General features: G+C 47.2%; 2 protein-coding genes, 1 long non-coding RNA gene and 1 pseudogene across 12 annotated transcripts in view; 3 read left to right on the forward strand and 1 right to left on the reverse strand.

Moving 5' to 3' along the window:
* Positions 1–3,271, forward strand: part of TMEM53 (transmembrane protein 53) — a 17,395-nt gene extending 14,124 nt beyond the window's left edge. For all 4 annotated transcript variants that reach the window (XM_082669182.1, XM_082669185.1, XM_082669184.1 and 1 more), the window contains one exon: positions 1,754–3,271. In XM_082669182.1, coding sequence (XP_082525308.1) covers positions 1,754–2,407 — 654 coding nt within the window. In that variant the 3' untranslated portion in view covers positions 2,408–3,271. The remainder of the gene's footprint in view (positions 1–1,753) is intronic.
* Positions 3,272–4,851: 1,580 nt separating this feature from the next.
* On the reverse strand, positions 4,852–221,873 carry RNF220 (ring finger protein 220; the record flags this gene model as incomplete). 6 transcript variants are annotated; one of them, XM_082664135.1, is made up of 14 exons in its annotated part: positions 4,852–5,871; positions 6,622–6,696; positions 6,844–6,952; positions 11,122–11,200; positions 11,317–11,372; positions 11,504–11,596; positions 11,799–11,895; positions 20,119–20,251; positions 20,690–20,733; positions 24,420–24,462; positions 28,917–29,018; positions 32,541–32,586; positions 41,735–41,867; positions 221,249–221,873. In XM_082664135.1, the coding sequence occupies 14 exons, from the start codon at positions 221,871–221,873 to the stop codon at positions 5,800–5,802; spliced, it is 1,707 nt and encodes a 568-aa protein (XP_082520261.1). In that variant the 3' UTR covers positions 4,852–5,799. The 6 variants fall into 6 exon arrangements, with proteins under 6 accessions (XP_082520261.1, XP_082520260.1, XP_082520265.1 ...); XM_082664134.1 differs by having other exon boundaries at positions 20,612–20,733; XM_082664139.1 differs by lacking the exons at positions 28,917–29,018; positions 32,541–32,586; positions 41,735–41,867; positions 221,249–221,873 and adding an exon at positions 24,794–24,825 and having other exon boundaries at positions 11,510–11,596.
* On the forward strand, positions 24,913–30,413 carry LOC309834822. The gene is made up of 3 exons (XR_014297891.1): positions 24,913–25,382; positions 28,670–28,720; positions 30,274–30,413. It is a non-coding gene; the product is annotated as an uncharacterized lncRNA (long non-coding RNA).
* LOC309834105 (cytochrome c oxidase subunit 7C, mitochondrial-like) lies at positions 191,401–191,593 on the forward strand (annotated as a pseudogene). The gene has a single exon. The product of its transcript is annotated as a cytochrome c oxidase subunit 7C, mitochondrial-like (transcript).
* Positions 221,874–277,337: the final 55,464 nt, after the last annotated feature.

The following is a 277,337-nucleotide window of genomic DNA, read 5'->3' on the forward strand; positions in this document are numbered from 1 at the left end:
TGGAGGGCACATGCGCCCTCAGAGACAGTGAGTTCCCAGAACTTGCTGCTGGGTTTATGCCTGTATCAACAGGTAGTGCTGCATGGGAATGCTTCTGGGGAGAAGCGTGTGTGGGCGTGTGTGCACGCACATGTGTGGGCTCCTGAAGGTAGTACCTACAGTGGTGTGTGCACTGTGGGTGTGCGTTGGTGGCTGTGCTTTTTTGTGCACTTCACAGGTGGTGCAGTGGGTGCCATGGGTGTCTGCATCTGTGGGGTGTGAGGCGGACAAGGCTGTGTTTAGTCCCAAGGGTTGTGTGTGTGTGGTGGTGTGGAGTATGTTTGCGTTCGTGGGCGATGCTGTGTGTAAGTTGAGGGTGGGTGGAAAGCACCCTCTGGGGAGTTGGAGCAGAGCTCTTTGTGAAATTTTCCAGATCTGCGGGGCCAGGTAGCATCCGTGACCCCCCCTGCAGAGTCTTGGGAGGGGTGCTTAGGTACGCTAGGGTCTTGGTGAGAGCAGAGCCAGGAGGAGTTGGGGCACATGTGATCACAGTCAGCGGGAGGGGACAAGGTCAGGAGGCTGATGGCAGGGTTACCTCAGCTGACCATCTCTCTCTGGCTCTGGGTCATTCGAGTACTGCGCGCATGTAATTTTCTCCTTGTTATTACTCCTACCACCACTAATGACTGCTGTTCTTAGCTGAGGACTTTGTGCCAAGTGCTGTTTTGGGCACTCAAGGTACGTTTTTTCGTTTCATTTTCACCACAATCCCATGAGATGGATGTTATCCCAACTTACAGCTGGGAATGCAGACTCAGAAAGATGAAGTAAATTGCTGTTCATCCATACTGTTAATAAGTGCTGGTCCCAGGAATTGAGCCCAGAACTGTCTGACCCCAGAGCCTGCCTAACTCAGATTCCCCCGGCAAGGGGCCCTTTGTCTCTGGCACATGTTAGTGAGAGAGGATTAGGACTCAGGGTGGCTTTGGCTGCCTGTTCTAACTGGCCTAGAAGGGGATCTGTGTGGAGACCTTGAGGTGTACTTGACCCAGGCATTGAGGGGCACAGAGGCCTAGAGAGAGTTTAGCTAAGATTTTAGAATTTGAGGAACAACGGAGTTTACTGTATTTGGAATTTCAGGGAGAGTGAGGAGTGATCCCAGGCCTTGGAACCAGACATTTGGGAGTATGGCCTCTGTTCTCAGGGCCCTGCGGGAAGGTGGCAGTGGCCAGAGACTGACGCCATGTGGGCCTGGCTCACGGGTGGCCTCTGGTGGTCAAGGCTGGGCCTGCAGGCTGTCTCGGGTGTTGGGTCTTGCGGGGATACCTGTTTGTCCCTGGGAAGTAGGGACAGGCAAGAGCAGAGTCGCTGTAGCAGGGTGTAGCCAAGCAGTGAGGCCTTAAATGTGCCAGAGTTGAGCAGATGAGGGTGCAGGGTCAGGGGTGGGAGGGAGACAGGGAGCGGACCAGAGTGAGGAGGCTTCCTTCTGGTCAGCCCAGATGTTTCCAAAGTGAGCTCTGGGCTCCAGGCCTCGCATACCATCCCAGGCTGAGGGGGCTTGGCCAGCATGAAGCGCTTATTCCACAAATGGGCCTGGAGTGGACCTTCCTGCGTCTAGGAGAGGTGAGCTGTTGCCCAGACTGCAGCAGGGCCTGGAGCACTGCCAGCTTATGGGCCTGTGGAAATTGGAGCTGCTGGACCCCTCTGACCTTAGCTGCTCCCCACCTCCCCACCCCATCCCCGAGGATGGACAGGGCCTCTCTCCTCTCCTCAGGGCTGCATCGTGATCCGATACACAGCCCCCTGGCACATGGTCTTCTTCTCCGAGTCCCTGGGCATCCCTTCACTTCGTGTCTTGGCCCAGAAGCTGCTTGAGCTGCTCTTTGATTACGAGGTTGAGAAGGAGCCCCTGCTCTTCCACGTCTTCAGCAACGCCGGCGTCATGCTGTACCGATACGTGCTGGAGCTCCTGCAGACCCATCGGCGCTTCTGCCACCTGCGTGTGGTGGGCACCATCTTTGACAGTGGTCCTGGCGACGGCAACCTGCTGGGGGCTCTGAGGGCGCTGGCAGCCATCCTGGAGCCCCGGCCTGCCGTGCTGCGCCTGCTGCTCCTGGTGGCCTTTGCCCTGGTGGCAGTCCTGTTCCACGTCCTGCTGGCGCCACTCACCTCCCTCTTCCACACCCACTTCTATGACAGGCTGCTCGACGCAGCCTCTCGCTGGCCAGAGCTCTACCTCTACTCCAGGGCCGACGAGGTGGTCCTGGCCAGGGACGTGGAGCGCATGGTGGAGGCACGCCTGGCGCACCGGGTCCTGGTGCACTCTGTGGACTTCAAGTCATCTGCACACGTCAGCCATCTCCGTGACTACCCTACTTACTACACGAGCCTCTGTGTCAACTTCATGCGCAGCTGCGTCCGGTGCTGAGGTCCTTGCCCTACCCACCTCACCTCTGCTCCAGAAATAAATGCCTGACACCTCCCCATGACCTACATCCATGGGTGGGGTCCTCTTCTGGTTCAACTCCCTGCAGCCCTCTGGGACTTTATGGTCCTCCAGGTAGAGAATTTCCATGGGCCTCTGTCCTGGGGACTGTGGTCGTCTGCTTATCCCAGGATTCTTGGGGCAGGAGTGCCTGCGCAGGTCTCTGCGGAAGCCTAGCAGTGGTTGTGTTTGGATAAGTGCAACAGGCTGCTGACTCCTGTGGCATTTAGGCTGTGAAGGGTTAATAAAGCTGCGGGTGGGGGGTAGGGGTGAGGATGAGCCCCAGCATTGATCTCTGATTCCTTGAATAGAAGGTGAGCTTTGCAGGGAGGCGCCAGAGGGTAGGGGCAGGCTGGGGCAGGGGCTGTGATCTGTGCTCCCAAGTCCCGGAAGGGCAGAGCCCCACAGCATGGAGTGCCATCCCTGTGGATCCCATTTAGCAGTTCACTCAGGCTTCTCATTGCCAGGGAGTCTAATGTGGAAGCCAGATGGGGAGCTGAGGGTACACAGGTGGGGGGCCTGTCCAGGTGTACCACACTTTGCCAGGAAGCTGCTAGATCCAGGAAAGTTGCAAGATGTGTGTGTAATGGGCAGAGGGAGTGGGGTGCAGGAAGACAGCAGCGCCAGATGGGAGCTGGGACAAGCTGAGTCAGGAGCCCTAAAGAGCAGAACCAGAACCATTGGCCTGAAAAAAACTCCTTCATCTCCTTGAGGGGGACCCACTTGGATCCTCTGTAGGTAGAAGTGGTGGCTTCAGCCTTAGAGAGTCCTGTATCATCTATTATTCTACAAGTCACTGCTGCACAATGCTGGCACATAGCTGGCATTCAATAAATTTTTGTTGATTTAATGAGCTTACTGTGGTGATCGAGGGACTTGGGGGGCAGGGATGGACTTTGAAAGTTTGACCTGCAGCAAAGGAGATGGCTGGAAAAGCTCTGGGTGGGAGCTGACCCCTGATAGATAGTCTCAGGGCTGATGGACCCTCTGTCTCCAAGCTCTGTCTCCAAGCTCCAAGCCAAGCTCTCCCTACATCGCCTCAGCCCTCTGGGACTCCCCCACTACTGTGGCAGCCAGTTCCTATGCCTGCATGGCTGCATTCCTAGCCATGGCCAACAGGTGGCAGTGCTGCACGCGACAGTGCTCAGGGATCCCACAGCAGGGCGGGTTTCATGCCCTCACTCTGGGTTAACGTCTCCTGTTAGCGTATGGTCCCCAGGGTGGAAGTAACCAGCCATCAAGCACCCACTGACGTGAGTCCAGGGCAGGCAGAGGGGAGAGTAGAGAGCCGAAAGGAGCCAGCCCGGGGGGCTGGGCATTGCCCACTTCTGTTCCAAACCCTCAGCTGTCACTGCGGCTGCTCCGCCTCAACGGGCCACATACATTCCCTAAAATCTTGGGGCCCAGGATCCTTGCTTTCAGAATATTTGGTGTCATCAAGCTGGGCCTGGGCCTGTGAAGGGCCTTCGCTGGACTCCAACCAGGGTGATTTGTCATCTGGGTGCAGAGAGGGACAGGAGCTGCCAACTGGACCTGATTCTATAATATTTACTGTGGGCAGCCCAGAGGAGACAGGTGTGTCAGATTTGGGAAGATGGAGGGTGGGCCTGCTGTGTGAGAATGTGTGAAGGAGAGGAGTCTGGAGTCATAAAGATACTCTGAGGTCTTGAATTTTAGCAGAATCTTGTTTTGTCAAAACAGCTTTCTGTGTGTGGGGGACAAGGACTCATCTGCAGCTCTGAGCCCCTGCCCAAGTACCCAGAATGCTGCTCACTCACTGGCACTGGGCAGCCATGGGGATAACTGTTTGACAAAGCTCCATCTCCAGTGCTGGCTGCCCAGCCTCAGTTCCCTGACTTAAAGGCCCACTTTGGTTAAAGGGGGTTCCTACTGTTTGTTTCATCTGGGCAGTTAACTATACCAGGCTGTTGGTCACTAGGATGGAGAACAGAAGAAGCCACAGGGGACTGAGATGGTGGTTCCATTTTTGGTCCCTGGCTCACTTCAAGGGACTAGAAACGGACAGAGGTTTGGGGCTTAGGTTTTCACCCAAGCTTATAGCTGTTCCAGCCCTAGACTGGGGGATAGAGCTTGCAACCCCTCTGTAGCCCCAAGCTCTGACCTCTTCTGTGATTAACGAGCTGACGATTCTGCATCGATAAGGAATTAACCTGGAGCCCCTACCCATCAATAGTCAGGAGTCCAGGTCCCGGCCTCACCCCCACCGACAGTGCTCCAGGGCCCCTGAGCAGACCAACCCCACACTGCTTTACAAACCCGTAGCCAAGTCCTTTCCCGCACTGCGGCCAGGAATTAACCCCTTAACTGCCTCTGTTCATACCACCCCATCATCCACCCCTTCCTATACACATGCACAGAGGCAGCAGCTGTTTATACTGGTTTAATCCATGTCAAATGTAGTTTACAAAGGGAAAGGACAAGTACCTTTGTATAGAATATACAAACACAGCATCACACCATGGGGCCCACAAGAAGGGCAGGGGAGACAAACACTTTTCCCTGGGAACAGCAGTCTAATCCCAGGAAAGGTTCTCTGCAGAAGGCTGGGTAGCCAGGAGCACCCTCATCCAGCCCCAGTCTCAGCCCCTGCTTCAGCTCGGTTCCCATTTCCTGTGCCTCCCCCCTCCCCCAACTCCTTATGAGGAGCCCCAGGAGCTAAGACTAAGGAGAGGATCATGTCCCTTGGGGCACGTGCCCCACATCTGGGAGAAGAAATATACACCACTGAACACCGAGCACACGGGAGAGGGAAGAGAACCACGGGAGAGGGAGTGGGGAGGGAGAGGCAGGCACCCCAAGAGGTGGATGGGCCGAGCCCCCAGCCAGCCCTGAAAGAGGCACTGCTTCCAGGTGTTCTTAACAAAAGAAGAAAATCATACAACCAAAGGGCAGGGGACGGGATAGAGGGTGAGGAGCTGTCCCATTTATACACAACATTGTAAACATACACGGTCTATATTACATGTGCTTCAGTCTGGTGTTTCCATGTCTGTCTGTCCATCTGTCAGTCGGTGTGGGGGGGGTGCTGGATCTCAGGAGCCTTGCCTGGCTACTCCCCCTACCCCCACCTCCCTGCCCCACCCTGGGAATGGAACCTGGAACAGGTATTGTCCCCAGTCTTGGTGGGAGCCAGCAGGCAGGGCCTGGGCCTCAGTCTCCACTCTGGCTCGAGTCCTGTGTGTGTGCATGTGTGTGCGCGTTCGTGTGTGCATGTATGTACACGGGGAACCTGTGTGTAAGTATGTACAAGGGGGGTCATGTCACAGGCGGGGCAGATGGGGCGCTCGAGGCAAGGCCTGCCTGGGGTGGCTAGCTCACAAGTAGATTCTCCGCAGGTCTCCGGGCGCTGTGATGGTGTTGCACTGAGGGCAGAGCTTCTTGGCACCCTGCAGGGAGAACAGGGAGGGCTCTGGTTATACCCTGTGCCGCACATTTGCTCGTGTGAGCCCCTGGGCCTGCAGCTGCATCTCCCCGAACCACTGTGCTGGGGCCTCGGATTGGTCCTGCCCGCCTGCGCTGGGGAGGCATGCGCGGCTTCTGTGAGCAGGCAGGCACGTTCCTGTGTTGGGGAGACGCCAGGATCAAACCGGCTGGCCAGGCCCGCAGCGGGAGCCCCAGTAATGAGAACAAGGCTGGGTCCAGCTGTGGCTGCTGCGGCCCTAACGAGATTACACGCGGCCTTTGATCAGGACACAGAGCCCACGTCCGGGCCTTTTATTGCTGTCTCCGGGCGACATTTTAATGGCTGCTCCCGAGCGAAGAACAGGGGCAGGAGCAGAAGGAGCTTAGTAATGGGAGGGGGAGGGGCTGAGGCCCTGGTCCTGCTTACCCACACCCAGCCTCCTCCTGACCCGGGATCTCACTGCTATGCGTCATACGTGGGCCTGCTGGGGTGGGGGGATGGGGGAAGGGAGCAGGCAAGAGAACCCACCGGTGGGGAGAAGTTAATAAACCTGGGGTCGGGGAGGAGAGAGGGTAGTGAGCTTGGGGGTGAACATCCTGGCTTCGGGCTGTGGTCTATGCTTCTGCTCCCCTGCTCCTCGCTCCTCCTCCCCCGAAGCAGGCTCAAGCACAAGCATGGACATCTGGGCAGTACCCCAAATGGCCACCCACTCCCGACCCCCATGCCACTTCACCAGGGTCCGCAGCCAGCACTCTTCACAGTGCACATGCCAACACTGGATGGACGTTAGGGGCATCGAGTATGAGTCCTAGGGAGAAAATGGGCAGAGAAGGAAGGGGTCACTCTGAGGCTGTCCCACCCTCTGAAGGGCCCAGATCACAGGGCAGAGACCCTCTCCAACCCCCAGGGAGCACTGAAGCCTCAGCAAGGGCGCCCGAGGTTCCCTTCCTCTCACCATGCAGATGAGGCATTTGTAACGGTCCCCACGGGATAGCTGCCGCTCCAGTTCCCTGACCCGAGCCTTCAGGGCCTCAAACGTGGTCACAGCTGAATCTTCGGTGATTCTGCAAAGAGGATGGCATACCTGGGCAGGCAGCAGGCTGGCATCCCTAACCTGAACCTCCAGCCTACAGCTCCCCTGAATTCCAGAATCGCATATATAGCTGTCTGCTAGACGCCCCACCCATATCCTCGATCCGCACACTCCACATTCCAGAACTGCACTCCTCACCCTCTCCTTGCTCCTCTACCTCCGTCCTGGTGAATTTCTAAACCAGACACCTGGGAACCATTCTCAAACCACGTCTTCCCAGTCACTCCTCACATCCAAAATCTGTCATCTAGCTCCTAGTATCTCTGGCATCTCCACTTCTTTCCATAGCTACCACCCCTAGTCCAGGTGCTCATGATTTCCTCTGTGGATTGTGCCATCAACCTGAATGGCCTCTCAGACCCCAGTCCCCTCATTCCATTCTGTTCTCCTGGCACCTACAATTCTGCAAACCTGACCACTTCTACTTCTAACGTTTTAGTGTCTACCTCAGAATAAAGCTCCACCAAACTCTCCACAAGCTCACAAGGGCCTCCTCGGGCCGGTCCCCGCCAGCCGCATCCCTCAAGGGCCCTGCCACGTACTTTATGCTCCATCCATGCCAAACTCCTGAGTTTCCCCACACACCCCACCATTTTTCACTCTACTGGCCTCTCAGCACTTTCTGCTGCTTCTGGATCACCCCAACCTCCTAACTCACTAGTCCCATCTCATCATTCAGGCCCAGTTCCCACCTCCTCCCAGAAGCCTTTTCCAAGCCCCCAGCCAGTACCCCAATGGTGGCTGCCCCTTCTGTGCTCTTCCAGCCCCTGTACTGGACTTCACCACAGCAGTATAACCACAAATGTCCGTCACTGCTAGACTCACTTCCCTGAGGGCAAGCTGCTCACTACACCACTACACTCTGAACATTAGTCCCATACTAGGCACGTGACTGTGAATAAACATCTGCTGAAGAAACAGCTGGTCTAACCCCCAGGGAGAGTGAAAAATGCGGGGACTGATGAGGCCCCTGGGCTACAGTCCTAGCCTACCTCAAAGGCTCCTGGTTGCTTCTTCCTAGACATGTCAGATGTCCTGTTGGTCCTCACCCGTAGTCCAAGCCCTGCACAAGGTCCCTACAACTTCCTGAAGACTCTCTGAGCTGCAATACTGAACAGGGAATAGCTAGGACTATTCTAAAGAGTGATCCCTCCCACCTCTCCTAAAACAAGTCAACAGAACCTGGAGAGGCTCAGAGGATGAAGAATGCTTCCTGGAGGAGTAGAAAAGATGGCACTGGAGACAGGCTTTAGGGAATAATAAGGACAATAATACAAATAAAAGAGCCAAAATTTATTAAGCACTTACTAAATGCCAGGGATTGTACGGAGGGATTAAAAGTAATTATCTTATTTACACCTCACAAAACCCCCATGATGAGATCCTAATACTCCTATTTTATATATGAAGAAACTAAGCACAGAAAAAGTAGCCTGTCCAAGGTTCACAGAGTGGGGAAGATGGGATTCAAACCCTGGCAGACTGATTCTGTGATCAACCAGTAACTGTGTAAGTAACCGCTACCCTACACTGGCTACACCCAGGAGGAGACAGGCCTCCAGGCTGAGGGAACAGTGGGAACAAGGCCTAGAGGCCCTAGAGCCCCATCTGGCTGGAAGGCTCACTTCTGAGTAAGCAGAAGGTGCTACACTGGGAAAGGAGACTGTGTCCAAGAAGACCCCAGATGCCGCAATCAGAGAGGAAAGTTTATCTTACTGGCAATTTACAGGAAGTTGTTGAGAATGTTGGAAGAGGGCTGTAAAGGGTAAGAGCTGAGGTTTAAAGGGTGTATTCAATCAGCTGAGGTAGAATCACAAGGGTGGTGTGTGGGCAAGGACCATCTCCTAGGGTGGCCTGTCTTGCCAGCTTAGGGGAGAGAGTTGGCCCAGAAAGCCTGAAAGCTTACAGGTAGTCTGTCCCTGCTGGGTGTAAGTGGTAATGGGGGGGCATGGGTAGGATGATGGGAAACATTTCATGGGCAGCAATGAACTTTGATCTCTGACCTTTCTCTTTTAGGGCACTAGCAGCAACCCAGAATATGACTTCCTGATGGCTGTGTCCCTATGTCAGGGATGCTCTAGATCCATCACTCCATGGGTCCATGATGCTTTCTGCCTTGCCTCTCTCCAGGGAAGCTGAGAAAGGCTCTGACTACAACTCCTCCTGGCATTGGCGGATTTCCTGGGAGCATCCATTCAACTTTCCAGCTCTGGAAAGCTTTTACCATCCCCTCCTTCCTCACAAGCACTTGCACGGCTGGCTCCTCCCCCAGGCACTTTGCCCAATGCTCTATGTGCCATCCCCACCTGGACTGTTGGTAAGTTCCTGACAAGAAGACAAGGATGGGTAGCTGTGTTCCCTTCCTCTCCAAGGACCAGGCTGATCCTATGAGATTATTTCAAAGATTGGGAAACCAAGGCCTGGAGCTGGGGGCAGCCTACCCGAGTAGAAAACTAACTGTCAAACCCCAAACCAGAGAATGAGTTAGAGCTGGGAAGGCAAAAAGGATGGGGCCAGGAGAGAATGAAGCCATTTCCCACTTCCATCTCCAAAGGCTCCAAGGCCACATCCAATTCCAGAGCCCACCCTATCTTGGATTTGCTCGGCACATAACTGGCCTCTATTCTTCGCTCTGGTGAACTACCCAGTCCTCCAGGCCCCTGACCCAGGTAGGTTGTGAGCTATTCCTGAGCCCCTCTAGGGTATGGGGTGGAGAATTTCTTGGAAGAAGCCATGTCTTCCTGCCTTTCTCCTCCCCTAGGTTGTGAAAAAGATCTAGGATGGGAACCCATAATGTGTACGGGGAAGAGAGACATCATGGGGACTGAAGGGCCCTAATCTTGGCAAATCCAGACCCAATGGAGATCTCTGCACATGACTAAGCCAGTCCCCAGCTCATCCCAGACAGCCCTGCCCACTGGTGCCTGTGCTCACACAGGTGGGACAGTCCCCAGCTCCCCCAGCCCTCAGCGGGTAGGACCTTCATGGATGGCCACTGGTTCTGGCCCCCACCTCCCCCTGGGCGCCATCCCTGATTAATGATCTTGTCTTTCTGATTTATGAGCAGCCCCTCCAGATGAGTGTAGGTGCCCCTTACGGCCCCGCCCGCCCCGCTCAGCTGGAGTAGGAGAGAATTATTAAATAAACATCCATACGTCATTCCTCCCCCCCACCTCAAGCTGGTTGCGCCGAACCCGTGCGGCCCGCTCCGGCGCTGACATGGAGCAGCTGCGGTGATTCATGGGCAGCTGGGCCCCACGCTGCGGCCCATACATCATGCCAGCAGCACTCATGGCCCTGGCCGAGATAAACTGATCAACCACAACGGGCTGGAATGAATTTATGACAACACAAAATGGAGGGAAACAAATGGGAGGTGACCCTGGGCCACCGACCCGGCCCTGCACCGGCCTGCAATCCACTCTCTTGGCAGAAGGCAAGATGGAACACTGGCCCTGGAATGAAGAGGTTGCCTTTTAACCCTGGGCAACCTAGCCTCGAGAGGAGGGAGGGGCGGGTGTGAGGAGTTAGGCAATGGCCAATGGCAGCAGCTCCAGGCAGCCAGAACTGGACAATGCCACCTCCTGGGGCCAGAACTGGCCTTGCCTGGGCTTCTGGAAAGGCAGTAAGGTGCCCTGCTGATTTCAAATCCTGGTGGCTCCTGAGGATCCAGGCCAGGGGTTGCCCAACCCTGGGAGAAGTGCTAACGGATCCCCTTTTCCCCTGCCTGAGAACACCGGCCAAAAATTCCTACCAGAAGTGATGAGACCCAATACTCCTGCCTAAAACCCACTGCAAGCGCCACCGGGACAAGAAAAATGAAACCAATTTAGCTCCCGATTAAGAAACAGAAACTGGAGATGAATCAAGTGTGCTGGCTGGGCTGGGCAGCCATACATCACACTCCCTGGGCGGAGGCCTCTGCAGCGGGCGGGCAGGCAGGCAGGCTGACTGCTCCTCCCTCCACCAAGGCTCCCAGGGCCTGGGCCCAGCGATCAATTCACAGAGGCATGCTCAGCACCAGCTGGGCCCCACTGTCGGCTGTGTGCCCAGGGCACCAGGCCTTCCTGGTAGCAAAGGGCCCCTCGCCCTCCAACTGAGCTGTGGTTCCCCAGGCCTCCCTCCTGGCCAAACACTCACTTCTCGATGTCACTGTTCTTGCAGGTCTTCTGCATGGCCTCCTGCTTGCTGCTCTCACCGTTGCTGGTAGATGGCATCTCTGCTGGGACAGAGAGGCAACTCACACTCTGGCCAGACTGGGCAGCACAGGTGAGGGGTTGGGCTTAAGGCAGTCACTACCACCCCCCATCACTCCTAACCTGCGTCAGGACTTACCGTCACTGGCCCATTTAGAGAACTCAGGTGTGATGCGTGTGCTGGGAGGGCCACCACTAGAGGAAAGGAAGGAGAAGAACGAAGTGGGCCCTGAAGCAGGCAGGATAACCCTGAGGGCGGGTACTGGGTTGACACCCACCTCAGGGCTTCCCATCCCTCTAACCCCCCCACCCAAGCCTGTGCCCACACTTGCTTTAGGACTGCGCCCCGGAGTGCCTCTCTCTCCTTGGCTTCACCGGGCTCCTCGCCTGTGCAGGGGATGACGTCGGCCTCCGTGTATCTGGCACGGTGGTCAAGGACAATGGATCCTAGTTTGCGGTGGGCCATGAGGGTTGAATCCTCAGGAGGGCTCCCCCGGCCCAAGCTGAGACACTGACCCTGGGGGGGGGTGTGGATGAGTGACCGGAGGTGCTCGCTACTTTTCTTATTCCCTTTGGACTGTCCCACCAGCCCCACCTTGTCCCGCAGTGCCCCAAGGATACTGTGGTTTCCCATACTCCAGAGTGTCATCCCCATCCACATCCAAGTCAGCATCACTGTCCGGATTCTCTTTGCCGCTGCACATGACGAAGCCAGAGCCTGTGGGAAGCAGGATATGAGGAGGGCCTGGGGCCAGCAAGACGAGTCCAAGGGTACCCCTTCTGTTTCCCTAGGTACGGCTCAGGTTTTGGGCTAGGCAAGGCCAAACAGAAACGTGGGCTTGGGATATAGAGAGCCAAGAAACTTGGGTGCTCTTGACTCTGACATTTCAGGCCTTTTCACTCTGCATACCTCAGCCTTCTCTGCACTGCCTCCTGCTCCAAGTGGTCTCTGCTTATAAACTAGCCCATTCATACACTAGGTCAGGTCCTCAGGAGACACCTAGTCTAGGCCTGCTGAACACCTGTCTTCCAGGTCTAAGAAGAGCAGGAAGAAGACAGAGACATTCAGGTCTACAAGGCCACCCCCACCCAGGACCTGGGCATCCCGTGTCCCATGGTCCAGCCTGACAAGTCTACCAGAAGGGAGAGTAGGCTGGCAAAGGCCTGTCAGAGCCATACAGCGGGACCCCCAGCCAACGTCCTGGTTTTGGCCATCAGGTCCTCGCCAGCAAAAACACCAGGCAGCTGTTCAAATATTTGGTGTCTGAAGTGCCTGACATTAATTATTCATCCCAACCTCACTCAGCCCAGATTCCTGGACAAGTGCAGTTATAGAGGGATTAAGAAGGGATGGCCGAGGGAGAAAAAGCATGCACACCTGCTTCTCAAAGCAGTCCATGGAGGCAAGCAGGTGGGCGGAGGCAGGGCCAAGGGCCGGGCAGGTAGCTGACCTCACCGAGGAGCATCTGGCACAGCCACAGGCACTCTCGGCCAGGGGCGGCGGTGGTGATGTAAGGCGCTGAGTTGCTTAAGCTACTCCAGGCCCGCTCACCTGCCATGTGGTCTGACTCCCAGGACCACCCTTCCTGGTGGCCCAGGGCCAGAGACCACAAAGCTACTTCTCCCTCCCTGCCCATGTCTTCTCCCAGTGGTCCCCATCTCAGACCACATCTCATGAGCCAGTGGAACAGCCCTGCCGGGGACAAAAGGGGCTGAAAGCAATGGGATCTGGGTTGAGTGGAATCAGAGGTGTGAAGCAGCTCAGGGTTCTGCCCGATGATCTCAGAAATTTCTTGTTCATTCTTCCCACTTCCAGGGTCTTAACACGCTCATCAGGGCAACAGACATGTACCGGGTTGTCATGCCTCTCGCCTGTTCCTTCACCCTGTTCCTTAGAGCTCTGACCCTTCTTTTCCCTGCTCCAGCAGTGTCTGCAGCTCCCCTCTGCACACACGACCAAGTCCCAGCTCCTCAGTTAGACATGCTAAGCTCCGGATGCCCCCACTTCTCCACCTTCCCTCTTTCTCTCACTTCACTCCATAAGCTCCACATATACGGATAGACTACTTACTGCACCTCAAACGTCACCATGTCCTGCTCATGCTCTCCCCTCCATCTGGAATGTTCTCCACCTTTCAAGCCCATTTCGAAAGCACTTTCTTCCTGATCCTTCTTCTCCCTCCTACACCTCTGGTCTCTGGTCTCACAAAGGTTCCACCCAACCCAAAGGGAAGCAGCACCAGGGAAAGAGAGAGGCCAGGCACTACCCAGGCTCCACCCCTCCCTGCCAGTCCTCATCTGCCCTCCACAATGAGGCACCAACAAACTCGAGGCAGCAGGCAGGTCAGCAGCAGGGCCATTAAGCTGAGAAAACACCAAGTTACAGCTCTGTCTACTGTTCACGGCCAAGTGTCCTGACAAGCAATTCCCGCCTTGTGGGTGAATGGCACCTCTATAAACCCTCTGACAGTTTGGGAGACAAACTCCGCCATCAATCACAATGTAGCCGTCAGGTTCACTTACAGCCTGCGCCTCCCGAGCTCTGCCAACCTCCCTCCCCCAAGTACACGCAGCTCAGCAGTCAGCCTCACATCCTTGGCTTAGCCAGGGCCTGCCTGGCCCTGCCTTTTGGGTGGGCGAGCAGCAAAGCTGAGAATCCTGGCACCACTCCTCAGCCCAGTATGGCTCCCATGGCAAAGCTGAGAAAACTGGGCACCGCCAAACTGCTAGGAAAAGTCCTAGCTTCTCAACACGTAAAGCAGCCCAGTGGCCGAAGTCCTCATCTCTGCAGTCTCATCGCCTACCAGGCCTGGACCAGATCTTGTACTCCAGTGGAACATAGCTATTGTGTGCATGTTTTCTCATGCCCCCCCTGCCTTTGTACTTCCTGTTATCTCTGCCTAGAAACATCTCCCTCTTGGTCTACAGAACAAATTCCTGCTCGCTCTGCGAGTCTGACTCTTCTCAATCATGCCTTCTATTCATAGTGCCTACACATGGTAGTTGCTCTATAAATACTTCCTGAATGAACTCACCTCAACATTCTCTCAACCTTTATCGAACTCACCCTCTGCCTGGTTTGACACTGAAGACAGTGTTTCCAGATCTGATTCCTACCCTCAAGGTGCTGAGTGTGGACGAGATGTCCCCAGACATTTCTACACAGGGGTCCCTTCTGCGGCGTCCATCCAGGCTCCTGTGCAACTCCAAAGTCACATTTATTACCATGTATTGTCACTGTCCCTTACCAGAATGAAGGCCCAAGTCTGTGATCTCAGCGTCATCCAGCACAGAGCTGGCCAGGCCCACAGTGGGTGCCATACAACACACGCAAGCAGTAATGGCTTAATGCCAACAATGCTGTTCTATTAGGTCCTGGGAGCCCTGTGCCGGAAGGAAGGCCAAGGCCTGATTAGCCGGTGGCCTGGAGAAACCTCTCAGGCCACAACCCTCCCTCTCAGACCCCAGCTCTCGGGTGAGCCGCGACCTTCTGCTCCCTTGACCAGCCCGGCAGGATGGAGAGCACAACACATCTTGTTTGCCAAGGAAAAGGCCTGTCTCTGGTCTGAGCAGTTTCCTCTGACCCTGACCCCACCCCCCAGCAAAGACAGATGTTGGGAACCTCTCCCTACCCCCACAGGTGTTCAGAACAGGCTGCCGCCACCAATTTCACTCTTGTGCTGCCCCAGCCAGCTCCAACCTCCTTCCCAGCACATTAAACTTTATTTTCTTAATGAAATGTCACTTGCTGACTTCTGGCAGAATCATAATAAAAAGAAACAGCCATAAAGCCATTTTATGCAGACAGCGCCCCTGCCAGCTTGCGCCCCCCACCCTGCTTCGAGAAGAAGGCTCCACAGTCATTTTATGTTCTCAGCTGCTGGAACATCCCAAGCCAGTACTCAGAGGCAAGATGGCGCAGAGTACTCCTTTCCAAGCCTCTGGCTCCTGTTCTGTGTAGCTCCAGGGATAACAGGCAAGCTGCCACTCCTGATGCTACTATCCAGGGAAGGGACTCTGCCCCTGGGACCTGCAAGATGACCCAGAGTACCCTTTAGTTACCAGGGAGGCCGCCTTGCTGAGGCTCAGCTCCACTGTATTGTGGCACAAAGGGCTGGGCTGCTGCCCACAGGCAGACTAAGCCTGAGAGTCAGTGATGCTCAGCAGTGGGGGCCTGGTCCTGGGAGGACGGGCGGTGCAAAAAACCTCTTCCCTCCAACTGGACACTAGCAATAGAAAGGGAGAGGGTTAAGTGCATATATAATAAGCAAAGCCTAAATTTTATAAAAACGACCCCCCTCGCATAAACTCCTTTTTTCTTAGGTCAAAGAGAGAGAGAGAAAAAAATCAGCATTAATTTGATCAACTGATCAGATAATCGATTGAGAAACTGGAGATGCCCGCTTACTGGGGGCAGTAACGTCGTAGAACATGAAACCACAAAAATGGAGCCATTGATTTCCTCACCTGCTGCTCCCAACAAAACCAGAGCCCAGGGAGAAAGGAGTCCTGGGGCCTCTGGAGGCGTGTGCTCTCCAAAGGTGTGGTTTGGGGGTGGTGGTGCAGAGCAGCAGCTTCCGGAGAGTTTTACACTGGAATTAGTTACAGATGCAGTTACGGTGTCTTGTGTAAACGCCATCGATTGGGGAGCTGACAGTCTGGGGAGCTGCGATGCGGGACAATCAATCGGCCTGCAGTGTCACCTGCCACCTCGCTGAACAGTTGACAATGCAATTATCCAGTGTGGAGGCAGGGAGTTGGCGTGTGTCAAACGCACTTAGCCACTTTCCGGGCCTCCTCGATAACGTGTTTCACTGCCTCACGTCAGGAGAGACGCAGAGAGACAGACGCCGTTTAAAACCACTGATACTTACTCCTTCTGCCTGTACTCCCCCGGTCCCAGCTTAACAATTGTGTTCCAAAAGGCGATTAAATCCCGTCAGTCGCCACAGGGGACAAGAAGGTGCCCTGCTCCTTGCCACCTCTTCTCGCCCCTCCCAGCAGGCAACAGTCATAACTAAAGGTAGTAAGGAGGTAGAAGGTGGCAGCCCTAACGCTCTCCATTCCAACACTGCCTGCAGCAGTCGGCTGTTCCAACACCTGTCACTGACTGCACCTGGCGGCAGGGCTGTGCTGGGGGACATTTTTAGCATCTGGGGCTCCTATCTTTTGGAAACCAACACAGCAAAGGAGGCAGCAGCTACGGCCAGGCCAATTTCTCCATGCCCCTGGGCTAAGAACACCTCTCAACCCCTTGACCCATAATCTGGAGCTGAAGTTTTATCAAGCAACAGCCAGTTAAAAGACCTGTGCCACAGCTGCCCTGCCTGTCCTCTCCATGGCATCTCATCCCAGGCCACATGGAACCAGCTTAAATCTAAGGCAAGAACTCGAGAAAGATGCAGTCCCTAGGCCAGGATTGGGGCAGGGCAGAGGCCCTGGACAGTGGGTTCTCTTAGTATCATCCCTGTCCAACACCTGTTTGATTCAAAGGGGCTCAGTGCTGGATTCCAGGGATGCATTTTCCTCCAGGGCTCAAAGATGGAGTTGCAGCACCTTCCACTTCCTGTGCTGCCTCCTGGGAAATCCCTCCATCTCGCCACTCATGTGCCCACCACATCACTGTGACCTTATCTGAAGCCAACCATTCCATATTCTCTCTCCAGCCTGTCCATTCCAGATATGATGAGCTCCAGGCTCCCCCAATCCAGCTGGGTGAACTTTCACTGGCAACCAAAACAGGAGGGACCAAAGCTCCCACCACTAGTCTCTTCTCCGGGACCCAGGAGCTGGTGACAGGCAATGAGGAGAGCTGGGGCTCATTCATCACGTACCTCCGTTGACTACAGGCAAGAGCGGGTTTGTCCCCAAGGGCTGTATAATTAGGTTTCCGCTGTGGCCCAGCCTAGAGGTCCCTTGCTCTGCCCAGGGCTGGCACAGGGCACCAGAAGAGCGTCTTTCTTCCCTAACTGTTGAGCTCTTTTAGGGGAATGTTGGTGAAATACTAGGGTCCACGTGCTGCCCTTTATGCAATTATTAACTCTGGGTGGGGAGAAACAGCAGTAGCAGGTTAGCAAACCTAAGGTTCAGAGAGGACAATCGACAGCTTAGGCACGCAGCCCAGGGCGTCTCCGAGAACTGAGAAGGCCAGAGCGTTTCCTAGTCACTGAAAGTTTCTTCCAAACTACTCTCTTAAAAACTTTCTCTCGTCCTTCAGATTCTTAAAGATCCACTTCCAGCTGGACCTATCTCAGTGCTTACCTGTTCTGTCTGGTCCTTCGCTTTGTCCTAAAATACCAATTCCAAGTACTCCCAGGCCTAAGCAATCTGGGCCTCACCCTCAGTAACCACAGGCCCCATCTCCAAGGCCCACTCCCCTCAGCCAAGTGTCCCACCAAAACCTCTTGCTTGTTCACTGGTTCCACGGCAGAATACATTCAAGGAAACCGATTTGCTCCACCAGACCAGCTCCCAGTGGGCCTGGTGGGAAGCTTTGCTGAGGATGATGAAGGGGTCCTGGTCCGGAAGGAGGGATAGGGGGTGATCAGATACAGGAACTTATCTGCAATTCTTTCATATCCAACAAGAACAGCAATCTCTGTTCTGTCAGCATGCACAGCTTGGCTTAAATGGGCCTCACCACTCGCCTGCTCATCCTGCCTCTGCTCCCTCTCTCTGAAGTTGGCTGGGCAGCTTCTTCAGCCAGCGTTATCACTCCCTCTAACCGGTCTTGGCAGGCAATCTAATTCCTCCTGAAAAGGTCACCGCCATTTTAACTGCCTTTCAATCACATTAAGCACGCGCTGCCCGGCTTGCGGCCCAGCCCGCCCGGCGGGCGATCAATGCGCTACACTGACACCAGCCCGCCTGGCGGGGCCACACCCAACCAAACCCCCCAAGAGTTGGGGCCTATCGGTCCTGGCCAAGGAGGGTAGACTGACAGATGGCCAGCTCCTGCAGACAGGGTTTCGGGGGCAGAGGCGGTCAGGATCAGACAGGGCCTCCTTTGATAGCACCCCCCACCGAGGAGCCTCAGCCTCCTCCGCTCCACTGCGCCCTGCTCTCTGCCTCGTGGCCCCTGCTGATCTCGCTGTAAAACAGCCTTTCAAGTCTGCCTGTCTTTTGACTGCACTAAGCTGTTTAAGAGGCGGCAGCAGCTTCTATCAGGAAAGCCGGAGCAATTCTCTGCAGATAAAGGCACCTCCGGCCCCCGTTCCCTCTTCAAGTCTCACTCTCATTCTCGCTCTCCAAATCGCTCAAAGAAAAGCCCCCTTTGAACTCCTCTCAGGAATTCTTGAAAAGAACAACCTCACAGTGTAAACACTCAGGGAAAACTGACACCCCCCCATAGGGCTGAAGAGCCCCTCACACCCGCTCTGCAAGTGCGTCCCAGCACCTGGGAAATACTTGGTTGTAGCAGCAGGCCCCATGCAGCTTCATCCTCCTAAGCCCTGTTTGGTGCCCAGAAGCCACCAGGTCCAGTTCTGTGCCAAGAAACCTGACTAAAAACTTGCCGCAGTAATGGAAGATATGAAAATCTGCAGCCACAACAGAGCGAACCCAGAGCAGAATCCTGGAACTGCCCCTGAACAGACACCTGTGTGTACAAGTCACTGGACCCTGGGCTTTGCTGCTCATCTTCCCTGGGCCTCAGACACTCGGAAACTCCAGGATAGGACCAGAGTGAAACGGCAAATGGACATCCTCCCAGCTCAGCGCTCAAGCTCGGGAAACGGTTTGGCCTGATTAACCTTCCTGATTTACACTTTGGCTTGTCCCCAGACGCTTGGGCAATATGAGAGAAGCCCAGAAGCATAACGCCACACCTGGGCTCGTGGCCCCTTCATGTAGCCAGTCTGCCCTGGATGGCACTGTGGGGACCGATCCTCAGCACCAGCCCGAGAAGCACTGCCCCAGTGAGGCAGAGACCCTCCTCCCAGCTGCTGTGAGATTCCCCAGGGACCAGACACAGCAATACTCCCAAGGGTGTTGCCCAGAGAACTGGAGGCAGATGGGAAGCAGACTGAATCACTTCATGACCACAAGCTGCAGTGCCAGCTGTGCCTGTGCACAGAAAGAGAGAAGAGCTGGAGGCTGACAGCTCCCCCTTTGCCCTGCCCAAGGCAGAAGGCTTTGACAAGAGGATACCGACCCTGGGCACCTACCAGTCTGCTATTTGACCTGGTGGGGGTGGGGGACTTCCACTGGGCCAAGCTATATCTCTCCAAGGAGCCAAGTAGGTAGTGGGGCTGGGCAGGGTCCTGCAGAGTTCTCTGCAGCAGTGGGGGAGAGTCCCAGGGAAGCAGGGAGCAGCTGGGCACAGGCCCCTCTTGCTTCAGGGCAGAGGGTGCCCAGGGAGAAGAGATGGGATCAGAGCTAAAATTAGATTCACCTGTGAAGCTCATGGGAGGTCAAATTTTGCCATAACTCACTCTCTCCTCTGTAACTGATTTCCCTGACATGGGGCTGAGGAGGAGGGGCAGGGGGGGGGAGGAGTGGGGGGAGGGGGGCGGGGGGGAATCCAATGTGTTTGCCTGGAAGCCCTAGGGGCCCCCAGTGCTGGAGGTGTACAGCAGGTTGCTGGATTCTCATTTATCAGCCTTAAGAGGGATGGAGTGATAAATGCATAACCGTCCCTTTAATATTTTATGCAGGTGCTAACGTGGCTTGGCTGTCACCTTCAATGCATCACCCGAGGCTGAGAGACCCCCTCGTCACTCCTAGCCTACAGCCTCACAGTTCCATTTCCCCACCCAAATACATCCATTTTAATATGCACATCACAGGCAGGCAGCACGGTCACAAAGGAGCCCCACCAGCAGCAGCTCGCACGTGGTGGAATGACCAGCCACCAGCCCTGGCCTCTTGGCTCCCAACAGATGGATACCCAGCAGAGGCCTGGCCGCCCGAGTGCCACTGCCTATGTGTCAGCTGCTTGTACCTCGGAAACCACCTTCCAGGAGAGTGGTGGCCCGTATCCGCTTCTGCCCGCACCACTCATACTCCTCGAAGCGGTTGCTGTTCTCATGCTCGATGTCCACGGCATCATCCTCAGCCATGCAGGAGCCTTCCCTCTGTGAAGAGCAGAGCAGGATCATGCGGGTCCCAGGCCGTCCCTACCTGCTCCCCAGGGCCTACAAGGAAGGCACAGCCCTAGCCCCGAGCTGCAGTGTGCCCCACAGGCCCCCAGCTCTAGGGCTCCTTTGAAGTAAACCAATCTAGAGGTCAAAGACCTGGGCTTTTCCCCAATAGTTTTCCACTGGAGCCCCAGGGGAGGAGTGGGAGAGCGAAAGCAAAGGAAGAGAGCAAAGAACAGAGAGTAAGAAGCTGCTGAGACCCCAGAGAGACCCCAACAGCCCATAGATCTGGAGGCAGTGAGCAGCTAGTGTCAGGGGAAGGAGGGGAGGGGAGGGAGGTGGTGATGGCCCCTCTACCTTAGAAAGGCAATGCTCCACATGCCTACTCATCTCCTGCTCCGATCCTGCCAGGGGGCGGCTGCACAGGGGACATACCTGCCCTTCATCTTGCTTCCTCCGTTTCATTTTCCCAATCCGAGCTGCATGGAGAAACCGAAAACAAAGCATAGAACAGGCAGACGGTCACTGTAGTTCCCAAGGTCCCAGTGGAGCTGACACATCCTGACCTTCTGCCAGCCATTAGCCCTTTTGTTCAGTGCCTCATCTGGCCCTCATCATGCAGCACCTTCGGCTCCTTTGGGGACTGGACCTTGCCAAGAGCACCTGGGGAGGAGATTGGTGCTAGGCCAGTGAAGTGTCCACTCTTCGGCCACAGCTGGCTCAAGCTCAACCCTTACCTTCCTACCTGCAGTGCTCAATGAATGCAGTGAGCAAAGATGCTCTCCTTGGCACTTGCTATGTGTCTCCCCAGAAGGCCAAGACCACAGGCTCTTTTAGAGTCAAGAAGCATAACTTTAGAGAACATTTCTTGGTTAGAATCCAAGGTCCCTCCAGGGGCCTGATTTGGCCTGCTGTTAACTTATCAGTTAAAACCCCTTTGTTCCTGGCCAAGAGCCCTGAGGTACAGACCTTAGTGTCCTATGTAGAATTACCCCAGTGAAATTTCTCTCATGTCTACTGGTCCCATTTTACAGAAGAGGAGACTGAGGCCCAGTCATAAAGGTATAGAGGATCTGAGTCAGACAGCCCAGATACCTTGAGAGGGTAGCCCTTACTGTGCCTACCCAAACCTGTTCCATCATTTCTAATCAGTGCAGAGGGCTCCCTGCCATGCTGTCCCGCAGGGGGCTCAATTCCAAAGTGCATGCTGCAAGCCCACAGCACTGCTAATTAATGCCGAGAGATACAATCATTTCTAATTAGCTCACTAATCCCTCTCTGCAGCCCTCCTGTCACTGAAGCAGGAAGGGGTCAAAACAAGGGACTCTGTTCCCTCTATCCACTCCTGTGATGCAAGAGGAGTAGAGCTAGCCACTCTGAGACCAGACTGACTGGGGTGGGGGTAGGGGTGGAGCCAGCCAAGGAGGGAAGGGTTCCCCACTGCAAGGCCAGAAAGAACTTCCTGTGGATACTGACCCTGGTGGAAAGCTCATCAATGCAGTTTAGGGAGCGAGACACAGGTGAAAGGTGATGCAGGTGAGAGTCGGTAAGTTACAGTTTAGAGCTTCAGTTGTGTGTAAGGTTCAGAGCCGAATACCTTATACAAGGTAGCTCATTTTATTCTGTATCCAGAAACTAGGTTGTATTATCCATTTTAACAGAAAAAGATAGTCAAGGCAGTTGTCCAGGTAGCTAAAAAGTGGCAAAGGCAGCACAGGAAAGCAGACCTGACTCCATAGCTTAGAAGGCTCTCCTGTCCCAAGAGTGCCCCCAACCGATCAGCATCAACAAAGACTGATCCTGTGAGTGTGCTAGGTCAGAAAGAATATGCACTTGGGGCTCCTGCCTGCTGAGGGTCTGAGGCAGGGAGCTACTCCAACCCTAAAACAGAGTAGCCCTAGAAAGAGCCAAATCAGCAAGAAAGCCATCATCCCACCAGGACTGAGCATGGAGTTTGAGAAACCGTGGTCTGCAGCCTGGCCCATCTCAATTTCCTGGGCTCTCACTGTAGGAGATGTGACTATGTTCTGGTGCCCCGCTTGATTTTGTGGACAAAGATCTAGACTCCTTCACCTTGACTTCCCTAACCCTTGGACTCTCAGGCTTGGGCCATCTTGACACTCTAGAGCAGGGGTCCCCAACCCCCAGGCCACGGACCAGTACCAGTCCATGGCCTGTTAGGAACCTGGCCACACAGCAGGAGGTGAGCGAGGGAGGCTTCATGTGTATTTACAGCCGCTGCCCATTGGTCGAATTATGGCTTGAGCTCCACCTCCTGTCAGATCAGCGGCAGTACTATATTCTCACAGAAGCGCGAACCCTACTGTGAACTGCGCACGTGAGGGATCTAGGTTGCGCGCTCCTTATGAGAATCTAATGTCTGATGATCTGAGGTGGAGCTGAGGTGGTCCCATCACTCCCAGATGGGTCCATCTAGTTGCAGGAAAACAAGCTCAGAGCTCCCACTGATTCTGCATTATGCTGAGTTGTGTAATTACTTCATTATATGTTACAATGTAATAGTAATAGAAATAAAGTGCACAATAAATGTAATGCGCTTGAATCATCCTGAAACCATCCTTTCCCCCCACCACCGCCCCAGTCTGTGGAAAAATTGTCTTACACAAAACCAGTCCCTGGTGCCAAAAAGGTTGGGGACCACTGCTCTAGACCCAGGGCTAGGATGGAGAAGGGATGCTAGATATCAGAAGGGCATTGAGCAAGGTACCCTGAGACTTCTAGAAGCCTGTATGGAACAGTGTGCCAGTACAAAGGTTCCTCCCCTACCCGGCCTAAAGCTCAAGGGAGTGCCTCTCTGGTAAGAAGGAGACTATGACAGACACTGATAATTGAATAAAGGAACGAATCTCATAGGATTGCCAAGGAAGGCATGATACTGGATGCTCTCCTTGCCCAGGCCACCCATGCCAGAAAATTCCTTGTAGTCCCAGGAAAGTCCCTGATGGACTGGGCATCACCTGGAAATTCTCAGATAAGCAATTGAGGTTTGATTATTTTACTGCCATTCATCTTCTAAGTCCTGAACTAAGCTTACTAAAACATGATAGGGAAAGTTTGCTCCCTACCTAGAGGCTTCCACTGAGTAGGACAAGTCAAAGTATTGCCAAGGAGGTAGCATGGCATGGTCCAAGAAGCACAGGCTCTGGAGATAAACAAACCAATTCAAACCATGGCGCAGTTACATCCCAGCTGTGTGGTTTATAAACAAATCACCTTCACCTCTCCCAGCCTCAGTTTCCTCATCTACAAAATGTGTGTTAACACTTCCTCTCAGTTATGATAAAGGTGCTTAACATGGTGCCGGCCCATGATAAATGCTCTCCTTTTCCCAGTCTGGGGCTCAGCCTCCCAGCAGAAACCAAGTGGCAGGAACTGGGGATCTTGAACGTCCATGGCCTCACTCACCAGTTGGCCTAGAGACCCCCAAGCCCCTTACAGACAACCTCCATATATACCACACCCTAGCCAGCACAAAAAACTAGATCATTCAATTGTGTTCAGCAAATAGGAACGTTCCAGAGGCTTGAATCCAAAAGGGGCACGGGGCGGGGGGGCGGGATGGTGGCCTGCCAGGTAGTACATACACGGAGTGCTTTCAGAGAAGGCCTCTAAGAGCTGTCGAGCCCACGCTGATCACCTTTGTGAAATGTGGGCCGACTGATAACTCAAAAAGCCCTGGGATGAGTTAGTTCCTGTTGCCGTGGGAACTCCAGATCTCACTGCATTGTCAAGTCTCAGCAGAGAGGCTGTATTCACACTACTGGGCACTGATTAAAAACTGGAAGAAAAACATTCTCAGCGCCCTGCCGGCTTGTACAGTGAGGTCCCAGCAGTTTGCAAATTCAAAACTGAGCTCCCGCGTGGAATTGTGTGGCTTGTTTCTCATTCTCTGGCACTTACTGACCCCCAGGGTTCTTCAAGGCCTAGAGAGGCTCACGCAAGAGCTGGGGACCATAACCTCCACTAGACAGATGGAGAAACTGAGGGCAGCCGCCTTGGTCAGCATATTCTCAGGAGCTGTGACTGTGAAGAAGCCGCCAATGGGCCCTAATGTCGAAGAGACCCAGGGAAGTCAAGAACTGCAGGCAGTGAGGGAGGGAGGAGGCCGGGGGTGGGGCAGAGGGAGGGGCCGCGCAAGACTCACCATTCAGTCGGGTCTGCCGGTTGGCTCGCACTCGCAAGAAGGTCTGGGAAAAGATCCCGGGCAAATGCAAAAAAGAGAAGAGAGCGTCAGCGCGGCCTCGAGTCCCGACCCCCTGCCCCAGCCCCCGGTCCACACCTGCCCCGCCCCAAACAGCCCGTAAACAAACCTACTTCCTCCCTCCCGCCGGCCCCCCTGCTCCGCCGGCCGCTCCGGGCCTTCGGCATAGCCGCCGGAGGCTGCTCTAGCGGGACCCCGTGGCCGCCGCGCAGTGCCGCCCCAGCCCCGGCCTCCGGCGCTCCGGGCCCCGCGGCCGCCCGGCCGGCGAGGGCGGCGATGCGGGCGGATTCCCCCCGGCTGCCCGGCGGCGGCGGCACCTCAGCTCCCAACGGCGGCGGCGGCCATGTTGGCCTTGATCACGTGACTCGCCGCCGTCGCGCGCCGGGGGTGAAAGTTCAAGAAGTGGTGGGGGCTGCCGGACCGGGACCAGGAAACAGCGGCTCGCACTCCGGCAGCAACAGGCTGAGGCCGCCCTGGGGTCCCTCCCACCGGCCGCAAAGCCAACCCGCCCGGGTTTTAGTGGCTGCGAGGTCCTCCCACCCTACTGCACGGCCCCTCCCAGCGCGGGGCTCCTTCCGTCCCGGAACCCCGCCTGGCTCCCGCCTCCCGCGCGGCTACCCCTTTGCTGGGGAGATAGCGTAGGACTTCCTGATCGCAGCGGCCCGTCTCACCGCGAGTCTCAACTGTCTCTTCCCCAGTCCCCAGCCTTTCATCAATCCCGATATTAGAGGATTCCCAACGTTTCACCTGTCTTCTGGACAACCTTTGGAGCTGCCACTGGCAACGCACAGCCACGCGGCCAAAGTGGAACCCAGCATCCCTCAAACAAGTGCCTTCTTCCAGGATTCTCAGTTTCTAACGGGATACCACCATCCACTCTGGTGTGCCCACACCAGATAGTTGAGAGTGAGTCGTCCTTGACCCCACCCTCCTTCAGTTCCTCACACTCAAGCCTTCTTTCATCTCAGAGTCTACCTCTAAAGGTCTCCTACCTCTTTTTATCTCCCCTTCTGTGTATCTCCTTCTCGCCCTTCCAGGCCTAACCGAAAAATATCATTTCCTCTCTACTTCCATCTCTACTCTCAGTATGGCTTGTACAAATGGTTGTCGGTGGGCTGACCACTCCAGGTATGGGGCCATGTGTGAGTCCTGGGTGAAGCCAGAGCCTGGCACAGCGCTGGGCACAGGCCAGCCATCCCTGCGTGTTTCTTCAGTGACTATACCTATCTTGGATGTCCTTGCTCTAGTTCTTAATCTTAGGAGCTCTCTAAATTTGCAGCTGTCTCCCATCTGGCCTTCTCATCTCCAGCTTTTCTCCCTGTAACCCATCTTCCACCGTACATGCAGTGTGATCTTTGTATCATGCAAAATTGACCCTCTTTCTTCTCCCCTTTAAATCCTTTAGTGGTTCTCCACTGAGATCTGCACCGCGGCATACAGGTCGTCTCTGACGTGCTCTGCCTATTTCTCCAGACTCTTCTTCTGCCACTCCTGCTCTCTCCTTTTCCCCTCCTGACACCACCTGTAGCTCTTTGAGCACCCCATACTCTGGACTTTGGGCTATATTATTCTCCATGCACCCATATTCCCTGCTTGGATAACTGTTTGTTGTTCATCCTGCAGGACTCTGGGATGACTTCGCTTTTCCCTCAGGGCTGGGTTAGTTGCTTCCTCTGAGTTTTCACAGTCCCTTGGCTTTCCTTTGAACTTGGATATTTTGACTGTTTATAGACCTGTCCCTTCGACTTGGGAGGTCATCTCTATCCAGTAACAGGGTCTGGCATGCAGGAGAAATCCGTGGGGTGGGGAGGAGGATATTTATGAGGGAAGCGCCTAAGCCCAGTGCAGGGCTGAGAAACAATCTAGGATTCAGGGCCAGACAAACTCAAGTTCAAATCCTGACTTGGTTACTTATAATATATGTGCTCTTAGAAAAGTCACTTCTTCTCTCTAGGCCTGTTTCCTTAGCTATAAATTGGGGGCAATGAATCCTAGCTTGCACAGTTGCTATGAGGGTAAAGTGAGGTAATGGTTAAAGGGTTAGGTAACCCAGCAGGGGCTAAGGAAATGGGAATCCAAACCAGAAACCAGTACCGCCTGATTTCAGGGCCAAGTTTGATGATTTTTTAAAAACAGTCCAACATAATTGAGCAACTACTACATGCCAGGTGTTGTGTAAAGATCAGGGGATTCCAGCTTCACTTTCTACCAGTTCCCCTTGTGTTTTACATTCTAACAAAACTGAACTGCTAGTGGGTCCCCAAATACATCATTCTGTGTTACACCTCTCTGCCTTTTGCACATACATAGTGTTGCCTTGATCTGGAATATCTTTTCTTCCTGGTCCACCAAAGTGAACTCCTACTCATCCTGTTCAGTCATTACCTCCTCTGTGAATCTTACTCTGATTTTCTCTTTCATAGCACTTAAAACACTGGGCTGTAATTATCTATTTGCACATCTAACCCCGTGAAGGCAGGGAGCCTGGGCTGAGCATGAGTGAGTACTAGATAAGTGTTTGAGTAAAGGAAGGGAGTAAAGAAGGGGCCTTGGCGAGCCTGTCAGTCTAGTGCAAGAGTCAGGCTCATCATGATAGATTAAGTATGTTCATAATTCTTTGCAGCTCCTCCTATCAAAGAGCTGCATTTCCTCATCCCTTGATTGTGTTAGCTTTGTGAGTTCCAGAGCCTAGGCCTCAAGAGGCCTTTCAGCTTTGGCCTTCGCCCTCTTGGCATGACACTGCCCTGAGACTGCCAAGTAAGGAAGCCAGTCTAACCTCCTCGAGGATGATCGGCCGTATGGAAGAAAACCAAGGTCCCTAATCTCCCAGACATGTGGTGAGGCCATTTTGGACTTTCTAGGCCGGCTAGTCCTCTAGCTGAATGAGCTTAATGAATGAGGAAAGGCCTACTCAGCTGACAGAATCATGAGAAATCATGAGAGATTATAAATTGTATTAAGCCACTAAGTTTTGGGATGGATTGTTATATACTAGAAGATAATGGAAACATACTTAAATGGGTGTTGATATAAGATGATCAGGGCAATAACATGGGCATGAAGGGGTCATGAGAAGAGAAAGCTAATCCGGAAAGGCTTCCCGGAGCAGAGGGAAGTTGGGCAGGTTGTTGAGGGACAAATAGAAATTTGATGGGGTGGGGTAAAATAACCCGGTTAAACGCAGCATGTGTAAAAGCAGAGAGGCAAGAAAGGAGTGGCACAGCCAACGAGTGGTTAGCATTCATCTGGTGAGCACAGCACACAGGATTCACGGAAGGCAGGATTAGAAATGGAAGCTGGAAAGGCTGACTCTAAATCACAGAGGCCTTGGTGCCATGCCTTTGCACACCTAGCCTGTGCCTAGCATGCCATGCCTATGCCTGATGGTTACTCTTCCCCTAGTTCAACAAATAGTGGAGCTGAATGCTGGGGCTGAAATAGAGAGGATCCGCCTCTGAAGGCAGGGCTCTGTCTCCCTCTGGGATAGAATTCTCTGGGGGAGCCTTGTCTCCCTATCCCAGAATCCCCTAGAGTTGGGTCATTTCTCCATCTTGAATCAGGATTGTTTGGGTGAGGACTGACTGCCTTTCTCAAACCAGGGCTCACAAGAGCAGGGATCCCTCCCCAGGGCTGGCACTTTGGGCTCTGCAGTTTGAGTCCCAGACAAGGGCATCCAGCAGAGGAGGTGCTAGTTGAAGCTGGTGTACAGCCCACACTCCGTATTCCACTCACCAAACTCTGCACCCTGACGCCAGGCTGTGTCAGCTAGGAGGAAAAAGTGCCCAGAGAGAAGACCTCGAATTCCAAGAAAGGCTTCCTGTGTACCAGCAGTGGCCCTGGTTCTCTACCCCAGATGACAGGTCCCTGCTGCCTTGTCTCTTTGCATTAGTCAGGGCTGTGTTTCCCTGTTCACATAAGGGCTGCCTGAGAAGCCGTGCTGCCATTTAGATAGCATGTTCCTTGGAGCAAGCCCTGTTTTCTGCCCTCTGACTGGGGCTCCTGAAGGCAGGGCTCTGTCTCTCCTCAGAAGCTTCTGGGGGAAGCTCCTTCTCCTTCCTACCACAAATAAGGTCTGTATAAGCTGGGATATTACCCTTAGGTCCCCCTCCTGCTCTGATGTTTTAGGATTGTGTAGTTATGCCCAAGGCACTCACAGGCAATCTCTCTCTCTCTCTCTCGAAACGGAACCCTAGAGGAGACCTCCAGATGGCTGGGATGCTTCCGAAGAGCCCACCTGAGCCCAGGTGACCTTGGCATCTCTCCCTAAAATCCATCTATTTACGGCACATTCCCTGACACCTGTGCCTTTCGGTTCAGTTAGAAGCACTAGACACAGAGGGAACCAAACACACTTCAGGCCTTTCCCCTTGTATCCTGAGGATGGGAGGAGTTAGCCCTAGGCCTGCCCTATAAGGCAGGGCCCATCCCACCCCTCCTCACCTGGTATCTGTCTGAGTGGTGCAGGTCGTCGGTGGCAGACGAGTGTGGTGATGCTGTCGGAGACTCTCCTTCCCTCTTGATGGAAGCAGACAACAAGAGGGACTGGAAGAAGAAAAAGGACACGTGGCCTCAGGCTGAATGAGACCTACAGTCAGTTCCCTAGAGTGTCCAGTCCTATGGAGCTTTTGGGATAGAGGCAGAGAAAAGGAGGGCAGAGGGGTAGAGACCGCTTGAGATTCTGAAGGCATGTGGTCAGGCCCCCCAGAGTGTGGTTGTGGGAAAGGATACCTTGATCCTAGGGATGGGTGGAGACCCCTGGAGAGGGTCCAACCTCTTCCACCCCAGCAAATCTTTGTCCCAGTGGGGCAGGCCTCCCAGTGGGCTGAGACTATATATAGGCTTTGTTCTCCCATAGTGAGCAGAGACTCTGGGACCCCTCTGAAGGGTTGGGGGTAAAGCCACATCCCTGCTGCCCTGCCTGCCCCTAATACAGGCTGGTGGCAGCCCCGCTATGGAGACAGTAAATTAAATAGTGTGTAAGAGTTTCCTTCGTGCAGCTAGGGATGTACACTGGCTCCATTTATCCCTGTGCTGTGGCGATGACCCCAGCAAAAATCCCAGCAAAATTAATCCCCCCATGTCAGTCCTGCATGGGCTCTTCTACATATGCCCGCAGTTTAGATTAATAAACTGTCTGCTTTAAATTGTACACGAGCACCACAATTCTAAATACCACATGGCACGTTCAGCCTGCTCTTGCTGCCTCTTGCCAAGGCCTGTTCAACTGCAAACTGGGGCCTGGAGGCCTGAAAGCAATCCATACTTCCTCCCCCCAACCTTTTCCAGCCTGCACAGCCCAGAGCCGGAAGCATACAATTCCCTAGGAGGCCTCCCCAGCTTAGAAAACCATGCCAAATCGCCACTGACAGCCCAAAGAAAGCAATTTGGGAAAGATGGAGCAGCCATTTATCCTTCATCTCCGACTGAGCCTTAGGATGTGACCTGCATGCGGTGGCCACGCTGCACATCCTCAGGCGAGGGCCCTGGGAAGGGGGGCAGCTGCTGGTCTGGCAGGGCTCCCTGACTCGGCCTCATCACAAGAGCAGAGGAGGGCAGAGGCCAGGCAGGGACTGGGATGGGATTCCCTGCAACTTGGAGCCCCTTCCTCACCTACCCAGGCCAGTGGGAGGCCGAGTGGGTGCCTTGGCCCCCAGCTCGGAAAAGAGGTAGGCTTTCAGGCAATGGCCTTTCCTTCTCTGGTCCCAAGGAGGATGCTGAGGAGGGGAAGCATCGTGGGGCCCCTGCCCCCCCATCATGAGAAAGTTCACGCTTGTGTGCTCTCTTTCATTCTCTCTAGGTTAGAAGCCCTGAGAGGCCTCAGCATTACACCTGGGGCAAGCGGAATAAAAAAAGGTCACTGGCGCTTTTTAAACATGGACCAAAAAGCAGTAAAATGTGTTTTGAAAAAAAAATCCCGACATTAAATCATGACTTTTTGCCTGGCTCTTCGCCTCATTAAAAGTGGCCTTTTGGAAGGTAAAATTATCATTGTAAGCGATAAGATCTTTAAGAAAATAATTCACGGCTTCTTCACCCTTTAATATGATAGCCGCCACCGGCTAATTTTTTTCTTAATGGCAACGAGGCCATCAATCTTGTCTGAGGCCCCCTCGCCCTCTCCTCCTCCTCCCTCCCTCCTCCCTGTCCTCTCAGTCTCTTGCTTGAACCTTCTACCTCGTGCCTCTTCTACCCATGACCTGCTTCCCTAAAGCCCCATTCCAGGCTGAGGACAGACCCTGAGACAGGCAGCTTTGGGGGCGTGAGCCTATATCTAGAAGTGGGTGAGCGGTGGCCCTTGCCTCTAAGTCTGATTATCAATGAGCCCACGTTGGTGGTTGCAGGAATCTGCACATATTTAAGACTTCCTGTATGAGTATTCTCACGGGGCCAGGTGGGTGTGCATCTGTGTATGTGGGGAACCAGGTGTGGACGTGGATCGTGTCTGTGTTTGTGCTTTGAACACAGGCCTCACTGGGGTCCAGTCCCCAGCCTGCCGGCCATGCTCAGGTGTCAGGGGTCAGTGGTTGTGGCTGACCTAGCAGCACGTCCGTGACCTGCCTGCCTTAACCATAGCCACTGGCGACTGCAGCCTGGGCCAAGCTCTGCCCGTGTGGCCCCCCACTTCTCCCCCTACGCCTTTTCTCTTTAGGGCTGGGAGGGCTTTGCTTCCTTGGCCAGGGCCTGCATCAGTCCAGGGCTGGGCTAGGTTCCCTGCCCCTCCTCTGTCCAGCTTGCTGTGTTGAGTGATTCCTGAATGAAAATGCGGAGTCCACTCCCACCTTTTTGAAGGGCCTGCAGGGGAGACAGGCCAACCGCCTGGAAGTAAGATTGTCACTCTGGCTCCTTTTCCCAAAACTGCTCTCTCAGAGGTCACCAGTGCTTTTAAGACTTCTAAATACAATGGCCTCCTTCTCTAGCCCTTTTCTGCTTGACTGCTGACCAGCCCAGACATTTTGGAATTTTCTTCTCTTAGGATCCTGGGACACCATGCTCTCCTGTGCCCCTCCTCACTCGTCACTGTTCCTCTTCTGCTCCTTCCCTGGCTCTGGGACCTTCTCTTGACCCCCAGCACAGGAGTCCCAGACTCTCTTCTTGGCTTCTGCTCTGATCTCTCCACACACACTCCCTTACTGATTTCATCCATTCTGGGGAATTCCCTGGTGGTCCAGTGGTTAGGACTCCGCACTTTTACTGCCAAGGGTTCGACCAATCCCTCGTTGGGGAGCTAAGATCCTGCAAGCCATGCGGTGCAGCCAAAAAAAAAAAAAAATGTATCCATTCAGCACTCATTCCTCACTCCCTGTAGAAAGGGCTGAGGATTTCTGCCTTTACAAGTCATTGTGAGAACTTATAAGACAGGATGCCACCTTACTGAGGGGGGGGGAGAGGACACTCAGTGAGTGAGTGTTTAGTCCTCCAACCCCAGGTCCCCACTCCCTCAAAACATCATCACCTTTGGGGATGCAGTACCATCTACCTGTGTGGCCACCTATGGGAGTTCTTGGTACAAGTCATGTCATCCTGCTGAGGCCTCTGGCCCTTCCTTTGAGCCACTTGTCCTTAACTCTTCCTTTCTCCATCTGATGCTTTCAAGCTTCCTTTCCATAGTGTCTGTTCAGAGGGTCAGATTGTCTCCCCAAAAGAGCCCAGCATCCTCTCTGGCTCCCTGTTGCCCTCAGGACAAAGCACATGCACACACCCCATGGTCTGGCTTCTAAGGCCCTGCACCACCTGTCTTGACCTGCACTTCTATATTTTTCTTTACCTGCTACAGCTCACCTTCCTCCTTTGAGTCTCCCCAGACTTAGTGTCTGGGTCCCCCACACCCCCAGGTCATTCTTGGCTTTGACCCCATCCTGACTAGAAGAGAAAGTCAGGTGAGCATACTGTTACTCACATGTATACACACATGTACTCAAGTGCACAGGGCAGCCCGAGGCCTCAGGCTGACGATCAAACCCTGAAAACAGCTGGGGATCCAAGAAGAGCTCCTTTTTCTCAAGAACCAGTTCTGAGTGGGCTTAGGTTAGGATGGGCTGGAGGAAAACACAATTGTCCACCTACCTTGGGGGTGCCTGGAGCCATGGCATCCTTCAGAAGGGAATTCTTACTGCCAAGAAAGAAGAGAACAGGGTGACCATTCCACTTGCTGCCCAGGGCGTGTAAGAGTAGAATAGGAAGAAGATCCCAAGGAGAGAAGACATAGCCAGCCTAGCCCAGCCCCCCACAGCCAAGCTCCACCCAGCCCATTCAGCCCCAGCTGGCCCTGCCTCACTCAGCCTCCATCAGGGGCCAGGGGCCAGAGTGGGCTCCTGGGCAGGGGTACTGACACTAGGCATGGTAGGCTGTCCCGTGGATCTGAGGAAAGGGGCTTTACCTGACTGCTCCTATCAGCCCTGAGGATTCTTCCTGTCCTGCCCCCTTCCTTCCAACCCAGTCCTCAGCCTGCTCTTAGCTCCTATGGGATTGGGGTGATAGAACTGACATGGCTCTTGTCAATTCTCCCTCCAACATGCTGCAAACTGCGTTAGGCCAGGAATGATCTCCCCCTGATTCAATTTGTCAGCCCCAGGCCCTCCGGCATCAGGCGCGGCAGGTGGGCGGTAGCTGGGCCCTGAAATACGGTGGGCGGCTCAGAGTGGGGGGAGCAGGGGTGGGAGGTGATGGATGGGCTGTGGGGGAGGCGAGGACTGTGTTTAATAACAAAATTGGTATGCAAGGCCAAATCCTGCGCTAAGCATGAGTGATCCAGAGCCACGAAGTATTACAAATCCCCGCTAAACAGATGCTGACAATGGAACAAGACGTATCAAATCAGATCCACTTCAGAAACATTAATATCCCTGTTCCTGGCCCTCCCTCCCTGCCACCCCGACTGTGCTCGCCACATCTGTGCTCACACGTTCACTTACGTGCTATCACGCGCACAGAAATATTACATGCACACAGAGGCGCTGGCTGATACACACAGGAGGCAATACAGCCAATTCACATAGGGTCCCCACACAGATGCACATACAAGGTGTACAGGTAGAGCACACCCAAGAGATCCACACAGCACAAAAGACACACCCCCAGGGCAGATACACCGGGCACACACGGGTGGTGTATATACAGGGAACACACACTGAGTCAGGTATAGACACACCCAACATGTGAGCAAAGGCATAGGCAGATTTGGATAAAGTAAGAGTTCTCACCCAGGGCCATTTTGCCCCCCCAGGGGACAATTGGCAACATGTGGAGACATTTTTTTTTTTTTTTGCAGTACGTGGGTCTCTCACTGTTGTGGCCTCTCGCGTCGCGGAGCACAGGCTCCGGACGCGCAGGCTCAGCGGCCATGGCTCATGGGCCTAGCCGCTCCACGGCATGTGGGATCTTCCCAGACCGGGGTACGAACCCGTGTCCCCTGCATCAGCAGGCGGACTCTCAATCACTGCGCCACCAGGGAAGCCCCGTGTGGAGACATTTTTGATTGTCAGAAGTGGGGGCGGGGAGTTTTCCACTGGCATGGAGTGGGTAGAGGGGATTAACCATCCTGCAGGGTACTGGATAGACCCTCACAACAAAAAATTATCCAGCCCCAAATGTCAGTAGTGCTGAGGTTGAGAAACCCTGGTGTAAAGGCAGATACACACATATCCATTGTCTATAATTCTGTCAACGTGTGGTCACACCTGCAGGCTCAGACATGCACGAAGAGGTGCAGGCACACAGAGTCCTGTTCCCAGAGATGTGTCCTTAAAGACACATTCACAACTGTCACCCAGGCCTGGATGAAGAGCTGTGCCCACATCCACACAAGCATGCACAGACACCCACGTGCACCAACACACACCTGACACTCGTGCACACACAAATGTAGACATACATGGATACACACCCACACAAGCAGACACGTACATCACAGTGCAGGGTCCAGAAGGCTTGGCAGCAGCAGGCTGAGGCTAAGATCTGAGTGTAAAAACAGCTGTCTGGGGACTTCCCTCGTAGTCCAGTGGTTAAGATTCGAGCTTCCACTGCAGGGGGCGCAGGTTCAATCCCTGGTCGGGGAACTAAGGTCCCACACGCCACGGGACATGGCCAAAATGTTGAAAAAACAAACAACGACAAAAAAACAGCCGTCTGCCTGTCTGATCACACAGTGGGGGCGTCACAGGCAGGAGAGGACCACCAGACTGGGTTCCAGTCAGTGCCATTTTGTTCATAAATGGTCCCCATGGTCCTGCTCCTGATCCAGGCACCAGGGATACAGAGAGGAAACTGAGCTGCTTTTGAGGAACTGCTAGGTGCGAGTTTGTTACTTTTATCTTTCCTTCACTCAGTCAACAAGTGCTGACGTCGCCGTTGTGCCAGCCCCATTCCTGGACTTAACGGGTGCAGAACTGAGGCATCTACTGTATGACACTGTTCTCGCCAGACCCCTGGACTGAAGTCTGAGTGTTATCCGAGCAAGATCAGGGTGAAACAGAAGAGGAAAGAATGAACAATTATTGTGTACCCACCACACATGACAGGGATGGGCTAGGAACTTTAGATGTGTCATCTCTTTAAATCTTCACAAAAACTTTACAAAGTTGACTAGCAGGCTACGTGACACCTCTCTGCTCACACAGCCCATGCAGGGTTTGGGATTTGAGTTCATGTCTGACGGAGTCCAAAGTGCTGCTTTTCGGTTGGCCACACAGCCTCCTAAAGACACTCAGGGGTTAGGATGGAGGGCTGAGCTCTGAGTTCTTTTTCTCTCTTCATTTTGGGGAGTGTACTTCTGACTCTGGGCTTTAGTTTACTGCGCTGGTGAACAGAAATGGAGACGTTTAGGGCCAGGATGTCCAGCCTCTCCCTTTGCCAGTCCTACGGATCTTTTCCTGGCAATCCTCTTCCCCTTCCCTCGAGTTGGACTGGTACTACGCCAGACTCCTTCCCTCTCCCTGAGCAAGCGCCCCACTGCCCTACCTTTCCTCCAGCAACCTGCTTACCTCCAAGTGTGCTTGGTTCCCCCAGACACAGGAGTCTGGCGAAGGGCCCACCTTGGAGAAGAGAGTCCGAGCCCTGAGCTGCTGGCAGCCGGGCTCCCGCCCAGCCCATCCACTCTGCTCTGCCTTCGTCCCTCCCTGTTTCCACAGCCCGCCCCCAACGATTTCCTCCCTTCTTAGTCACTCGCTGCCTAGTGAACCATGGGTTTTAAATTATAACTGGGACCCAGGAAACGCGTTCCTAAGTACAATATTCATGGGCTGGGCTGACACTTTTAATTAAGGTGATTTACACTGAATTATCCTTGGAAATAAAGAAATGGTGTGCTGCCTGGGAATAAACCATCATCACCAGCCGCCTTTGTAAGTTACACTTCGTTTTAATCTATTTGGGGAATTGTTTATCTAGTTCATTACCCAACCAAACACCGAGGCCGGCCTTAAATAAGGCTTAAGTGGGGGTGGGGGCACTGCCATCTCCACACCCCGCCTCCCGTCTAGAGTCACCCAGCCTCCCTCTGGCTCCTTCCAGCCCCTTTAAAGCACTGACCAGAGATCCTGCTTCCCAGCCTACAGGCCAGATCTCAAAGTAGGGAAGCCTCCAGGAAAAGGTCTCTGAGCTCAGGCCCCACCAAGCCAAGCCCTCCTTTCAGCTCTGTGCAATCTTTCTGCATCCAAGGCTCTTTCCTCTCTCTGGGTGGAAACTCCTGTTTGAAGGCCACAGAGAAGACTGGGGGCCACTCCCCGACCTACCCTTCAGCCTTCAGCCCCCATCTATTTTCCTGCCTGCCTGTCTATACACATCGTCTCCACCCCATCACCATCCTAGAGAAAGCTTAGCGTGCCCAGAGCTCTGTCCGCTGTCCCCTCCTTCCTTCAGATATCTGCTTCTCTGCCATCATCACTCTTCCCGTGATCCAAGTCAGAAAGCTCTTCCTAGTAAGTACCCCACAAGTAATCAGCTAAGTTCTCTTGCTTCTCCCCCCCACCAGTCTCTCATTATTCCTTCTCTGTTCCCACTGCCACTGCCATTGTCCTAGATCAGCTTCACAACATGTCCCCTGGACCCTGCCTAACCTCCTCACTTGCTTCCCTGCTTCTACCCCCAAATCATGTCCCACACTGGCCTCCAGAGTGATTCTCCTACAGCTCAGCTCTCTGATAGGCTTCTCCAGCTCACTGATGTTCTAATTCCCCCATTACCTCCAAGACCACCCTCCAGCATCGAAGGCTCTCCACTGTCTGTCCTCAGTCTAACTTTGCCCTTCTCATTCTAGGTAGCCGAGTCCTGGGGCCTATTGGAGTTCCTATGCAGGACTGAGAGGGGGAATGGTAGAAGATGGGGTGAGGGAGGGTGTGTGGGCACAGCCTCTGATCTCTAATGGAAAAGTGCTTTGAAAAGTGTAAGTGCTTTGCCAATGGGAGTTCTGACTCTTCTTCCTGTGTCTGTGTGCCCTTGTGCCTGTGGGAATGAGCATATGTGGGAAGTGGTTCTTTTAGGGGGTAGGTGTGAGCACATCTATGTGTGTTGGAATGGGGCTGTGTGTGTGTGCCTGTATGTTGTGGACATACATTTGCGCCTGTGTCTGTGAAAAACAGCCAGCCCTAGTTTGGGAGCTGGAAGGTCCCTGCTCCTCTGTGTGAGCCCTTGGGTGTGTCTAAAATAGCGTGCTCTGTGCTGTTGGGCAGAAGGGGGCAGAGAGCACACACCAGGCCCACCCGGAAGAGCTCCTCTGGGACCAACCATGTGGGAGGGTGATGGAGAGGCACCCTGGCAGCAGCATCCACAGACTCAGGAGCTGGCTAGGCTGAGGGAAGGGAAGGGGGGCAAAGGAGGCAAAGGCAGGGTAAGAGAGGGGAGGGGACAATTGGAGAGAAGAGGAAAGAAAAGAAAGGGAGGGGAGCAGAGAGAAGGGAACAGAAAGGGAGAATTGGAGAGCTGGGGAAGAAGCTGCTGGCCACATGCCGTGGATGGGGATGCCCTCATCTGGGCTCTGACCAGAACTCTCTGAGTGATGCACACACAAGCTCTGCCCTCCTGCAGGACTCGGTTTCCCCATCTGTGAAATACCTGCTTAAAGCTCGGCGCTGATGGCGGGAAGAGGAGGAGGGAGGGAGCCCGGGTGCCACATCCTCTCCCAACCTCCACTTCTCCCCTCCTGCCTCCTAGAGAGCGGGCAGGGGCGGGGCAAGGGCATCCAAGGCTGGGTCCTTCCCGGAGCTACCCAGGCGCCACGTACCTCAGCCCGGAGGGAGCTGACACGCTCCTTGGGAATTTATCACGCACCCAATTACAATGTTAATTGGCAAGTTCCTGAAATCAATTAATTCGCAAATTTTTTCCAATTAAAAATCCAGATAAATCACAAGGGCGGCGGCGGACCGGTCCAGCCTGCAGTCCGGTGGGTGCAGCGGCTGCAGGGAGGTGGGGGGGAGAGAAGAGGGGAGGGGGCGGAGGGCGCGGCTGCCCTTGAACGCCTTTGCCGGCCGGTCGGACTGTCAGCGCGCCGGGCGCGCGGGGCCGAGACAGATAAAACCATCGACCCGTCGCCGCCAGCGCTTCGGCTTTATCGATCCGACGGGAATTTCACTTGCTGTGCAGATCCCGCTGTCCGGCTGTCAGACACCGGGTTGAGGAGGGGGGACGTGCCAAGGGTTAGGGGGTGCTGGGCTGGGCCTGGACGAGAGGGGCACAGAAGTGGGGCACGCAAGACATGGCGGTGAGGGGCGGGGCAGATGTGAAGGCTCCGGGTAAGGGAATGGACGTGGGCCGAAGGGTGTGGACGTAGGGGATGCTCTGAGAGGACGTGAGGGAGGAGTGATTGGTGCAGGGTCACGGGTGGGGGTGGAACACTTCTGTGGGCAGAAGTGGATGCCCTGGGCAGTGCAGGGATGGGGCCACAGGGACTAGGCTGTAGCGTGGCCCCCAAGGAAGAGGCAGAAAGAGAGCTTTGGCCCTCATTCTCCAGACCCTTAGGGGTGCACTGCGATTACAAGGCTCTGCGAGTCCCTCCATCTCTGCCTCTATTCTTAGTTCCTGTTGAGAAGTCCTCTACTGGGAGCAAATTACCCAGAAACCCTCCTGGATAGCCAAGGTATGGAACTCAATTGCAGAAGAGTGTTTCTTTCACTCCCTGCCTGTTCTAGGCTGGTCCTGCGTGTGTGTGTGGGGGGGGGGGGGCGGGAGTGGTTAAAAGCATGGGCTCCAGAGTCAGATTGATTGGGTCTGAATCTTTACCACTTCACAGGCTGTGCAAACTTAGAGAAGTCACTTAACCTCTCTGACCTGAGTTTCCTCATCTGTAAAATGGAGTTAATAATTTTTACCTAGCTCAGTGGTTGTCGTGAAGGTTAAATAAGTTGACATAATATAAAGTTCTTGGCACACGGTGTTCACCAGGATTATTATTATCATCATTAGTATAGTCTTCTGTGGTAGTTTTAAGTATTCCCACAAATTCTTTGGTGCTCTCTCCTTCAACAGCTTATAGTGTTTGATTCTCCTCTGTTGAGTGTGGGCTGTACTTGGTGACCTGCTTCTAGTGAGTAGAATAGAATACATTAGAAGCCATAGTGTATGACTTCCCAGACTAGATCATAAAAAGCATTGTGGCTTCCTCTCTAGTCTTTCTCTTGGCTCACTTCCTCTGTGGGAAGTCAACTGCCATGTCACAGGGAAACTCAAGCAGCCCTGTGGAGAGACCTGCATGTTGAGGAACTGAGGCCTCCTGCCAACAGCCATGCGAGTGAGCCAACCTGGGAACGGATGCTGCAGCCCCCGTCAAACCTTCAGATGACTGCAGCCTTGGCTGACATCCTGGCTGCAGCCTCATGAGAGACTGAGCCAGAAGCCACAATTACCCCCAACTACCCACAATTACCCAACTAAGCTGTGTCTGAATTGATGACCCACAGAAACCAAAATATTAAGTGTTTGCTGTTTTAAGCCATGGATTTTTGGAGGAATTTGTAACACAGCAACTAGTATTTTGGCCTTCAAAATTCAGCCCAGGCCTCACCTCCCTTAGGAGGCCTTCTCTGCTCCGAGCTGGGTTTGCTGCCTCCTCGATGCTCCTACAGCTCCTGTTCTTCCTGTAGAGCAGTCTCCATCCCTCAGGGTTTCTAGTGCTTGGCTCTCCTTACTCTGCTATTATGAGCTCCTGAGGGTGGGACCATTTCTTTCTTTCTTCTGTTTTTAAATGGAAGTGTAGTTGATTTACAATGCTGTGCCAATCTCCACTGTACATCAGAGTGACTCAGTTATACACACAGAGACATTTTTTTTTTTTTTTTTTTGCAGTACGCGGGCCTCTCACTGCTGTGGCCTCTCCAGTTGTGGAGCACAGGCTCTGGACGTGCAGGCTCAGCGGCCATGGCTCACGGGCCCAGCCGCTCCGCAGCATGTGGGATCTTCCCGGACCGGGGCACGACCCCATGTCCCCTGCATCAGCAGGCGGACTCTCAACCACTGCGCCACCAGGGAAGCCCGAGACATGTTTTTTTATATTCTTTTCCATTATGGTTTATCCCAGGAGATTGGGTATAGTTCCCTGTGCAGTAGGACCTTGTTGTTTATCCATTCTAAATGTAATAGTATGCATCTACCAACCCCAAACTCCCAGTCCATCCCTATCCCTCTCCCTCCCCCACTCCCCCCCCACTCCCCCTTGGCAACCAAAAGTCTGATCTCTATGTCTGTGAGTCTGTTTCTGTTTTGTAGATAGGTTCATTTGTGCCATATTTTAGGTTCCACATATAAGTGATATCATATGGTATTTGTCTTTCTTTTTCTGATTTCACTTAGTATGATAATCTCTAGGTCCATCCATGTTGCTGCAAACAGCATTATTTCGTTGTTTTTTTTATGGCTGAGTAGTATTCCATTGTATATAGGTACCACATCTTCTTTATCCAGTCATCTGTTGATGGACATTTAGGTTGTTTCCATGTTTTGGCTATTGTGAATAGTTCCACTGTGAACATAGGGGTGCATGTATCTTTTTGAATTACACTTTTGGCTGGGTATATGCCCAGGAGTGGGATTGCTGGATCATATGGTAGCTCTATTTTTAGTTTTCTGAGGAACCTCCATACTGTTTTCCATATTGGCTGCACCAACTTACATGGGACCATTTCTGATTCACCTTTGGTCCCCTACACCCTGCACGGGGGATTAGGTGAGAGGGTAGAGGAAGGAAGATCAGTCAAGTCTGGTGACTTGAACTGAACAAGGGGTGGGATTGGGAGTAGTGGAACAGACTGTATTCCCCTTTCCCCCAAAGATGGCTATGACCATGTCTCCCATCCCACGTGCTCTTCTGTAATAGAAGCTTGCCACTTCTCCATTAAAAGGTGGGGTGTATGTCCTTGCCCCTAAAATCTGGGTGGGCTAATACTGCCTCAACCAAGAGAGGACAGCAGAAGTGATGTTAAGTGATTTCTGTGGCTAAGTTATAAATGGTGGTCCAGCTTCCATCTCGTTGACTGGAACATTTGCTTTCGAGCCCTAAGCTGCCATGCTATGAGGAAGCACAGGCCACAAGGAGAAGCCATGTGTAGGTGCTTTGGTTATGGCCCCAGCTGAAGTCCTAGCTGACAGCCAACATCAACCACCAGATGTGTGAATGAAGCAGCCAGGCGATCCCAGCTTCCAGCCACCATGTCTTCCCAGCTGGGGCCCCAGATATCATGAAGCAGACACAAGCCACCCCCTCTGTGCTCTGTCTGAATTCCTGACCCCACAGATTCCACAAGCATCATGAAATGGTTGCTTTAAACTGCTAAGCTTTGGGGTAATTTGCTACACACCTCCTCTGCTGCCTTTAACAACCATAGCTCCTCCACAAGGCCCAGGAGGAGGCTCTGCTCAGTCCTTCAGACAGGGACAAGGGAGGTGGGGCGGAGCAGGGGGGACACGCCTGAGCATGTTCTCAAAATTGTCACCTTTCAGACCTTGAGATTCATAGAGAAGGTGGATGGCAACCCCAGGCTGCACTTCTGGGGGAGCTGCCAGGCCCGGGCCCTGCTTCCGTAACCCTGCCCTGAGGCTCCTCCCCTTTCCAGCTCCTCTTGTGCCCTTTTGAGGCTGAGGATCACTCTCCTCACATCTCCAAAACCAGAGCAAGAAGAGAAAGGCAGCACCATTCAGGTGGTGGAGCTGAGGATTGAAAGCAGAGTGGAGAATGGCAGCAGGGCCTTGCTTTGTGCCAAAAGGCTGGGACCTGTTGGCCAGAACCCCGAGTGGAGGCCTCCGGCGGGCAGGCTCCCCGTCAGGTGGCTTACCTGGCAGGCAGCTGCGCCAGCTGTTCCAGTTCTTGTTCCATATGCTCCTGCAGCTCGCTGGGCCTCAGCAGGACCTGGCAGATGGGGCAAATAGGGGCCTGGCTGTCAAACAGTGCTGCTGCCTTTTTCTTACCTGGTAAGGGAAGAAGAGACAGACATATAAGCCGGGCTATATGTGGAGGGAAGTGCCTTGTCCCAGTCCTCCACCCCAAGCCGGCTGCTACCTCCTAGGGCTTCTTGGCCTAGAGGAAGGGTGAGCCTGAGGGTCTCAGAGCCCATGAACATCACTCAGCTTTGCAGTTCCAGAGGCTGTGGCTGTGCACAGCACCTCCCCAGCCAGCTGCCCCTCTCGGAAATCTATCAGGACGCAATCAATGCTCTGTGCAATCAAACCTTGATCACTTCATTTCACACGTTAGTGAAGCAGGTCTTGTTTAATCACACCATCACCCAGAGTATCCAGGGCCCTCTCTGTCTCTACCTTAGCCTCACTGCTTTCACACTCCCCAAAGCAGGAGAAGGAAGAAAAGAGGGAGAAAGGGGATTCTTTCCTGCAGTCATTCAACAAACATTGATGTCTTCACTGAACCAGGCTTAGTGCAGAGTGGTGGGGACACAGAATATAATCCGATCTAGTCCCTGAAACTGAGGCGCTCACAGTTTAGTGGGAAAGACAGAAAAGGACCTGGGTGACTGACTGCCAGGGTGGCGTCCTCTCCCAGTTCTTCACTTTTCCCCATACTTCTTTCCATGGCCTCTCCTCTCCTCCCTCTGCATTTGGGATGATCTTGTTCATTCTTATGGCCATCACTCCCACCTGTGCCCTGCCGACTCCAGAATCCATTTCTCTGTGCCAGATCCCTCCCGTATTCTTCAGACCCCTATATCCAAATGCCTAATGGACATAAATGCCGGAATGTCCCACAAAAATCTGAAACTCTACAATCCAGAATTGAGTACTTCAGGTTCTTCACTTTCCCCTCCCCGCCCTCTTCAGCAGTGCTCTTCTCAGTGAAAGACACCTGCATTCACCTGGTCACCCAAGCCAGTAACCTTCGCCTCGCCCTCGGCCCCCTCCCTGGCCTTACTCCCCTTCCCACATTCATTTAACCACCAAGTCCTCTCCATTCTGCTTCAATATTCCTGGAATCTACATTCTCCCAGTTCAGGTCTCACTCCCTCTCACTTGGATAACCTCATTGGCCTCTGTGAGTATAACAGATCCTGAGCTCTTCCCCTCCAAAATGCCCTGCAAATTGTGTACCCCCAATACACAACCACACGTGGGTTTAGCACTGGCTATGCTGACTTGGGGGCCCACTGGGAGCCTGAACTCTGTCCCCACCCTGTCCCTGATGGTAACCAGAGCACACGGTGCTAGGAAGGGGCCTGCAGGTTGCCTAGTGCACCAACTGGGATACCTAAACTCCCTCCCTTGCCGCTCTCCCCAGCCAATGCTCCCCTGGCCTCTGCTAACAGGCACAGTGTTGAGGAACGCTATTCATCTAGAAACATCCCTGTCTATCCATGTAAACTCTGATTGTAGGAAGGACTTCTTTAGCTTAAGGCCACATCTTTCTCCCTGCTTCTTCTTTCCTCTGGTGCTTAGGGAGGGTCAAATTAGCTTTTAGAGAGATAAAGGGCCATGCCAGTGATGACTAAGATGGTTGCTTCAGTAGGGTTGCCAGATAAAATACAAGATGCCCAGTTGAATTTCACATAAATAATGAATAATTTTTTCGTATAAATATGTCTCAACTATTACACAGGATATACTTATGTTAAAACTTATTCATCGATTTTCTAGAATTCAAATTTACCGGGACGTCCTGTATTTTTATTTGCTAAGTCTAGTAACCCTATGCCTGAGGGAATTCCCAGTTCAGGCTGAACACAAGAACCCACCTCCTTTTGACACAAGACTGAGGGTGATCACGGCTCTCCTGGATGCCCAGACTAGGTCATCTGAGAGCTCAGAGGAGGGAGTGATTCATTCTGGGTGTGTGTTTTGAGGAGTGGAAAAAGAGAAGGTTTAACCAAAGAAATGAAATTTGAGATGTGCCTTAAAAGAGTTCCAGGCAGAGAATGGAAGCAAAGGAATGAATGAATGAATGATTGAGTTGTGAGTTTCTTGTGGGTGGGGACCGTTTCTTAACCATCTTTTAATCTATAGACAATAGAAAAAAGACCTGGCATAGATTAGATGCTCAACGGTGAAATGAGACAGTAGAGAAGAGGAAGGGAAGGAGGGGAGGTAGGGACGAAGAGCTAACTGCCCCAGAAGCAAGATGACCTTTGCAGAGCTGGGATGTCAGCTGGGGAGGCTATGTGTGTGCCGGGGTCGGGTCGGGATGGCTCTAGTTGGTGTGGCTAGGTCTGTGAGGAAGGGAAGGGACTCTGCTGATCATGTGCCCTGGTGGCTGGGCCTCAGATGCTCAGGGGACAGCTGGAAGGCAGCTCTGAGTAAAAGAAGCAGATGTGGTCCCGGTCTGGGAGTGAGGAGATGAGGAGTCTAAGCTCATTCTAACTTTATTCAGCCAGAAAATTTCAGAGGTGAGTGAGGCCCTAGAAATTCTGCAGGCCATTATCTTTATTTTACAGATGGGGAAACTGAGGCTCAGAACTAGACAGGGGCCTCTGAACTTGGCTCTTGATCTCATTGCTTCATTTATTTATTCATTCAGCAAACACGTGTCAAACAATTATTCTACATCAGGTATTATTCTATGAGAAACTGAGATATCTTTATCTCTTTCTCAGAGATAAAGATAACACATTCCTGGCCTCAAGGAGATCACAAACTAGTGGAAAAGCTGAAAAAGAAAATCAGTGATTGCAGTCAGTGCAGCCCTGGTCAGGGCTGAGGGAGGCATGAATGGGTGCTTGTGGGGGTGGGCAGGAAGGGGCCAGAGGACGGTGGTAGGACCCAGCCGGGGGGGATGGGGGGTGGGCATTGCTTGATGGCAGGCATGAAGGATGAATAAGGGAGAGTTGACAAGGCTGTTGAAACCAAGCACTGAGGAAGGATATGGGCATAAGAGAGGAAATGGTAAGAGAGAAGAATGGAGAAAGAGTAGGATCTAGGGCATGGGCTAGGAGCTGAGGTGGAAATATCAGGATTTCAGCCCCTCTCAGCCTGGGATACCAAGTACGGCTCTTAGGGCTTCCTAGAGCCCAGGTTCCTCCCTCCACACCTGGGAGCAGGCACCAGCATTCCCATATACCTGTCCTCAGTTCATCTGCTTTGTTGACAGGGATCTTCTACTTTTCTGAGGTTGGCCTCAGTTTCCCTTTTGGAGAAGGGTCCTCTTCCTGGCTCCCAGCTTCAGGAGTAGCACTCACAGGGATCAGCGGAGGGACCCTGCAGACTATGCCCTCCATCCCACCCCCATTTTCTCAAGGGCTGGAATGGCAGGTGTCAGCATGGCTGTGGGCCCCCTTCTTCCCCTCCCCCGCTGTATTCCCTATAATTTTATATTGAGACCTGTGGTCATGACGTGGGTTTTACTGCACTAACGACATGGCCTGCCCAGGTTTAATGACAAAATCCATACTCTGGCCCTGGGCCTGCTCCTCGTTTGCATAATTCCCAGAATACAGCTCCCTGAAGCTTTTGACCTGGGCCATTACAGTGGCCATAAAACGGGCCATAAAACTGCTGGGGATGGCCAAAAGGAAGGGGCTGTGGTCTTGCAGGGGTGGGAACAAAGTCTTCAACCCCCTACTCTTCCTAGGCATCCTTTGGCTCTTCCCTTCCACAGTTCCCAGTATCTGGGAGTCCATCTCAGGCTGGAGAGGCTTCCAGAAATCCTTAGTCCAGCTGCCCATCTAATGCAGGAATCCCTTCTCCAACACCGCTGCCAGCATCGCAGGTAGGCAGACCGAGCCCACCAGGGGCGGGCTGTGAGAAGGCATCTTCTCCTAGAGCATTCCTCACTCCTGACCCCGCCCTCCCACCCCACAGCTGGCCAAGCCCTCGGCCACAGGTGGGTCTAGGTCCGAGGGGCCTAGGTTGAATCCCGTCCCTCTTCAGGAGGCCTAGCTCTCCAGGGAGGTCAGGAGCCAGGCTGAGCAGCATCGTGGGGAGACGCGGGAAGCATGAGGGGATGGGGACAGCGGCTGGGACGGGCTGTCACTGCTAAAGATGATGAATGGGGGAGGTGAGGCAGGAGGCCCGGTGTTATCGGCAGTGGATGGCGGTGCGGGCGCTCGCCGCTTCTGCTAATCCCCGGGCGCTGCCTCAGCCCTTGCACTGATAACGAGGAAATGGGACTGACAACAATTTTTAGCTGAGAGATTCTTCACCAAAATGCCAGGCGGCCGGAGGTCTGACAGCGCCTGATTGAGTGTGTGAGTGTGTGGGGGGAAGGCGCGCGGCCCCCTCCCCTCCCTTCCCCTCCCATGCAAAGATGGATCGCTCATTCCGCCTCCCGTCCACATTCATTACCGCACCTCCCTCCAGCCGCCCCGCCGCCGGCTCCGCCGCTCCTGCCACCTCCACCTCTCCGGCTGCCGCAGGTATCACCCAAGCAGGAGGAGAGCAGGGAGCAGAGCGGCCTGACCCTACCCTCGGCCTCACACGGGGCACCGCCAGCTCAAAGAGCAGAGAGTCAGGGCTGAGTCAGGCCCTGCCTGGAGGCTCCTTAGTCGTGGGACCTCCCGAGGGTCCCTTCCCCTTTCTGAGCTGCCGGGATACCTCCCCACCAGAAAACAGCCAGGCTCCACCAGGAAGTGACTGCCTGCGGTTGTAAGCAGCGGGGGACGGGCCTGCTGAGGAGGGGCAGTGCAGCCAAGTAGCTTTTCCCTGGCTTGGGCCAGGCTCCAGCTAGTCCGGCCCTCAAGCCTTGGATCAAGGCCTCAGGTACCTGGGGTCCAGGATCAGCCCTCTGTTGTGCCCCTCTGTTGGGAACTGCTGACCACTGGCAGCTCAAGGGCCGGCACAGCTGCTCCTCTGCCATCTTGCATAGTGAGGCCTGGTGCAGAACTGGGCCCTGGAGGATGAGGGTCTCATCCAAAGGGAAAACCCTCCCTTCCTAGATCACTAACCCACATCCCGCCCTGCAACTCCCAAACATGTGATTGCCTCTCCAGCTTGGCCTGTTTGGTTTTGTCTCAGTTCTGCTGCCTGTGGGTTCCATTCTTGCTTCTCTGTTTATTCAAGCAGCAAACCCCAAATTCATTATCTTTTTTCCACGGACCACAAAAGGCAGAGCTTGACTGACTGGTGTCTGACTTAAGAATGGGGAGGGTTAAAATGAGGGGGAGGGTAACTCTAATGACAACTGGCAACGGAGGCTGGGACTTTCAAGAGTATGTACATGTGTATACATGTGTGTTTATGTGTACATATGTGTGCGCTCCACCCTTTTTCTCCTGCAATCCCGACGGAAGGGCTTCCATTTCCTGGTGACCGAGAGCCTTCAAGCAACGTTCAACAGAGTTGCCTCTTACTAGCTGTGAGACATTAGGCAAATCATTTAACACGTCTGAGCTTTAGTTTCTTCTTGTCTGAAACAGGGATAATAACAACTAACTCTCAGGACTTTTGTGAGGATCTAGTTAAATCAGGGCTGCGTGCTGAGTCACTATTATCTCTAGTAGGACACTAGCACAGTTTGCTGTTTGTGCCTGGATCTACCCCATCCTGACACCAGCCTGGCCTTGCCCTGTATCCAGGCTTCTTCCCTGCTATGATCAAGATTGTGTACCGCTCAGTAGGTACCCTGGCCCTTTTGGCTTCCATGGAGTTCCTTCTTCCTATCCATCCATACCCACATAACTATTTACTGGTTTGTTTGTCAATATATCCATCCATCCACTTAAACATTATCTGCCCATTAACAATAATAAGAGTTTATTGAGTGCTATTATATGTTAGGCTGTAGGTTTAATGCTGCACATATGTAATCTCATTTAATCCTTACAACAGTCCAATGAGATAGGTATAATTAATCTGTCTCTATCGCACTGATGAGGAAAACGGAGCTCAGAACAATGAAATGACAAAGCTGGAAGGTTCAGAGCAGAGATTTAAATCCATATCTGTCTGACTCCAAAGCCAGTGCTTTTAACCATTGCATAATACCCAGCTACCTACCTACCTATCCACCCACCTCGGTAATGATTCAATAATCACTGACAAATGTCAACTGAGTACCAAAGATGGGTCTGCTACAGTATGGATGCCATGCAGTAATGAACAGACAGACACACTCTCTGCCCTCAGGGAGCTTAAGAACTAACTGTGGATAGAGACATTCAACAAACATCCCCAGCGTGGTCTTAGAACAAGGGAAGTACGTGGAACTATGGGAGTATATCATCTGGTCTGGGAGGAGAAATAAGTGACATTTAAGCAAAGGCTTGAAGAATGACTGGGAACCAGTCAAGCAATGATGGTGAAGTACTGTTTCTAGATAGAAAACAGCATGTTTGAAGGTACAGAGGGGAGAAAGCCTAAGTGAAGAACTGAAAAGGGTCCCGTATGGCTGGAGCAGAGAGTGAGGGGCAGAGCACTGAGAGCTGATGAAAGAGAGGCCAGATTCTGGAAGACTTTTCAACTATGTTAATGATTTTGGCTTATTATTATTATTTTTTAACATACAGTGAGAAGCCATTGAAGAATTTTAAGCAGGGAAGTGACATATCAGACTTGCATCTTTTTAAAAAAAAATTTATTTATTTTTGGCTGCGTTGGGTCTTTGTTGCTGCACGCGGGCTTTCTCTAGTTGTGGCGAGTGGGGGCTACTCTTTGTTGCGGTGTGCAGGCTTCTCATTGCCGTGGCTTCTCTTGTTGTGGAGCACAGGCTCTAGGTGCGTGGCTTCAGTAGTTGTGGCTCGCAGGCTCTAGAGCGCCGGCTCAGTAGTTGTGGTGCACGGGCTTAGTTGCTCCGCGGCACATGGGATCTTCCCGAACCAGGGCTCGAACCCGTGTCCCCTGCATTGGTAGGCAGATTCTTAACCACTGCGCCACCAGGGAAGTCCCAGACTTGCATCTTAAAAGGATCATTCTAACTGCAAAGCGGAGAATGGTCTAAGGGGACAAGATCAAGTGCAGGAAGGCCATCTAGGAGGTTATCTGACTAACTCAGGTGAGACATGAAGGTGACCTGCTCTAGTGAGATGATGTGGATGATGATGGAGATGAACAGAAGCGGGTGGATTGGACATGGGGGTTCAAGGACAGAGAGGAGTCAAGGATGACTCCAAGCTGCCTGACTTGAGCAACGGCTAGGTGTTAGACCATTTACTGACTTGTGGAACAGGAGGAAGAGCAGTAGGCTTGGTAAGGAAGAAAATGAGTTCAGTTTTGGATAAACTTACTTTGAGGAACTGTTAAGGCAACCCTGTGAAAATGCTGAGTAGGCACTATATGTGAGCCAGAGCTAGAATTAGAGAACTGGAGACGCTGACGAGATAAAGACTGACATTCACCACTGCATGTTCTGTGTCTAGAACAATGTCTCGCATATGGTAAATACTTAACAAAAGTTAAGAGTAGGTGAGATCACCTAGGGCCAGAGTGTACAGTAAGAAGAGGCTGGAACAGAACCCTGAGTAACTCCAACAGGTGGAGGAAGTTTAAGTCATTGAAGACTAAGAAGGAACAGCCAAGAAGAGGATGAAAACAAGGTGATGTCATCAAAGCCAAGAAGGGAAGAGTTTCAAGGAGGGGGGAGCATCATCGATAGGGTCGCATGCTGCTGAGAGGTTAAGAACACAAGGCATGAAAAGGGTCCCTTCCACCCATCATGTCCACAGCACACCCATCTACCCCAGCACATCCATCCAAGCCACCACTCTGCCCTCTCACTCATTCCCATCTTCCTTCTCTTCTCCCCAGAAAACCGTGATTGGTGCCTCTGCTGAGCGTGGGACATGAAGAGTTAACATGCTGACAGATGGCATTTTTTACCTTCAGTCAATATGAACAAGGCCCCAAGACTATGATTCCAAACATCTGGATTTCATCAATATGTGATCTGTCATCGTATATTGGCATTCCCCAGTCCCCGCGCCAGAGCAATGCGGCTGGTTTTATTAATACGTCAAATACATTATCCGTGTAATACACTTGTCTGGCTGGGGCCTCCCGCTGGGGCGGGGCGGTGGATTTGAATGTATGATGAATCAGTTTGCATTACATGTTCGTAAGTCATCATTTGTCAGGATTAATAGGCATCCCTGATCGAGGAGGTGGGGGTGGGGCGGGCAGAGGGGAGACGTGTATTTAGCTATGGCCCATCCTTATCCGCCAGTGCCCAGGGGTGCCCTGAACACAGCTGTGCACCCTCCTGCCCAGACCCCAGGGCAGTGGCTGGTGGTCTGGTGACATTTTTAGCAGTTCCAGAGTCACTTGGAACCAAATAGGCCTATCTGTCTCTGCTTTGGGCTTGCCAAGCAACCAAAAGGGATACGGCAGGGATCATTTGCACAGGCTGGCTAAATCTCACTCATCCTTTAAGACTCCGAATTCTTTCTTCCAGGGAGCCTTCCCCGACTCCTCCGGACTGCACTAGGTGCATCCCCTGCGTTCCCACAGCTTCTTGCGCTACCTCTGGTCACACGGTGTTATAATTGCCTATCATGTGGCTGTTGCTCTCTTTAGACTGTAAATTTCTTGAGGTCAGGGAGTAACTTGTTTACTGCTATAGCCCCAGTGTCTAGCAGAGGGCATAGCCCAAAGTAAGAGGATAGTAGTAGTAAAAGTAGGAACCAAAAGATATTCCTTGAATGAATGAATAAGTGATCACTGACCTTGCTAAACCCCCAGAAGATGCAGATGCTAGCTGGGAGACGTTGAGGGGGTTTTCTCTGGCTCCTTGCCCCTACCTTGCCCCTGGTCTGGTCTGGGCTGGTCTGGTCATCTATCCTACTGTATATGCTCTTCTTCCCTTGCTCCTCTTCCTTGCATAAGGAGGACCCCCTCACACAGCACTGGCTCCCTGACACGTGACATATACACTCAGGTAGAATTCATAGGGGTGACATGTTCACGCCCACATGCCCTTGCCATCTTGCCTTCCCCTTCTACTCTGCTGGCAGAGACTCAGATAGGCATTGCCCATTCCACATGGCCTCCTGCCAGCTCCAGGTTCTTGTGAAACAGGAGCCGGGCTGGTGCCCTGACCCCTATTGTGATGAATGCTGTTTACTGTCTCTAGCAATAGAGGGGGCCTGGACTGAGCCAGACATGGCTCTTGGGTGGCCAATGGCAAACATCTGCAAGACAGCCAGGAGGAGGTCAGCCTGTGGGTAGTCTAGGCTCACGCTTGGGCTCTAGCTGGAACCAAGGGCCCTGGGCCAAGGCATAATCAAGCCCACTGAGTCTTGGGCGTGGACCCTAAATGCTTGGCCCCATGAGCATTTGCTCCAGCCAAGTGCACCAGCCAGACTGTTGAGAGGCTGGTGGGGCTTCAGGGGTCACAGTTATCTCACACCATTGACCTTGGCTGCCCCAAACACAACTGCAGCCTCTTTCCTCTTAGCTAAGTTCCCCTCCTCCCTTAGCTAATGACTTCCAGACAGTGCCCTGTGCTGGGCCAGGCCAGTGGTGGGTAGGGCAGATGGGCTTCCCAGAGTTCCCTGGGATTAGGCTTTATTATGAACTGCAGAAAAGGGCCCAGTTCAGGACAATATCCACATAGAGACATGCACACATATCCTCTCAAATGTCTGGACACACACACACACGTGTGGGCACTGGCACACACACGTGCTCAGACAAGTGTGGGTATTTGTTCCCATCTAGATGAACACATGTGAGCACACGGATATATGCAAGTGTAGACTGAGTACACTCGGACACTCTCCCCACACACTTCATTCTCCCCCAGTGTCTTCCTTGCTGTGGAGCCAAAATGCTAGGACTGGACTGTGTAAAGCAAATCCAAGTGTGCTTTACCCCCTGCTGGCTCTGACTATGGGCTTATAAAAATGAAGTGGGAACCTCCAGCAGCTGTGGGCAGTAAATCCTGAAGCGCCGAGGAGGGCAGCGTTACCTGCCTTCTAAGCTCATGGGGGGAAGTTGGGGCACTGATTACAAATGTCTGCAGGGCTGGGTGGGCAGTGGGCCAGCTTCTTGGCCTTGGGCACTGCCTGCTAGCCTAGCCCCGGACAGCTGTCTCCCACAGACCTCTGGGGTCCAGAGACCCAGAGCCCAGGGGGGTTGTGCAAGGACCAGGAGAGGAGGAGAGAGAAGTGGAGGGCTGGGGGTGTGCAAGGGCTGGGGTGGGCAAAGCGAGCAAGACAGCCACGTGCTGCTAAGGCTGAGGGGAGCCCTTGCATCTGGAGATCAATTAGCATCAATTACTGACTTCATTTAATTGTCGTCCAAGACGAACTTGTCATTTTTAGCTGAGAATTAATGGGAGACCTTCACCTCTCCCTGGCACCAGCCGCGGAGTCAACAGCGGTCACCTCAGCCCGCTAGGAGCCCTGAATCCTGCTTGGGGATGGGGCCAGGCAGGGACAGGCAGCTAGCGGGGCTTCTGCTCTCTGGGCAAGCTCTGGCCTGCCCCAGGCCCAGCCAGCCTGGCCCACTGTAGCCCAGGGCCAAGGTGGGGGCTGTGAGTCCTGCGGAGCAGTTCTTTGTAGCCTCTGGCTTCAGCCAGAAATTAATTTGCTGGGCTGAGCATGTTTACCTTTTCCCAGCAAAGCCGAGACAGTAAACAGCGGACCGGCGGCTGAAATTGAATTGATAACTGCATCAACGTGCCAGATAACGCCTAAAATAATACACCGATAAGGAAATTCGATTTGATTTGCTGCTGCGCATCAGATTGGCCCCATCTGTAGCTGCCTGTAATCATTTTCAATTGCGTTGGGAAGCCTTATTTGTCCTTAAATATTTCTGTCATTTTTCATTGCTGGCGACAGATCCTTGGGCAGGTGGCAGGGGTGCGCTGCCTCTGTGGGCGCGGGGCGGCGGCCCGAGGAGGAGGAGGGGCGGCGGGCACTTGTGGGGAAGGAGGCAGGGAGCAGGCAGCCGGGCGGTGACAGCTGTTCCTCCAATCAATCACGCTGTCGACAGGGAGGGACGACTGGCCGGCAGAAATTGAGTTTGCCTCACAGGGGACGATTGAGCAAATTAATAGCCCATTAGCCAAGCAGTGACCTGAGAAATGAAGGTGCAGGGGTTCTTGCTCACTCAGGCCGGCTGGGGTGGGGCAGGGCAGGAAGAGGGTTTGGGGAGGAGAGAACTGGGGAGGAGGTGTGGGAAGAGGAGGGAGGGCCGTGAGGGTGGGATGGGGAACATGCATGTGGGAGGTGGGCTGGGGAGTAGATGGTACAGGAGGAGTGATGTCAAGTGGGGGAGGTGGGCTAGAGATGCAGACAGTCCTAGGAGAGATGCTGGGAAAGGAGGGGGTGGAGGGGGCTCTTGACCATCTTCCCATCACGCCCTCTGGGACTGAATGCCATGCCAATAAAATCCTCTCCATCCTCGCTCCCTGGATACTCCCTTTACTTCCTCTCTTCACTTTCCCGGAAACCTGGTATATTCCCCAGAGACACCGCTTCCCGGCAGTCCTCTCCAGTGCTGGCTGTTTTTCTTCCAACTCCAGGTTCCTCAGGCCAGGAGGTGGGGTCAGTGTCTTCCTTAGTGCTCACTGCCGCTTTCAGACCACTGCTTCTCCACTCATTGGGCTCTGAGCGCAAGTACCACGCTGCATCCCTCATCACTGTTACCCCCCTTCTCCACATCTGCCATGGACTTTGACACTCACCTGTCACCCCGAGCCCTGTCACTGCCCTGACCTCCTCAGCTCCTGTTATTTTGTCCTGTATTCCACTTCCCCCGGAGAACCTTGTCAACAACCTAAATTGCTCTGTAAAAGAACACCCTCTCCCCCGGCCCTCTCATGTCCTTGTACCCATCACACTTGCTTCTCTCTCTCTCCCCTCCTCCCACCTCCTGAGACCACTCACCCATGGATTCTAGCCTGGACCCCAGGGCGCATCACTGCAACACCCTCTTGTCAACATATCCAACCTCTTTACTTCCTTTGCCTTCTCTACAACCCAGCTATTCTCCTTTTTGTCTCAGACACACAGGCGACTCAGAGCAGCTGGGGAAAATCACAAAGCCACGCAGAGATGTGCCAATAAGAATTCATAGTTTCCAATCTCAGCACTACTAAGCAACCCTCTTCCGTGCCCTTGGTCAGCCCTGTCTCCCCTTCCCACAGAGACAATCCAATAATATTTTACTGTCTCGAGTCCCCCTCCCCATCTTCTGTCCCTCTCTCTCTTTCTAGGTGGCGTCACTGCCTACTTCACTCGGAAATTTGAAGTCCTTAGGCACAAATTCCCTCAACTTCCAGACCCAAACTCACTTCCTTGTTTCCTCTTCCAGTTTCAGGGCAAGAGGTTTTCACCGTCCTGTTTTAGCTTAATCCCTTCTCCTGGACTCAGAATCCCATTCCTGCCCACATTCCTCGGGAAGCTGTCCTGTTCCCCCCTCTCTCCTGCGTCCTCCCCTTTCCCTCCTCATGCTTCCCTCCATCAGCATATACATCCTGGAGTCTCCCCCGTTACAACAGTACCAACAATGCATCCCTCTCTTTCTTATGGCATTAGCATCGCGTAGCTAATGCCCTTTCCTTCTACTTCCCTTTTCACCCAAGCTGCTCCAAGGAGTCTTGCTTGCTGTCCAAACTCCTTTATCTCCCAAGCACTTATAAACTCACTGCAGTCTGATTTTCATCCCCCTCACCCTACTCTCAATCAATTTGCTCTCAGTCAGATCCTTGATGGTCATCATTTGCCAAATATGATGGAACTGCAGCTATATTCATTTATTAATTCGATAAATATGTATTGGGTGTTTTCCATGTGTGAGGCACTACACCAAGGTCTAAAGATACCACGAAATCTATGTCCTTATGGAGCCTGCAAAGCAGTGAGGAAGCATGCAATAAAATAATTTTACAAATAATTGTAACGTTGCAGTTGTGTCAAAGAGAGGTGAACAGGGTTATGGGAGCCTATAATATGGAGATCTGCCCTGCTCAGAGGAATCCAGAAAGGCTTCACTGAGGAAGAGACGCAAGATGAGATGTGCTGGATAAGTAGGAGTTGAATAGTTGAGGAGGAAGGGAAGTGATAACATTGATCAAATGCTTACCGTGTGCCAGGCATTGTGCCATTCCTCACCACCCCCTTCATTTTATAAATGAGGACACAGAGGCATAAGAAGTTCTGTAACTTGCCACGGTTACCCGGTAAGTGGTGTTGCCGGACTTTCCACCCAGGCAGTGCTATAATGGAACCCATGCTCTCAACCACTCTCCTTCCTCTGATGTCAGCTGTCATCCTCGCCATCATCCACTCCCCTCTCTGCACACTCTCAGCGTGATCTCTACTCTGGTTTCATTTCCTCAACTTGTACCTCCAGTCCTGAATCCTGTGTATCACTGTACACCAGATTCTCTACGTGGATGTCCCACAGGCTCTTCAAGCTCAACGTGCCTGAAACAAGACTTACCATCCTCTAGACCTGCCCTCCTCCTGCTTTTCAATTTCAGTGGCTGGCACCAGCACCCACAGAATTCCCTAAATCAGCAATCCGGACTCTTACTCTCGACTCAGGCCCCTACATGCAGGAAATCAACATCGTAGCTGTTTTTACCTCCTAAGTACCCCGGAACCCTCCTCTTTTCTGCAGTGCCCTCGTTCAGGCATCATCATCTCCAGTCTTTACTCTTAAGTTTCCTAATGCATCTCTCTCCCCTCTAATCCATTTCTATCTCTACAGCTAGAAGGATATTCCAAAAACACAAATCGGATCCTATCATTCAGCTCCTTAAGACCCTTCCTTGGCTCCCAAAGCCCACAGCAGAAATCCTGAACTCCTTATCAGACAGTCTCTCTCCAGTCTCATATCCCTTCCAGCAATGCTGTGTGCTATGTATGGCCGGACAAGACCTAGCTGTTCACCTATAATTCTCACTGCCAATAATGCCCATGACATCCATCTCTCCATGGGCAACTTGTAACTCCTATTTTTTCTTTAAGACCACACTCAGACAATACTTCCTCTCTGAAGCTTTCCCCGATAGGGAATTCCTCTTTTTCATGTTATATTTCTTATATGTCTACACCTCGATTACTGCACACATCGGATAATATTGCAGTTATTTCTTTATCCATCTGTCTCTCCTGGTAGACTCTGAGCTCCTTGAGGGCAGGGAAATTATCTGACCCATCCTGGTACACCCAGGACCCTGGAGGAGGTCTGGCACAGAGTGGTAGTGATTGTTGAATGATTCAGTGACCCCGTTAATGCGAGGAGGACTTAAAGGGACAGAAGGGGAATGTCCGGAAGGGGAGGGAAAGATGGGGTGGGTGGGGGTGAGAGAGGTGGGAAGAGGGGAAGGAAGGCAATTGAGGTGATGCTGAAAATTCCTTTTGCTTAAATGAAGCCTGGCTTTCAGGGTCAATGAGAGGCAGAGGCCGCAAGGGTTTCAAAAGGCAGAGGCTCTCAAAAGACAGAAGCTCCATAACTGCTGCCCCAGAAAAATACCAAGTGTTCATAGACTTGGTGGGAAGAGAGTGGGCAGTGGCCGCCAGACAGTAAAATCCCACGTCTGGAAACACTGACAGACAGACATACCCACCAGGACAGGCAGATACCCACGTACTCAGGGAGGGTCCCCAGCAGCCTCCCCTGCAGCAGGGGCCCTCTGTGGCCTCTGTGCTGGCCTGCCACCCCACCTGGAACCCCTGGTTGCTCTTTCTCAGCAATTTCCCTACCCGGGAAAGCTCTAAGGGTTTCAATTACTGGCGCATGGGATTTAGTGCCCTGGGCTTCTCTGACTGGAGATTTATTTGAAGGTTTAGTGTCGTGGAGAATTCACGTCTTCACTCCCAGGAGCCCAGCTTCCGTCCTGAGCCCCTAAATCAGGAACCAAGATGGGCTATTGTCACTTACCGCATTAGCCTCGTTAGCGGACCAGGAGGGGTGATTAATAGCAAGGCACACACAGCCATCCTGCTCGCTGGCTCTGCCGCTGCGCCTGACCTGGGGAGGGGGTGGGGAGAGGCTGAGCCTGCTCCAGGATAAGTAAGGAGACAGGGCTAGAGCCCCCGCCCCTGCCAGGCAGGGCAGTCCCTGTGGCCCTTCCAGATCTGGGGACAGTTCAAAGATTAGCAAACCTAGCCAGAGACAGCCCAGCTGGAGGCCTCTGGGCCTGACTCGTGGAGGGGGCAAGAGAGTGGGTGTGTGCGGGAAGGCGGGAGGAAAGGGTGGGTGTGTTTATTTCAATTCCCAAGTGCTCTTTGAGTGCTTACTTACTACGGAGGCCAGTGTGCATGGGACACAAGGGCACACGGAGAGAGGGAAGTATGGGGGGAGGGGTGAATGATGGAGGTTTCTATGAGAGAGAGAGAGAGAGGGAGAGAGAGAGAGAGGTGTATCTCTGTGATGAGGCAGAGAGGAATACGTGTGGGAGAGGAGTGCATATATAAGGAGAGAGATGGTGGGAGAGAGAAGAGTGGTTGTGTGTTTTCTATTTTTTCCTTTGTCTCTGCAAATTCTTCCCTCCATAATCCTTTTCCCCCAAACTTTTTGGAGTCAGGCTAACCTGGGTTTGGTTTTCAGTTTTGGGTACTTCATGCATTTATTTATCTGTTCATTTACCAAGTTGTTACTGAGCATCTACTGGCTTTTACCTTTCTGTGCCTCATTCTTCTTACCTGTAACACGGAGATTAATAGGGTGGTTATGATAACTCAGTGATGTAATTTATTAAAAAGTCTTGTGAGCGCACAGAATCAGGAGCCAGATGTGCCCTGGCACCAAGGGGGGCGTCAGGACCAGAGGGGGGGGTCAGGACCAGAGCGGGGGGTCAGGAAATGGTAGTTAAAGAGCTAGGGCTCCCCTGCCAATCCTCTCTCCCTCTCCTCTTTCCATCTCTCTTCTCTCTCTCCATCACCCTCTCTCAATCACAGCTGAGCCATAGTATTAATTATTAGAACCAATTGACTGTTTAGACTCTGATGTTTTAACTAATCACCACTAATGCAGACACTGGTGGGCAATCACAATCACTTGGTTCTCAGGCAAACCCCTCTTCAGAGCTGAGAGCAGACTAGAGGGGCATCCAGCGATAACTGAGATTTGGGGATGATGGGAGGGGGGGATGACTGCTGCCCAGAAGGAGGCCCCTCTCTCGATCCTGGTGGCCCTGGCCCAGCAGCCTGGCACCCAGGGGCCCCTCTGGACCAGCCCGGTCCCCTGGGGCGAGTCCTTTGAGCCCTGTCCTTGAGGTGGGCAGCTTCCTTCCCCATCCTCTTACTCCTCTGCCCTTTGGCCTCAGCCTCCTGCTTTAACTTAGAATTCTGTCGTGGGAGTCTCCTCCAGCAGCCACCACCCTGGACCAGAAATAGTCCAGCAACTCCCCTTCCCTGAGCTGCTTTTCAATTGTTGTAGCTCCTAAAAGCCTGCTTCCAGGAAGAGTTGTTTAGACAAAGGTTCAAGTCCCACTGGGGCATCTGCTGGATGCTGATTGGGATGGGAGGCTGCACCCTGTCCATTTTGGCTGAGGACCTAAGAGAAGAGTGCAGACATGCGCTCTGTGCTGTTGAGTGTGGAGAGAACGCCAGGGCTGGGATGTGACCTGAGTTCCATGTGCCGGAGGACACCTGCTCACCTGTCCTGCCTTCTTCACACGGAGACCCCAGAGCCTCAGCCTGCACATAGCCCTGCTCCACCCTGAGGCCCTGGCCCATCCTACACCTGCTCCAGCATTGCTGGGGAAGCCAGACCCCCAGAACTCCGGAATGCCAGCTTCAGGGTGGAGGCCAGGCAGAGCAGGACCATAGGGTCCAGATGTCCTGGAGGGGGCAGCCTAGATGCCCGTGGCCAGTAGGTGTCGCTGTGGCTCCAGCACTGGGAGGGGTTGTCAGGCAGGGGGCCCTGGAGCAGGCTGAGGTGCTGGGTGTCCTTTGGCCTCTCCCACCCCTACCTCGGGCCTTCCTGCTAGGAAAGCTTCCCCAGTGCTTCTCAAACTGGAAATGTCTGTGGAACACTTGGGAGTTCATGTTAAAATGTAAATTCTCATTCCATAGCTCTGGAGCCCATCCCAGGGTTTTGCATTTCTACAGAGCTCCTGGGCGAAGCTGATGCTGCTGGTCTGTGGCCCACCCTCTGAGGACCGAGATCCTAACCTCTATGGCTCCCTAGTCGGGGGACACTGACTCTGCTCCCTTCCAAAGCCAACGCTCACCCTCACTCCTATTTCCTCAGTAAAGCTCCCAGAGCAGAGGCCAAGGGTAACTATTAGGGTCCCTTTTTTTGGAGATGGGCTCAGCTGGATTGCATGAAGCAGGCAGTTTCTAGGGAAACCCTGAAGCAAAACCTAACCCCAGCCCTCTGAGTCAACTCAGCCCTACCTCCTAGCTCAAATCCTAAACTTCAATCTAAACTTGAATCAATCCTAATTCCCCCTAATAATCCCAGCTACCACCTTCAGAGCTATATCTCGATGCCAACCTCAGCCCAGTTCTCGTGCCCCCTTAAGTCCAGCTTGCGCTACTCGTTGCTTCAGTTCTATCCCAAGACTGAATGTCCTCTCTGATAACATCCAGGTCCTCTGCTATCCTTTCTTCTAGATACCAGCCTGAGCCAGGACAGGGGGGCAGTAGGATCGGTGGACATATGCCTCCAACAAGCTCATCCAGACCTCAGCAATGTTCAGGCATTTGCCCCCAAGCAGAGAGAAAACGCAATTCCGCAGTCCAGTTGAGAACAGACATCCCACACTCTTCCTGGAAGACCCCTTGCTGTTGGGGAAACATGTCTTACCCCATGTTTTCTGTTCTAAGGGCTCCATTTCCTGGATGTGGGGTAGGTGGGGAGGAAGTATGTACACTAGCCCAACCCTGATTGCAGGTGAACAGGGAGGATGTGTGTACGTGTGTGTGAGTGTGTGGGGTGAAGTGAAGAGAACGGTGAGTGGTGGGGTAGGGCAGGCAAAGCACTCACCGGGGCTTCTCACCTAAATCAAGTTTTCTCTAAGGAGACTTCTTCTTTCCCAGCCCCATCTACTCTCCAGCCCTCCTGGGCAAGCAGAGGTTGATTCTTGCAGGGGTGATAGTTATATGACCTGGACTATAAGGATTTACCCCTTCCAAGTCTCACATGCTGTGATTTCTTAAGTAGGAATGCAGTTTTCAATAGGAGCCATCTGGCCTTGCCCTGGCGGGCTACCCACTGTGACCCACTCCCCAAGTCTGGAGTAGAGGAGGTGGGTCCAATCAGAGAAGAACCATCTCTCACACTGAGGCGTCGTGTAATTAAAAAAATACTCCTGCAGGTACCAAAAAAAGCACCCCCCCCCCCGGCAACTTACAAATATCTCTTTTTAGGAAAATGGTCTCTGCATTTATAAAGTACTTCTACATTTACAAAATATCTCTATAGTTTCATAAGTCACTTTCTCATCAATCGTTTACATAAAAAAGATCCTTTGAATACCTTGGGAAAGTTACTTAACTTCCCTGTACCTTAATTTTCTCATCTGTAAAATGGAAAGACTAAAAGTACTTATTTCACAAGGCTACGCTTAAGTAATTCGAATAGTGCCTGGCACATATAAGCCCTCTTTGTCAAGTGTTTGCTATTATTATTATTAATATCCTGGGATATTAAGCACCTTAGATAGGGACAGTTTCTTTAGATAGGGAAAGGTAAAAGTACTTGTCTGTTGCTAGTAAGCTTAAAAGTGAAACTTTTGGCTCCTAGAGTCCAGTGCTGTGTTCTGTCGACTACACTAAAAACATCTGGCCAAAGTAATCCGTATCAGGAAGCAAAGACTGACTGGGTAGGACTGTAGGTACAACGGTCTCCTGCCCACTGCTAAGTCTAGTGCATGCGAGGGAACAGGCGGGGGGCGGGGTGGGTCTCGTCTCCCTTTGTTGAATTGTGGGAATTAATGGGGGTCTGTGTAGGGGAAGGAGACTGGGTAGCCTCTGTTCCTGGATCTGTTCTGTGGGTGCCTACTGGGCTTCCATGACCCAGAGGAGACACTGACCACGGCAGCTCTGGACCCAGTGCCCCCACCAGAAACATCTCCTCTCCCCTCAAGCTTGTGGCCTCCTCATCTCTTTCCACATTGGCATCCCCTCCACCTCCGCTCTCTGCTTTCTGTCCTGGTGGCTCAGTCGTAGGCAGAATCCCGGGGCCAGGGCTGAGCTGAAGGTAGGGAGTGGGAGTTAGGGAAGAGCCTGGGAAGGTGACACATGAGTTCTGGGGTCAGACAGACCTGGTCTTGAAACCCAACTTTGCACTAGCAGCCATGTACCCTTTGGTACCTTGATCTAGCTGAGTCTTCATTTCCTCATCCCTAGAGACTGAGGATGATAATACTGGCACCCAGGTTGTTTTACCAAGTGAATGAGAAGAGTGTGCAGAACCTGAAGCTCAGAGACTTGCACAGAGTAGGTCTTGGCATGTCTTCCTGACCTGCTGGGGAGCATCTGTGGGCCTGGGAGTGCAGGGGGACCAGGAGCCTTGGGAGGCTCTGCCCAGAGGCTCTAGAGCCCCTCCTTCCGGGCGGGCCTAGCCCTCCCCCAGGCATAGCGGTCAGCGGTCATCAGGACAACACAGGCCAGTGTCATGAGGAAGGCAGCTGCGTGGGGGGTTGGGTTGGAGGTTATGTGCAAAGAGGGCCAGAGACAGTGGGGCAGCCGGGAGGCCTGGCCAGGCACAGCCTGGTACCAGCTGCGCCACGGGCCTCTGAGCCCAGCCTCAACCAGCAGGCCCTGGCTGAACGCCACGGCCCCAGGCTCCCATGTCCTAGTTCTCAGTTCTAATTGTGGAGCGGGGCTGAGGGAGGATCTGGGTGAAGACTACCATGGCTCAGGCTGGAATGCTCAAGGGAGACTCTGCCCTCTCTCCTTCTGTCCATTGGTCTGTCCCTTCCTTTCTCTTTCTCTCATTTTTATCACGAGCAGTTCCAAACTTAGTCCCGGAACACCCTCAAAGTTTGGGAGCCAGTGCTCTGGGGGTTGTGGAGAGAAGTGCAGCCCAGGCTCCAAAGCTCTCAGGCTGGGCACAGCAGATGCCACTACGAGGCTGAAGTGAGAAGGGCTAAGGGGGACAGTGAGGTCGCAACGCACAGGAGCGGACGGCTTCCTGGAGGAGGGGGTGCCGGAAGTCTGGCGTGTAGGATGGCAAGCGGAGGAAGGGTGGAGCCATGACCAAGACAGAGGCTGAGAGACGGCCCAGCAGGGCCCGTGTGTGGCTGGAATGGAAGGAGGATGGAGGGAATACTGGAGTCTGGGAGATAAAGTCTGCTGGGGGCTCCTCTGGTCCTTTGTTCTGTAGGCATCAGGGGCCCAGTGTGCGCTGTGAGGCAGGGATAACACGGCCTTGGCATGTCAGAGCCAGGAGGACTTATAGACCCCCTCCATGTTATTGAGCCCTCTCAGCGTTTAGACAGGGAACTGAGGCTGGTGACTAGAACAGCCCTTTGTGGAAGGGCATGTCTTGACCATGTCTGTAACCACACCCTGAAAGCCGGTCCTGGCCCAGCACAAAGCGGCCTGAGCCTTGTGCTTGGTGAGGGAGCTGGGATTATTACCCCCATTTCACTGAGCGGGGAACCCAGACTCAGAGGAGTCAAGCGAGATACGGGAAGTCCCACCGCCAGCACATCATGGTGCAGGGACCTGAAGGGCCCGGTTCCTCAGCAAGGCCTGCGGGGCGCTCCCGTGGAGACCACTGCGTGCCCGGCCAGCCGCCTGCCTCACCGCTTCTCGCCCTCACACCGATGCTCTCGTCACACAGAGTTCCTTCGGTTTCTCAACCGGGCCATTTCCTCTCACCTTTGGGCTTTACACTTTGTTTCCTCTGCCTGGAACCCCTCCTTTCAGAGCTCAGCTTCAAGGTGAGCTCCTCTAGAATCGGTACCCTCCGGACCTTTGGGTTCTGTGTCCCCATAGCCTCCCAGCCTCACCGGCCACACTGTCATTACACATTACTTCTCAATTTTCTCAGCAGGCCTGGCGCAGTGGATGATGTCAAATGAGAGAATGAGTGGAGGGGTGGCTAACGTCTGCCCCGACCTTCCTATTCTCTGCCTCTGGTGTCAGCAGTATCCCTCCCCACGGACCCCTGAGCTAGCAGCCCTGGGAGACCGGCTAGGCTCCAAGGACAGCGATGGTGCTGATACGGTCCTGGGCCTGCTGGGAGCAAGCATTCCGGAGGGGGCTGGTGGAGAAAGCAGAGACTCACTCGAGCTCAAGTTCAATGCAAGACCTATCCTAGAGCAGGTAGTCCTCAGGGCCACGGTGGAAGGCCCCATTGTGTTGGGAAAGCCCCAACCTAAAGACTGGGAAGGGGTCATTGAGAGGAAGGCCCCAAAGGATAGGGAATACCCAGCTTCATGGAGAGCAGAGGACTGTAAGTCTGGGAGCAGGGGGACAAGTGAGCAACGACAGACAGAGGAAGGCATTCAGCCCCCTAGCTAGACTCCTTGTCCAGCAGGGCCTAGGCTGCCCACCCTACCACAGGGATCATGTTGGTGATTGTCCGAGGAGTCTGGCCCTTCTGACATGAAGAGTGGATGAGCTGGGATGTTATAAACCATGCCTGAGAGTGCTAGCACCAGGTGCCTGCTCCCCAGCTTGGGGCTTCCCACAGGAAATGCATTTTCCGAGGACCATGCCCCATTGGAGGGGCCAGCACCCTCACGGTCACAGAGCCACACACATCGGCCCCATTGTGCCTTGTCCATCCTGGTCATACCTCTGTCCTCATATCTGGCTTTGCCTTGGGCCCATGACCTTCACCTGTTTCTCCTCCAGCACTTTGCCTCTTAACTTGTACCAGGGCTCACAGCCTGCACACTTATCCTTGAAGCCTTAACTTAAACCAACTGATTGTGTGCACCCCTTTTCCCTGCACTGTACCACCACCAGACCGGGAGCTCCCTGAGGGCAGTGGTCTGATCTTAGAATCATCTTGTTCTTTCTGGTTCCCAGTGTAGATGTTGTTTTTAATATATATTAAATTTAACTATTGGGAGAGACGGAGAAGTGTAAGACATGGGGATGAGGATTTTGACTTTTTTAAACCTGTTTTGTCACACGGAAAGAGGAGACAGTTATCCTGTCGCCTGTGACACTTGAGAAACGTAAGTGAGATTAAGGTTGATGTTACTACACGTTTAGGAGGTGGATACTCTTCTTATCTCTGTTTCACAGATAATCACATTGGGGCTCAGAAAAGCTTATGACTTGTCCAAGGTCACACAGCAGTGAAGTGGAGGGGCTGGGATTCAAATGAATGCTCCCCCCACTGTACCACTCTCTCTAGCTTCCTGGGGCATGTGAGGTTCCGTTGGAGGTCGGGATGTGTAAGTCATGTCAGGGAGTCAGGAAAGGCTTCTTTCCTGGGTTTAGAGTTCATCCTGAAGCACCCAGCCCGGCAGAGTGAGTCAGAAAGGAGAAATAGTGGGAAGAGGCATGCCTGAAGCCAGGGGACTCTTCAGGGAGAAGATGTGGCCTTGTCCTCTCCTTATACATTCTGGGAGAGGAGGTGGCCTCGGGCACCAGAAAGGCAGTGTGAGGGCTGGTAGAGAAGTGCATGGTGGTGAGGGAGGCCTGAGGTCACAGGGTCTGAAGGTGGGGGAGCCATGGGAGATGGCTGGCAAAGGTGACTCCGTCCTGCCCCCGTACTCTTCACACCCTGGTCCCCCAGGCAGGGATGGGGATTGGCCACCTGCCACCCTCCTCACACCTGGGCTGGGGCCCAGCCCCTAGGCAGCCCTAGGCTCCAGACACCTCTGCCCCGGCCCAGCAGCAGGCCCAGCTGGCTCACCTTCTCAATCAATACTGCGCTCTTAATGGGCCCAGCCACCAGCACCAACTGGGGGTATTAAATGTTAATTATATCTATTTGGATTTGAAAAATTTTATTACTCCAGTTAATTATGGCTGGAGTCATAAAAAGGTTTCAGAGTGAAAGGGCTGCCTTATTGGGGCCACTTTCCCCAAGACAGATTGGAAAGGAAAAGAAGAAATAAAAGCATCTGGCTCAAAGGGCCGGGCACTCCATATCCACCAGGCTGGGAATCCTGGGCTCAGGACCCGCATCCTCCAACTTCAGGTGAGCCTGAAGTGCGGCTCACCGCCCACAGTGCAAGGGCCCGGAATACTGGAGAGGCCAGTCCTGGGAGGGCAGAGCCGCGGCCCCAGCCTCAGTGTGAGCGGTGCTGTCAGCAGAGAAGGGTACCCTGCCAGTGGAGGCTGCAGGGAAACTGCAACCCTGCTGAGAACAGCCAGGCTCTTTGCAATCTGGGATTGCAGGATATGCCCAGGGCTCCTCTCCAAGTGGTCCTAATGCTGGGAACTCCTCCAGCCCAGCACCCCACCCTGGCCTGGCCCCACCCAGCTCAGTCTGATTGCTTCCTGCTGGGCCGCTTATGATTCACGGGCCTGACCTTGGGCTATAAAGTGTTCACTCCAGTGGGCACAGAGGCGGGATTTACAGCCCTGGGGTCAGCTGTAGGCAATGACACACACAATAGCTGACTCACAAGGGTGCCCCATTCCCGGCCCACACATAACTCTCTCTTGCACACACAGGTATACACACACACACACACACACACACACACATCTTGACAGAGACAGGAATGCCCATGCATGCCTAGGAGCTATCTGCCTCGTGCATCCGGTAATGGGAGTTCCATTTGTGGAACAAGTGCTGTGTATAAGGTGCTTCGCAAGCATTTGTCTAAGCCTTAATGCTGATCCTGTAAGGTGGAAGCTACTGTCACTCATTTTACAGAAAAGGAAGCAAGCTAAGGCTCAGGCAGGTTAAGTGATTTGAGCACATGTGCCCTACAGGAGAAGCAGCTCTACAGAGAGCCCCACTGTTAGCCAGGGAAATAGTAATTCCACGGGACAGCTGGGCTGCAGCACCCTGGAGGGGGTCAGAGAGGCCAGACCACCCTCTCTCCCTCTACCCCATCCGAGGAGCTGGAGGCTGGTTCAGAGGGAGAGACAATCCTCCAGAGGCTTACTTGGCCCCTCTTCACCCTGCAAGGTGGTAGAAGGGGGAATAAAAACCAGGAGAGGAATGCCTTAAGCCAGAAATGAGATTGGAATTTCAAATTGCATAAACTTTTAAAAAGCAGAAGTAATTGGGAATTAGCAGGGGAATTTGCCCATACTGTTCAGGTTTCAACTACCATCCAAGAAAGGGTATTTGACGAGGTATAGCTGGTAAAGATTGGAGGGGGTAAAGATTTCAATTTGTACCTCTCAAGTTGAGCTACTCAAGGAACTGTTTTTATAATCATTGTTGTCACTATTACTCTGTTGCTGAGACGACCACGTAAAAGGAGTGCCCCCACTCTTCTCTTCAACTCAAATGCCATTTCCCTCTACTTGGTTCCTTCCATCTACCAGGCCTCAGAATCTCTGCCTTTCCTCCAAAACCAGTGCCTACTGTCCTCTAGAGCCGTTCCCACTGTCCCCAGAGGGGCTTCACCCTCACATCTACTCGTCTCTGACTCTTGGGTATTGCCCTTAGGTTAGTCCTTTCTCTTTCCCTTTCAAACTTGTGTGTAACTTCTCTCTTAAAATGGCCAGCCCAGGCTTCCCTGGTGGTGCAGTGGTTGAGAGTCCGCCTGCTGATGCAGGGGACATGGGTTCGTGCCCCGGTCCGGGAAGATCCCCCATGCCGCGGAGCGGCTGCGCCTGTGAGCCATGGCCGCTGAGCCTGCGCGTCCGGAGCGTGTGCTCCGCGACGGGAGAGGCCGCAACAGTGAGAGGCCCGTGTACTGCAAAAAAAAAAAAAAAAAAAAAAAAAAGGCCAGCCCTTCCCTTGATCTTGCTGCTCCCTGTCCCTCCCTCCCTTCCTAATCTTCTTCCGGCTTCTCATCTGCCTCCTGGAATAAGGGACCTCATGGCCTCCTTCTCACAGCATCTGTGGCTTTCCCTCAAGCCTCCTGCTCTGCCACCTATCCTCTTCCTCTCCCTCCCTCCTCTTCAGTGCACCTGACTCCCATACTTTGTCGCCCCTTCCCAGTTCCTCCATAACTCTTGTGCTCTCTGCTCTTGGAGAATCTCTCTTCTTACCCTCGAGGACTTCAGCTTCCCCTCCCAAACCTGCCTCTAATTAGATGTCTGTCCAGAACTCCATCTGAATTGTCAACTGCCCAAAGGACATATTCATGATGGAAATAATTATCTTCTCTTCAAAATGGCTCCGTATCCTCCACTTCTTTTCTATCTGTTAAATAACTGTTGTTGGGCTTCCTGGTGGTGCAGTGGTTAAGAACCCTCCTGCCAATGCAGGGGACATGGGTTCGAGCCCTGGTCCAGGAAGATCCCATATGCCGCGGAGCAACTAAGCCTGTGTGCCACAACTACCGAGCCTGCGCTCTAGAGTCCGTGAGCCACAACTACTGAGCCCTCGTGCCGCAATTACTGAAGCCTGCGCGCCACAACCACTGAAGCCTGCGCACCTAGAGCCTGTGCTCCGCAACAAGAGAAGCCACCGCAATGAGAAGCCTGCGCACCGCAACAAAGAGTAGCCCCTGCTCGCCACAACTAGAGAAAGCCCGCGCGCAGCAACAAAGACCCAGTGCAGCCAAAAATAATTAATTAATTAATTAATTAATTAAAAAAAACCCCAAACTATTGTTCTGGTCCCCTAGCCTCCCCAAACACAGAACAAACCGATTAAATGAACACATTGAGCAAAGATTTTCCAGGTAACTACCATGGACCAAGCCCAAATAGCCCAGGGTGGTGGGAGTGAGGGGGAGGCAGGAAAAATAGGGAGGGAGCTGATGCCACCGAGAGTGAAGGCTCTGGAATCAGGTAGATTTGGGTCCAAAGCCTGGCCCGACCACTTGCCAGCAGTGTGCTATGAGGTGAATTATGTAACGTGAATGTAGCTAGAGCACTTGCTATGAGCCTCCATAATTCACTTCACCCTTACAACCATCTTCACAACGATACTATGATCATTCCATTTTAGAGGTCAGAAAGCCAGGCTCAGAGAGGTTAAGGAACTTGCCCAGTATGAACCCAGGTGGGCTGGCAGCCTGTGCTTATGCTGAATTTAACCTCTCAGGTTCTCAGTTTTGTTCTTTTTTGCTTACTGTTGTGTCACCAGCATCTAGGAACCCATTAAGTATCTGTTGGGTGAAAGAATACAAATAAAGGAGTAAAATACACTTCTTGGACTTGACAGTATATTGTATTTGAGTAGTCGCTGGATCTTGGCAAGAGCAGGGTCAGGGAGCAGCAGGGACATGCGTGAAGCTGCAGGGGTTTAAGGAATCAAAGGGAGGGAAAGAGTGGACAAGCCATTCAAGAACCAGAAGGAAGGAGCGAGAGTGGCACAGGGTTGTTTTGCGTAATGACTATTGTGTGTTTCTTTTCAGTGTTTGGAAGACAGTTGGGGCTCCAGAGAGAGGAGCTTTGCTGGAGCTAGGCCTCAGAGGGGACATGAGGAAATGGGACCCCAAGCACCAGGAGAGGGAACAGTTCCTGCCCACGGGGGACATTAATCTGTTGGAGGGAGAGATGGGTTAAACGGACAGAGGCAGCCTTACTACGGAACAGCTGAGCTAGAGGAAGCCTCAGGGGCTGGGGAGCCAGGAGAAGGGAGATGCCTCCGTACGGCCATCTTTGCTGGTAGCCAGGTGGCCTAGAGAGCAGGTAGGTACCTGAGCTTTTTTCTTCTGCTTTTCCCCAGGATGCCTAGAGCCAGCTCTAGAGAGAGGGGCTTGGGTGGCTGGATTAGAAGTGGCTACTTCTGGCTGTGTCAAGACAAGCCTGCAGGGAGACTTACACCTGAGCCCCAAATCCCAGTCGTGCTGGTACCAGCAAACTACTAAGGGACAGTAGCAGTCTCTGCTGGGGGAGCCAACTTCTGTTTCCAGAGTTGGAGCCAGCTAGGCTTTCTCAAGTGAAGCTATAAAAGAGGAAAATCAACATCCCAATGATCTTGTTTATGGTGCTAAGTAAGCTGTACAGCTTAATCCCTTCGAGGTTAATGAATTTACAACTTGCTTTGGAATTTGACAAGGGCCGTAAAAGAGGAATGACGCTCTGGGCAGCTCCTGCCCTAGCGGCTGCGTAGGGTTAGACTAGCCTGGCCTGGCCGGCCCTGGTGAAGGAGGGGAGAAGATTTCAGTGGTGGGTTCATGGCCAATTGTCTGCGCTCTGAACTGAATGGGCTAAGGGAGGGACCATCCATGGGCCAAAGGATACTTTCTGTGAGCCTGGGGCAGGCGGGACTGAGCTGGAGCCCCCAGGCCCTCAGGACCTCTGCATCTTGGGCAAGTCATTTAACCTCTCTGAGCCTCATCTGTAAGAGAGATTAATACCTTCTACCTCCTAGTTCAGCTGAAAGGATGAAAGGTACTGCATGTAAAGAAATGAGCATTAGTCCTCAGTAAGTGTTAACTATGTAATTATCATTTTACTCTGTCTTCGTAATTTGCTGTTTACTTTTCTATGTCTCTCACCATTTATCCATCCATTCAGAAATCCAATAAATCTTCATTGAGAAGTTACACTGGGTGCCAGGCCCTGTGTAAGACACAATTTGGTGTGAGAGGCACACACCTTGAAACACATTAAAAATCAAGGGAGACCAGTGCTGGAAAGGAGGAAGTACACGTTACTCTGAAAGCACAAAGAAGGGAGTGACTAAGCTGCCTCTCTAGTCTAAGCCAGTTTGAATAATGCCTCATACTGATAGAGTCCTTGGCAGGTCACGGAATACTTTCATGTGATTAATTCTTTTGATTCTCACAACAATCCCATAATGACCACAATTTCTAAATCAAAAATTAGAACCCAGTGTGACCACCTGGTGTGATAATAGGTCGAAACATTTGGAATTGCGGCAGTTTAGAAAATCTAGGACGTGTTGAGTTTCGTAAGCAGAGAGGGCAGGGATTTCTAGTATCTCTATGTGAACAGTTAGGAAAATGAAGCTAAAATTGTCAGTGGGAGAACGGAGACTTCATCTCGTTCATTCACTGATTACTTTGTGAGGCTGCCAAGGTCAAGGTCTGTGCTGCTTACTTTTGGGTACACACGCCGAATACAGAACCTCGCAGAGATTAGGGCCTCGATAAATGTTTCGCAAATGAATCTTTGTATAAATGTATCTACCTGCTGCTAGGAGCAAAACTCCTCAAAAGAGATGTCAATAGTCATCATTTTCTCTTCCTTCCCTCCAATCCTCTCTTGAAAGTGCTCTTGCCAGGATGGCCAAAGATGCCTGGTTTACCAGTTCCGATGGTTAAGTCTCTGTAATCCTCATCGATTCTACTGGCAGCAACTTCACTGTAGATCACTCCCTCCTTCTTAAACACTTACTTCACTTGGCTTCCTTTACAACACACTCTCCTGTTTTCTTCTTGCCTCACTGGACACTCCTTCTTAGCCTCCTTGCAGGAGGCCTCACCTTTTTCCATCCTCTAAACACTGGATTGCGAGAATAGATTTAGGAGAAGGTGTGCATGAGTGTGTGAGTGGGCTGACACCACAATTCAGGGTCCAGGGCCCTCTCTGCTTATGCTGGGGTGCTGGTTTCTCAGGCTTCCCCTCAGGGACTATCTCTTTCCTGTTCCCCTCCTCCTACCTCACCGGGCCCCAGTTTTAGTGTTTTCAAAGTCATCTCTCTTCCTCTGTCTGTCCTCATCCTTCTACTCTGACACTAGACTTCTCTGTGATCTATTGGTAACTCTCAACAAACAACCCGAAAGCCCCAGGATCAGGCTGCTCCCATTTAGCTGGGAAGGGGATCCCCTCTCAAGGTGAGTGCCGAGTGTTTTGTGTATCCTCGGCCACACCAGTGCTGACAGATGCTGCCCGTTCCCGTAGACCTGGCTAGTGGGCGCAGCTGCTTCATACCCAGAGACGAAATCTAAGAGCATACAGAACACAAGAGTGGAGTAAGAAGACAGGCCTGGGCCCCCACTTTGGCAAAGAGGAATGAATAAAATACTAGGAGACCCCAGGTTCTATCCAGGGTCCCCAAGGAAGGCCCAGGATCCTGCCCAATGTGGCCTCCCAGGCCTCCTTCTTCCCCCACATCCTTCACCTCCTCATAGCATCCACTCTGTACTCTCAGCTCTTTCTCCAGAGCCTCTCAACTCTCATTCCCTCTGCCCAGAGAATGATACTCTTAGAAAAACACTGAGGCTGTGGGTCTGTCTTTCCCCTTCCCATGCACTCCAGACCCCGAAGCCAAGGTTGCCTGGCCAGAGACTTCATTTTCTCTGGATCCCACCCCTCCTTACTCCTCAGGCATGTGTGAGAGGGAGCTTGGCCAAAGCAAGGATTCCCTGGCTAGCACCCTGGGGAGTCCTTTTGCTCTCTAGGGAGGGTCCCTGTGGGCTCCACCTGTCCAGCTGGCCCTGCTACAGGGGACAGGCAGTTGGGACCCCTCCTGCAGGCGTAGAGGCTGAAACAGGCTAATGAATCCTGATGGGAGAAGTGACCTTTTCCAAATGCCACATGTCATTGGATTTTATATCACACAAGGACAATGTGCCATGGGTATTAAAATCGTTTTTCCAATACTTATATATGTGTGTGAGTGTGGTGCACAGTCTGTATGACGAGAGGAAAATCCTAATGAAGATGTTCTCAAATGAGCCTTCCCTCCTCAGCCCCAGACAGCCAGTCCTTCAGGGCACTCCCTGCCTCAGCCAGGGTTAGGCCCTAGACCTCAGCTCTTGAGCATAGGTAAGCCTTTCTCCCATGAAGTTCCCCTGGCCCAGACCCTGGCTCTGGACCTGGCCGTGGTTCCACTTCCTGGCCTAGGAAGGTCTACCCAACGTTAGAGGAAAAGCAAGACCTGGAGGAGCCAGTGACCCACCCACTGGTCACCCACCCACATGGTGGTAGCAGACCCACCATGCTGGTCTTCTCCCCTGGGTCTCCTGGAGAAGCTGGAGGATGCTTTGGACAGGAAGGACACACACCAGAGAGATCAGGCCAGGTGGCAAGTGTGGTACTCAGGCTTTCAGAACTCTGAAGGCCAGGAGAGGCTGGACTTGGAGCCAAGAACCCCAGATTACTCTGTTTAAAGCCTCAAAGTTCTCAGGGTCCAGCCCATCTTCACAATATCCCTGACAGGTGGCCCGCCTAAACACCTCCAAGGCCAGGAGACTCCAGGCATCCCCAGGTACCATGTCTGCTCTGGAGAACTTTGGCTGTTTAGAAAGTTCACATAGAGGCTGAACTAAAATCTATTTGTCTGGAAGTTCCACCTACTGGGCTGTATATAACTCCTTGGGCTCAGACAGAAAAGGTTTGATCTCTGTTCTACACAATAGCCTTTTGGGAATCTGAAAACATCAATAATGTCCCCTGATGTCTTCTTTTCTCTAGATTGAGCATTTCTAGTCCATGGTCCCCACTAAGACCCAACTTCACGTATCATAACCTATCGGCACTCCAGTTCTGTTCCACTGAGAATGTTATGTCCATTTTCTATCGTCACGGTAGGAAAAGTAAATCTGTATGATAAAGGGGAAAAAAGCAAGCATCGAGAGTCAGAGCCCAAGGTTCAAACTCTCAGCCTTGTTGTTTAACAGTGACACGAATTTGAGGAAGGCACTTCACCTTTTGGAGATTTCATTTCTCTATTATAACACTAGGTAGAGGAACAACCTCCCCATTGGAACAAGTTCTTCAGGATGTGGTCCAAGGACAGACCAGGATCTTAGTGGAGACCTGCCCAAGCAGAGGAGGTCCGCAGAGGTCCTAGGATGAGGAGAGAGGCAGAAATAGCAAACAGTATCCCAAAACAGCTGCTTGTCCCAGACAAGCGCCCAGAGTCAACTGCCCCAAATCCTAGTAAATAGCTTCAAACACGCAGTCTGTCCCCATTCCTGCCCTTCATGCTCAAACGAGCCCACGTGTAAGAGGCTGCTTGTCTCAGTGATGGAGCCCCTCCCCTTGCAGGCCCCACAGCACCAGTACTCAAGTGTGTAGGCTCAGACTGGGGCTTCTCAAGTCTGGGGAGAGATTAAGATCCAGCCTTGACCTTCCTGCTGAAGCAACTAGTGCCGATTCCCAAAAAGCCTCTGTATCCTCGGCTTGCTCAGACTCTCCAGTGGTCTGGCTTTGGATCTTGGTCCAACCACTTGCTAACTGTGTGATCTTGGTCAAGTCACCTAACCCTCCGCACCTGTTTCTTCATCTGAAATATTTACCTGCCTCGCGGTTGTTACAAGGCTTATGTGGTTTACGCGTGTAAAACACTTGGAACAAAAAATATTGGGCACACGGTAAGCATTCAACGATATTAGCTATTAGCTATTATTATAATAATAATATTTTATTATATATAATATTATTATAATAATAGCAATTAGCTATTATTATTATTCTGCTCCCAGGACAGCTGTGAAGGTCATGGGTACTCAATAATAGGAATTGTGTCATTCTTGGCAGACTGTCAAGTTCTGTGTTCTGGGGGGGTGGTGATTAGAGCTGTTAATCAGTGCCTAGTCTCCCACATTGGATGTAGGCCCCCAAGTTAATCTGACCAATGCAGGGTAAAGCAGAACTCTGTGTCCCCTCCATTGTTCTGGGGTCCAGATGATACCAGCTGCTTGTGGGTAGCCATAGTACTTGTTGAATTCTTCTGAATTTACCATCAAAAATCCCCCTGAGCTTCTTTAGCGTTGTCTCCCTTCCCTCTGCATGTACTCAAATTCAAATATTTATCCTGGTTGCATTTCATCTGGCTGGAAGATTCTACCCCTTATTCGAGCCAATCAAGATCATTTGATATTCTGATTCAGTCATTGTTCCTCCTAGGATCATGTCTTCTGTAGGTCTCATCAACATGGTTTCAGGTCCTTTGTGATATTCCATAGCTCAGAGCCAGCAGAGAGAAAACACAGCCTCTGCCTGGCAACCAGGTGTCTCAGTCCTCCTTGTTCACCTGGTTAGTTCATTCTCACCCTTCAGGACCTAACTCCAATGTCAACCTTCCTTGAGAAACCCTGGATTAATATTTAGTTTAAAAAACATTTGTCAGAACACTTTATACCTACTCAAAAGGCTATAACCAAAAAGCTAGTAACAAGTGTAGATGAGGATGTAGAGAAACTGGAACCCTCATAATTTGCTGGTGGGATTGTAATTTTCACTTGGTATATAGTCAAGAGAATGGAAAACATACTTCTACACAAAAACATGAATGTGGGGCTTCCCTGGTGGCGCAGTGGTTGAGAGTCCGCCTGCCGATGCAGGGGACAGGGGTTCGTGTCCCGGTCCGGGAAGATCCCACATGCCGCGGAGCGGCTGGGCCCGTGAGCCATGGCCACTGAGCCTGCGCGTCCGGAGCCTGTGCTCCGCAGCGAGAGAGGCCACAACAGTGAGAGGCCCGCGTACCGCAAAAAAAAAAACAACCAAAAAACAAAAAAAACCCAGACATGAATGTGAATGTCCATAGCAGCATTATGCATCATAGTCAAAAAGTGGAAACAACCCAAATGCCTTTAAACTGATAAATGGATAAATAATAGGATATTATTTGGTCATGAAAAGGAATGAAGTACTGACACATGCTACAGCATGGATAAACCTTGAAAACATGCTCTATGACAGAAGCCAGGCACACACAAAAGAGCACATATTGAAGAATTCTGTTGCTATGAGTAGGCAAACTTATAGAGAGAGCTGTTCAGTGGTTGCTTAGGGCTGTGGAGGGGAAAGAGGGGGACTGACTGCTAATGGGGTTTCTTTTAGGAGGGACAAAATGTTCTAAAATTAGATTGTGGTATTGGTTGCACAGTCCTGTGAATATACCAAAAAAAAGCAAAAGAACAAAAAACACTCTAACACACATTACATTGTACACTTTAAATTATACGGTATGTGAATTATATCTCAATAATGCTGTTAAAAATTTTTATCAGGCATCTACTACATGCTAGATATTCGTTGCAGCAGGGCTAGGGTGCTGGGAGAGAGATTGGGGAAGGGTGGTAAGGGAGTGTTCCCTGGAGTTAATGATTCATGAGCTCTGTCTTTATGGAGGAGTAGAAATTAGACCAAGAAGTAGAGACAAGGGTACTCTCATCAGAGAAACAGTAGAGCAAAAAGCATGAGGTTTGTTGTCAGACTGCCAAGATCTGAACCCTAACATTTACTAGCTGTGTGACCTTTGTAAGTTACTTAGCCTCTCTGTGCCTCAGTTTCTTCATCTGTAGAAGGGGGACAGTTGTAGCATAGAATGGATAGTATATTATAGAGTCATATAGTATAGTACAGGTCATGGTGATGATAAAATGAGTTAACTTATATAAAGTGCTTAGAACAGAGACAGATCCATAACAAGGTCTCAATACATACTAGCTATGTTGGCTATTGGGTTCAGCCTGATTTGGTGTGAAAGGATAAGACATAGAACGAAGGGAGATGAGGAAGGAAAGGTAGAGATCAGACCACAGGGAGACTTGTATGCAGGCAGAGGAGCATGATACTGAGCAAGAGGAGGTAGTCCTCTAGGAAAAAGAGACGGAGAGAAGAAAGAGTCTAAGTGCAGTTGAAGAGAGAGGCTCAAAGTTGAGGGATGGCATGTAGGTGTCCTTCTTTTCTAGATAAAATAGGCTGCAAGAGCGATAGAGGGATAGAAGAGGGTCAACACGGAGACGAAGATGATTTGGAAGACATGTCTGCAGAGTTGTATAATTTTGCTCAGTAGCTCTCAGCTCTGGGCATAGAGATAGAGCATGGCAATGATACAGAGTCAGGGCTGTGCTGAGTAGTGTTACAGGGCAGGTGCAGCAGTGAATCTGGGTAAAGAAACAGCAAGCAGGTTTTACACTGGGAGAAAATGTTAGAACTGGGTACTGGAGATCTTGTTGAGGTCAAAGAGGAGGTGTTCAACTGTGAATTAATTTATTCAATTATTCATTCCCTCATGCAAACAATATTTATTGGAAACTAGTCATGTGCCAGGGATACAGGGGTGAAACCTGACGGATGCTGTCTTTGCCTCTCGGGTGGGAGTACTGGTGTGAAAGAGGGGAATTCCAGCATAGTTTGCTGGAGTGACATTTTCAGAGGTAACGCAGTTTTATCGAAAACCTTTTATCTAAAAACCTTTAAGTAGCTTCCCATTGTATATCCAAACTTTTTTTTTTTTTTTTTTTTTTTTTTTTTTTGCAGTACGTGGGCCTCTCACTGTTGTGGCCTCTCCCATTGCAGAGCATAGGCTCAGCGAGCCCGCTCTGCGGCATGTAGGATCTTCCCTGACTGGGGCACGAACCCATGTCCCCTGCATCGGCAGGCAGACTCTCAACCACTGTGCCACCAGGGAAGCCCTATCCAAACTTTTTGCCATAGGCTATGAGGCCCCCATATTCTGGCTTTTTGTTGCCTCTCTGACTTCTTCTTGTACCACTTTCCCCTTTCTACATCCTAGCTACTCTGGCCTCCTTATCAGGTCCTATTCCACCTAAGAAAGGAAAGTTCTTTCCTTTCTTAGGATCCTTCTTTGCATGTCTGACTCCATTTCATCTATCAGTTCTCAATGTGAATGTTACATGTAACGTGGAGTCCTTTCCTGTATCATCCTATATAAAGGAGTCCCTCCCACCACATTATCTTATCATACTATTTATTTCCTTCATAATACATAATATGCTCTCTTAATTATCTTGTATTTTTTCATCATCTGTTTCCTGCCTCTAAAGCAAAAGCGCTTTGACAACGGGGTTTTTTTCACCACTCTGGTGCTGAGAACAGAGTAGATGCTCACTAAACATGTGTGAAATGAATGAATGACATTAGATCAGGGATGGATAAATAAAGTGGTGGGAAAGGTCGCTGAAGTTAAGGCGATCAAGACCTGAGAATTGAGGTACTGGATGGCTCATCATTTCATGGGCCCTGAGATCCCTAAGATGAGGGAAGGAGACAGGGTACAGAAGACTGATACAGGTATAGATGTCAGGGAACAACAAAGAAGTTGGTAGATTATGAAGATAGCAAGTGATACACGGTCTAGCCAACTGGCAAGGGCTTGAAGGGAAAGGGGATTTTCTTTTTACACGGGGGTAGACTCATGACAGTCTGGAAGTGCTGCAGGAGAGGAGAATGAGGCTGAGATCTTGGGAGAATGAATGGCCTCTATTGAAGAGAGCTGTAGGAGAAGCAGAAGCCTCTGAAGAGAGTTGAATTTCAGTTAAGTTGGGAAGTAGAGGGAATATTAAGAAGCCAAGGTTTGTGGCTTCAGGGGGCAGAGAGGAAAAGCTGGGAGGGGAGGTGGCTGTGGGTAAGGGGAGGGAGTGCACAGTGGTTTGGGGATGAAAATACAGGGGAGAAGCCTGCAGGGGCTTGTACCTGGGCAGTGACCAAGGAAGACTAGGATGTGGAACCCAATAGGAATGACAATCCTAGGCTTCCACGTGGGGCTTTGGGATCAAGATCACTGGAAGGTTGGAGTGAGCTCGCTTTGCAGGGTCAGAGCGGTGCTGTCGGAGACAGTGTTACTCAAGCGGCCCCGACTAGTCACATGTCTGTTAACGTTCTCCCAGCACCTCGCTTACCTCCATGTGCGCACGGAAACTTGGCAAACGCCCAACCCCTTACCCTCTCATCAGCTCCTGGGGCCTGTCCCCACTGGTTTGCAGTCCCCATCTTTGGCGCCTTTCCCAGAAGTGCGCCTCCAGCAGGGAAGGCAGAGTGAGGTGAGGTGAAGAGGCTGACTGTGACTTTAGCCTGGCCCCGGTCAGCCAAACTCGCCTGGCCCAGCCCAACCCAGCCCCGCGGTCAGCACAGCAACTGTCGGCTGAAATAACAAGTCAGAGACGAAAAAACTGGCCAGCCTTTTTGTTTACTCAGCTTTTTTCCCCCCCTTTTTCTTTGGACAATGCCCTGCTGGGCTGGGGCTGTCCTGCTGGGTTGTTGCTGGAGCTCCCCTGCCAAGATGGAGCCCAGCTGCTCAGCTGTTTACAAGGCGAATCCGGTTTACACTGGGGCCCATCCTGTTCTGGCTGGGCCAGGAACTCGAGTCAGAGCCCAGCCAGTGGCCTCTCTCAGCCCAGAGTTCCTCAATCTCTATCTCAGGCTGAGGAGCAGGAAGGCTGAGGGGATCCTACGTGCCTTAGGGCCACGGATGGCAATGTCTCAAGAGAGAGTGAAAAGTGGAGTAAGACCTGGCCGCATAGCCACACTTCTGCCCTAAGCAGCCCCCGACAAAGGAGAGCTGCTGGAATCCCATGGCCTCCATCTCTGTTCTTTCAAGTGGTGAACTTATGACAACAAAGATGGCACTCCTCCCCCCCATTCTTCCTGGTCGCTAAGGTCTGGGAACTAATCTCTGCTTCATCTACCACCTCCCTCAAAGCTGCTTGAGGATCAAAGGAAATTATGTATATGCAAAGACTTGAAAAGCATTTGTTACTATGATGAAGTGATCTATAGTAATTCATTGAAGTCAAATAGCTGAACTCCAGGGATGAGGATCAAGCCCCTAGATTGGCAGCCGTTCAAGGCAGGGCCCTTGGCCTAGTCAACCTGGTGGCCCCAGGGCCCATCATGGAGCATGACACATAGTGGGGGCACAATTATTCTATTTATTAAGCAAATATTTCTCAAGAAGCTCTCAGACGAATGGGAGAGACAGGTAAGAAAAACACAGTGAGAGGGACTTCCTTCATGGCGCAGTGGTTAAGAATCTGCCTGTCAGTGCAGGGGACAAGGGTTCGATCCCTGGTGTGGGAAGATCCCACATGCCGCGGAGCAACTAAGCCCGTGCGCCACAACTACTGAGCCTGCGCGCCACAACTACTGAGCCCGCGTGCCACAACTACTGAAGCCCGCGTGCCAAGAGCCTGTGCTCTGCAACAAGAGAAGCCACCGCAATGAGAAGCCTGAGCACTGCAAGGAAGAGTAGCCCCCGCTCACCGCAACTACAGAAAGCCTGCACACAGCAATGAAGACCCGATGCCAAAAATTAAATAAATAAATAAACGTACTTAAAAAAAAAAAGAAAACAACCCAGTGAGAGCAATGCTATGGCTGGGATGAGTGCAGGGGCCTGAGCAAGTACAGAGGAGGCACCTCCCTGGACCTGGAGGTCAGGAAAGGCTTCTCTGAGGCAACAGCATCTAAGATATAGTAAACAAACGTGCTCATTAAATGAAGGAAGAATGAACCTGCAGAATCCCTAATGGCGGTGCAGGGGCAGGCTGACCCGGTGACCTCTCTTATTCTCTTGTCCTCCCAAAATAGTACTGAAGGGTGAGGCCTTAGGCTCTCAGGCACCTGGGGCCAGTGAATGGCTGGATCTGTCTTCCCTAAGTGAATTTATTAAGGAATGATGTGAAGCCTTGGGAAGCTTTTGCCTATGCTACCCAAGCTTCTTAAACTGGAGCATGAAGGGGCTTGAGGTGGTGTACTTATGGACTACAGGAAGCACAGGATGAATATACGTTCTCCTGGACTTAGCACCTCGGCCTTCTCAAGGGCAAGCAATTTAAAGCTTGGTTTTGTCTGAAGTAGGAGTTGGGAAAAGTTAGTTTTCCCAGAAAGGAAAGCCCAGGGAATGGCCTGCAGGTGGAACAGAATGGTCCAGCTGGGGAAATCTAAGAATTATAGTATGGCTGGAGGGGAGAGCAACTCTGAGGGGACGCTGAGGGATGATTCCCAAGAGGTAGGCAAGGGTTAACTGATGAAGGGCCTGGTAAGCCCAGTGCTTTGTCCTGAATGGGGATATGGTCCCACGGAGGCAACTGCCATCTATATTCTGTTGATTCTAATTTTTATGTTTACCCTGTGACTCTCTTGGGAGTATCAGACTCTTACATCCAACTGTCAGTGGATGTAAACTCCTTAAACTCAAACTATCCAAGAGAACTCCTTCTGATATCCTTCCAAACTTCCAGACTCCTAGTTCAGGCTTCTGCCCTGGTTCGTAGTGAAGGTCTACTCTCCATGATGCCCACCTTTATCTTCCTCCCATGGATTCTGGCCTCTTCTCCTCTCTCTGGCCTGTTGTCCCCATGGACTGATAGCCTAGTAATGATCCCATGGTTTTCCTGATCCTGACATCTCCCCATTTTTTTTTATTGAAGCATAGTTGATTTACAATGTTGTGTTAATACTACTGTACAGCAAAGAGATTCAGTTATATGCATACATTCTTTTTCATATTCTTTTCCATTATGGTTTATCACAGGATATTGAATATAATTCCCTGTGCTATACAGTAGGACCTTGTTGGTTATCTGTTCTATATATACCATTTTGCATCTGCTAATCCCAAACTCCCAATCCATCCCTCTCCCACCCCCTGCCCCTTGGCAACCACCAGTCTATTCTCTCTGACATCTTCTCTTTTTGCATGCAACATTCCATGTGCAAGCTCTGGACAAATATGACCAAGCAATTCTCCTTCTTCAAGCCCTGAATGGATCCCCATGCCCTCAAGATAAACGAGATGAAGTTCAAACTGCTTAGCACCTAACTCACAGAGTTCTAGTGAAGGGCAAATAAGATAATGCATGTAAAGCACTTGGCACACCACCTGACACATTTTAGGCATTCAATTAATAACAGCTATTATTACTATTAAATACTATTAAATAATTTAATAATTATATAATTTCTATTATAGTGTATTATAATTGTAGTATAAGCTCCCCCACCCCGCAACCTGTGTTCTGCTGCCTCTCTTTCTCTTCAGTCTTCTTTCATGCTATTCTCCCACATGCTTTCCCCCATGAGGTCCAAGAAAACTCCTCTTTCAATCCTCCCTGTACTTGTCCATTTCATCCAGTGTGATTTCCACCTGGAGGACCCTTCCCTTTATTGTTTACTTGGTGAACTCCCCATCATCCTTCCTCAGGAGCATCTCTCCACAAGCAGAGCAACAGGACAAAATTCTATGGACAGACGTTTCTCTTAGACGGCATGGGTACTTGATATTGTAGAGAAGAGGGGTGAGAAGGATCCTCCGTGGTGGTAGCCGATGGCAGAGATCAAAAGCTACTCTTGTTGCAGTGAGTCGCAGACACCAAGAGAGCTGAGAAGTGGCTGAGCCAGGGAAGATCAGCCGGGCAAGATGGCTGGCCTTGCTGCTGTGGAGGCCGGCTGCGCAGGAGGAGTAGAAGGACCAGTAAATGGAATGTTGCAATGTCCCAGGGAGAGAGTCAGGCTGTCATTTAGTTGACAAATGTTACTGAGCACTACTTTGGGCTGACGATTTATCTGTGAAAGAGGGGCTCATCATTTAGCAAGGAATCAGACGAATACACAGGAATTACAGTATGGTATGATAAATATTATAATAGCAGTGGTGGGGTGCCATTGAGGCATGAATGTCAAAAGAGTTCCTTCTCTAATGAATTTCAGGGTGACAGTCACATGCAATAAACATTCACGAGCACCTGCTCTGTGCCAGGCACTGTGCTGGGTGCTGAGGACACAGAGGATACAAAGGTAAATGAGACGATCTCTGCCACCTAGTGGGAGGAGACAGTCAAGGTAAAAAATGCCACAAAGCGGGGCTTCCCTGGTGGCGCAGTGGTTAAGAATCCACCTGCCAATGCAGGGGACAGGGGTTCGAACCCTGGTCCGGGAAGATCCCATATGCCATGGAGCAACTAAGCCCCGTGCGCCGCAACTACTGAGCCTGCACTCTACAGCCCACAAGCCACAACTACTGAGCCCATGTGCCACAACTACTGAAGCCTGCACGCCTAGAGCCCGAGCTCTACAACAAGAGAAGCCACTGCAATGAGAAGCCCGTGCACCGCAACGAAGAGTAGCCCCTACTTATTGCAATTAGAGAAAGATCGTGCGCAGCAACGAAGACCCAAAAATAAATAAAATAAAATAAATTTATTTTTAAAAAATGCCACAAAGGCAGTCAAATGTCACATGTCCCCAAACTGCCTTCTCTTCCATTTAATGTGATAGGAGTCATTATCATCTAATTCCTCAAGCTAGAAGCCTGGACATTATCTCTGACTCAAAGATTTATGTTTTAGATAAAACATAAAACATCCTGTAGAGGATGGATTAGAGGAAAAGGAGACTGGAGGCAGGGAGACGAGCTGGAGGCTGATGCAGTAATTCTGCAGAGAGATGATGGCTCTGGCCTGGATTAGGCTAGGAGCCTTGGAGATGGAGGGAGGTGGATAGATCTGAGAGCTATTTAAGAGTCGGATAAACAGAATTTGGAGATTGGATGTATGAGTGAGAAAGGAAGAGTCAAAAATGATCCCAGGTTTCTGGTTTGGACATCTAAGATTATGGTGCCATTTCATGAAATGGGAACTAAAAGAGGAGGAAAATGAGACGTTCAATTCTGCAAGGACAGTCGTCCTTGGTATCCACGGGGGATTGGTTCCAGACCCCCCACGGATACCAAAATCCACGGATGCTCAAGTCTATTATGTAAAATGGCGAAGTGCAGTCGGTCCTCAGTATCCACAGATTCTGCGGTTGGTTAAATCTGTGGATACGGGACCCACGGATGTGGAGGGCCGGCTGTATTGTGCTTTAGACATCTTTATGGGGAGATGTCCAGTAGGTGGTTGGAAAGTGAGTTGGACCCTCAGGAGACTGATTTGGATTGAAGTTAAGATTTGGAAGCCATTGACATATTGGAGTAGCCCTTCCATGGGTGTGTTGAGATCACCCAGAGTAAGTGCAGAGAAAAGTGGAGCAAAATTCATTCATAAATTTATTGAGCACTTACCATGTCCCAGGTACAGTTCCAGGTGCTGGAAATATAACAGTGAACGTGGAACTTACCTTGTACTGGTGGAGGTAGACAATCAACAAGTAAAAATACAATAGGAGGTCAGAAAGGGACAAATGCAATGAACAAAAATTAAACAGGGAAAGGAGGTGCCCAGCATGATGGTAGGCGGTCAGGGAAAGGCTCTCTGAAGAGGTGACATTTGAGCACGTGTCTGAATGAAGTGAGCAACAGGACCATGGGAATCTGTGGGAAGAGTGTTTTAGGCGGAGGAGCCAAGTTCAAAGGCCCTGATGGGGAGTGTACTTGGTGTCTAAAGGAGCAGCCAGGCTATGTGGCTAGAGCGAAGGGAACCTGTAGGTGAGTGGCAGGAAGTGGGGGTGGAAAGAGAGCCAGGGGCCAGACCATGGGTCCTGTGGGCCCGGATAAGGACACTGGATTCTACTCTGTCTGTGATAGGAAGACCTGGTAAAGTTTGGAGCAAGGGATTAATCTAATCTGATTTATGTTTTAAAGGATTACTCTGGCTGCTGTATAGAGAACAGAATGTAGGAGAGTGAGAAAGGAAGCAGGGAGACTATTGCAGGGGTACAAGGAAGGCTGATGGTGGCCTGCGTTCCCATCCAAGCAATGAAGGTGGTGAGACGTGGTCTGACACCTTCCCATTGGCTGATATAGCAGGTTAGCAAGATTAAAAGAGGTGCCAAGAATCGTAAGTGAATTAGAAAGGAGGAGCCTTCAGTTTTAGTCTCTGCTCAGACAGAACTATGTGGTCTCAGCTACATTTTCTGACTATTCTATACTTCACATCTGTCAGCCCAACAAACACCTATAGAGTGCCTACTGTATGCAGGCCCTGTTCTAGGTGCTGGGTGTTCAACATTGAATGGCACTGACAGAGAACTTAAATTCCAGCAGGGGAGAAAACAAGCCATTTCAAGAAGTGATAAATGTTCCCCCCCAAATCAATCATAGAGAGTGACAAGGAAAGGGATGAGTAAGAAAAGCCCCCATGGAGGCGCCATTTGAGCTGAGTCGGGAGTGGGAACTACACCCCTCGCTGGGTCTGCTTCCCAGCATTGCTGGGGGCTCACTGAGGCAATGGATGGAAGAGCACATCAACTAAAGCAGTTACAAATAATGGTCTTAACTTGGTTCAGCTCTCCACCCCATTACCCAAAATATACACCCATCATTTCCGTTAAGACCTGAACACAACCCCCGTCCCCCCCCAACTTCCTTCCTTTGTGCTAGGATGGCCCTCGGTCTTCCGGGAGCTCTTGGTACCTAGGACCACCGCCAAGAGCCATCCCACAGACCATCATGGGTCTGAGCTCCCCCTGGGGCCCAGGGCAATGAAGGTATAAGGCATGTAAGTCAATGACTATGGAAAGAAAGGTCTAGAAAGGAATGCCCTTTCTGTCTCCTTTTCTCCTCTCCGCTCACCTCCCCATGGTCTTCTTTCTCCCTTTCTCTCTGTTCCCTCTCAGCAGCCTCCATGCCTTCCTGCTGGTCCTGGGTAGCTGCTGCCTTTGGAGGTGGTGCAAAGATCCTGGGCATGGCCAGGGTGGGGCTTAGGCTAGCAAAGCCATGGCCCTGATTCCTCTGTCTCCACATTTAAGAACATCTCTAACTGCTCCTTGGATAGCTCAATTAGTAAAGTGAATATATTATATAAAGTCTAAAAGATTAAACTATCATCGTCAGCCCATAATTTCATGAAGAAGTCAGGGGACCGTATCCCTCTTATTAACTCTATAACAAATGTGATGAAAATGTTCAAATAGAATGTTAATGCAATGTTACGTGTAATTTTCCCAGGCGATTTTCTGCTGAAATATTTCTTTATTAATAGTAATTGAGGGTATAAATTATGAATGAGGCGATTTTCTCCTTTCAGTAGGAAAGACGTACTAATGGCAATAATTCTTTATAATAATTTTTTGGGAGAGTGAGGCGGGGAGAGAGGCTAGTCTAAAAACAGAAAAGAGCTCCTTTTCAGAGTCTCCCTTGGGGGGACAATGCCTTTGCTGCAGTCACCTCTCTTTAGCTCCACACCCAGACTGCCCGCAACTGAAGTCTTTGGTCTTCATCAATTTTCCAAAAACCTCAAGGTCTGTTTGGAGGGTAGAAAGGAAGTTTTTGCCTCTAGTCCTGAAACGGATTAAGTTCTGAGGCCAACTTTTCTGCCTAGAAACTTTTCTGCCAACAAGACCAAAAATCCAGGCTCCTCTGCTGAGCTTCCAGACCCAGTCAGTCTGCACCCAAACAGCTTGTGTAGCATCCTAGAATATTCAAGAAAGAATGGCCTTCAGAAATCTTTCCGTCTAATCCCCCACCCCATTCCATAAGTGAAAAGAAAAAAGAACAGAGAGGGGAGATGAGTTATTCCAAGTCACACAGTGTGTCTGTGGGAGAGATGCAACTCAGCCCAAATGACCTTCCACACGCCTCTCCTCTCCTGCCTCTATAACTCCATCCTCACCGGTCCCCAGCCTGGGCATCCTCCTCATCCGTTAAGACCAAGCTCAGATGCTGGGGCCCCCTTGAGTCATGGGCACATTGCTCATCAGTCAGTCACATGGCCTTGAGTTCTCTCTGTCTCTGATTGTCATAGGTCTGGACAGAGCTCTAGGAGTGCAAGGGCTGTAGAAAAACACCTTCCAAGTTCTGCAGAGTTATTAGACTAGTGCACTTCTCCAGGGTCTTTCTTCATCCAGGGATACTCCATTTGGTATTTGCCCATTCATTTATTCAGCAGATATTACACAAGCATCTACCATGTGCCAGGCACTGGGGTTACAGTGGTGAATTTATCCAACAAGAGTTAAGATGAATTCAGTGTTCTCAAGATCACAGGGAGGAAAGTCAAGAACACGTACACAAATGTCTATGTGAAATAACACGTGTAAATAACACATACTTATGTCATCGCAAGTGTTTATTACTATTATTAATTGAGGAACAGCCAGGCAGCCGGTGTGGCTGGAGCAGAGTGAGGGTGGGAGAGGCAGCTCCTGCAGGACCTTGTGGCCACAGTAAAGGGGTTACCCTAAGAGGAATAGGAGGATTGGAGGATTCTCAGCAGAGGAGTGGCACGGTGTTAACTACATCGGGAAAAGGGACACTTGACAAATCACTAGTTGGATGTGAACATTGAAGGTCAGGAGGGAATCGAGGATGAGCTGAACTTTTGGCTGGTGGCTGAGTCCTGGTTCACTATGGCACCATTCACTGAGTTAGGGACACTGAAGGGGGAACAGACTTGGGGACAGACGGCAAGTTCAATTTTGGGTGAGTTGAATCTGAGAAGCATGAGGGTCAAACAAGTAGGGATGGCCAGGAGTCTAGGTGGAGTCTGCAACTGCAGGGCGAGGCTGGGCTTTCCAGGCTGCTTTTATCAGGGACCTCCGGGCTCACAGGCTGGGTTTCATCATCTGTTTACAAGTCTGTTTCTCCCTGCTAGACTCGAGCTCCTTGTGGCAAGAGTTGGGCCTGGTTAACCTCCCACCTTCAGTCACCAGCGCAAGGCAGGTTACACAGTGCACTGAATGAGCAAGTGAATAAATGAATAAATGAATGAATGAAAGGAAGGAGGGAGGGATGTAGAGCTATGCTTATGCTCTGGAAGGCTCCCCTGGGGTCCTGGGGGCCACCTCTGAATCTCTCTGGATTGCTCCTAAACAAAGGTTACACACCTCCCTACCACCCCCCAACCTAGAAAGAGTAGGCTCTCTCCAAGTCTCCTGAAAGATCTCGTGAGAAGTGCTGTTGATATTAATAACCGCCATGATATGGGCATTCTTGACGTTATTCCCAGGGCTCAGTCTGTTACTGCTGTGACTATTTGTCCCTTCCCTGGAGCAGGAGATAAAGTCTCCTTCAGGTCCAAGACTCTGGCTAGGGGCTATGTGGCCAACTTCTGTCCCTGCCCCAGGATCCTGCCCAGCTGGGAGTCTCACCACATGTCCTTCCCTTCACCTTCTGCTGTGTCCTCATCCCACACAGCTGGTCAGAAATGGGGTCACTGTAATATGCAAATCTTGTTTTGTTCCAAATAACACTCTTCCAAGCCTTCTGTTTGGACTCTTCCTGGTTCCCTAACCAGAATTCATAGCAGGAACATCCCACCTCCTGCACCCTGGTATGGAATCCTGGCCCACCCACTTGATCCCATTCTAGAGAACCCAGACTTCAGGAGAGAAGCCTGACAGGTGCCTCCTGGACACACTGCAGGATAATTCTCTGCTAGTTCTCTGCCCTTCAGCATCTCTGGCTTTGTCTCCTCTTTTGACCCAAGAACCTTAGGAATATTCTAGGAGTCCTTGGCAGGGGCAAGGGCCTGGGCCTGTATAACCAGGCAGGCTCAGCTTTCTGCCCTCTGAAAACAATAGGAGGATGGGATGGGAACTAGAGCTATGTTAGTGATGTTCTCTGAGCAGCCATCATGACCTCTTGACCAGAGGCCACTGGGGTGACCTCCAAGGGCATCTCTATGTCTCCCCAGGCAGGGCCCTGGGGCCAGGAGGCCAGGCAGAGCTCTAGAGGTCCTCCTCCCTCCCTCAGGGAAATCTATCCATTAGCAGTTGCCCTCCAAATTAAGGTAATGTATGTGCTCCCCAGACCCCCTACTGTGTAACAGCCAGCCCTGAGTCTTCCCCAGCTTCTATCTCAGATCCATACCACTTATCTGGAGAGACCCCATCCCCTCTTCAATAGAGGTCATTTCTAGACCAGAAAAGCTCAAGGCTAGCCCAAAGCAGCCTTGATGGGCAGGGGGAGATGGATCTAACAGGATGGAGACCCCCAACTCCTAAGCCTATCTGCTGGTCCCTTTCATGCCCCACAGGCCCGGGCCTTGGAAACAGGCAGGCTTAGCCAGAGAGGGACAGGGACTTCATCTCCCCCACCCCCCCCCACCCCCACTTAGTCTTGGCTCCCCAGGGCACTCTCCTCCCACCTCGGCCCCCTTCCTTGTTGAGCCAACAGCTCGATCTTGATCTCTTGAACGGGAAGGTCGACTCCGGAGGGGCCTTCTCTGAAAGCCAATGCTAATCCGGTTAAGGGCCAGGCTGGGCGCTGCACTCTCTCTGTAGGACCAAGTGCAAGTGAAAAAATGTCAATTACCAGATGACAAAAAGGGTCCCTGCCCCTGGGGAAGGGCAAGCTGGGGGGAGGGACGGGAGGGGCACAGTAACTGAACACCTTGCCGGAAATAGCTCCTATCAGTCCACTTAGGGAGCCATCAGCCCCGGCAGATTTATGGGCAGCGTATGCCCCTCTGATAGATCGGACTATTTAAAGGCAGCCGAAGCCTCCATTTATATCAATGTGGAGCAGAGAGGGAGGGTGAGAGGCTGAGAGGTGGGGAGTGAGGAGCAGCGACAGGGGGCCCAGCCCTGAGGTGGCATATCGTCTTCAGAGAAGAGGGGAGGCCACGGGCCGGCAGGGTTGGGTCACGCAGTGGGATGGGAGTCTCGGATCAAGTCCCACTGGCACCGGGGCAGGGGGGTGGGTGGAATGGAGGGTTTCACAGATCTCCCATCAGCATCTCTGTCCGGGTCCTAACCCAGGCTCTGCCAGCCCCTCCAGCTAAAATGGGTAACTCGGGCTAATACTGAAGTGGAACTCCTGATTGGATTTCTCCAGCCATGGCCCCCACCCTCCCCAGCTGCGGGGCATGCTTGCCCTCCGTGCAACCTCCCCCTTGCCTGGGCCGAGGGAGAAGGAAGGGGTAATCGCGTTAGGCTGGGGGCATTAGCCGCTGAGGAATGGCCTGCTGCCTCCTGCCTGCTTGTCCCCAGCCTGCACTTCCTGGGGGCAGATTAAGCAGCTTCCATCGCTCTCTGGCTCTGCCGGGGCCTTCCTCCCTAACTCCATTACTCCTGGGCTGAGGTGCTTGCCCGACTCATGGTGGTCCCTCTGATAATTCACCTCTCAGGAAACTCTGCCTTTCTGACCTCTCACTGCCTCCTTCCTCCCTCCCACCCTCCCCGGGGTCTGCTTTCTCCCCAGCCTTCCAGATCTGTACCTAACTGGCCTTATCCTCTTGGCTCAGTGGTGAATTGCTGTCGCTCCCCAACGTATTCCTAGTAACAGAACCGACTGCTATCTGTCAGTTTGTTGGTTACCGATTCATTAGTTCATTCACTGAATGCTAACTGGGTGCTCTCCACTGAGGGCCCCACGCCAGGGACTGTGATACAGAGCTGATTCAGGTATAGTCCCTGTGCTGGAGGAACCGAAAATCGAAGGGCAAGGAAGAAAGGGAACAGCACGACCAAACTTGTAAAGATCACCCTGACCACACACGGGACGGACAACAGGTTAGAGGGGATGAGAACAGAGGCAGGAAGACAGGAGAGTGGTTCTCGTCCTTGGCTGCACAACAGAATTAACGGGGGAGCTTTAAAAATGCGGATGCCCAGGCCACATCGAGATCAATGAAATCCAAACCTCTGGGGAGAGATCCAGCCATCAGATTTTTAAAATATCTCCATCATGGGATTCAGACATCTAGCCAAGGTTGAAAACCACTGAGTTAGAAGGCTACTGCAACAGTCCAGGCGGGAGATGACAGAGATCTAAACAGGGGTAGCAATAACAAGGGTGGGAGGAAGAGGAAATTTGAGACCTGTTCTTTTACAGCTATTTTTAACCGTTAACATTCTCTGGTCTCCCATTCCTCCCCCTCCCACCCCTCTTAGCATATGACCTCAATTACAACTTCACGAAGAAACTGAGGCCACTGGATAAAACTGTGGGATTATAAATCCTGGAGGGCAGGCACCAGCTCTGAATCCACAGGAGCCAGTAGAGTTCTCCCAGGATAGGCATCTAATAACTGATGAACTAGCTGAATCTAATGGGTGCCTAGACCTGTGGGTCTCCAACTCAGGAGAGAAATACGAGGACATATGGATTGAGGAGCCATCAGCCCTGGGGAACCCCAAGGGTCTTGTGGAAGAAAAGGAGCACAGAACAAGACTGAAGGGCACTCGGAGAGGCGGGAAAGGGGGTGGTGCTGGGCAAACAAGCCGTCAGCTTTCCGGTGCCCAACAGTTATCATTGCGTTTGAACTTCACAAAAACCCTTTGAAGTAGGTGCTCTCTCTCTCTTTCACAGGTGGAGGTTCAGAGAGTGTAACTTGCCTCGGGTGTTATCAGGCGATTCAAATTCAGGAGCTAAGATTTGAAACCAGGTCTGTCCAATCTCAGGCATCAGTGCACTAGGTCATACTACAGGAAAGAGTGGGGTCACAGAACCCCGTGATAAAGAATTTCTAGGATAAGGGAGGAGCCAAAGTGTCAAGTGCAGCAGCTTCCGCTCTTCCTGTTCACCTGGCCCCACTTCCCTGGAGGGCCTTGGAAGAGGCACCATCAGGGCCAGGAGGAAAGCACTGCATCCCTCAAGCCCTCAGCCGTTGTGCACGGAGCCCGTTGCTCCACAGCCGCTGTGCTGCTTCGGTCACCCCTGCAGCAGGGGGCCCATGGCCCGGCGGCCCAGCTCAGCCTCCACTCAGCCCAGTTAGAGCTTGCTCAGAGCGAACGAGCCCAGCCTGGCCTTGCCCCTGCAGACTGAGGACCTTGCCAGGGAAGAAGAGGCTGCCTCTCTCTGCTCCAGCTCACAAAATCCTTCTTATTCGGTGAGGCCCAGGCCCCCAGGCCCATCATCCCCTTCCTGGTGAAATACTCCCCATCTTCTCCTCATTCCCCTGGCCTTGTCAAGTGCACCATTTTCTGGGTTCCCACCATAGCGTTTTATTCTTGCCTAAGAGAACTTCGATCACGTGTATTTGGATTACTTGATAGGTGTCTGCCATTTCCAGCCCCAATCAGGTCACCAGCAGCCCAAGGGCAGGGAGCAAGTATGGCTCTTGACGGGATCCCTGGCTTCCTTCTGTGGTGGCGTTGGATGAATACATATTGATTGAATGAATCAAGAAAGTGAAACTCTAGGACAAGGCTGGAAGGGGCCGCGTGGGGTGGAGGAAAGGAAGGTAAGAGAAATGAGGGCCCTTTGGATTTGTAACGGCTCCAGCAGGGAAAATGGCCCCAGGCTTTCCAGCGACAATTTCCAGTCCATAGGAAGAAAGCTTTGGGGCGTAAAGGGAGCTAGCACCTGCCTTTTCTGGGCTTCTTTGAGCTAACTGTGTTCCAGTCTCCTTCAGGCATCCCCACGTAGCCCCTGCAGCTGTCTGGGACCTGCTCAGGCTGAGGTGGAGACTGAAACAGCAGCTCGGAGAGGCTGAAGGCGCCCCTATATCTTTGCTCAGGAAATGGCCTCATAAAAGTGACAGGGAGACACACCTATGGATGCTTGTTAAAGTTTTATTACTAATCACCTCCAAAGTCAGCGAGGCAGAGGGCGGGAGTGGGAAATGGAGCCTTCAAGGCCTGGGAGCAGGTGTCAGCTGCCTCAGCATCAGAGGCGGGGACTGCCTGCGGGTTGAAACAGCCACAGCTCCCTGCAGTGCCTTCAACCCCCCACATGGCTCTGGGTCCACCTGGATGGGGCACTGCCCCTGCACTCTCCCCCACTGTGAAACGGAGATGGCCTCCTCCAGTCCCTGTATCCAGCAGGTCTCTTAGTCAACCGATCCCAGTGCCACTGCCCTGGTTTGACGCACTCAGCCCATTGGGAGACGGCCCCAAATGGGCTCTGCATTTGCTCGGCCCCTCTAGACAACCTCTTTCACTGCTGCCAAGGACTTTTCCTCTTCGGTGACCCCCAGTGCCTGTAGAATGGTTCCAACTCCAGGGCCTAGCATGGCAATTCCTTCTGGATTTGGGCTTCCCTCTTTAACACCATTTCTACTACTTCCCTCATGGCTGAATGGTTTAAATTCCCCCCTAAATCCGTGTTTTGTGTGCCTAGAAATTCCTCTCCCTGAATGCCTGGTAAACATATGCTCTTTTTTTTTTTTTCTTTTTTTTTTTGTGGTACGCAGGCCTCTCACTGTTGTGGCCTCTCCAGTTGCGGAGCACAGGCTCTGGACGTGCGGGCTCAGAGGCCATGGCTCACGGGCCCAGCCGCTCCGCAGCATGTGGGATCTTCCCGGACCGGGGCACAAACCCGTGTCCCCTGCATCGGCAGGCGGACTCTCAACCACTGGGCCACCAGGGAAGCCCACATATGCTCTTTTTTAAGACTTAGCTCAAAAGTCTTCAGGAGGGCCTCCCTAACCTCTCAGTGCATTTATTGTACTGTTTGATAATTGTCTGTTTCCTTGTCCATGTGCTTCATAGACTATAAACTTCTCTGGGGCAGGATTCACGTCTCCATCCCCAGGAGTCTAGCCTGGCATCATTGTTTGCTAAATGAAGGAATCCATGCAGAACTGTCATCAAGTTTGCTCTGCAGAAGGCCATATGCTACACAGGGGGAGGGACAGCTTGGGTTTTGCTCACACAGGCAGCTCCAGTGCTTGGGCAGTGTCTGACAGGGACAAGGAGTTCAACAAGTATTTGTTGAACCAGTGAATGAGGATTAAACGAGATAATGTGTGTGAAGACTCTCTGAAATGCTACAGATACTATTTTTATCCTTCTGTTCCCACACGTTTCCTGCCAGTGTCTTTTTTCTTATTATGGTCACCACCACCTCTATTCTCCAGGAGCCAAACTAATGAAGGCAAGGAAGGAATTGGGCTGATTTTCCTGTTTGAAAACAGTGCCTGGTCCTCGAATCACATCATCATTCTTCTACTATCTGGAAGGGTGGGACAGGGGTGCAGAATTTTCACTCGCTCCATCAGCCACCAACTCAACCTTCCAGGGAAGAAGCCCTCTTTGGAGCCAGGCTCTGCGCTAGTTCTGGGGGCACAGAACCACCCAACAAGCACCTGCTCACCACGAGTTCTCCCCACGTGTCAGGAGGGGATCCTGAGTAGCCAGTGACTACAGCCTTTTTAAAGGCCACCCTACTCAGAGCTCTGAGCTCTGCTGGGGCTACCTGGATGACAGGAGCTGGGAGCCTGGAGGCTGTGAAGGAGCCATGACTCTGCCTGGTCCGAGGGGCCCAGCAAGCCTCAGCTCCCAGCCCAGGAACAGCCCTTCCTAGAGGGAGTTCAGGGCTGGTGGAGCTGTAGGCAGGGGGCTGGGGGGCTCTGCCCGACGAGGCTCCCTCACTGGGGGCAGTGATGGGGCAGCTTCGCAATGCTTCTCTGTACGGGCCCACTCTTCCTGACAAAGCACAGTCACCCTCTTGCCTTCACAGTACGCAAATGAACAGGGCCGGAGCTCTTCAGAAATTATGTGCCTGGGCAAAGAGAGTGACATTTGACGCAGAGAAGCGGGCATTCCCGAAAGTGGGCTGGAGATGCCTCGACCCCCTAGGGGCCAAGTCCTCTCCATCCACCTCCTCACAGAGATGGCAGCTTCAGTTGGCAAAGCTTCCTCACGACGCCGGGAGAGCCCCGTTGCTTCAGCTCTCCTTTGCAGTGAGTCAGAGCTGTGGCCCCTCTTCCTCACCGGTGTCACCCACCTGCTCCTTCAGGGCCGGCCCAAGGTCTCCCCTGAGATGCCCCCGCCCTCGCCTGCTGTGCCTGGTTGGCCTCATCCTGCGGTGCTGCCCACCCTCCCTTCCTCATTCCCATCTCCATCTATCTGTCTAATGAACATTTCAATAAGCCGAGCACAGCTTTTTCCACTTAATAAGCAGAGTGCTGACTTCATTGCGGGTTTGCTCTTCACGTATCTGTTCGGGGCCTTAAATCATTCCTAAGGAAAAAGCTTAGCAAAGGGAAACCTGGCATCCTGGCTACTGGCTGTTCCTGTCAGCACCCTGCCCTGCTGGAGTTGAGGGGCTGCCGTGCTTCCAGAGAATGGCACGAAAGTACAAACAAAACTCCCAGTAGCCAAGAGATGGGAAGGCTGAGGACTGAGGTGATGGGATGCTGGAGTGTCACCACTGAAGGAAGTTCTAGAAGCAAGGTGGAGGTGGCAGAGGAGGGCTGGCCTGGGGTGTTCTGCTCCCAGCTGGGGAGGAGGGAGGGCTGGAAATCCAGTGAAGCTCCCTAAGAAAGAACGTTTAATGAACATCTACTATGTGCCAGGCACTGTGCTCGGTGCTAGGGACAGAAGGGTGAACAAACTTAGGTCCTTCCCTCTGGACTTGCTTTCCAATAGGAAAGGAAAACACGAAACAAACAGTTGCTTAAATGTGGCTGCAAGCCACTATGGAGAACAGTATGGAGGTTCCTTAAAAAGCTACAAATAGAACTACCATATGACCCAGCAATCCCACTACTGGGCATATACCCTGAGAAAACCATAATTCAAAAAGAGTCATGTACCACAATGTTCATTGCAGCTCTATTTACAATAGCCAGGAGATGGAAGCAACCTAAGTGTCCATCATCAGATGAATGGATAAAGAAGATGTGGCACATATATACAATGGAATATTACTCAGCCATAAAAAAAAACGAAATTGAGCTATTTGTAATGAGGTGGATGGACCTAGAGTCTGTCATACAGAGTGAAGTAAGTCAGAAAGAGAAAGACAAATACCGTATGCTAACACATATATATGGAATTTAAGGAAAAGAAATGTCATGAAGAACCTAGGGGTAAGACAGGAATAAAGACACAGACCTACTAGAGAATGGACTTGAGGATATGGGAAGGGGGAAGGGTAAGCTGTGACAAAGCGAGAGAGTGGCATGGACATATATACACTACCAAACGTAAAATAGCTAGCTAGTGGGAAGCAGCTGCACAGCACAGGGAGATCAGCTCGGTGCTTTGTGACCACCTAGAGGGGTGGGATAGGGAGGGTGGGAGGGAGGGAGACGCAAGAGGGAAGAGATATGGGAACATACGTATATGTATAACTGATTCACTTTGTTATAAAGCAGAAACTAACACACCATTGTAAAGCAATTATACTCCAATAAAGATGTAAAAAAAAAACACACAAAAAACCCCCCCCCAAAAAAATGTGGCTGCAAGAGGCAAGGGCAGGTGTTATAGGCGTGAATAATGGGGGCTGGGGAAAGCTTCCCTCAGGAAATGGGGTTTAAGCTCAGGTACGAAAAGATTAGCTTGAGACAGGTGCCAGGTAACCGGAGAGAGACCAGAAGAGTCCAACACTGACCACTTTCACCAGGGCTCTGACATGTCAGGTAGCTGTTATGTGTTGAGACCATGTAATGTAGTGACAAAGGACACAGACCTGGGAATAAGACACACCTGGGAAAAAATTCTAACTGTGAACTTACTAGCTGTGTGAACTTGGGGCAGTTATTTAACCTCTCTGTGCTTTGGTGGCTTCATCTGTAAAATGGGGTTAAAATACCTACCCTGTGGGGCTGTTGTAAGGATTAAACCTGATTCCTCAATATAAAGAATGTCTGTAAAGTACCTGGCAATAAACTCAATAAGCAGTAAATGCTGCTGCTAATAATACTATCGTATGTGTCTATTTCCCCACCCCCATCCCAAGCCTACTACGGGGTCTCTGAGGGTGTAGACAAAGGCTTATATGTTTCGTGTCTGACTAGACAGCGAGAAATGGAAGAGACTGCTATCTTACATGGTGCAAGGACTCTCCCAGAAGACAGCCCCAGGCATCCAGCCAAAGTTATGACCCTTGGAGTGTGTATGTATATATGGTTGGGGGACAGGCCATGGGATGCTGTTTTCCAGAATCCTCCTGGACCTAGTTGGCAGGAAGACTTCAGGGCAAAAGGGTACAGACTCAATTAAATGTGGGCAAGTGCAAGGCACTGCCTTTTGTGATAAACACATCAAACCCCCCTCTCCAGTGCTCGACTCTGCATGGTCAGCCACAGTTCTGGCAAAGGACCTGGAAATCCTTCTTCATTCAGACAGTTCCCCGGGGCTGTTGGCCAAAAGACTAAGAGAACCGTGAACAAGGATCTTAAAGAAGGAGCACACACTCCTCGAGGTGTCCAGCTGGGGCAGTCCTACCTGCAGGGCTCTGCTGTGTCATTCTGTCCCGTCCTGGAGGAGACCCAGGGGCTGCAAAATCTCCTTGGCAGGAAAGGCTAAACGACTCACGCTCCAGTCTGCAAATGTGAGGGCCGCTGGGGGACGTGCAGGAAATCACAAATGGTGGAGGGAAGGTGGCTGGAGACTTACTCATGAAATCCTGAAACCCTATAGGCAAAATGGCTTTACCTTGAGACTTGAGCTCGTTTCGGGTGAGCACAGGTGATGGCTGTTGTACGCAGGGGCCAGTAAACTTAAGAAATTCATTAGCCCAAGTTGTGGGTCCAGCAGAAACCATAAATGAATTAAAAAGTCTCTGGACAAATTTATGAAAGACGGAGTCGTCGATGTCCCTTAATCAGGGTTTGTTCAGTGAATGAAGGAATGAATATGGATGGTCCTGAATCTCAAGGCAGTTCAGTCCAACGCAATAAATATTCATGGAGCACCTACGATGACAAAGCATTGTGCAGGACGTAAACCTGAACAGTTTCTATCCAGAAGCTTACATTTTTATAAGAGGATTAGAGAGAACACTGTCAACACGGGGTGGACACAGTGAGGGCTGTAAGAAAAGTGCAGGAGAGGATGGCACTCAAAGAAGGGAGAGATGCTGCGGGGTTTGGAATAGGGATCAAAAAAGATTTTATGGAGAAGGTGATATTTGAAATGGGCCTTGAATAACAAGCTGGTGTTTAACAAGTGGAAAAGGACATAAAGGTATCCCAGAAAAGAGGGAATGACAAGTCCCAAGATCTGGGGGTGGAGAATAAAGATTCAGACAATGGAACAGTGAAGGGGGTGGGGAGGACAGAGAGAGGGAGAGAGAGAAGAGTTATTTGGAAGAGAACAGGGTAGTGACAGATGAACAACAAAGGAAAATCTGGGCTCCCCTATGGAGAGTAAAAGCAGCGTCAGAATTCCCAAGGCAAGACCCTCAAGATCCTATGACAATCAGGCCTTAGACGGAAAGGGGCAGACAGGGATTCTAGTGGATCTCGAATTTGAGACTTGAAATACCTGGTGAGTTTTAGAGCTAAGCAGAAAGAAGCTCCTTCAGCTCAGCCCCTAGAGAGATGCAGAGTGAGGCCCCATGGTTCACCATTAGTTCTGGGATTGTCTTGGCCATTTCCAGTCTCCTGGGGTTCTCAGTGGGCAAGGACAGCTCAGTTATGCTCTGAGCTCCCTGGGTACTCCCTGCCTGTCAGGCAACATTTATAGACGGGAGCTTTGGTTAAAAATGAACATTAGGAACAGCCAGGAAGAGACACGAGAGGCAAGGAGATATCAATTGGCCCAGCCGGTCTGGAAGAGTTGTAGTAAAAAGAGGGCAGGTTTAGCAGAGGACAACAGGCAAGTCTCAAGACAGAGAAAGGAGTCATTTGTTCATTCAGGTTGTCATGAACTGGCTCCTTATGGATCGTGTTTTATGTGCCAGGCACTGTGCTAGATTGAAGGGAACCTGTTTTTAAGAAGCTCATGGTTTGAAGGGGGAGAAAAACATGTGAACAGATCTTAGAAAATGGTATAGTGATAGAAACATGTTCTGGGTAGAGGCACAAGGGAGGGAATGATCAGCAATATCAAGGAAGGCTTTCAGGAGGATGTGTCACTCTAGCTGGGTCTTGGAAAATGAGTAGGAGTTCAACACGTAGATGAAGGGACATAGGGCATTTTAGGCAGAGGAAATGAATGGTATGTGGAGACACGGAGGTAAAAATAAATTAGTATTTGCAAAGGAAGTACTTCAGTATAGCTGGAATTTAGGGTATGCAGAGAGGAGCCGTAGCAGCTGAGACTAGGGAGGTAGGTGGGGTCAGATCATAAAGGGCTTTGAACACTATACTCAGGAGTCTGGACCTGGTCCTACAGGCCAAAAAGAGCCATTGAAGGAATCAAGAAAGGGGTGAGAAATGGTTGGATTTGCAATTTAGAAGTATCACTCTCAAAAAAGTATGGAGGAAGAATTAGGGATTCAGAATTGTTAAGACTAGCTAGGAAGCTATTACAGAAATCTAGGAGGTAAGTCAGACAGAGAAAGACAAATATAATATCACATATGTGGAATCTAAAAAAATAATGCAAATGAACTTATCTATAAAACAGAAACAGACTCACAGACTTTGAACACAAACTTATGGTTACCAAAGGGGAAATATGGCAGGGGGAGGGATAAATTAGGAGCTTGGGATTAACATATACACATTACTATATATAAAATAGATAATAAACAAGGACCTACTGTATAGCACAGGGAACTCTACTCAATATTCTGTAATAACCTATATGGGAAAAGAATCTGAAAAAGAATGAATATATATATATATATATATCCATTCCGTTTTATATATATATATATATATATAACTGAATCACTTTGCTGTAAACCTGAAACTAACACAACATTGTAAATCAACTATGTTCCAATATAAAATAAAAATTAAATTAAAAATTTTAAAAAGGGAATTCCCTGGCGGTCCAGTAGTCAGGACTCCATGCTTCCATTGTAGGGGGCGTGGGTTCGATCCCTGGGCAGGGAACTAAGATCCTGCAAGCTGTGTGGCGTGGCCAAAAATAAATAAATAAATAGAAATCTAGGAGGAAGTATGAGGACAGGTCTGAGCTAGAACAATGGAAGCAACGGAGATAAAGAGGAAGAGACCAAAACAGAGAGAAGAAGGGGTGGGGAAGGTTAGCTGGGAAGGCCATTGCCTTCTACCTACTTGCTATGAAATTCCAGCGGGGACCTAGGCTGGCTCCCCACATGGCTGCCGGCAAGGAACTGCTCTGTTATGGGGCCCCCCGCTGTGCCTCGCATGATTTCTAGGGAAAAGGTAGATCTTTCTGTCTCTCCATTCTTCTCTCAGCTGATTCCAAGCCCCCTCCTCCTTGGGGCTAACATTGGAGCCCTTCACTCTACACACACTGAGGAAGCTCTTGGCAGGTCCTCAGCTCTTCAGAACAGGGAGCTTTGCTGAGTGTGACTAGATCAAGAAACGTAATTTGAAATAGCTGGCAGGGGTCCTACTCAGGGTAAGTTTGGGAACTGGCACTATGCCAGGGGAGTGGAATAACAGAGGAGTGAGGGCAGGTGAGAAACGTACTCCCTGCACAGTGATAAGAGTTCCTAGATTTTTGGCCCAAGTCCGTCTTCAGTGCCCACTGGGCTGCCAGAGCCCCACATTCTGGGCTTTGCCTCTTCAGAGGCTCTTGCTCTTTGTGCTGGGTGCAGCCTGAGTGGACGAGGAGAGCCAGCTCTGCTCATCTCCATCCTGCCTCCCTTCTCTACTTGCCCTTCCCGCTCTAGACACCGTCTTTCTCCATCCTGTCCTGTCCTCCAGAAGCCGACTTCCGTGCACTGCCTCAAGCACGCTTTCTTGCCTCCAGGATTCCTATTGGGTTCGACGCATGGAGGACATTGGAGGACAGGAGGAGAGAAGCAGTTGGGATAAATAATGTCCTGGATCCTTCCTCCTTTTCTGAAGGTCACAGCTCCTAAGCACAGCTGCAGTCACAGCCACAGCTCTTTCTGGGATCTGGCTGATGCTCGGGCCAACGGGTGGTAACAGCTCCCCTGCTGGGCTTCACGTTCTCTTTGTAAATAGTCCCTTCATTAAACTTTCCTGTTACTCCATTTGTGGACCTCTGTTCCTTGCTAGAACCTTGACTAGTACAAGAGGCATCTTCAGAGATATGACACTAGCTGGACATATATTTGTTCCAGCAAGTTCTCTTCGATCCCATCCTAGTTTGTCTACCATGGGCCTTTCAGTATTATATTAATAAGAAGCTGCCTCTCCCTGCTGGGTTGATGGGCAGACTGTAGAGAAACCAAACAGAAATTTAATCCCATGTCCTTGGCCTGGGCAGCTTCTCATTGCTCTACTTAGATGTTCACTCCTACAGCTTTGCAGAGGGTACGATGGCTAAAAAGAAATTTAATTGAGACACAGAGAATGTCACGACTGGGGAGCTGTATGGCTTGGTGTAGTCATTCATTCTTATATCCAGCAAATATCTGTGGAACACTTATCATGTTCTAGATACTATGCTAGGCCCCGTGGATAAAACAAACAGTAAACAAAATATAATCCCGGTCTCACTGAGTACACAGTTTTGTTGGAGAGACAGATGAGTAATCAGGCAATTATAATAAGATAACCTTATCAGAGGGGTGAACATGGCTTGATGTGGAAATACATAGAAGTGGCACCTATCCTAATCTCGGGGGGTAGGGCAGAGAAGCCTTCCTGGAGGAATTGAGTTTAAGCTAAAATCTGGGGAAATCTTGGAGTTGACAGGAGTGGAGGGTAGGGGAGAAGGGGAGGGAGGAGGGAACAGCATGTGCAAAAACAAGGAGTTGGAACCTGGTGCCTTGGAAAGCTGAAAGTAACTCAGTATGGCTGGAGTTTGTAGAAGGGGAGGGTGGCGAGAGATTAGGCTGTTAAGGAGGTAGAGACCAGACCCTGCCTGGCCTTCTAGAGTGTATTAAAGAGTCTGGACTTGGTTCTCAGAGCAATGGGGGAGGCCATTGGTGGTTTTTAAGTAGGGAAGGGATAAGATCAGATTTGTACTGAAGTAACTGGCTGCAGTGTGGCAAGTGGACTGGCAGAGGCAAGATGGGAGCAGGGAGCCATCTCAGAGGCTGATCCAGTAGCCCAGACAGGGACAGGGACAGGGACAGGGACAGTGAGACTTGATAAAACCTGGACTGGTGCTGGGAAGAGTGAGGAGAACAGAAGAGGCAGGGACTGCTCCCATTTCTGGCATAGGTGACCGGGTAGATGGGAAGAAAAGGAAGAGAAGGGGGAGCAGGTCTGGTAGGAGGTGGAAGATGAGTTTTATTTCCATTCATGAGGAGATGTTGAGATGGATATGTCTGGGGACAGCCTGAAGGAAGCCGGTTACAGGAATCTGCAGTTTCCACAATCACAAGTTCTGAGTTTGCTACTGAGCTTCTTTCTCTGAGCACCCTGAGATCGTCTTGGGTGAGGTCTATCAGAGCTGCCAAGCAGCCTCCATCCTTCCTGTTTCAATAGCCTGCAGCCTGTCCTTTGACGGCTCTCCCAGGCACTAGAGGGCAACGGCTCCCACTGGCACACATCAAACCAGTTCCAGCTCCGGGTCAGGCCCTTGGAGGGTGGTGAAATGGAGGTGCATGGCAGGAGGAGACAAAAATAAGACTTGGCTTGTAGGATGTCAGCCTGAGGAGCTCTAGCTTATGCAGCAGGCAAGTCAGGGAGATGGACTGAGACTTCTCAGCAGGGAAGGAACATGGTGAAATTGTGAGCTTAGGATGCATGAACTGATGGTGTTGTGCAAGGTGAACAGGAGGTAGGAAGACCAATTGACCAATGGGGAGGTTGCTACAATAATGCAGAGATTATTAACAAAGATTTAAAAATTGATAATATGGATAATGGTTTAAGAAAATGGGCATAATCATTGGCTGCTGTGAGACTGTGAATTGGTATAACCTTTTTAGAATGCTATCTATCAATATGTATACAACAACTTTTTAAAAATTCATAAATTTGATCCAATAATTTCAAAGGTAATTATCAGAAATTCTCAAAAATATGTATGTTCAAAAATGTTCATTAGTGAAAAGAAAGAAGGCGTCACCTAAGTACTCATCAAAGGGAAAATAGTTAAATATATTAAAATACACTAAACAATGAAATATTTTTTGAGTGAATTTTATGGCACATGAAAGCTGTTTTTTAATTTATTTTTAAGTTTTAGTTTATTTTTTATTGAGGTAACAGTTTATAACATGATATAAGGTTCATGTGAACAACGTTCTATTTCTATTTCTATATGTCCTACAGCATCCTCACTACAAAAAATTTAATTTCCATCCATCACTGTACCATTGATCCCCTTTACTCATTTTGCCCCTCACCCCCTTCCCCTCTGGTAACCATTACTCTGTTCTCTGTATATATGTGTTTGTTTTTAAACAATGAAGTATTTAAACATCATTGGAAAAAGCGTCTTGGAAGCATACTTAATGGAATTAGAAAATGCTCACAACATTATGATGAGTGGAAAAACCATGATACAAAATGGAATGTAGTATCCTGAACTGAATCCTAGAACAGAAAAAGGGCATCAGTGGAAAAATTGGGGAGATCCAAATCCAGTCTGTAGTTTAGTTAATTTCTTAGTTTTGATAAATGTACTATGGTGATTGAAGATGGTAGCATTAGGGGAAGCTGAGTGAGGGGCATACAGGAACTCTCTGTACTATGTTTGTAATTTTTCTGTAAATCTGTGGCTAATATTTCTTGAGCCTTACTACACGTCAGGCATTGTGTGAAGTACCTTCCTTACATTTCATTTAATCCTATCTTATGAAGTAGGTACTATTATAGCTCCTTTTACAGATGACAAAACGGAGGCTCCAAGTCACACAGTTAAGTGGTAGAGCCAGGATTCAAATTCAGATACTCCTGATCCTAAGGTCTGTGTTTTTGCAATTCCGCATTGAAAAAAGAAATGCGGTATCAGATGGTTACTAGTGGTTACCTCTGGGAGGTGGGAACATGTTTTTCCATGCCCTTGGGGGTGTGGGTAGGGAAAGGATAGGGGAAAGAGTGAATAGGACTTGCTGTCTGATTAGGGATAGGTAGGTGATAAATAAAGTCAGGAATTGAAGATGGCAGTAAACTTTGGTGCTACTTCTGGAAGCATGGAAGATAGGAGAGGGGACCAATTTTGGTGGGGGCTAGGGGAAGACTTGACTTCAGCCTCCACTCTGTGCAGAGGGCGGTGCTAGAGGATATTGACTGTTCCATGAACAGCCTGAGTGATGGGCCTGCCTCAGAACCCTCGCAGCTCTGGGAACTATGGCTCAGGTTTGCCATGTGACGCTAGGAGAACACACACATTCAGGGATGGAGAGTGGGGATGAGACGAATAGGGGGCCAACCTGACCAGGGGAAGGAAGCCTCACAAGGAGGCCCAAGAAGTCCCTGAGCTTCACTGAGTTGCTGCTGAAGCCACCCACAGGCTCGGGGCTAGAAGTGGTGGCCGGAACCATCATTCATAGCCTAGCTATGTGATACTTGGGTACAGCTCCTCGGGGCTGCGACAGGTGGAGCACGAATCTGGGGCAAGTCCTGGGCAGGCACGACTTTGCTCTCTGGAGAGGTTCCTATTCCTACGGGTAGAAAAGTAACCTTTCTGGGGCTTCCCTGGTGGCTCAGTGGTTAAGAATCCACCTGCCAATGCAGGGGACATGGGTTCGAGCCCTGGTCTGGGAAGATCCCACATGCCGCAGAGCAACTAAGCCTGTGCACCACAACTACTGAGCCTGTGCTCTAGAGCCTGCGAGCCACAACTACTGAGCCTGTGCGCCACAACTACTGAAGCCCACCCACCTAGAGCCTGTGCTCTGCAACAAAAGAAGCCCATGCTTCTCACATGGGCCAAACCCAACACAGCCAAAAATAAAATGAAAAAATTTATTAAACAAATAAAAAGAAAAGTAACCTTTCTGCATCTTTTCAGAATCTCTGGCTCTCCCGATTTCCCCATGCCTGATTCTTCCCATCAGCTCATCATTGATGACAAGCCCTTAGATCTTCCCTATGCACCCAGAGGAGGAGCTTTGCCCTGAGGATGCTGTGAAATCAAGGGCAGCCACGAGCACTCGATGGCCTTTCCAGCTCATGCACCTGACACTGGCACCTGGGAGGCTCCCTGGGGGAATGTCTCCCTAACCCCAGAGATCTCCACCTGCCTCCTCATCAAACCCGCCTCACTCGGCTGCAGTAGGAGAGGCCAGACCTGGGTCCTCTGGGCTTCTGGAGTAGCTTTGGGTCACTCACCCCTCTAAGCCCCCTTGGCCTCCTGGGACCGTGGAGGGACACCAGCTAGCAGTCAGGAGGGCTCAGGCCTGCTCTTGTGCTCTCTTCTTGATCAATCTGCTCTCTTTCTGTCCCTCTGGGCCCTATGGCCTAAGGTTGTCCCAGGCTTTGGCCCTGCAGGGGACAAACTCTAAACTTCCCAGCTGGCTCTGGGTCCCTGCCGAGCTGCGGGCTGAGGACAGGGCTCCTGTGGTAGCTTGGAGCCCTTGCTGCTTCTCTCCGTGGAATTTGGACAGATGGAGCCCAGGCACAAGACAAATAAACCAATTAAATCTGAGAAAACACCTTCCTGCTATTTTTCTCCAGAGCCACTGCCCACCCCGGCTCAGAGTGTGGGTAGAACTGTCTGCGAGCTGAGAGGCTGGTGTGGGGACTCTCCCTGCTCCTGCCTGGAGACCCCCTCCGTCAGGCCGGCCCCTGCAGCTTGGCGTGTTTTCCTAACGTGGTGAACACATGCTCTCTCTGGAGGAGCACTGTTTTCCCTCCAAGGCCCTTCAGTCACACTGGAGGGGAGAAGTAGGAAAGGCCAGGGGTCCCCCAGCTAAGAGGAAGAGAGAGAAAGGGGAAGGGGTTGCTAGACTGGGGAGGCCGAACTGGGAAGGATGGCAGATGAGGCTGGTCAAGGCTGGGGGGAGACAGGGAGTTCCAAGACTTCAGAATCTCGGGGCTGGTGAACCCCTCCTACTACCGGACACACCAGGGATCAGTCTAGCAACAATGCGAGGCAAGAAAGAGACGGTCACTCTTGGAATCCACTCCTTTGGAGAACCAGAGAAAAGGTGGAGAGAGAAAAATCCCACAGTAGAGGAAGCTTCCTTGGGTACGCTGTGCTTCCTTTACTTAAATTTGACCTGTGTTTAGCAACCATTGGGAGAGAGCCTCCCTGATGGAAGGCCTCATGCCAGGTGCTGGGGCTTGTGGAACAGAGGAGACACTGCCTGGCTGGGGAAGATGGCCATGTATACTGAGCATTACAAGCTACGTCACATCTGTCCTGAGAGAATATGATGGCACGAACAAAGTGCTTAGTGGAAAGAAGGGCTCCTTTATGTCTGGAGGGGTTGGCGAAGACTTCACAAAGGAAAGGACCTCTGAGCTGGGTCTTAAAGAATGATCCGGAGTGTACTGAATAGATGTTGAATGAAGGCATCAGGGTGGGGAGCTTGGGTGGACGAGAGCAGGCCAGGTAAAGGCAATAGTGTGTGCAAACGCTTGGAGGCGTTAGAGAGCTGGGATGTTACCCTGGGAACAATGAGGAGCCCTTGGAGGGTTGCAGGCAGGTATTGGAGTGGCATTTTAGCAAGATCATGCTAGCAGCGGGGTGGAGGTTGCGTGATAGAAAGATTGGATGGTGAATACCAGTTGGGAGGATTTTTAGATAATATAAGAGAGACATACTGGGACCTGAACTAAGTCAGTAGCAGGGGCTCGGGATAAGGGGACATATAAAAGGGATGATAAGGAATCTATAGGATTTAATGACTGATGGGACATGGGGGATGTGAGGCCAAGAAAGAAGAGAAAAAGGATGCCTAGGTTTCTGGCTTAGGTGCCTGGAAGGAGAGTGGTGCTCTTCATGCTGAGAAATAAAGGAAAGAGAACAAGTTGTGTGTGTGTGTGTGTTAAGGCATGATAATGGCTGTTATAAGGCAGGTTTGCTCTAGGTGGAGATACACAGGATGTAGTGGGTTTATGAGTCTAGAGCATCTATGGCAAAGATCGCTTCAAGATTTCATGACTGGGTAATTGAAAGGATGATCATGCCATCAACAGAAATAAGGACTGCTGAAGGTGAATTATGATGCGGTGGGGGCTAGATGATGGATTCAATTTCACGATGTCTGTGGGACAGAGCACTGAAGATATTCACCAGGCAGTTGGAAAAATGGGATCAGAGCAGCGAGAGGTCAGATTTGGAGGTTCATATTCAGGAGTCCTCTAAATAAAGATGAAAGCTGCAGCTGCAGGGACGGATGAGATCATCAGATTAAAGCACACACGGAGAGAAGAGGGTCAGAGACAGAACGCTGGAAAATACCTGCTTTTATTTCGGGTGGGAGGAGGGCAAGGGCCAAAGAAGGAGCTGTCTGCAAGGAGAACCAGGAGTGTGGTGCCAGAGAGAGAGGAGCGCTTCCGAAAGGTGGCCAGCAGGTTAGCTGAAGAGATGCTGGGAAGGGCGAGGACTGAGACAGACTTGGGGATTCAGATTAACGACCTGTAAGAGAACAGATTCAATAGAGAAGTAGGGATGATGGCAGCAAAGAGCCAGTGGTGGGAAGTGAGGTGGCTAAGTATAAATAAACCTTTGAGCAGTGAGACGGTGAAGGGGACAGAAGCGCAAGAAGTGATGAGGGTCTACAGGATTTTTAAATGGGGAAAACTTGGTCCAGGTGCATTTCTGTGATACACACAAGGACACATCTCCATATTAGCCATCTCACGGGGCTGTTGGCCACGCCCCGCCCCTGTCCTGGGGTCTCGAGTGTTCACAGATTCCCCAGGGCCAGTGTGCCGGTGACCCTGGGGGAAGGGTGCCCCCTTCAGCCTGTGGCACTCACCAACACCTTGATTCTTTCCTCCCTTCTTTCTGCCCTGACTCCTCTTCATTTCCAAAACAAACATTGATGGAACACTATTACATGCCATCTGCATTGGGTGATACAATACTGTACAGGGATTAGCGCAGGCAAGAAAGAACGGCAGGGGGAGACTGGTGAGGCGACCATAACGATGCAGTAGTTTGAACTAGGCAGTAGCAGGTGGGATGGAGGAGAGGAGGGTGGATTTGAGGGGTATGTTGGAGACGGAGACTCCGGGGCTTTGAGATCGACTGGAAGAGGGCCGAGGGGAAAGAAGAGGCTGAGGCTGCCTTAGAAGTTTCAGCTCTGGGATGCCAGTGAGGGGTCAGGAGTGATCCCTGAGGCCTCTCTTGCCTGCTTCTAGCCAGAGCTGGGTGCGTCACCGATTCTGAAGCAAGCACTCCATCTCGGGGTAACATGATCCTGTAACGCAGGGCTCCTCTGATGTGGGCTGCTTGCCTTTTACAGCATTAGGGGAGCAACATTTCATGGAAAATTCAATAAATCCCCCTGTACAGCCAGACGTCTGTAAACAATGGCTTCCAAATTCAATCAGGCTGGGGACCCGCAGCAGCATTTATGAGCTCTAACGTGGAATATTATATAGGGGAGTGAGTAGCAGGGGGCTGGGGGAAGGGACTTCCTGGAAGATGAAAGATCCTGTGTGGTTCCTGCTTTCAGAGGCTTACAGTGGAGTAAGTAAGGTAGAAGTAAGTAAGTAAGGTAGAAGTCCTGGCCCTGGGAACTCTTGGGCCGGGCCTGGGGCCCCTGAGCCGAGGCTCTGGGCTTGGGGAGGAGGACAAGGGACTGAGACTTTGGTACTGGCTGTGATGAGGCTGAATGGTCACAACCACCAGGGCTGAGAGTCAGCTCCCCAGTTCCTCCCCCAGTCTGCAGGAGACGCCCATCTGAGCTGCCTGGGAGGTGCCCGTAGTGTGCTTACTGCCTTTGTCATGCGTGAAGGCCCCACGGCTTCAAACCTCCTGTTTATAAACCTTCCACCCCTTTGGTCCTCTGGCCTGGCAGTGATCTTCAGAGAACTATTCCCTCTCTATCAGGCTCAGATTGACCTTCACCTAGTGCAGAAGGAGGCAGGGGCAAGGACAGCAGCTACAACTCTGAGAGCTCTTCTGCAGTATGCTCTCTCAGGGAGGCTCCAAGGTCTCCTCCACTCTCTAGGCCCCCTAGATTTCTCCTGCCCTTTGCCCTTCGAACACCTCCACCCTCTGGCCGGCTCTCCCAGCCTCTTCCTCCTCTACAGCTGTTGCCTTCAAACCATCTGGCAGGCCTTCTCCAGCAAACCAGTGTGGGGCTCTATGGGGCAGAGGAAACAACAAAGGCTCTGGGTTCAAATCCATCCTTGTCATTTACCAGCTATGGATCTTGGATAAGTCACTTCCTCCTCTGAATCTCAGTGTCCTTATCTGTCCAGGGGAATAATATTGACTGCCTTGCAGAGTGCCCATGAGGATGAAATTGGACAATGAAGGTCAAGTGCCTGGTGTTCTGGTACGAAGTAAGCATGCAAAACATGCTAGCTTCCTTCTCCACGTTTCTCCTCCTCCTCTCAAATCTCCCTTTAATAAAGCTTCAGTTAATTACCGGAAGCTGCCCTCCCTCCAACCAAAGGTACCAGTTGTTCCACTGGCTCTTTGCTGGTGTCCTGCACATCTCACAGGCCCCCTTTGTGATTCCTGTGCAGGCCTGATTGGAATCCAACAGGAAGAGCATCAAAGATCACAAAAAGCCCCGGCCACACTGAGAGGCTCAGGTAAGGGGCGGAGGCACCTCTGGGGAGCCCCGACACTGCGGGGCCTTTCTTAGATACCTGGAACGTAAGCTTCAGGAGGACAGGGGTTTCCACCTGCTTTGTTTATGACTCTATTCCCAGTGTCTAGAGCTGGGCTCGACACTTGGTAAGTGTTCATTAAGTCCTTCTTGAATGAATTAATTACTTCAGCTTCTCTCACCATTTTCCTGTGGTTTTTCTCTGGTCCCAGAGGGAGAACAGAGAGTCTGCCTTCCAGAAGAACAAGCCACAAACCCTCCGGAAAGTCAGGAATCCTCTCTTCCCTCTAAATGTCCTTGGAATGCTGGCCAGGCTTCCCCCCAAGGAGCAAGTAGGGAGCAGAATCACTATCAGCAAGGATTCTCCTTGCCACCCGCTGCTAGAAGCACGAGTTTGGGGAGGATGAAGGGAAGGGCGTGATTTTGCAGGCGAGGTTTTATGGAGGCTCCAGCCTGGTCTGTATTCAGCCTTTGGAGATACCGGATATACAAGTTCTGTGAATGTGAACTGGATGTACACTCCCCTCCCTTTTCAGAGGACAGTTCCATAGAGCTCCACCGCAGTCAATTTAAAACACGGGGCAAAAGGAAGGGAGAGGCTGGCTAGCCCCAGAGCAATCGTAAGTAGCATTTTAAAGGATTTATCACGTGCCAGCCTCTGCGCTCAGCACTTCAGGCATCAACTCATTTAAACCTCCCATCAGCCTAGTATTATCCCCATTTTATCTATAAGGAAATCGAGGCTTAGAGAGGTTAGATAACGTGCCGAGATCACAGAGCCGAACAGAGGAGGAACAGGATGGGATCCCAGGTCTGAGCGATGAACCATGACCTGCTGCTGCTTCAGAAAAAGATGATGGAGAGCAGACCTGGGCTTGAATGGTTCTGGGGCCCCGGCAGAGACCAAGCATTCTCCATCTGCTCCCGCTTCGTCCTTCACCCCCACCTCCTCCAATTCATAGTGGGCAACTGAGATCGTTTGGGAGAGGTTATCTCCTCTGGGCCCCCAGACCCTGCTGGGCCTTCCCTGGGGAAGAGAAAGAAGGTGGGATGGGGTCCAGGGAGACCTGCTGCTCCCTGACCCCCGCTACAGATGCAAGTGGGATGCTCTGCTGCTCAGCTGGGACCAGTTTCAGCCAACTGGGCATACTTGCGAGAGGCCGCTGCTTGCTCCACCGCTTCCAACTGCCCAGTAATCCCACCCATCTGGAGGGAGGAGATCCTTTAGGATCCGTGCCAATGTTGACCTTTTGGTTTTCCATTTGGCCGGAGCGGGGGAGGGGGTCCAAGGAGACAGATCCCCGGGGTGAGATCTCTCCCCAGGGCCAGATATCCAGCTTCCGGAGCTCTGGGATTTATGCCTGAGGCAGTCACGCAAAATGCCCGTTTCCCCCCCAGATATCCAACATACGATATCATGTCCCCTGCACACCCCAGAGACGTACCCATGGACATGCACACGCGGCTTCAACGTTGACTTCGGTGACTAGATGGGTCTGTTCTCCTGCTCTCTCTCCCCCCCTCTCTCCCTCTCAACTCCCCCCCCCCCCCCCCCCGCCCTCTCTCTCTAATTCTCCCTGCGAGCTGCTGTAAGGATCAGTCCCCAAAGAAAAATGCCCAATTTGTCATGTCATGTCCAGCTGTTAACCTCCCGTCGGTAAGCCATGGGGAAGACTTACTTTCTCCTATTTATTTATTTGCCACTTGGACAATAGAAGGCCCCAGGCCTGCTGAGTTCTCCATAATAAAGCCACCAACGATCTCCCCCTTCACCCCTCCCCTCCCCCCACCCCCATGTCAACAACACTAGCCAACCTGCAGGTGTCACTGGGCATTAACCCCGGGCTTAACTCTGGCTCTGGTGAACCAGAGGGAAGGGGGAGGGGGGAGCGAGCGAAGGTGGGGGGTCTGACGGGGAGGTCTCTGCACAAAGAGGAAGGCCTGGGGATGGGCCGGCTCATAACCATCCCTCCGGAAAGCTCACTGTGCTGAGGCTGGGGGAGGGAGGGAGGGAGGGATCAACCATATAATGCGGCTCCTTCTTCCCAGCCTCCCCAGTGGTCTGCGGGCGGAGCCTGGGCCGGCGGGTGGCAGGCACCCGGGCTCACCGCACCTAGCAACACTGCCGAGAGACGGGGCCCTGCAGGAATGAGGCCCAGAGAGACGGGGCCCTGCAGGAATGAGGCCCAGTGCGGCTGGCCTAGAGCAGGCCCGGGAGGGGCTGGGGCAGGGCGGGAAGCTCAGACCCTCCAGACTCACACTCCCTCGCTCCTCTCTCCAGGCTCCTTTGGCCCAGCCTGATTTGCTCAGGTGGAAGGGCTAGCGATGCCCCCAGGCTGGGCTCCCCGTTCTCCTGGGCTGAAGAAGAGGTGGGGAGGGGGAGGGGGAGGGGAGGGGCTACTCTTTAGTCTGCTGCCCTTCCTTCTGTTCAGATGTCAGAGTGAGTTATGGATAGCACTGAAGTGCAGCCCCCGTGGCCTTTCATCTGGGCCTCCCCGCCCAATGTCGTCAATAACACCATCCTCTCTTCCCCGGGACCCTAGTTTCCCTCCCGGACCAGCTGTGGAGCAGAGAGCACAGATTAGGATTAGCCAGAGTTGGGCTCCCAAACTGTCCCTGCAGTGGTTCCCTACACTTTGGTGACCACTCCTCCACTGCCAGCATCTTCCCCATCCCGGGACAGACGAAGATGTTAACTTTGTTAACTGCCTGCTCCACAGTGGGAGCTCACTGTTCTCTGAATCAGAATGGAAATAACTAAGAAAAGGAAAAATCATGGTTACTGCAAAGTTGCCTCCAGGGTCGGAGGGGGTCTGCACTGGTTCCCACTCTGTTCTTGGCCTAGTGCTACCTTCATTTGTACCGAGAAGCAGCTGGAGAGACTCTAGGGCCTGGAGGACCAGCGTACAGAGACAGAGGTCAAAGGCCATGGAGACCAGGCAGAAACAAGGTTAGGCAGGTTAGGCGAGTCAGTTAGTTAGTTACGTTACTTAGGTCAAGCCCACACTCTCCTGTAGCAGCAGTCCTGGTTGCCACAGTGCTGGAAGCAAGGACCACACTCCACCCGGGGATGTCAAAGGCTAAAATTTTTCTCAAGAGGGATTTCTCAAGATTTCATTTTATAAAATTACCCATATCCAGGAGATGCATGCTAAGAGGGCTGCTAACAGCTATAATTTTCCAGAGTGAGGCGACCAGAATGAGAAGGCATCTGACCAGACTGGAGATGCTCCATCACCGTTCAGTGTGAGAAGCATGTGGGACCCTCTGGAGCTGGTCCACAGTGCCCCAGAATGCCCTGGAAAACAGCAGCTTCCAGCAGGGGCATGGTTATGACCTGTCCAGCACAGGAAAAGGGGAGCTTCTGTGGTGGGCAGGAGATGGGGCTATGAAATAGTTCTCTGAGGAGTCTTCCAATCAGTGCTCAGAAGCTATGATTCTAAAGATGTCAGGATTCAGTCTAGGAGACAATGGGTACAGAGGAAGAAAATCCAGACAACCATGTGAGACAAACCTGGATTTGAATCCCGGCTCAGTTGATTACTAGCTGTGTGACTTTGGGTAAGTTACTTGACTTCTCTGAAGTTCAAGTTCCTCTTCCATAAAAGGAAGCACATAAACCTAACTAACTCCTAGTTGTTAGGAGGATTAAGTGAAATAATCTAAGGGAAAACACCTAGAATTATGCCTGGTATATAGCAAACACCGCAATAAATGTTAATGACTGTCTCCTTTCCTTGTCTGAAACTTACCTGGTTCAGCCTTGGCCTCAACAAGGAAACCTGATTCATTGTACCCAGCAGCCACCACAAAAGGAGGATGTATTAGTGCCCCTGTTCATGGCGCTTGGCTTGTCCACTCAGAGTTGGGTCTTTCTCCCTCCTCACTTCCATCACCCAGAACGCTTCGTTCTGGACAGAGACGCTGCAGTGGCTGGTTTGTGGGGGAGGCATATACACATTTCTTATCTGGCCTGAATAGCAGGCATTAAAATGCATTTTGGTTCGCCTTTGCCCAGGACAATAAAGAAAAAAAAGGAAGCTTTAAGTCACTAATAAAAATCAAATGTAGGCAGTTTGCAGGAGTGATCAGCTCAGAGCTTTGCTGTTCTCTTGTTAAGGGTCTGAAGCCATAAATAACTTCCCCATAAGAAGGCAGAGGCGAGGGGGAGTGAGTGAGAGGGAACGCAACAACACCAAATTTTTCATTTTTCTCCATAAATCATTTCAGCATGCGATAATATTTGTTTTTTCTAATGAGTCTCTTGTGATCCATTCCAGGAGCTAACATCAGGGCCTGTCATGGGGTGATGTGTGGTACAGTTCAACGCTTTACAAAAACTGCCTGCTACACAGATTTTTTTCCTTTCTTCCTTATGCTAAGTATTCATGAAGCCCATTATTCTGTGCTCATGCTTTACAGATCCTTCCTTTCTGATCTTTCTCCTTTGGGTAGCTACTCTCTTGCTCTCTCCTGTCTGCTTATACTGAGGGGCTTTGCTGTTGCCTGGGAAGGAGATGTGGGCAGCGGGAGAGGAAGGGGGATCGGAGGTATCCTTGGGAAGCCATCAGGTGTAGACTTTGAGCTCGGGTGGGAAGGGGGAGCATTCTTCAAAATTCAACTGAAGCCAATGTGGGAGGATGTCTTTTATAGGCTGGATTTCTCATGGCCAACTCCTGCCCACCCTAGCACAGTGGGCAGGACCACCTGCCAACCAAAAGCCCCCTTCCCCCCAAGAGAGCTGGCAGGTTAAACAGAGACCAGATTCACAGGAAAGACTGTGCATACCGTGCAGAAGAGTCTGGAGCTTAGCCTATAGCAAAGGAAGTCAATGAAGGATTTTACGAAGAATCAAATTTGCATTTTAGACTCTTCTGCTTGATGGGTGTGGACAGCAGATTGGGTAGGGGTGTAGCAGCAAGGAGTGAGATGGAAATCAGAAAATTTTGGAAATGGTATAGTGATACAGATGAAAAATGATAGAATAGGATTCAGAAATGAGGGATTATTAGGAGAGCTTAGTAAAGCCCCACTCATCCTTTAAGACTGATTTTAGCATTACCTTTTCTGTGAAATCATTTCTACCCTCTCCAGGTTGGCTCACTAATTTCTCTTGGCTCCTATAATGCCTTTTTTGTATCTTCCTTCAAGCACTCATCACATTGAATTAGGACTCTTAGCCCGAGCTCCCTGAAGCTAGAGTCCGTGCTACCTTGATCCTTGTATCTTACCTTCTAATATGGTGCATGGCATATAAAATTGCTCAGTGGTACTTATTTTGAATAAGCACACAAACTAATGGACAAATAAAAAGAAGAGGAAAAACAGAACTATAGGTAGAAAGCTTAGGGTTTGGGGGCAGGTGAAAGAACAGGAGCCACCCAAGAACAAGAGGGAAATGCTCAGAGTTAGGGAAGATCTAGGAGTGTCATGTCATGGGCTCATGGTGAGGCATAGGAATAGAGCTTTTGAAAAGAAGGCAATGATTTTTGATGCCAAATGTGAAAGTGAAATTAAGGAAGACAAAGACAGAAGAGTGTCCACAGGATTTGGCAATTCAGAGGTTGTTACAGTTTAATTAGAGTTATGAGGGCAGAGGCCGGACCAGCCAGGTCACCTCTGAATGGGAAGTGAGAAAGTGTAGACTAGTCTTTCAAGAAATGCAGCTACAAGGAGAATGAGAAAACTAGGGGTAGCTTCAGGAGATATACAGGATCAAGGGTAGGTGTTTTTAGGAAGGAGAGGGAGTTTAAAAAACACTTATAGGGACTTTCCTGGCGGCGCAGGGGTTAAGAATCTTCCTGCCAGTGCAGGGGACATGGGTTCCAGCCCTGGTCTGGGAAGATCCCACATGCCGCGGAGCAACTAAGCCTGTGCGCCACAACTACTGAGCCTGCGCTTTAGAGCCCACGAGCCACAACTACTGAGCGCATGTGCCACAACTACTGAAGCCTGTGCGCCTAGAGCCTGTGCTCCACAACAAGAGAAGCCACAGCAATGAGAAGCCCGCGCACCGCAACAAAGAGTAGCCCCTGATCACTGCAACTAGAGAAAGACCGTGCTCAGCAATGAAGATCCAATGCAGCCATAAGTAAAAATAAATAGATAAATAAATAAAAAAGAACATTTATAGGGTAAACCAGACAGAAAAGAAAGGGTGATAGAGGAGACACAGGAGAGAGACAGGTAGATCCAGAGCTGGCTGGATAACTGTTCCCAAAGAATACTGGTCAGTGTTTGAAAAAGAAGTCTTCAGTGACATAGGACAGGATTTTTATCCTTTGCCCTGTTTAGCACTTTGATCAACACCTTGAAACCATAAACAATATGGCTAACAAATTTATAGTGAGACAAGCTAGAGACAAGTCAACAAGATGGAATACAGAATCAGGATTCAAAAGTTACCTCCACAAGTTGGAAATTTAACAGAAAAAGGTAAGCGTTCTACATGTAGGCTAAAAATAAATTCTGAAAGTGTTGAAGAGTTATGCCTTCAGAAGAATTCATGGGAAGAAGACCTGGGAGTTTGGGGTGAATGTACATCTGCCAAAAGACTTCCGAAGGTCTTGGCCACATTAGCAGAGATACAGCGAACAGAATAAAGGAGGCCACTCACATCACAAGCGCAGTGGGAACATTCTGCTCTGATTTGGGCTTCATGTTGTTTGGGGGACATTGGTGACTAGGGCAGATTTGGTCAAGATGGAAAGATGTCTTGAAATCACGACTTGTAATCATTGGTTGGAGAAGCTGAGGAAAGAATCATTGAGAAATGCGATAGGAATTCTTAAGTATTTGCCAGTTCATCATAGAGTAAAAAAAAAAATACATTTTCTCTGAAGAGACTCAAAGGGGGCTTCCCTGGTGGCGCAGTGGTTGAGAGTCCGCCTGCCAATGCAGGGGACACGGGTTCGAGCCCTGGTCTGGGAAGATCCCACATGCCTCGGAGCAACTGGGCCCGTGAGCCACAAGTACTGAGCCTGCACATCTGGAGCCTGTGCTCTGCAACAGGAGAAGCCGCGACAGTGAGAGGCCCGTGCACCGCGATGAAGAGTGGCCCCCACTTGCCGCAACTAGAGAAAGCCCTCACACAGAAACGAAGACCCAACGCAACCAAATAAATAAATAAATTAAAAAAAAAAAAAAAAAAGACTCAAAGGACAGAACTTTAACTCCAGGATGAGAATTAAATAAAGGCACATTTTGGCTCAATATGAGGTAAAAAGTCAATGGATCCTCCTCTTTGCATGGGTTTTAGGATTCCTAAAACTGAATATAAATGTTGTGTATACGTGACTACGTATGGGGTCCATGAGTTTCCAGAAATTCTTAAAGGGGTCTGTGACACACACACAGGCACATACACAACCACAGAAAAAGGGAGACTTTTCTTTCAAGTATGGCAATTGGAATGGAACCATGCTTCCAGAAGGAGCAGGCTTCCCGTTACCACATATGTTCAATAGAGGTAGAAAGAGCTAGTTAAGCCTCTATCAAGTTTGGAGGTCTGATTCAGGAAGAGGTTGGTTGTAGACCATGCAAAGGAAGGGGTGTGTGTGTGTGTGTGTGTGTGTGTGTGTGTGTGTGTGTGTGTGTGTGTGTGTGTGTGTGTGTGTGTGTGTGTGTGTGTGTGTGTCTGTGCAGAGGGTTAGAAAGAGATAAAGAAGGCGGCAAGACAGAGGTAGTGAGATAAACACTGTCATGGGCCGTTTCCATCATGTACTCACAAGAGCATAATAAAGCCCTTGTAATATACTAGAACTTGTGTGGTCCCGGGGCCTAATTTGCATACTAATTACTGAGTGCAAATGGGACGGAGGGGTAGGGAGGGAGGGTGGGGGAGGCATGCAGGGAGCGAGGGGCCTGGACTGTTTGCTCTGCCATTTCATATCATGCTAACAAGCTAATCCGGCGTGCAGTTAGCTCCTGATATATAACTGCTCATTAGTATTATAATAAAGTACATGAAACAACCATAAAACGTTATATACTGCACAAGTGTTGTTTTCTTGCCAATTATCTGCAGGCGGATTTATCACCACAGTTGTTTCGAATTCCCCTTGGTGAGGTTTGGGCGGAATAAAGAAAGGTGTTGGTGGCGGCAGCAGCAGAGGGGGGCCTTTTCGAGGGGCAGACCATGTGTTTTCTTAAGTAGCACTTACTGATGCGCCATTTCATGAGAGTGAAGCAACAAGATCCCATCCTTCCCCATCTCAGCAGCTCAGGAGGAGAGCGAGGAGGAGAGAGCTGAGGAAGGCTGCAGGCCTGCGGTGCTGGGCCCCAGAGATACAGGGCCTATAGTCCTTTGGACAGCCCAGAACCTCCAACCACAGAAGCCTGTGACAGTCCCATGGCTGTTTTATGAGATCTTGTAAAGCTGTACCACTTGCTCTCCAACCTTCCAGAGTGACCCAGTTCAAAGTAACACTCGCCTTATCCCCAAAGCGCCTACTCAGTGAGTTCTAGGGAAGGCAGCCTTATTCTGGGAAGATGTTCTGGAGATCAGCAGTTCTGGCAGAGTTCCCTTCTGCCTCTGTGCCCTCAAGATACTCTGGAAACCCAGCCTCCACTCAGCGCTCTGGGAGAAGCTAAGAGTAAGTGAGGGAAGTCCCAGCTTTCCCAGCCAGTCTATTGGGTCCTGGCCACACCTCTTAAGGTCACTACTCCATCATCACCAGCAAACACAGGAAAGGCCATAACAGTGCTGTGATCAGGAAACAGAGAAGGCCCCCTTCTCAGGTTTTAGATTTTAGGAGTCCCCTTATTTAGTAAGGAAGCAGGAAGAGGCTTCAGGGCCCTGTCACCCTTCTTCAGCCCTTCTCACTCCTCCCCAGGCTGAAGGAGGATTTCCAGAGTTCTCACTATATCCTCCTAGCAAGGTCTCTTTTGAATTGCCTACACCCACAGCACATAGCCAGCTCCCAACAGCCGCACTGTCAGGAATGGGACAGAGGGTCAAAGAAGCCGATTCTTAAAACAGAACTCTCTGACTAGAAGCCTTAACTAGGCCCCATTCATCATCCCAGACCTGTAAGGGGACGTCACTTTAGTAGTTCCCTTTGAGCCATGGCAGAAGGACAGCAAGTCGATTCCACCTTGCTCTGTGCTGTCTCGGTGGACCAAAGGATGCACGTGGGTATCGGGAAATGGGTGTTGACTTCAGAGGCTGGAGATGGACCCCAAACAGCTATACTCCTTTTATTGATTCACAGTGGATCTGCTAATTCACGAATGAAATTCAAACTTTGAACACAACTGTCCTGGACTCTGGGCTCCTTCCGAAGAACCCTAATGGCAGACGAAGCAAGGCAATACCAGTAGGAGTTCCACAAGTTTCTGAGAAGCAGAGGCCTCCTGAAGGGAGGGTATATCAGAAGCCCCTCCCTACAGGGAAGGAAGGAAATATGTGAAGCGTTCCCTCTGAACTACCTCCCCAACCCCCATGAAGCCAGAAAGCTTCACACCTCCTAACAAGAGGAGACGCTAGAACTCTCATATGTAATCTGGACAACTCAGTCCCCCTTGGAATAACATTTCCACTTGAAGAGCTTAAAAATATGTCATAACCTTCTGTTCTAGATGGGTTCTTTGTTGTCTTAATTCTCTACACCCTTTAAATGTCTGAGTCAGATCACAAATGGACGGAGAAGGACCACTTGCCCATTTTCTAATGTCAGAAACATGCTTTGATGTACCACCGACTTTAGGCTGATGCAATGGAGGGTCACAATTCTTCCCTCTATGCAATTCCAAGTGTTATTTTGTTATTCTGATGACAACGATGATGATGATGATGATGGCAGTATGATAAGGGAATGACCACCTCATTTGGATTCCCAGATTGAAGGAGAGAACGGTGGGCCAAAGGGTCATTCATGTCTCTAAACTAGACTAAATACCGTTGCTCCGGCAGAGTCCAACAGCAAACAAATTGTACTTGGGATTTAGGTGCAACTATTATGTGAAGTGACTAAAGAATTTAAGTTCAAGCTCTTGAGCAGAGGCCACAAGAGCTTCCATGAACTGGTGTCCATCTCCCTCTTCAGCCTCATCTTCTGCGCCCTGTCCCTCACCCAAATGCCTCTGCAATGCTGAACTGGGTCTAGTTTCCCCGAACAAAGGATGCCTTTTTTTTTTTTTTTTTTTTAGGCTCCGGATGCGCAGGCTCAGCGGCCATGGCCCACGGGCCCAGCAGCTCCGCAACATGTGGGATCCTCCCTGACCGGGGCACGAACCCGTGTCTCCTGCATCGGCAGGTGGACTCTCAACCACTGCGCCACCAGGGAAGCCCCAAAGGATGCTTTCTTGTATCTCTGCTTGTGCTCATTCTGATCCCTCTGCCTGGAATGGCCATCCACTTTTTTTCCACTGCCAACTTCTTATAACTTGGGTCTGGCATTATCTCCTGAGGAAGCCTCTTCTGGCACTCTACCTGAGTCTGATCTAGGTGGCCCTTTCATGCCTGTACTTAACCTCTGCCTTAGTCGGTAGCTTTCGAACTGCTTCAGGGCAGGTGTCTTACTCTTTGAGTCCTAGCACCTGGTACAGAGCCTGGCCCAGACCAAGCACTTAATACATGATTTTATTTATTGCACAGTTTGAGAGAACCAACTTGGACTGAAGCTTTCAGCTTACACAAATACCCCAGACCAGAGCCCTCTGGGGACTTTTGTTTACCATTGTTCCAGACAACAGCCACTAATTCAGCATGCGTTAGGCCCTCAAAGCCAGGGAGTCCCCTCCGAAACCAGAGAGAAGGGGCAAACGCCCATCTCTGTGATACTGAAAGCCCTCTACCTTCTTGTCATCCTCTTTCTCCTTCCTTTGAGACTAGTCCTTACAGGTCCAGGGACAGCTTCACCATGGCTCAGTCCTACTAAGCCTGGCAGGCCGCCTCTCCCATTCCTCCAGGATGCTGGAGCTCTACTCTTCCTCCCACGCCTTGGTCAGTGGGTCTTCAGGGGCTTTTCAGCAGAAAGCCCCAGTCATCCCCTCTGCTTTGGGCTGTTCCCATTTGTAGGAAACTTAGGTGGACAGCAGGTGGGCTCGGGATGCCTTTCATGGGATTGTTGGGGGGATTAACTGAGATTGTTGATGCAAGGCTTCTAACACTGTGTCAATCACACAATGAGCACTCAAGTCATACTGTCCTATTCCTTCTTCCCCATTGAAAGGCACACTTATAATTAAAAAAAAAAAGAACATGGGCTTTGAAGTCAACAAAATTCTGCCTCTTAAAAGCTACTCAACCTTGGGAAATTTGCTTACCTATCTTAGCTTCAGTTTTCCTACCTGTAAAATGGAAATAATTATGCCTACCCTAGCTTTAATAAGGAATACAAATATTTGATAAAAGCCATCAATATATGCATATATCTGAAGTGTCTACCCTCGGTATATAGTAGGGACTCAGTAGATAGTAGAAGATAATAATAGCAATAAGTGGGAAGGTCTGAATTTGGATCTAAAAACATAACAGCATAGGAAAAGGGTGAAAGAGACATGACTCAGCAGTGAAAAAAGAGTTTGGGGTTTTAGTTGATAAAAAGCTCAGTGTGAGTTAGCAGCCAATATGATATTCACCTGCATTCACAAAGCAGTGACAGTCTCTTCCTGCTCTCCCCGGTTTGCTCACCACAGGCAGGGCAGGTCTGAGCACCATCCTTCGAGAGCCCCAAATAACAATGTATGTGAAGACCTATTGTAAACCATAGCACTTTCACACCTGTAAACTGTTCTGAATCAGCAGCAGCATCATAATAACAACAGAGAGAGAGATAATCTGTACTGACTTCAGATGTGAGGAGACAGGACTGCAAGGGAGGGTGGGAAACTCAGCACCATAGAAAGAAAGGGGGAATCATCAGTTTGTAAAAAGGAGGCTGATAAAGGAAGAGGGAGCTGATTCCTGTGTGTCCCCCATGGGGAAAACCAAGAAAAGTGTTAGTTAACTAAGTTAGCTTTAACTTAGACTGATCATAAGATTTGGGCTCATTTTCAGAAAAGTATTTTCTAACAATCAGAGATATCCAAATAAGGACTGCTTTGAAAAGTAATGAGCTCCCCCTCATAAGAGGTATTCAAGCAGAGATTGGATGATGATAATTGGTCCTAATAGAGGGAATTCAAACACGGAGGTTGGGATCAGAGCTTTTCTGACCCTGTAATGTCACGGCTAGAGGGGCTCTCTACCTCCTGTTCCCTGTCATCAAAGGGGCAGGGAAGAGTCGGAAATCTTCAGTCTAATCACTCATCTGATATTCACTGAATATCTGCCACGTGCCAGGCCTTGTGCTAGGTGCTGAGAAAATAAGCGAAAATAAGGAAAAGATTTTAGCCTCTGACCTCTTAGAGTCTAGTGGGCTTAACTGCTATGATAGAAGTCTGGCAAAGTGCTTTGGGTGCACAACAGAGAGAATAACTAGGTGCTTGGGACAGGGAGTGTGCTTGAGCCGAGTTTGGACGAAATACTCTTATAGACGGAAAAGGGAAGTAAGAGTACAACAGGCAGAAGGCACAAGATGTGCAAAGCCATGGAATCGTGCAAAAGCAGGGTATGTTTAGGGAAAGCTGAGGTGTATGGGAAATGGGACTGAGAAAACATGTTGGGGTTGGATTGTGAAGCACTTAGGGCAACTTACTGAGGACCTTAAATTTACCTTGGGGGTTCCAGGAGGCACGGGTGGAATCTAAGAAGAGTGACACTTGTATTTTTAAAAGATCGCTGGCAGCGGTTGTAACAGGACTGAAACATTAGGAGGCCATAGGTAGTAGAAGCACAAGCATTGAAGGATGACTGGTGACTATATGATCAGAATTTAAAAATGTATTTTTTTCTGATTGTAAAAGTTATATATACTGATAGTAGATCATTTAGAAAATCAAGAGAACTCTAAAGAAGGAAACGAAGTGACATAATCCCACCACGCACTATGATATGTTGGTGTAATTCCTTCCACTTTTTTCTATGCATAGTTTTTACTTAACATTGTTTTAGAATCTCTGCTGAAATATTCTTCAAAAACAGATTTTTTTTAAGGGCCACACAATATCTCATCATATGATTGTATTATAATTTATGTAATGATTTCCTTGTTGTCAAACACTTAACTTGTTTTCAGATTTTCCCTGCTATAAATAATACTGCAGTGATTATCCTTATGCATAAATCTTTGACCACATTTCCAATTATTTTCTTAGAATAGATTCCAAAAAGGGAATTACAAAAAAAAAGGACATGAATATTTTAAGGCTTTTGCTACACATTACAAAACTGCTTCCAGAAAGATTATACAAATATATAATTTTACTAATAGTATATAAGAATCTCTGTCTAATGCCAACTATTAAATAAGCATTGAGCTTTATAATTTTAAAAGTTGCCAGTTTATATAGGCCAAATGTTATGTCATTTATTTAATTTATATTAACTTTATCATTTTAAAGATTTTTATATTTCTTTTGTGAATTGCTTGTTCGTGCCTTAGTTCATTTTATATTGAGCTATTAGTGCTTTTTATTGATTTGTAAGAGCTCTTTACATATTAAGGACATCATATGTTCTGCTAGGTTTACTGCAAATCTTTGTTTCTCAGGTGGCATTTTGGCATTTGCCTTTTATTTTTGTTATGATGGGGCTTTTATTGTTGTTGTATCGCAATTTAAAAATTTTGGTGACTTTTTCCATTGTGTTTATGCTAAGAAGGTCCTTCCTTCACCAGATACATATCTGATGCAGATCTAGTTATGGCTCTATCCTTTGCATTTAACTTTTAAATTCATCTGGAATTAATTTTGATATGAGGTACAAGGCAAGGGACTTACTTCTCCCCCCACCCCCAAAGATTTCTTTTGTTTTTAGGTAAAAGAGGACTGATAAAAGGAAGGGAAGAGGGGAGAATTCTCCCCTCTATGTCGAACCAGGTGTGTTTGTTTGGATGGTGCTTAAGGATCATTTAAGTTGCAGGCTTGAAAAATATATAATAATGTCAATTTTGAATATGTTGAGTCCAAGGTGCTCTGGGTTCACGGGGAGATAGTGAGTTCGCAGTTGGAATATGGGCATGACATTCAGGAGAGAGGTTGAGGCTGAGGCTGTAGATGTGGGCATCATCAGTGTTCAGATGGCAAGTGACACCACAGGCTTGGAGGAGCTCAGCCAGGGCAGATGTGTAAGGTAAGAAGAGAAGTGAAGCAGCGTACTCTGGGGAGCAACCCTGTTGATGGTGGAGAAGCTAGGGAAAGAGTGAGAAGGAGTAGAGAAAAGCCAAAGAAAGGAGAAGCTAAGGAAAAATAATCTGAAGAAGAAAGAGGTGATCACAATATCAGTAGAGACAGAACACGGTCTACAATGGGAAGGGTGAATTGGAAATGGGGAAGTAGAGGGGATAAGAGTAAGACTGACTTTGAACAGGTTTATTAGCAAAAAGAAAGAGGAAGATGGGGCAGTAACTTGGAAGTGCTTGGAAGATAACATGAAAAGAAGGTTTAAAGGGGAGATTTGAGGGTGCTCGAAGGGAGGGAAAGGCACTGGTAGGAAGAGGGACATTTAAAATACAAAGGAAGAGATGGTGCAAGGTCTCAAGGGGCAGGAGTGCTGGGCACAAGAGGTGGGGGGATTAGCGCTGAGTGAAGATATAAAGCAGGGAAGGTGACTGCCAGTGCCAAGGAGAGGGTTAGGGGGAGAAATTTGAGCCTGTTGGCCGAGATTCTCTCTGTAAAGCGGGAAGTGAAGTCATCTATGGAAAATGAGGTAAACAGAGGCAAGGAAGGACATTTTTTGAGAGAGGGAAAGGCTTAAGACAACTGCTGTGGGAAATGGAAAAGAGAATTGATTATGGGACAAGCCAAAGGGCTGGTGACATGCATCCAGGGCCTGGATAAAGTTGATACCACGTGGATTGGTTATGTGATTTTCTTAGTCGAGCATCGCAGGCCAGAAGTCGAGGAGAAAGCAAGTGCGGATATGGATTCGGATCTGAAATGGGCAGACAGGTGGGGGCAGAAAGGCGGAGGGGTAAGGAAATTGAATGAAGAAATTCTTTAGCGAGATTGATCAAAGGGTCAAGGTTGGGTAAGAAAGGAAGTGAAGCTAGGAGAGGAGTGAGGGGCTTGTTAAATTAGGAATGGTCCAAGGATGGAAGGTCTAAATGAGGTCAAAAAGCAGACTCCGTGGGAGTGAGGAAGTGGAACAGATGTAAGGATAAAGGTTCTAGTTAGAAGGTGGAAGTTTTGAGTTCATGATTTCTGGGGTGAAGAAATTCTAGGAGGTGGTCAGATGGAGGGGGGCGGGGCATGCTCCGGTGGACTTCTGCTGGAGGAGTGAAGGAGAATGGAGTCGAGAATCCCAGGATCTGGATGACCTGTGCGGGCGTGGAAATTCCCAGGGTGAAGACGGGAACAGGGGTGAGCAGGGAGATATTGAGACGAGTGCCAAAGTTCCCACGTAGAGGGGAGATGTCATCAGCAGATGACAGAGACTGGAAGGCAGACAGGCTCCCACAGCCTCGGAGAGCAGGGATGGCCGTGGGAGTCTGAAAGAACGCGTGTGGCCACACAGGTGTCACTGCTTACCATCCTAGGGGCTCACAGGTACAGGGCACACTTATTAGGCCGGCCAAAGTGGGGCAGCAGCTTCAAGGCTCCGTTGATTTGGTGTGTTGGTTGGTTCAGTCATCCAGTCATTCAAAAAGGATTTGATGAGATGTGTCTGCTGAGCCCTGAGCACTGCACTCGGCGTTGTGCTGAGGCTGCCTCTTCCACAAGAAGGCACTAGAGCCAGAAGCCTTTCCCCTTCTTGCTAAAGGCGGCCCCACTCTCTCAGCAAGCTCCCGCACCAAAGTCCTGCCGCCAAAGCCAGGCGGGCCCTGACGCGGCTGACGGTCGGTAGGGGATCTTCTTGTTACAGCTTTTTCCCCAGAGATAAATAGGCCACAGTAAAAAAGATTGCTACATCCTTTCAATAAAGATTTTTTTTTTCTTTTCCAGACAGCTTGAGAAATGTTTTAAAAGCTTCTCACATTTCCAGTGAAACCCACAGAGAAGAATTTTGCTTGTTATCAGCCCTGGAAGCCTCTGATAGACGGGTGACATTTTTTTTTTCTTTTTCTTTCTCTTTTTCTCTTTTCCTTTTTTTCACCAGCTGAAGAGAGAGTCACAGTGTGTTTTATAACTGGCTCTCTGCATTTCAAAAGCTCAACGAGAGCTCTCTGCTAACCCCGATAAGCCTTGGGCTCTTAGCGTCTTAAATACCTCTGACAAGCTATACATTACAGCGCTAATAATTCGCCAAATTTGCGCCCATAATATGATATCTGTAAAACGTCAAGGGCAGTAATGCGATTAGCGGTCTCAAATGAAATATCGAACATTCAGCGTTTAGGTCCTGAATAGGGGGAGAAAGGAAAGGAAATCAATTTCAAAAGCAGGAGGGAAAAAGGCGATAAGCGTGTAATAAAAATAGAGAGAGACAGAGGAGAGATGCAGGCGAAGAGAGACAGGCAGAGCAAGACTCGGGAAGAGATATACCCGTCTTATATTCATTTTTCAGGCAGGTAAGAGATGTAAAAAACTTTTACAAATTAGTTGGAATGGGGAGCTGGGAAATAACATTTGGTCACCACGGCAACGGGATTTGGGTGGAAGGAGGGAGATGGGGGCTGGGCGCTGAGCAAGGGGTTGGCCAAGCCTAGGGAGGAGGGCCTTTCGCTCTCTGCCCCCAACAGCCTCCTTCCATAAAACACAGGAAGTTGAATTACTAGGAGTCTGAGGGTGGGCTCTCACCCTGCCCCCACCCACCCAAGGTGGGAGAGTCGTAATGGACTAATTATCTGGCCAGCAGAGGCGGTGGCGGCAGTCGCAGGAGAGAGGGTCCGGGCTGTCACATACCAGGCTCTAGACTAAATAACAACATCGCACACCTGCAGCTTTACAAGCCCTCGCTGAGAGGAGCAAGCCCTCCCCTCTCCTCTGCCCCTCCAGCTTCTCCCCATGCACTTGTGGTCCCCCACTCCAGGCTGCCTCGGGGGCGGGGGTCTCACCCTTGCTGAAGCCCGTTACTCCATCCTTGTAGCCTGCAGGTAGCTACACACAATGCTCCTTCTCTCGGGCCCTCCAGGTAACTGTCCAGAGCTGTCAGCAAGGTGAGGGGACCAGGCCATTAAAACACGCCATTCCAGAGTTCACTGGTGAGCAGGTTTATCTGCACCTGCAGTTACCTGTCTCAGGCTGAGGAACTGGCTCTAGGATGGGGCTGCACTGGAGCGTTAGGGCAGAAATTACTAGTGGGTCCTTCTAGGCTTGAGGGGACAGCCGAGGCAGGAGCCCTGGGCACAGCTCTCTGCTTTGCTCCTTTCACATCTCTTCCCAATACCCTGCTTCACAGGGAGGAGCAGTTCTTTCTAAGTGTGCTGTGCCTGCCCTTTCTGCACCACTTGGTCTTAGAAGTGACCCCATAACCCTGAACCTCCCTCTTTGGCAAAGAGATGAGACAGAGCTGCATCAGAGGAAGAGAGAAAACCATGATGGACGCCGGAGCCAGTGCCTGATCAAGGGGATGGCAGTCAGAAGAGTCGGACCACATCCTTCCCCCCTCTAAATGCTCAGTCCTCTAGTCCCACGGCCGCCCCACAGCCAGTCCGAGGCTCCCAACCAGGATGCAGGCCAGCTCACCTGGGCAAAGAGGGGCCGAAAGGTGGTAGATGGCTGGGGTGGGAGAAACGCCAACAGGCTGACTGGGGCGGGCCCCAGACCCTTCCCAGGGCAGCCTGGAACGGCCATTACAGGGCCACCTCTTGCGGCACCACGAGCCATTAAAACAGGAGTGCTCAGGGAGCCATCAGCCCAGCACAGATGACTTCCCCAGATGTGGCAGTGGGCAGGATGTGGAAGCCCCCGACCTCAACCAACAGACAAAACATTCCCGCGCTAACCATCCTCGGAAACCCCACAGCCCAGAGCCCCTCTTACAGATGCTTTCTACACCATTTAGCAGGAGGCAGTGTTTATTTTTGAACATGTGTTCTTTCCCATCTCTCGCCTCCCTTTTCCCTTACTAGTCCTTCCATACCCAAAGCTACCCTCTGGATGGGCTGCCGGTGCTTGTTACTGCCAGGCTCCAAGGCCGGGGTGGGTAGCATGCTTTGTTCTGGCTTTGCTGTGTGTTTCAGTGTGTGCACATGGCGCACGCTCACAACCACACTCTCACACACACACCAGTACTTGCTCAAACCTCCATTAGTGGAGTGTGTGTACTACGCAAGCTCAAAGAGTGCAGGCTCTCAGAGGCTGCCTGTTTGTGAGCAAATCCTGAACGAGGCTGTAGGTTCCCTCCTTTCCAAAAGAGATACCCTAGTCAGAGACGGTTCCAGGGCGTTACCTTCCTGTTGGGAAGGTGAGATCAGGGATGGAAGTGGGGAAACTCTTGGCCTGGAGCTGGGGTCTGGGCTCTACTTGGTTCTCTGTCCACGTGCAGAGCCCAGCACAGTGCTATGCTCCATTACCCTTTCCCCACCTTCCTAACTAGGGCCTCTCTCTTTTCTTCAATAAAATAGAATCCCCCAGTTCTTAAGTGACCAGCTCAAAATTTGCCTCCTTCAAGAAGCCTTCCTGAACTCAAATAGCCCAGAGTTCTTTTTCTTTTAGTAGATGGGGGGGCTCGCATTTACTGGGGACCTACTGTGTGCCAGGTACCATGTTAGGCATCTTCCATGTTATTCTATTTAGCTTTCAGAACGTGCATAGACAGGAACACAGGCTCTGAGAACTTAAGTGATCCATCCGATTCAGCCAGCAAGTGGTAGAGCTGGAATTCAAACTCAGGTCTGAGTCAGAAATCCCATGCTCTTTCCATCATGGGATGGAGCTTCCCACATGGAAATGTTCTGCAAATATTTGTCACAATCCTTTCTAAAGTGTGGTCCCCAGGAAAGAAAACCACACCCAAGGGACAGTCTCGAGTAAAGAGTAGGCAGAGAAGAGAGACAACTTTTCTTAACAAAGCCCAAGTTTGCAGCCATCTCACTCTGTTGTTACATGTGTAGCTGGTGCTCAGCTTTTCTCAGACAGTCATTCTTCTTCTCACTCTGTTCCCAGACATACTGGTCTGTGGTGCTTTTTCCCTCTGCCTGGAATGCCCACTTTCTCATTCATTCACTCACTCATTCGTTCATTTATTCTTTCCTTCATTCAGGTAAACAGTTGAGAGCCTACTCTCCTGGGAATACACTGGTGGGCAAAGAAAGACTCTTCACTGTGCATAGGGTAGTGGGGTGATGGGCGTTAATCAAGTGACGACAGAAATAAACGTGACTCTGAAACAGTGAAGTTCTGCAAGAACGATCCATGTGGCTACAGACCAGGCTGGATCCCCATTGCACTCTGTGGTCTTCTCTGCGGCATTTCACTTATGTTTAGCTACTCATCTAAAATCTGCCATCCCAGTAGCCTGTAAACTCCATGAGGGCAAAGAACGCATCTCTGCGGTTTCCTGCCGTATGTCCAGTGTCAAGCACACTTGCTATTCAACGGCTGTTTGCTGAATGAATAATCTTGCTCTCCCTTCCTGTACTGGTGCAGAAGGTTTGGATCCAAGTGCAGGAATTTACATGTATTACATTTCACATTATGAGATCATCCCAGTTTATTAGGACAGCTCTTCCTCAACCTACCATGTGGTTACATCTTGATAAACCCATCCTACGTTGATAATATCCTAAGTCAAAAACGCATTTAATACAGCTACCCTACTGAACATCATTGCTTAGCCCAGCCTACCTTAAGTGTGCTCAGAACACTCACATTAGCCTACAGTTGGGCAAAATCATCTCACACAAAGCCTATTTTATAATGAAGTATTGAATATCTCATGTAATTTACTGAATACTGGACTGAAAGTGAAAAACAGAATGGTTGCCTGGGTACAAAATAGCTGTCAGTGTCCTGGTTATTTACCCTTGTGATCGTGTGGCTGACTGGGAGCTGTATCTCGCTGCTACTGCCCAGCATCAGAAAGAGTGTTGTACCACATATCACTAACCTGGAAAAAGATCAAAATTCAAAATTCGAAGTATGGATTCTACTGAATGTGTATCACTTTCCCACCATCATCAAGTCAAACAAGCATGTCTTATAATTGTAAGTTGGGGATTGCCTGTATCCCAATACATTCCAATCCATCTAATATTTATTGAGCACCTACTGTTTACCGTGAACCATACCTGATGTTGAGGATACAAAGAAATTTGCACAGTCAGCCCTTGAGGAGCATACAGTCTTGTTTGGGAGAGAGCTGAGAAAAACAGTAATTCTAGACAAGTTGTTATGGCCAGAGTGATGCGGTAGCCCAGAGAACAGAATTGTTAAATTTGTCTCTGGGGGAGAGGTGTAGGGAAGACTTGAACTGAGACTTAAAGTTTTAGTTTAAGATGGACAAGAGGCAGGGGGGAACTTTCAAGAAGAGGATGCAAATGGCAAGTAGGTCAGTGGACTCATGAAGGTCAGAATTGAGACTCACATAGATAGCTTCTTACACACACACACACACACACACACACACACACACTATCTTGGACTTTGGTATTTTCTTACCATTTTATTTTTCAATCTGAAGAATGTCTTCTTCACAGAAAATATGGTAGCTTCTGTTCATGTTTCCATTAATCCATTTTTCATACTAGCCATGAGTTACTTCTAATATATGTATCTGATCATGTCACCACCACCACCATCACCCTTCCCAATTAAAAACTTTCGATGGTTGCCAATTGTCCCTAGAAGTCATACTCTTTATTATGGCAACTGAAACTCTTCCTAGTTTGGTCCAAGGTTAGGATTCCAGCCCCATTGTCTCTCTGCCCACTTTCCCTTCACACACGTGGCTGTGAGCAGTGACTTACATCTGCGTGTGACTTTCAGCTCTCTCTGTCCTCTCTCAATGGAGAGACAGAAAGGGGGCATGTGGAGGAGGTCCACAACTTGGGTATCTCACTACTTTTCACAGAGCACCCTGCTCCCAACACCATGACTCCCACCTACTGAGCTATGTACTGTCCTCCGAATGCTTTTCTTTTCTTTTTAATCACTGGGCTTTTGCACATGCTACTTCCGCTGCCTGGAACACTCTCCCTGGCTTTTAGTCAGGCTAGTTCCTCCGGCCTCCAGGAGGTGATAGATGGAGGCTTTACTTTCTCCAGGAGGTCTTTCTGCTTCCACTTCGCAGGTCCCACTGCCCCAAGTGCTTACTTTTACAATGGCACTAACCACTTTGCGTTTGAATATCTGTCTTCTTACCCATTTCCCTCACTTGACTTTATCTGATTTATTGTCGCATCTTCAGCACCTAACATAGTGCTTGATATATACTAAGCTCTTAATAGACATTTGTTGGTTGAGTGATTAAGTGAATAAATGACTGAATGAATAAACTTCTCATTGTTCCTGAAACACACGCCTATTGGCGACTGTGCCTTTCTCTATATGTCATTCTAAAACTAAACTCTTCATTCCTCCCCACCTGCCAATAACTCTGCTCCTCCTCTCCCTTCTCCACCTCAGTAAATGGTACCTCTGCCCATTTGCTCATATTAAAACCTGAGAGATTCTCATGGCACATTGGTTGGTTCATTCATCATTTACTGAGTAGCTACCCTGTGCCGGGCACATTACTAAACAGTGAAGAAATGGCCCCTAGCTTCACAGAGCTCACTGTCCAGTCAGGATTAAGTTTCCGAAGGATCCTCTCCATCTCATCTCTGAAACAAACTCTAGGAAGACTGCTGCCTGACTGCCCAGGCTGGATCTCATCCCCATGAAGGCAGTATGATGGAGAAGAAAGTGCATGGGCTTTGTTGTCAGGAAGAGATGGGTTTAAATCCAAGCTCTTCTTTATCCTGAACCAGTTTCACTTAATACTCCTTTATAACAAAAAACATATCATATTTTTTGGGGGGCGGTACACGGGCCTCTCACTGTTGTGGCCTCTCCTGTTGCAGGGCACAGGCTCCGGACGCACAGGCTCAGCGGCCATGGCTCACGGGCCCAGCCGCTCCGCGGCACGTGGGATCTTCCCGGACCGGGGCACGAACTCGTGTCCCCTGCATCAGCAGGCGGACTCTCAACCACTGCACCACCAGGGAAGGCCAAACATATCATATTTTAAAATATAACATACTGAATGCCTGCTCTGTGCTTGGTACTATGCAAGGTGTTGATGATTCAGTGGTGAACGAAGAGAGAGAGGGATACCCTCCTAGAGCTTGTGCTTAGCAGAGGAGACATTAAACAGACACACAAATAAATATATCACTACAATTTTTCAAAAAGATAAGAAATAGAAAAATAGGGGGAAATCTGTTTTAGAGTTTTTAGAACTCTCTGGGAAGAATTCTCTGAGGAAATGACAATTAAGGGGAGAGCTAAAAGATGAGAAGGACCCAGCCATGTGAAGGGGTCGGGTAGAGTGAGCTGGGTGGGATGCAAAGACCCCAAGAGGAGAGAGTCAAGGTAGACAGGGAGCAAATCTTGCTGGGGAAGGACTAAGGACCATGTATCTTAAAAGGATTCCTGGGTTGCCAGGTGGATTGCAAGTGGCAAGAATGGAAGAGAGAAATCAAACAAGAAGACTATTCAAGAGTGATGATGGCCCGATTTTTAGGTGGTACCAGAGAAGCTGGGCAGAAGTGGATGCATTTGAGATACACTTTAGAGGTAGAGTGGTCGGGACTCAGTGATGCATCAGATGTGGGGCTGAGGAAGAGGGGAAGGTCAAAGAGTGATTCCGGGTTTCCAGCTTGAGCAAGTGGATGGGGAGGTGGCATGGGAGGGGTTGAGAAGGAGCGGGTTTGGTGGGGGAAATTACTGCAGCATTTTGGATGGAGTGTCTGTTAGAGATCCAAGTGGTGGTGGTTAAATGCAGCAGGGAGCTTCAAAGAGAGGTAGAGTTACAGTGGGAATGGAGGACAGGAGGGGACTGAAAAGTGAAGAGAGGTGAAGGAATTCATTCATCTCTCTGAACCACATCTTAATTTAGAAAATGGCATCCATAACATGAAATGAGATCATATAAAACCACCTGGCACATAATAGCCACTCAATAAATGCTGGTTTCCTTTTCCCTCTCTTCCTCCCTCTCTCTATTTTATTCCCATCTTCCTTTCTTTTAGTGACTCTTCAAGCCCTTTCCCTTTCTCATTCTTCCTGTACATGGCGCACAATTGTCACAAAAATGAGGAAAGTGAACTTAGGAACTGCTAAGCATATTAAGGAACCGAGAGCCAGGATGAGTTGACTTAAAATTGATGTCTTCAACAAGCATGCCGTGTCTTTCGCTTGGAACACTCTGCCCTTTGCTTTTCCTCTGCTTAGCAAACTTCTCTTCCTGCCTAAAGAATCATTTCAAGCTTTGCCAACTCTGTGGAGCCTTCCTTGAGGTCTAGCTGATTAAGGCGCTTGCTTCTTATAGGCGCTTGCTTCTTATAGCTTCCTATAATAAGCTGCACCTTGCTTATTCAGCTAACTTAGCACTTACAGTATATTGAAACAATCTCTTTGGATGGGCTGTCTCCGAGTGGACTATGAATTCCTTTAAGCAGACACTGTTTTTAAACCTCTGTATCTCCAGCATTTAACTTAAACTAGGCAGTCTATTGAAAAAAATGTTGCCTGACTGCCAAGAAGGCTCTGAGGTTCCATAATTTTAAGCAGAAAGTTGAGATGAGTGAAAAAGCAAATACCACCCATATTGCTATCCTTTTAGGAGGTTATGGTGTAACAGCTAACATCATGTCCAAGCGGGTCAGACGAGAAGGGTTTAGCATCTCATCTTCAGATCAACACGCTGCACTGACTGGCAAGCCAAGTGGTACCCAGAGGCACCTGCATCCAAGTCGTTATTCCAGATCCCAGTGAAAGGACTGTATTTTAGGAAAATGCATGTAATTTACGAGTTTAATATTCCTAAGCAGAGGTAATATAGGAGCACAAGGTTACCATCTCTGTGCCAAATGCCAGAGGAGGAAAATTCTGTGAGCTGCAGCTGTTACCCTAGACTCTTGGATTGTACAGAGCTTGGAGAGCTCCAAGGTTGTAAGAGAAACTTTTCACATTTTGTGATTTTCTTGGATGGAATGCCAGCCATTTTTTTTCTTCTTTTACAATCTCAATTCAGCATATAAAGGGAAAATAAAAGGGAAGTGACTCAAATTAAATAGTAGGTCTGAGGGGCTTTCATCAAATACGAAATGCCTGGAATAGAGTAGTCATTCCATAAATGCTGGAACAAATAAATGGTTTCAAAACCCTGAATGCCTCAGTTTTTCTTTAAGAACCTCTATTCTGACCATAAGTAATCAATTCATCTTCCCTACTCCTAGAGCACGTCAATCCTATGAATCATGTCCAACATTACTTGCTATTACCTAACTCAGTGCTGAGCACATGGGCCACACCCTGTATCATTCAAGAACCATCCACTGAATTGTACTGACTCAACATCATCTCAGTGACTACCACAGCTCTAGAAGCATTGTTTCCATTTGATTCTAGACACTGATGCCCTTCTCCCACCCCCAGCAGTGCTCACCCAGTGTTCCGGATTCCCCTGGTGGTCTTGCAACCTCCTGGGTTGCCTGGGTTGAAGTTTTCTTCAAACACTGAGGTAAAATGGGGAGGTCATAGAATGCTGCCTGGTCCCGTGGCTGCTACCTATACATCCCCATTCTACACCAACCTCCTGGACTCTCCTTTCAGAAAGGATTCCCACCTCCACAGCAACTCCCTGGCACAGCCCTTGCTGGGTCTCCCCTATCTAACTCTGTTTGTTCCTCACGACTGACTGTTTCCCCAGGGCTGGCTTCTGCTCAGTCCAGCTCCTAGCCCTTGCATTTCTTGACTGTAAGCTCTACCTCACTGGCTGAACACACCAATCTTCACAACTGGAGTTTGAGAGGTTATTGTAGAGATTGTGCATGCAACTAGTGAAGGGTGTACTTCAGAACCTCTAAAGCCACTCCCCAACCTGAGATTCTGTGATTCTGGTACTTCACCTTGAGCTCATGTGAATAAAACATTCAATTTAGTTTCATTCGTGTGTCCAGTTCTCGTCTTAGCCCCTACACTTTGCCTAAATCCAAGTAAAACAGGGAGTTGCAGGCTTTGAGTGGACCAGCCTACACTGGGAATGGTCATTAGCATCAAAGAGTTGATTGGAGTTTGACTGTAGAGATTCTAGTACTGCTCACAATGAAGAAAGTCTTAAGCATTCTCAACAAGGGATGAACACCTAATAGTCTCGTTGCCCTGCCACCTCTGATGTCTTCCCGTCAGGCCACATTTCTAAAAAGCAATGAAAAATCAATTCTCTGAGTATTCTAGTACCTGAAACAAAAGTCTGATTTACCAGCATTTTATCCTCAGGAAGGCATGGTCTTCCAACCCAGCTCCTGTCTCAAAAGAATTCGGTTATCCTGGGCCACCCATACTGGAAGCCCGCTATGTGCTGGGCGCTGTGCTGGGTGCTGGGATTGTGGCCCTGAACGAGATAAACAGAGACCTGCACTCAAAGGGCTCACATTCTGGAGTGGGAATTAGACACTAAACAAATATGATTACCCAATCTATTACTTGGTCTTATTTAGGACTACGAGCTACAAGGATAAATACTAGATGCCAGCTGACTGTATTGAGACTGAACAAGCACTGTTATGGCCAAATGACGCAGGGTGGCCTCTTATATTACTGGAATCGTTCTCTTCATTCTCTTAGGCTCTTTCTACTTCAGAAAGAGAAACTTCCAAAGCTGAGCAATGCCTCCATTTGAGTAAGGGAGAAAACGGAAGGCACTGACAGTGCAGAGATAAAATGCCCATAAACCTGCGGGCCAGCTGCATGTCCGTGTGTGCATACACACACGTACACGCACGCATACACACACTGGCAGAGGAAGGCCTGTGAAACATGCCCTGGGGGGAAGAAGAGGAAGAAAAAAAATGAAATCCAAACAGTCTTTTTCACCCCGAAAACATATAATTTTGTGTAAATTTTTACTTTAAACATCTCTCTTTTCCTGAGCTGTGATATGGGCCCTGTCAAAGCCAGGGCCAATTACTGCCATTAGGTTCCCATCATGTCACTACTTCTCCCCCTGTCAGGAAGGCCCTCGCCTCACAGGCCTATAATCTGCACTCACTTTCACTCCATCACTTTCAGAAGGAACAAAATTGTTTTGTGTGTTTTTTTTAAAAAGGGCTTTATTTGGCCCCTGTCAACTCTGAAAAGAAGAGAGAGAAAGAGAGAGAGGGGGAGAGAGAAAAGAGGAGGAAGAAAGATTGTTTAAGTGTTTAACTGTGAGATTGCCAACAGGAAGCAGGATGAGAAGCATCCCAGTTCCCCCAAGGGTCCAGGCTTGGGGGCCCCTGGGACAGTGGACCCTGGGCCTCACCATTGACCCCTCTTTGGGGGGAAGTTCTTTCTGCTCCTAGAAGGTTCTGATCTCACAGGCTTAGAAGACTATCCGAAGACATCATCAAAGAACAGCCTGGGGCTTCCCTGGTGGCGCAGTGGTTGAGAGTCCACCTGCCAATGCAGGGGACACGGGTTCGTGCCCCGGTCCGGGAAGATCCCACATGCCGTGGAGCGGCTGGACCCGTGAGCCATGGCCGCTGAGCCTGCACGTCCGGGGCCTGTGCTCCGCAACGGGAGAGGCCACAACAGTGAGAGGCCCGTGTACCGCAAAAAAAAAAAAAAAAAAAAAGAACAGCCTGGCTGTGAATTGCCAAACCAGCTACTAAGAACATCTGCCACAGGCTCCAAAGTGGGGTAACCTTTTTGGACTCCAAACCCCCTAAGGCACTGACTGCAGTGGGGAGAGCTGTAGGCCAGAGAAGGCCCTCGGGAACGCAGAAAATGGTGTCAGCGGAGGGCAAAGTGGAGGCTGGGGGTTGGGACAGGTGGGTTGGCTCAGTCCTTCCCTTCGCTCAGCCGGGATGTCCAGACCCTTGCCTTCTTCTCCGCAGGCCAACCTACTGCACCACGAGCGGCTGAGCTCACAATGGGTTTCCTCCCACTGATGGAGGCTGAGGCCCCTCGCACCACCCGAGACAGCTGCTCTTCCTACACTGGAGCTACACACACCTCTCTGAAATCTGCAGACGGTTATCACACCGCTTGCTCGGCCGGGCAGGCCCAGCATGCCTCTCCACTCCCGCCGCCTCGGTCGTCACTTAGCCAAGCTAAACAGATTTCGTTCCTTTAATCTTTCCTCATTAGCTGGCAATCTGGAAAGGAAACAAATGCTCGCCCCATACAGGTTCAAGCTGCTGCTTTAACCTTGTAAAAGCGCGCAGGCGCTGGGGCTGCAGGGTCCGCAGGGTCATTACCATGAGAAGCCACTCCCTCTCAGCCTGGCCCCTCAGAGGCCTTCCCCTCTTTTTTGGAAACCACTTCAGGGTGTCAGCGTCACCTCCCTTCCAGGCCCAAGAGCTCCACACCCAAACTGTGCACGCAGCTTCCAGAGCAAGGCAGCTTCTGGGGCCTTCCTTTGGCCTCTTGGAAGAGCAGGGGGAGTTCCCCCTCAGACACATTGATTTGTTCCAACCTGGCCCCATCGCACACATCCCCGGGCGCTCACACTGGTGACTTCTCCAGGTCCCCGTGCTGTTCCTCAGCCACACCCACCTATCAGCTTCTTCAGCTGCATGCGGTTTTCTCCCAGCCCCAAATGAGACCTCATTAAAGAGGCTCAGAATCCTCTGCTCACCGGGAGGGTGTCCCTCTCCCAGAATGGATTCCCTGCCATCGATTTTTCTTCTCTGTGCAGTTTTCATTTGCATACCTACACCACTGGCGAGAACCCGAACCTGTTCTAACAACTACCACTTGTGGCGCACCCATTACAACACATCTGTTTTTCTGTTTCCAATCTGATCACTTAGTGTTATTGTTTGGTGTGGTTTGGCCCTTAGGTGTGTGTGTGTGCGCGCACACACACACACACACACACACACACACACACACCCCACTGAGCTCGATTCTAGTTTTCTCCCCAAGATGACAGATATCCCACCCCCCGTTCTTTGTATCTATCTCCAGACTGACTGGGTGAACAATTGTAGGACTGTCGCACCATGTTCTAGAAGACAGGAGTCACGTCATTTCACTTCCCCAGGCTCCTGATGGCTCCTTTTACTTTCTATGATTTTCCAGACGTAATTATAAGTGGTTCCATCAGCTCCCCACTCAGCACATCCCCAGAACACCAGCCTTAATACCCCATGATGGATGTCATCCAGGCTTGCTGATTTGTGAAACCTTTACATTTTCTGAGGATTCTCCTACCTGCTTTCTATCAGTACCGATTTTTGCACAGTCTGCATTTACTTCCTAATTATCCAAATTCCTTTTTGTCATTTTTCTTCTTAAAGATGGATCTAAAAAATGAGCCGAGTATCTCTGCCCTGTAGGAGGTAAGATGGATCTCCCACTTCTCTTCATTTATTAGCGGTCTATATGCTCGCTGGTCTTTCCCCCACCTTTCCCTTCCCCTGAACCTCAGTATACTGCTAAACATGTGTATTCCCTTTAACCCTTCACTAGTTCAAGCTTCTCTCCATTTCCTCTGGTTCACCCTCTTGCTCACAGTCCCAGGATCTGTCCTCTGCTGCTTCCTGAAGACAATCCCTTTATTTTGCAGAAAACTAGGGCGACGGCCTCACCCAAAGCGATTCTAGCAGGCAAAGCCTCTTTTTTTCTCTTACATTTCATCACACCTGGCTACAGTTCTTAGCGTTCTTCTTCTCCACCTCAGGCCTCCAAAAATGAACTGACATCTTTGAAATACAGGGGAGAAACAGAAGTCGGCTGCCTGCTTTCCTTGCCTCACCTAAAAGCCCTCAACCATCAGTGATGTTCTCTCCTACCTGCTACCCTATAAATGTTCTCTGCACCATTCATGCCTACTGACTTCCATTATGGGATTCGAAAGTAATTTTCTAGATGTCAAAGCGAGATTCTCATCTGTACTTCTGGGAGAACTTGGTTTTCATTTTGCTCATTTTTTCCTGTGAGTTGCTACCTTTCCCCATCCATTCATTCATTCTTTCAACGTCTGTTAAGTCCCTGAGTGCCTACCACAAGCACTGGGGATAGGGTAGTGAACAAAGTGGCAGGATACCTGCTCTCACAGTGCTTAAGGTCTAGTGGAGGAGAGATATTAAACAGCCCCAACTCCATGTATGACTCCAAACCATGATCTGTTATATCACGGAAGTACAAAGTGCTATGAGAAAGTATCATCCGAGGACAGGATTTGCTTTCGGAGGACAGGAAAAGCTTCTTTGAGCAGTAAAATTCACAGAGACAGGAAAGGCAGATGAGAGTTGAATGAAGTAGATGCTAAGATGCTGAAAAGGAAAGCTTGTGCATTTGATGAACCAAAGGAGAAGCCGTTTGAGTGAACATAGTCAGTGAAGGAGAGAGGGCCCCGAGCTGAAGCCTGAGTGTAGTGTCCTTAACTGAGCATGACTTACGAGACAAAGAGCGGGCTTGGGAGGGAGGATGGTGCTCCACTGTGCCCTAGGAGGGTTGCAACAACTCGTTTCCATATTTGTTTCCCAACATCATCCTCCCCTGTCGCTTTGATGAAAGCCAGGGCTGGTGAAAAAGCAACTGAAACCATTTGGGTTTATGCCCTCTTTTGCCTCAGCTAATTTGAGTGGCCTTCCTCATTTTCTCTCCTGTCAATGGGACTCCGTACTTGGCTAACAGAAAATGCACAAGATGTAATTTCATGAATCAATTCTATTCTGAAGTCATGATAGGGGGAGGAGGGGTGAGAGTTTTGGGACTTGGGTAGAGATGGGCAATTTGAAAGAGGCCCCCAGGTGATTTGATGTGTCATCCAAAGGATGCCCTATTTTTCAAAATTAACCTCTCTGGAGTCTCAGTTTCCTCGTCGTAAAAAAGGGATTAATCCCATCCATCTATCCCACACACAAAGAGAAGACACACGAATCCTCTGAAAACTACAGACTGTTCTTCTCATTATGGCAAGAGAAGTCTTCACCACTGGGCACCCAGGAAGAGGTGAGGCCCTGAGTGACGAAGAGACCCGTGGAGCCTAAGGAAGATCTGCTCCCAGATCCCAGGGAAGGCGGAGAAGGCCGCGGGATGCAGCACTGGGGATGCAAGAAGTGTACAACCTGAACTCTTGGGCTCTGATTTCTGGCCGTGTTATATTCTGGTTATATTCCACACTGCCAACCGGACAGGGCTGGAGAGCCCTTTGAGCACATCTGGGTCAGATGTCTGAAGTGACTCCTTCCACAAGTGCTCTTCCGTGTTCTGGGGCACCCATCCCAAGAGGTGAAATGAAAAAAGCAGCCCTTTTGAGGAAAAGAAGGGAAGATGTGTAGAGAAACAGGGACGGCCATTAAGGGGGTAATTAAGGGGGAAACAAGGTTCTTAGCGATCAGCACTGTCTTCCCTCCACCTGTTGACACTGTGCGGCTCTCCCCATCTCTGCTTGGGGTGTGCCCTCTGGGGATACACGCACAAACCCACTTTATGCAGGTGGGACCTCCGCCGAGGACACCAAGAGCTTCTGGGGATATTCACCAGAGGACAGGGTCCCCTGCTTGGCCTGAGGAAACAATCTCACGGCTCCCCACCCCCGCCCACCCCTGCCTCGGGAAGAAAGGTCATTCCCTCCTCCTCGCCTCCACAGTAGCTTTTCAAAGGTTAAATTCAACCAGCCTGCTCCACCGACTCCCCCCTCAGCCCACCGCCAAACAAGGGAGGAAAAGTTAATTGAAAATGCTGTTTAATTTTTCAGCTCCAGTGGATCCTACCCCAGCACAGATGGCTCCCCCAGGACTGTCTGTCCAGAGCCCATCTCCACCATCCATCGCTCCCCCCAAGCATGGGGGCAGAGGCACAGCCAGCAGTGGCTCAAAGGGAGAAAAAAGAAGGGGGAGTGTGTGTGTGGGGAGCACCTCCACACAAAAGAGCATTCTGAGCCCTTGGTTCCCTGGCCCGGAGAACAATGCTTCGGACTTGATCCTTTCATAAAGAGAGTTTCTGGTGTCAGGAGACAGCCGCCCAGCGCCCAAGCTGCCCGCACCGGCCACTTCACTGCCCGGCACCAACCGCTGTGCTGGTGGGGCTTCATTCCGCGCCCCCCTCTGCGTCCAGCTGGAAGTGAGCGCGGTACCCACCCCCACCCGACTCGGGGCCTGCCCGCTACTTGTTGCCCCCTAAAGGCTCTGACAGGGCCCCAGAGAGGCCAGCCAGCTGAGATGAAAGCCTGGGACTCTAACTGGATTACCCCAACCAGCCCCGGGACTAAAGAGGCCAAGAAGCCCTAATTAAAGCCATCCCCCTGCCCCTTTCCCCCCACCCCAATCACCGCCGCCTTTCTCCTTTCATCCCAGGTTCTCCACTTTGTTCAAATTTCCGCTACTGATGAGTTACTAGGCTCTGGAGAGGTGGGGCAAGTGGAGAGAAGTACAAACGCCCTCAGCCTCCTACAGCTTAAAGCCAGTGGCTGGCAACGCACTTGGGCTCTGTTGTCTCCTCCGTTGGAGAAACCCTAGAGGGGGAAGAAAGGGACAGAGGTGAGCGAGCCAAAGAAGGGGAAGGGATTGGGGCTGGAGGGTGAGAGGAGACCCCAGGTGCTGGTTGAATGGTGTCCCACCAAGTCGGGGCACAGCTGAGTTACCCGTCGGGTGGAGAAAGAGCAACAGTGATTTCCGTCTCCATGGAGAGCGATGGGGGCCGAGGGGTCTCTGCTACCCTCTTCCCCCCTCTTTGTACCCCCCCAGCTCTCCCCGACTCCCACCTCCTCTCCCTTACGCAGAAGTAGCCGCTTGCCTTTGGCTAGAGAGCACGTGGGGCTGGGCGAGCCTCCCTGATAAACCTGCACATTTGTTCTGGGGCTTGTATTAATCCATTATCTCCTTTTGATCATCATGATCATCTCACAAGGTGGGCATTTTTGCCTTCGCTTTACAGACAGAACTGAGATGGAAGGATTCCAAGGAACTTCCCTTTCCACAAGTTTACTAGCACCCGCCAAGTTGGTGGAAAGTAAGAGCACAGACCTCCTGACTCCTGCTTCAGTGTTCTCCCCTCTGCCAAACGCCCTGAGGTCTAGAGTAAGCCAGAGGGCCCTCTCCGGTGACTCTGGGCCTGATTTCGGGACAGGGGGCAGAGGTTTTACTTTTCTTGGACCATCCCAGCCTATGGGGCATTGCCAGAGGCTGAGAGATGACCCTCGGGGCAATGATGAAGGCCAGCAGTGCCCACCTCTGGGAAAGCAAAAGGCTGAGCCTGCGGGCCCCATGGCACCTGCCCTCTGCTCCGTTCCACGGCCTGGAATGACAGCCAGAGGTCTTCCTGCCTGGGTGTGATGGTACCAAGAGAAGAGGAAGAGAGAGTCCCAGTGGCCACTGGAGGTCGTTTCCCTGTCCCACTGTCAGGAAGTTGCTGGCAGACCCAGTCCTCCTACACACCTACCCCCTACTCCTCCCCACGCCATGGACCACTGCAGCCCTGGTGGGACTATCAAGTTGGTGAGGTGGGCCCTAAAGAGAAGATTAGTGTCCTGGCTCATGCCAGGACCTAGCTTCCTTGTGTGAAACGAAGGACACCCACCTCTGAGCTGAGATGCCCGGGCATTGCTTGGTGTTGGGTCCAGGCAAAAGAAGCCTCCTTGTTTCTGTTTATTCTTTTGTTTTGTCTTGCTTGCTGCCCAGAGAAGAGGTAAGAAATAGGAGTGCTTTTTTAACCTAATTTTCAAAATAAGGGGGTAAGACGGGATACCTTCCTGAGGTGTCAAGGGTGGGGAGAATGAGTCTACCAACCAGAGTGGGGCGGAGACTGCGCAGGGCATGGGGGGAGGGGAGGGGAGAGGATTGGAGGGAGGTCAAGGGAGAAACGAAGAAAGAGGAAAAAAGAAAAACCCAGCAGTGCGCCATGTCGCATTGTTCATGCTCAGCCCTTCAATTTGCTCTCTGCATTCTCCTGCCGTGGGGAGAATGTTACGCTGGCTTAAGGGACAAATCAGACACAAAATAAAGACCAACACTCAGCAGTAAAGCAATTATCGCAACATTTTATGCCAGGACTGTTCCTTTTGAAGGCAGCCTGGTGCTACCCGCATGTACCTTAACCCGTTCCTAATAACCATAAAGTTACCATTATTTACGGTACAAGACATTAAATAAATAATGCAAACTCAGGCAGGCGAGCAGTCGGTGCAGAGCTCGGCAAGACGACTTCCTCGCTGTGGGCCAGCCGCAGGGGTTAACACTGGATGGAAGGGACGCCCATGGCACCCTGTCCAGACTTTACCCTGCCCTCTCCCCCAGGTGCCAGGCGGGGCCAGGAGGGCGCGGGGTCCAGCTGGCCAGGAGAACGGAAGGGCAGAAATTAGACGAGGCCTCACCCTGAGGCTCACCAAGAGGGAATCCAGCCTGTGGACTGGGCCAGAGTTCTGTTTCCTTGATGTTGGAAGGACTCTCAAGGAGAGTCCCTCCTCCTGGGAGGGAGCCAGGACCTGGAGGAACTCTCCTGAGAAGGTGTGGTAAAGAGGAACGAACAAATCTGGGTTCAAATCCTGCTGCTACTTCAAGGCCTAGGCAACCCCACACAGCAACAGACTTTCCACACCCCAGTATCTTCATGGATCAAAGGGGAAATAATGAGTTTACGGGGTGGCTATTAATTAATTAATTGGCTGCATTGGGTCTTTGTTGCTGCGCGTGGGTGAGCGGGGGCTACTCTTCGTTGTGGTGCAGGGACTCATCATTGTGGTGGTTTCTCTTGTTGCAGAGCACAGGCTCTAGGTGCACAGGCTTCAGTAGTTGCAGCACGCGGGCTCAGTAGTTGTGGCTCGCGGGCTCTAGAGCGCAGGCTCAGTAGTCGTGGTGCAGGGGCTTAGTTGCTCCGCGGCATGTGGGATCTTCCCGGACCAGAGCTCAAACCCGTGTCCCCTGCATTGGCAGGCAGATTCTTAACCGCCACGCCACCAGGGAATTCCTGTAAATTGGTTCTTAAAGCTACTGTGTATGAGCCATTCAAGTCCATACCCTTGGGCAGAGGGGCCCAAAAACTAACCAAAAGACAGGTGCAGGGCTAGATTGGTCCACTGGCTTGACTTCCACCCAGAGCAAGTTATTTTTGAGGAGCATCAGGACTATCTAACCAAGAGTAGCAATGTTGCTCAGCATCGCTAAAACTTTAGGGAGCGCCAGAAACATCTGGAGAGCTTGTTAAAACACAAATGGCTAGGCCTCACACATGGAGTTTCTGGTTCAGTCGGTCTGGGGTGGGGCCTGAGGATTTGCGTTTCTAAATTCCCACGTGATAATGACGCTAGTGGTCCAGGGCCCAGGCTTTGAGAACACTGGCCTAGAAATCTTCCTTTGGTTGACATCCCAGTGCCCTCTCTTCACCTCAGATCTAGCCCTAAAAGGTGAACTGAGGACCTCCTGGTGGAGGTGGTGGTGGGGTTGGAAGTGGGGAGTCTGGGATTACTTTTTGGCTGCAAAACAGGTGAAGACTAAAATCAGAAAAATACTTTCAGTGGGGCATTGGATGAAGGGCAGCACAGCTATGGACATTTCCTAGCACATTAATTTGTGTGCACACAAAAATGGACACGTTCCTCTTTCTTCCGTAGCCTGGGTTTGGGATCCAAGCCTTTTCTTGCTTGGTGGGGCAAGGTTTCACGTCTGCAATGCTTCCTTTGTAAACACTCCAAATGCACCAAAAAATTGAGACAAAAATGTGAATGTAGTCTTAAAATTCGGTTCACACATTTTTCTGTAGAATTCTCTTGTCAAATGAAGTTAGATGTAATTTATGTTACAGTATATTATGTGACATGGGGATATTATTATTATCTCATTGGATTATACTTCTTTCTGTACTGTTTGTTTTTCTATTCTAGACAGTGAGTTCTTTGAGGGCAGGGATAGTTCTTCTTCCCTCTGTGCCTCCGAGGGCCTGGCACAATGTCAAGCTCAAGGAATGCTTAACAAATATTTAATGAACGAACATTTGCTCCCTGAGGACGAGGCCTAACACTGTGTGAAGATGTAAAAGAATGATCCCATTCCCCAATTTTCTTCCTCTCACTGTTGTGGCCTCTCCCGTTGCTGAGCACAGGCTCCGGACGTGCAGGCTCAGCGGCCATGGCTCGTGGGCCCAGCGGCTCCGCGGCATGTGGGATCCTCCTGGACTGGGGCACGAACCCGTGTCCCCTGCATCGGCAGGCGGACTCTCAACCACTGCGCCACCAGGGAAGCCCTCTTCCTCTTTTAATGAGAACCTTTTCTTTTCATGTATTTCCAGGCTGGAGTTCAGGGATTGCTCTGGGCGGGGTGTCATGGCAGGTCTATAATCCATGGGGCCAAGAACACGTAATGGTTCCTTTCGGAGAACTGACCTCCCACAGGAGATTTCTCCAGAAGGATTCCCCAAACACAGAATCACGCCTCCAGCCTTAGCCAGGAGACTTACAAAAATGTGTGTGTGTGTGTTTGCGTGTGTGTGAAGTTCAGAGAGGAGACAGATCCGAGGACTCTGTGTTATTTGTGGCATCAGTGGTACTGCGTCGGGCAATGCCAGGCCCCCACAGCCTGACTGGGAATTGCAGATCTTTAGCCTGTTTCATGGCTATGGCTTCTGCATCCCTTCTTTTTCTCCTGTTCCAAAGACTGCAATAGCTCCACATTTTTCTGTTCTATTTTTGGAGGGGTTAGGGTACAGAGGAGGGTCAGCAGAGGACAAAGGCAGTGAAAACAGCTGACTCCCACCCTTGCCTCCCCTCTCTGCCAAACCTAAGCCTGCGTTTGTCACAAAGTCAGTCCGGGCAAATGCACTGCTGCTGTGATGGGGTGGGGTGGGAAGGAGGGGAGAGAGGGAGGAAACTTCGTTCTTTGCTGGCTTAAAAAGTCAAAGGCTCTGTAAGGCTTGCAGAAGGAAGAAAGAAGTTGCCCTGCTCTGCCCCACGGTGCTTCCCTTCCCGCATTCGTAGTAACCCTGATGCTTCTCTGAGTGGCAGGCACTCCTCAGTCTGGTCCCGCGAAGGGAGATGGGACCCTGCTCCTTCTCCGCTCTCCCATCCCAGCCTTTCTGCCAGCCAGGGTGTCCCACAGCTGACTGGCCTGCAAGCAGGACTCTATCTTCAAAACCCACCCCCTCCCCCTCAACTTTAGCATTAACCTTTCTCTCTCTTTCAACAAAAGCCAAACTCTTTCAAAGCCAATCTGATTGAAATTCAAAAACTTTCTAGGGCCTCTGCACCACTCTCTACTCCTCCCCATATTGACAGCCGCTTACCAGCTCCTCCCCAACCTTCCAACCCCTCCCCCCCAGCAATGTAGAAAATAGCGGGACAAAGGGCTCTCCCACCCGCTTCCCCCCTGCACAAGACTCTCCCTTTGTATCATTGTATCACTTCAGGCTGGTGGAAGAGGAGAGCTGGCTCTGGGCTCTCCATTGTCTCTCACCATCCCCACCCCCACTGCCTTCTGCATCTTGGGGGCCTAAAGCTGGGCTCAGCTTAGTTGGCCAAACCAAGAGAAGTTGGGGCCTCTGTGGGGAGCTCAAGGCCCACCCTCTGACAGGGGAAGAAAAGAGCCAAGAGCAAGTCTGGGTCCAAAGGGCACCAGGCCCCAAGGCTCCCTGGCCTCACTTCGTGGACTCCCGGTGGACCTAGCACAGCAGACCCTGGCTTGCTCCCTTATTTTCCTGGACACCAGATGGAGCTCCTCCCTCCCTCCTCCCTCTTTAGCTACTAACTCCCTCCTTCTGCAGCAGAAGCAATTAGAATAGTCTCGAAGGCCCTGGGGAAGGGAGGGGGCCCAGGTGGTGGCCAGGAGGCTATTAGAGAATAGAGAAAGGCAGCCTGGAAACACCTCCCCAGACAGGGCTGCAGCCACTGGGGAGGAAAGACCTGAACCATTTTCAATTAATTAATTAATTCAACAAGTATTTATTGAGCACCTACCATATGCTCATTGGGGAAACGGCCACGAACAAAATAAAGTCCCTCCTCACAGAGCTTACATTTTAGTGGGCAAGGCAGATGATCAACAAATCGAATCATAATATTTCAAGTATAAGTCTATACAGAGAAATAGAGCAAGAAAAGGGGCAAAAAGAAAAATAAGAAAAGGGGCAAAGAGTGCCAGGAGGGGGTTAGGTTATGGGGGGAGGGGTGGTGGGCGTACCGTGAAGGCCTCTGGATACCAGAATTTAGACAGAGACCTACAGTGCGGGGGGGGGGGGGGGGGGGGCGGGGGGGGTGGGGGTGTCTGGGAAAGGAGAATCCAGCCTGAGGGAACAGCAAGAACAAAGGCTCTAAATTGTTGATTTAAGAACAGAAAGACTGAAGCAGAGAGATCAAAGGGCGGACCCAACAGCATGAGAGAGGAGCAGGGAGGCCAGATAACGTGGGGTCTTTGAAGCCTTGATAAGGGGTTTGGATTTTACTCAGAATGAGTAAGAAGTCAGAGGAGTCAGAGGATTTGATTTATGTTTTAAAAGGTCCTGGGGCAAGGGGAGAAAGTGGGAGACCTTAGGGGACTGTTGCAAGGATCTGGGTGAGAAAGAATGGTGGCTTGCACCAGGTTACTATGGTAGAGATGGAGAGCAGTGGTCAGATTTGGGATATATCCTGATGGTAGAGCCATCAGGATTTGCTGACAGGTTGTATGCAAGGTGTGAGAGAAAGGAGTCAAGAATGACTTCAAGGTTTGGGGCCTGGTTCAAATGGAAGACTGAAGTCGCCATTTACGGATATGGCAGAAAGAAAGGGGTTCATAATGAGCCTGTGCAGTTAGAAGAATCAGGAGTTCAGTTCTGGGCTTATACATTTGAACTGCCTATTAGATATGCAACCAGAGATGTCCAGTAAGCAACTGGGTACATGAGTGTGAAGTCAGGGGAAAGGTCTGGGCTAGAGATATACATCTGGGAGTCACCAGCATTTAGCTGGTATAAAAGCCACAAGACTGGATGAGATTATGTAGGATGGGAGTGTAGACAGAAAAGAGAAGAAATCTGTGGACCAAATCCAAGGGTACAGCAAAGTTTAGAGGTCAGAAACAGCAAAAGAGGAGCAAGCAGTGAGGCAGGAGAACCAAGAGAGAGAGGTGTCCTGGAAGCCAAGTGAAGCTCTACAAGGAGGGAATTGCTCGAGCACGATGTGCACGGAGGATGGGCCATCGGATCCGGCAATACGGGAAGTCACTAGTGACCTCGACAAGAGCCATTTCAGAGGAAGGATGGGGGAAAATCTGACTAGCGAGGGTTCAAACGAGAATGAAAGGAGAAGAGGTTGACAAGTGTAGGCACAGGGGGGAACGGAGAAGTGGAGAAGTAGCTGTAGGGGGAAAGGGGACCAATGGAAGGTTTTTAAAAAGACGGTAAATATCATTGCATGTTTGAATGTGGACAGGAATGATCGGTAGACAGAGAAAATATGATGATGAGATGTAAGTAGGGGAGACAATCGCTGGAACTGTGTCCTTAAGGAAGTGAGAGGGACTGGAATCCAGAGCATAAGTGGTTCTCCTTCTGGAGGAGAAGCATGACCAGTCACCCATAGCAACAGAAGAGAAAGCTGAAGAATGGTACAGATGCAAATGTATTGGTACATGAGGTGGTGGGAGCAGGTCGAAGTTATCTTCTGATGGCTCCATTTTCTCAATTAAATGAGAAGCAAGAATTAAGCGGAGAGAAGGCAAGAGGCGGACTTAAGTAGGGTTGGAGTTTTGCTAGGAGAGTATAATGAAAGAAAGAAGAGTGAGCGAATTGAGGGTATATGCAAGGGAATAAACATAAAAGCGGGCCATGGGATCTAAGCTGGGTTAGGGGGGAAGTTAGGGCATGATGGGGGTAAGGGACAGTGAGAAGCTGGTAGGATCAGTGGAGTAAAGTCCCACTGGGGTTGAAATTGGGGCACAACAAAGAGCAAGTTGGTGGCTGGAGGGCAGGAGGCATAAAATGGACATTATGAAGGGGTACAGTCATTGGTAATGACTAGGTTTGGGGGATGAACATGGGACTCCATGACTGAGGTAGGGCAGAAGATTAGATCACTGGAGGAGAGAAGGTCAAGAAAGCAAGAGAGCAGGATATCGGAGATGATTCTCAAAGTGGGGTCCTTGATCAGTGGCACTGGCAACCCTTGGGAACTTGTTAGAAATGCACATCTTTGGGCTGCGCTCCAGACCTACTAAATCAGAACTCAGGAGGTAGGGCCCAGTAAGCTGTGTTTTCACAAGCCCTCCTGGATGATTTGATGATGTTAACATTTGAGAATTACTGGTGTAGGGGATTTTGATGGATTGTGGAGTGGGGAGGGGTGAGAGAAGGGTCAAATTTGGTCAGTGGTTCTCAACCACGGCTGCCAAACATTCGAATCACCCTTAAAAATCCCAGCATCGAGGCTGCACTCCAGAATCAATGAAATCATAACCTGGCAGGGAGGGGGACCTTAAGGATATCAGTATTTTACAAGTTTGTCAGGGGCTTCCCTGGTGGCGCAGTGGTTGAGAGTCCGCCTGCCGATGCAGGGGATGCGGGTTCGTGCCCCGGTCCAGGAAGATCCCACATGTCGCGAAGCGGCTGGGCCCGTGAGCCATGGCCACTGAGCCTGCGCGTCCGGAGCCTGTGCTCCGCAACGGGAGAGGCCACAACAGTGAGAGGCCCGCGTACAGCAAAAAAAAAAAAAAAAAAGTTTGTCAGGTGATTCCCATATGCAGGCAAGGTTGAGAACCACTAGATTATGGGATATTCAGAGCCCTAAGGGGATGACAGTTCAGGTGATGAAGGCTTTCTGGAAGTCAGGGAGCTTCTGTGGTGAGTGAAATAAACAGAGAACAGGATGACACTGGTCCTGGTAGCCTCTGGGGCAGAATTTGGTGGCGAGGCTGGTTGTGCTACAGCTGAAGGTGTGAGAGTATTACCAGGGGCATGTGGACCTCTAGGGTTTCCACTTCACACCTGCCAATGTGTCCTTCTCTTCTGGGAATCCGGAAGAAGTGTAGTTTGGAAGGATAGATAAATCCATGAATGAAAAAAATAGGGATGTGTATCGCTCACCAAATACACTCCATAATAAATGCTGGCTTCCTTTTGGCATGCCTGGGTTTAGGGAGAAGCAACCGCCAAGGCCAAGTTAGGGCCGGTTGCTGCTAATCCACTGCTTCCAGCCAGCAAGCTCCTTGGCCAGGCCAAGCTTTTCCCCACCTGGCTTCTGTTTTTGTAGAAGCACAAGGAGCTTTTCATGCATCAGGCATCTTGGCCTCCAGGTCCAGTCCAGATGCCTTGGGAGTTCAGATGAGAAAAGGAACATCATTAGCTTTGGAGAAAGGTATATCCCAAGAATTTAGGGGGCAATTTCTAGCAGAAAGAAGGGGGTCATGTAAAAGGGCGTCATGGGAGCAGTAACACTATGTGCTCCATAAATGTAGATAGTAAATGAACCCACGAGTGAGGGGAACTGTTGGACTTGGGGGCATGGGGAGATCATCAATGTTCTGGGGAAGGGAAGTAAGGATGATCATATATTCACAAGGTTTGGCCTTTATGTGGAGGACTTGATTAGGGGAGATGATCTCATTCAGTAAAACAACACTAAGGCCAAAGAGAAGGATTATCACATGGTGGTGATGGGGCGATAGAGCTATCACACACAGGTGGATGAGAGACACTGCCATGCACTGGAGTCTGATCGTACGCTCGTGAGACCTGGTGTTTACTCAAGATTCCAGGGGATTATCCCACACAGGTGGCTAAAGGTCCAAGGGCATAAAGGGCAGGTGACTTTATATAGAAAGGGCTTGGTCTCTAAGCATAGGGTAGAATACTGGTTGGGGGGAGGTGGGGGAGAGGAATTATCACGTGCCCAGAACCAACAAGAACCTTAAGAAACTATCTGGATTGTGGGTAAGGGGGGCACAATCAGAAAGAAAGACAGAAAAATGAAATATGTCTGTTATAACAGCAGTGTTTTAAAGGGACCTCCAGAGATGCTCCAGGTATTCTGGGCTCTAAGACCCAGAATTTATTTGAAAGGTGACACTAGTTTAACTCTCCTCTGCATCCAGGGAAAGGGCAGACTGACCAGAGGAAAAATTGTCCTGGCGCTCCTCCCCCATCTCCAGGCCAGTGTCACAGAGGAGACGTTACCGGCCAGGATTCTTCACCTTTGAAGCAATAGGCAGGTGGGCAGGAGGCAGGCACCAGAGCCTTTCTGGCCAGCAGGAGTTTGGAGGGACCACAAGAAACTGGAGGCACCTCATGCAGCTCTCACACTATAATTAATTGTCTGCCCCAGCAGTTCCCTGTTCTCAGCATCCCCAAGTAAACATGCTTGATTGTTTTAGTTTTAGCAACTTGCTAGGTGAACAGGGGAGGCTGTTTCACTGTTGGGGGGAAGGGACAAGCTAGAATAAGAACTGGGCTCTGGACCATCGCCCACATCACACAAATCCATTATACATGGCAGTACCACACTAGACTAGAAAGCCCGATTACCGGTGAGGTGGCAAAGGGCAAGCGTGATGTGGCAAGTCTCCCTTGCCTCCTTCTGGGCACACAGCTTTCTTCCCTTACATCCACACCTGCAGCGTGGGGTTGGGAGGGAGCACTGGTTCATAATTTAAGCCTTCCTTCTTTCCACAGCACTCCTCATCCTGCAGGATTTTAGCCAAAGCTAATCAGAGCAGGTTGTGCATTTCATTCATTCATTCACTCATTCATTCACCCATTCATTCTCTGCCTATAGGTCCCTCTTCCAGGGATAGCTCCTTTACTTCCACAGTTTTAGTTACTATGTAAATGTTACCGGCTCTATCACCAGCCCAGACCCCTCTTCCGGGTTCCACCTGGTAAAACTGCTGTATCCCCAAGTTCACCAGGATTTCCCACAAGCACCGAAAATTCAGTATGTCAAAAGCTGAACTCCCTCCCTCTTCCCTTTACATTCATCCTTCCACCTCGGTGGATGGTCCCTTTGTTCACCCTGTCATCCAATCTTTCCCAGAGCTCCTTTTTATTCTCCACCCTACAGCCATACTGCTCCTTCTAAAACACAAATCTGTCATATTTCTGCCCCACTTACAACTCTTCAATTGGCTTCCCATTGTCTTTAGGATTCAGTCCAAGCTCCTTAACAAGGATTATAAAAACCCCACATGACCGGCCCTCGCCTACTTCTCCAGCATCATCTCTTGCCACTGTCCTCTTTATTCATTGCATCATCTCTTACCACTGTCCCATTTATTAATTCATTCAGTGAACACGTATGGAGCACATATTATGTGCCAGACACTATTCTAAATACTGGGATACAGCAGTGAACAAAACGGATCTCTGCCATCCCAGAGCTCCAGCCCATCTGACTTACTTTCTTTTCCCCTCTCACCTCTGGACCGATCAGTACACAGTTTATTCAGCTGAGAAAGCTCATTGTCTTCCTTCTACCAAAATGTCTCCCTACTCCAATTCCCTCTTGCCTAGTGAACTCATCATTTAGGTCTCTCTTGCTCTCCAGACTAGGTTAGGTTCCCCTAACTTCGTGCTGCCAAAGCAAATTGTACCAGCCCCATCAAAACACTCGCCACATTTTATTGTAACTACTTTTCAAGTTGTCTGTATTCCCATTAGACTATATGTTCTTGGAAGGCAATCTTTGACAGCATCTTGTTGTATTCTTAGTGCCTAGCACTATTGAATTAAATAGTATTTAATTATCATCACCTGCTCTGTGCCAAGTACCGTGAAAGCCGGAAAATATTTATCTTGCCACCCAAACTTAGTCTTTTTCTTTTTTTAAATTTCCTGTTCCTGTTAATGGTGTTACCCATTACTCTCAGCCACCTAACTTAGAAATTTTATCATGAATTTATCATGAATCTCACTTGTCCATAAATCAAAATTTTAGTTAAGTCCAATAGATTTTCCAGTTCTGTAATCTATCTTTAGTTTATCCCCTCTTTTTTATCCTATTACTGTTTCAGTTCAAGTCTTCATGATATCTTTTTTTTAGACAACTTTATTGAGATATAATTTATATACCATACAATAGATCCATTAAAAGTATAAAATTCAATGTTCTGGGTATACTCAGATGGTTGTGCAGTCATCGCCACAATGAATTTTAGAACATTTTCATCAACCCCCCCCAATTCATACCTTTAAGCTATTACCCCCAATCCTCCTATTCCCCCAGTCCTAGGCAACTACTAATATACTATCTCTTTCTATAGATTTGCCTGTTCTGGACATTTCACATAGATGGAATCAAACAATACATGGCCTTTTGTGTCTGGTTTCTTTCACTTAGCATGATGTATGCAAGGTTCATCAATGTTACAGCATGTATCAGTACTTCATTCCTGTTTTTCCCCACCTTTATTGAGATATAATTGACATATAACATTGTACAAGTTTAAGTTGTACAGTGTGTTGATGTGATACACATATTGCAAAATGATTACCACAGTAGTGTTAGTTTATACTTCCATCACCTCACATAATTACCATTTCTTTTTTGTGGTGACAATATTTAAGATTTATTCCCTTAGCAACTCTCAAATATATAATACAGTATTATAAGACATAATCACCATACTGTACATTAGCTCCCCAGAACTTATGCATCTTATAACTGGCAGTCTGTACCCTTTGACCAATATTTCTCCATTTACCCCACCCACCAACTTCTGGCAACCACCATTCTATTCTCTGTTTCTATGAGTTTGGCTTGTTTAGATTCCACATATAAGTGATATCATACTTTGTCTTTCTCTGTCTGACTTATGTCACTTAGCATAATTCTCTCAAGGTCCATCCATACTGTCGCAAATGGCAGAATTTCCTTCATTTTTAATGGCTGAATACTATTACTTTATGTATGTATATACCACATTTTCTTTATCCATTCATCCGTTGATGGACACTTAGGTTGTTTCCATGTCTTGGCTATTGTGCATAGTGCTGCAATGAACATGGGAGTGCAGATATGGCTTCAAGATCCTGATTTCCTTTCCTTTGGATACATACCCAGAGGTGGGATTGCTGGATGGTATACTAATTCTATTCTTAATGTTTTGAGGAACCTTCATACTGTTTTCCATAGTACCTGCACCAATTTACATTCCCACCAACAGGGCACAAAGGTTTCTTTTTCTCCACATCGTCACCAACACTTATCTCTTGTCTTCTTGATGATAGCCATTATAAAATGTGTTAGGTGGTATCTCACTGTGGTTTAGATTTGCATTTACCGATGATTAGTGATACTGAGCACCTTTTCATGTACTTATTGGCCATTCATATGTCTTCTCTGGAAAAATGTCTATTCAGATCCTCTGCTCATTTTATTTTATTTTTTTGGCCATGCTGTATGGCTTGTGGGATCTTAGTTCCCTGACCAGGGAATGAACCTGGGCCCTCAGCAGTGAAAGTGCAGAGTCCCAACCACTGGACTTCTGGGGAGTTCCCCTCTGCTCAATTTTTAATCATATTTTTTTCTATTGAGTTGTATAAGTTCCTTATACATTTTGAATATTAACCCCTTATCCAATATATGATTTGCAAATATTTTCTCCCACTCCATAGGTTGCCTTTTCAATTTGTTGACTGTTTCTTTTGCTGTGCAGAAACTTTTTAGTTTGATATAGTCCCACTTATTTATTTTTGCTTTTGTTGCTTGTGCTTTTGTTATATCCAAAAAGTCAAGACCACTGTCAAGGAGTTTTTCTCTTTGTTTTCTCCTGGAAGTTTTATGGTTTCAGATCTTACGAATAAGTCTTTAATCAATTTAGAAGTAATTTTTGTGAGTGGTGTAAGATAGGGGTCCAGTTTCATTCTTCTGCATGTAATCATCTAGTTTTCCCAGCACCATTTATTGAAGAGACTATCCTTTCTGCAGTGAGTATTCTGGGATCCTTTGTATGAGGGTTTATTTCTGGGCTCTCAGTGCTATTCCAGCACTCTACATGTCTATTTTTATGCCAGTACCATGCTGTTTTGATTACTATAGCTTTGTAGTATAGTTTGAAATCAGACCGTGTGGTGCCTCCAACTTTGCTCTTTTTTCTCAGGATTACTTTGGCTATTCAGGGCCTTTTGGGGTTCCATGCAAACTTTAGGACTGTTTGTTCTATTTCTGTGAAAAATGCCATTGGAATTTTGTGAGTGATTACACTAAATCTATAGATGGCTTTGGATAGTATGGACATTTTGATAATATTAATTCTTCTGATCCATGAACATGGGATATCTTTCTACTTCTTTGTGTCTTCTTCAATTTCTTTCATCAAAGTCTTATAGTTTTCAGTGTACAGATCTTTCATTTCCTTGGTTAAAGTTATTCTGAAGTAGTTTATTGTTGTTGATGCTACTGTGAATGGCAATGCTTTCTTTCTTTATTTTTCAGATATTTAATTGTTAGTGTATACAACTGATTTCTGTATGTTGATTTTGTATCCTGCCACTTTACTGAATGTATTGATTAGTTCTAGCAGTTTCTTTTTTGGCAGAGTTTTTAGGATTTTCTACATATAAAATCGTATCACTAGTAAACAGAGACAATTTTACTTCTTCCTTTCTAATTTTGACACCTTTCCCCCCCTTTTTATTGCCTGATTGCTATGGCTAGGACTTCCAATACTATGTTGAATAGGAATGTGAGAATGGGCATCTTTTTCTCATTCCTGAAACAGGAAAAGGTTTCACCCTTTTAGTGTTGAGTATGATGTTATTTGTGGGCTTGTCATATATGGCCTTTATTATGTTGTGGAGTGTTCCTTCTATAAGCAAGTTTTCAAGAGTTTTTATCATGAAAGGATGTTGTGTTTTGTCAAATGCTTTTTCTGCATCTATTGAGATGGTCATATGATTTTTATTTTTTATTCTATTAATATAGTGTACCACATTTATTGATTTGCCTATGTTGAACCATACTTGCATCCCAAGGATAAATTCCACTTGATCACGGTGTATGATCCTTTCAATGTGCTGTTGAATTCAGTTTGCTAATTTTTTTTTTTTGAGAATTTTTAGGTCTATGGTCATCAGGGATAGTGGCCTATAGTTTTCTTTTCTTGCTCTGTCCTTATTTGGCTTTGGTATCAGGGTAGTGCTGGCCTCATAAAATGAGTTTGGGAGTGTTCCCTCCTCTTCAGTTTTTGGGAAGAGTTTGAGAAGGATTGGTGTTAACTCTTCTTTAAATGTTTAGTATTTATTGCTTTTTATGGCTGAATACTATTCATTGTATAGATAAATCATATTTTGTTTATCCATTCGTCAGTTGATGGATATTTAGATTGTTTCCCTGTTTTGGCTATTATGAATAATGCTTCTCTGAACATCAGTGTATAAGTTTTTGTGTGGATATATGGTTTCAGTTCTCTTGATTAAATATCTAGGAGTAGAACAGCTGGGTCAAATGGTAAGTCTATGTTTAACTTTTGGGGGAGCTGCCAGACTGTTTTGCAACGTGGTTGCAACATTTTATATCCCCAAAAGGAGTTTACTAGTGTTCCAATTTCTCCACATCCTCACCAATACTTGTTATTGCCTGACTTTTTGATTATAACCATCCTAGTGGGTGTGAAATAGAATCTCACTGTGGTTTCGTGTTGCATTTCCCTGATAACTAATGATATTGAGCAACTTTTCATGTGTTTAGTGAGCATTCACGTATCTTCTTTAGAGAAATACCTATTCAAATCCTTTGCCCATTTTAACATTGGGTTATTCTTTTTATTATTCAGTTTACTCCTTTCTTTCCTATCTGGATGGCTTTTATTTCATTTTCTTGCCTAATTGCTCTGTATAGAACCTCAATATTGAAAAGTGATGAGAGTGTACATCTTGCCTTGTTCCTGATCTCAGGAGGAAAGCATCCAGTGTTTCACCATTGAGGAAGTTCCCTTCTGTTCGTAGTTTGTTGAGTGTTTTTTTTTTATCATGAAGCGCTGCTGAATTTTGTCATTTTTTGGTATCTATTGAGATCATCATGTGGTTTTTGCCCTCTATGCTATTAGTATGGTGTACTGCATTGATTTATTCATATGTTAAACCAACTTTGCATTCCTGTGGTAAATCCCATTTGGTCATGGTGCATAATCCTTTTTAGATGTTGCTGGATTTGGTTTGCTATAAGTTTACTGAGGATTTTTGCACATATATTCATAAGGGATCCGTAGTTTTATTTTCTTGTGATGTATTTGCCTGGTTTTGGTATCAGAGTAATACTGGCCTCACAGAATGATTTGGGAAGGGTTCCCTCTCTTCTATGTTTTGTAAGGGTTTGTCAAAGATTGGTATTAATTGTTCTTTAAAGGTTTGGTTGAATTCACCTGTGAAACCATCTGGGCTTGGGGTTTTCTTTGTGGGAAGTTTCAAAAGTACTAATTCACTTTCTTTACCTGTTATAGGTCTATACAGTTTTTATTTCTTTTTGAATCACTGTTGGTAGTTTGCATTTTTTTTCTAGAAATTTGTCCATTTAATCTAAGTTATCTAACTTTTTGGCATATAGTTGTTTATAGCATTCCCTTATAATGCTTTTTTATTTCTGTAAGATTGGTAGTAACGTCTCCTCTTCCATTCCTAATTTTGGTAATTTCATTCTTCTCTCTCTCTCTCTCTCTCTCTCTCTCTCTGTTTAGTCTAACTAAAGTTTCCTCCATTTGTTGGTCTTTCTAAAGAGACAACTTTTGGTTTTGTTGATTTTCTCTTTTGTTTTTCTTTTCTATATTTCACTTATTTATTCTCTAGTCTTTATTATTTCCTTCCTTCTGCTTACTTTGGGTTTTCAGACTTACTTCGTTTGCTCTTCTTTTTCTAGTTTCTTAAGTTGAAAGTTTGGGTTATTCAATTGAGCTATTTCTTCTTATTTATTTATTAAATTTATTTATTTTTGGCTGCATTGGGTCTTTGTTGCTGCATGCGGGCTTTCTCTAGTTGCAGTGAGAGGAGGCTACTCTTCATTGCAGTGCACGGGCTTCTCAGTAGTGGCTTCTCTTGTCGCGGAGCATGGGCTCTAGGCGTGCAGGCTTCAGTAATTGTGGCTCGCGGGCTCTAGAGTGCAGGCTCAGTAGTTGTGGCACACGGGCTTAGTTGCTCCGCGGCATGTGGGATCTTCCCAGACCAGGGCTTGACCCCTGTCCCCTGGATTGACAGGCGGATTCTTAACCACTGCGCCACAAGGGAAGCCCTCTTCTTTTTAAAATATAGATGTTTATAGCTTTAAATTTCCCTCTGAGCACTGCTTTAGCTGCAGCACATAAGTTTTGATACTTTGTGTTATCATTTTCATTCATCTCAATTTTTCTTTTTTTTTTTTTGCGGTACGCGGGCCTCTCACTGTTGTGGCCTCTCCCGTTGCGGAGCACAGGCTCCGGACGCGCAGGCCTAGTGGCCATGGCTCACGGGCCCAGCCGCTCCGCGGCATATGGGATCTTCCTGGACCGGTGCATGAACCTGTGTCCCCTGCATTGGCAGGCAGACTCTCAACCACTGCACCACCAGGGAAGCCCCTCATCTCAATTTTTAATTTCCCTTTTGATTTCTTCTTTGATCCTTCATTATTTGTCTTTAACTATCCCTAAGAAAGATATCCAGTATTTCCCTTTCTAGTTGATGTTACATTTTGCTACCCAACTAGTCTTATGAAAAACAGTTTAGTTTAATAACCATTTGTTAAGTACCTACTACGTTCAAGCTGAGGGTTGGAAATACAAAAATATTTAAGATAGTTCCTGCACTGAAGTAATTCACAGTACAGTGGGAGAGATGACCCTGAAACAGACAATTGTAATATAAGTTGATAAATCCCGTGACAGACTTATATTTAAAGTACAAAAGAATATAGAAAAGAAAGTGATTAGCTCTGTCTAGCAGAGTAGATTTCACAATGGTGATAATTACTGAGCAGGGTTTCTAAGGACAAACAGTAACTCTTTAGTTAGGCAAAATAATGAAAGACCATTTCCCAGGCAGTGGAAATAGTATGGGTGAAGACTTAGAGTTGTGAAACAAAGTAGGGTATTTAAGACCACCCTTTCCCCCATCTTTAGTCTATGAGATTCTGATGAAGCAGATTTCACCCCTCACTCCCGGCTGATGGATCTGACCCAGACATAAGAGCATTGGTTCAGAAATGAGCACAAGTCAAAGTCAAAAGGATACACTGGGACTTTAACTGTGGTTTTGAGAAAAAGACTTTTCCTTTTTCATGCTGGAAAATACCTAATAGGCAGCTGAAAATCCAAGTCATCCTCATGTGGTTGAAACCAGGGAGATGGAGGAGAGCCAAGGGAGAGTGCCTGTCACATAGTGGGAACTCAATAAATCTTCATTGAATGAATGAATACATGAACAATGTGGAGAACAGAATCCTGAGGAAAACAAGGAACTCCTGAAAGCCATCTCACCTTCCTCTGAACTCCCACAACTTCTCAGAATTCTTCTTATGGTGTTTTATAGTTATCTCTAAGTCTGCATGATCTCTTCTCTTAGGATCTAATGCTTTTCTGACCATACTTACTTGTGTCATATATAAGATTTTATATTATCTGGCCCTACCTCTTCAACTTCAACTTCATTCTAGCAGTATTTTAAAACTTGCTGCACCCTGAACATGCCACACACACTTGTCTTTGTTCTTCCCATATTCTAGCCCCTCTTCCAGAATACTTCACCTATTGAGAATTAACCAAATACCTGTCACTTGCAAAGTGAGATCTATTACTGGAGAGTGATATCAACTTAAGAGTGTATTTTAATGAAATACAATAGAATAGAGTAAGGTAGAAAATGGCAGAGTGCATTGCATAAGGTATGGATAAGTATTACGTTTGTGAAACTTTTGTTTCAGTTGGTGGGTATGTAATAAGTCACACTGTAAGACATATTTCTTACTGTAAATCACAGTGTAAAAAGTTTAAAGGCCTAAGACACCGCTATTACCAAGGTGACCAGGTCTTTGGTTTAGAACTCAAACAACTAAGAATGCCCAGAGGCTTCCCTTCCTGTGTCTCTAACTGAAACTCTGAAACTTTGTCCCTAAGTCCAAACTCTGAAGAAGGGTCACAAGTCAGGTTAGAGTCTTTACTTCTGTGTCAGCAACAACATTTTTTAAAACTGTCTTTTCCAATCTATCACACAGATTTAGATCTAACACACTTGCTCATAGCAGTTTGCTGCTGTTAACTGTGCTACTTAGAATAATAGCACTTACTGAGCACTTGCTGTTTTCCAGGCATTGTTCTTCTTTTCATGCACTATTTATTTATACCTTATGACAACCCTAGAGGTAGGTAATATTATTGCCAATTTCATTTTATAGAGTGGAGAGATTGAGGTACGGAGATATTGACTCAACTTTCCCAAGGCCACACAGCTAGGAGGTGGTAGAGCTAAGATTTGAACCCTGCCGTCTAGCTTCCCAGCCCATGCTCTTAACCACTAAGCTCTCCGGCCTCCCAAGTAGCTTTCTTGTTGAAAGACACATGTATGTCTCATGCAACAGCTCTTCTGAAATGGCCCTGAGTAGCTATTACCTGAAGAATGTTCTCTCTGCCGTGGCTCCTAGCTTTTCTAACCATCCATTTTGATCAAGAACAGCCTAATTTATTTGGCCCTGGGTCTGTAGTTCAATGTTAATCTGCAGGTTGATTTAAACTCTCACTAGTTCCCTTGGAGAGAGAGAAAAGAAGGAGGAAAATGAGGCCAAAATTCATCCCAATTTTTAAAGTTATTTTTAAAAAGCAAGATGATGGGGGAAGACAGCATACGTCTGTCTCTTAAAAGGAAGGAGCCTCTGTCTCCTGCCCGTGATTGTCTCTGACTTTGAAGCTCTGCTCCCCGCTGGAGGCTCTGAGCTCTGTCTGCTCTGTGCGCTCTCTTAGCCCGTGGACTCCTGTGGAAGGTGATGAGGACAAAATTGGGACAGGTCACCCAAAAGACCCCCCCTTCCTTTGCTCTGAGTGAATGCTCTCTCTTTCTGAAAATTCTCAGCTTTATCTAAGAAAGGGAAAGGGCAGACCCTATTTCATAAGAAGGGAAGAGGGTCTGGGAGACTGTTCCTTCCCCAAGTATTCAGTGAGATACTGAATAACAGGGAGAAAAGAGTCAGAGAAAGGACAAAAAAATAAAAAATAAAATAAATAAAATGACACAGCACAGCTCTGAGCCCCTCTCCTATCAGGTTTTACAGAGGGGCAATAGATTTTCTTCATTGCCAGCCTGACTTATCGCAGGCTTGTTTTTAATGAGGTATAATAAGGGGAACATTTTGTAACAACACGGTTCCCCTATTTTATCCCGCAAACAGCTGTGTCATGCTTGTGGCTGGAAGAATGAATCATATCTCTGCCTGCATATGCTAACTCCCATGTAATTACCCCAGCATCTTAAATAAAGCAGGCCCTAAACCTGTCGCTCACATTACAAGCAAACGGTGCAGACCTTGTGAGGGGGGCCTCTATCATTACAATTAATTTATCACAGAAGCAACTGAGATTAGAGGCTAGAATTAAAACCCAGAGCATGGAGAGTCACCGTAGTGACACTGACAAACAGGCTCTTGAAAGGCGGCTGGCTCCAGCGGCTGCCTGACTAATGCTTTTCCTGGGGAAAAGGAGCCTTAGTTGGATTTGGTTTTCTTTACATTTTTCCCACTCAAAGGTTTTACTAAAGTGATTTCACTGTCTCTCTTGATTCAAAACGATGTTGGAAAATTTCTGCCCGGTACTTAACCAGAACTCTGAACAGGAGTCACCGTTTTCTCATTCTTAAACGACCACGTTCTCTCCATGCGAACGATCCCTCCGAGACCTCCCATTTGTTTTTGTTATTAGAAAGGAATTTCTTCTGACATCACTTTGCTTCCTTTCAGGGGGCAGGAGATTGAGGGGAGGGGGAAAGAGCCCAGAGAATTTGCTTCCAATAGAAAAATACTGTTTGCATCTTCTCAGGTAGTGTTTCTCACCAAGGTTCCTCAGCTGAACCGGACAGACAGAAAAATTACTTGAGTAACTGTTTCCTTAGTTCTCCCAAGGGTGGTACCACTAGTACATCTAGATGGTACATCCTAGATGCATAGGAGAGAGGCCGATTCATTACATTCAAGGGGGGCCTTAGCACGTTCATACTCATCCTGATTGAAAAGGGCTGCAGAGAGACCATTAGACTGACTCTGTTACAGCATTGTTCAGAGAGCCCAGCAGAGAACCCCCTCCCAGTCCAGAGTCACCTCCCGTCCCAGTCAGAGCACTTCTCACTCACCCCCCACCCCCATGCATGGGCTCTCATTAATGGGTGGATAGTGCCCTTCCCAGACATCCTAACCTAAAAGCTGAATTAGAATATGCTAGGCCTCCAGACGTTGGCAGATCCCGTTATTGTCATCGCTGTCGTTGTCACCAGAGCTCAATAGTCTACTCTCTCTGTCAGCTCCACACTGTGCAGCCAAGCCTACCGTGTGCCCACCGAGGCCCAGCTCCTCTCCTTCCCGGGCACACAGCGGCACCGCCTACCCCGGCTTCCCTTGCCCTGAGATGTGACGGAACTCTGTTTGTTGGATTGCAGGTGGAGGGGATGTACGCCACTTCCCCTGGGCCAGTAAAGATCTCCCACTTGCTCTTCCATGTTCTCCTTCTTTCTCAAATGCCAGCTAGAACATCCAGCAGAAGGTTCTGAACCCTAGGGGCTGATGAACCTGAATTCCAAAATCACCACCATGAGGCTGCCTTCTGAACAGGCTTCGTTTGATGTAGTAATTACCCTACCCTGGCTAATAAAGCCTGCACAAGAGATGACTCCACCCCTTCCTCAGAGGCTCTACAGCTTATGAAGAGCCGAGAAGGAAGGAGAACCTGGAGCATAAGGCTGGGACAGCAGATTTCGGAGACATTTCAGCACTTGGATAGGATAAGGGGCTTAGGCCAGCTGAGGCCGGCTGCGGGCCCAGACGCTGGACCTGGGAAAGGCTGCTCACGGTTCCTTGGTCCCTCACACACCTGGCAAGTTTCATTCTGATAGCGTCTGGAAGGCTCAAGGGAGGAAAGGTAATGAGGGGGAAGTATATGAAAATGTGACTCAAATAGAAAAATAAACCTGTATGTGAAAGTAAACTCTAGATCATAATCTCAAATCAGATCAAGTCGCACCACTGCTGACACTCTTTGGTCCTCCTTGATCTGGTTCCTTGTCTACCCTGGCACTGCTTGTTCTCACAGCTCCCTGGACACATCTTCATCAGACACCTTTTCGGGATAATCTGCTTGCCCGCTGGCTTGGGAATTCTTCAAGGTCAGGAGAAGAGCCTCATTTGTCTCTGTACCCGCTCAGCCGGCTCAGGGCCTGGAGCTCAGTCCTGGCTCAATATCTGCTAAATGAACAGGCACCCGGCATTGCATGTGTTAATATGACGAGTCTATTTTCTGATATCGGCGTGGCTCTCCTCCTCTCCTTACTCTATAGTGGTGCTGTGAAACTGGAGATAGTCCTCCACATACTTCCTTTCAGTTTTCTTTCTGATCAAGAGCAGGTATTTGAAAGCTGGGCTTCTGGCATTGAGCACGGTAGAGCAGAATTAACTGGCTTACAAGGAGTTGGGAATCACCCCTGGAAAGGTGTATATTAACACTACGCTTGAAATAGCCATCAGCTGTGCCAAGGCTGCACTGTGAAATAGGAAAAATCCCACTTCCGATCCCCTAGAACTCAAGTACCTCATGACTACCAGAACACAGCTCCTTTTCTTCCTACTGATAGACTTTTAGCTCCATTTAAGCCATGCATCACTCACTGAGAGAAGGAACGCAAAAATACTTTGAAAAATATGCAGTATATGTAGGGGAACAGATTGGTATTAGTGTCAGTCTGATCTCCCTCCTTCCCTTGAACGTCTTCACTGCAGCACACTCTCCCCATGCCTCCCGCCCACTCAAGAAGGGAGGCTACAGAGGTCTAGACTGGACAGTGCTGGTCTGGCTTGGTTTAATATCATTTAAAAAAATACTATTCCACTATGGAAAAATGTATTGAATCAGCTTGGAACAGAAGTTAAGAGTGTGGGTTCAAGGCTGGACTGACTGTGTTCAAGTCCTAGCTCTGCTACTTATAAGGTGATAAGTCTCAGGAAAAACACTTAACCTCTTTAAGACTCTTGTTTTTAATCTGTAAAATGGGAATGAAAAAAACCCAAGTTCACAGGACTGAAGTATTGCATGCAAACGTTTGGCACAATGTCTGACAAATAAAAGGCACCCGAAAATGTTAGCTGTTATTGTTTGGCTTCCTATCTCTGAATTAACACCCATGTTCTCCTTGTGCCCCCTTGTTACAACTGAGACAATGACCCTCTTCCTATTAAAGTCTAGCCCTGGGACTTCTCTGGTGGCGCAGTGGTTAAGAATCTGCCTGCCAGTGCAGGGGACACGGGTTTGACCCCTGGTCTGGGAAGATCCCACATGCCGCAGAGCAACTAAGCCCATGTGCCACAACTACGGAGCCCGTGAGCCACAACTACTGAAGCCCACACACCTAGAGCCTGTGCTCCACAACAAGAGAAGTTACCGCAATGAGAAACCCCCGCAATGAGAAGCCCGCGCACCACAACGAAGAGTAGCCGCCTCTCATCACAACTAGAGAAAGCCCACGCACAGCAATGAAGACCCAACGCAGCCAAAAATAAGTAAATAAATAAATAAATTTATGTAAAAAAAAAGAAACAAATAGAAATTTGAAATAAATAAATAAAAAATAAAGTCTAGTCCTCCCCATGTACTCTGGATCCCAACCCTCCTTGCCTTTTAAAAATTGCTTCATTAATCATCATCTCTCTTTCTTGCACTACCAGCCTTTTTCTTTTCTGGATCATTTCAATCAGCATACACACGTGCACTTGTATCTTCTATCAAAAAAAAAAGAATCCTTCACTTAAACCCACATCCTCTCCACCTGCCATCATATTTTTATGCTCTTCTTTATAGCCAATCATTTCCAAGATATTGTCTACATCTGCTGTATACCTTTTCTCACCTCCCCTTAACTCTTCAATTCATGTCAATTTGAATTTGCCCTGTCACTCCACTAAAATGGCTCTCAAGGTTACCCATCCTCCATATTGCCAAATCCTGAAGACATGTCTCTTTCTCTGACCTCTCAGTAGCATTTGATAAAGCTTACCATTTGTTCTTTTTAAAAACACTCCCCCTCCTGCTCCTTGGCTTTACCATCTCTCTGTCCACTCCTTCTCAGACTACTTTCTTCTTTTCTTCTACTAAATATTTAAATGTTAGAGTTCTCCAGGGGTTGGATCTTTGATCCAATCAATCCAAACTGATTCTTAAAAAAATAATAATAATAAGGTGTTGTTATAACAAAAACAACAGAACATCTGAAATATATGACACCAGCTTTGGAGCTAGATAGTGGGCAGCAAGGAAGCTGGTATAAAAGTCAGGAATAATAGCAACTTGTATTATGTAGTGGTAAAGCATTTGGCTAAATGATAATAATCTGGAAGGCAGAAAATATATCTAATGAACCAGTAGAGTTGGAGGAGGAGAGTTTATGGCAAAATATGGAAAGCATGAGCTGGTTGCTTTTAGCTACATTTGTTGAGGCACTAACAAGAAAGAGATAAACTCAAAGAGAACTGGTTAGTTTGCAAGCAGAGTTCAGCAGGAATATTGAGAACCCAGAACTTATTGGGTTGAAAAACAAAACTTTCTCATCTCCAGCCTCTCTAGGAAAAGATCTTCAAATTAAGATCCATCCTGGGGCTAAAGATCAAATCCATGGTGCTGCCAGAAGATAAAGTTTCAAGGTGAATTCAAAATCGAGGGTCTTCATTAAGCTCTGAAAAAAACAAGGCGGCATTTAACAGGCTCTTTCAGTTGGAAAAGAGGCTTCTAGAAAGCTTATGAGCATGGTTCTACAGCAGCCTGACATACCCAGAGTGCCAGTAATTAAGTCTGGTTAGATCATGCCTTGTATGAACTGTAGGTATGGCTTGTGGCACATAGAACTGACTAGTATTGGATACATGGGAAACCCACAAAGTTTGTGAGAGGGTTGTATTAGCAAATACACTGCCAGTTCCAGCTAAAAGGGACTGAGACTGTTCAAGATGTACAAAGATCTCTGAGTCCCCAAATTTCTACAGCCAGGCAGTACACTGAAAAAGCTGCTCAGCCACCAAAAAAGGCATATTATTCAATGTACTCTTCAGAATTATCCAAGGATGATGGAAAAGGTAGGACTTTCTGAGTCATGGAAAACAATGGATTGGAGACCCACTCCCAGGAAGCAGAACCAGGGCCTAATCAGGGAACATTCCCAACTCGCAGCATGGTAGGACCTGTCAACATTTGCCCAGTAGAATTTCAGAACTGCTATGGACTGGTGATTTCTATGTACAATTAGTTCTTCCCTTTTTTAATGAAATAATTTATTGCTGTTATCATGTACTTTTCCACCACTCTATGTTGAAGTGGGGGCAGGGGATGGTTGATTTTTTTTTTTTTTTTTTTTTTTTTTTTTAGTTCTTAGGTTTTCAGATCAAGGGAAACCATATTTAGACCTGACATGGATATAACATGATCCTTTAAGCCAGGAACAATGATTCAGATAAAATTTGGGCAAGTCTTGGGATTGTGAGTGAGTGTATTTCACAGGTGAGAGGATTGTGAATATTCGTGAACGAGAGGTGGACCACATTTGATTAGATTATTGTTCCAGACTCCACGGAGGAGTTTACTTTCCTGCTCCTTGATTTTTGGCTCAATGATGTGATTATTTTGGCCAGTGGTATATGGAGTCAAAAATGACCCAAACATGGGCTTGAAATATGCTTGTGTGGTTGGCCCTCCCGAGGAGAAGAGTTCTCCCCAGGTAGCTGCCACCTCTTGAGCCGAAGCTGCAGAATGAACATTCATGGATCAAACTAGAGCTCAACCTCCTGCAAGGAACAGAGATGCCTGGCCAAGTGGAACCTAGGTCAGCCAACCTACAGATGCATGAGAAATAAGTGCTACTGCTGTATTCAGCTGAGATTTTTGTAGTTGTTTGTTATGTAGCAATAGCTAACTGGTTCTTTCTTATTCTTCAAAACACTGGTGCCACTGGTTCCTTCTCATCCTTCAAATGCAACAAGCACTTTTCTGCCTCAGGACTGTTAAAATAACCTGTTCCTTCTTTTTGAACATGGCTTTGCTCATTGCAGGTCTTAACTTCAGATCTTTATTTAAAAGCATTTCTTCAGAGACCACCCTTAGTAGATCATCCAATTATTCTATATCTTTGTGCCATTTGTTTCATAGTGCTCATCCTCATTTGTACAATAAATATTTATGTTTCCTTATTTGTTTCCCACTGGACTATAAGCCTTGTAAAGGAGAGGACCATATCCATTTATTCACTAATGCATTCTCAAAGTCTAGGATTAAGACTGGTGCATAGTAGGTTATCAATAGATATGTTGGGGAACACTTGGCATACTCTTTGGACCACTCAGAAAGCAGCTTTAAAAATGTAATTTAATTTATTTCCATTTTTCTTACTTTTAATAATAACTGTTTTGTTCCCTTCCTAATGAGCTGTGTTTCCCAAGGAACTAGGTTGCCTCTTTGGTAACCAAACCAACCAATCTAACTGATGGGCTCCTTCTCCATCACTGTGTTTCATTGCTTCTGGACAAATATGATGATGGGGTCAAAGATGGTTGCAGGTGAGGCCATCTGCTGTTTCTGCCAAGGTCAGGGCAAATTTTTTCACAAACTTTGGTTGGTGTATTCTATCTGCTCCAAAAACATAAACTTCCCCACAAAAACACACACAGAGCTATGGTGGAAACCTGAGGCCCAAGGGTATCATCAGCCCGATGGCTCTAAGCCCACACACTGGTGACTCCAACATATATCTTCTCCAAGCCACCTCCAGCTTCCTCCCTGTAGCATCTGTTGCCCCTGCTGCAAGGTCCCAATGTCAGTCTCTGAAATATTTCTGAAGCCACAGACCACACACTGGGGTCTCTTGTAAGCCTGGAGGTCCTCTTGTAAGGGAGGGGAGGAAAGAAAACCCAAAACCTGGATCCTGGTACAAGCTACCATGCTAAGTGAATTGTTTCTGGAGGTCTGGCTTTCTGGCTTCCTAACCCTAAGCTTCTCTAAGTCAAGATCTTTGACTTCAATTTCTATACTTTCTTTTCCTTCTTTGAGGCTTAAAATTGTATTAAATGTTATATCTGAGTTATATGATACACAGATATCATATATGATATGAAGCAAAATAATAAATGAACATTTGTGGACCACCGTCCAACTTAAGACATAGAACATGACCACTAATAGTTATGCACTCTTGGGCTTCCCTGGTGGCGCAGTGGTTGAGAGTCCGCCTGCCGATGCAGGGGACATGGGTTTGTGCTCCAGTTGGGGAGGATCCCACATGCCGCAGAGCGGCTGGGCCCGTGAGCCATGGCCGCTGAGCCTGCGTGTCCGGAGCATGTGCTCCGCAACGGGAGAGGCCACACGGTGAGAGGCCCGTGTACCGCAAAAAAAAAAAAAAAAAAAAAAGTTATGCGCTCTTTCTGGATTCCATCTTCCTATGTCTTCCATCCCACTCATGTAACCACCATCCTGGATTTTTTTTGTCCTCAGATCCTTATTTTTCTCTATAGTTTACCAAAAATGTATGTTTTTAAGCAATATATGGCTTGCTTTGGAACTTTATGAGTGTATCACACCATATGTATTCTTCTGCAACTGGCTTTTCTTACTCAACATTATATTTCTAAGAGTTCTCTGTGTTGATTCATATGGTTGTAATGCTTTCATTTGCACAACTCTATAGTATTCAATTACATGAATATACAACAATCTGTTCATCCGTTCTCCAGTTAATGGACATTTGGGTTATTTACAGGCTTTGTTTTGTTGCCATTATGAAAAATTCTGCTGTGAACATCTTGTGAGCAAAAGTTTCTCTAGGGGATATGCCTAGGGATGGAACTGCTAAGCACTCAGCTCTACAGGAATGTCAGCTGCAATGCATGAGGTCAGGATTTCTGTCTGTTTTGTTCATTGTCTTATGCCCAGAATCTAGAACAGTGCTTGGCACAGAGTGGGTGTCTCAATAGATACTGATTGAATAAATGTAGATAATGCTATGTTTTTCCAAAGTGATGATAACAATTTCTATTCCCAGCAGTCTATCAGGTTCTACTTATTATTACTTTTTAGATCAAACACAAATACCTCTTCCACTGTTCTGTTTACTCATGTACTCCACGTTAGCCTTTGTGTCTTCTTCCTCTTGGTTCTACACCTAACAGACCTGGGATGGTCACTGTCTCTGAGTGAACTAGGACAAGTTTAACCACTCTAAGCCTCAGTTTCTTCACTTGTGAAATGGGGACAGCAATGCCTTCCTCTGTAACGATTTAACACACTCAATAATGGCACCAATAAATGATAAATCCTATTACAAAGAAACCTTCTTGTCCAACACACTGGTTGATTATCCAGAAAGTCCTGTATAGCAGAACATCACTTACAAAAGATATACACTTACCTGAACATTTTATTTTAACTTAAAATATATAAATGTATATTCATTCTCCAGTTTTTTGATATAAGGCCAGGGCATGCGCTGCTGACTGGCTTTCCAGACCTTTCCTGCATAAATCACACTCATAATACATTGTCTGCAATTCTTGGTTTTGGTTTTTTATAGTGGAACAAGAACTTAAAGAAATTAGAGTGCAGATTCTTAGATTGTTGTGATGTTTTTCCTCAATCTATCTAACCCACACCTCTTTCAAGAGCAATTATTTCAGAAACTCACCTTAATTTTCAACTTGACTTTCATAAAACAACAACAAACAACACCTCTTTCCAATTTTATATTGTTCAGTTTACAAAATATTTAATGAAATGAGGCAATTACAATAACTGCTACCAGTGGCATAAAGAGGTTTAGGAACAAGTACAGCTGAGTCTTGATAAGCACACAAGTTAGCTGGTGGGAGAAGCTGTGAGTGGCCATACTGTCTAACAGCAAAATTGACAGTAACTGTCAGGCGAGAGTACACTGTAGGCATTAGTTAGTGTGTTTCACAGAGTATAGAGTGTTGGTTATCTTGGCAAGTCAGTTAGGTGGAAGCTGGTGAAGACAGCTACCATATTATTATTCTCTTTGTTTCTACCGTTGACCTAGTTACTGGGCCCACCTGGCTTCTCAGCTGATCCCCCTGAAGGCAATCATCTCAGTTAGGCTTGGTTCACTGCCTAGATTTGCTCCTGGGCCAGTAAAGGGAAGACATGGACTCCCCAAGGAATGAAGCCTGATAGGTTAGGAGACTTTGAAATATTCAGTAATTGAATGGTTATTCTTTATTTCTAAGAGTTCTGTGTCCCTGATAAGCTGAGGTAAGGAACAGAGTGGGGAGAAAAGTTTCACCTTCCTACATTGTCCTCCGATGAGGCACAGCATTGTGGCGAGGAAGGGGGCCTGACTTTAATTAGTCAGACCATCACCCTACTAAACTCCACCGAAACCAAAACAAACCAGGCAGTCCCATATGTCATAAGAAGTAAAGGCATGGTTCCCACTTCCTAACGATGCTTTTACAGAAACCGTTCCACTGTAAAACTTTATGATTTGAATCTTTATAGCCGCCAGCAGAGCACATGTTCACTGCCTTAAATTATAACATAATCACAGTAGAAGCTGACTTTCCAGCCCTTTGCAGCCACAAGAGAGGGAAGGGGGCTGCAGAAAACAACGCGTCCTCTTCCTCTGCCCACCTGCCTCCTCCTGGGTTGTACAGTCCCAAGAAAGTGGAGGGACAGGAGGAAGTACACACCTGACAGCCCAGGAAGACCTAAAAGCTAGAACGTTCCAGAAAGGTCTAGAGACGTGAATCTAGTCCCGTCTAGGACTTATATGGCTTGGTTAAGGCACAGTGAGTGCTGCAAGAAGGATAAGAATGAGAAAGGAAAAACCAGCAGGGATTTGCAGGTATCCTAATCCCACCTTATCATTCCACTGGCCAGATGACTCTTCCTAACTTTGGTTGAAAATCCTCTATTGTTGGAGACTGGGTTGACAAAAAAAGAGACAAAAGTTAAATCCCCCCCAACCTCTCCTCAGTTCAATATGGCTAAAAAGTAAAGAGTGAGGAGGAGAGTGTTAGAAGAGGTGGAACAGAAGGGGCCTCGTGTACTACATTAAGAAACTTTTATTTGATTATTTCAGCAATAAGGAGGGGTTAAAATTTTTGAAGTACAATGATGGGATTGCTTTTTTTCTTGTGTTTTGCATTTCACCATAGTTTGTAGAGATTACTTTTTTTTTTTTTTTTTTTTTTTTGCGGTACGCGGGCCTCTCACTGTTGTGGCCTCTCTCGTTGTGGAGCACAGGCTCCGGACGCACAGGCTCAGTGGCCATGGCTCACGGGCCCAGCCGCTCCGTAGCATGTGGGATCTTCCCAGACCGGGGCACAAACCTATGTCCCCTGCATCGGCAGGCGGACTCTCAACCACTGCGCCACCAGGGAAGCCCCCGAGATTACTTTTTAAAAAGACTTTACATCCAAAGAAGATATACAGACAGCTAAAAAATGAAAAGATGCTCAACATCAATAGTCATTAGAGAAATGCAAATCAAAACCACAATGAGATATCACTTCACACCCACTAGGATGGCTATTAAAACAAACAAAAAAGAAAATACCAAGTGTTGTTCAGGATGTAGAGAAATTGGAATCATCATACTCTGCTGATGGGAATGGCAGCTTTTTTTAAAAAAATTTTTTTTATTTATTTAGGCCGCTCCAGGTCTTAGTTGCGGCACACAGGATCTTTGTTGTGGCATGCGGGATCTTTAGTTGCGGCATGTGGGCTCTTTTAGTTGCGGTATGCGAACTCAGTTGCGGCATGTATGAGGGATCTAGTTCCCCGACCAGGGATAGAACCCCAGCCCCCTGCGTTGGGAGCATGGAGTCTTACCCACTGGACCACCAGGGAAGTCCCAGGAATGGCAGCTTTAAATGGTGCAGCCACTATGGAAAATTATTTGGCAGTTCCACAAAATATTAAACACAGAGTTACCATATAATCCAGCACTTCTACTCCTAGGTATATACCAAAGAGAACTGAAAACATATATCCACAAAAAACCTTGTACACTAGTATTCACAACAGCATTATTCATAATAGTCAAAGAGTGAAAATAACCCAAATGCCCATCAAGTGATGAATGGATAAACAAAATGTGACATATCCACATGATGGAATATTATTCAGCCATAAAAAGGAATGAGGCACTGATATACGTCACAATGTGGACGAAGCTCAGAAACATTACGCTAAGTGAAAGAAGCCAGACACAAAAGGCCACCTTATACGATTCCACTTATGTGTGATGTCCAGAATAGACAAATCCATAAAGACAGAAAGTAGATTTGTGGTTGTCAAGAGATGGAGGAAGGGGGAGAGTTGGGAAATATAGGCTTTCTTTTTGGAGTGATGGAAATGTTCTGGAATTTGATAGTGGTGATGGCTGTACAACGTTGTGAATATACTAAAACCCACTGAGTTGTACACTTCAAGATGATTAAAATGGCTAATTTTATGTTATGTAAATTTTTTTTTTTTTTTTTTTTTGTGGTACGTGGGCCTCTTACTGTTGCGGCCTCTCCCGTTGCGGAGCACAGGCTCCGGACACGCAGGCTCAGCAGCCATGGCTCACGGGCCCAGCTGCTCCACGTCATGTGGGATCTTCCCGGACCGGGGCAGGAACCCGTGTCCCCTGCATCGGCAGGCAGACTCTCAACCACTGCGCCACCAGGGAAGCCCTATGTTATGTAAATTTTTATCTCATTAAAAAAAAAAAAAAAAGACTGGAGGGGAGCAAGATAAAGGCCAGAGACTAATTTTAAACCTACTGGAATAATCTAGGTGAGCTATGGTTAAGAGTGAGAAAGGAAAAGCCAGCAGGGATCTGATGAGGGCCAGAAGTAGGATAGTAGGACAGAGAGGAGGAGACAGATTCAAACACATTTAGGGGTGAAAATAATCAGATCTCCTTACATCAGTAAGGAGTCTGGTAACTAGATGGGTGATGCTACCATTAATCAGAATAAGAAACATAAAAAGAGCAGGAGTGGGTTGCAAGGAAAAGATTATTTCTTTTTTGGACACAATAACTGTGAGGTGCTTATGGAATTTTCATTCATTCATTTAACAAATATTTAATGAATGCCTACTGGGTGCCTGGTGAGAATATCCAGTAGGCAGTTGGAGACACATTCTTTGAGTTCTAAGCTGGACATAGATATTTCAGGATTAACAACAGAGAGAATGGATGTGATTGTTTAGGGAAAATGTGTAAAGGAGAAACGAAGAAGGTTGAAGACAATCCTTGAGGGTTAAGATCCCTCAAAAGATATGAAGAAAAAGTGATCAGAAAAGCAGAAAATGCAGAACTTAAGGAAACAGTGTTTTAAAAGGAAGGCAGCAACGTTCTGATAAAACAAAGCTGAAAAGTATCCATTGGGTTTGGTAAGTAGGAAGCCTTACTGGTCTAAAAGTGGAGTGATGGAGGTCAACACTGAACCGTGACGGGTTGGGGGATGAATGGGAGATAAGGAAGTAGACATTTATTCTCTCAACAAATACTTATTACACGTTTGCTATGTGTCAGGCCGTAATAGGGAGGAAGTCCTTTTAAAAGCCTTGGAAATAATGGAAGGAAAAAAATGGGACAGCAAAGGGAGGAAGACATGGACATGGAGGAAAAATGGGAGAGCTGGAAGGTATAGGAGGGTATAGTTTGAAAGTGAAAGAAGTTCAAGGTCGATGAGTTCTGACTGATAAGGTTCATGGTGTGGCCATGGGACTACGTAGTGGAGTGGTCTTTAGAAATTAATAGGCCAAGAAACCATAAATGTGAGGTATTGGATCATTCCATCCAACAAATGAAGAGTCGAGAGAGTCAGACAAATGACAGAAGTAAGAAGGAACAGACAATATAATAGTGGAACAGCAAGGGCCTCAGAAAAAGGGGAATTGTGTTTATCCTTTTTTCTCTTTTTCACAAATAAACAATCAATCTGTATATTCCACTGCCAGCTGCACAGTACACACTCCATAAATAAATGCTGCCAACGGAATGATGTGTCTTCTCAAGAGTATCTCGTATTTGGCATGTTCTAAACTGAATTCTGAGACTTCCTCCTAAACAGTTGTCTTCCATTGTTTTCCGTCTGAGTGAATGGTACCACCATCTATCCAATTAGGAAATATTATTGTTCCTTCCTCTCTGTCAGTCTTCAGATCTAGTCCATCACCAAGTCTGGTCAATTTTACTTCCTAAACTTCTTTCACATTTGCCCAGATCGCTCCACCGCCAGCACTCTCATCTAAGTGACCGTTCTCTCTCGTCTATTGCATCTCCTTCCTAACTCACCTGTGCCCATCTGCTCTTGCTTCCCTCCAATCCATTCTCTACTAGGTAGCCAGATTAATAGTTTCAAAATGTGAATTTGATCAAGGCACTTGTCCCCTTTTCCTGCTTCCCTAAACCCTCTGCGGGCTCTCCATGACTGGCTCCTTAAGGCCAGACTACTGGCTCCTCAGCCTCGCCTCATACCACAGGCTCATCACCATTTTCAGTCTTTTCCGTCACAGGCCTTGTCGTGAGTTCTCCTGATAGGGCCTTTGCGCGTGCCGTTGGCTCTGCCTAGGCGTGTTTTCCCTCTCCCTGGTGCATGGTTAAACTCCTATTCAGCCTGATCAGCTCAACTTTCCTAAAATCCCTGTCTGGGTCATATCACGCCCTAGGCTTTCATAGCCTGCCACTGTTGCAGTTTTACATTTGTTTGAATAAATATTTGATTAATGTCTGTCTCCATGAGGACAGGGGCTGTGCCTGACACGTTGAAGGAACTCAGTAAATATTTATTGAACGAATGAATGATTTGGTAATAAGCTTGCTCAATGTTATTAAGTGGCAAATCTGGAACTGTGCCCCAAGAGACAATGTATTAGGTGCGATGTTTGAAAGATGAGCTCTAAGATCCCTTCCATTTCTGAGATTTTTGGGCTTTTAGGTGAACTTCCATTATTTTCCTTTCCCTTCTTTCCCTAGGCTTGTTTGCTTGGCCTTGTCAACACCCCTCCATTGGGTACCATAAGGAATTAAAGACCCTAATGATTGGAAAGAATTAGTTCCTTTGGACGCTAGAAAACTTTCCTTTATCAGATGCTTGAAAGAAACCCGTCAACAAACAACTTTAATAATTGGTCACTTAGTCTCTCCTTAAACACATCTAATAACAGAGCACAGTTCTTCTCTGAAGCATTCCTTCTGATTTTTCCTTTATTTTCCTTAATAATGTATGAGTTAAGCATCTTTTTCATATAACTATTGGCCATTTGTATTTCTTTCTAAAACTAGTTCTTATATCCCTTCCCTTCTTCTCCCTCTGTCTTAATTTAACTGATTTATAAACTCTTTGTAGATTAAGGAAATTGGCCCTTTGCCATATTATATTACAAATATGTTTTCCAGTTTGTTGATCTTCTGATAGCGTTTCTGTCACCTAAACAATTCTATTCTATATGGAACAAAACTTAAAAGATACAAAAGAATATACAGTGGGAAAGAAATCTTCCTCTCAGCCTTGTTCTCCAGCTCAATTCACCTCCTCAAAAGGGAGTATTATTAACAGTTTCTTATATATCTTATATATCTGTCCAGAGCTTGTCTGAGCAATAACTGCATATACGTATATCTGATTTTCTTCCTTCCACGCACACAAAAGGTAACTCTGCTCCGTGTTCTGCATCTTGCCTTCGCACTTACAACACAGGGTCTATTGGAGACCCTTCCATATCAGTACATAAAGAGCTGATAGATATTGCCAAATTGCCCTCTGTAGAGGTTGAACCTATTTGCACTCCCATCAGCAATTTATTATCTCTTTCCACACCCTTCACCAGTACAGCGTTACAAACTTTTTTGATCTCTGCCAACCTGATAGGTAAAAAATGGCATATGCATTTCTCTCAGAGTGAAGTTGAGCATCTTTTCACATAGTTGAAGTGCTTATGGCCATTTAAAAATTTTTGTGGCTTCTAGACCTTTCCATCTTTGAAGAATTAGGATGAGGAAGGATTATTGCTATTACAGGAGAAACAATCTTTAGTTAATCTAGATCAAGTAGCCTGCTTTTCCACCACTGTAGGAGTGAGAGGGTTTGAGCTTTATCCTTGTTTTTATGAGCAACACATCTGTGACTAAGGCTAAATTATGGTAGAGTAGAAAGATTTTAAGCTTTAAGGTCATATAGACTTAAATTGGAATCCCATCTTTCTTCTTTGCTTCCTTCTTTCCGTATTCGTTTATTGAAGTTTTACATGCGTCAGGCCCAGTGCAGGATGCTGGAGGTTCAAAGATAAATAAAACCCAGTTCTTGCCATCCAGAAGCTCTCAGTATAATGAAGGAGCCAGGCACATAAACCAGTAAGTGTAATGCAAAGTAGATACAATAATGCTGATGCTGTTGCCGATGCTGATGAGATACTGATAATAGCTGGCAGCTCTGTGGATGATAAATTGGGAAAGGAGAAGACCAGAGACAAGGCGAGCAGTTAGCAGGCTACAGCAGCAATGCAGGCAAGCAATTCAGTGAGAATGAAGAAGAATCAGATTCTATGTATAATGAGGCAAAATAAGTAAGACAGTGATTTTGGTAAAAGCAGGGAATGAGGATAGACTCTGGTGAGTTGAGGACTGAGAGGTGAGGAAATCTGCTCTTTCTTTTATATATTACATAATGGTTCACCAAGTGTTCACCCCCTCCATTCCCCCACCTCCATCTTCCCTGCCCCACCGATGTTGCCTTGCCCATATGACTTGCTTTGCCCTCAAAGCAGGGTGCGATGATTTTCCTACCCTTGAATTTGGGCTTGGCCGTTAATGTGCTTCATCCAATGGAATGTTAGCAGACATAGTACAAGCAGAGGCTAGAAATGTGCTTGCACAGTTGGCATTGGTCTCTTGGGATCCTGTCTTTCACTATGAGAAGAGCACGCCTCTGGTGGCTGATGGTTCAAGGGGGATAAAGGACACATAGAGCAGACATGGACCTAACCCACAACCTGAAGCCAAGCCCAGCTAGGCCCAGCTGAGATCAGCTGACGCTCAGTGATCCACATACCTGTGCATTCAAGAAACAAACACCCACCACGTGATGGCACTGAGTTTTGAGTAGACATGTTATACAATGTTGTGACAAAACTCAAACCCGTGATACAGGTTTCCAACAGAGACATTGCTTCTCCAGGCTAAATATCCCCACTAACTGCAAGCGGTCATCGTATGTCTTCTCCTTTCTCATTTCTGCCAAATTTCCTACAAGATGTACCAACTGGGACCAATTAGGAGGCACTGCCCCCAAAGAGACATCAAATTGAATTAGAATGCATGTGATGCTCTTCCCCCTTCTTCCCTTCAACTCTGCCTCCATTCTAGAGCCAGCCAAATGGCAAAGGAAGAAGGAAACTGTCCCTGGGGCCTGGGCTCAGAGAGACTCTAGAATTAAGAAGCTGGGTAAGATTAAAACTCAAGCTCCATGAGTGTATCAGAAGGGAGTGGTCCTCAGCTCCTGGTTAATTCTAGAAACTCAATTTATTCTATAAACCAAAAAAGGAGGTCAGGCATCATCTAAAATGTCTCCATGGCAACTAGTCATACACCAATTATCTACAGTTGCGACTCTAAAGTCTGTGTTGCTTCACATCCAAAATCACCTAAAGCCAGGAAGAGAGAGGGAGGATACAGGAGCAGATCCATGTTTTTTTTTTTTTGGCCGTACGCGGGCCTCTCACTGTTGTGGCCTCTCCCGTTGCGGAGCACAGGCTCCGAACGCGCAGGTTCAGCGGCCATGGCTCACGGGCCCAGTCGCTCCGCGGCATGTGGGATCTTCCCGGACCGGGGCACGAACCCGTGTCCCCTGCATCGGCAGGCGGACTCTCAACCACTGTGCCACCAGGGAAGCCCCAGATCCATGTTTTGAAGCTTAGCATGTACAACTTTGAGAGCTCTCTTTAAAAAATTACAAATATAAATCAGGTTCAAAAGTGAGTATTCAGGATGACAAACGATAGCACAACAAATTACAAAATTTTAAAAGTTGAGGAAAATCATAAGCATCACAAAATTTTTTAACAGACTGCATACTCTGATTAACTCTTCATATGAACAACAATTTTTAACTGTAATTTTCTGTAAAGAAAAGGGAAATATAATTCAGTCTTTTATCTACCATTATTAATCAAACTTTGTTTATTATTGAAAATATAGGGAATTTCTTTCAGCTTCAAAACTCCCTATTAGTATTGTTATTTTTAAAGGATTATTGTGAAATTTGGGAAAACATCTATCAAGTTTCTTTCATATAGGCATTCAGGGCATTTCAGATTTTCCTGAATACTTTTGGACTTTATTGACATTCTTTTACCAGTTTATTATTGATGCCCTAGTTATAGTGCACATTAAGAGTTTTATGTTATCTTCGGTGATGTCAATATTTTGGGGATGTGTAAAACATAACTTCACATAAGAATGCACTTATTATTAGTAGCATTGCTACAGGTTTATGTCCTATAAACAAACACAGGAATTTTAATAAACTCTATCTCATGTGATTCCCATCAAAAAAAGAAAAAATATATAATACATTTATCATTGTATATACTGCATTAAGAAATATATTCCTGGGGCTTCCCTGGTGGCGCAGTGGTTGAGAGTCCGCCTGCCGATGCAGGGGACACGGGTTCGTGCCCCGGTCCGGGAAGATCCCACATGCCGCGGAGCGACTGGGCCCGTGAGCCATGGCCGCTGAGCCTGCGCGTCCGGAGCCTGTGCTCTGCGACGGGAGAGGCCACAACAGTGAGAGGGCCACGTACCGCAAAAAAAAATATATATATATTCCTAATAGGTGAGAGGTTCTCTTTTGACCAGGCATCAGTAAAAACTAAAATTTCCACTTACAATTTTACATATGTGATGACTAGTTTCTGGATCCATACATTTTTAGTCTTGTTTCTCTTCCATAGCAGGGTACCCTAGGGCACATTCATGCCCATAGAAGCTCTGGCCATGCACCTTTGCGTCCTGGTCCCCAGTGAGTTAGCACAGTGGGCAGTAGCAGGTCTCCTGAGAGCCACTTCTACACCAGGACAGCCAGTAGTAAGTTAACTCTGCACAGAAGAGACTGTGAACCGCATAAATAGATCCCATTAAATCCAAGTAAACAAACTATATTCCCAACTCAACTTCCCTTTAACCAGGTCCCCAAACACCCACAGCTACTTCAAAGCCATTCCACAGGAGGAGAAGTACGACGTTAGAGTGGCAACAGTGGTCATCTTCAGCTTTGATTAAGGTATTTTTTTGCAAATTTAAAAAATGTGACCATGAAGGCCTCTCCTAGGAGCTCATGCAAATAAGGGGCCCTTAAGTTTAAATTTCATTAGCTTCATAGAAAATCCATTTCTGGGGGGGGTAAAAATCTCAGCTTCTTATTGATCTAGGCACCATCAATAGACAGCATTACTTGTTTTTTCTTCCCCATAAATATTGATTGAATACTGAAGGGATACAATAGTGCTAAAATGAACACAGTCCCTGCCCTCATGAGCTTATGCTTTAGCTGAGATAGACAGCAATCAAATAAAGAGCCGTACTTTAGATGAACGTCACAAGAATGTTTCTTTTGTGGTTTTGCCTGTTATGCTTCAACCCAACCTATTGTTGCGATTTGCCGACATGAGAGAGGAAGGCCAGGCACGCGAGGAGCCACTCAGTGGAAAAGCCCACAGGCCTCTCTTCGGACCCTGTGGTTCTCCGTGGGCTCAGAATCTGGCCACTGGGCTCCACTCCTGTCCCCATCTGCTCAGCACCCACAGTCAGTCTACCCCCCTGGCTCTTCAGGCTTAGCATCTCTGGAAACTTGAGGCTGGAAAAGACTAGCTCAGCAGGGCTTCTTCAGTGGGGGAACTCAGGTCCCAAAACCCAGCAGAAAAAACACTGGATGCTGATCTAAGGAAGCCGAAGAAGGACCCTGAAGTGGGAAGTAGTTAAAGAAGCTCGCTACTTCTCACACTAAGAAGGGGAAAATGAGAATTTCCTCAATGATCATCACCAGGAGGTTCTGATCTCCCATTATATTCTGCCCTTCTTTTCTGCCCTCCATTGACTCAGCCTACTGACATATCTTTTATCTTCTCCTTTCAGCCAAGCATCTTGAAATAGTTATCTACAGTTATCACCTCCAGGTCTCACCTCCAAATTACTACCAGTCCATAGAATTCTAGCTTCTGTCCCTACAGATTCCAAGGTGCTGTTGCCACCCTGTCCATATCCCTGCCCTTACTACTTGAGGGCACACCCGACTTCCAGCTGCCAGCACCTGCATTCATTTGCTTCTTCGTGCAACCAGGGTCTGCTTTGCTGCCCAAGTATCAGGCTGGAAATGTCAGTAAGTTAATGCCCCTAAGAGCAGCCCTCAACACATGACCTGCAGGAGCCCGTATATAATACCCCAGCTCCCTCAACTCCTGAGAGGGGTAACTGTGAGCTGAGTGTTCTGCACTGACTTCCAGAGCTTTCCCAGCGGGATTAATGCTAATTGCCCACAGTCGTTGCTGGCTTGATAACTCAACCTTTATTGGCTGCTCCTGGGCCCCATTTCACTCTCTCCCACCTCCCAGTGTTCCCTCACCTTTCAAATAAACTAATCCTTGTCTCAAGGTCTGCTTCTCTGGAAACTCAAACCTAGCACCAAGATCACCAATGACATCCTAACGATTTCAGTCCTAATGTATTATTTAGTGAAGAAGTATGCACTGGAGTACCTACCAGGTGTCAGGCCCTGTCTAACCTTACCTCACTTCTTTGTTATGTCTGACACTGGTAACCATCGCTTCCTCAAGCCCTCCTGCCTTGGTTGGATTCAGGCTTCGTTGCGTGTCAAGATTCCCTCTGTCATCGGCAGCTCCTGCTTCCCCTGCCCCTTACACAGTGATGTTCCTCAGAGCTCTTAACTCAGCCATTGTTCTTCCCACTCAACATGCCCTTTTATGGTGATGTAACCTACATACATGGGGTCAAATTCCACTTATGTGTTGCAGATTTTTAAATCCCGTTATCTACTTTTACTCTGTCTGCTGGGTTCCAGACTTTTATGTTCGACTGTCTATTGAGCATTTCTACTTGGGAGTGAAAAGTCACCTCAAATTCAATAAATCCAATGTTTGGGGGGCTATTGGATAGGTTCTGTGTAAGGACAAGTATGTGAGGAAATGGGGTAGAAAATTTTGGCAAGAAAGCAGTTAAAAGTGATGGATCTTGGGATCGAGGGTTGATAGGGAGGAAAGTGATTCTAGGCAGAAGCTGAGAGATTGCGGGAAAATGCAAGAGTCAAAGGCAGTGCTGGATTACCCAATAGATAAACATATTCTCAAGGCACCAGCAAAGCAAAGGGAACCCCTGCCACAATTCTGGGGAGAGAATCTGAAAATTTTTTTAAAAGCACCGAAATAATCACCATGGGAAAAGTCAGACTTTACTGGACTTCCTTATGCTTATTTTATAAGTTAGTATTGTTTTTATTTTAAATCCCATAGGGGAGTACTGATGAACCTAGTGGCAGGGTAGGAATAAAGGTGCTGACTTGAGGACACGGGGGGTGGGGGGGAAGGAAGGGGAAGCTGGGATGAAGGGAGAGAGTAGCATTGACATATATACACTACCAAATGTATAATGGATGGCTAGTGGGAAGCTGCTGCATAGCACAGGGAGATCAGCTCGGTGCTTTGTGACCACCTAGAGGGGTAGGGAGGGTGGGAGGGAGGCTTAAGAGGGAGGGGATATATGTATACATACGGCTGATTCACTTTGTTGTACAGCAGAAACTAACACAACATTGTAAAGCAATTATACTCCAATAAAGATGTAAAAAAAAAAAAAAATGCCACAGGGGAGCTGTCTCTTTTTTGATGCTTAGGAAGATTACAGGTCTGGCCTGGGCCTAGGGAATTGATGAAATTAAAGTGTAGCTATAAGAGCAAAGGAGAGAGGCTGCAAGAAGGACAGAGGTTGTCACCTAAGAGTAGATGCTCTCTTAACTGATCTCTTCTTTACTGACCTATCGGGCTCACTAAAACTTCCCCTTCCCACTGTAACACACCCTGGTTAATGGCCACAGCACCCTGCCTGGTCCTGGCTAGTAGGCTACCCTCTCGCACGTCCACATCTACTTCCACAAGTTGAGTGTAAGTTTTTGTGATTGTTCCAAAATTTATTTATGCCAATAGTAGTAGTTACTGTACTTACATAATTTAATTAAATATTATGTAAGCCAGTGATGCAAAAAGAAAGAGAACTGTTGTTTCTAAGAACACTAAACTAAATGCTTTGGAAAGTCCCAATAAAGGAAAGTCTCTTCAAAATGCTATTGAGTTGGGTGTGGGTGAGACAACTGGAAAATAGTTAACATCCACTGAATGTTGACTCTGTGCCAGGCACTACATTAAAATATTGATTTAAAAAAAAATATTGATTTGATCCTCACAATAATTCTCTGAAATATCGAGGAAACTGAGGCACAAAGAAGCCAACAACGTGCTCGAGGTAGGAAGTGGTGCAGCCAGGATTTGAAGCCAGGCAGTCTGGCTTGGGAGATTGTGCTTTTTTTTTTTTTTTTGCGGTTTGCAGGCCTCTCACTGTTGTGGCCTCTCCCGTTGCGGAGCACAGGCTCCGGATGCGCAGGCTCAGCGGCCACGGCTCACGGGCCCAGCCGCTCCGCGGCATGTGGGATCTTCCCGGGCCAGGGCACGAACCCGTGTCCCCTGCATCGGCAGGCGGACTCTCAACCACTGCGCCACCAGGGAAGCCTGGGAGATTGTGCTCTTAACCATTATGCTATCATGTAAAAGAACCTGAAAAAAAAAATCATAATCATGGAGTCTGTGGCAAGGTTATTTTATAAGAAATATTTAAGTTACTTGTTTGCTGAAATGAATTAGACGATTCAATATGGGTGCGGTCATTCAAGAATCAAAGACTCCACACTTACGGGAATGCCTTGGCCCTCTACCTGAAGATTAGCAAGTGCATTTGTATATTCTAAATTAGAGTAAGATGTTGAAAACATATACGGAGTACTTTTGATGATTTCCCACTTTAACTGATTTTGATTAATCATCCTATTAGCCATGCTGAATGAATAGGACTTCTCTGTTTTAGAATTTAAAATTGGGGGGATGGAATAGCAGTAGATGAAGAATCAGTTCTCTCTCTATCCCTCTTTGAATATAACACTCTCTTGCTTAAAAACCTTTGATTTCCACCACCTTCTCCCACTCCCAACAGGGAAAAAAGCCAAAGTTACAAACAGGATCCTCCTCACCTTTACAATCTTAACTCCAGCCAATCCACTTAGTCATATTTCTAGTGATTTGCCAATTACTTCATGCCCATTCATGCTTCTGTATCTTTGCACGTGTGGTTTTCCTTGCCTGGAATTCTCTTTACTACCTCCTCTGATGAGAGAAATCTGACTCATAATTATTCTTCATTCATTTATTCAACACGATTCTGGACATCTATTTGTGTGAATAATGAACTAATATATATAATAATATAATTATATGTCTTTATTGAAATGTTATAAGCTGTACTTTTCCTTCAAAGCATTTATTGCAATTTACCATTTTCTATTTCTCTTTGTGTTCATTTGTTTAACGTTTGAGGGAAGGAGGAGAGGAGAAAGTAAGAGGGGATAGGAAAGTAGACACAGGCTGTTAAGAAAGTTTCAGGAAAAGGCAAACGCTGGGAAAACTCTGAGGAGTGAACTTTGGAGCGGATCTGAAGGGTAGTGGGATTAACTGGGCAGAGTGGGCTGGAGGCAAGGGTGGGTAGGGGCAAAGACGTGGGTGGGAGAACACGTGTTCTGGATCAAGGGAACAGCGGGTGCCAAGACCCAGAGGCAGAAACAGGAGGGGAGATATGTTTGAGATACTGAAAGAAGGCTGGGGTGGCAGGACTGCAGAGCATAAGGGAGACTGTGGGCGACGGGCGTGAAGCCAGATCCCTCAGGGCGCTACCCGGTCATGCTAATGCAACTTGGGTCTTTCTCAGAAGAGCACAGAGAAGCCATTGGTGAAACAGAGCAAGGGAATAAATAACATTTTCAGTTTTGTGATTCAAAAAAATCTTTCTGGTTGTGTGTAGAGAACAGATAGGGAGGGCGACAAGTGTCACTCTTCTCTTAGGCTTTCCCTGGTCTCAGGTGAGGTTAATACTTTCTCCCACGGGCTCCCACCAAAATTCAGAGGCTTCTTGAGGGCAGGGCCTCAGTGTGTTTTGTTCACTACGGTGTTTCTAGTGCCTAAAACAGCATCCAGCACTTAGTAGGTTCCTAACAGATGTTACATAAATAATGCAACGTTATGATGTCATTTTTCACACTACACTATTTTCTTACATAGGACTCAACTCCATAGGCTTTTCGGTGCTCTGAGAAGTAAATGGCCTTTCTTGTAAAGGGGGAACTGAATTCTTCCTTAATGTGCCATTGAAGCTATGAACAAAAATCATGTAACCTGAAGGGAGAAGACATCTGTCCTGCCGCCTGATTTTTTCCTTTTCCTACAACATGTAGTAACCATACCTCATTATAGGAGCACTGGACAAAAAAAATCCACAAATTCTGCAGTGGAAAGAGCTGCATTCTCTCCTAAATGAAACACCTCCAGAGATTAATGGTAATTGTCCTGGCTTGGGTGACCCCATAGCCTTTACTTAGTCTTTTCCTCTGAAGGTCTTAGGGCCTTTCTCCAAATCAAGAGAGTCCTTATTCTTATTCTGGGAATATGACACTTGAGCAATATTTTCACTAGAATCACTAGCAATATTTCACTAGCAATATCCTCACAAGATCCCAAGGCTAGAAAGGTTCTTGAGGGTCATTTAATTTGCCCTCACCACCCCCCCAAAGCTGAGACCCCCTCAGGAGCACTCCTTCTCATCACTTGGCTCTCTGGCTTCAGGGTGTCCCTAGACGAGCTCTGGTCAATCAGGGACAGATGGCAGGTGCTGGAGCCAGAGAACTCAGAGTCATCCTTGATCTTCACTAGGTTTCCATGTTTATTCCAAAGAGTCTGTGCTATAGTCATAGCTTTCTGACTAGTTGATTCTCTGTCTCTGTTGCCAACTCCTTCCCTTACCCCAGACTGTTAAATTCATTTTTCAGGATTCTTTTCCCCTTTCAACCTACTCATTTTTCCATATTGTTTTCAATGTTTTCACCATCTCCAGTTCATTCATTTGCAGTTCTAACAAACCTCTATTTTTTGCAACCAACTTAAAATATCAAACTCCTTAATTAATTAATGAAACAAGTATTGATTGGATGCCTACCACATTTTCCAGCCCACAAATTTCTTTCCCTTTATAGTACCAGGAGCCCCCCCCTAAGACTCCTACAGCAGCTTCACTGCTGGCCCCACCTCCAGCCTCTTTCCTTTTCCCCAACCCCAGTCCCATCACAACAATCACTGGGATCAGATCATTTCCCTTTTCCAAAGCCCATAATGGCTTATCTTTACTCAGATTGAACTTTGGAACCACAGGCTTTCAGGATCTGCATTAAGGGTTCCTGGCCCACCTTCCCTACCCTATTGTCCTCAAGGTCAGTGCTCTCTGTAGGCTCCCATGACATCATCATGTTACATTAAGGTATTATAGGGCAGCATGCATCACTCTCCTTTCGGGCACCATTTTGTTTCCTTTTCTTTTCTTCCTATTCTTTTTTTTTTTTTAATTTATTTTTATTTTGGCTGTGTTGGGTCTTCATTGCTGTGTGCGGGCTCCTCTCTAGTTGTGGCAAGCAGGGGCTACTCTGTAGCAGTGCGCACGCTTCTCATTGCGGTGGCTTCTCTCGTTGCAGAGCACGGGCTCTAGGCACGCGGGCTTCAGTAGTTGTGGCACGTGGGTTCTAGAGTGCAGGCTCAGTAGTTGTGGTGCACAGGCTTAGTTGCTTTGCAGCATGTGCGATCTTCCTGAACCAGGGCTCAAACCTGTGTCCCCTGCCTTGGCAGGCGGATTCTCAACCACTGCGCCACCAGGGAAGCTCCACTTCCTCTTCTTTTGCTCTCTTTTTCTTTCTATCCCATTTTTCTTCCCTCCCTCCTATGACCCCCATGGGTGTTTCAATTGAGAAAACATAATATCATCTTGCTCAACCACTTCCCAAGTCTTGTCACTGAGGTGGTCTTCCCTGGCATCTTATGTTTGAGGCATGCCCTTGCTACCTGAATCAGTGTGAGGAGACCAAACACATTCTAAAAAGAGATTTGACAGAAGCAAAGGAAAGAACAAAACAAACAGAAATCCAGTAAACGGAGAATGACAGGAAAATGATTTAGCAATTTCTTATAAAGTCAAACAGATACTTACCATATGACCTAGAAATCCCACTCCTAGTATTTACCCAAGAAAAATAAAAACTTATGTTCACACAAAACCCTATCTGAAAATGTTTATAGTGGCTTTATTCATAATCGCCCCAAACTGGAAACAACCCAAATATCCTTCAACTGGTGAACAGATAACTTCAATATAAGCATATAATGGAATACTACTCAGAAATAAAAAGGAATAAACAACTAAAACAGGGAATATGATGCTAGAAACTGGGGATGAAAAGAAAGGTCGACTACAAAGAGGAATGAGGGAATTTCTGAGGATGGCAGAATTCTTCTGTATCCTGATTGTACCGGTTGTTACATGGTTGTATTGATTTGGCAGAACTCATAGAACTGTACACTATAAAATAGGGTGAATTTTACTAAATGTAAACTATACCTCAATAAATCTGACTTTAAAACAGATAAACCTCTAGCAACAGAAGGATAAAAAAGAAAACACAGGGCTTCTCTGGTGGCGCAGCGGTTGAGAGTCCACCTGCCGATGCAGGGGACAAGGGTTCGTGCCCCGGTCTGGGAAGATCCCACATGCTGCGGAGCAGCTGGGCCCATGAGCCATGGCCGCTGAGCCTGCGCATCCGGAGCCTGTGCTCCGCAAGGGGAGAGGCCACAATAGTGAGAGGCCCGCGTACCGCAAAAAAAAAAAACCCCAAAAAACCCAAAAAAACACATACGGGCAAACAATAACGAAAATAAAAGAGGGGGTTTAATATTTGACATAAAGAGAATCTAAAAACTGTAATTTAAGCATAACTTTATACTTAAAAAATAAAAATCCACCTGAAATTCCATGACTTTCTAGGTAAATATAAACGTACAAATTGAGTCAAGAAGAGATATAAAACATGAGGAGGACAGTAACCATAGAGGAAACTGAAATGGTAGGCAAAGTTATATCATGCCAAAAACCATCAGTTCCAAATAATTTACAGATTAGTTCTACCTTCAAGACATAAATAACTTCTACATTATTTATATTAGTACACAGGAAATATGGAAAAATTATAACTCATTCTGCTAGATTGGCAGTTCTCAAAGTATGGTCTAGGGATCCCTGAAGCCCTTTCTGGGAGCCCATAAGGCAAAACTATTTTGATAACAATACTAAGATGTTTTTGCTTTTTCACTCTCATTCTCTCATACACGTGTACAGTGAAGTTTTCTAGAGACTGATGGAATGCCATGTGATGATGTCATTGCTCTGGCAATTAAGAAAACGTATGCTTGTACATTCTTGTGTTTTAAATTTTTCTCCATTTAAATTCTAATAGTGACAGGAAACTCACATAAACAAAAGTTCTTTGAGGATCATCAATTATTTTTAAGAGTACAAATGGGTCCTGAGACCAGAAAGTTTGAGAACCATTGTACTAAACTAATATTACTCCAGCAGGAAAAACAGATGAAGGAGAAAACTACCAGTTTACTTAAGAACATCAATGCAAATATCTTAAACTTAATTGTTCTTAAAAGAAGATAAAAATAAATGAAGAATACATCATGTTCTTGGATGAGACTCAAATTAAACTATAAATTTAATGAAATTCCAATCAAAACACTTATAGGATATTTTATGGAACTGGGCAAATTTATTCTAAAGTTCACCTGGGAGAGGAAATGTACAAAAGCAGTCAAGAAAATTATGAGAAAGAAAAACAATATGACAAAGAAAAAATGGTAGTATATGTAGTTTTGGGCCCCATAAGGTATAAAAACATTCTATAGTGCTACAATAATGGAAACAGTGTGGTGTTGGTACAAAAATGGACCCAAAAAGTCCCGGGAGCAGGATAGAATCCAGAAGCAGACCCATGTACAACCTGACAATTCAAATCAGTTGGAAAAACGTAGACTCATTAATTGTGTCAAGACAATTAAAATTTTCTTAGGAAAAAAATAAAGTTAAAATCCTAATTCACACTATTGACGAAAATTAATTTTAATTGTATTAAGGATCTAACTTGGACAATAAAACTATGAAAGTATTGAGAGGAAAAAGATTATATGTATAAAATCTTCTGGGAGAGAAACACAAACCCCAGAAGCAATAATAGAAAAGGCTGATGAATTTTACTACATATGAGAACCTTTTGTATTATGTAAGACACTGTAAATAAAGACAAGCAATAGACTAAAATATATATGTATATATTTGTAACATATGTAACAGAGAAAGAATATCACAATGAAATGATGCAAGCCTTCAAATCAATAAGAAAAAGATAACAATCTAATAGAGAAACAGGCAAATAACATAGAAAGGCAATTCACAGAAGATATACAAATGATCAATAAATATATTAAAGCATGCTCAAATTCACTAGTAACCACAGAAATGCAAATCTACAAAATATAAGTATAGCTTTTTAATTCATTAGAGTTGCAAAAATTGAAGGAATGATAATATCCAGTATTGATGAGATGTGGGGAAATGAGCATTCTCATTCACTGTTGGATGGCAGTCTTTTCGGAGGGTAACTGAGCACACTCTAACAAAAATTTAAATTCTCACATCTTTTAACCCAGCACTTCTACTACTAGAAACTTACTTGCAGAAATAATTGCATATTTCTGCAAAAAGTTTGCTGTAGCAGTGCTTGTAAGAGTAAAAAACTGGAAGCAACTGAAAAGCTTTCAACAGGGAAATAACTAAATAAATCATGGTAGTTACAAAATATGGAAGAGCATTTGGGGGTTAAAAGAACAAGGTAATTCTATTATGTATTGACATGGAGAAAAAAAATTTTTTTAACATATTTATTGAAGTATAATTGCTTTACAAAGGTGTGTTAGTTTCTGCTGCATAACAAAGTAAATCAGCTATACATATACATACATCCCCATATCTCCTCTCTCTTGCGTCTCCCTCCCACCCTCACTATCCCACTCCTCTAGGTGGACACAGAGCACCGAGCTGATCTCCCTGTGCTATGTGGTTGCTTCCCATTAGCTATCTATTTTACATTTCATAGTGTATATATGTCTATGCCACTCTCTCACTTCATCCCAGCTTGCCCTTCCCCCTCCGCATGTCCTCAAGTCCATTCTCTGTGTCTGTGTCTTTATTCCTGTCCTGCCCCTAGGTTCTTCAGAACCACTTTTTTTTTTTTTTTTTTTTTTAGATTCCATATATATGTGTTAGCATACAGTATTTGTTTTTCTCTTTCTGACTTAATTCACTCTGTATGACAGTCTCTAGGTCCATCCACCTTGCTACAAATAACTCAGTTTGTTTCTTTTTATGGCTGAGTAATATTCCATTGGATATATGTGCCACATCTTTATCTATTCATCTGTCGATAGACACTTAGGTTGCTTCCATGTCCTGGCTATTGTAAATAGAGCTGCAATGAACATTGTGGTACATGACTCTTTTTGAATTATGGTTTTCTCAGGGTATACACCCAGTAGTGGGATTGCTGGGTCGTATGGTAGTTCTATTTTTAGGTTTTTAAGGAATCTCCATACTGTTCTCCATAGTGGCTGTATCAATTTACATTCCCACCAACAGTGCGGAGGGTTCCCTTTTCTCCACACCCTCTCCAGCATTTATTGTTTGTAGATTTTTGATGATGGCCATTCTGACCGGTGTGAGGTGATATCTCATTGTGGTTTTGATTTGCATTTCTCTAATGATTAGTGATGTTGAGCATCCTTTCTTGTGTTTGTTGGCAATCTGTATATCTTCTCTGGAGAAATGTCTATGTAGGTCTTCTGCCCAGTTTTGGATTGTGTTGTTTGTTTTTTTGATATTGAGTTGCATGAGCTGCTTGTATATTTTGGAGATTAGTCCTTTGTCAGTTGCTTCGTTTGCAAATATTTTCTCATTCTGAGGGTTGTCTTTTCGTCTTGCTTATGGTTTCCTTTGCTGTGCAAAAGCTTTTAAGTTTAATTAGGTCCCATTTGTTTATTTTTGTTTTTATTTCGACATGGAAAAAATTTAAAGATATATCATTAAGTGGAAAAAGCAAGAGGTATGTTTATGGTATGATTCCATTTGTGTAAAAAACTATATTTTAATCTACCATAAAATATATAAATGTACACATGTATAAACAAGAAAAGGTCTGGAAGGGTACATACTAATCTGTAGACAGTACTTACCTTTATGGAGGAGAGTCAATTAAAGAAGTAGAGTAAAAGAGACTTTTACTTTGTAATTAGTGTTCTGTAATTTATTATAGCAAGTATTTCTGTTTTACCTGTAAATTTTCAAAATCAATCAAAAGAAGAAGGAAAAAAAACCTCCTGCAGTATCTACAGTAAGAGGTGATGCAGGCTTAAGCGAGAGCATTGGGTTTGAAAGGTGGAAGAGGTATCTCTTCCAGGCTCTTTTTAACACACTTTGTGCGTTTCCATTATGCGGATCATCTGAAGGCTGCAACTATGTATGTATCTGCCTCTGCAAACACAGAAACTGGTAGATATTCATCTCTGTGTCTTTTGTGCCTGGCAATGTGTTTGGCATTCAGCAGATGTTGAGTAAGTATATGTTGAATGAATCATAAAGATAGTAAAAAGGTAGAACATACAGTTTTTGGTAACTAATTAGAGGCGAGGCGTGAAGGAGAGGGTTGGAGTGGATAATGATATCATTACCAAATAAGGAAAATAGGAAGTTCGGGGGAAATTATGACAATAGCTAACATTTAATGATTACTATGTGCAGGTACTATGTCAAATGCTCTGTATCCATTATCTCATTGAATCTGAAGAAAAACCTTATATTTCCCTCACACGAGGAAAGAAGAGCTAAGAGACTTTCCCAAGGTCACTTAGCCATAAGTACAGCCAATATCCCAGACTCTGTGCTCTTATTCCCAAGGTTATACTGCTTCTCCAAAGCGGGAAAGTTAATAAAATCAGTTTTGATATGTTGTACTTGAGGTGCTCATGGGCTATTCACTGAGGTGAACCAGTCCAGTGGAGAGTTGGATATCTCAAGTCTGCAGCTTGTTAGAGACGTCAGGGCTAGAGGTATGGATTAGAAGTTGTCTACGAGAGTGGCATCTACAAGGTCAACATTCAACAATCATTCAACAAATATTTATTGAGCCCCCACATAAGCTCCAGGCACATGTTACATCAAACACTCACTTCAAACCCATTTGATTCACAGAATGCTTATCATGTGAAAGTACTCATTTCTTTTTTCACGTCTAATGATCCCCATTACACTGTAAGTATGTTAAACTACTAAATTTCTTTGTATTCCCCCTTGTTATAGGGCTCTAAACATGTTTGTTGATTGAATGCTTGAGAAAACATTAAGAAATGAGCAGCCATTCACAAAGACTAGCCTAAGTCTCAAGAAACCAAGTGCAGAGAGTGTCTGCGTCTCTTTTACCAGCTAAAATTCTATAAAAGCAGTCAAGTCTCGACGCAAATATAAGATTTTTCATCAATGTCATCAAGGTTAATTGTAGGCATCAGAAAATTGTAACTTGAAGCAGCAGGCTGGCTGCCAGAAGACCCATACCAGGTGGTACTTCCCTTGGCAAATTTATCAAAGTCCAGAGTCTGGCCCTCAGTCTTACTGGTCTAGACACTCAATCCTGTGAGAGTTGAGAGAACCCAGGGAGCTTTATGCATGTTCACTAAGTCATAAAAAAACTGAAGTATAAAACTAGAGTGTCAGTTATTAATACATGACCAGATATTTGCCTCCATCATCATCTCCGTGTAGCCAACTGATGTGCAAAGCCAGGTTCCTAGGAGACCATGTGGTAAGCCCAGAATCAGCACACAGGGAGTTAGTCACAGGATTAGGAGGTTTAACAACACCAGGCTCTGAGCCTGATGCAGAGGCAGCGTGAAACAGGAACGAAGCACATACTTTGAAACCAGAGAAACCTGGACACACACAGTGCCCCTTACTTCCTAGCAGAGTGGCTGTGGGCAAGTCATTCAATCTCTGCAACCTCTAGCTCTTTAAAGGTGAATGACGATACCTACTTCACAGGCTTATGGTGAGGATTCAATGAGATAATGCATAAAATGCTAGACCAGCTCCTTTCATGTGATAGGCGCTCAGTAAATGGTAGCTACATATCCGTCTCCATATGTTAGGGGTTAAGGGTTCAAGTCAGCCTTACCGAATGTCCTTTGCTCTGAATAAAACAGGGCAAGAAAGGACGGGGGCAAAAGACCAGTAAGAACAATGCTGCAGTAATGCAGAACACAGATGCTAGTGGCTTAAAACTGGGATGCAGCCTTGGAGATGTGGGGAGCTGGGAGAGATACATACATACAGATTTGAAAGATATTTGGGAGGCAGGCACTATGCTGAGTGTTTTACATAATTATTTATAGTCCTGACAGCAACTTATAAAGTAGCCCATTTTTCAGATAAAAGTCAGAGATATTAAGCAACTAGCTAAGGATCACACGGCAGTGACTGAACTGCAATATGAATTATAGTTGGTGTGATTCCAAAATCTCTCTTCTTCCTACAAATATACCTCCGTACATATCCTGGTTCTCAACCAAGATGTCAATTGTGAGGAATATAGTAATTTCTTACCACTAACAAAGTATTGAAGTTCAGAGAAATGATTGAGGTTTTAGAAAATATAACTTGGAACAGATCAAGGTTATCACTATAATAAATAATGTCATTACTGCTCACTTCCATTATGATATGCTTTCTTGGGGGCAGGAGAGAAGGAGGTGGAAGCAGAGCTCGTGGATCAGAAATTCTACATCATTCATTGTAGGTTTGCTATGACAGAGTACCACGCATGTGAACTTCATCCATTGTTTCATCTTGGAAACAGTTTCAGAATGGTTACTCTGAGGAACAGGCACTCTTGTTGAGCAAAGGAAGTCTTAGCTGGGCCATGTACAAGCTTTCACTGTAACAGTGACAAGCTCTTCAGACAGCAGACATAGGTGCTAACCAACGGATAATCTCCTGACACTGTGTTCCTTAGATTTTCATCTTTCCAGTCACACGCAGATTATAATCCACTGCAGAAACTTAACTGTTTTAGATGGAGGACAATATCATCTAACAAATTTGAACTCCTTTTCCACATGAACCAACAAGTTAAGTTTTTCCTACTTTTACAGCTTAATATTTTAACCCAGGTGCTGCCGCCATTTCTTCTACCTTCAGTCTCTGCGCCTTTCTCAGAGCTCCCAACAGCGCTATGTTGGGACAGAGCATCGGAGAGGTTCACAACCTCTATGATCTGTAAGAGCCACTATGAGGAAGGTCCAGGGAATAATTTACCATTTTCAGTGGAAAACAAGTGGTGGTTATTAGCTATGATGACTTTGTACTTTGGGTCTGGATTTGCTGCACCTTTCTTTATAGTAAGACAACAACTGCTTAAAAAATAATCCATGAGGGACTTGGCTGGTGGTCCAGTGGCTAAGACTCCACACTCCCAACGCAGGGGAGCCGGGTTCGATCCCTGGTCTGGGAACTAGATCCCACATCCCACAACTAAGAGCTCGCATGCCGCAACTAAAAGATCCTGCGTGTCACAACTAAAAAAAAAGATCCCGCATGCCGCAACAAAGATCCCGCGTGCCGCAACTAAGACCCAATGCAGCCAAATAAATATTTAAAAAAATAATAATCCATGAGACAGATATGAAGAGGAGCATTTTAAGAGGTGCAATCTCTTTGAAAAAAGGATTGAACTCAACATCCTAGATATGTTTGTAAATAAACTTATGGCATAAATCCTTAAAAAAATTTTAACCCAAGCATAACATTTTACATTTCTTATTATAAAATTTTGCTTTGAATTAGTTTGAGCCTAAAATTTCATCCTCATGAGATGGATGTAAATCAGTTTTGTTCCTCTGCAAATTTAATACTCATGACTTCTATATTTCTACTCCAAATATTGCTTTAGGTTGTTTTCAGAAGTTTTTATAGTTATTCATTCATTAGACAAATGTCACTGCATGCCACCCAAGTACCAGGGCCCTCAAGGAATTCATAATCTAATAAGGAAAACAGATAGACAAGTACTCCTAATGATAGTTACAACATTAATAGCAATTTGTGCTATTTACCACCACCTGCTCTGTACCAGACACTGTGCTAGGTCTTAGGAATGAAAAGAGGAATAAGAAACTTCCCTACATTCAGGGGCTTCCCATGCCTTCAGAGGGTTTATGTACAGTCTGACGGGGGAGGCAGGTATATGGACCAATACACGAAATAGAGTAAACAAATGCCCTGCTAGAAATAACAATAGTGTGCTTAGCAGAAGGAAAAGAGACGGAGAGGTTAATGAGAGGTGAGAAGGCAAGCTGGAAAGGTCTCATAGAGGCAGTGACCTTTGAATTGAGTTTTAAAAAGATAAGTATTTTCCAAATTAAGGGCAAAAGGAAGAAAAAGGATAACTGGCAAAGACAGGTGTAAAACAATTTCATGTGTTCAGGGGACTGCAAGCAGTTTGGTAGAGATGGAGGTTACAGTAAAAAAGGAGGGAGGAGGAGTTGGGAGGATCCAGTAAGAGCTGAGGCTTGTTGGGCAGAGGGCAGATGATGGAGGGCCTTCCACGCTGTGTTGTCTGTGAGGTCATGGGGGTCACCAAAGGGTTCCAGGCATGGGAGTTACAAGAACAGGGCTTGTCTTAGAAACAGAACTCTGGTAGCTATGAAGAGGATGGAGTTTAGAGATAAGGAGAGCAGTTAGAAAATACAGAATATATGTGTAGGATGGTAATTCCCTGGTGGTCCAGTGGTTAGGATTCTAGGCTTTCACTGCCGTGGCCTGGGTTCAATCCCTGGCTGGGGAGCTGAGATCCCACAAGCCATGCGGCACAGCCAAAAAAAAAAAAAGAATATATATGTAGGAGATACTCAGAGGGAGAATAGGTTGACTAGAAGGAGAAATACTATGTCTACATGAAGAAATCAGGTTAGAGACAACCCAACAGAAAAATCAGCAAAACTCTGAAAAGGTACTTCACAAAAAAAGAAAAATCAATGGCTAATAAACACATGAAAACGTACTCTACCCAGTAACCAGGGAAATTTAAGTAAGAACCACACTGAGAAATTGTTATATATCCACAAGGCTGGCAAAAATGAAAAGGTCTCACAATACCAAGTATTGGTAAGAATGTGGAACAACAAAAATTCTACGTGCTGGTAATAGAACAAACTGGCAGAACCTCTTTGGAAACGGTTTGATGTTAGCTAGTAAAGTTGAAGAAGCACTTATCTCAGGACCCAGCAATTCTAGTTCCAGGTCTCTACCCTAATGAAACTTGTGTCCTGTACACTAGGACACTTATAAAAAATGTTTATGGTAGCATTTTCCATAAGAAAAAAATTGGAAATAACCTAAATATGAATCATCATTGGAATGGATACATGAATCAGGGTGTATTCATACAATGGACTATAACACGGCAATAAAAATGAATAAACTCCAAGTACATGCAATGATATGGATGAATCCTAAACTCTTAATGATGAACAAAAGAAACAAGACCCAAACAGTACAAAAACATGATTTTACCCATATAAAGATCCAAAAATGCTACATTAAACTATATTGTTTAGGGATACAGACATAGGTAATAAAATTATAAAGAAAAGCTGGAAAGTAATCATCATAAAAGTCAAGGGAGTGATTATCCAAGCAAGGGAGAGATGGGTTGTGACCAAGGAGAAGTATACAAAGGACTACTAGGATGCTGGAAATGTTCTGTTTCCTGGGCTGGCTGTGGTTTCATGAGGGTTCAATTATTTGTTTAATTGTACACATATAGTTTGTGCATCTTTCTCCAGGTTTGCTATATTTCACAATATAAAAAAATTAATGTACTTAGGAAAAAAACAAAAAGTAACATTAACAACTATGTACTGCTAGATGTGTTTGTAAGTGAAAAGCTGCTTTGTTGAAAATTAAAAAGAAATCAGAAAAGGCTTCACATAGGAGATACATACATGTGAATTGAAACATAAAGGATCCCCTGCTTTCCAATCTGGGTCCCACAAAAAAAGGTGGCAAGAAGAAGGACTGTTCTGAAATCAATGAGGTAGTGACCAGAGAATACACCATCAACATTTATATGAACATCCATGGAGTAGAGTTCAAGAAGTATATGCCCCTCGGGCACTCAAAGAGATCTGGAAATTTGCCATGAAAAAAATGGGAACTCCAGCTGAGTGCACTGACACCAGGCTCAACAAAGCTGTCTGGGCCAAAGGAATAAGGAATGCCCCATACTGTATCCGTCCAGGTGTGGTTGTCCAGAAAACGTACTGAGGATGAAGGTCCACGAAACAAGCTCTACACGCTGTATACCTATGTATCTGTCACTGATTTCAAAAATCTGGATGAGAACTTACAGCTGATGGTCAAATAAAGTTATAAAACTGAAAAAAAAAATTCCTTGACCTAATTCTAGGTTGGGTACCAGTCCTGTGAACTATACCATGAACTTATCTGTCTTAAAATACTTGCTGCCATGTAATGTATTTGGCTGTTTATATATCTGTGTTCTCTACCACTGTAAGCCGCTTGAAGGAAAGCTGGGTCTTGTTTACACTGGATTCTTATGACCTAATAGTTCACAATATATAGTAGGTACTCAATAAATTTGTGGAATGAATGAATGAATGAAGAAATGCTGCTTACTCTTCTTATAATCATGTCTTGAGTAATCTATGCACTACATTCAATGGAGATCACAAACCTCCATGCATTAAGTGTTCAGCTGCTACTCTGTCTTTTCCTCCACAGTTCTCCACTTCCTACTTTAAAGGTAGAGTCCACTAGAATCTTTCTCCCCATCAATTAAAATTTTTCTCTTCTTTCACTCCTCTTAGAATAACTGCTCATCTCCAAGGCTAATCCTTTTATCTATCACCTTGACCGTATCTCTTGTATTTCTTCCCCAGATTTGCATCCTTCATTATTCCTGTTCTGAATGATTCTACATTTTATCTTCCCCTCATTCATTCATACCAGCTCAGAGAATGTGAAGGTACCATGTTCACCCTAGAAAATAACAGATACTGTACTTAGGGAAACAGACTCATCTAGAATTCACAACCTGATGGTAATTCTCTTTAATATCCTGCCATGCATGACTTTCACAGGCTCAGAAAATGCCTGGAGTTGTGACCGCAAGCTAAAAGCCTCGGTCCCCATGGTTGCTTAGGGCTGGGGCAAGCACGGCCTGACACTTCTCTCAACTGCTGGATGAGATGGGATTGTGGGATTGTACTAGGGCAAGGAATTCCCCTTTAATGGGGGACGGGCACTCTTTCTTTCCAAAGATAGTATCTTGGAAGTGGCCACCACAACAGGTTCTAGGTCAGGGAATGAATCAAGGGACACATTCTGATACACAGGAGTACCACTGCCAGGTTTCAGATGGGTTGCTTCAAGCTGGCTGCTCTCCTTGACAATGCAGTCCTGGTTCTGAGGGCCAGGTCCTGAGAAGAGCTCCTGCTTGAATTTGGCTAATATCAAGGTGCGTAAGATACCTGAAGGAGTTTCTCTTTGAGACTCAGGGAACAGGAGGCCTACGGCTCCAAAGAAAGTTCTGCCTCTAAGCTCTCACTTGTACCTCCAGGCGGGGTCCCAAGCTCACCCATGATTAACATTCTCCCAACAGAAGAAGGACCAAGTTGAGAAGGAGTCTGTTCTAAGTCAGAATCCCTTCTATCCTGATTGAAGAGATCATGTGGTAGAGATTTCTGCCATCTATTGCAGTGATACAGGGAAAGAGCACAAGTTTTTGGCATCAGACAGGTCTGGCTTTGAATCCCAGCTCTGCCACTAACTAGCTGTGTGCTGGTCAATGTCTTAAATCTTCTGAAACTATAAAATGGAGATGATATCTACCTGAAGGGTTGTTGTATAATAAATCTTAAACTTATTTCCCGGTTTCCCTTTTACTTCCTCTATAACAGGCTGGGAACATCAGCCCCAATCCCAGGGTCAGCTTTGACTAAGTCCCTCCATTCTTTGCTATGTCCTCTTCATCTTTCGCCCCTCCCCTCCCTTGCACAATATGTATCTGCTGGAGTAAACTCTTGTCAGTTCCCTGAATACATCAAGCTCTTTCTCCATAGAAACTGTCCAATAGAACTTTCTGCAATGATGAAAAAGTTCCATATTATAGCTGTCCACTATAATAACCACTAGCCACATGTAGGTAGTCAGCACTTGAATTGCAGCTAGTGGGACCAAGGAGATAAAATTTTAATCTTCTTTAATTTTAATTAATTTAACTTTAAATAGCCCCACAAGGCTACTGGCTACCATAACTTACAGTTCTAGACTGTAAGTCTTTGCATTTGCCATTTCCTTGCATGGAAATGTATTTCCCCACTCTTCTACTCAGTCTTAAAATCTCAGCTTGAATATCTATTCTTCCAGGATGCATATCCTGAGACCTTGGACTCAGTTAGGTTTCTTCTTTGTTACCTTCCATAGCATCTTCTACCCTTCTCCTATAATATCACTCATCACATTTTTTTTTAATTACTGTTTTGTATTTTCCATTAGGGTGTAAACTTCATTGGTGTTCTTGAGGCCCTACAGACTTCCTCTCTCAGGTAGGGATACTCCTTTTCTTCCCTTTGAGTGGACCTCCACGGGACCTTAGGATTTAGGCTTTTTCCAAGTTGGGGACTGTTATCTTTGAGGTAACTTCTGCACATTGGAAGCTTTAGGGATTGATTAGGAGTGGCCTTATACCTTTCTAAGGATAAGCTAAAAGTCAGAAACTAAAAAGGAAAGGAATAATAAAATGTCTCATTAAATTAAAAACTTCTGTATGCAAAATAAACAACAACAGGGACTTCCCTGGTGGTCCAGAGGTTAAGAATCCGCCTTTCAATGCAGGGGATGTGGGTGCGATCCCTGGTTGGGAAACTGAGATCCCACATGCTAAGGGGCAACTAAGCCCTCACACCACAACTAGAGAGAAGCCTGCTGCAACAAAGAGCTGCAACAAGGACCCAGTGCAGCCAAAAAAACAAAAAACAAAAAACCAACAACAATAACACCCCACCAATACATCAAGACAAATGATAAACTGGAAAAAAATATACAACATAAATTATAGATTAAAAAGGATTAATAAAAAGAGTGCTTAAAATCAGTAAGAGAAAGGTGGATACCACGTGGATAAAAGAAATGAACAGGCAGTTCAAAAAAGAAGATAAACTAATCTCAAAAAATATTAAAAACTGTTTAACTTCACTAGTAACTAAATAAATGCAGATTAAATGAACATAATACCATTTTTGCTTATTAAGTTGGCAAAGATTAAAAAGTTTCATCCTAATGTGTTGGTAAGAGCATGAAGAAATAAGTAATCTGGCACTAAGCATAAAAATTGAAACAGGCACACTTTTAATCCAGCGATTCTACTCTTAGGAATATATCCTAAGAAAATGATCAGACACTTGACAAAGGTGAATTTATAAAGATGTTCTCTGTAAGTGTTGTTTATAATACTGAAAAGCTGGAAACAATCTAATTAGACAACCAGAGGTTGGCTAAATAAAATATGATACATCCCTGCAATGGAATACTAAGTAGCTATTAAAAGTGGTGCTACGGATCTATATTTACTGACACAGAGCACTATCTATAATAAATGAAAAAGTGAAAAAGAAAGTCACAAGCTAGCATGTTAACATAAGCCTACTTTTATAAAATTTTTGTCAACTTACCTATCTACTCATAAAAACCATCTCGAAGGATATATGCCAAAATATTGATAGTTCTCTCTGGGTAGATGTTTCACTGTCTTTCCCTGCTTAAAATTATGGCAACTAGCCAGTCCTCCCCAGGATTCTCTGGCGTAGGGTTTGATGTCCCCTCAAATGGGTCACAGAGGATCTCAGAGATAGCCAGTACTAGGTTTCCTGATTGATGCAGTCGTAGACTCACTAGTAGTCCAGACTTTACCTATTTTATTCACTGCTGTGTCTTTTGTGTCTATAACTGCCTGGCACATAGAAGGCATTCAATAAATATGTGTTGAATTAATGTATCATATCAGAGCACCAATTCTACTAATGATAAAGCATATTTAAACATTATTTCGATAAATTAAACCCAGAATGCAAAATTCACAAAAAGTTTAGATAATGCAAGATTCCTAAATACGTTATACTCTCTATTCACCATTACGATGCTGGGGCCAGAAGTTTATTTTCTTCTATCATTTGTGTCCTTTCCCAGAAGAGTCTGAGAAGCAGTGAATAATATCTTTGTGCAAGGCCTTTTCCACCCCCTTCTGAGGCTAGGTATTACAATCTCTAACTCACAGACGAGAAAAGGAAGGTTTGGCATTGCTCAAGGTCACACAGCTAAAAAGCAGGGGAATCGGGACCCAAATCCAGGTCCATTTGTCTCCAAAACTCATCTGTGGCTTTGAGAGGTACAAAGTAAGACAATGAAAAGGACACTGCAGGTCTGTGACAGCTAATGTCTGTGCTTCCTAACAAGTCACCACCACTTAGCCCTGAGCTCTCATGTCTAAGAGGTGCTTTTTCTTAACCCTTGGAGAATCCAGAGGATGATTTGTCACCAGGGTTATTAGCATTTCTCCCTGGATATCGACAGCTTGTCTTTCCTCCCTCCAGCCAGTGACTGATTTCTTCAAATGCTCGCCAAATACGGCCCAAGTCACCATGGTAAACGTATTGACAGAATCATATTAAAAGCTACTGAGCATTTACAGGGTTGTAAGTTATGCAAGGGAGGAACAAGATAAGAAACACAGGGAAAGAAAACAGGTTCAATCAGCAGTGACAATTATTTATTTAGAAGCTGCTGGTTGGAACAGTTTTTTAGATATACTTTAATTGCTAATTATGGTTTCTTCAGGAGAGTTGCTTCACCTTAAAGCTAATCATTAATATTTTAGCTGCTCAGCACAGAGACTGTGTACAGGCCGTAGACCTACCCAGAGCCGTGTCTATGCAGTTAGCATCCGCTGCTGGCTCTGAAAACAGAGTCTACTGCGTTGGTTGGTTTCCTACCCCAAACTCAAAGTCGGCTAGTCCACTTACAAGAGAGCAGATATTTAAGTCCTTATTTCTCTAAAGATTGAGGCTGGTTCAATAAGCAAAATTCTGCTCTAAGCCACCTAGACAACTGACAATTTTTCAAAGGAATGACCTATCTTTTCTAAGTTAATTTACACCTTTTATTGGGGGACATAAGTGTTGCCTTAGGCAAGGTAGAGAATACAGAAGAGTTTGTTTTCAGCTTCTAATTCCCTGGGTACTCCGATGTGAACCTTATAACAAATAAGGTCAGCTTCCAGGCCCAGGAGGTACTGAGGGTAAACAGGCGGGAGGGCGCCGGGGTCCGCGTGGGAGTATATTTGGTGTAGCCCCGTCTCCCGTGTTTCCAACTTCACATGCTTCTTAAGGAGAATCTAATCCTCACAGGAGAGTTGAATCTGTTCATTTGCACGCATCTCATCAGCACCCTGCTTTGTGGAGGGCTGTTTGATGTCCCAAGGAAAAGACTTCGAAGTCTTTTAAAGCCTTTTTGATGTGAACCAGAAAATCACGTTTTGTCGAGAGTGCACTCAACTTGAACCTCAAAAGGTTCAGGACTCAGAAACCACACGGTTCAAGTGGGATTTAAACTGGGCAAAATCACTTCCTTGTCTTCCCCGGCAAGTCCCACCCCTGGCCTTTGTGCTAACGGTTTCTCTACACTGTTGGGCCTTTTCTCTCTCTCTCTCTCTCTCTCTCTCACACACACACACACACACACACACACACACACATCTTGGCAAGAAAACCTTAAGAGAAAGAAAAAATATATCACCCCCAAAGAGGTGGCTCTCTCCTCTCTGAGGATAAATGCTGTCTCCAGCTCCACCCTGTCCTCAAAGATTCTGAATGGTCATTGCTGCAGTCCCAGAGACCTGGAATGCTCTAGGTGAGGGTGAAATGATTTACAGAGCCAAACAGCTATGACTGCATCCTTAAGTGAGGCATTTAACTAGGTACAAGACTTGCAGAGAAAACTGGAAACTTGCTTTGGGGCGCAGCTACTTTGCATGGAAGGAAGCACATACCTTAGGACTTCACTGTTCCACTTGGAAATGAAGGGACAGGAGATATGACTCCTCCTAAAATCAAAGGGAAGAACCGAGCTGAGAGAATAATCTAACCCTAACTTTCTCTTTCCAGAGTTCTTTTCTTATTTTTCCTCATTATACTTGAAAATCCAGTTACTCAAGAGCCAGTGAAAGTTTAGATTCACGAGACAGAATCTCAATTGTGAAAAGATCCAAAGTGTTCCTCACACCCTAAGGAGTCTCAGATGCCCTGTCCCCCTGGCTGGAACCACATCAAAGCTCCAGTGACCGCTGTCTCATGTCCTGCTAACCATAATAGTTACTATTTATTGAGTGGCTACCGCAGATCAGGCACCATGCTATAAATACATTATCCTATTTAATTTGTTCAATAAAACAAAAAGGTGAGTCAGCTCACTCCCATTTTGCAGACACGAAAACTGAGGCTCAAAAAAGTTTAAATGGCCTGCCCCAAAGCAGCTCAGCCAATAAGTGCTTGAGCTGTGACTAAAATCCAATCTGTTGAGCATCAAAGTCAGTGGTTCTTGGCTTAACGCCATGTTACTCAGCATCTGTTCTGTTGCAGTTCTGGTTTGGTTTTGTTTTATTTTAAGACACTTAGTGCTTTATAAATTTATTTATTTAGTATTTATTAAGTACCTGCTATGGGAAAGGCATTGTGGATATTTCAAGAAGTGTAAGACAGACATGCTTTCTTCCCCTCTCTCACTGTGACACTGCGATGGCCTTTTTACAGTGAGTGGTCCTCTAACGGACACTTACCCTCCTTCAGTCGGTTATTCACATAGCAGCCCGAGTAATCTTTTCAAATGATAAATGACAACACAGTACATCTCCCCGTTTAAACACTCTGCGGCCTCCTGTTGCATCTAGAATAAAATCCAAACTCTCTGTGACCCTAAAGATTCGCGGAGGTCTAGCCCCTCTCCGTCTCATCTCTTGCTGCATCCCCCCAAGTTCACCCCATCCAAGCCCTCAGACCTTCTCTCTGTTCTTTAAATGTGCCAACACACCCTTCTTCCAAACGCTTATGTGGTTGTCACCTGCTCATCAATCATATTTCAATTCAGACATCACCTCCAGAGGTATTCCAGGCATATCTGACACAGCATATCATTTTTTACATTTTTTATGATATAATCAGTCATAAAGCTATTTTCTTGATGAATTCTTTAGTTTTAACATAAGTGATTAACAATATTAAAGGAATGTTTTATTTTTAGAGATATTCTAGTTTAGTAAACTATTTACTAGGCGAACTAAAATTTGCACAGACCAAACAAAAATGTCCCACCCCTCAGTTCACAGCTTGTTTCACTGTTCCAAAATTTAAACATAAATAAGAACTCCAAGTGGTCACAAAGGATGGCAGAATTGAAATAACTCAATTTATGCTTCCTCCTCTTTATAATTAATGTGCTCTCATTGTTCACTTTGAATCTACTGTTCATATGCAGGAATATGCAGTATCACATGACTTGGATACTGTATAGTCCTGCATACGAATACGGACAGAAACTGTGTCCTAAGTGAGCTCAGATGCTTCTGAGCTGTTAGGCACTTACACTTGAAGCGAGTCTGCAGATGTAGTGGCCCACAGTGTAACTGGAAGTTCTCCCAATTCTTCCTCACAGAATGCAATGTTTATTAAAGAATAAATAATAAAAAAGATGCAAATTTGAAACTTACATAGGTATTATTAAAACTCAATAACCACAGCAAGTTTTCAGAACTTAGACCAACAAAGGATATTTTCGGGGAGAAATATTTTATAATCAACATTGTTTAAAACTGTCAGCATGTCATGGTGTTTAAAAGCAAGCAAACGTTTAGCTGATTGTTGTTTTAAAATTCCTCTACAGAGTAACATAGCACCCTACTCCCCTCACCTGCACACTTCACTCTCTATCATGATAAAAAAAATAAGTGCTGCAATAAGGGGAAACACCAGGTATTATGGGAACAAAAACACGGTTGAAGAAGTAGAAAAAGAACCAAGGGAGTATCGTGTCCCAGAAGCCGAGGGAGAGGAATTCCAAGAAGGATGAAGTCATCAGTTGTATCCAGTACTACAGAGGATCCCTCCTCTGAACTGGGTGCCAAGGCCAACTGGGCGCAGGGCCTAGAGATCTCCTTCCACTACATGGGAAGGTAAAACCAAGTCCTCCTTCCTCTGGCTGGCGTGTAAACTAATTCAGAGGGAACATTTCTTATACGTGGTCTTAACCATTTCTTACCATCAGCGGCAGAAAGACAGATGTGGACATATATTGAGCCAATGGCAGGTCTGTGTTTTCTAGACCCTAATGCTGCAAAGAACTGCCAATGGCCACCACTAGCCCTCATGGTACATGGAGGAAAGGGACCCCACTTAGAGGATGGCGAGGGATGGAGTCTTCTGGACTGCTTCTACTTGGCTGCAGTGCCGACGTGAGCGGCAAATCTCATAGAAATGGCCATAAACAGAGCAGGTAAGTGGGAGTCCACATACCCTTCACATCCGTTCTCTGTCCACCCCACCCTACTCATCTGCAGAAAGCAGCAGGCATCTGACCACCTTTAAGTCTCTTCATTTTTGAAACTCCTTCACCATACAGCTCCTGGACCAGTCTGTACTTTTTGGACGTTGAAACTGAAACAACCATCAGTTAAACTTTTTTACAAACTGATTCAGAAAAGAAAATAAATTTAATAAACAACAACAAGAAATCAGACACTTGTCCAGCAATTGTGACTGTACATCTCATCCCACTTGGCCGTTTCAAAGAAATGGAACCAATTAGTAATTAGTTCTAGAACCAGACGAATCATTCAATTTTATCAATTCATCTCTCTTATATTCAATCTTTAGATGCTAGGCTATGGACCTTTCCCATAAAATAGTCTTCCAAATTGTCTTTTTTAAAATAAATCTTTTAGAATAGTTTTTAGATTTACAGAAAAGTTGCAAAGACAGTACAGAAAGTTCCTATATTCCTCACACTCAGTTTCCCCTATTATTAACATCTTATTTTAGTATGGTACTTTGTCATAACTAACAAGCCAATATTGATACACTATTATTAACCAAAGTCCATACTTTTTATTTGGATTTCTGTAGTTTTTACCTAGCGTCCTTTTTCTACTCCAGTACTTCCACATTATCTGTTTTAAATTATAAACCAGATTTTTAAATTATAAAATAGTACATGTACATGTTAACTATTCAAATACCACAGAAGAGCATAAAATACAAAGTACTACTCCTACTTTCCATCTCAGTCATACTCCCCAAAGGAAGCTATTGTCAACAATTACTTTTGCACCCTTTCAAAAGTTCTGCATGCAAATATCAAATAAAGATATATACATATCTTCTTCTCTATACAAAGGGGTCATATACTTCTCTGTACCTTGTGTTACATATAAGCACATATGGCTCTAACTCATTTTTAAAAACCACTACCTAATATTCTATTATACAGAGGTATCATAATTTATTTTATCAATTCCCTACCTATCTACATTTAGGTTGCTTCTCTTTTTTTCAAATTACAAACAATACTATAAAGTACATACATCTTTAGGTACTCGACCAAATATATGTAGGATCATTTCTTATTGTTGAATCGCATCAAAGGATATTTGCATTTAAAACTTTCACAGGCAAATAGTACTAACCTGCCCTCCAAGGACACTGTACCACTTTACACTCCCACCAATGATGTGTACAGGACCCTGTCTCCCCATACCTTCACCAACAATGGCTGTGTTATCAAACAAAATATGTGTAATTCCTTGAAATGCTTCAAAATTTCCATCGTCTTCCTGCCTCCATCTTCAAGTTTTCTTTCCTTCTTTTTAGCTTTCTGATCATTTTTGGTTTTCTTCCTGCCTCCTCTGTGAAGTCTGTCCTGTACTTTTTCTACTCTTACACTCGGGATTCCCTTCCCTCAATTCTCCAACAGCCCCATTTTTCCTGCTCACAAAGTTCCCTTAAAGTTTCTCTGCAGCTGACTGTGATTCAGTAAAAAACAGACACTCTTCTGCTCTCCAACCTGCTGGCCCTCCTGAAGCAAGAAAGAATGTTAATAGGGAAACCCGAAAATCTTTAATCTGGGTCCAAATATCAGAAGGAAGAAATTCATCTTGGCATAACTCTGAGGAAAAACATCAAGAAGAATTCTGCATTGTTTCCTTGTTAGAACTGAATCTGTTATTTTTTCCTACATTCCACACCTGGATTTCCTGCCTTTGAATCAATAGTTCTTAATTTGTATTCATTACTCTTTTTGTGTGTGTGTGGCTATAATGGGAGTGGAGGCAAAAGTTAAGGTGGAAGGAAAGAAAGGAAAAAAATCCCAAAGTGGTTGATTGAAGAGCAGGAACAAATGGGCAGGAAGGATAGTGGGGAGAGTGCAAAGCACAGCTCAGGAAAAAAAGCCAACTTCTTAAGTCCTCTAAGAAATGTTCTTTACTTTAGCTCCATTACCACTCCCTTCATTCCTGAGCTCTGAAAACAGAATTACAGGGCAGGAATGGCTTGGAGGGAGGGGCATAGTGGAAGGGGGACTGAGAGCATCCTATGCCTCTAACTGCACTCCACCCCCACTGCCCCCAACTTCTTATCCAGCGAAGCTCTATGCACCATCAAGAATCAGCTTAATAGAATAAACCACTTAGGGCTGAGGCTCAGAGAAAGTCAAAGAGCCCACAATCTCCTTGCCTATTAAGCTTCTTAGAAGTTAGAACGCTGCTAAAGAAAGTGATATTGTGGCCATGCTACTTAGAAAGAACACAAGGATGCTAAGTTGGGAAGAGGGAGGCCAGTTTGGCGGTTTATGAGCATCAATCGATCGTTAACTACCGATGATGGGGCAGGGGGTGGATACTGGAGTGGGAGCAAAAGTGGCCAGCCTTCGGCTTCGCTGGTGGCGCAGTGGTTGAGAGTCCGCCTGCCGATGCAGGGGACACGGGTTCGTGCCCCGGTCCGGGAAGATCCCACGTGCCGCGGAGTGGCTGGGCCCGTGAGCCATGGCCGCTGAGCCTGCGCGTCCGGAGCCTGTGCTCTGCAACGGGAGAGGCCACAACAATGAGAGGCCCGCGTACCGCAAAAAAAAAAAAAAGTGGCCAGCCGTGAGAACAGGTGTTCTAAGAAGTCTTCAAGTTGAGATTGAGAAGGGTTTTTGTAGAATGTACGAATGGGATGAGAATCTAGATAGTGATAAAGGATTGTTTTTCCCCTTAGGATAAAGGGGAAAACACAGTCTTAAGCTTCAGGTAAGTAATTAAATAATAAGAAAAATAAAGCAACCTGCAATAGCTCCTTCCTAGCTCAAATTTCCCAATGATTCTAGGCATTCTGCCACTCCCTTATCCTCTCCCGAATATAGCTGGCCCACAGACTTTGCTATTTGAGTGGCTGGCAGGGCAGAGGCCAACAACAAGTCTAGCCAAGCCCTTTATCCCAAAAGAAAGTCCTGATGGTTCACTGTCCTTTCCAGGGTAAGAGTTCTAGTTATTTCCATCCTATGCCTTTGAGGGCAGTTAAAAAGGGGGGTCACCAGGTGAGTTCTAGTCCTTCTTGCCCCAGCCCCATTTAACTGGAGCCAAGAAGGAAGGACAACATTGTGGGTACCAGCTCCTTAATATCAATCGGGAATTCTTTTGGCTATAGAAAGACCTGTCACAAACTGTACAAACCCATAAGAGATCAAGGCTCACCAGAGTTCACTGTCCCTGTAATGTTATCAAGAGTAGAGGTTGGGGGTCAGGGGAAGAGCCTGGTTCAAGAGACTTCAGATCTGTGCCCAAGCCCCTGTAATAGTGATTCTAGCTAACTTGTATTAAAGGCTTACTTTGTGCCAGGGCCTGTTCTTAGGACTTCATTTGCATTTTATATGAACACATTTAATCCTTGTAACAACCTTAGGGGATTGGTACTAGTGCTAATTCCACTTTATCCTGAGGAAACTGAGGCACAGAAAGATGAGATGAAGCTGTCCTGTCTCAGAGTTAGGTCTTCTGAATGGTGGTATCTGTAAAGTGCAAAGTTTCCCAAAGGCAGGCACTGCACCGTGAGAAGCACTAGGACTTAGCAGACGCTAAAGCATCTTCCCCCTTCCATCAAGGGGTACATTTGACAAACTGTTTTTTGTTTCATTTCATTTCGTTTTGTTCTGTTTTGTTTTAGATCATAACTAGTACGTTCCAGGCAGCACTGTAGGTACTGAGAACACAGATGAATAAGACACAGTCCCCACCTCATAGAACTCACAGTGGAGACAGGGTGACAAAGGCTTGTGAGCGGCCAACAGATTGTGCCTAACAGCTGCTCACTGCAGAAGACTTCGCATAAGGACGCAGCCTGACATACATATGTGTGGTACTGAGAACTGTGTCCAGCACAGATGAGCAGATACAAGGATTATTCTTATTCTTATTTCCTCATGAATCTGACCCACAGGCCTCCCTCTCCTGGGGTTTTCCTCCTTCCCATTGACTCTGGAGCCAGACTGCCTGGATTTGAATCTCATCTCTGCTATTTCCTGCTGTTGTGACAATGAGTACAGTGTGTTGCTAAAACGCTCTGGGCCTCAGTTTCCTCATCTGTAAAATGGAAATGGCAATACCTATCTCACAGGAATGTTATGAGGATTAAGTAAATGATTGCCTGTAAAGCACTGAGAATTGGGCCTGACACCTAGAAAGCGCTCCAAAGGTGTTACTGTTCTGATTAGGAGCGGCCTCTGTGCCTGTCTTTGCCCACAGTCATTTCACTCGCAATAAAAAGACTGAATTTTTTTTTTTTTTTTTTTTTTTTTTGCGGTACGCGGGCCTCTCACTGCTGTGGTCTCTCCCGTTGCAGAGCACAGGCTCCGGACGCGCAGGCTCAGCGGCCGTGGCTCACGGGCCCAGCCGCTCCGCGGCATGTGGGACCCTCCCGGACCGGGGCACGAACCCGTGTCCCCTGCATCTGCAGGCGGACTCTCAACCACTGCGCCACCAGGGAAGCCCAAAAGACTGAATTTAAATGCATCTGGTGTGGTTAGTTTAAGGAGGATAGGAAGTCTCTGGGACTAAATAGGAGGAGAACAGTTCCCTTGGGAAGTTGGAGGAATAACCCTGGAACTTGTTAATTAAGATCTTGTTAATGAATCTGCTTGTTAATGGTCTATTAAATAATCACACAGCGAAGTTTACCGCACAAGTAAAGCCCTTTTCAAATGCTTGCTCTTTCCAATCCTCCTGGCCCAGCTCTGACTTCTAAAGCTCTCCCCTAAGGGAAGGCCCTTCCAAATCCTTCCATATCTGACAAGGGCCTCTTCATCTTGTCCTACTTGCCTGTAGAGCATGGCTATTCTCGCAGCCTAGGAAAGGTCTCCAGGGCAGAAAGCCCTGTTCACCTTGATTCTGCCTATCATTCCTTAGGCCGAAGCATTATGCCCCTGAGCCAAAACATTTCCCTCCTCGAAGTAGGATTAGAGTCACTGGCCCTGGAAACCGAAAAATAAAGATGCTCTGAACTTTGCTGAGAAGAAAGGCAGAGGGTACATTCCTTTCAGTGGGAATCTGGCAAGATAAAATTTCAGCTGAGATGTTACAGATCTGTTATAGAGAGGGGCCTGCCAACCTACGTTCACAAAAAGTCTACACAACTTTTGTCCCAAACTGCCTAGGAAAATAAACAGCTGCAGCCAGTGTCAGGGAATGCAGCCTCTCTTACGGAGCCAACTTCAAGGATGAAACAGCATGTAAGAGGGCTCCCTCTAGGTTGAACACTCAGGTACTTCATAAACTGCTTTAGTCTCCTAAGACCATTTTACTCTTTAGACAGATGTTCTTGGAAGGGGATATATATATATATATATATATATATATATATATATATATATATATATATATAGTGTGTCCTTTATATGGTTACTTTTAGATAACCAAAACACATCTGTATTATCTTTTCTGATTCAAGAACCCTATAAGGCAGGGCAAAGATTATCTGCCACCTCCCGTTTTATACATGAGGAGCTGGGGCTCAGAGAAACAAAGCAACTTACCCAAAGTTACACAACTAGCAAATAACAAGTCAGAGCTTCTCGCTCTATGCTCCTGCCCCATCGCTGAGCTGTACCCAACGCCTCTATTCCTTGTCATCACTTCCCACTTGTAAATGTGCCACGAGGTGCCCGGCCCTTGGTGGATCCTGTGTGGTCCTTCAGACTAGGTCAAAGTGGGTAGAGCCAGCTGGCAACACTCAGCATAACCTGGCCCAGGAAACAGTGATCCTCGGTTCCCTTACTCTCCCAACAAATGTTTATTGAGCCAGGTGCTACACGAGGAGAAATACTGCACAGAGTCACACAGGGGACAGACATGGGCCCTTGGAGGTGGGACAATTAAGCAAATAATTACAATACAAAGTGATGAGTGCTTAAGAAGGGGCAAGTACGCTGGGAAAAGAACACCACCCCAAGTCCATTAGCAAGCCTGACAAGAGCAACCACTAGCGTACAGGTGTCTGCAGCCACCCGAACCTTGAACCAGGCCCCTATTCGCGGCTCATTTAACCTCCTGCCCACTGGCAGCTGCCCCCAGAAGGGTTAAAGCTTGAAGCAGAGAGCCAGCCTGCAGGTGCTGGTGACCGATTCTGACACCGTGAGATTCCTCCATCCCTTCTTTCTTTCCAAATGAGCATTCCAGCAACAGAAGCTTCAGGGGGAAGAGGAGAGAGGAGGCTGGCAAAAAACACTCTCCAGCCCCTTCTCGGCAGTGTAACAGCAGTGAGAAGACAAGCTGGCTGGAGCCCAAGGAGCCCAAGCGCTCACCTGCCTCCCTCACATCTGGCCAAGCACCATGAACCCCTGCGCTGGGCCAATTACAACGCTGCACCAAGAAAGGGGAGGTCTGCCCAATTCAGTCAGCTGATCGGCAACAAGGGAGGGAGAGGGGAACAACACGAGGAGGAGTGAAGGCGACGCGGGGAAGGAGAGGCAGCTGGCCAGACCCCACCCACGACAGGAGACTGGAGAAGGTACTGCCGTGGGCAAGCCCTGAGCCTTCACCCTTACCAGCCCCGGGCTCCTCAGTGGAATCCCAGCCTCTCCCTCTCCACTGTCTGGTCCTGACTCCCCTTCCTCCAAAGCCATACTCCTCTGCCAGAGCTTCCCTCTGAGACTCTCACCCCGGAGGAGGGGGTCATAAACTTTAAGGAGCGTAAACTTTAAGGAGAGCCACCTGCTTGCTCAATATGCAGATTTCCAGGCCACATTCCCTGGGATTCTGATTAGGAGGTCTGGTGTGGGCCCTGGGAATATGCATTATAAGTAACATTCTCCTCCATCCCCAACCCACCCCCTGCGCCACCACCACCACAAGTGATCAGGACGCTGGTGGTCCTTAGATCACATTTTGAGAAACCAGCCTTGGGGATTACTCCCTCTCCTGAAATCCCAGAGCCCTATCTTTCTGTTATCTTACATTATCATTTCTTTTTCACATGTACATCCTAACTACTCACCTTAACCATAAGGCCCTCAAGAAGAGGAAGTATCATCTCCTAACTCTTGGACTCCCCCACCAACAGCGCAGAGCCAGGGCTCTACACACAGGAGCTCAGGAAATGCTGTGCATGTAGAGCGACGACAATGGCGATAAGAGGCCGGGGGAAGGAAAACCACAGCAGAGACAGCGGAGTCCCGAGGCCCGGGCTGGAAGGAACTGTTTTTAGGACGCCTACATGAGCCAGGCTGGGACAACAGTTGGCTTCGCCTTCTTTTTTTCCTTCTTTGGTAGTCTTCGCACTACACTCCTAACCTCCCTCGTGCAAGTCAAGTCTGTGCAATGCACCTCCCATAGGAAACTTTGCCACGAAATCCTGCCAAGAATCCTGGGTGCGATGTGGCTTAGTTTAATGGCCAGGAAGTACTCTAGATCCTGAGATCCATCAGGTCTCCATGCAGGGCAAAGCACCTAGCTGAGCATGACCTTTAGTATAAAGCTTAGGGCACTTAATCTATCCCACTAAACATCGGGAGGGTCATGGTCCTCCTGCATTCAGCAAATACTTCCTGAGTGTCTACTCCATCCCAAGCATGGTTCTGAGTGCTCATGGGTCTTAAGATATCATATGTCATCAGAAAGTATTTTACAGTGACTGATCTTTAGAAAGTTACTTTAAAAGCAAGACCCTACATGATTCTGGGCCTCAGAACCATATAAGCACCAAATGAACATTCTCAAGAATGCCTGGCTATAGGATGAAATATAATAGAGACCCAAGGTCAGGTCTGAGGCCCTGGTAGAGAGAAATTCTATTCTTACTCACCATCATGAGCAATCCTTGGAAGCTCCGGAGTTCTTTTTTCCGCATTCAGATGCCATACTTGGTCCAGAAAAGCATACTGCCACACCTAGCCTCTTTGAATACGTAACTCCTTGATTTTCAGATATCAGCTTAAAGGTCACTCCCTCCATAAAGCTATCCCTGACTCACAGACAAGATAGGTGCTCCTGCTTCTAACCCCATGGTGTTTTATATTTCCCCTATTAGAGTACTTTTCACAACATCCTGCAACTGCTTGTTAAGCTTTCAGCTCCAGTAAGGCAGCAACTCTAATCTGTCTTGCTCATCATAGTATCCCCAGCACCCAGCACAGTGTCTGGAAGGACACAAGTACTTAGGAAATACTGGTTGAATGATTAAATGAATTGATGAGTGTATCACACTTTCTATCAGGTTGGAAACTGAACCATGCCTCCTGTACTCTGCTGTTTTACCCACGACGCCACCAAAAAACACCCAAGATGAAGCAGCACCCTTCCTTCTGCAGTATCAGTATTTTATAGATGTAGATCGGGGGCTCACAGGATCACCCCAGTACAGATTCCAGGAGGCATTTCCCATGATCTGAGATGGACACGACACTCCAAAGTCGATGTAATGTCACCAAGAGCCTGAGAGTTATACCAGCCAAAGCCACAATGCCAGCCATCACAGACTGGATGGTAAGATCTCTTTCAAGTCATTCAACTTCCAGAGACCCAGCTTTTTCATGAAGAAGATATTAGGTCCTTCGGCAGCAGGTACTCTCTTTGAATAAAGAAACAACAACAATAAAAAGCTACCCACGCCATGATGGGAAACTGGAAGAGGAGGGCAGCATTTGCAAGGAGGCACCTCGGCAGTTAGGAAAGGGTTAAGAGCACATGTCTGTCTGGGACCTCTTACCCGTAAATCAGCCTTGACTGCTGCTCAGGCTGAATGAAGCCCCACCAGGTTGGCCTGTCAGGAAGGAAGCCCATGCGTCCAGACTTTTGTTGTTCTAAGGATTTTTTTCTTTTTTTAATTTTACTGCTCAGGAAGGAAGCTGAAGCCTAGGCCCTAACTGCAGTCCTGCTGATTACTTACCCTCGCATGCGCTGCTGCCTTTACCTCCCTATCTACCTCTCAGACCCAACTCTTTCCTTTCCTAGAGTTCCTTCCTATGACTGTGGCATTTGGGCCTAAATCCCAGACTTTCCACCCTTCTTTAAAAACTCAAAATTAAGAATGTTCATTGTTTCCCTTCCTACGTCCCATACGTTTCTGTGTCTGTGTGGAAAGGACTGGGGACTGGGAGAGAGGAGTAGGTGCTCTATGATCTACAGAGACATTTTGCCCCCCAGGGTGACTTGAACCCCTTCTCTTAAATGGAGCCGTGAAGGAACGGATGGGGATTGAGGTGTCCGACAACTGGCCTCCAATGGCTATTTCTGCTATGTATATATGTGAAACTATATTTAAATAACAGACTCAAATCCAAGGTCCTCAGGCAGAGGGTCAGTGTTTCCCACTCCCATCCTCCTACTCCCCACCTCTCCTACTGATGCACAGTCATTCTCTGGTGTTCCCAAGCCCCCTGGGGCTTTCTTTCTACAAAGAGAAAAACACTGAGTTTATTTGTGCGCTCAGGGTAATGGACAGCCCTCTTTTACTCCTAGGAGAATGCACACAGACACTATGGAAGAGGCCTATCCCCGCCCAACCCTGCCCTCCCCTTCCCCTGCTAATCTCTCCCCAGCAGCCCCCTGCCCCCCCCCCCGGGCTCAGTCCTGCTGCTGTATTTCTCTCCTGACCTACAAGGCCTCTTCAAGCCCCTTCCTAAGCCTCCCCCAAGCAGAGACAATCCATCATGCTGTGGGACTGTGACACACACAGATGGGGGAAGGTTCACAGATTTCTCTCACATAGGCAAGAGGGGAAAAGTGCCTGTATAACTTAAAATCTGAAGACATACTAGAAACTCTGGGACTCTGAATTCTAATACTAGTCAAATACCATTAAAGCAAATCCTATTTTATATGGCCCAAATTTCTAGCACACACAAATTCTAATGGCCCATTTATTTCTAATAATATCTGATAATACAAAATTCCAGAATAAGAAAATATGATGAGATTCAGATTCTCTAACCTGGGCCGCTGCCTAGATATCTAATCCTAATCAAGTCCCTTCCTGACTCAGAGACTCAGTTTCTTTAACTATAATATTACCTTGCTTCTTAACAAAATGAAGGAAGAGAGAGGTCAGAGGGCCACCAGGGCTAATCCTGGTGGATGGATAATAATGCAGGGAGGTGAAGCAGCTGCTATCATAGAAAAGGGCTCTGAGCCTTTCTCCCTGCCTCTTCCACATCGCCATAAGGCATGAGTGCATGAAAGGATCCTACATACATGCTAGTCAGTAATGACCCTGTGTTTGTCTACGTCAGTGCTTCTAACAAGGAAGATTATACCACCAGATTGTCCTTGAAAATAATAATAGTCATTATGTATTGCACACTTAGTATGTGTGAGGAACTGTTCTAAGCATTATCAGTGTGCTTAATCTCATTCAGCCCTTCACAACAACCCTTTTAGGTTGTGTAATTCCTACTTTACAGATGAGAGTACTGAGGCCCAGAGAGGTTAAGCAATTTGCCCAAGGTCACAGAGCAAGTAAGCTAAAGGACCATGATTTTACTCCAGAGGCTGAACTCACAGCCACTATGTTATATTGCCTCCCCACCTTTGACGTGAAACACCTTCAAGTTGAGGCTCAAAGGGGCAAATACATTATTTATCCCTCTAACAGGTATTTATTATGCTAGGCCATTCTGACTCAGTGTGCACCAAACTCTGAAAAGCAAGGTCAGGTGAGAGCAATATAGGATCAGCTAGCACCTAAATGGAAATGATATACCTGAAAATAAAGCAAAGGTCTCTCCAGGGCTGGCCCTTGCCCCCTCCCTACAGCTTTCTGACTGTCTGCTGCTCTAAGATGGATGCAAAGCCATAAGTCTCAGCCTGCAAATGAATTTCAGTGGAAAAAGACAACCCTCATCTGGTGAGTCACACTAAGGCTTACCGGGCTTGATTTCTCATGAGACTGTACCAAGAGGTTCCTTCTTCACCCATGCAGCTCTAGACTTTCCTAAAGCTCCGTGTCTGCTGAACAGAATGTACTGGATGCAGCACCATGTCTCCCCCCAGAAACACAACATTCCACAGAGAAAACTGCCAGTCAAATGTCTGAATTGCCAGATGCTTGTATGTGTCTACAAAACTCCCACATCGCTTGTCTGGTTCCAGCTGCAACCAGGATCTAGGTAGAAACTTTCTTCCTAAAATACACACCCAAAGAAGATCTATTTTTGTAGACTCCATGATAGGTGATGTAATGCTGTGGGAAAACATTTGGGTAGGGGATAGATTCCAATCTTAGGTTTCTAGAGAGTTAGGAGAGAAAAGCAGATTTTAAATTATTTTTTAAGTTATGAAAGTTTTTTTAACCAAAATAACACAATAAATCTGTATTTGAGAAAGGTAATTGCACACCTCTTAAAAAACTCCCTCCCTACCTCCTCATCAAAACTCAAGGTATATAAATTATTCCTTTCTTTCCTCAAACCACTACACCTCTCCGATAGCACAGTTTTATGGATACTATCCAGTGCAAGGCTGAAGAGTGGCAAATTGATGAAAACTTAAAGTAAAAATTAGATTATAATCACTACCATCAATTTATTCAATACTCAACTAACACTTATTGAACACTTTGCTGTGATTGGTACTGATTTAGTGCTAAAAAAAATTTTAACACTGAAACTAAAATGTGATTGAGATAATAGAAAAGTCGGATCCATTGGGTAAGGCTGGAAGGGCATGAATTACTCCTGTTTGCTTAGCATCTACCAGGTTCACTGATTCATACTACAGCCTCTCATTTCTCCAGGCCTAAACCCATAGCCCCAACTCAGAATCTCTTCCTGGAGAAGGCACAACAGAGTGACTAAGTAGGTGAAAGTTCTTTTGCAGAAAATTCTCCTCCTTGCCCCAAAGAGATATTTAGAAATTTCCACTCTGTAGCACACACTTTGAGGTTCCAAAGGATAAAAACACACTCTTTTCAACCACAAATGCCACAACTTAAATGGCATTTAAAAAAAATTTTAAGGCATTTTAGCTGCTATGTAGCAGTACGTCATCCTTAGGTCTGCAGCTCATCTCTCTTTAGGAGGGGTAAAATGGCACTGGGAAATGTTACCAAACTGTGTGAAGAGAGTATTTAAATGCAAAAATTATTGTTATTTTGGTGTTAAAATCGTGTGGGTTTTACAATAAAATGTAACATCACTCCGAATCTCAAGTATTTATAAAGAGTACATTCCAGCATGTGTTCTGATATTTTCTGACCAGAGGGATGTGGTTAAAAAGAGTTAAAAATATGAAAATCCATCATAGAAATATAACTCTATTAAGTGTATTGTCACTCCAAATCCCGAGTATTTACAAAGACTCTATTTCAAAGTGTGCCAATATTTATTAACCAGATGGGTGTAGTTAATAAGGGTTAAAAATAAGAAAAACCAATATAAAAATATAATTCTATTTTTTAGTTTCCTCTTCCCTGCCTAATGAGGAAAAGGGGTGGGGAGGGAAAGCAACTTTTGTTATTTGGATACAATGTGTGTTTTTTGTTTTCAAACAAAAAAGGGCCACCAAATAATCAACCTGGGGCCACTGACCGGAAGGCAGCCCCGGAAAACTTCCCGTGGGAAGAGTTCCAGAAATTGCCCGGACATTAACGAGCCCCGCTGTGCTGGCTGCGAGCCTCAGACGGTCAGAGGTGACCGCGACTCGCCTCGCCCGAATACCAGCCATCCTGCCGATTCACGAACCCCGGGACTTGGGAAACATTCCCCGTACTTGAAAAGCAAGACGGACGGGGAAAACATTTCGAACCTACGTGAGAAACCTCAAAGTCCTCGGATGCCGGTGGCGACGCCAGATCCAGATGCGCGCGTGCACACGTCCATGCCCCCGGCTCGACGCGCCCCGGCGCCCTCCGCGCTCCCTCCTCCCACTCCCGCCTCCCCACAGCCTCGCCCCCCAAGCCCCCTCCCCGCTCAGTGTCCCCTAGCCTCTTCACTCCGCTACCCGCCCATCTGCACCTCCCGCCGGGTCCTCCGATCGCCCCGACCTCCGCGTGGGCGCGCCCCCTCCTCGGCCACAACCCCTCCCACCCCCTCACCCCGACCCCATCTCTCTGCGGCTCGGACGACCTACAGGAAACCGGCCCAGGGCTCGGTTCTCAGTGCGACCTGGGGGCGCTGGGCGTGGAGGGCGGGGCGGGGGTGGGGGACCAGGCAGCCCTCGGGTCCCGGCCGCGGGCGGCGGCGGCGGCGGCGCGGTGCTCGCCCGGCCCCGGGGTAGCGCCCGGCGTTCTCCCGCAGCCTCCGAGTCCGGCCGAGCGACGGCGAGGTCACCAACATTTCTGAAACCACTTGAACGCCATCTCCGTGGCGGAGGCTGGGGGTCCTTTTCGAGTGAGCCAACGGGGCCCACGCTGTGGTCCTTCCTCCCCCCTCGCCGGCCTCGCGCCTCTCCGCGCCCCCTCCCCCAAACGATCAATTACTAGCCACCCTTCTGCCGGGAGCGGCGAGGGGCTGGCTGGCGGCCGCGAGGAAACGGCAGCCCGGATCACTTCTGCATGACAATTGATGGGAGGGAGGGCGCGAGGCAAGGAGGGAGGACGGCTGCGGTGTCCGTTTTCTCACCATGGTGATTAGGCATTCCGGCCGTGCGAGGAGGCAGCCGCCGACCAGAGCGGCGCGGCGTGGAGCGAAGGCAGGGGAAGAGCGGGAGCGGGAGCGGGAGCGAGCCCAGCCGCCGGGCGGGCCAGCGGCGCGCCGAGCCAAGCCAAGCCAGGCCAGATGGCTCTGCAGCCATCAGGGACTGCTCCCGTCCAGCCCGGCCCCACTTTAGCTGTGCAAACATTTCTTTATCCCAACAAGACAATTAAACCCAGCAGCATGAAAAGGAGTCTCCATGACTGTGTTGGGAGTGAACAACCAGAAACCACCACACACATCACAGGAGTTCTCGCCCCCTCCTCCCCGACCCACCCCAGATGGGGAGGGAAAAGGGACTCCGCGAGAACCCCGGGAGCAGCTGAGCCGACAACCGGGCTAGGTCTGGGCAATCAGTACAGAGGGCACCATCTGACCCATCTTTCTGGTGATTTCTGCACCCTTTCAGAGTGGTCATCTGCTCCAGCTACAATCCAGAAGTTGAGCCTGGTGACCTGAGAACCGCCCCAAACATTCTTCCCAGCAAGAGCAATTCTCCTAAAAGCCCAGATCAAGGTCCCTACCCAGAGGTAGTCCTGGGTAGTCCCAGAGCCCTTGGGAAGTAGCCCCCCTAACACCACCCCCATGATGTGGCCAGCCCTGCACATTCCAGGCTGCCCTGGGCCTATGTGGGCTCAGCTGATTTGATTCCTAGGACATAGGGTCTTCAAGGATACGTGCCGTTGTAAAGACACATCTCAGAGTCAAAATACCATCTCTCCTACTCAGGGCTTTTCAAATTTGAATGACTTCGAATATATCAAAGATGAGAGCAAAGCAGAACATCTGGGAACTGCTGTGAGTCACAGGGTTCCCTGCCTACCTGTGAATCTGCCTGACCACAGGGAAGGGCAAAGAAAGAGGGCCACTTGGGGTCAGTGTCCAGTGCCCATCTCTGAGGTGAGCCAGAAGGCAGGGCCCTTCATCACTTCCCGAGGGCAGTTCTGATTCCTCTCAGCCCTCGGGGCGAGCATGCATCCTAGCCAACTCCAATCGCTGTATCACCCAGACAGAAATTGGGCACAGGAGTGGTCTACAGAGAACAATCAGGAAATGCACATGATAAGAGCCAGAGTGCTAAGGGGGTAATAAATGTATAGATTCTAGCACAAGGCAGCAGACAATACTTATTTTCCCTTTTGTTGTAAAGTTTCCTTAATGAGGAAATGTTTATTTTAAAAGCCCTGGGAAACATATCTGTAGACACTTCATATGTAAGACACACGTGGACTATTCATAATTGGTCCATAAATTTTCACCTCATTTCCCTGGACAAGGAGACTTGGAGACGGGTTCAGGGCATGACAATAAACAGGAGTTACCTCAGTCCCCTTCCTGGGGAATCATGCATCCTCCGCGAATGGCTTCTCACAAAATACTTCTCCCTTTTTCCAGGGCACATAAGTCAGTCCTGTTGAGTAAAGGCTTCTTTTTTCCATAGAGCCCAACACCTACCTCAGGAATCACCTGTGATGCCAGGTAGATGAACAGGCAAGCAAACTGGAATCATCTACTAGGAGAGACAATACTTTACCCAAATAGCTACATTTCTTTCTACAAATATGCATATTTAATCACAAAAGAAATCCTGCCTATCAGTACCCAGATTTAAGGAAAGAACACGTGTGCATTACACCATGTCTGCAGGCCCCTCTTTCAAGTGCTCTCAGATGTGGACATATCTGCATATGGATGCGGTGTGTGAGCAGGGGGAGGCTGCGAGAGTAAAAACTGCCAGTGTTTCCACTGTAAAACTGATACTTTTCATTGACTTAAAACTCAGTCATAAAACTTCTACTCTAAGTAAGGGACACACACACCCACACTCATCCCACCCCCCAGCAAACCCCTAAAGCTACACGCTTATTTAGGAGTTTTACTGTTGTATTTAATTAAAACTTTTTTTTTAATTTTATGAAAAACATTTTATTTATATGAAGAGAACTGAAAAATCAGTCAACCATATCAAAGATTAACTCTAAATTTTAAGAATTACAAAACATAAAATATACACGGTTAATTTCTGGCAATCTGGGCAAAAGCCACTGTATCCTATTACTTTGCTCTTTTGAACACTTTCCTCTCTCTTCTTGCCTCCCCACCTCCTCACTGCCCCATCTGCCCCTCAAGCTCTCCCCTTGGAAGCAGTCCTGTATACTGTCACTCGATTATCTGAGAAATATTACTTATTTCTAAACGGTTCTGTAGGGAGGACCTGAAAGGCATCTAGTGGGAATAATCAGGCCTTCTAACGGCCCTTAAATATGTATTTACATAAAACAGACCATAAATATTCCGACACACGTCGGCATATGACAGGAGCCAAGAAAGCTGCAGCAGACTTTGTCATGGTGCCTCTTCGACACTTCCTTACAGAAAAATGTTTCCCCAGCCTTCCAAATACTCAAAATCAGAAGCACAAATGCTCCCCAGTACAGCCCTGTGAAGGCTGCTACCCCACCCAAGGCAAGGAAAGGAGAAAGAAGCACAAATCCAGGGTTATCACAGGGTAACAGTCTCCTATTCACTTTGTACCTTTATTTCTCATTTAAGATCAGTCACAAATGCAACTCTAGATAATAATGTGAGTGGACAGTCTACACTCACAGACACGCCTACAGGTCTAACGTTTGTGTAAGAGAAAAAGGAGAACACAAAATACTCATTAAAGAAAGGATATTTTAAACAAATAGAAGGGGAAAGGGCTCCAATTTATACAACACTACAGTTTGAAGTAAAGAAGTTTCCCCACCCTTCTGATCAGAATCTCATTAATTTCAAGGTCAGAATTCCATTTCACTTTGGGAGACAGACTCATTTAATTTTTCTCCACCCAGGCGTATTCCTGTGTGAGGGATCCATCTCCATGGGGGACGGCACCCCTACACAATGCAAACCAGGCAAACGGAAGAGTTATGGCTTTGACACTCAGAGGGGAATGGATATCCACATCTATGAGTGCTGACCTGACTAACAAGCTTCCTCCTGCTCTGGGGGTCTGAGACAGGTTTGGGCTAAAAAATGGAAAAATGGAGACAAGCTGGATTTGTTAGGAGAGAAGAAAGGAATCTTGACCTCCAGGTGTTACTCTGTGGTATGTTAGTTTTAAGAGGATTTCATATTCAACTTGTGTTTGGAGAAAAAAGGAGCAGAATCTGTCACACCCGAACCCAGGACAGTTTTGGCCAGAGGTCAGGTTAGAGCTCGCCTTTATCACTCGCACTTCGACAAATGAAAACTAAACTACACTAAACTAAAACAGACCGATACAACGCCAATCCGTGTTCAGCAAGTATATTCCCAAAGCAGGGTCAGCACACACACACACACACACACACACACACACACTCACACATCAGCTGTACAGAAAGGGAAAAGGTGGAATAGGAGCTAAAGCAAAAGAGAGAGAGAACATGGGCAGTTGTGCTGTCAGATAGCAGCCTTCTCCCTTAAGTGGAGAGGTCTTGGGCTTACAGACGCTGACATAAAAGACACACTCGCAACATATTTCAAAACCAAAGAGCGATGGATTTACAAGGCAGGTTGATTTTATGATGACTTTTATTGAAAAGGTACGCTGGGTTTAGGCAGATGCCTTTTAGCGCAGGAAAGTTAACACAGTGCCTAATTCAAGGAGACAGCCTGAGGAAGCAGTGCCGACAGGGGAGAGAGCTGCAATGTCTCTATTACTCTCCTCGGCATTATAAAGAGAAGAGAAAAAAATGACATTCGTGGTGCTGGTTATAGAGAGGACGGGAGCACAAAAAATAGAGAAGAGGGGAAAGCAAACCTCAGATGTAGTTTTCTTAAGAAAATAAAATGAAGCAAATCTTAGAACAAAGGATCGGGTGGAAAAACACCCTCAGTTCATAAATTCTCACCAGGCTTGAAGAAAACTGCTCTGTGGGGTCTACCCATAGTCCAAAAGCTTCAAAACACAATTATTTTCTGATTATATTAGAGGCGAAGATGGCAGGGTTCAACACTCCTACTCTACAAGTTCCAAGTAAAGGTTTAGCCCTAACTATTAGCGAGTGTAGCTGGAGCCCAGCAAGACACTTGGAGAACATGACAGAGCTGTTCCCTAAGCAGAAATTAATAATAGTTGTGAGCATCAAATATGGAACGGCCACACAGGCCAGCTGTGTCTACTCCTAAAAGGGAGCCCCAGGATAAGCACCCAGAAAACCTGTTAAATCCCAAGAGAAGTCGACTTTCTAGCCTTGCGATTGCAAGGAAAACACAGCTGTTTGAAATGCTTTATGGTGATTGACGACACCTTTGTCCTTCTCTGAAAAATAGCCTGATTTGGAGTAGGGCTGAGAGTTGTGAAAAATACAATCACGTGGAGTCTGCTGGATGTGATACAATGGAAAAACTAAAAAAATAATACCGAGATCAGAGAAACATAATGAGGATAGCAAAGAGAGGAGGGATGGACGGTTTCTTCGAGCCCCCCTCAAATTCCCTAGGAACCTACACTTACTAATGAAATGACATTCACTCCGGTCCATATACAGCACCCCCTCCACGCCAGAGTCCCCAGAGAATAAGCCAATCATGCCCCGGAGGGAAGGGCAGCGCAGGCCAATGTGCCTCTGGCTACCTTCAGAAAAACATTTCCTACAAGAACTATCAATGCTCATTGACAAGAGACAAGTAGATGTCAGCACTCCACAGCTATTGAATGGGAGGGAGTCGGCCCTTCCCATTACTAGGAGCATGAAAAATGCCACCGACCTGTTGAATCCTATTGTAAGGCAGGGCTTACTGGGGTTAGGGGAGGGCTGCACCAGAGTACTTACATCTGTCATTCCGATCCTCTGGGCTAGATGAGGCTTCCCGATCCGAAATGAGGCCAGAGACAGCAAAAATCTTCTTCCCAGTGTCGTCAACCTTAAGTGAACCGGGGGAGCTAGATGGCAGCTGTGTCCCAAAGTCATATTCCTTGCCATCTGCATCTGAGAAGCGCAAGTGGGGAGACTCTGTGTCATGGCAGTTTTTAAGTCGCTTGGCCGGCGTAAAGGCTGACTGATAACTCTCCCGGTCCTCAGTGGAAGCAAAGGGACGGAAGGCCCCCACTCCACTATGATTCAGCATACTGATTGGGGTGCAATCTAGATTTGGGGGGGCGAACTGAGGGTGGAGGTGTAGTAAAGAAGGGGGAAAATCACGATTGGCAAAAGTGCCCGGCACCCCACCTTGCCGATGGTACATAGAGGCAAAGGTGTAGGAGCCATTGGTGAATGGAATATGCACGTCCTTGTCTACCGAGACAGGTACACCGAAGGGTCGTGGCTGCTGACAAGGGATGGAAGCATCACGGCTAGCCTCAGCCGTGGACGCCAGGACCATCAGTGCTGGGGATGCCAGCGGGTTGGGGAGGTAGGATGAGTTCTCCATCTTGAAGGCTGCCCGGTGTAAGTCCATCGGAGTCTCTTTCTATGGCCGACGTCACACAAGAAGCAGTCTTCCCTGGGAGGGAGTGGCACCTGGGATCAGGGCAGGGACTATTACTGGGGAATCATCCCCTTCTAAGACCTGTGGAAACAGCAAAGAGAAAGAAAGAGGGGGGAGGAAGGTCAGGGGGAGGAAAGAAAAGGGAAACCCCAAGTGATCGAAACACCATCCTTCTGGCTTACAGATGCTCGGGCAAGAGACACCACAGGCTTTAGGAGCCAGTGGGCAGCAGCATCAGACCATTTTCATTCAGGAAAATCAATAGACAACTTACTGTGATGTACGCGTAGCTGACTTTGGTCCCTACACGTTCCGGGTGAAATGCGCCTGAGCCCAGCAAAGGAGAAAAAATCATAAAACCTCCAAATACAATATTCCCTGAGCAAATGAGCTTTGGAAGGCCAAGTCACCCAGTAGATTAGGTGGGGGGTCTATATTTTAAAGGGCTTGCACCTGCATACACTGCTCATGGCTGGCCTGGTGTTCAAACAGAGACCAGGTTCTACTCATATGACCCCCCGCATCTGCATCCTCTCTTCGTCTTCTCTAACAATGCCCTGAGACTGAAAAAATCCTAAGTCAAGCACATCTAGATCATGAACACCTCCACGTGTTAGTTGGTACAAATCGTACACGTGGATAAATCACACACACTGGCACATACATAAACACACATCTTCATGTATCATCTAAGACTCTTTCCAGAAAGAAGTCCTATGTGAAGAAACAACAGCAGCATTATTTTTGATCCACACCCCTCCCTAATCATATAGGCTTTCTCTTTTCTGAGAAGGAAGAAAACCTTCATCAGTAAAGTGCCTGGCGTCTCTGGCAATATTTAAAAACATAACGGGTGCCTTTGGCATATGTTCTCTGGAAGCGTCTGTCTTCCAGGGGCAGCAAAGAACTGATTGGTAATTTTAGTTACTAAGGCACTCGCTCTTAAGTAGATTTGTGAACTGCCTTGAATTTGCCATTGCCATTTAGAGCAAAATGTTAACAAAATTTCTGACTTACTTTCCTGTGCTTACTGGCCCAGTCAGAGGTGATGTCCACTAAAGACCCCTGGAACAAACTGTAGTTCAGAAAGACTTCTTTCAATTTCCCTTCAAAATTTAGGTTGTACATTTTCATAGCCACTGATTCTGTTTCAAAATTTCTTTTGAGTAGGGGGTGGGAGAAGGGCTGTGTATGAAAGTCAGGATAACATAAGATGAATACTAGGACTTATTAGCTTCAAGAATGTACACTAAATAAAAACTTAATGAAACTTAAAGTGTAACCAGAAAGCACCATCTGCTACAAATCATAACCTCTGAATTGAGAGTCATGTCTCAAATAAAATGTACCCCCTCCCTTAAAAAAAAAACCCACCTAGATAAAGGAGTATCTCTGATATTCCCTCAAACAGAGTGACCTCAGTGAAGCAGCAGATGAATCCTCCCAGCTTAATGCAGTGCATAGAGAGTATTTCCTTCTCCCATCCTGTAGCAGACATGTCAATGACTGTTATAAATTGGGAAGATGAGTGCACACCATCAGACTGCTTCCTCATTTGGCATCTTTCCTTATAGACATCATTGCTAAATTACCAGATTATGTATCTCACATTAACGGATCTTTCTCTCTCCCAAATTTTAAATAACTTTCCTATCAAGTTATAGCAGCGCAGGGAATGATCTGCCAAGGACAGCCAGTTAGGCTGACGAGTCTGGGAATCCTGTTCTTGGCTGTTTTCAAGTCAGATTAATGGTCATACAACACGGATGCTCCGAAAGTGGGTCCAGGGCTGTTCCAAGGGTTCTAAGCAGCTCCTCACAACAGAAATAACAAACTACTTGTCAAACAAGCAATGCTATATGAGGCAAGCTAGAGAAAAGGGCAAACATAATACACTAGGGGTGAGGGGAAGGATGTTTTCCCCCCCCAAAATAACCATCACCCAGAGGATTCGCTTTTTATTTTTACTTCCTGGATCACCTCATTATCTTAAATGAGTTTAATAAATTAGTAATCTGGCAACAGCACTGGACACTCCAACAGAACACAGTGAATCACTCAAACCTGGTTATTCATTTGAAACTTCATTATACTGAAAAGAAATCAACAATATTTTCCCAGGCCACATCTCTTTTACTCCACTGTGTGGGCGTTGGTCTCTGTGGGGGAAGGGGGAGTGCTTTTTTTCTTTTCCCTTTTCTTTCTTACCCCCTCCTCACATTAACAACTTGTATAGATGAGGCTTCAGCAGACCACAGTCATTATGAAAATCTATAGTTAATACACTCCCAATGTCAAAATGTCATGGGTTTAAACACAGAACCCCAAATAAGAAAACTGACCCTCTTAATTAAAAAAATATGGATTGTAAGATAATCAGCTTGATGGAGCATTTGGGTGACTGTAAAGAACTGGCCAAAGGGAAAGTAAGTAACTGTTACTTTTCTGCCTCTATGCTGATTTTTTTTAATTTAGCACTTCGTGCAAATCCAGATTAAAATAACTCCAGCTATTGATCTGAGCAGTGGAATTGACATTAATTTTAGTTCACTTCTCACTTTGCAAAGGGATCAATAGGAAGTAATAACAGCTGACATCCCCGCTGAAAGGAGGAGAAAGAAGGGCTGAAGACAGAAATCGAAAAGCAACCAAATAAATCATCAGCTACTTTTCCACGGCATCAGACAAACTCCAAACAGATTGCAAAAAGTCTTTGTTGAATTAACTAAACAAGGAGGAGGGATCAATCCACGAAGCTAAATAAATTGTCTGGCAGGCAGTGAGGTTGGACGGAGGGACCAACAAATATTGAGTTTTTAAAATTTCAAATCCTTGACGTGATGGGTTTGGTTCAGGGCTGTATGTGTGGCAGTTTGCTAAATCACACACCCGACCCTGGTTTAAAGTGATTACAAAACGCCAGCTAACTGAATAATTAGTGAGATCACTAATTGCGTGGTTAAACATGCCAGAACCAAGACAAATGAAACGAAGAAGCTGGCGTTTGGAACGTGAACATGTCTGAAACTGGGCTGATGCACAGCGCTCCCCGCTCTCCGGCGCGAACTAGCCACTTTCCCATGGAAAAACCGAAAGCCAGAGAGAAAGTCTCAGAGAGCGGGCAATCTCCCACCCCAGCCTCTGACCATCCCTGTCCTGGGTCTTTCCTGACCCGCGCCGGGGATCGGTGTAAAAGGAAGAGGAGCTGCGGCTGCTTCTGCTGCCCTGAGCCAAACCCACTTGCAAATGACTGCCACAAAGAAAGCTGCAAAAGCCTCTTTCCCGGAGCCCGAGCTCTGAACGCCCACCAAACTACGACTCTGCTGGTAATTAAAACGCACACACAGCCCCCCTCTGCTTATTACAACAGGTGACATTTTTGTGGTCTCTGAACCGTTTCCAAAAGCCAAGAATTAAAATAATAGAACAAATTAAACGATATTTTTCCTTTGCATAAATAAACTTAAAAAAATTAACAGGCATCTTAAAAAGCAAAGAACAGTGGGAAATGGGGCCAGGGTGGTGGAGGGTTGTGAAGAACTCAGGGAAGATTTTTTTTTTTTTTAAGTTCACAGACTTCTCCGCTTGAAGAGAATTCCCGAACGCCAAATGCCCGGGGGGTATTTGGAAACACCACTCTAACAGAAATATTTTACCACCATATGCACGAGCTCAGGAAGCAGAAGGCTAACACGGTTCCATGGCTGGGGCCAACGCCTGCGATTCACACTTGGCCTGGTATCTGTCCCAAGTTTGGGCCCCGACTCAGGCCCGGCTTGGCCAGCGGGTGGGAAGCCAAGACCACCCGGCCTGTCCGAGAGTGCGGGGCCGCGGGGCTGCCGCTCAGCGAGCGGGTGCACAGTTCAGCCTCTAAGTCTTCAAACCGGGAAAACCCAACTCTTTTAGGGAAAACGGAGGAAGAAGAGGGGAAGGCGAAACCTGCATAAACTTAGGGCCAACGCAGAGCCGAGCCCACCACTCCTCGGCCTGACCTCTCCCTCCAGCTCTCGGTTGCCTTTGCACAAACAATACTTCAGGTCCCAACAACCTCCGCACGAAACATCTGTTTGTAACTTTGGGGAACCGTGGCTCCAGCCAGGCAAGAACCGCTAAGTGCGACGGGCCCTCGTCCGCGGCCGGGTATGACCTGCGGGGCAGGAGCTCGGAGGAGGCTGCCTTCGATCAAAGTCCAAGAACCTCGTGCCCCTGCACAGCCCCGCCCCGCAGGTCACCCGGGTCCTGTCGCCGCGCGCCACTGCTTCGGCGGGCAGCCACCAGGCTCCTGGATTGCGGGGCTCCTGCACGGGCGGGCCGGCGCGGGGGAGCCGGGCCCTCCCGGTTCTCGGACAGTGGGCCTGGAGTGCGGGAGGGAGGGCTCTGCCTCTCGCGCCGCGGCCTCCGGCGCCGCGGCCGCTCGGCCGGCGCACACGACGCGACTCGCAGAACAGGTGTGTGGTCCCTGCTCGCTCGGCGCCCGGCCCCGTCTGTCACCGGCGGCGCGGCGCGGCGCCGCCCTGTCCTCGGCCTTCCCCCACTCGTCCCGGAGTACGGCGAGAGAATTGACGCCACTTTCGCCGGGTTTCCGCGAGCCGGTAGGGATCGGCACGGAAGACGCCCTCATAGCTTTTCCTCGACGCTTTTTCTGCCTTTCCCACCTCGGCTCATTTTCCATCTGCGGGAAGAACCCCCGAGACGGGCAGAGGAGGAGGCCGGCACCCCTGACCGCCGTGTTCCCTCCTGCCTGACTCGCCGCTTCCTCCCGGCCGGCCCTTTTTTTATCTTTATTTTTCCTTTCTTTCCCCTTTGCCCCTCAAGCCGAGTCTGGTGCGGAGGTGAGAGGCGAGACGTGGCTGGTGGGCATCGTGGGCAGAGAGTGCCCGAGTCTTCCCTCTGAGCTGCTCCAGGGCGGGAGGCGGCGCGGGCCAGAGACCCCAGACTGCCGGCCCGGCCCGGCCTGGCAGGACTGAGCCCCATACCGAGAGCCCCCGCCCCATACACCCGCCCGGTGCGACGCGCGCCCGGCTCGGGGCCCGGGCTCTGGCCCTCCGCTGGAGCCGCTGCCGGGCTCGAGAGAGCGCGTTCTGATCGGGAAGCGAGAGCTCTCCCCCTGCCTTCGGGTAGCCCGAGTCCCCGCTACTTCTGGGCTCCCGCGCGCCGGGCCGGCCGGGGTCCACCCGGACCTCGAGCTCTTGGAGGGGCTCCTGGAGCGGAGGACAGACCGGGCATCCCCTCGGATGGCCTCACCACCGTGGGCGGCCTCGCCCGGGGGGCCACACGGAAGCTCTCCGCCCAAGTTTGTTGTGCCCTGGAAGAAAAGGCTTTCCCTTACAAAGCACAAAGGCGAAACGCCCAGGCGGAGCCCTGAAAATCCCGGGGTTGGGGAGAGGGGCGACCAGAGGCTCGGGAGCGAGGTGGCGGGCCTGGCTCCGGGCGGAGAAGGTCGCTCCGCCCGGGCTGACGAGCGCGGCTGCGGTGGCCGCAGGACTGCAGCGCCCGGCGTGCTCGCTGAAAAGTTTTGTTCTCAAGTCGAAAGAAGAGAAATTGTTACTCAGTTTAAGGCAGGTCTAAGATAAAAATAAAACTACAAAAAGAGCCCTGCGCCGCTGTCTGTACGGCGGTCCTCCCGACCCGCTCGGTGGAACCGCTGGGAGAGAGAGTCCCGGCCCCGAAAATCCCGGGAGACCTCTCACGGGTCGGGCTGCTCTGAGACCAGGCCCGCGGGCCGAGCGGAGCGGGGAGTTTACCCGCTGCATTTCGAGCGGTCCACCTCTGGGCCAGCACCTGCCTCCTTCCTGCCCGCGGGGGCTTCCCCCACCCCCACCTCCACCTCCTCCACGCCCTTCACCCCCGCCCCCTCCAAGAAAGTAAGCCGAGCCCCCGGAGGCCCCAGGTTTCCAGCCTCTCCCCGGGTACCCCACCGGGCAGGCCGTGTGTTGTGTGGGGGCGGTCGAGGTCCTTTCTCATTCGGATCGCCCCTTCCCCATCCCGCCAGCAGCCTCGGGCTCCCCGCTGAGTACCACCCGGCCCGGGCCCAGCCGGAAATCACCGCGGGATCCACTGGGGAGCCAGGCAAGAGGGCATTCTGGCTTTCGACCCAAACAAAGTGGGAATGTGGCTTATTAAAAGATGGAGAAAAGGAGTCCCGCTCCCTTCCCTCGCCGCCCCTGCCCCCTCACCCTTCCTACTTGTCCAATTCCCGCGTGTGGTCCCTCCCCCTCGCACCCCCCAAATAAAACACATTAAGGAAAACTCAAGAAGGAAAGTTTGACTGAAGCAGCGCATGGAGTGCGCAGGGCACCGATGCCGGGAGGCACCGTCGCGAAGATCTGAGACGCGCCAGTCCAGATCCCAGCCCCTTCCCCTGTCGGGGGGGGGGGGGCGGGGAACTGCCCGAATCCCTAGGAAACGAACCCGGAAAGTTAGCCAGGTTCCTGAGCCAGCCGGCTGCCTTCGCACCCACCCCTCTTATGTACGCACACGCATCCACACCCCTTTCTGGTCTCCATACTTGCCGTGGAAATTCCTTGGGAGAAAGGTCGCACTTTTCAGGACACGGAGGGAAGGAGGCGGTGAGTGTGGTGCATGAAAAGTCCCGGGTGCGCAGAGCCGGCGGAGGCAGCGGCGGCGGCGGCGGCGGCAGCGGCAGCAGCAGCAGCAGTAGCAGCAGTAGGCGGCTGGCCCCGGGTTTGTGTTCGCGAGCTGCCTGGGATTGCATGTACAGATCAAGAGACTCGGTTGGTGTAAGAGAAGGAGCAGTGCTGCCTCTCAGCGCTGGCTCTAATCAGTGAATGAGCCTCCACTCTCCCAGAGACTCGGAGACACACACGCGCGCACACACACACGCACATTCACACTCACACACATACAGGCACTCTGAGCACTGAATACATTAGGGCACTAAGGGACTCTGGGAAATGGAGTCCAGAGCCAGGACACTCCTGGAGCACAGACCTGCTGGCCTTGGCGAAAGAGCTCGAAAGTCTTGGGGTTTCGAGACGTTGTGGAAACTGAAGAGAGCTCCTGGTTTTGTTCACATTTACGCCCCTTGAAAGATCTCAGTAGGTGGTTTGCTGTCCTTCCTCTCTTGAACCAAAAGCTACCAAGAGTAAATGGGTATCTTTAATACTGACACCCACTGCAGCCGAATGACTCCCAAATCCTGGCTCCCTCATAAACTCTGCCTTTTTCCCAGAAAAATCTTACCTATCACTTTGCTCCTGGAATGCTTCTCTGGGTCTTTGCCTATAATAATAAGATAATAAATGAATATAAATAAAACTGTTACTTGCAGAGGGGATGGAGAGGGCCTAGTTCAGCATGCATTTTTGAGATAAAAATTGTTATTGGTGTTTATATTTACAGTTATTTCCTTTCAAATAATTTTATGTCATCCTTTAATTCACCACGTACAGAAAGATAAATAAGGGAAATGGATGGAGAACGAACATTCCCTGAGTGACTTCTAGAAGCTGGGTTATGGGACTAAATGCCTTTACATAATCCCATTTATCCTTAGATCAATTCTGGAGATAATATTAGCACTACTTTATATATAGAAGAGGAAACTGAGGTTGAAAGGGTTTTGTAACTTGCCCATGGGAACACGGTTAACTGTTCCAGGGTAGCAGGTATTCCAAACTCTGGAAGGGAAACACAACCAAAACCTAATCCTGGTTTAAGAAATCCCTCCTTTCTGTGGCTCAGTTTCTAAAACCACAGATTTCTCATCTCAAAAGAAAAAGGGGGGTGGGGTGGGGTGGGGAGTACATACTGATAATCCTCCCTCCAAAGAACCATGTGGGATTACAAATTGTCTATCTAGAAACGTAGAGCCCTCACAGTCTCTCATTCTTGCTATTATTTCATGGTCCCTTTTTTCTTACGTTTAACATTAAGGTAGCATCTAAATATTATGTATGTTTAGGTGTACATGTGTTGCATGCATTGTTTGTATTTAAAATTTTTAGTTAGCAACTCTAAGTAAATAGTTAATTTGATCAACCTAGAGGTCTATGCTTATGACTATTTCTGTCTCTGAAATTCATGAGATCAGGGTTGTTAAGGAACCTCTAAGTCTTTATCTCCACGTTGAGTCATTCATTCACACAGTGGCATTTAATGTATTAGGCACTATTCTTCCTGCTAGATTATTCTTTCCTGCTGGATTGTAAGCTTCATGAAGGCAAGAACCATGTTTGCTTTATTCAGCATTATACCTCAGCATCTAACAGTGTCAGTCTCTTAGTTGAATGAATAAATGAGGATATAAAAGTAAAATGAACAAAATTTCTGCCCCCAGAGGGCTCATTATCTAGTAGGTGAGACTAGAGTTAGAAAACAATTTGATGACTGCTAAAATTAGGGTAACCATGTAATTTTTTTGGCCTGAGACAAGTTTGATAGTGAAAAGAAGCACTATTAATAATTATGCTGGGGTGGAAGGGGTAAACAGGGACCATTCTGAACCAAGCATATTGAATGGTCACTCTAACTACATAAGGTGTTTCATTCATTCAGTTAACAAGCATTTATTGGGAACTGTCTTGTGTGGTGTGTTGGAGAAACTACAAGCCGCTTGATTTCCCTAGAAATTGAAGTATGAGCATTGAGTAGCAAGGGAAAATCAGGGGAAGTGGGACAAATCATAAAAAAGTTACGTATACTAATTTAAGGAAAGTGGATGTTATTCTACAGGTGATGAGAAACCCCTAGAGGGTTTTTCAGGGGTGTGACATGAGAGAATTTCTGTGTTAAAAAGAGCACTAGGGACTTCCCTGGTGGTTCAGTGGTTAAGAATCTGCCTGCTAATGCAGGGGACACAGGTTCGAGCCCTGGTCCGGGAAGATCCCACATGCCACAGAGCAACTAAGCCTGTGTGCCACAACTACTGAGCTTGCGCTCTAGAGCCCGCGAGCCACAACTATTGAGCCCACGTGCCACAACTACTGAAGCCCGTGCACGTAGAGCCTGTGCTCCACAACAAGAGAAGCCTCCACAATGAGAAACCCGCGCACGGCAACGAAGAGTAGCACCCGCTCGCCACAACTAGAGAAAGCCTGCGTGCACAGCAACGAAGACCCAATGCAGCCAAAATAAATTTTAAAAAAATAATAATAAAATAAAATGCCAATTCTAAGAGCAAAAGTACAAAAAAAAAAAGAGCACTAGTTACTGGGTGAGCAGTGTGGAGTTTTGACTGGAGGTAGGGAGACCAATTAAGGAGTCTATTACAGGTAATTCAGTTGGGATATAATAGGGTCTGAACCAAGGTACTAGGGCAGCGGGAATGGAGAAGAGGGGACACATTACAGTGAAAACTAAAAGGTGGAATTAACAGGATTTAGCCACTTACTATAGTAGATGAAGGCGGAAAACTCTATATAAATCCTAAAAAGGATTTTATTATTTATAGGACAAGATGCTGTCAGTACTTTAATGTTCATTGGTAGTAAAAGACTTCCTCAGATGAGCTTATAGAGTTCCCATAAATCCAGTGCACAGTCTCACAGGTAGGTGATATAGATAAGAAGCCCCATGTCAATCACCAAGCCAAACATTCTAATTGCTACCATATGCAATGGTCTGCACTATGATGCAAGTACTTAGGTTTAGAAGAAATAATCACTGTCTACAAAGACAGTCTACATTTAAAAATTAAATGCACAACCCTCACAAAACCATAGCATAATCATATAATGCAAAATCGAATAGGTAATACCTCACTAATTCACAGGTCATGTATCCGGCAACCTCAGCTATCCAAAACACAATGAACTAAGAAATAAGCAAAAGGGGTCCCAGAGTAGCCAAGATAAACATTACAAAGACTATGCACTAAAGTTAACACATTTCACTCCTAGGAGGATTCCTCAAGCCTTCACTCAGAGCCGATTCACTCTTTCTTAGGTACAATTCTAATAAGCTTGATTATTTGGCTTTCCCATTCACGGCTGATTAAGATTGTCAAATTAAAAGGGGGCAGCCATTAAAAAGAATGAGATAGACTTGGATGTACTGCCATGCAAAATACCTATTGTATATTGTCAAGTGGGAAGAAAAGCCAGTCATAGAACAGTGTGCAGAATATGATTTGACATTTGTATATACACAAGTATACACACACGTTAAAAGAAAATGGCCTGTGGGGATGTACATTACACTGCTAACAGTGCTTATGCCTAGAGAGTGGGAGTGTGAATGTGGGGGGGACGGTGGGGGGCCAGGAACAAGGAAGGACTTGGACTTTTAAGTGTTTCTGTTTGTGTGTCAATGAACATATATTAGTTTTGGGATTTTAATATCCATTAAAAGACAGACAACAAGAGCAAAAGGCAGTGCTGTTAGAGCGAGCACACTGACACCAAGAAGTGGTGACCAAAACACAAGAAGTGAGCACAAGAGCTCTCAAACCAGAAGAGAATAGAGTTATTTGGTGTGGAGACAAAAAGTCCTATCCCATCAGCGTCCCCAGAGGATGTCATGAATTCCAAGACAGCATAAAGCTGGTGCTTTCAGGGATAAGTCATCAGGAACACATTATGCTTAGTATATTTTACTTAAGAGAGGAAGCGTGTAAAAACTTTAAAAAAAAAAAAAAGTAAATTCCCACCAAAAACAGATTTTGATACTTTAGTAAGTAAATTTCACTTGTCTGGAAAATAGGCTTTTGTGGAACACATCACTCCCTGAAGATGAGAAGGAAAGGAGATATTACTTAATGTAAGAGCAGAAGGGATGCAGAGTAAGGGATGGTCCATAAACTCAATATTCAGCAAACATTGACTGAGGGGCTACCAAGTGCCAGTCACTAAGGACACAAAAATAAAGTTAAATATAGTCCCTGCCCTAGAGAAGCTTACAGTTCAGCAGCAGCAATGGATAAGGAAACAGACAGTAAGCTTCACTGTACAGTGTGAGCAGTGCTGTAATGGGAACTCTGGGTAAAGGGTGGTGGGAACACAAAAGAAGGTGGTCCTAACTGTGCCTGGCGCTATTAGAAAAGGAGGCAGAGATGTAAGTGGGTGTCCAAAAAATTTAACTGTGCTAAATTAACTGTCCCCTCTTATGGGATGACACTTAAGTTAGCTTTGAAAGATAAGTAGAGTTTACCTAGGGAGAAAGTTGGAACAGCACTCCGGATGAGGGAATAGCATATGCTAAGGCACAGAGACCTGAAAGTTCCTGGTGCATTCAGATAGTGCATTTCAAACTTTTCCACAAGAAAGGGGTGGTGGTTGATGGTGGTGTCTAAGGGCAAGCCACAAATGACTTGTCATTAGCTTGGAATTTATGTATACTGTTTTATCTTGAAAAAAAAATCAATGCAAATTTTGCCTTCAAGTCCACATATATATTGTGCTTTAATATAAAACAATGTTTTATATTATTTATCATCTGGTAAAGCTGATGCTTAAGAAAGATGCACCACATTTATCCAGTACTTTCTCATATCCCCTGTGTAACACTAAATGATCCAGGGGCCCTTGTTCCTAATTTAAAAAACAAAGATATAGAAGACATAAAGGTGCGCTGGCAAAGTAGAGCAACGGATCGTGAAGGGTCTTGTTTGTCACGTTAAGGAACTGGATGCTTCAGCGTCTAGCATACTTCAAGACTCGGCTTAGGCACGATCTCTTCCAAAAGCTTTGCTGCCTACCAGTCCTCTCTCCTCTTCAACCCCTGTTATCCTAGCATCCTATGCATTTATCTATCCGTGGACCACATTGTGCAGGAATTATCAATTAAGTTCTCAGGCTCCTCCACTAGACTTTGATCTGCTTAAAAGCAGTTGTTTTGCATAGTACTTAGCACAATAGATACTGGTATCTGTTGGATTGTACTGATTTAAATCTGAGGACAAGATTCAGGAAGCACAAGACCGGACAAGGCGTGCCTCTGTGTACACCCACAGAATCGTCTACTTGCCCTGTCAAAGCTAGTATGAAACTGTACTGAAACTGTCTGCTTACTTGTCTGTCTCTCGGTCTAGACTATGTGTTTCTTTTTTATTTTATTTAATTAATTAATTTATTTATTTTTGGCTGTGTTGGGTCTTCGTTGCTTCACAATGGCTTTCTCTAGTTGTGACAAGGGGGGCTACTCTTTGTTGTGGTATGCGGGCTTCTCATAGCAGTGCCTTCTCTTGTTGCAGAGCATGGCCTCTAGGTATACAGGCTTCAGTAGTTGCAGCGCACAGGCTCAGTAGTTGTGGCACACGGGCTTAGTTGCTCCATGGTGTGTGGGATCTTCCAGGACCAGGGCTCGAACCCGTGTCCCCTGCATTGGCAGGCAGATTCTTAACCTCTGCGCCACCAGGGAAATCCTAGACTATAGGCTTCTTGAAGGGAGGAATTGTTTGCTCACCACTGCATCCCAAACAGTTGGTGTTTGCCTGACACAGCACAGTAGGTGATGGATGAATATGCAGAATGAATGAGTAGCCATTAAAAATTCTCAAGACAGGAAGGACAGGATCAGATCAGGGTTTAGAAAAATAACATTGGAAGCAATTTTATTTTATATTTTTTAATAAATTTATTTATTTATTTTATTTTTGGCTGTGTTGGGTCTTCATTGCTGCGCGCAGACTTTTCTCTAGTTGCTGCGAGCTGTGGCTACTCTTCGTTGTGGTGCGTGGGCTTCTCACTGCGGTGGCTTTTCTTGTTGCAGAGCATGGGCTCTAGGTGTGTGGGCTTCAGTAGCTGTGGCACGTGGGCTCAGTAGTTGTGGCTCACGGGTTCTACAGCGCAGGCTCAGTAGTTGTGGGGCACGGGCTTAGTTGCTCCGCGACGTGTGGGCTCTTCCTGGACCAGGGCTCGAATCCGTGTCCCCTGCATTGGTAGGTGGATTCTTAACCACTGTGCCACGAGGGAAGTCCTGGCAATTTTAAATGTAGACTAGAAACAAAGAAATCAGGGGAAAATTGCAAAAGAAACAACGGACATACTGGTAAAAGACTGTCTTACTAAATGTCTTTCTAATTGGCTAACTTGATTAGATGTTTATATTTATTTTAGGTGGCTGATCTCTTCATTCTCTTAGGATTCCCCAAAGGAGGATATTCAGTTACCTCGTTCAGGAAGCCTTCCCTGACCCCAACCCCCAGCAAGCTGGTGTCTTCGTGTACATCTGGAGGTCACTGAGGGCAGCGACTACATCTTATTCATCTTAGTATCTCCAATGCCTAGGACATGCCTGCTCAATAAATGTTTGCTGAATGAATGAACACATAAATTGATCTATTAGTATACTGTACTCAAGCTCTGACCAAGACACAGAGGACCTAATGATCCCCCGCGTGCAGGTTTCTGGATCCAGGAAAAAGAACAAATAAAGCAAGACTGGATACGGAGGTACACCTATTCCACAGGTAACACAGGGTAAATTTCTCTCTCTGACCCCTCCATCCTCATTCTGAAGAATAACTCTCATTGAGTGAAAATCAATAAAAGTCATTTTAAGGGAAGTAGGTTTAGATAAAGGTTCTGCAAGAGGAGAAAGGAGGAGGGGAACTTCAAGTTCGACCAATTTGGACTTTTTCTTATGAGAACTTGTAAGCTTCAAAAAACCTTTACAAAATAAAAGGTCTGCTTTTTTTCCACAATCCCTTTCAAAAGGACGCCCCCCCACACACATACAAACCAACAGTCTTTTTGAGATTCCCAGTTTTATAACCAAAAAGGAAAAAATAAATCCACAGCAGAAATAAGAACTCCTCCATTTCTCAGAATGATATCAACAGGAAACTTTCTGAAGTGGTTGCAGACAGTTCTCAGAGATATTCAACCAGTATCAATAACGAGATTGACCCAGCAATCAATCAACAAATATTTATTGACTACATACTATGGATAAGGCATTAGGATGAAGTTTTAAGGCATTAGAATGAAGTTTTAAAAGATGTCCAAAAAAAAACACCCAAAAAACAACAAAAAAATACGATGCACTTCCTATCCTCTGAGAAGCTTATGGATTTGTGATGTTAAGTCATAATCAAAGAAAAGTGAAATAATATCCAACTCAATTGTAATGCAGATAACATTTATCAAATGAGTAACACTGGCAGGTTGTCGCAGGATTTTAAAAGCCAGAGAGACTATCAGGATTTGAGGTGTCCTGAAGTGTTTGGGGAGAAGGTGGGATTTATGTAGGGCATTAAAGAGGTAGGATTTGAATATTGAATAATGGAAAATATCACAAAAATAATGCCCATGGCCACCCCAATGTTCATTGCAGCACTATTTACAATAGCCAGGTCATGGAAGCAACCTAAATGCCCATTGACAGACGAATGGATAAAGAAGTTGTGGTACATATATACAATGGAATATTACTCGGCCATAAAAAGGAATGAAATTGAGTCACTTGTTGAGACGTGGATGGATCTAGAGACTGTCATACAGAATGAAGTAAGTCAGAAAGAGAAAAACAAATATCATATATTAACGCATGTATGTGGAACCTAGAAAAATGGTACAGATGAGCTGGTTTGCAGGGCAGAAGTTGAGACACAGATGTAGAGAACAGACGTATGGACACCAAGGGAGGAAAACTGCAGTGTGGTGGGGATGGTGGTGTGCTGAATTGGGCGATTGGGATTGACAGGTATACGCTGATGTGTATAAAATTGATGACTAATAAGAACCTGCAGTATAAAAAACAAACAAAACAACTAATACTAAACTTTCATTGGGTTATTTGTATGGAAATATGTTAATATAAATGTTTCAGACATTACATGAAATTTCTAAAAAAATAAAAAAATAATGCCCATGGCATAATTTGTCAAGAAACAATTTACTCATGATTGCACCACAAAGTGTGTTTGCAATGGTAAGAGTTATTAAAATTTGACATGGAAGTAGAGCACCGTGGTTAAGAATGAGTGAAGACAGGTCTGAATTTGAACCCTGTTTCTATCACTTATTGATTACTCTCCAGTGTGGAAAGTTACTCTCCGCCATTCTTTAATGGTTCTTTTCTATTCAGTATTTAAATGTACTCAAGAAGCTCTCATAGGAAACGAAAGGAAAGGAAAGATCCCCCTCAGTCCTTCGTCCACATCTTTCTTCAGCTCTCACTGCTTTCTCCCCTCTCTCCTTCCCAAACTCACGGCAAGTGTTACCTACATATTCTGCCTCTATTTTCTCACCTCCCACTTAGTCCTAAACCCACTAATCTGGATTTCGTGTCTGCCATTTCTCAAAACCTGTTCTCAGTAAGATCATCCATTTTTATTTCTCATTTTACACGACCATTCCCTCTTTGAAATGCTTTCTTCCTTTGACTTCTGTGACATCACCTGTTTCTGATTTTCTTCTTTCTTCTCTAGCTGCTTCCTCTTAACCGTCTTTGACAGATCTCCTTTTATACAACCATTAAATGTTTTGCACATTCTGTTCTAATGTCTCTTCCCATTGGAATTTTTCCTAAGGTAAATGCATTCACTCCCTTGGCTTTATTACTATTGATATACCTAAAGCGGTCAAATCTATAGCTTCAGACAAACATATGCAACTGCCTACATAAGCTCTCCACCTGAATATTTCACTGGTACTGCAGACTCAGCATATCAAAACCTGGACCTGTTATCTTCATTCCCAAACCTGATCCTTCTCTGAATGTTCTGTAATTCAGTAAATAACAGAACCAGCTGTTTTGGGAGCCATCCTTGACCATTCCTTCTTTACCATTCATTACAAATCAATTACCAAATTTGTCATTATACTTTCTAGATATTTCTAAAAATCATCTTTTTCTCCATTTCTACCACCATCATCTCTTGCCTAAGCTACTGCAACGGCCTCCTTCTAGAAAGAGCAAATCAGTTTACATTGCTTTCAATGCTTAAATTATGGCTGCCCATTGACCTGAGGTAAAGTCCACTGTTCTTAATGTGGTCTACAAGGTCTTATCATTTCTGACCCCCGCCTACATTTCCAGCTTCATGCCAGTCCCTTTCCCCACTCCTCTTTCCTCTTCAGCCATATTGGTCTCTTCTCAGTGTTTTAATACCTCATACTCTCTCCACCTCAAGATCTTGCTCTCTTTCCCTCTCCTATCAATCTCTGCCCTTCACCTAACTACTCCTATTCATCTTTTCACATTTCAACTTAACTGTTACGGACTTGGTTGCAGAGTTGGTTAGTTCTCCCTTTATGTATTCACATGATGCCCCCTATTTTTTCTAATACTTCTCACTTTTATACTGTCTGCCTTCCCTAATAGCCTATAAGCTTCAAGAGGACAAGGGTCATACCTGTCATGTTTATCAGTGTATTCCCTGTGCATAGCACAGTGTCTAGTAAATTGTAGTTAATAAAATATTAATTAATTCATATACTAAGCCACAGGTCAACTTCATCTTTATTTCTGCAAATCCTTCTTTGAACCACCCAAGCAGAGTTGATAACTTCCATGTCGACATCACCACTTTACCAAAACCACTACCTCTGTGTTTGCACCTCACACACTAAATTGCAATTATTTAGTTGCATGTTTATTATTTAATGTGAGCCTTCTTGTATATCAGGATTGTATCTTATTCTTTTATCCCTAGCACTTCACTTAGTCTCTGGAACAAAGTAAATGCTCAATAAGTGCTTATAGAATTGAAGTTGACAATCTCTGCCAATTGGCTGGATATGAAGGAATATGGAAAGTCAAAGATAAACTCTGAAGTGTGGTCTAGCCTTCAACAGAAATGGAGAAGTTGGTAAAGGAGGGTGGTTTAGAAAATAAACATATGCAGTTCTGAACATAGGTACTGATAGCAGTGGTGACAGAGGGAAGAATTTATACTGAGTAAGGAAGTCAGTGAAGCAACTGAGTCTTGAAAGGACAACATAAAGATACTTCCCAGGGTAGGAAGCAGTCTGCTGTAGCCAGGAGAGGACTAAAGAGTAGGATACCTTCGAATTTGCCTAGGACACTCCCAGTTGACACTGGTTGTCATAGCATAATAATTGATGGTTCCTGCCCCCTTACACTCTCAAAAGTGTCCAAATAAATTATATGGTCAGCCTACTAGAAGACCACATGAATTTGGAAAAGCTGAAGTAGTTCAGGGCAGGAGCATTTAGGACAAGAACATGGCAGGGGATCAGAGTGATTTCAAGTCGCAAATAGTGAAGGAAAGTACTGACCTGAGTAACTTTTTTTTTTTTAAGGAATTTTGCCTTTAAAAAAAAATTTTATTTAGTTATTTATGGCTGTGTTGGCTCTTCGTTTCTGTGCCAGGGCTTTCTCTCGTTGCGGCTAGTGGGGGGCCACTCCTCATTGCGGTGCGCACGCCTCTCACCATCGCGGCCTCTCTTGTTGCAGAGCACAGGCTCCAGACGCGCAGGCTCAGTAATTGTGGCTCACGGGGCTAGTTGCTCTGTGGCATGTGGGATCTTCCCAGACCAGGGCTCGAACCCGTGTCCCCTGCATTGGCAGATTCTCAACCACTGTGCCACCAGGGAAGCCCCCTGAGTAACATTTCTGATGAGGTAACTATGAGATTAAACAGCTAGCCACTCTTAAATAAGCGCTGTCACTTAACTCTTTCAAAAGCCCTGATAGGTAGGCATTTTCATCTACATTTTATGGGTAAAATAATTGATGCTCAGATTAAGTAATCTGTTCAGAAAGTTAGCCAAAACATAGCTAAAAAGTACAACATAGCTATAAAGTAAACCTAATTAACTAAATATAAGCAAATAATTGAAAAAACAAGTCAAAGGGGGAATATCTGGAAGTCACTGGAGGTCCGCTCTCTGATAACTTGCAAGCAGTTTGGGTAGAAAGGGAGAAATAAGGCATCAATACGATACTTTCCCCATAATGCAGGGCAACCACTACTCTCAAGATCCTTCATTCTAACCTGTAAAACCAGTGCCCATTATTTTCTGGAGTAGTGATCTTCATTGCAAGGCACCCTGCTTTTCCCAGGAGAGAAGTAATTCCAAGAAGTAACTTCAGTGAAATTGGAAAATAGACCCTTCCACATTGGGACACATCTGGCTTCAAAACAAGCTTGTAGGTAGAGAAAAATCAAATATTTGGGAGCAAATGGAAGTTAATCTTTTTTTTCACCATGACCAAGTGGAATTTATTCCAGGTATTCAAGACTAGTTCAACATTTTAAAAACAATCAATGTAAACCACCTATCAACAAGCTAAAGAATAAAAATTACATGATCAGATTAACTGATGCAGAAAAATCCATTTGACAAAATTTAGTACCCATTTATGATAAAAATAGGAATAGAGAGGAATTGCCTCAACTTTCTAAGAGCATCTGCAAAAAACCCACAGGTAACATTACTATTATTTTTTATACTGCAGGTTCTTATTCGTCATCAATTTTATACACATCACTGTATACATGTCAATCCCAATCGCCCAATTCATCACACCACCACCCCCAACCCCCTGCCGCTTACCCTCCTTGGTGTCCATATGTTTGTTCTCTACATCTGTGTCGCAATTTCTGCCCTGCAAGCCGGTTCATCTGTACCATTTTTCTAGGTTACACATATATGTGTTAATATATAATATTTGTTTTTCTCTTTCTGACAACTTCACTCTGTATGACAGTCTCTAGATCCATCCATGTCTCAGCAAATGACCCAATTTTGTTTCTTTTTATGGCTGAGTAATATTCCATTGTATATATGTACCACATCTTCTTTATCCATTCGTCTGTCAATGGGCATTTAGGTTGCTTCCATGACCTGGCTATTGTAAATAGAGCTGCAGTGAACATTGGGGTGCATGTGTCTTTGTGAATTAAGGTTTTCTTTGGGTATATGCCCAGTAGTGGGATTGCTGGATCATATGGTAATTCTATTTTTAGTTTTTTAAGGAACCTCCATACTGTTCTCCATAGTGGCTGTATCAATTTACATTCCCACCAACAGTGCAAGAGAGTTTCGTTTTCTCCACACCCTCCCCGGCATTTGTTGTTTGTAGATTTCCTGATGATGCCCATTCTAACTGGTGTGAGGTGATACCTCATTGTAGTTTTGATTTGCATTTCTCTAATAATTAGTGATGTTGAGCAGCTTTTCATGTGCTTCTTGGCCATCTTTAGGTCTTCTTTGGAGAAATGTCTATTTAGGTCTTCTGCCTATTTTTGATTGGGTTGTTTGTTTTTTAATATTGAGCTGCATGAGCTGTTTATATATTTTGGAGATTAATCCTTTGTCCGTTGATTCATTTGCAAATACTTTCTCCCATACTGAGGGTTGTCTTTGCATCTTGTTTACGGTTTCCTTTGCTGTGCAAAAGTTTTGAAGTTTCATTAGGTCCCATTTGTTTATTTTTATTTTTATTTCCTTTACTCTAGCAGGTGGATCAAAAAAGATCTTGCTGTGATTTATGTCAGAGAGTGTTCTTCCTATGTTTTCCTCTAAGGGTTTTATAGTGTCCAGTCTTACATTTAGGTCTCTAATCCATTTTGAGTTTATTTCTGTGGATGGTGTTAGGGAGTGTCCTAATTTCATTCTTCTACATGTAGCTGTCCAGTTTTCCCAGCACCATTTATTGAAGAGACTGTCTTTTCTCCATTGTATATCCTTGCCTCCTTTGTCATAGATTAGTTGAGCATAGGTGTGTGGGTTTATCTCTGGGTTTTCTATCCTGTTCCATTGATCTATATTTCTGTTTTTGTGCCAGTACCATACTGTCTTGATTACTGTAGATTTGTAGTATAGTCTGAAGGCAGGGAGTCTGATTCCTCCAGCTCTGCTTTTTTCCCTCAAGACTGCTTTGGATACTCGGGGTCTTTTGGGTCTCCATACAAATGTTAAGACATTTTTGTTCTAGTTCTGTAAAAAATGCTGTTGGTAATTTGACAGGGATTGCACTGAATCTGTAGATTGCTTTGGGTAGTATGGTCATTTTCACAATATTGATTATTCCTATCTAAGAACATGGTATATCTCTCCATCTGTTGGTATCATCTTTAATTTCTTTCACCAGTGTCTTATAGTTTTCTGCATACAGGTGTTTTGTCTCCCTAGGTAGGTTTATTCCTAGATATTTTATTCTTTTTGTTGCAATGGTAAATGGGAGTGTTTCCTTAATTTCTCTTTCAGATTTTTCACCATTAGTATATAGGAATGCAAGAGATTTCTGTGCATTAATTTTGTATCCTGCAACTTTACCAAATTCATTGATTAGCTCTAGTAGTTTTCTGGTGGCATCTCTAGGATTATCTATGTATAGTATCATGGCATCTGCAAACAGTGACAGTTTTACTTCTTCTTTTCCAATTTGTATTCCTTTTATTTCTTTTTCTTCTCTGATTGCCGTGGCTAGGACTTCCAAAACTATGTTGAATAAGAGTGGTGAGAGTGGACATCCTTGTCTTGTTCCTGATCTTAGAGGAAATGCTTTCAGTTTTTCACCATTGAGAATGATGTTTGCTGTGGGTTTGTCGTATATGGCCTTTATTATGTTGAGGTAGGTTCCCTCTATGCCCACTTTCTGGAGAGTTTTTATCATAAATGGGTGTTGAATTTTGTCAAAAGCTTTTCCTGCATCTATTGAGATGATCATTTGGTTCTTCTTCTTCAATTTGTTAATATGGTTTATGCATTGATTGATTTGCATATATTAAAGAATCCTTGCATCCCTGGGATAAATCCCACTTAATCGTGGTGTGTGATCCTTTTAATTTGTTGTTGGATTCTGTTTGCTAGTATTTTGTTGAGGATTTTTGCATCTATATTCATCAGTGATATTGGTCTGTAATTTTCCTTTTTTGTAGTATTTTTGTCTGGTTTGGGTATCAGGGTGATGGTGGCCTCCTAGAATGAGTTTAGGTGTGCTCCTTCCTCTGTAATTTTTTGGAAGAGTTTGAGAAGGATGGGTATTAGCTCTTCTCTAAATGTTTGATAGAATTCACCTGTGAAGCCATCTGGTCCTGGACTTTTGTTTGTTGGAAGATTTTTAATCACAGTTTCAATTTCATTACTTGTGATTGGTCTGTTCATATTTTCTATTTCTTCCTGGTTCAGTCTTGGAAGGTTATACCTTTCTAAGAATTTGTCCATCTCTTCCAGGTTGTCCATTTTATTGGCATAGAGTTGCTTGTAGTAGCCTCTTAGGATGCTTTGTATTTCTGTGGTGTCTGTTGTAACTTCTCCTTTTTCATTTCTAATTTTATTGATTTGAGTCCTCTCCCTCTTTTTCGTGTTGAGTCTGGCTAATGGTTTATCAATTTTATTTATCGTCTCAAAGAACCAGCTTTTAGTTTTATTGACCTTTGCTATTGTTTTCTTTGTTTCTATTTCATTTATTTCTGCTCTGATCTTTATGATTTCTTTCCTTCTGCTAACTTTGGGTTTTGTTTGTTGTTCTTCTTTCTCTAGTTCCTTTAGGTGTAAGGTTAGATTGTTTATTTGAGATTTTTCTTGTTTCTTGAGGTAGGCTTGTATAGCTATAAACTTCCCTCTTAGAACTGCTTTTGCTGCATCCCATAGGTTTTGGATCATCGTGTTTTCATTGTCATTTGTCTCTAGGTATTTTTTGATTTCTTCTTTGATTTCTTCAGTGATCTCTTGGTTATTTAGTAACATATTGTTTAGCCTCCATGTGTTTGTGTTTTTTACATTTTTTTCCCTGTAATTCATTTCGAATCTTATAGCATTGTGGTCAGAAAAGATGCTTTATATGATTTCAATTTTCTTAAATTTACTGAGGCTTGATTTGCTTTCTGGACTTGGGTGGCTATTTCCTTTCCCATGTTAGGGAAGTTTTCGACCATAATCTCTTCAAATATATTCTCGGGTCCTTTCTCTCTCTCTTCTCCTTCTGGGACCCCTATAATGAGAATGTTGTTGCATTTAATGTTGTCCCAGAGGTCTCTTAGGCTGTCTTCATTTCTTTTCACTCTTTTTTCTTTATTCTGTTCCACAGCAGTGAATTCCACCATTCTGTCTTCCAGGTCACTTATCTGTTCTTCTGCCTCATTCTGCTATTGATTCCTTCTAGTATATTTTTCATTTCAGTTATTGTATTGTTCATCTCTGTTTGTTTGTTCTTTAATTCTTCTAAGTCTTTGTTAAACATTTCTTGCATCTTCTCGATCTTTGCTTCCATTCTTTATCCGAGGTCCTGGATAACCTTTGCTATCATTATTCTGAATTCTTTTTCTGCAAGGTTGCCTATCTCCACTTCATTTAGTTGTTTTTCTGGGGTTTTATCTTGTTCCTTCATATGGTACATAGCCCTCTGCCTTTTCATCTTTTCTATCTTTCTGTGGATGTGGTTTTTGTTCCACAGGTTGCAGGACTGCAGTTCTTCTTGCTTCTGCTACTGCCCAAATGGAAGTTAATCTTGGATAAAATGGATGTCAGATAAGACATCATTGCCATGAACACAAGAGCAGGAAAGGGATGACCTAAGGAGAGCCTGGAAATGTTTGTGTATAAGTGAAAGCTATTCCAAAAGTGGAATAGAAGCTAAGCAGTGGAGTGACACGATGGAGGACTGTGCAGAAGAGCCACGCAAGACAAAAGAATATAAACATTTCATGAGGGACTTCCCTGGTGGTGCAGTGGTTAAGAATCCACCTGCCAATACAGGGGACGCAGGTTCGAGCCCTGGTCCAGGAAGACCCCACATGCCTCGGAGCAGCTAAGCCCGTGTGCCACCACTACTGAGCTTGAGCTCTAGAGCCTGCGTGCCACAACTACTGAGCCTGAGTGCCACAAATACTGAAGTGAAGCCTGTGCTCCTAGAGCCTGTGCTCTGCAACAAGAGAAGCCACAGCAATGAGAAGCCCATGCACCACAATGAAGAGTAGTGCCTGCTCGCTGCAACTAGAGAAAGCCCACGCACAGCAACAAAGACCCAATGCTGCCAAAAATAAATAAATTAATACATACATAAATAAATAAATTTATTTAAAAAAATTTCATGAGAATGACTTAAAGGTTCTAAGTTGGAAAATGAATTGACACTTGTGATGATTCCTTCAAAGTGAGCGAAAATTGCATTTTAGTAGTAAATATCCTTCAATCTTTCCCAAGAACTAAATAAGGTGCTCTTTACTAGGCAATAATAATAGTTTCGCTTCTTACTGCCTCCCTCATTGAATGATGCCTAATAAGCAATTATGCTTTAGGTCTGCAGTATCTTTTCCCGCCCTTTCTTTTGAAGACTAGAAGGAGATGAAGGCTACAGCACATGTGTAGTCTGAATTTCACTTCACGGCAATCAATTTTAAGACGACCTTTGCAAAAATGGGTTGCATTTAAGAATGCTTTTGTTCCATTTGCCTTTCCATGGGACAATACAGCCCAGTGAAAAGAACAAGTACTGTGAGCCAGGAAAGCAAGACTGACTAGCTGTGGAACTTGGGCAAATCATATACTTTCTCTTTTATTCGTTTAGTCTTTTTTTTTCTACCTGTATTGCAGAGGGGTTTTGGTGACAAATTCTACACGAAAGTAAAGTAGGTATTACGACGGAACACCTTGTAAGTATTAAATCCATTTAAAAGTCATTGTAAAAGCAGTAACTAATTACATTTTCCTCATTTCTTTCTTCTGTTTTTTGTAACAATCTTTTTATTGAATAAAGACTTGGGGACCTTAAGAGTTTGAAGAAATGCCAGAGGTCAAGTTAAAATTTGTATTTAAGAAGTAATTCAAATTAAATGGTCTCTTCAATTACGTATTAGTCAAACAATAAACAAACATTTGCTCAGTGCTTACTGTGTGTCAGGAATTAGGTTATATTGGAGAGTGCTACAAAGTGCTATATCTCATCTAATCAAAGATAGTTTGGATTATAAGAAGCATCCCAATGTCAGAGCTGTTAAAATGTGGAAACATATGTGTCTTAGAAGTGATTATATGTAGGTGGAAAACAAAGAGCTTCCACAGTGAGAAAATAATGGAATATACCTATAAAAAGCTCCGAGTGTTAGAGACAAAATGATCTCAGAAGTTCAGTGGAGCAAGAAGTCGCAAGGAGCCTCACTGTGTATAATTCTGGCCTGGTTCTGCTAATGTATTTCCTGTTGATTCTATAAGGCACTGGAAAGAGAAGAATAAACTAAAAATTAAGCTTTATACTTTCCCTCCTAAAATGTGACAACTTAAAATTTTTAATTAATTAATTAATTAATTAATTTAGGGCTGCGTTGGGTCTTCGTTGCTGCGTGCGGGCTTTCTCTAGTTGTGGTGAGCGGGGGCTACTCTTTGTTGTGGTGCGCGGGCTTCTCATTGTTGTGGCTTCTCTTGTTTCGGAGCACAGGCTATAGATATGCAGCCTTCAGTAGTTGTGGCACATGGGCTCTAGAGCACAGGCTCAGTAGTTGTGGCGCACAGGTTTAGTTGCTCTGTGGCCTGTGGGATCTTCCCAGAGCAGAGCTCGAACCCGTGTCCCCTGCATTGGCAGGTGGATTCTTAACCACTGCACCACCAGGGAAGTCCCTAAATGTGACAATTTTAAGTTTTGTTAAGACTTCTGAACCCCATCATTACACCAACTGGAAACCATGATTTCTCTTATGTTGGAAAATTTAACTTAACCCCCTAAATTTTGTAAATTAAAAATTAAGCAAATACATAATATACTAAAATAAGAATGAAATTTGGGGGAAATGGCCCAAATCATTTAAAATTTGAACTTGCAAGAGCAAGTGTAAATATTTTGAAAAAATAATTTAGGTATCATTTCTGTATGTGGAGAATGAAAATAAAAATTGTGCTCTAATGGAAGTTCTAAATCTATATCTGCATCTGGAGATCTAGGCTCAATTCCTGGGCCACTACTAAGTCCCTCCTTCCACACACCCAATCCCAAGCTACAAGCACCAAGACCTCCAACCCCTTATTATACAGGACACCAGTGGATACTGAATTTAAGAATTTAATCTTCTTAGGACAACTGTTCACCCCTCCCCTTAAAGAACCTTGAACTTCAAGCTTCTTTGCTCCCACTACTGTCCTGTGCTTCATCTGCTGTGACTAATCATACCTCTGCATCAAAACATATACTTGCAGAACCTTCCGGACCACAGTTGACTTTTATTAAGCCCTTGTGTCCACTGTTTTCCATGGGTCAGTTGTGACTGAACCTGCCAAGATTCATTCCTATTGTCATAGGTCAGAGCCCCAAATATAAGTATCTGCTCCCCTCCTAAATTTGTCCTCTATGGAACTGTCATTCCTAAAATGCTCTATACTTCCCTAAGCCTAATCAAATCGCTTTCTTTTCCCTGCCAAAACTTTCCATTAGCCCTCTGGAAATTCCAACTCCTCTATGCCTTCAATCACTTCTCTGAATGTTCCTTCTGCTTCTTACCTTATCTAAACATGGCTCTCTTTTTGCTACTTTCCCTGCAACTCCCTCCAGTAAAGTCTGCTCATATTCTTATACCTATGTAGTGTTGGGTGAGGAGGATACTCCTCAGTGGTACTCAGAGTCCACTGCTTCTCCACCCTTTGGTAAAAACCCCTGCTACCTTCACCTTGATTGGTCATTGTAGTCTACTTCAGATAGTGACAAATACTTTGAAGACATAAAACTAGGTGCTTCGATGGAGTAACTAGAGCATGGATACCCTTAGAAAGGGTAATCAGAGGAAACCTCTCTGAGGAGGTGACACTGGAATCGGGATTTGTTTTTGCCTAAGAGCTACAGTTTGAGGGTGGACTAGGGTAGTCTATCTACATAACGGTAGCCTGAGAACATACAGTGAGGGTGAGGGATGCTTAGCTACTATGACTGATGAGTATTTTCTTTTCTCTTTTAGAAATTATTATTTTTTATTGAGGTATAGGTGATGTACAATATTATATAAGTTTCAAGTATACAATGTAGTGATTTACAATTTTTAAAGGTTATATTCCATTTATAGTTATTATAAAATATTGTCTATTAACCTCAGTATTTTATAAAACACTCTTATGGTAATTCTAAACCAAAGCAATTAAATATAAAAAAGAAACAAGAGGCATCCATTTACCAATTGTCTTAGAATTCTGATTGGCCTTGTTTGTGTATGGGCCCACTCCTTGTACTAAATAATGTTGGATAGGTCTCATGAAGGAATTCCTCCACAACATCACCATGATAAATGTGTAGTTATAGCATGGCAAATAGAAAAGAAAAAGAGACAAAGAAAGAAAGGAACATGGCATGCAAAAAATAAAGAATGCACGGTTGAGGAAAATATAACCAGGGGAAAAGAAAATTGTCCGTGAATGGTTCATGCTACAGAAGAAATCTCTAAAAGCATGGATTAAGTAAAAGAACCAAAAGACAACATGATAAAACAATAGAATGAGATGAAAAGAGATATTATAGAGCAGAGAAAATGAATTAGAGACTCAATGAACACTTGCATAACTTATAAATAAAGTAAAACAACAAGGAACAAAATGATTCTTAATATTAGTGAATCAGAGAAAAAAGCCAATTTTCTAAAAAATTTGAGAGAAGATTTAAAAAAATATGGAAGACACATAAAGATGATACAACCTAAGGAAAATTGATGTTCTCAGAGAATGCAACAAATTTAAAAAAAAAAAAAGCTGTTTTAATGTATAACAGAAGAAATTTTTCCTGTTATGAACTATGGAGAACTGAATTTACTCATTAAAAGGACATACTGTGTTCCAAAGAAACCCGATTGTGAACAACTGAAACCAAGATATATCTTGATAAAGTCCTTCAGTTTTCAGGAGGAAGAAGGAATTACTCAGTCATTTAGGCAGAAAAAGCAGGTCACTTAAAAGAGGGAAGAATCAGGCTGGTCTCAGACTTCTCCACTAGATTCAGTGGCTGCAAAGTGCCTAGGGAAATAAAGTGAGCCCAAGAATATTACATCTGGTCAACTTGTCATTTAAGTAAACAAGCTGAAGACAGACATTTGCAAACAAACAATAACTTAGGGAATAAAGAATATATGATGCCTTCCTGAAAAGGAAAACAAAAACAAAACAAAAACTTAAGATGAAATCAGACCAATCAAGAGATGAATGAAAATGCTGGGGTAAAAGAGCTAAAGCAACTCTCAACATCAGAAAAACAATAGAGCCACGACTTTAGGTTCTGGGGGGAAAAACTGCAAACAATTCTTAGCCAAGTTGTCTTTCAAGTATAATAACGAGTCACATTTTAATACATACTTCCAAATGATCCTCCAAAAGAAGCTCTACCAAGGGATATCCCATGAACAGTATTTTGAGAATATCTGTTTCCGCACACCCTCATCAACTGTATTAAAGACACTATCAAGTTTTCAATTAAATAGCAGTGATACACCCCTCTAATGTATCTTTTAAAAATTATACAATGAGCTGTATGGGAAAAGAATCTAAAAAAGAGTAGACATATGTATATGTACAACTGATTCAACTATACTCTGATAGAAATTAAAGGGGCTTCCCTGGTGGCACAGTGGTTGAGAATCCACCAGCTGATGCAGGGGACACCGGTTTGAGCCCTGGCCCGGGAAGATCCCACATGCCGCAGAGCAACTAAGCCCGTGCGCCACAACTACTGAGCCTGCGCTCTAGAGCCCGCGAGCCACAGCTACTGAGCCTGCGTGCCACAGCTACTGAAACCCCCATGCGTGGAGCCCGTGCTATGCAACAAGAGGAGCCATCGCAATGAGAAGCCCACGCACTGCAACGAAGAGAAACCCCCCTTGCCGCAACTAGAGAAAGCCTGTGTGCAGCAATGAAGACCCAACGCAGCCAAAAATAAATAAATTAAATAACTAAAAATTTTTAAAATCTTTAAGAATTAAAAAAAAAGATTATGTAACTACTTGTGGCAATGGGTGTTAACTAGACTTATTGTGGTGATCCTTTTACAATATATACAAATATCAAATTATTATATTGCACATCTGAGGCTGTTATATGTCAATTATACCTCAATTTAAAAAAATAGACTAAATAAATATGTTCACATATTATTAAAAAATTATATCAATCTTATGGAAGGGGAATATCACTGCTTTTTAAATTTCATTTCCTTAGTTAAAAGTGAGCTTGAACCATTTTCAACTATGTGCGAAACATATTGATATTGGACATATTTTCTGTGGTTTTCCTAATTCATATCCTTTGCCCATTTTTTTATTGGGTTATCTTTTCCTTATTCATTATTAGTTTCTCTTCATATTTTGTGGGTATTCATCCTTTATTTCTTGTATATGTTGCAAATATGTAATCCCAGTCTATAATGTCTTTCAAATTATAGTTTTTCTTTGTATAGAAGTTTGAATTTTTTTCCTTAGTTAAATTTTTTCCTTTACAGCTTCTAGATGTTATGTCGTACTTAAAAGGGACATTTCAACCACACAATTTAAAAAATGTTCTGCTCTATTTTCTCCTGGTCTGTAAGTTTCATCTTTTCCACTTAGATCTTTACCTAATTATCAGCTTCACATAAACTAAGATTACCAAACGTTGATTATCAGACTCACATAAACAATGGAGATATAATTTTCCATTGACCAGAATGCTTGAACCCCTACAGAGGCCTCCATCTCCATCTGGATGTACTTGGGAAGCAGAATTAGTAAACCAGTGCCCTGATTGTATTCCCAGAACTAGTACAGTTGACCCTTGAACAACATGGGTTTGAACTGCACGGGTCCACTTACATGCAGATTTTTTCCAATAGTAAATACTATACGATCCATGGTTGGTTAAATCTGCGGAACCTTGGATATGGAAGAACCATGTAGTTGGAGGGCCAGCTATGTTATACTACTTCACAGCAGATGAAGGTTTTCAACTGCATGAAGGGTCGGTACTCCTGACCCCTGTGTTGTTCAAGGGTCAACTGTAATTAAAAGAGGGGAATATTTCATCCAGGAGGTCAAAGATGAGAAGAATGCTGGGTATATTACCTAGGGAAGTAGAACGTACAATGGAGCAGGACCTCTCCTGGTGGAGGAAGTAACAGCCCTGAAGATTAATGATTGAAGTACTCAGGTTCCCCTGGGTCCAGTAACTTTTTTCCATGGACTTTGCTGGATGCATTCAGCTAAAGTTTGATAAACACTGGCTTTCCTCTGTTTCCTCTATTGCAGACCATACTGACGCTTTCTTTCCTTAGATGTGTTAATACCACTGATTAGTTGTCTAGTAACTGTTCCCAAGGGTCTAGGAGACCTTGGGTTCCTTTCATCACCTGCTGATTAAGTTAAATTCTCTCAAGGGCAACCTGATTTTCCTCATTTGTAAGTTCTAACTACAACAGTTTTATCTGGAAGAGAAGTCTAACAAAGAAAAATTATTGAACGATATGAGACAATATATAACAGACAGAGAATTGTCTAGGACAAGAGAATTATGGAAGGTGTGTAAGCATGGAAATGAGTGATGAAAGTGATGAGGAAGACTGGTTTGTTGGTCACATGAAAAGGGAAGCTGGAGCCAGGGAACAGTGGGGGACAATGAAGGCAGGGAGATTAGACAGAGAGCTGTTGCAGGGATCCAGACAAGGTCAGCTCCAAATTCTGGACCACAGGATCTATGCCAAATTAGACAAATACCATATGAGATCACTTATATATGGAATCTAAAATATGACCCAAATGAACTTATCTACGAAACAGAAATAGACTCACAGACATAGAGAAAAGACTTGTGGTTGCCAAGGGGGAGGCAGGTGAGGGAGGGATGGATTGGGAGTTGGGAATAGCAGATGCACACTATTATACATGGAATGGATAAACAACAAGGTCCTACTGTATAGCACAGGGAACTATATTCAATATCCTGTAATAAACCATAATGGAAAAGAATATGAAAAAGAACATATATATGTATAGTTGAATCACTTTCCTGTATAGCAGAAATCAACACAGCATTGTAAATCAACTATATTTCTATGAAATAAATTAAAAAAAAATGTTGGCCAAAATATTGTTTCTCCTATTAATTTGTTAATCCTCTTAATTTGGTTTAGCAATATCTTTCTTTGTAATAATGTCAACCATTTATCAAGGGCCCACAATGTGACAGACATTTAAACATTTTTATATAATCCCTAAAACAACCCTATAATGATTTACAGGTAATCAAAGCAAAGGTCAGAGGGTTTTTTTTTTTTGCGGCACGCAGGCCTCTCACTGTCGTGGCCTCTCTCCTTGTGGAGCACAGGCTCCGGACGCGCAGGCTCAGCGGCCATGGCTCACGGGCCCAGCCGCTCTGCGGCATGTGGGATCTTCCTGGACTGGGGCACGAACCCGTGTTCCCTACATCGGCAGGCGGACTCTCAACCACCGCGCCACCAGGGGAGCCCGGTCAGAGAGTTTTGAGACACTTGTATGAGGTTTCATAGATAGAAAATGACTGTCCAGACACTAAATAACGTATCACAAATTAAGAGAAATGAAGTTTTATCTTATCACTGTTCTGAAAAACAATAATTATTTTTGACAAAACCTGAGCCGCAGACAAGCTAAAATAGTGATCTCCAAATTTTTTAACCATGCATCCTTAGGAAAAAAGCACACACACCCTCAATATATGTATGTTTATATATTTCTAAATTATTACTCTTGCCTAATATCTCAAGGTACAATAGGGCAGAATTTGTTACAATTACGTAAACCCATATTTCACATACTCTTCTACTCTTCTAAATAATTTTTAAAAGTTTTTGCTGCTTTCTTGTCAGACCTGATAAGCTTGTAATTGTTTTTGTCTGATAATCTGACTAAGAACTCCTATTAGGAATAGAAGTGATTGCTTGGGCCTGCATATTTTTGGTATTATTTAAAAGTCATGTTTTCTTTGCAGGAATCTTTTAAAACCATCTGTCCAATCTATGAAGATGTTTAACTAAAGCTAACTAATATAATCAGCAAATCCCTTAGGTGGACACGTGTTAACTGCAATATGTCATGAGCACCCCGTCAACCCCATATTGTTGAATTCCCCGTCTCCCCTCAGGATACGTCATGTCCCCTACATGACAGGTGACCAAGTGACTCACCAAGTGAGGGTGCCTGTGTCAATGTGTATGTCAAATATCAGCAAACCTCAAATTTCTTTCTTCTTTACATAAAAAATACATATAAACTATAGTTCAATTATTTTCTTCCTGACCTTTGAAGACCCATAGAACAGAAGGTTGCCTCAAGTAACGAGGTCAGAAGTTTTCTAGTCGGCTTTCTGATTCTCCATCCAGAGTCTGCCTGAAAATGAGGTTCCAAGGAAGAAACATGTGCACCTGGGACTCTTCGTTCACCTCACGGTGGATTAGCTTACTCTGCCTAGAGCATGGGGAGGAGGGGAACTGGGCCTGGTCATCTTAATTTTAAGGTTCCAGAGCCCAGAAGAGTGGTAGAAAAACCCTCGAACTGAGCTCTGCTCCATCATTTTCCTGGTGGCCACCACAAGAAGACATGGAACTTCAAATGGGCCTTTTGATGGAAGAGGCTTTTAAGGGAAACTTGTCAGACCGCCTTGTTTCATTGAAGAGGGAGATGTGGGACGAAGTGCCCAATGTCCCCCAATCCTGTGGGCCTGGGGCTTTGTGTGACCCAAAGGGGACAAGTCTCCTTGCCTGCCGGGCTTATCTTATCTCCATCATGTTACCACTTTGGGTCAGGGCCTGGAACCTGGGGATTAGCCCATAGGCAGCACAGGGCAGAGGCAGGCCAGGGGTGCAGGGCCACCTGCCCACCACACAGACATCCCGCCTCTACCTGCCACCTCCACTGCATACCCTGTGCTTCAAAAGGCAAGAGAATACCACATTCTCCCTACTACTCGTAGGTGAAACATCTAGACCAGTTAACGGGGGTGTCAGGCAGCCCCCACCACTTAATGCCCAACAAAAGGTTGAGGCCCTCTCATCACTTGGAGCCCAGCCCTTCCCTCCCATGACCCTTTGGAGGTGGAATCCTCTGGACTTTACCGGGTGTCTCCTCAGCACCCCAGCGCACATACCACTCCTAGCCTAAATCTCAACTCCCTCTCCTCCCCTCCCCTTCACTTCGAATGACTTAGGAATTTACTTCCCAATACCCGCTTTGGGTCCTACAGGCATCCTAGGCCCTCCCAATTCTCTTGCCAATAAGTAATAGCTAACCCTTAATGAACACTTACTATATGCTAAATGCTTCAAATGGATTAACTCCTTTAATCCTCACAGCAAGTCCCAGAGGTAGATACTATAGATACCCACGTTTTATAGATGAGGAGACAAGCACAGAGAAGCTAAAGCAGTGTCTGAGTTCACCTAACTGGTTAATGACGAAGCTAGAATTTGAGCTCAAGCAATCCAGCTCCAGAGTTCTGTTCTTAACCACTGCGCAGTGCATTAAGATACACTTTATATAGAAAACGGATGTCTTCTCCACTTGTGTAAAGTATGACTCAAAGCACATTAAGAAATAGCGTTGCTCTGTATTATACAAGCTATACAAATGCAGCTTCAAGGTAAGTCCCCCCAGCTGCCTTCCAGCCAAACGGCCACTGCCCCAGAAACCTTCCTAGGTAGAAATTCTGAAACTGCTGCTGCAGTGCCCTTCATTCTGCTCCTTCTTGAGACCCTTGTTATCCCTGTGGACACCTTCATTGGTGGTCCTGTCTGCTCTCAATGATATTCCTTTCCACTCCTCGAGGGAACACCTGCAGTGCTCACCAGCTGAATGTTTACTCCTCCTTCTGGGAGGAAGATGAAAGTGAGCAAGGAGAGCTGGGTACACAGCCATCCATCAAGGGGCCTTTTGATCTCTCTGCCCGGGAAGCAGATTTCACACCCAGGCCAACCGCAACAAGTTTTCCTAGTGAAGTGTCCTGTGATATCCCATCCAGTGTGGAATTGAATTGGCACAGAGGTGAGTCCCCTCATGCCATGCCCCCCGGAGGGCCCTGCTGTGGGGTGGGTGCAGGGGACATTCTGCAAACAACAGGACATGCTGTCGACTCCTGTACAGGTTGGGGGGCCATCAGGCCTCACACTCCAAGTTCCTGCTATGCGTCAAGCCCATCATGTGTCCATACTTGCAGTCACAGCCAGCCCTGGAGAGAGACATGCCAGACACCGACCCCAGCCCTGCCCACGGCAGCCGCCCTTGAGCCCTTTCATTCTGCTGCAGGATCAGGTGGCTTGGCTCAAGGGAAAAAACTGTCTCTCTGAAGTAAAAGGGATTCGATGAACAGATGAGGGGGCTGCCAGGAGGAGATGCCAGGTAGCAGATGGAGAAGAAGAAAAGCAGTCAGTGAAGGCAAGAAGGACAGGGGACCAGCTGTGGCAGAGGCCAGACAGCTGGCTGGCCAGAAGAAACCCTTTAGGAGGCTGTTCAGGGCCTGAAATGCACCCTCAGCAGGGTAAGTTATTGCAACGCCCTTGCAAATATAAAGTGCTGTACAAACACTAAATCTAGAATGGCTAATAATTTCGTTATGTTAAAGCATTCATGTCAGGTAATTAATGTACTCATTGTGATCATTTAATTTTATGGCAGGTAGCGTAGGGCTGGACAGAAATAAGGCTCTTTGGCCCAGTCCTCTCATTTCTCGTTAGATAAGCCAGCACAGTTTCCCTGATTTCCTGCGCCAAGGTCCTGCCGGAGGGGGCTGCAGGGGCCCAGCAATTGCACCTGGGGCCTCCATGCTTCGGGGATTTCCTTTTCCTTGGCCCTTGGTGCCTAGAGGCCCTAGTGCCCCCTGGTGGTGCCTCAGGCACCACCAAGTCCTCAAAGGAAATTCAGAGATGAATGAGTGGGGCAAAGAGAAAACTGGTCTCCTAACAGAAACTTCTCCCTTGACAAGTGTACCTCAAAGCCACCAGATGCTGTGCACAGTAAGAGGGAGTCGGCGTTGCTGTGTGGGGCTCCTTGCGGGGTGGGGGGGCGGCGCTGGCAGAGCAGAAGGCTTTGTAGCAGTTGGAGCACCTGGAGGGAACCGAGAAGCGCAGCCGTATTGCCCCAGAAAGTCCTAAAGGGAGGCTGGGGCCGGCAGACTCCTGCCCACAGCACAGGCCACGGCGGTGCTCCATGGAGAAAGGGGCTCTCCTTGGTCCTTGTGTGGTCTTCTGAGGACTCAGCTTGCAGCAGCGACTCAGCCTCCCTCTCTGGCTCTATTCCTTCTCCCTGCCCATTACCTGTGTGCCTCCTCAACATATCCTGAGCCAAGGTGACTACTCGTATTCTTTTCCCCAAACCTTCTTGCAATCTATTCCATGAGGAGCCCTGCCTGGTTAAGTAGGTCCCAGAGAAGAACCTCACCTTCCATCAGCTCTCAATCCCAGGCCATGTGCCAGCCTGGAGCAGGTCTCAAGAGGGTGTAAGGCTAGGCTTTTCTCTGCCCTGAATGAGCTTCCAATCTCAAATGTGTCTGCATGCACGTAAATGCACAGAGAGCTATCTCCGTCTTGATCTTCTTATTGATCCCTGTGTTTCCAGAGGTGGTGACCAGAAGGCTTCTCGAGGCCAGATGGGCTTGGATAGATACTGAGTTATAGCTTCCAGAATCCTTGACTCTGGTCAATGTGCTCTTGCTCTCTCTCTTTTTCCCTCCTCTCTCTTCCCTTCCCCATCCTCTGCTGGACACCCCTCATGTCAGGAGATTAAGGGTATAGCAGCCTGCTTGTCCAGTGAATAATATATTTATTACTGACTCAGAAAGGTTTTGGGGGTACATCCTTCAGAGTCGTTTTCTTTGCTAAAGTCAGCAACAGCTGCCTGGATGACCCATGAAATTGTAACCTGGTGGATGCGGGCAGAGGGAAGACTGTGGGTCCAGCCAGTTGACCTGGCCCTGCCATCAGTGTGCTCTCTGCATGGTAGGACCCTGCCTTATTCCGTTGAAAGTGGGACATGACTGCTGCCTTCCAAACCAGGATTTAGCCTACAGATCTGTGCTCATTAGCACGAGTCTCACAAAGGAAAATAACACCATTTTCTATTAAGGCATCACCACCTGCCAGGGACTGTTGTAGAAAAGTACTTTATTATATTGTTCATTTAATGTACCGAACACTTTTATGATATCAGAGCCATCTGTGGCAAGAACTAAGTCTCAGAGAGGTTATGTATCTTGCTTGTGGTCATGTGGTTGCCGGGTGGCAGAGTTGGGATTTGACCTCAGTCTAGGGCAAGAATCCACATGCAAAACCACTACTTTTATACTTTTTCCTTCTGTACAATGCTGTTTGGATACACTGGCCTTCCATTTCAAAATAACTATTGTCTATCTTGTGCCAGCCATTGTGCTAGCCCTTGGGAGGGGTAGACTTTATACAAGCTTGATTGATTGATCTTCCCTATTTGCCAGTCATTGTGCTGTAATGGAGAGGAGTCTGTGCTGGAGAGTGAATAACTCTATTGCCCCTTGTCAGGAGAAGGAGCTCTGGGTGCTTTCATATGCATAGATGACCATGCTTTGTATCAAGCAATCTTATTACTCTGACCACAGCTAACTGGATCAGGGATGGACACTTGACCCAAAGGCAGCCAATCTATTGGCTGGCCAGGAGTCCATGAAGTGGTCCAGCAAGAACGCTCTGCTCGACAGAGTTATTGACTGGGTGTGGCCAGACCAATTAGATCCTTTTTCTTGGAAAATATAAACTCATGTTGGCTGGAAGTGTTAGGTGCAAGGACAGAGTAGTAAGTGACTATAATGGTGAACTATAAGAGCGGAGCTCAATGAATGCCTATTCAGAGGCAGCAATGAAAACACCTACTTTCTAGAACTATGCTATATCCTGAATAACCTTCCAGTTCTCAAAGTTTTTATAGTCTCTGTGAAGTCTCACTGTGTGGCTATATGTCTTGACTTCCTTATTTCCATCTATATCCTCACAATGATCCCCTTTGACCAATGCAATCTCAGTGTGTCCTCATAAAGCTCACGATTAAAGTGGGTAACACAGACAATGAGGCAGTTACAATAGAATGTGATAAATGCAACCATGGCAGAAACCCAGGAGGCTGTGAGAGCACAGAGGAGGCACCAGAGAGAGTGCATCTAGCCAGAGGGAGTCAGGGAAGGCTTCCTGGAGGAACATGAATAAGACACAGTCCACATTTTACTCAAAGTAAAAGCCATCATCTTTAAAATGGCCCTACATAATCTGACCCTCTAGCCCCACATTACCTCTCCAATTTCTATTTCTGTCATTTTATTCCCCTTTTGCTCACCCTAATCTACCCTCACTGGCCTCCTGGGTGCTCCTGAAACACATTGGCTCCTGACTTAGGGTGTTTGTTCTTGCTATTTTCTTTCATTGGGATGTCTCCAGATATCCACTTACTCAACTCTCTCAGCTCGTTTAAGTTTTGCTCAAATCTCATCTCTCACTAAGGCCTACTTTGACACCTGATTTAATACTGCATCCTATCTGCCAACTCCTACACCCTGGCACCACTGATCTCCTTACTCTGCTCTACTTTTCCTTTATGTCTTAGAACTTATCATACTTAACATCTTCCAATATACTTAATGATTTACTTATTTATTATGTTTATTGTTTTTTGCTTGCTTCCCCCACTAGAATGTAAGCTCAACATGGATAGAGATCTTATATCTTTTTAATATTTATTTATTTATTTGGCTGCGACGGGTCTTAGTTGCGGCACGTGGGATCTTTGTTGCCGTGTGCAGGATCTTTAGTTGTGGCATGCAAACTCTTAGTTGCAGCATGTGGGATCTAGTTCCCCGATCAGGGATCAAACCCGCCTCCCCTTCATTGGGAGCGCAGAGTCTTAGCCACTGGACCACCAGGGAAGTCCCGAGGGATCTGATTTTGTTTTTTTGACTGTCATAAGTTGTGTTCCCCAGAAAGCACATTCTGAGACAAAGAGTAGCATGCAGGAGGTTTATTACAGTGCTCAGCTAGGCTGGCAGCTTCTAGATGCTGGAGTGTGTGATACAACTAACGGATCCTATGTGATGGGCTCACTCTTGCACCTCCTATGCTGTGAAGTGGGTCCCTTGGTCTCACGTGGTGGATTTTATATGGGATTCTATGCTGGGGATCAAACAGTCTGTAAACCTTCACTTGGTGGTGCTAGTTAAAGCCCTTTAGACAGAAAAGGCAAACTCATAACTGGAATGTGGGACTATTCCTGTCAAAGTGAATTTCTGCTCCTTCTAGAACGGAAAGGGCCCAAAATAGTCAACTTACCATCAGTTGGCCAATTGATCTCCTCAATGTATTGTGCCATACTTGGATGTAACATGGGTTTCTGTTACTGGTAGGTTGGACATTCTGCAGTGGCAGAAGCTAGATTAGCCTTGGTAAGTAGCAACCCATGCTTTTGGGCCTGTGCATAACTTCCCTCCATCCCTGCCATCATAGCTACTTCATCCATGCGTTCATTGTGTTAATGTTGGGGTAGCGGATGACAGAGGCTGGCTGGTATCAACAAGCAGAGTCATTTTCTTTACTTGATGGTTTAGCGCTCCTTCCATGGTAGGTACTCTCTGGTGGATATTAACATGTGATACAAAAATCGTCACACTTTGTGCCCATTCTTTTTGTTGTTTGTTTTTGTTTTAAATTTAATTTAGTTTAGTTTTCTATACAGCAGGTTCTTATTAGTTATCCATTTTATACATATTAGTGTATATATGTCAATCCCAATCTCCCAGTTCATCACACCACCACCACTCCCCGCCACTTTCCCCCCTTGGGGTCCATACGTTTGTTCTCTACATCTGTGTCTCAATTTCTGCCCTGCAAACCAGTTCATCTGTACCATTTTTCTAGGTTCCACACATATGCTTTAATATACGATATTTGTTTTTTCCTTCCTGACTTACTTCACTCTGTATGACAGTCTCTAGATCCATCCACGTCTCTACAAAATGACCCAATTTTGTTCCTTTTTATGGCTGAGTAATATTCCATTGTATATATATACTATATCTTCTTTATCCATTTGTCTGTCGATGGGCATTTAGGTTGCTACCATGACCTGGCTATTGTAAATAGTGCTGCAGTGAATATTGGGGTGCATGTGTCTTTTTGAATTATGGTTTTCTCTGGGTATAGGCCCAGTAGTGGGATTGCTGGGTCATATGGTAATTCTATTTTTAGTTTTTTGAGGAACCTCCACACTGTTCTCCATAGTGGCTGTAACAATTTACATTCCCACCAACAGTGCAAGAGGATTCCCTTTTCTCCACACCCTCTCTAGCATTTGTTGTTTGTATATTTTCTGATGATGCCCATTCTAACTGGTGTGAGGTGATGCCTCACTGTAGTTTTGATTTACATTTCTCTAATAATCAGTGATGTTCAGCAGCTTTTCATGTGCTTCTTGGCCATCTTCAGGTCTTCTTTGGAGAAATGTCTATTTAGGTCTTCTGCCTAGTTTTTGATTGGGTTGTTTGTTTTTTTAATATTGAGCTGCATGAGCTGTTTATATATTTTGAAGATTAATCCTTTGTCTGTTGATTCATTTGCAAATATTTTCTCCCAGTCTGAGGGTTGTCTTTTCGTCTTGTTTATGGTTTCCTTTGCTGTGCAAAAGCTTTTAAGTTTCATTAGGTCCCATTTGTTTATTTTTATTTTTATTTCCATTACTCTAGCAGGTGGATCAAAAAAGATCTTGCTGTGATTTATGTCAGAGAGTGTTCTTCCTATGTTTTCCTCTAAGGGTTTTATAGTGTCCAGTCTTACATTTAGGTCTCTAATCCATTTTGAGTTTATTTCTGTGGATGGTGTTAGGGAGTGTCCTAATTTCATTCTTCTACATGTAGCTGTCCAGTTTTCCCAGCACCATTTATTGAAGAGACTGTCTTTTCTCCATTGTATATCCTTGCCTCTCTTGTCATAGATTAGTTGAGCATAGGTGCATGGGTTTATCTCTGGGTTTTCTATCCTGTTCCATTGATCTATAGTTCTGTTTTTGTGCCAGTACGATACTGTCTTGATTACTGTAGCTTTGTAGTATAATCTGAAGGCAGGGAGTCTGATTCCTCCAGCTCTGCTTTTTTCCCTCAAGACTGCTTTGGCTATTCGGGGTCTTTTGGGTCTCCATACAAATTTTAAGGTTTTTTTTTCTCTAGTTCTGTAAACAATGCCTTTGGTAATTTGATAGAGATTGCATTGAATCTGTAGATTGCTTTGGGTGGTATAGTCATTTTCACAATATTGATTCTTCCAATCCAAGAACATGGTATATCTCTCCATCTGTTGGTATCATCTTTAATTTCTTTCATCAGCATCTAATAGTTTTCTGCATACAGGTCTTTTGTCTCCCGAGGTAGGTTTATTCCTAGATATTTTATTCTTTTTGTTGCAATGGTAAATGGGAGTGTTTCCTTAATTTCTCTTTCAGATTTTTCATCATTAGTGTATAGGAACGCAAGAGATTTCTGTGCATTAATTTTGTATCCTGCAACTTTACCAAATTCATTGATTAGCTCTAGTAGTTTTCTGGTGGCATCTCTAGGATTATCTATGTATAGTATCATGGCATCTGCAAACAGTGACAGTTTTACTTCTTTTCCAATTTGTATTCCTTTTATTTCTTTTTCTTCTCTGATTGCTGTGGCTAGGACTTCCAAAACTATGTTGAATAAGAGTGGTGAGAGTGGACATCCTTGTCTTGTTCCTGATCTTAGAGGAAATGCTTTCAGTTTTTCACCATTGAGAATGATGTTTGCTGTGGGTTTGTCATATATGGCCTTTATTATGTTGAGGTAGTTTCCATCTATGCCCACTTTCTGGAGTGTTTTTATCATAAATAGGTGTTGAATTTTGTCAAAGGCTTTTTCTGCATCTATTGGGATGATCATTTGGTTCTTCATCTTCAATTTGTTAATATGGTTTACGCATTGATTGATTTGCGTATATTGAAGAATCCTTGCATCCCTGGGATAAATCCCACTTGATTGTGGTGTATGGTCCTTTTAATGTGTTGTTGGATTCTGTTTGCTAGTATTTTGTTGAGGATTTTTGCATCTATATTCATCAGTGATATTGGTCTGTAATTTTCCTTTTTTGTAGTATTTTTGTCTGGTTTGGGTATCAGGGTGTTGGTGGCCTCCTAGAATGAGCTTAGGAGTGTTCCTTCCTCTGCAATTTTTTGGAAGAGTTTGAGAAGGATGGGTGTTAGCTCTTCTCTAACTGTTTGATAGAATTCACCTGTGAAGCCATCTGGTCCTGGACTTCTGTTTGTTGGAAGATTTTTTTGTTTTTTTTTTTTTGCGTTACACAGGCCTCTCACTGTTGTGGCCTTTCCCGTTGCGGAGCACAGGCTCCAGATGCGCAGGCTCAGTGGCCATGGCTCACGGGCCTAGCCGCTCCGTGGCATGTGGGATCTTCCCGGACCGGGGCACGAACACGTGTCCCCTGCATCAGCAGGCGGACTCTCAACCACTGCGCCACCAGGGAAGCCCTGTTGGAAGATTTTTAATCACAGTTTCAATTTCATTACTTGTGATTGGTCTGTTCATATTTTCTGTTTCTTCCTGGTTCAGTCTTGGAAGGTTATACCTTTCTAAGAATTTGTCCATCTCTTCCAGGTTGTCCACTTTATTGGCATAGAGTTGCTTGTAGTAGTCTCTTAGGATGCTTTGTCCTTCTGTGGTGTCTGTTGTAACTTCTTTTTAATTTTATTGACTTGAGTCCTCTCCCTCTTTTTCGTGATGAGTCTGGCTAATGGTTTATCAATTTTGTTTATCGTCTCAAAGAACCAGCTTTTAGTTTTATTTTTTAAACAAAGAAACGTTTTTAATTAATTAATTAATTTATTTATTTTTGGCTGTGTTGGGTTTTCGTTTCTGTGTGAGGGCTTTCTCCAATTGCGGCGAGCGGGGACCACTCTTCATCACGGTGTGCAGGCCTCTCACTGTTGCGGCCTCTCCCGTTGCAGAGCACAGGTTCCAGACGCGCAGGCTCAGTAGTTGTGGCTCACGGGCCTAGTTGCTCTGCAGCATGTGGGATCTTCCCAGACCAGGGCTCAAACCCATGTCCCCTGCATTGGCAGGCAGATTCTCAACCACTGCGCCACCAGTGAAGCCCCCAGCTTTTAGTTTTATTGATCTTTGCTATTGTTTTCTTTGTTTCTATTTCATTTATTTCTGCTCTGATCTTTATGATTTCTTTCCTTCTGCTAACTTTGGGTTTTGTTTGTTGTTCTTCTTCCTCTAGTTCCTTTAGGTGTAATGTTAGATTGTTTATGTGAGATTTTTCTTGGTTGTTGAGGTAGGCTTGTATAACTATAAACTTCCTTCTTAGAACTGCTTTTGCTGCATCCCATAGATTTTTTTTTTTTTTAACATCTTTATTGGGGTATAATTGCTTTACAATGGTGTGTTAGTTTCTGCTTTATAACAAAGTGAATCAGTCATACATAAACATATGTTCCCATATGTCTTCCCTCTTGCGTCTCCCTCCCTCCTACCCTCCCTATCCCACCCCTCCAGGCTGTCACAAAGCACCGAGCCAATATCCCTGTGCCATGCGGCTGCTTCCCACTAGCTATCTACCTTACTACGTTTGTTAGTGTGTATATGCCCATGACTCTCTCTCGCCCTGTCACAGCTCACCCTTCCCCCTCCCCATAACCTCAGGTCCGTTCTCTAGGAGGTCTGCGTCTTTATTCCTGCTTTACCCCTAGGTTCTTCATGACTTTTTTTTTTCTTAAATTCCATATATATGTGTTAGCATACGGTATTTGTCTTTTTCTTTCTGACTTACTTCACTCTGTATGACAGACTCTAGGTCTATCCACCTCATTACAAATAGCTCAATTTCGTTTCTTTTTATGGCTGAGTAATATTCCATTGTATATATGTGCCACATCTTCTTTATCCATTCATCCGATGATGGGCACTTAGGTTGTTTCCATCTCCGGGCTATTGTAAATAGAGCTGCAATGAACATTTTGGTACATGACTCTTTTTGAATCATCCCATAGATTTTGGACCATCGTGTTTTCATTGTCATTTGTCTCTAGGTATTTTTTGATTTCTTCTTTGATTTCTTCAGTGATCTCTTGGTTATTTAGTAATGTATTGTTTAGCCTCCATGTGTTTGTGTTTTTTACATTTTTTTCCCTGTAATTCATTTCTAATCTCATAGCGTTGTGGTCAGAAAAGATGCTTGATATAAGTTCAATTTTCTTAAATTTACTGAGGATTGATTTGTGACCCAAGATGCGATCTATCCTGGAGAATGTTCCGTGCACACTTGAAAAGAAAGTGTAATCTGCTGTTTTTGGATGGAATGTCCTGTAAATATCAATTAAATCTATCTGGTGTACTGTGTCATTTAAAGCTTGTGTTTCCGTATTAATTTTCTGCTTGGATGATCTGTCCATTGGTGTAAGTGAGGTGTTAAAGTCCCCCACTATTATTGTGTTACTGTCGATTTCCTCTTTTAGAACTGTTAGCAGTTGCCTTATGTATTGAGGTGCTCCTATCTTGGGTGCATGCATATTTCTAATTGTTATATCTTCTTCTTGGATTGATCCCTGATCATTATGTAGTGTCCTTCCTTGTCTCTTGTAACATTCTTTATTTTAAAGTCTATTTTATCTGATATGGGTATTGCTACTCCAGCTTTCTTTTGATTTCCATTTGCATGGAATATCTTTTTCCATCCCCTCACTTTCAGTCTGTATGTGTCCCTAGGTCTGAAGTGGGTCTCTTGTAGACAGCATATAGATGGGTCTTGTTTTTGTACCCATTCCGCGAGCCTGTGTCTTTTGGTTGGAGCATTTAAACCATTCATGTTTAAGGTAATTATCGATATGTATGTTTCTATTACCATTTTCTTAACTGTTACGGGTTTCTTTTTGTAGGTCCTTTTCTTCTCTTGTGTTTCCCACTTAGAGAAGTTCCTTTAGCATTTGTTGTAGAGCTGGTTTGGTGGTGCTGAATTCTCTTAGCTTTTGCTTGTCTGTAAAGCTTTCGATTTCTCCATCGAATCTGAATGGGATCCTTGCCAGGTAGAGTAATCTTTGTTGTAGGTTCTTCCCTTTCATCACTTTAAATATGTCATGCTACTCCCTTCTGGCTTGTAGAGTTTCTGCTGAGAAATCAGCTGTTAACCTTATGGGAGTTCCCTTTTATGTTATTTGTCATTTTTCCTTTGTTGCTTTCAATAATTTTTCTTTGTGTTTAATTGTTGTCAATTTGATTACTATGTGTCTCGGCATGTTTCTCCTTGGGTTTATCCTGCCTGGGACTCTCTGCGCTTCCTGGACTTGGGTGGCTATTTTCCTTTCCCATGTTAGGGAAGTTTTCGACTATAATCTCTTCAAATATTTTCTCGGGTCCTTTCTCTCTCTCTTCTCCTTTTCCTTCTGCGATTGTTGTTGCATTTAATGTTGTCCCAGAGGTCTCTTAGGCTGCCTTCATTTCTTTTCATTTTTTTTTTCTTTATTCTGTTCCACAGCAGTGAATTCCACCATTCTGTCGTCCAGGTCACTTATCCATTCTTCTGCTTCAATTATTCTGCTATTGATTCCTTCTAGTTATTTTTCATTTCAGTTATTGTATTGTTCATCTCTGTGTTTTTGTTCTTTAATTCTTCTAGGTGTATGTTCTTTAATTCTCTAGGTCTTTGTTAAACATTTCTTGCATCTTCTCGATCTTTGCCTCCATTCTTTTTCCGAGGTCCTGGATCATCTTTACTATCATTATTCTGAATTCTTTTTCTGGAAGGTTGTCTATCTGCACTTCATTTAGTTGTTTCTCTAGGGTTTTATTTTGTTCCTTCATCTGGTACATAGCCCTCTGCCTTTTCATCTTGTCTATCTTTCTGTGAATGTGGTTTTTGTTCCACAGGCTGCAGGATTGTAGCTCTTCTTGCTTCTACTATCTGCCCTCTGGTGGATGAGGCTATCTAAGAGGCTTGTGCAAGCTTCCTGTTGGGAGGGACTTGTGGTGGGTAGAGCTGAGTGTTGCTCTGGTGGGCAGAGCTCAGTAAAACTTTAATCCGCTTGTCTGCTTATGGGTGGGGCTGGGTTCCCTCACTGTTGGTTGTTTGGCCTGAGGTGACCCAACACTGGAGCCTACTCGGGCTCTTTGGTAGGGTTAATGGCATACTCTGGGAGGGCTCACACCAAGGAGTACTTCCCAGAACTTCTGCTGCCAGTGTCCTTGTCCTCACAGTGAGACACAGCCAACCCCCACCTCTGCAGGAGACCCTCCAACGCTAGCTGGTAGGTCTGGTTCAGTCTCCTATGGGGTCACTGCTCCTTCCCCTGGGTCCCAATGCACACACTACTTTCTGTGTGCCCTCCAAGAGTGGAGTCTCTGTTTCCCCCAGTCCTGTTGAAGTTCTGCAGTCAAATCCCACTAGCTTTCAAGGTCTGATTCTCTGGGAATTCCTCCTCCCGTTGCCGGACCCGCAGGTTGGGAAGCCTGATGTGGGGCTCAGAACCTTCACTCCAGTGGGTGGACTTCTGTGCTCCAGTTTGTGAGTCACCCACCCAGCAGTTATGGGATTTGATTTTATTGTGATTGCACCCCTCCTACCATCTCATTGTGGCTTCTCCTTTGTCTTTGGATGTTGGGTATATTTTTTGGTGAGTTCCAGTGTCTTCCTGTTGATGTTTGTTCAGCAGTTAGTTGTGATTCTGGTGTTCTTACAAGAGGGAGTGAGAGCACGTCCTTCTACTCTGCCATCTTGAACCAATCTCCCTGTGTCCATTCTCATAGGTCCAATCACTGGCCACTATCCAGACTTTCTTGTCTGTGATCTTCTAACCTTGCTCCTTCCAGGCCTCTGACCAGTCAGCCCAGTCATTAACCACTGTCCATGAGTCCAGATATATTCTATCCCCAAGTCACTTTTCTTTCCACACAAAGTGGATGACCAGTGCTCTGCCCATTGGGAACACTTTCCCTCATCACTGTCTTTCAGTGCAGCCACTGTCCATTTTCAGCTTGTCCCCCTGTATTGAGTCAGTCCAACCAAGAACCAAGGTAGGGCTTTTTCCTCCTACTCCCTTGTCATTCCTCCATGCAAACAGGTGTGAGCAGAGGAAACGCACTGGTGCACCAGTCGTGGATGATAGGGGAGTCTGGGTTGCCTGCTTGGCAGTTTGCTTGTGCCCTCCAGTCCTGCTTATGCTCAGTCTCACACCTGTCTCTTCCATCTGAGGACGGATTGTTACTGGGCCTACACAACCTTATGACTTCGTGGGTCTAAAAGCCCAGTTTTTACTAAACAATAAAGTTATAGGACCTGACTAAAAAATACCCATATAGGAACAGGGAAAGAACAGCCCCCTAGAGAAATTTTGAAGGGATAAAAGGTGGAGGTGAAGGGAGAATTAGGATGTTTTCTATACTACTGTTTCAATTTTCTCTACTGTTTTGATTTTATTGACTCCAACCCCATCTAGAGTCAATTTCTGTGTGCCAGGCACACTGTACTATTTATACGAACGATTATGAATTATTAATTTAATCCAAAAAACCTATGAAGTAGGTATTATTATTATTATAACCATTTTACAGCAGAGGAAACTGAAACTTAAGGGCGTATGTAACTTCCTAAGCAGCATGGAGTTGGTGAGTAGTAGAGCAAAGTCTGAATCTCAGGGCTGTCTGACTCCAAGGCCTTTTCTTTATTTTATTTTCTATCTAATTTTAAAAACTGAATTATAGTTAACATACAATATTATATTAGTTTCAGATGTACAACAGTGATTCAGTTTTTTAATACATTATGAAATGATCCCTATATAAGTAGTCTAATTAACCATCTGTCAACATACAAAGTTGTTACAATATTATTGACTATATTCCTTATGCTGTACACTACATTTCCATGACATTTATTTTATAGCTGGAAGTTTGTACCTCTTAATCCCCTTCACCTATTTCATTTCTCCCCGACCCTGCTCCTATTGCCAACCAGCAGTTTGCTCTCTGTATTTATGAGTCTGTTTTGTTTGTTTTGTTTTTTCAGATTCCATGTATAACGGAAACCACACAATATTTGTTTTTCTCTGACTTATTTCACTTAGCATAATACCCTCCATGTCTATCCATGTTGCCACAAATGGCAAGATTCTTTCTTTTTTTTAATGGCTGAGTAATATTCCATTGCATATATGTACCACATCTTCTTTGTCCATTCGTCTATCGATAGATACTTAGGTTGCTTGCATATCTCTGCTATTGTAAATAATGCTGCAATGAACATAGGAGTACATATATCTCTTTGAATTAGTGTTTTCATTTTCTTTGGATAAATACCCAGGAGTGGAATTTTTGGATCGTATCAAGGCCTTTTCTTTAACTAGCCACACCATTAGCCATTCTCTTCATGCCAGTTTCCATGAGATGGAATGAGGAAAGAGGTGTGGAGAGGGGGTTGGGGGAGGCTTTTCTAGTATGATTATGATGCGCTATGCAGAAGAGCTTCAAAATTTTTACATATTGAGTTGGTCCTTCATCCAACAAACAATCACTGAATACCTAGTTAATACAGAATAAAAAGGAGTGGAACACATGTCTTGCCACTATACCCTTGCTACTTCCCTATGGGAAGTTTCTTTTACAGGGAGAGGGTTACTGTTCAGGACAAGAGTAGAGAAGGGAGGGCCTCTATAGGAAGGGCTGCACTCATCTTCCCAGGACTGATCTGAGGGCTAGAGGAAGGAACAGACAGCTTAGCCTTCAGATGCAAACTGCTCTCCTTCTCTGCTTCCAGGAGTTGCCCCTGTCGGGCCTGAGAAGAGGTGTTGACAGCCTGGTCCTCAACATTCCTTTCGATAGCCTAGTGCCAGTCTTCCCGCTTCTCAGGGATCTCTGGGCCCTGATGTCTCACCAGCATCCTGTCCCACATCATCACTAGAGCGACGAATTACTTTCTGTCTCATGGGCCCAAGTTTCTACTTACTAAGTAGCCACTTTTCTGCTGGCTCCCTGGTTGCATTTTGGAGCTGCAGCCATACCCTTGGCCCAGGTTTTTAGCTTCAGCCTGGAAATATTAACAACCAAAATAATAATAACTTACATTTAGTAAGCACTTACTGTGTGCCAGGCCTTGTGCCAAAAGCTCTATGGATGCTTTGATTTCATCCTTGTGTCAATCCCATGATGGAGGTCCTGGTCTCCTGTTAGAGGTAGAGCATGCAGCTGGCATGCAGAAGCAGCTCTTTTGGCCCGGATCCTGCTGCCCACGGGCCTGCCCTGCACATGCAGACCACCACAGGACCTGGGCTGGCTGCTCCGGTCTCACACAACACCCGGTGCCCCCAGCTGAGCCCAGTGGTGGGTGGAGCACACAGGGCTGTTGGCTGGTCTCCCCTGGCCCATTTCCTTCCCTGAACAGGCATCTCTGCTGGGTCAGCTCACTTTCCCTCCGCTTCCCTTGCGCTTTTCCTGGCAGCGGCTCGTGCTGTTCCTTCTGCCTAGCATCCCTCTGTTCCCTTTTCTGCCTGGTAAAATCCTTATTTTCAAGGCTTGCTTTAATGTCATCCTGACCTCCCTGCCCTCCCCTGTCAGAATTAATTGCTCCCTCCTTTGTGTTGCTCAACAGCACTTATCACGGCAGCGAACTGTAGTTACTTGTTTCACCACTCAGCCTGGGGGAAGAGATGGCAGAGGCCCCGTCTGGCCCACCCACCTGCTCATCTCCATCTCCGGGGCTCAGGGGATGCCCAGTAAGTGTTTGCTGAAGCCCATTGGGATTGGGGCCGGGGGGATGTGGAGCTTGTCCCTGCAGACCTCCCTGGGACGGGACCTGGCTTCTCCCTTCCTCCCTGCTGTCTGTCTAACCTCTTTCTCCCTGGCTGGACAAAACCGGATTTCAGGGACTATGTGACAGGATTCCCCTCAGCTGGGCTACGTCTATCTTCTCTCCCCTCCACATGAGTCTCCTTCTTCAGGGGCCAGCCTGCCTGCTTGCCTCCCTCCTGTATCCCCTCTAGCCATTCAGCTCTCCCCATTTAGCAGCATCTGCAGATTTCATTAACTTGCTACTTAACCCCTCTCACTCAGATCAGCTCTGAAGATGATAAATCAGGCCCCGGGCTCATCCCTGCAGTGGCCATCCTCTCCACACCCCCTCTAACGAGGTTCTGGCTGCCCCTATTCATCACCGACTGCCCTCCTTTTCTCCTGCAGTGTCACTGTCTATACCCCCCATGCCCCACGTGGACGATGTCAGTGTTACAGTCCAGCCACTTTGGATTGAATCCTGGAACCAGATTTCAGGACGGACCCTGGACCACCTCTGTCCCCGGGGGGAAGCTCTGGGCCTTGGCTTCCCTGGGCAGTGCGGGTTAGCCCAAAGGCAGCACCCAGGGACTGCAGGGGAGGGTGGAGCATGGCCTAGGAAAGGATGGAGAGGGGTGAGGACGCACTGGCTCCCTTCCTAGCAATAGGACCATGTTCAATTGCGCATAAGAGGGGGCGTGGGTGGGGGCAGAGTGGACCTGCATGCTCCCTCCCTTACTTTCTTCCTCAAGCCCCACCCCTCCCTCCCTGCCTAGATCTTCCCAAGAGCCCACCTTTATTTATTTATTTATTATAAAATTATTTATTTTATTTATTTATTTTTGGCTGCACTGGGTCTTTGTTGCTGTGCACGGGCTTTCTCTAGTTGCGGCGGGCGGGTGCTACTCTTCGTTGCGGTGCACGGGCTTCTCATTGCGGTGGCTTCTGTTGTTGCAGAGCTCGGGCTCTAGGCATGCGGGCTTCAGTAGTTGTGGCACGTGGGCTCAGTAGTTGTGGCTCGCGGGCTCTAGAGCACAGGCTCAGTAGTTGTGGTGCACGGGTTTAGTTGCTCCACGGCATGTGGGATCTTCCCGGACCAGGGCTTGAACCCGTGTCCCCTGCATTGGCAGGCGGATTCTTAACCACTGCGCCACCAGGGAAGCCCAAGAGCCCACCTTTAAATCTCCTCCTCTGTGACCCTGCTCCTCTCGCAGACACCCTCCCGGTCCCCAGCTGCTCAGGGAGAGTGGGTGGGATGAGTACTGCTGTACCAGTAACCTGGGTGGTGGGGTGTGCAGAGCAGCAACCAGACTCTACCCCTGTAGCTCGCCCTACAAGGTCACGCCTTCTCTGGGACTTCTTTCTCACCCTCATCTTTCTAGCTCATCCTTCTCTTATTTCTTGAAGCTCCTTCGCTTACACTCAACCTGCGATGCCATCTGTCACTGAGGCTGCCATGCTGCTCAGTGGGTGGGTCACCTGGGCCACAGTGGAGCGCTGGAGCTGGTGAGCAGCGTGCTTTTTCCAGATCTGAGCAGAAGGGGCCCGCACCCCACCCCTCCACGCTCCTTCCCTAAGCCCCACCCAAATACCATCTCTCACTTTCCTTCCTCCATGTAAGCACTTTGCGCCCTCTCCTTTAGGCTCCAGGTCTCTCCTTCTGACACAATTCTCCTTCCCTCCCATGCCTCCTCGGCTGTTCCCTTCTGCTATTTACAGGCATACGGTCCAAAGCGGCCACCCCATATATGTCAGGGGCCTAGACTTTTTGTGGTTCTAATCAGGGTCCTGCTTTTTCCTTGCCCTTAGAGATGCCCCATCTCTGGGCACCCTTCAATCACCTCATGTGTGCTCATTCTGGCTCCCCTTTTATCTGCCCCCCTCGCCCCCATTCTCACCTTCATTCCAGCCTTCACAGGAGACAATGTTGGAGAAGGTGTGCCTGGCTCACGATACGTTCTTAAAAAACATCAGTTAAGCCCAAATCGGAGTTTCCCCATTCTGGTTCCTTCCCTACTCCTTCCCAGGCCCTGTAATGATCCTGTTCTCCCCTGCGTTGTTAGCCTTCTTCTGGGGTCGGGGTAGGGGCAGGGTCAAGGCCATTAGATGTTCACTCAGTGCCTCCACCCCGGCCACCAACGTGTGCTTTTTGTCAGGTGCTATTTTTACAATGTCTTCATTACCTCCTAATTGGCCAAATCTCTTTTCTTTATTTTTCTTGTTAAAGACAGATTTAAAGAACGAGATCAGTAGCTCAGCCATTTTCAGACCATCATTAATTTCCCGCCTTCTTATTTATTAATGGGGCAACTTCCTTGCTGGTATTTCTTGTTCCCTGGATATCTCTGTAAAAGCCTGCCTGGCTCATGCAGCCCCTGGGACCAGTGCTAAGTCACTCTGACTTTGTGCTGCCCTCAGTGGCTCTGGCATTCCCTCCACAGCCCGCCTGCTCTCTCTCGGCCCTCCTTGGCCAAGGCCTCTCACCCACAGCCTGCAGGGAGGAGAGTAGGGGACGCCCTTGCGTTCTTCCTGTGATGAAGAGCACTGAGACCCCCGGTTCCCTCCTCCATCCCTCTCTCCTCCACTGTGTTCCAGGTCCAACTCTAAGCTGAACACAGACTGCCTCGGTGACCCCTCAAGACCTTTAGGAACAAAAGAGGGAACTGACCCTCAGGGAGCAGCAGTGACTTGCCCAGCGTTGCTTGGCTTGAAGCGGGTAGAGCCAGGATGGGAACCCAGTTTTCCCACGTGTCTCCAGAGCTTGAGCTTTTCTTCTATGCCAGCCTGCCTCAGGGAAGCCTGTGTGAGAAGGTCACGTTCAGGATAAGCCTTGAAATAGAGGGAGAAACCAGGGTCATTGAGAAGGCAGCAGCGCAGTGGGAAACAGAGGTCAGTGGCCCGGGGCTTAGCAGGGCTGTGGTCAGCAAACTGGGTTGGGTGACCTGTCTCTTCCTTCTGAACCTTGACCTCTTCACGCTCCATGTTCTCATCCTCCCAGGTCGGTTAGCTAAGGGCTCGTGTTCTCAGGGTGATGTTACTAAAATGTGGGAACGGTTATCTGGGGACTCTTTCCATGCCTCTGAAGGGTGGGTCTGGGCACATGGCTCCCTTTGAGGCCCTCTTGTGTGTTCTGGGTTGAGGCTTTTTGATTCTGGTTCTCCCGGAGCCTCTGCCCTTCTGTCCAGGTTAGGGGGTTGACTCTGTTGCCGCCCACAGACCGCTGCCCTCGCATGGGCATGGGTAAGAGTCAGTAAGCCATGGGCTCTATGGGCCAACAGCTACTGCCGTAGAGCCCAGGCCTGGGTCTGAGCATATGCTGACTCCACGATGGCTCCGAAAGCTTCTCTGAGTAATGGGAACTTGTGGAATGGTCCTGTTAGGATCCTCCTTAACCTTTCCATAATCAGGAATACTGTTATCGCCTAGGCTCTGAGCCCAGACTCCAGGTCCGGCCCCATCGTGCCCCCCACCCCACGCCCCCGGGCCCAGTGGCTAAGGCTGTCGCTGCCTGCACATGGTGGGTGAGTGATGAGGTGATGAGGACAGTGATCCCAAGTTAGGGCTCAAGCCTAACACAACCTTGAGGACCCCGTGGCTGCCACCAAATGCCAAGTCATGCCCTTCCCTTTGGACATGAACGCTCTGGGCAGGCCCTTAGAACTGTCCAAAGAAGCAGGGAGAGAGACAAATCAGGGCAGAATCATCTTGCCTGACCTGGACCTCCAGAAGCGGTAGCTGGGAGCGGCAGCAGTGCCGGGGAGGAGTCCCCTGGGGCCAAGCCCAGGGAGCCGTGTTTTTACACTAAAAGACCTTGTTTCTTGTCTCATCCTGGTCATAACCCTGCTTAATAAAGACATTAAGATGAATGATTGAAGCTGCCTCTCTCCCTGCAGCCGGAAGGAGGGGCAGCCTGGGTGACCCGGGCAGAGGGGACACTGTGGGGATGCGTGGAGGTAGGAGGGAATCCACAAAGCATCCGCCTTCAACACGGAGCCTCAGCTTTGGGAGGCTGAAGCCTCCTGTCCTGCAAGTGCTCTCCAAAGGCTGCCTTATCCAGTGGGGCACCTCTGCACTGCCGGCCTCGGGCTGTGTTCTGTTTCCCCAGCATTAGGGAGGGGTTGGTACAAGCAGAAAAAGCCATCCTGGGTGGAGAGGGGATGACAGGGATTTTCGCTTATACAGGCTTTCAACAGGGCTTTGGTAAGCTCCTGTACAGTAGGTTTTTGTATTTATAAAAACAATAGCTAACAGTTATGGGGTACTCTCTGCTTGTTTCAGGGGCTGTGCTTTATAGGCATTGCCACATCTGAGTCTCAAAACAGCCCGTGACACAGGAAGAGTTATTACCCCCAATTTACAGATGAGAAGACTGAGGCTTAGAGAACTCAAGCCACTTGCCCAAGGTCACCCAGCTAATAAGTAATGCAGTTGGGCCATGAACCGAGGCAGCCTGACTTCAGAGCCTGCGCTTATAACGCCTGTCATCACACGTGCCTCCAATTTTACAAATTGACATAGCCTGGAATTGGGAGGAGGACTGGGGAGGACCAGGGTTTTTGTATCAGACAGGGAATTGATTTAGAGGTCACAGACAACCGTTAGGGATAAACAGGATCATCTCTGGATGGGGCTGCCGAGGAGGTGGGGCCCCAGGGAGCACTACTGAGACATGCCTCATTTACCATTTTTATGACAAGTCTGGCAGAGGGCAGCTCAGGGAAAACTGCCCCTTCACAGATGACGCTGAAAGCTTTTGGGCAGGAAAATGTCTTGCTTATTGTCTTCTCCCAGCCCTGCGCCCTCTGCACCTGATCCTTGCTGGGCGTGGAGCAAATTATCAATTAACAACTTCTAAAATATAGATGCTAAATAAAAGTGAAGAACCACAGCAGCCTTGACCCGTTTTCAGTGAAAAGAAGAATGCTCTGTGAGTGGACGCATTGGGGAAGGTGGGAAGTAGGGCCAGCGAGATCGCACTAAGACCTGCCTACTCCTAGTGGGGTCTGAGGACCAGCAGCATCAGTGTCACCAGGGAACTCTGAGAAATGCAGAATCTGAGGCCTTTCCCAGGTCCACAGAATGACAATTTGCATTTTAACAAGATCTCCAGGCGCTTGGAATGCAAGCACATTAAAGTTTGAGCAGTACCACCCTAACACCGAACTGACCTAGTCACTGCCCTGCTTTAAACCCTTGGGTGGCTCTCTATTGCCTTCAAGATCAAGTCCAAACACCTTAAGAAGGCTTGCTTATAAGACTACACGTGAATTTAACTCTTGCCTACTTCTTCAAACTCTTCTTTCACCACTCGCTTTGCCACACTTTCTGCTCCAGTAGTACTGGCTTTCTTCCCATCCACACGTGGGCCATTTCTTTGCCTTGAGCCTTTGTCATGTCATTCCCTTTGCCAGTATTGCCCTCTTCATTCTTTTCTCCCCCACCTCCTGGGCCTGGGAAAGTCCTGCTCAACCTTTAAGACTTGACTTAAATGTCACCTGCTCTGAGAAACCTTTCCAGCTGTGATTGACCCCTCATCCTAAAACCTTCATGGCAACTGGTCTCTATGATCACAGTTATCACTCTGAGTGACACTTGGTTCCTTACCCATGTGTCTCCTTCAGTAGAGTGTAAGTTCTATGAGGGCAAGAACTGTGTCTGTGGCTCATGTTCCTGTCCTGAGTTTTCAAGGAGCCTAGCACAAACTAGATATTCAAAGAATGTTTGTTGCATCTTGAAAAAGTATACACACAAGCTCTTAGTTCAGCTGGGGTTGCTGGAGGAGATCCCCTGAAGGCCTTGGATGCCCTCTTAAAAGCCCTACAGCAGCATTCTCAGGTCCTGGGGGCTGTGGTCGGGCAGTGCCTAGAGATCAAGAATGCTGAGCAAGCCTCTGGCCTGTGCGTTACCACCTACCATGCAGGGTGTGACAGGCAGATAGGGTTTGGGGACTCAGGAGAGGGGAAGGAATAGCCCCTTGGGGATCAGGAAATACTTCCTGGAGCAGGGCACGCTTCTCCCGGGGTTCAGTTGAGAGATGGGAATGGGGAAGGCACTCCCGGTTGAGAGAACCACCAGCAAAGTCTTGGAGGCAGAGAAATACAAAGCTCCTCGATGAGCAATAATCAGTCCCTTCGGCCTGGAAGAGAAGGGGAGTTAAAGAACTACTAGGAAATGAGGCTGGAAGCATAGGTTGAAGCCTGAGTGTAGAGGACTTGAACACCAAGTCAAGACCAGGAAGGAGGAGCTATGAAACCACAAGGAGTCTAGTGTAAGGACAAGGCCCTACTAGTCTGGGAAGGTAACAGAAGGTGGTAGGCAGTAAAAGGAATTGATTCACTAAATCCTGGGGGGGTGGAAATTTAGTGTAATGGTGGTCCTATGGGATTTGGAGCTGATACTTGGCTACATCCAGTGTGGGGAGCCAGGCAACATCCCCTGACCCAAATATCTATTTGAATCCACTGTTTTACATGGGGCTGAAAATCCTCTCAGAGGAAAACAATTTTGAACCAAGCCCATAACTGGATCAGGTATACACCAGCATGACTGGATAACCCAATGGACACCATATTGCTGGAAGGGCCAGCAGAGCTCCAGAGAGAAACCTAATGATACAGGAGAGGGAGTTCTGGCAGAGCAGCCAGTCTCCACAATAGGACTAAGGGTTGAAGAGGGATCGTGGGTCTGGTTCAGTATAATGGCTTTTATTAAACTCACCCTATTTTCGCTCCTCTGGTGGTAGTAGATGTACAAAATGGGAAGTGGTAGTAGATGTACAAAAGGGAAGAAAAAGGACTGGTTAAATAAGTGGAAAGACCTGCCTCTGAAACACTTAAGAGCTCACACCTCCCTGCTGTGGGGCTTCACATCCCCCTAGCTGCATGTAATATGGAGGGAGTCATCTTCTTACTTTGAGAGTGTCATGCTCTCACACTGTCATGGTACCATGAGAATTGAGCACATCGGGCAGAGGCATTCAAGGCCAGCATCCATGGTGCACTTAATGACAGAATTAGTGGATCATAGTAGCTTGTATTGCTCCATGGGTACAACTGAGGCTTTTTTAAGGAACACTGCAGGGGACCAATATTTCTACAGGAGTGGGCAGGGGCCTAGAATCAGCAACATTGGTGTACTAACATTAATGTAAATTTATTGGTATCACCAGCTGGTATAGATGGTAGGGAGCATCTGCACTGCTATAGATGAGCTACAAGGCAGTCCAGGGAATAGAGCCACCAGGAGACATCAGTTTGTGAGTAGATTTGGAGAAATGGAGGGAGCCTGGTCTAGAGGAGAGGAGAAGTTGGCGTCACTTTAAAGGGGCCAGGGTGAATGCTGTCATTTGAACTGTGGTGGAAGGGCTCCAGCAGGCAACAGGAGAGAAGAGCTGAACTTGAAGCCGAGATGGGAACAGGCAAAAAGTGGGAGTGCTGGTGGCTGATGACCAACTTCAAGGGAAAAATGATGAAGGAAACTTCACTCACTGAGCACCTACCTCATGTTGGTTCGGCACTGTGGTAGGTGCTTTCTTGTTTATGTAGGTATTATCTCCATTTTATAGTAGAGGAACTTTACTTATTCATCAAATAGACGTATCTGGAATATAAAGACCATTAAAACACAGCCTTCTTCCTCGAGGATCTCAGAGTATTGTAGGTGAGCAATACAGACAAGTCGTTTCATTATAGAGTGGTCCTTAGAAAAGAGCAGATGCAAGCACAAGATGCAATGAAACCACAGAGAGGTTCCCCAAGTCACAGAGGCAGCAAGCGTCAGAGCCAAGGTTCAACTCCTGGACTCTCTGGAT

Source organism: Grampus griseus (assembly GCF_964374135.1).
Source record: "Grampus griseus genome assembly, chromosome: 1".
Taxonomy (NCBI): Eukaryota; Metazoa; Chordata; class Mammalia; order Artiodactyla; family Delphinidae; genus Grampus; species Grampus griseus.